This window comes from Vidua macroura, chromosome 6 (assembly GCF_024509145.1).
Source record: "Vidua macroura isolate BioBank_ID:100142 chromosome 6, ASM2450914v1, whole genome shotgun sequence".
Classification (NCBI taxonomy): domain Eukaryota; kingdom Metazoa; phylum Chordata; class Aves; order Passeriformes; family Viduidae; genus Vidua; species Vidua macroura.
The window spans coordinates 12146769-12351665 of NC_071576.1; the positions used below are offsets into that span (position 1 = coordinate 12146769).

The 204897-nt window shown below is 41.3% G+C and overlaps 4 protein-coding genes across 18 annotated transcripts in view; all 4 read right to left on the bottom strand.

The window, feature by feature from the left end:
• Nucleotides 1–203: 203 nt before the first annotated feature.
• EML1 (EMAP like 1) lies at nucleotides 204–121589 on the bottom strand. 15 transcript variants are annotated; one of them, XM_053979862.1, is made up of 25 exons: nucleotides 121412–121589; nucleotides 51207–51389; nucleotides 45846–45978; nucleotides 40216–40266; nucleotides 36817–36951; nucleotides 30492–30520; nucleotides 29044–29070; nucleotides 26726–26956; nucleotides 25802–25931; nucleotides 21534–21683; nucleotides 20422–20491; nucleotides 18074–18184; nucleotides 16274–16369; nucleotides 15628–15762; nucleotides 14078–14177; nucleotides 11817–11971; nucleotides 10432–10557; nucleotides 10039–10170; nucleotides 8722–8789; nucleotides 7110–7198; nucleotides 6486–6583; nucleotides 6273–6360; nucleotides 5994–6089; nucleotides 2054–2184; nucleotides 204–1756 (listed from the first exon to the last, which is right to left on the bottom strand). In XM_053979862.1, the coding sequence occupies exons 1-25, from the start codon at nucleotides 121437–121439 to the stop codon at nucleotides 1631–1633; spliced, it is 2718 nt and encodes a 905-aa protein (XP_053835837.1). In that variant the 5' UTR covers nucleotides 121440–121589; the 3' UTR covers nucleotides 204–1630. The 15 variants fall into 15 exon arrangements, with proteins under 15 accessions (XP_053835837.1, XP_053835835.1, XP_053835834.1 ...); XM_053979860.1 differs by lacking the exon at nucleotides 121412–121589 and adding an exon at nucleotides 78947–79152 and having other exon boundaries at nucleotides 40216–40263; XM_053979859.1 differs by lacking the exon at nucleotides 121412–121589 and adding an exon at nucleotides 78947–79152.
• A 34941-nt stretch (nucleotides 121590–156530) lies between these two features.
• LOC128808789 (extracellular tyrosine-protein kinase PKDCC-like) lies at nucleotides 156531–164988 on the bottom strand. The gene is made up of 7 exons (XM_053980327.1): nucleotides 164470–164988; nucleotides 164182–164304; nucleotides 161763–162034; nucleotides 160565–160644; nucleotides 160366–160470; nucleotides 158740–158916; nucleotides 156531–157385 (listed from the first exon to the last, which is right to left on the bottom strand). The coding sequence occupies exons 1-7, from the start codon at nucleotides 164986–164988 to the stop codon at nucleotides 157282–157284; spliced, it is 1380 nt and encodes a 459-aa protein (XP_053836302.1). The 3' UTR covers nucleotides 156531–157281.
• Nucleotides 164989–170593: 5605 nt separating this feature from the next.
• LOC128808948 (cholesterol 24-hydroxylase) lies at nucleotides 170594–183927 on the bottom strand. Its single transcript, XM_053980617.1, has 15 exons — nucleotides 183800–183927; nucleotides 181888–181965; nucleotides 181303–181384; nucleotides 180686–180759; nucleotides 179922–180008; nucleotides 179208–179346; nucleotides 178537–178647; nucleotides 177599–177755; nucleotides 177214–177276; nucleotides 175919–175991; nucleotides 175396–175480; nucleotides 173472–173582; nucleotides 173123–173211; nucleotides 172150–172216; nucleotides 170594–171323 (listed from the first exon to the last, which is right to left on the bottom strand). The coding sequence occupies exons 1-15, from the start codon at nucleotides 183925–183927 to the stop codon at nucleotides 171162–171164; spliced, it is 1506 nt and encodes a 501-aa protein (XP_053836592.1). The 3' UTR covers nucleotides 170594–171161.
• Nucleotides 183928–190957: 7030 nt separating this feature from the next.
• The window catches only part of HHIPL1 (HHIP like 1), a 20627-nt gene continuing 6687 nt past the window's right edge, over nucleotides 190958–204897 (bottom strand). Inside the window, exons 3-9 of the mRNA XM_053980616.1 lie at nucleotides 203446–203589; nucleotides 202872–203200; nucleotides 200950–201076; nucleotides 200492–200637; nucleotides 197586–197667; nucleotides 195677–195759; nucleotides 190958–192970 (exon numbers count right to left, since the gene is read on the bottom strand). Coding sequence (XP_053836591.1) covers nucleotides 192390–192970; nucleotides 195677–195759; nucleotides 197586–197667; nucleotides 200492–200637; nucleotides 200950–201076; nucleotides 202872–203200; nucleotides 203446–203589 — 1492 coding nt within the window. The 3' untranslated portion in view covers nucleotides 190958–192389. The remainder of the gene's footprint in view (nucleotides 192971–195676; nucleotides 195760–197585; nucleotides 197668–200491; nucleotides 200638–200949; nucleotides 201077–202871; nucleotides 203201–203445; nucleotides 203590–204897) is intronic.

A 204897-nucleotide genomic window follows, 5' to 3' on the forward strand; every position in this document is an offset into this window, starting at 1 on the left:
TCTCTAGGTATGTATTGTCATTATGTCCCCAGGGTCATGGGAACACATAAAATTATGTACCCCAAAATCTAGATTTTACTGCCAAATATTTTCAAATGCATCTCTAATGGAGAAATCACAAATGTGTGTTGTTAACTAAAAGCCTGTCTCTTTATCATGCTTAAACAAAGACACCTTACTAAATAAGAAGAATGCATTGAGAATTCACTTTAATACATGTTTATTGGTGTCCTGCACTTTCAGTGTAGGAGGTTGGAGATGTAATAAAAAAGTTTCAAAATTTATTGATTCAATTTCATTTAAATCACTCTAAACAACCAGTGCTTTAGAGTTCAGAGAATTAACATTTACTGTCCATTACGAGCAAAATTTTAATATTACCTTTTTTGAGTCCACTTAGAACTCTTCTTTTAAAATTCTTCAGATACATTCCTCATAGTAAACAATACATTTCAATCTGTGTCACAATCAACATTGATAAGGCCTTCTTAACCATTTTATACCACCTCCACTGTTACTTCATTGCAAAACACAATCTTATTTCATACTATAAATACCCATCCATGCACAAAACACAGGGGCCAGAAGTTACACATTAATATTTCATGTAGGCTTCCAAGTCTTCCTTTACCCCCTCCAGGTTTATGGTACACTTAAAAAGATATCTTTAGACTTGGTCTACTTGGTCTTAAAATACAAATATACAGTATCCATAAGCATAAAAAAGTAAAGCTAGATGGCCTTACCATTTGTTATGAACTGCTAAAATCTTATACATGTACAATATAGCATCATGCTGATTAATATACATATTAGTTAAAGATATGAGCCAATAATGGGGATGTGGCCAAGCTTTATTGGTTTGTTTTCAAAAAGAAACTTTTCATATACAAGTAAAAAGATTTTTAATTTAAACTCATATGGACTACCTGAACCACACAGACATCTGTAAGCCCTGCTGAGAAATTCAGGTCAAACTGGGACAAAGCCTGCTGATTCATTGGAAAAGGAACACAACTGCTCATGGGTGACACCCACAGTATGCTGTTACCAAGAGAATGCAAATTTACCAGCATTCACATTTTCAGGTCTAGAACATTAATTTTTGCATCTTACGTGGCAGTTTATACTTTTTGTATCTGTTCATCAGCCTCCAGCAGAAACAGTTCAGTACCTTGACGTTGTCATAGATTTTTCTATATAAGTAGATATATAGTACAAAGTGTAGATAGTGAAACGAATAAGCACATATATACAGTCTTTGAAAGGCATTTTTGTGACCAGTTTAGCAGTGTTTATAGAAAACATTTAAGATAGTCACATTCTGCTGATACCACTGTATTGCAAACTGTCAAGCCACATTTCTTATATTAAACTTGTACTGCATTGTATATTGTACAACAGAGAATGAACAATCTTAAGGTGTGACACAATGAAAAAAAAAAATACTAGACTGAGTAAGGTAACCAGCACAGGGCTTAATTTTCCTGAGGTTTGTAAGAATTTTTTAAACAAAAATCACAGTGACCAGGCTAAACTGCAAACATACTGTTAAGTTTTAAATATACAGTTTATACATAAGTTCTGTGCATGGTCGACTCAACTGTGTATGGTCATGCTGATGTTTCCTTTAAATGACTCGCCACTGCATAATACTTGTGTCCTTTCCTCCCGTGGAGATGAGGTGGGTGTCTTCACAGAGAAAATCTACATTAGTTACATGACTACTGTGTCCACCGTACACATGGCTTGGAGCCTAGAAAACACCATATTAGTGAGAATAGCAGCTGTCAGAAAAGCATCTCATTAGAACATTCATGCAACAATGAAACCAAGGCACCATGTCATCCTCTTGAAGTATTTTAATATTAAATTAACTTTTAAATTTAATTGTTGTCTCAATCAACTTTAAATAAATCCCTTAGATGTATATATACTCCCATTCTTCCTGTTCTGATTTGTTTTGGGATTTTTTTTCTTTTTTGTTCATAGGAAAACAACATTTAATACATTTGTGCAAACTGCAAGAGTAAATTTTTGGGAAATACCTTACCCTAAACTGTGAGCATGGATATGAGAAGAGATGTACTTTGCCAAAGTCATCTCCTGTTGATAGCAGTTTTCTCCCATGGGATCGACAGACAGCGTTGATATCTGTGCCATCTGAACCTTCAGGCCATACACCTGAAACACAGAGAGACTAATTAAAGGCTTTTATAAAGGAAATAGAAGTCATGGTCTAAGTTTCTGTTAAAGTATTAATAAAGGATGACTTGTTTAAGGAAAAGAAAAACCTATAAAAATAACTGCATCTGAGTCAGAATGTGTACTTCCATACCAGCTGAACTCCAGATCCTAACAGATAATCAAGCACATTTAGAAACCCTTTATTCCTTCTAGTCAGCAAAGTGCTTTTTACTCTGAGAAGAAGCATTCTGCTGAATTACAGTCATGTGTCTGAGCCTGAAAGGATTTTCATATGGTTATGTGGAAAAGTAACAGTTACTGCTTTTATTTTCCCTTCTCCTTATGTATGAATTAACACACTTTTTTCATATTACATGGGCATGTTTTTTAGACTAGAGTATGATCCAAAGGTAATTTTTTCATATTACTAAAGTCTAAAGTCTATGAAAAAAGACATTCTATAGTTTAAATTATTATTTATTAATTAATAGATCCCTTGAAAAGGAACTGAACCTACTATAAGGTTTTCAAATGCTTTTGTTCTACTGTAAGTACTTCTCTTCCTTCACCACATACTGTACTCTTTGCTGTTCTTGCACAAAGTAGCGTCCTAAAATCAAACTGTAAGGTCAACAGTGCAGAGACCAAATCTGTGCACCACATCTTCAAAGCCTCTGAATACTTGCCTGTAATAAATTGCAATTTTACTAAATGTCAATGTTATTGAAATGTCAGGATTTTGTATGCAGTACTGCAGGCTTTCTTTGGTTATGATTTTCTAATTTAGATTTTATCTAATCCCTACTCAACATAAAGGGCACCAAGCTTTCAAGACCACTGTCATCTTTAGTTATACTGTGTGTTCTGCCATCATGACTTGTCAAAACTCCTGCCATGTCTTGGCTCTGTGATTTTCAGTGCCTGTCCCTGTGTTGCCCATCCTCTGCAGTGTGCCCCTGCAGCCCTGCCCACTTGAGTGCACACTCCCCCTCTGGTGCTGCTGCAGGTCAGAGTGAGAGAGTTGCTGCTCCCCTAAGAACTCCCAAGGCACACTCCAGTTCCTCCTTCTTCGGGATACTTCTAACCCCACAGCGGGCATTTGCCATGCACCGTGGGAACAGCTATCCTTCAGTCACTGGGCTTCTTCCCAAATACAGCCTTTGTATCACTGCACACAATTCACTACGAAGAGGTAATTTCATGTCTTCATAAGGAATTACAAATTGCTGTAAATAAAATGCAAAGTCTGATTTGTAGACTGCTCTTAACTTTCCTGATGTGTGTGGAAACACCACATTGCTAGATGAGGGATAGCAAAAAAGGCCCAAAGAAGTGGAAGCTGCAAACAAACACGATAATTGCTACTCGTGGAATTATGAATATGCAGAACGAAGAGGCACAGAAAAGCTTTTTTAAATATCTGCTTTGACAAGAAGGAGGCTATATGAATATCAAATGCTAGCTGGAAAGAGGCAGGAGTCTTCCCAAGAGGTCACTATGACAAGCTGGAAATAACCCTTGAAGGAAATGGTTAACTGCCATTTTGAAATGGGGAAAGGATAGTAGCAGGATTTTTCTTTGAATCTCTTGGTTCTTTCAAAATTTATCCCAGTGCCTCACTCAGTTTTTATGAATATGCAAATTGAATCCCCTGTGCTGAAAAAGTAGTCCTTATTTTTTCCCATCCTCTGCAGACCTGGAAAAGAGACCATTTCCTTTCTTGCATTTGAAGACTGATGGCATGCTATTTTTTCCTCCTGTTTTCTAAAAGTCATTCATTACATTTCTTCTCCCAGAACAATATTTAGATGGATAATTAATTATTCTTGCTAGTCAGCACATTATCTGTTGGTCCAATGTGAAAAACCAGAAGCAGCCATTCCAGCTGTGACTGAAGCCCATACTGATAAAGGGATGATTGCTTCACATTTTGCATGGCATCCTTTTCATTACACATTTCACTAATGTATCTGCCTTTCCTACAAAAGCATAATGCTGTTGACTCATGTTCAGTTCGTATGCAAAAGTAATCTGATCTTTCTGTGCAGATCTGCTCTCATCTGTTCTGCATTTGTACAACTAGGTTCTACCATTCTAGTAGTCTCCTCTTTGACTCTATTGAATTCCTTCCTTTTTTCATACCACTCCTCTGTTTCTCAAGACAACTTGCTAATCCTGCAGCTTTACACCACCTACAAACTTTACATGCTGATTTATCATGCATGCTATTAATAAATATATTCAAACATAATATTCCATTTACAGTGTTCTAGTCAGTTTTGAACCAAACCAGACTGAGTTCTGCTTTGCTTGCAATGTTGTCAGGCTTTGTACATTATCTTAGATTTCTTCTATTCCTGTCCTTCATTTCAAACACTATTTTTTTCAAAACTGGGCATGTGCTATGAACTGATACCTTACTTATGCATCCAGCAGCACATGGCTTTTGAAAGAGCTTATAGATAAGTAAGTGTTTTAAAGTCTTTGCTCCTTCACATTTATGTGTTTGTATCACTAAAACATCCTCTCTTCCCTCAAGCACACTTCTTTACATGGTATTGACTTTCAGTTGAATCATCTCTAAACACTTCTAGGCTGACTAATCTGTTCCCATGCTCAAAGACAGGTGTTCAAGGCACCAGAGTTCCTTTTTCCCCCTGCATTGGTTACGCTGAGCTGCGGGTGTTATGCATAGTTCGGGATTTTTATGTGGTTCTACCAGAGAGAGAAAATATCCCTAGCTTCAGTCAGCCATAGCTACTGAAAAATCAATATACTAGAAGCCCCACATCCTGGATGCTGTGATTGCTGCTTCTGTGTCCAGTGAGGCCATCCCACCAAGTATATGAAGATGTTTTAACTGGCTGCTCTGAGGCCCTAAAGCACTGATTGACTTTGAATAAAAATGGAGTGGTTTCCAACTCATAATCTATGTGCTTCTTCAATTTATTATTCTAGCCACTCACTTTGCACTTTAGCCTCTCTATATGGGCTCTGAAGGTATATATATATGATCCTGCAGATATTGCATTCATTCTCTAGTTTTTCAATACTTTGCCTGCTCTCTGTGAGGTGCTGAAAATAAGAACTAATGGTCTCAAGTTGACACTAACCAGTTTAAACTCCTACCATGGCTTCCTATTTCCTCTTGAGGACTCAAGAATTTGGAGCTTCTCATACTCAGTGTTTGTAACCATCTGTCCAGTCCTGCACACATTGTAGAATGAATATAAAGCTTCAGACTACACTGGGGAAAGCGGATCCTTCAAAACTGGCAAAAGAGAAGTCCCATGGAAACAAACTGTTGGATTTTGTCACGTTTTACTTTTTGAATTTCTTTCACTCCATTTAATTGCTACAGACTGCATCACAATACATGACAAGTTTTTAATGAAGGAGACTATCATCAATTTTGTGTTTGCACAGTAACCAGAGCAAATGAAACCAGTTCTGGTAAGGGGATTTGACCCAGTAACTGCCTAAATACATGGCAATTTCACAGAACTGGTACTTAAATTAAAAATTATGAGAAGATGCTCTACTATGACAGAAAGGGCAGTGTGTGATTTTTTCCTTATCTCTCACTTATGTTGTAATATGATATTGATACTTGAAGCTAGCAAGAATATTAAATCAGAGTCTTTCTGGATTGAAATAAGAAGACAGATTGTAATAAAAATGGCATAACAGAAGTTCTGTATTTTTCCCTGAATTATGAATAGTCATGTTTCATAAGCAAAAGTTGGCATTCCAAGTGTTTGTTAATAGGAAGAATGGTAAGAGCTTGTAAGAGGAAATATACTTACCGAAAACATGGAATCCTAAAGTACAGGTATAAGTGGCCCATTCTATATCCCTAGTTGTTTCAACACTCACAACTTGTTTACAAGCAGAGGGAATCCCTACAAAAGAAAAAACCCCACATAACAACATATTTAATTCTCAAATTGTATAGATTTCTGGTTACGCCAGATGAATTAAAACATATGGTTGATCTTGGCAGTTATATGGTCTCATTTAAATTTTAAATCTGTGTTAGACTGCCCGAACTTCACACAAAAGGACTAAATATAATTCTTACTCACAGTATAAGATTTCATAGTCTCCTGAATTAGACACGAGATATTGTGAATTAACAGACCAATCCAGATGAGTAATGAAGCTGGAATGACCCTACAAAAAGAAAAATTACTGTATTAACTGCACTAACTGTGTGTCACAATGTGACAGTATTAATACAGTGCTACAAAATACACTTTGGGTGTTGATACTGAACCAGGAGAAAAAAGGTTACTTACTGAACATTTGCCAATTCTAGTGTACTTTCTTCCATTTTCACTTACACCATATATATAAATACAGTTGTCATGGGAACCTATTGCCAAGAAGTTTCCATCTATAAACACAAAAGTGAAATTGCAATTATTCCTGTAAGAAAGAACTTAGGCTAACTTTGACAAGTTTGTTTGAAAAGTCACAGACAAGAGGAACTGTTCTAAAAGGCCTTGATACTGAAAAATGAATAAATGAAATTTTCTTTTTTATTTTCCAGTTGCATATTGATGTATCTATCAAGACTACAAAACAGCAATTTGATATAGCAAATATAACTGTTAAAAACACATTATATTTTTGGAAGCAACTACAGTCCATTTAGGGCTAACCTGATTGCAACAACCAGCAGAGTTTAGTCTTTTTTTTCCCCCTTCTTCACAGGGAAACCATATTGAACATGTTAGGGAGGGAGGGAAAACAAAACCAGAGCTTAAGACACCACCCATAAAGTCCTGCCAATGTTTCATGGCACACTTATTTTCAATTTCAGTGTGGCAAGAAGGGACTTAGTTTAAAACAAGCCAACCCCTAATTTAATAAAAAAATTCAATGCCTTTTTTTTCCCCAGTAAGTAAATGCTCTCAAACCTGGTGAGTAACGCATTACAGACAGCTGTTCGTTTCCATCTGTGTGTACAGTGACCAAGTCTTTTGTTTCTGTGTCAAACACAAACCACCTGTTGTAAACACAGAAAGAGGCCAATAAATCATTCCATAAGGAATTTAAATCTACTGTAATCTTGACCAACTTTTCTTCTGTCAAAATAGCATAAGTTTTATACCAAGAAGAGAAAAACAGCAACTGCTACTCAATTTGGTCTATTTTTACTTTAACACAAGGATAGTTTCTTTCACATCTTTTTTAACTGCAAAAATGCTTGGGCATTGACCCCAATATCAGTCTTCAGATTTCAGTGTGTTTTAGTATGTCATGCATAAGAATAAAGTAAGCATTGTTTGTGATGTCCCTTCTCCTTTAAACACCTTTCTCTATGCTATGCTGATGTTTAATTGATGCCTGCGTTAAGTCCTAGAGCAAGGGAAAACACAAGCAAACATCAGGACCATTCTCTTCTGATAGGAGAAAGAGATGAATTAATTTATTTTAAAGTGAATCAATTAATTATTTTTTCAGTAGTTTAATTTAATTGATTAATTTTAATGAACAAAAAATTAGTTTGTGGAAACGTGTAGAAAAGACAAAGATAAAATTTGCATTTCAATACTTGCATCAGATTGCTAAAGACAAAGAGAAGATTACTCTCAAAGTTTCTCCTTCTGTTTTACTTTATTTAGTAAATAAAGTACATTCAGTAACAAAAGTAAGTCCTTTATTTAGGGCTGATATAAAAACTGAAATAGGCTTGCCTCATAACCTACAAGCTTCCTGTATGTTCTCAGTGAACTGGAACTCTTTTCAGTACTAACAGCCAAGCCTGCCCTCAAGTGACATTAAAGGAGAGGGAGAAGTTAGGCAAAAGCAGTCCCTCCTATGAGAGACAACCACAGATAAACCCAGCAGCTGTCCTGATGTCACCAAGGGCTCAAGCTGCTGCCTAAAATACTCTCCTGCACCTCAGTTTCCTCTGCCTTATCCCTCATACTCTGCAAGCAGAACAAGTCTCTTAATGTGCATTTTTACACTATATCTAGCACAGTGGAACATTTGCCAAATTTTTTAAAGCCTCTGGTTGTCACTGCATTAGGGATCATGAACCACTTGCTACATTTTCCAACTCAAAGAATTTTTTTATGTGATTTCCTCTATGCAGTCCTAAAGGCCTTGGAGGAAATCTCCCTCCACTACATCAGACTCCTCCTTTAGCCTCTCCTTTTTCCCAGCGGACACAAAGATTTAACATTTAGGTCACTGGTAGGGTGACATGCCTGGTCTCACAGCTAACCTAGAGTTCCTGCCCTCTCTAAATGTCCTCCTCCCTGATCCTACACTGTCTCTCTCCCAGGGAAGAAACCATCTCTTTGTTCATGCAACAGTGAGCAAACACAGGGTGCTGGCCCAAGCCTAGAGTTTCTAGGCACTAAGGCAATACAAATAAATTTCACTGTGACATTCAATAGAAATCAATAGGGAATGAAGATGTGCCATTGCATACATCTGCAAAGCCAGAACATGAGCTTGGATGTGAGATGGAAAAATCAGTGGTTTTTGGTGCCCAAGGTGTAGCTCTGCACCTCTTACCTTCCAGTTAGAGTCCCTACTGCAACAACAGATGCTGAAGGATGAAAACCTGAAGACTGTGCTGGATCCTGAAATGTTTCAGAAAGAAGCATGCTTTTTACCAGTCCATGTTATCAAGTTATAACAAATATACAATTCAATTATTTGCCTCTGGAACACACTAAAACGATCTTGTTGATTTTCAGGGGTAGTTTTTTCTCTTTCAATATAAACTTAAAGCGTAAAAAAGCGTTTTTCACTAATTGAAATATTATCTAATTAACTTCTTTTCCCTCTATACAAGGCCACTCCTATCTTTTCTTTACTCTCTAAAAATAATTTGGCAAGTGATTTCATAACAATAACATTGGCAATAGCAGCTTCTCAACAAATCACAAAGAAATAAGAGATATAAATAACTTCTTAAACTAGAGCTGACCTTAGAATTAAGCTTCAAAGCTGCAGTTTACCTACAGTCTGAAGGACAAGCAAGTCCCTTATTCAACAAAGGTATGTGGCACTTTGCAGGAGGGGTAAAGCCTAACTCCTACATACACCAACACCTTTTTCCAGCACCTGCTAAGCTGCAGCTCAGTGGGAGATTAAGGGTTTCTTATTTGGATGTGCAATTTTAAAACATTTTACTTTGTAAAACGCTAGTGTTTTTCTTGCAATTTAAACATATGCCTAAAAACAAGGTAAGCATCTTCTTTCTAATACTTGTCCAGCTACAAAGAATGAGCTCCAGAACTTTTCAGGTTATAGCAGAAAATACCAACCTAGCTTTTCCCCCCCCTCATTAAAACATAATTTAAAAATGTAAGCAAAAAACCCAGCCCAGTGATCCATCTCATAGAAATGCTTGTGTCCTTAATTTTCTGTATTTTAAAACAATATCACATCGTAGCTCTTTCAGTAAATTTGCTGACATTTTTAGTAATTGGAAATTACTATCCCTAGAGGCTAGGTGGAAAGGATATTCTCATTAATTATAAGCAAGTGACTAATTTAAAAGAATTACTAACTCTAAGGAAAATTTCAGAGAATTGTTGAGATCCAGGATTTCTATGCACAGCTTCTAAAACACTACAGCATTCCAGAAAGGAAAATTTCCTAATGTTTTTAAAGTAAAATTTCACAGCAAATGCAAAGATATTTCATTGAATAAACCAGAGGTTCAAACAGTGCATTAAATCTAACTTGTAGTCAGAACAGCTACAATAAAAAGCTTTTACATTGATCTCTATGACAAGGTATTTTTAAACAATAATCTTAAGAAAAACCAAAATGACTAGAGAATTTCTGTAACAGGAGAGCTGTATTTAATAAATTTTATACCTCTATAACCTTGTTCCAGATAGGATGGTGAGTGGTTGCATCCCAGAGCGTAATGTGTTTGTCATGTCCACATGTGAAGAACTGAGGCTTAGAGGAATGGACTGCAAGTCCCCAAAGCTCATCGGTGTGGCCCTACATAACCAGAGATGTTTTTAGACAAGAAGGTCAGGCCATCAGAACTAAACATGTTTAAACAGTATTAAAATGGCCAAACAATATATTAAAATGTTCCAAAAATATGTTTGCTCTAGATAGATACATATTTATAATTATGCTTATTGCTGAAAGTACTGTAATAAGAAATCAGATGCATATTTATGAAAATTAACTTTAAACAGGATATTTACTGCTCTTACACACCTAGAAGTGCTCTTGTAAGGAAACCCAGCTTACCTGGGTAATTGGGAAAAAATCTCCTGACAGCGTGCCCTGTAGGACGAAGTTTCTGGTGGTTCCTATTAATACAACGTCCCCTTTTCCCTCTGCTACTGTTCTTATTGGACCAAACTGCTCTGGAATCTGTGGTTGTAACAGACAAAAGGATAGATAAGTCAGACAATTTGTCAGGTATTGCCATTTTTAAAGTAGTAAATGTGTTTTAATAAATATTACACAGCAAAGAAATGAAATAAATTAATACATGTGCCTGTCTTGCAAAACTTTATAACAACTTGCATCAGCTCAATAACTTGTATAACACTGCAAGACAAGACATTCTTATCTACAGAATGCTCAGATAAACCAAGTATTTCAAGAAACACAAAAGATTCCTTCATGCTGCGTTAATTTAATTGCAGCTGTGATATCAGACTAAGCATTTCTACTCAGAGCATTTTCTTGGAATGAATGTTTCTTTAATTGCAGCCTAGGTTCTGAAAGAGCCAGTGCAAATCTCTAAAATAAAGTTCAAGAGAAGACATAAAATAACAAGGAATACCAGAATATGAACAAAGAAGAGAAAAAGAAGGACACCACAGTTAGAAACAGCGCAACAAGCATGTTCCTTGTACTGTGTTAAAAACTGAATTACAAAAAGAGACATGCCAGTTGCATATACATTTGTAACATTAAATAGTATAATTATTATTATATAGTATTATTATTTATTTATTATTTAATATTATATAGTAGAGTTGAAGCCCTTCCTCAGACTTTTCTGCTGATTCTTCTCTTACATTCAGTATGTAAACAGTCAAAGTAGTTCTGTCCAAACAAATTCTGCTTTAATCTTCTTGGTTCCTACATAGCAGCTGGAGTAATTTTCAAATTTTGTTTAAATTACATTTTAAAAACAACAACATCAACCAAGAAATAAATGAAAAACTTTAAATATTAAAACCCTAAAAAAATCCTGACATCATTTTGGGAAAGAAGAATGTATAAAACCATTTCAATACTATAATACTCTGAAGTTAAACATTATCTCACATTATTAAATGCAAAGAAAGGAAGAAATAATATGGAAAGATCCACAAGAGCTTTTTCCAGTTACCACAGACCTTAGAAAGGAAATACTATGTTAATGAATGGGCAGTCACGGGAATGACCTGAGGACTGAAAACTTAGGAGTCCTGTGCAGGGCCAGGAGTTGGACTTGATGATCCTGATGGGTCCCTTCCAACTCAGCATATGAAAATACTGTATTTTACCACTGATTTGCTTTCCCATAGGATATAGATCCATAAGAAAAAAAAGAAAAAAAAGATCAAAAAAGCTTCTCAGAGGACAGTAGAATTTTATTTTAAGTAGCAGAGTAATTTCAAGATAGGCAATATCACCTCAGTTTTGTGAATTTTTTGGTAGTTTCCATTCCAAGATATTAGCTTTCGGTCTTTACCACCTCCTGATACCAACGTGCCATCTCGCAGCATACACAGCGCGAATATTCCACCCTCGTGTGCTCCTTGAACTGCGTGGCTTATTCTGTTGGTACCTGAATAGAAGAAAAAAAGGCATTATTACTGAAATACTCAGCTTAAGAGCTCCTTTCCCCACATTTTTTTTCTCCATTCCTCTACTATCTCTCAAGGATTGCATTTAAACAACGGTAACAGTGGGCATGGGGTGCTGGACCAAAACACACAGACCCACAGAAGAGGCTGAATTAGTACATCTTATGATACATTCTCCCCACCTCAAAAATGAAAATATACATACTCAGTCTAGGTCAAGAACAAAATTAAATAGGTCAATTTAAACCTTTCAAGGGTGTTTAAGTGAAATCATTTGACATCACATTTGACCAGCAGTAGCACTACACACCTTACCAGCAAAAAACCCATAACCCAGTCACTTTTATCCTCCAGATATAAGATATTCTACAGCCTCCAGATCCTGAACTTGTACCAAAATCTGACTAACCTAGAGGTTCTTGTATATCTGGCAGAATGTGCTGATCATTCTCCAAAGGAGCCTGTACTTCTTTACTCATGAACTTGGCTTGTTCAAGTAGCTTCTTAGACTCAACACTGTCAAAACCAACTACATTAGATTAAGTATCTCTAATTTGGTGAATCATTAGTATTATGAAGTACAAATAAATGATTACTGGTGATTCTATTACTGAAATGTGCACCTTGCATCAAAGCTTGGCTAACTTGATGTTTAGCACAAGTGAGGGGCTGATGGAAGTTAGGAAAAACCAATTGCCTTTTCCTTCATCCATGTCTATGGATATAATGTGTCAGTCACAACTGATTTCTATTAAGAGAAGTTTTTGCTAAGGGTACTCTGACCTAGTGGAAGCAGCCCTCCCTTGCACATAGAGGTCTGAGTCAAAAGTAGTGAAGGCAGAGCAAGTACACTGTACTGAGACAGAAAAACAAGAAAAATATTTTTGTCCAACCCTAAAGAGCTGGCAGAAGTTGAGAACTTGAGCACACAGAGAATTCCCTTTTATTTCTGGGAGAAGGGCAGAAGGGGCTGCTTGCAGTCAAGGCAGAAATTGGTCTACCAGCATGGTAGCAAACTGGCCCCTGAGAAGTGCACTGTCCCTTTCTCCCTTATCTGCTGTCAGTCAAAAATAACAATAAAGAACAGGAACATGGGACAGTGCAATTTCTAAAGTCAGTTTAGAAGGAAAAGTGTTGAAGTGCCTTGGTATAAATTACCATAGGAAAAAGGAAAGGAAATAAATGAGAAGCCAAGTTACAAGTTATCATACCCACCCCTGTCCCCAGCAGTGTACTGGCCAAGGAGATGATTAGTTGACAGTCCTTGGTTGAAAAAGAAATCTACAAAAACAACTCAGTAAGGCTCAACTGTTTAACTAATTCATTGTATTGTTTTCAGGGTCTTATCCCTTTGAGTAGCATCTTGGGAGAAAGCACTGAGTAAATAGGAAAAAGCTGTCATCCATATCCCTTCTTCCTTTACTAATAAGAATCCTTTAAGGGATTCTCCTTATTCCTATGCAAGGCATCTCAGGCACTAAGTACACATTTAGGATATTCCTGCTGTTTGCCCTCTGGCAGGCATTGCCTTCTGCTGCCTAGAAAAAGGTCTCTTCTTTCTAGAAAATGCTTTTTAAGAAGTTCTTCCTATCCATCTGTTCTTCTGGAATAAAGCTGAGGAATTCAATTAGATCTGAAAACATTTTAGCTTGACTTCCTAGGATAACAAATACTGCTATTTTTTGTCTTTTTAAAAGTGTGTGTCAATAGACATAATTTCTGCAAACAGTAGAGAGGGACAGGATATGAGACTGGAGATCATCAATTACATTAGCAATTTTTTTTCTGTACAGTGATTAAAGAAAGAACTTTTCTTGGCATCTCTTACATCAGTAAAAGCCCCACATGCTGGCATGGCTCTGTGATTCAGTATTTGACTATAGTGAACACATTCAATAGAATTTTGTGCTCTGGCAGTTAGATACAGATAATTCTTAACTTCCTGTAGAAAAGTATCCAGGCACAATCTGCTGGATTGGTCTTGGGAAAGAGCTCAATATAAAATTTATTCTTCTTGAAATGAAGCTCTACACTCAAGTCTACACTCACAGTCTAATATTGAGGTTAATAGTGAAATTTTATCTTACCTTTCCCCCAAACCAAAATGTTTCCACTTGAGTCTCCTGTAATAGTATCACCATTTTCAGAAAAGGTCACACACAGGACAAACTTTGGCTTCTCTTGTTTCTGCATGGTTATGAAAAATATACACTCACAGCAACACACAATCCATGGATTTTAACTTTATGCATTTGGTTAATTTAGTTTAGTCTTATACAGCTCTATTATCACTTAAAAATCTACAAGAGTTAAACATATTCCTACAGCCTAAACAGAATAATCTGTGCAAGGGCAGAAGAGGCATCAGCTGAGGCTTGTGGCCCAATCCTGCACTCTTTAATTGCAAGCTGGGGACAGAGTGAGTGAGAAGTCTTGCCAACATGTAACATATGACCAGGACTGCTCTGAGATAAACCAGCTACTGCAGAAAGCCAGAGACTTGCAGTATTTAGAAGTGGCCAAAGTTTCAAACAAGCTTTATTATTATAATTCTTAACTCCAAAGTTTCTAGGAGAAAAAAAAATTACTAGAGGGTTTGGCTATAGTGTAAGAATTAAGGAATCATCTCTTGAAAGAAGCCCAAGTTTCAGTAATGAAACTCCTGCATTTAAGACATTGACAGCAACAAAACAATTAAATGTGTAAGGGAACAAAAACATCACTGGTAGCTTCTAAGGACATTATATATTCTTTGTTGACAACCCATGTGTATGATCTCTTTCTTCTCCAAACTAAGAGCTGTTCTATGCTAGGACCACCACCACCCTTTTCCAGCTCTAACCATCATCAAGACCAACAGAGCTAGAAGAGGGAGAAAAAACCATTTAAAATGCATGAAAAATAAAATGTAACAAAATTTAACTGCGTTCTCTCACCATTCCTGCTGATTTCACACAAAGTATATTAACTGACATTGTAAATATTTGTTCTGACTATCCTTGGGAGCCACGACTCCACAAGCAGTTAACTAGCACTCACTGCAGTTATCTGCAGTCACTACAAACATCCCTCAGTTGTGCGTGCAAGTGCTGTACAGCTTAGTCTATATTCAAGAACAAAACCAAATCAAAACCTTGGAATGAACATTATATTTACCAAACAGTGGCCAGCTCAATCTGTATTTGAATGACATATGTGCATGTGTCTGAGTAGAATAGAGGAAAAGGGAAGAAAATTAATACAGATGTATTTTTATGGGGTCTTTCCTCTCACAAAATAAAAATATCGTCCATCACTCTCTTTTTTATTTTTTTTTTTAATTTTTTTAAACTTGAGTTAATCATAGAGAGTTTTAAGGTAATTTTTTATTTGCACAGGTTGTGGCTTGGAGGGTGGGGTATGTAGCAAAAAGAATATAGGAAAAAGAATACAAGGAACAATGGGTAATTGCATTTCAAAATTTCAGTGAGAAGTTTTACCCATGGAAAAGTTCTCTGTGCTATACCATGAATGCCACCTGAACCTCTGCAACATTTCAAGCTTAATAATGATCACTTCTTTTGATTTACTCAAACCTTATTTCTATATGACTGTATCATTACTATAAACATAAAATTAGAGAAATATTTTATTTTACCTCAAATAATCCTTGCTTTTTAATAAGGGAATTTCCTTCTAGTGTCCAAAAATAAAGGTGTGATTTTCCACAAGTAACTATTATATTTGTATCAGTAGGGTGAAAATCTGCAGCAAATACAGCCTCATTAGAGCACTTGGAAGGAAAAAGAAAAACATTGTATCAAAATCTAAAATACAATGGAAAGAAAACAATATTACACGGTTCTCTAGTTAGGTAAACTGGTATTTCTGCTATAAGAATAATTCTGAGCTATTCATTTACTAACATTGACTGGAACACTTTGTAGTCAAAAATGTTATGTCTTTATAAGTTAGTATCAAAATGTATCCTTAAAAATCATGTCACATAATGAGAACTTTTAAGCAAAAGATTAGTTTAGACGTTTTTCCTGCACATGCTCCCATCATTACTGCCTAGAATTTTCTAATCAATTCTAGAATGACAACAACAGCAAAATTTTAAAAAATCCAAAACTATTGGGATAATCTTAACAGAGAGGAAATATTCCCTTTCTTCATGTTCCTTGCCTTTTATACAGTGAAAGTGTTAAAAAGGCACAAAAAGTTTAATACAGAAAGACATTTTATTACAAGAAACCAGATCTACATACAAGCAAGTAGTACAAAATATCTTATTGCAACACCTTGACATCTGCCAGCTTTTCTTCTTTCTGCCAGTCCCACACTGAAAGCACATGGTCATTGGAGTCATCCACAGAGCACAGGCTACTTCCTCCGTTCTGGGGCAAAACATGGGAAATATTAATGCATCACCCAAACAAGAGAAACATATAAATACACATTCAAAATAATGAAATACTTATGTGTAAGTGCGATATTTACACATATTTACACTTTTACTGTTATACTTGTAGTTAGATCTCCATAAAATATAATAATTTATATGGTCATGCTAAAAAGGGACCTAGAAGAGGAACTCTTGCAAACTGCAAACAAGTGTCAGGAATGTGGTAGGTGTCTCTTTACAAATATAAAGTAGTGGAAATTCCAAAGTCAAACTACACATCATTATCTATTTTATTAAGAAAGCTTTTCCTGATAACTATACTGAATTTCTTTCTTTGCAATTTAAACCAATTATTTCTTCTCAGATGTCTGTTAATACAGGAAACAATTTTATTCTTCATATTGGTATAATGGACCAAAATCAGAAAACATAGTAAGGAATTAGAAAACAACTTATTCTTGACAGGTGTCTTTTTTATAGTTACGACATTTATCACTCTTTCTAATCTTAATTACCCTAATTCCTTCATTCTTTCTTCATTCTTCAGGCCCACAACACACGTCAGACACAACTACAAAAACTCTGCCGAAGCAACCCATGAGGTGGGGCAGAGGCAAGACTAAGAAACCTGAAGGGAGGGCCATCTAAAGTGGGAAAAGTGCTGCTACTGAGTGGGAAGTGATGCTCAGAGCAGGCCAAGCTGTGACTGAAATCACACAGCAAACATATTAAATGCTGGCTTTCTTCTGGCAAATGCCAATAGTGTGCCTCTGTTATTATGCATCTATTTCCTTCCAGAGGGGTATTTACAGAGCATTTGCTTATTAATCCTTTTTATTTATTCTTCAAAGTTGACGTCAAGCTGTGTTAGCTTTCACCTTTGTACTCTTAACAAGTTCTCCCAGTACAGCCCTCTCTTTTCTACTTTCTATAAACATAGTTATCAATGGATTTCAATGAATTCACTGCAGTAAATTTTGCCTAGGGAATATACCAGGTCCTCTTCTATCTAAAAATGCTGTCAGGACAACCAGACAGCACCACATACACTTCTTACGGATTCTGTTGTACGCAGGGGGCTTTACAACTTCCACATGTCAGGTCACAGACTCAAGTTTTTATATGGCACTCAAATGCTGCCTATATCAGCATGTAAATATTTCATTTATCTCTCTGACAGATTAGAGTTCAAATGATGGTGCCAAGAGGCAAACAACAGGATTTTTCTTTTTTACAATCCTTTATCCATATGCCTTTGCTGCTTTTTAGCAAAAGATTTTGATTCTCCTATGGGAGCCTCTGTTTTTAAAAAGTCTTTCATCAATCATTTTGGACACAGTGAGAGGGTTAAAAGGTGCAGAGAGAGTAAATCTCTTATGCAGGGAGAAACAGAATAGCATGATTCAAGAAAACTAGGGATGCTGAAATTTCAAGTACACAAGTATTTTTGCAACTTACAAAGAAATTAATTGCAGTTTATTTTAAGTACATGATAAATCTCAGAATGCTGAGATATTGTTAACTTTAATAGCAACCTAAACTGTTGGAAACAACTGGGCTGCAAGCTTTTCTCCTCTAAAGAGAAACCTGAGAGAAAAGACAGCTTGGAAGTTTGTTTTGGTCACCTAAATTTGAAAGATTTCAAAGGTCTTTCCAGCAAACTGTCTTAATATGACTATCCATTTACTTTACTTACAGATTTAGAAAAAGCAATGCAAGTGACAGCCCGGTCAAAAAACCCCATTCCAATGACATGAAGTGTGTTCAGAGTTACAGAATCCCAGACACGCACATGTGGTGGCAATTGCTATAAAACAGACATAGAAAACATCAGCTCAAACAATGATGGAGAAAACCCATCAAGATTTGAAAAAATTAGAATGCATCTGAAAAAAAAAAAAAAATCCCAATTGAAGGTATAAAAATTATCAGAGCTCCTCTAGAGTCACCCATGTAATCACAGATACATTGCAAATGGTTTGCTGATTACTGTGCCTAGGACCAGTATCTGGGACTGACTATCCAGAGTGTACAGCACGTCAGATCTCACTGATCTCAGTTTGTGCACTGAAGTTCATGGCCATTGAAATACTCAGCATGAACTGAAAATGGTTGATGACTTTGTGACATGGGATTTACTGGTAAGCCCAGGTAGAGTTTAAACTGTACCAACTGAGATAACTCTGGTTAACGTAAAAGGTAAAAGTGTGAAAAGAAACTCAGGAATTTTTAAAAATGTAATTCATTTCAACATTATAAAAATGGCTGGGGAAAAGAACTTTCTGTTCAAACTCTTCTTTACAATTGTAATCAGAACGAGATTGCTTTTTGTAAATAAAATTCCAGATGTACATCCTGGCCCCAGATCAGCTCTCTGTGAAAGCTCCGGGGCCCCCCCTCCCTCCATCCCTCCCCTCCCTGCCTTTGGCTCCGGGAGCCCCGCGATGCCTCCCACAGCCACCAGGGGGCAGCCCCGGGCAGCTGGTGGAGTCCCTCGTTCACAAGCAGTGAAATTGTCCTTTAATATAAATAAATATATATTTTAAATCCCCAAGGCCACAGCAGTACCTCAGTTATATAAGTGGCTTTCATATACCTATATACCACATTCCACTCAAGTACAGACCTCAAACTTTTAGGTTTTATTTCATAAATACAATGGCAAGTAAAGAAAAGCTCCAACACATAATAAAAATTAATAGTTTACGTTACTCAGCTAAGTTATCTTTATATAAAACTTATATTGCATAACTGGTATTTCTTTTTTTTTCACTGTCCAGGTTTTGACTGGGAGAGAGTTAATTTTCTTTTGAGTAGCTGGTGCTGTGTTTTGGACAAGAATAATGTAGATAACACAGATGTTTTGGCTGTTGCTGAGCCACGCTTACCCTACGTCAAGGACTCTTCAGTTTCCCATGCTCTGACAGCGAGAAGCAGCATGTGAAGCCAGGAGGCAGCATGGTCCAGACAGCTGATCTGAACTGGCCAAAGGGATATTCCATACCACAGAACATAATGCCCAGTACATAAACTGGGGAGTTGGCCAGGAGAAGCCAATTGCTGCTGGGGGATGAGCTGGCCTTCAGTCAGTGAGTGATGATCCATTGCACTGTACATCACTTTTCTTTCTTGGGTCTTATTTGCCTCTTTTTGTTGTTTTTATTGTTGCTATTATTATTTAATTAAAATTTAATCATAATAACAATAACAACAACTGTTCTTATTTCAAATCACAGGGTTTGTCCTTTTTCCAATCCTCCTCCACATCCCACTGAGGGGTGGGGGGATGGATGAGTGGCTGTGTGGTACTTAATTGCTGACTGGAGTTAAATCATGACACACAAAGCAGTCAGCATATTGATAATCCAGATTTTATCCCAAAATTCTTTGGCATCTGCCTAACAGTTTGCAATAGTTTGGTTGTGACAACAGCTGCATACTCTGCTGAGTAACTTTTTCCTCACGGCTTTTACTGCTTCTGCTTGTTCCCATTCTTTTTCCCTTTTGTTAGCTCTTTGGAGCAATGTTCATCTTACTCTGTTCAGATAAAGTCTCACCTTACAGATAAGCTTACAATAATACAGGTGGCAATAGAGAGAAAAATATTCTTGCCCAGATGATGGCAAGAGTAAAAGTTTAATTTTTTTTCAGCAAACAACCCAAACCCGTTCTTTGTAGTTTGGTTTTGGTGGCAGTGATCAAAAATGAAGTTGTATACTGTACAATTTAATGTCCTCCTTAACTCCACATCCATCCACCCTCTCAGGTGTCCTTTGCAGCCTTACCCCTCCATGCCTCTCAGAGACCAGCTCCAAATTTACCTTCAGCCTAAGTCATGGAACCAGAAACCATTGACCAGTCTTGATAATGGAATTGGGAAACTGATAATTGATAGTATGCAATAGGAACTCTCAAATTAAGTTTTGCTTCTGTTCAGTCCAAAAATATAAGACCAATTACAGTAGGAAAAGAATACAGCATGTATCTTAATAACATATTCTTATGAAATATAAACAATTATACATCAGTAAAGAAGCCACTTACTTTCCCATCCTTGGATGTCCCTGCAACTTGACCTGTTGCTATAGTGATCCTATCAGGATGAACAGCCAGGCTATAAAAGAAGAGGCCAAACTTTAATCTATTGACTATCTATTTCAACAAGGTATTACTTGAGCTTGTAATAAACAGCCTTGTTTTAGTCATATAAAGCACACAGCATACGTGTAAACTTTTTAAGAATATAAAACCAAAACTGACAAAACAATTGTCATGCTCTTGTATTTTAAAAACTTCTGAATTCTTTTTTCACTGCATCTGCTTTGCATGCCATTCTAGAAGCCAAGTACCCTACAAAATTAACTGTGGCAATAATTCATTTAGCTTTACAAACCAGAAAGGCATCCTCTTTCCAGTAAACCTGATAGCTTTGAAATATCTAGAGACAGAAAATTTGAAAGAAGGAAATGAGATGGAACAGGTCCAAGCTAAAAATCTCCTTGTAAAACAACCAGATTATACTAATAATTCAATTTATGAAACATGCTCACAATTCAAGCAGATTTGGTTATCAGGCCTATTTTTGGCTTTGAGGGACAATGGGTGTTTCATAATGCCTAATCTAAAGAAGGGATGTTAAACTAATTTCATACATTAGGGCCCATCAGATAATCCAGGTGCTCTTTTTCAGCTACACTGTGCAAATAGACTGGTATTATCAAGATAAACCATATGTGTATTTAGATTTCAGTTTAATGATTCTGATATTTGCTGGTATCCAGTATCTTCTGATCTTCAACATATTTTTTGTTTTTTTCAACACTTTGAAGCCCAATCTGGCATGTGTGCATCGCAGCAAACAAACAAGGTCTAGTTTACAGGCTATCTACCATGGGGTCAGCATGCCTGAGGACTACCAGGAAGGCCATAGGTGAAATTACAACTATTTTGCTGGTTAGGTTGAACATAAAGGAACTGTACAGGGCACCCAAGCCCTGGTGAAGGGCAATAATTCAACCCTACTAAAAAAGGCAAGGAGGAGATTCTAAAGAGGAAGATAATGTTTAATCATCCTAAAAGAAGAGTAAGGAAAATGAGTGGCTCTATCTCAAATACTGTTTTATGAAGAAAAAAAGAACTGTTATTAGATGACTTACCACTTCACATCATCATTGTGACCAGTGTAATGTCTCTGAAGCTGCTCTTCGACATTGAACAGCACAACTACAGACGCGATGAAGTACACGGTCTCGCCCGTCGGCAGGAGATAGAGATTGCTGCGGCAGTCCCGGCCCCTATAGCCATAGCTAGAGTGTTGGTCAAGCTGCAATAACATCATCTACCGATGAAGAATGTTAAAAACAAGAAAAAAAAAAGGTATTCTCTGTCCTTGTAGTCTGTAGTCTCTGTCCTAGAGTCTCTGTCTCTTGGTTTGAGCACAGCTTTATTACTTGACAACCTTCAGAACTCCTTCCCTTACTACAGTAGAGAGCTGAAGCACTTTGCAGACTTTAAAACCTACATATCCTACAGAAAATGCATAGCAAAGAATAGGGGAATTTGCAGATGTACTATTCCTTTAGCATCCTCTAGAATTTGCTAAATACCAGATAAAGGCAATGCTAGTTTTGTCCCAGGTGTATTTACTATTTATACTGCTTGACTAATTAAAATAGAAAATTAGACTTGATAGAAACACTAATAAGTCATTCAGCACATCTCCTGCATTACACAAGAATTGATTGCATTACCCTGTGTACAGGTTGATTCATTTCATTAATGTGGACATGACCAGCCAGATGGATAAAAACCATAAAAGGGTTGTATCATCCATTCCAATTTATTTTTGTAGTATTTAAAAGGCAGTGGCCCAGATTCTGATGGTAGTCATATCAATATGAATATAAAATTAATTCAATGAAATTACTGGAATAATAATCTCATTTAGACTGAATGTTAAATCAGCCAAATTTTGTAGTTTTTATTCTTCTGAAGAGTCATTAGGGACTACAACTATTTTGGCTTTCTTTTTTTTCTGGGAACAGAAAGAAACAGCATTAGCAGAATCTTGGCAAAACAGAAGTGCATTCTAATGCAGTCAGTATGGAGGAACTGGCTGTGAAAAATACACGGGCAGATAATGAATCCCCAATTACATGATCTAAACAAGATACTTGTGCACTATTCTGGATGGTCAATGATAAGCCACTCAAACTAAAATAGTCATGTTAACATTGTTGAAGTAATAAGGTCAATAGTTATCCTATACAAATACCTATTTTAGAAGAAATAGCTTGCTGATTTTTTCTTATAAATGCAATAGAACCAGTGCTGCATACCCAATTATTAAAGTGTGAATTCAGAAACAGAGCTTTTAGTCTCATAAACTGAAACACCTCAGCCCAAGTTTTTTGAGATATTAAAGTGCGATGACATTGAAACAATCAGTATCTTCAATTACAAAGAATTTACTATCAATTTGAATCTGTCTGTGATGGTTTGTGTTACTACTCTAGATTGCTGGACAATGATTTATTTGTTTAAATTTATTTTTCTCTCTAAGGCCAAACAGCATTATGAATTGAAGCCAACATAATATTTCCCTAGTTCAACAACATATAATCAAATTTATAGTGAAACAGCAGTTGAAGTTAGTGTAAGGAATTGAACTTCTAAAAAAAGTGAAGAACATTACACAAATATGCATAAGTAACAAATCTCAGTGCACAAAAATAGCCATTAAATAGGAAAGATTACATTCTTTAGGGAAAATCTCCTTTCTTTACTATTCTTCCAGTGGGGAACAATGCTGCATTCAACCCTTCACATGACTGCTGTTGTCAAACACTCAATTTCTATCAGCCTTTTTTCTCAAATGCAAACTCCTGGGGTTGATGCCTCCTCCTCCTCACTGTTTCCCACACTCAGATTTGGTGGCTTCGACTTGGATTTGGTGAGCTGGCACTTCAGGGAGTGTTACCTTGACCTTTTCTTTTCATTTGGCCTGCAGTTTTTGTTTCAAACCTTCTGCTTGCCAAGTGAGTAGCTCTCAAATGGATCTGGGAAGGCCACTGCTCTCACCCTGATGTCCCTAGTGCTGATTTCTCACTTGGATTTTCCACCTCTGCTCCAGCCCCCCTCAAACTTTATCACTCAATGTTTTTGTTTCTTTGTGTCTTAATATATATGATAATATATCAAAGGTGTGAACCTTTTTCAGCTTACCCAGACAGCTGCTAATGTAACTGTAATAACCCTTTATGGTTCTGGTATGCCCAGAAATTGGTACACATTAGATTTTCTTCCTGCTGTTTCTCATCATACTGTGCTTTCCTTTCCATTTGTCCACACCACCTCCAATATCTTGTTTCCCTATCCCCATTCTTACATTATAGAGCATTTCTGGCTGTACTCCCACAGCTGGACTCATTTATCTGTCACAAAGATATTTTTTCCTATTCCAGTTCCATTACCCTCCAATCAAACAGTGCAGCTTCTCCAACTCAACTGGAATGAATGCCTGCAATATTGCTTGGTTTTCTGCTGTATAAGTCTTTCTTCTTAAATGATCTCATGCTCCTGCTCACAGTTTCTCTTCCCCTTGTTACAGCCTGTAAAGTGGGCATTACCTTCTCCCTCTTTTTTTAAAATTATTTTTAATTGTCTTTCTACACCTTCCATATACCTAGTCATTGCTATAAATGTTAAGTATGGATATAATGATTTGATTTAATTGCAAATAAATTAGAAACAGAAGAAGCTAGCACAGTATTTTTGGAAAAAAAAACTACCTCCTCCTCAATACCATTTAGAATAAACATCTAGGGTTAGTTAGATTGTTTTATTAATTCACACCTCTTCTATTCCTAGACAATGTTAGATACGATTCTGCTGGGTATACACACATCTGGAAGGACAGATGAATACTCAAACTAAAAATAATAATCCATCTGGCAAATATTCAGTCATTTAAATAAGCTTAAGTGAGAAACTAATGAGACTGAAATCATGACCTACTCTAATTATAATTTCTTATAATAGTCTGAAATATTGATGTCAGGTTCCACCTACATGCTGTTAATGACATTCAGCTTTGTTTCATGGTTGGGTGTTCTGTTGTTTCAGCAAGCTTTCTAACACTTCCTCCTTATCATCCTTAGGCCCCCCAAGTGAGGAGCCCCGTACAACTGCAAAAGTCATAATTCAATTCGGTTGCGATAAATGGTGAGAACCTGTGCAATTAGATGGTAAAATGTTGCAAGCAGTGTTTATCACTGTAATCTCACCTGTTTTATTAATTTTATGGGTTTTTTGTCTTTTTAACTCATCTTCACTTATTTATGCATGCACCATCTATGCAGTTCCAACAGAATGGGATAGAACATAAAGCCTCAGCTGCAATAGGAATAATAAGAATGGTTACTAAATCTGTCATTAATCTCTTGTGAATACAAAGGGACTTTTGGAAACTCTCTGAACATTCTGAAACCACATGCAGTTCTATTTATACAACTTTGAAAAAGACTATATGCAGTCGGTCTTCTTTTATGAAGTCAAAGTAATTTACTACTTTCACTGCAACCAGAAGAGATTTTTTTTTAAAGAGAAAACCTTATGAAGAGGTCATCTCTCTAAAGTAATGGATATTACAAATAAACTCAGATCTTCTTGTGTTTATATTTTATCTTAATAATCTACTATATATAATAAGATTATATAAAAGTGAAATGTCTTTTTTTTAATAAAGAATATATTCTATCATTATACTTAAAAGTGAAATAGGAAAACTGTTGTATGTAATGAAACACTGATTTCTTTCAAGTTAGATTTCTGCAATTATGTCCACTCATAGAAGACAGTGGAAAAATCTGCTTGTTCAGTATTTATGGTGTTTAAGCTCCCTTAAGATACAAATCCAAATATTATTTTATATATTATATTTTATAAGTTTTATGCCTAAGCATGTATCAGTTGCACAGCACTACTCCGTTCAGGGCTTATTCCAGCTGAATGTACCATCTTCTTAAGGACAATGGTGTACATTTTATAAAACAGTTAAAAATAATAAATTACTGCTAAGAACTAGAAAAAAACCTGAGCTTGTCTTATGCATATTATAATTGATAATCCCAGCTCACTACATTCTTATGATATGCCTAGTTTAATCTTTGGCTAATTAGCATGCTTCAGACTTAACCTTCAGGCAACATTTAAGCAAAATCTTTCTTAAACTGCCACCCTGTTCTTTACAAGGTGAAGAACAGCAGCCTCAAGAAATTAACACCTATTTTCAATGGAATGTCACTTCACCAATTAAATGAACCCTATGACCTTAATCCTGCTGTACTTTAGCTCAAGAAGTTATTTAACCCAAATCATTATGGAATGATTGATTTCCAGTAGTCCTCCAGCACAGAAAGGATACACCCATTCCAGTTTAAGCCTCTTGGCTGGTAGTTCTACTTTTGCTTCCAAATTGTAAGATTCCACTTGCTCTTTGGGCATGTACATGGTAACAGGACGTCCACGAAGAAACATTTTTACGTATCCTTCCTCTACAAAAGGTCAGAAATGTTTAATGTTACACAAAAAAGCCATCAGGGAGAACTCCAGTGCTCCTCCATCCCTTCCCACATAACAGTTTGGTGTATTACAATTATAAAACAACATGCAATCTCAAACTTCGAAATTTAGCAGGTTTTTTTTTTCCTAAATCATAATCACTAAGCAGAATTTTTTAAAAAAATATGAAGTCCCTTCTTCCTCTAAATATTCTGAGTAGCAGAATTAGAACTAAACAATCTCATGAAGAATTACAAAACAGAAAGGTCTGAAATTGATTTTTTTTAAAAAAGTTACAATAATATGGCTTTTAAATATTAAAAATGGAGGGGAATACACCAAAGATTACAATTAACGCAGAAATGCCACTTAAAATTATTTTTATTTTTTAATAAATGTTTACAGTTGAGCATCAGCATCTAAATTATTTTCCAACACTCAGTCTCATTCTTTGCATCCCAGTGTAAAGATATGCTTTACACTTGATACAGTGTTAGAGATACATTCGAAATAAGGAACACAAACAATTAGTAAGAGGAATCATGCTGACGTACATGCAGAAAATATATGTGCTTTAAGAATTACTAAACATTGAAAAAAGAATGACAACATTGACAGCACATTAAAAGAAAGGAAAATGACATACAGGAGAGAAGCTACAAAAACTCAATTGGCTGACAGAAGTAAACATTTCTAGAAGAAAATACTAAAAGTAATGTGTTGAACTGGTAAGAAATATTTTTGGGGCAGAGAAGCAGAGATTAATAACAGATCTGGAAGTACTGACTTGGGGACTTCATGGGGCTTATAAAACTAGGAGATCTGGGAAATGCCATGAAGGTCTGACTAGGACTTTTGGGAAGTGGCAAGGCCAAAGTGGGTGTCCTGTGAACTTCTGATGAAGTTTGTCCAGATTCAGAACGTGCTGGCTCTTGCTGCTCCATCGGCAGATCAAGGGGTGCAGCCTTGTTCGCATGCGAATCAAGCAGTTTTGGAGTCAGTGACATCTGTAGAGTTACTAGACAGAATAATCGTGGGCACAGAGGAAATGGAAGGGCAAAAGTAACAAAAATCATGTAAATGAAAAAAAAAATTATACAATTTAGGACTGTTAAACTATGCTATGAATTTTTAAGTATCATTACAAATATAACACTATTTTTCAAATTTGAAGGCTAAGACTTTATTTTAATTGGAAATATGCATATGCTACAAATCCTGACTAAATTAATAAGAATTATTGATTGAACAAATAAACATCATAGCAATGCTGTATTACTTAACTAGATGTGTATTTTGCCTTTAGACTAAGTCATATGGGAAAGAGATCTACCTGACCTCTCACAGTAAAGTTACAGCTAGGTCTTTCTAGCTTCAATTTACGGAATGCATACATAAAATGAAAGCAACAGAAAACTTAATGCTAAAAAGAAGAGATAATAATGATGAAATAATGGTGACAGAAGGTTGGAAGTTTAAGATGTCTGTTAAAATGATAGAATATTGGAATTGTTTTAAAAATCTACTCCAATATATCTGTATTGGAAAATAAAATAGAGGGTAGAGCATTAAATAGCAAAGCATTACAGCACTATTCATATGCGCATGCAGCATCTATTTAATGAGCTTCAAACACGTGCCAACACTGCTGATGCTGGTGCACTGGAAGTCAACAGATTTTCAGCAATGATAACTACTGGCTGTACTTGTCAAAGGCTGTGAATGGACCAAAGTTTAATTCACCAAGCTGCTTTTCTCACCTGAAGCTTATGGAACTCATAAAACTTGCATTTAGCCATCTACAGTGGGAGCATTTGACCTAGTCACACCAGACTAGGAAAGTATACACTAACCAGTTAACTATATCAAGTGTATGACAACAAGTATATAAATAATGCCTTCAGAATGTGTGTATGTCTCTCTCCTAACTGTAAAGAGGAACTTAGGCTGATTAAGTCAGGCAAAGAGGTCATACTGTGTAATTATTTCTAACTTCTGGTAATATTCCACCTCTACTAGTTTTTGTTCCTAACCCAAAAACATTATCTACACAATCAATCTCCTCTTTTTCATACTTTTCTTAAGTAAGTTTATAAGACAGTAGAGTTCTAAATGTAAAGATATAGATGTATAGACAGACAATCATCAAACTACAAAGACAGACCAACAGTGAAACTTTTAGACAAATGTATCTTTTACATCTGTGGTTTTGTAAATTTGATATTGTTGTTGCATAAATGAACAGTTAATGGACTGAAATAAGAAGGACATCAGTGCCAGTGGGATCTGCAAAGGAGACCACCACTGATTGCAGGTATAAATTTGTACAAAGAATACACAGAGGTAGAGACTCTCTAATAGACTTTGCCTTGAGAACAAACATTTTTTGCTTTGTGAAATTCACATTTATTGCAAAGCTGAAAGACACTGATTAGTGGAAAAACTGTTAGGATATAGCTATTTCTAAAAAGCAGATAAATCTGTGATTAGATCACAGATATAAACATGCATCAAAAATGTGCATATTTACACTACAACTTAACTAAAGCTTTAGACACCAACATGGTATGTTTACCAAATGTAACTTTGCTTTATGACACTAAGCAAAAAGCAATGAGAAATTAATTGTAGGCCTAGGTCTGTTTATTTAAGATTCAGAAAAATCTACAATCTACTCAATAAGAAAAAGCAAGAAAAAACAAAGGCTTCTATGATCATGTTAGGCTAACAGCAAAACAGCCAACAAAGGGGCAAATTCTATACAAATTTCAGCAGAAGTGCAGAATGCCATTTCAAACACAGTGAACATCCATGTGTTGCCATATAGCTCTCTCAACATTTTTTTTTCTAATTCAAATTCTTAGGAATAAGTCCACAGGAATATAAATTATAACCCGTTATTATGATTAAAGTGCACGTGAGGGTTATAATTCAGTAGATCATATAATAAATGGTATAACATTTTTGTTTCACTCAAAAAAACTAGAAAAGTTTTAAAATTATAAAATGTGCACAAGTTAGAAAACAGCTGAATATATATTGAGCTTTTATCCCACCAGAGCCATTTTGCTTCGAGAGCTATGAGGTTTTGGAAGTGAAGCCTACCTTTGCAGTGTGTCACACGGCGCTTCCCTTGTGATTACAGAGACAGAGACAGAAGGGCTAGATAAAGATGTGTTTGAATACAATAACTCTCTAAATACCTGCTCTAGAAGCTGTCCAGTCTTAGTCTGCTGCAGGCTAACCTGGGGCTTGACAAAACACTGAGCCATACACTGGATAATCACCTTCTAAACCTCTTTCCTCAGTTAGGGGTCTCAGTTTGGTTCTATCATTAAAATCTGGCTTAAATTCCATTATGTAACCATATACTTAAGTAAAATACCAAGTATAACGTTCTTAGAAAAAACATGCATTTCAGTAAGAATTTTGTCTAGGTGAGGACATCAAGTTAGTGTCACACCTGTTTAATTACTGACTTCTATCTATGGGAAAAGTGGCAGAAGAAAAAATATTACAAACACCTTTTCTTACATGGTATAAGGGAAGCAAGGAAATACACAAGGAAAGCATATTCTGTGCAAATCAGAAGTTTTCTTTTTCTAAACCACCAGTTTTCATGGAAGGGACATGAACCATGATTATATTGTCACAAGAGACTTAAGTGTTTATTTAATTTCATGTATTATTGACTTCAAAATCGGTTACATTAAACCTTGAAATATGGCTTAAAAGCTTTGTTGGATGCTGATCAATCCATGCAGTAAACAAAAGATCTCCAACTTTTTCAGCTTAATGTATGATTACTGTCACAGAACTACGCATAAAAATAATACAATACATCTGATAAATCAACAGAGTTTTTTCCCTTCCCTATTTTGTCAAAATAAATCTTTCTTTTAATTGTTGTTGACTTTTCAGAACAAAAATAACTGTTATATACACTACTCAGCTTCATATTTTTATTGAGACTCTTCAAAAATTTTAACTGTGTAATGACAAGGACAAACACTGCTTTCACTTACACCTACTATTTCACTTTCAAAATCTTTCAGCAGAGATAATACCTAAGTTGGAAAAAATTGAAGTGCTTTTCAAATTAAAGATAGATTTCCAAAACTGTAGTAACAAACCAGGTTTTTATTTGTAATTTGACAAATTATGTTACAAGGCTTTGGGACAGATGTGGCAATCTTTAGAGGGCACCATTTTATGATTAACATGATAGCATCAAATCTGGAACTAGGCACTGCTTTAATTACCAAAACCTTAATACTGCTTTGAAGGAGAAGACATATGTGGAGTAAGAAGACATGGTCTTTTTTGTCCTTGTCTTCTTACAAAGAATCTCAACTGTGAAATAAATCTATTGGATTAATAAAATCTAGAGTGAACTGATCAACTTTTAAATAATATATCAGCAGCAGCCTGTAAGTATCATGTTTAGATTCCCAATTCTAGGCACCAATTTCTAGGCATCCACAGAAGAAAGGGGGCTAATGAGGGAATCCAATCACAATTACTATCTGCTTAAAAATTTTAAAAGTTCCTACCTGCACTGAACATTGGTTCCTTGGGTTTGCTGTGAAAATAATGAAGAAATTACTATTTTAAAAGCATGCACATACATTCTGCACATGTATATGTATCAATATGATGTAAAACTAAAAGTAAAATAAATTTTTGTTGAGTGTATGTATGAATAAAAATACTTTTTCGTTAAATTATTTACAAAGTAAATCCCCAGGCAAACACAGTTAAAACCAGTAAACATCCTTGATGGCATTTTACATTCAATTCTCATTACATTCTCAAAATTATAGATCTTCCTCTACTAACTACCAAATTCTCTTCTTCTGTGAAGTTAGTCCAATTACAGGAGAACACAGAAACTGGCCACAAGCAGCTGTATCATTTTTTGTTTCCAGCCTGGATTTAAGGAGCAAATCAAAGTTTGAATCCTGCTTTTTCCAAAGATTTCACATAAAACATGGAACTGCCCGGTTGTTCCTGGGTGAATGACAGTACTTGGTAAAACACAGAAAGCACATAACCATGATTAAAATGTCTTCTATTTGTCACTGCACAGCCACCTGCAAGACAACTGGAAATGGGTTTTTCTTTTTGTCTTGAGAAAAAAATTTGGGAGAACTTGAGGGGAAAATACATACAGCATGTTGAGAAGCTCTCTGGATAGTACTACCCTGGCCAGAAGGAAGGAATCTTTGTTAAGAAATTTGTTTCTAGTCATTTGTTGTTTTTGTCCTTTGCCCCTGTAAATCAAGTTTGAGGGTGTTGTTTCTGATGAAGAATGGAAGGGACACATATTTATATTATGCAGTTATTTCTCTTCCCAATTCTCTCTTTTTTAATGCAATATAACTTTTGAAGTATAAGATAACTGCTGTAAGTTTCTTAGGGTGATCCCAAAATGGGTGAAACCACCATCATTCTAATGGAGAAATGCTAAAACATGAAGTATTCCTAGAGCTTGAGGCCATCTCAACACCCTCTCCTAGACTGCTGTGGGCAGATAAGGAGAAATCAAAAAAAAAGAAACAAGACTGTGTTGGATTTTTGCACACAAGTTTTTTTTTCTAAGCATTAAAGATTCTCTCACTACAATGAAAGATGTAGCAAATAATTCTATTGTATTTTCCCCTTTGCTTTGGTTTGACATTTATATTGAGAATAATACTTTACTTAATGATAAACCCAAACCAAATTAATTCTGATTCTACTCCTGATTTAGCAACTTTCATAATATCTGCCTTTGTGTTAATCATGCATCAAAATACATGCTTCAAGCTGGCATACACAGCCAATGTCATTTATATAAATAGCATAATGTGCTGCCATTGTTAACATCAAGATGAACATTTTCTCTTACAAATGAAGATATTTTTAGAAAACAAAAAAACTTTATGGGATGAAGCACTAGTCAGAAATGTTGCCATATTAGAGACAAGATAGTCCCTAGCTCTGAACAGACCATGCCGACCTATTCAAGCTAATCAAGCAAATGTGAAAGGCTGATTCATGTCAGTAATAAAGCAAATCATCTGTACTTACTAATTATACAAACCCTAACCACACACAGCTCAGAGCTCTGGCTACCCTTTTTCCTGAACTTGAGTCACATCCTATTTAACTAACCCTCAGGAAGGCTTACTCTTGGCTGATAGCTACAGGACTAGGGACACTTGACAGTAGCATGGGAGATTATGGTCATCTCCTTATGCTTAAAGCTCCTTGAAAGAGCTTTCTATAGCACTCTGTCTTTGCGTAACAGCCTACAACCCTCCACGCTTTCAAAAACAGAGTCATGGAATATCTCAGGCTGGGAGGGATGCAAAGGGGTCAAGGATACAAACAGACTGTGAGTAGATGGTTAGGTTAACACACTCTTCCTCACTCTTTCACACATACAGTCAGCTTTCGGGGAACAGTCCTAGTCCCAGTGTACAGAATCATCATTTTCCTTCCCATAACTCTTGCTCTGTATTTTGCATGGTTGCTCTGTTTCGAGAGGAAGCATGAGGCAAATCTTTAGCCAGCCTCTTCCACAGGATAAGGACACTCATTCTTCAAGGACGTGAAAGCTGGGGTGCTGAACAGGCTGCATGGGACAGAAACGAGGGGAAAAGTCTCTAACCATACAATGACTGTTTTCACAGTGGTACCAACATCATGAGCACCAGCTGAGGCAATCTAACACATGCTCTTGATTAGTTCCTTGGAATGCTTGCACTTTACTTAACCATTGCATGCCTTGTGTGCTGGACCTTCTCCCCAAATCCTAAGTGAGTAATTTCACACCTTTGTGGCCTAACAATTGCAAAATGACCAATTGCAAAATAACCATTGCATTTCTGTTGAAATAGTATGTAAAAATTAGAAAGGTATCTCAAGTACAGATAACCATTATTTTGTTGCAATGTTTTTATTTCTCAGCTATTTTGGAATCAATTTTTAAGTGTAAAGTACATCTATATTGCTCACAGAAGTAATATTTAATGACTTTCCTTAATTTAAGTGAATAACCTAATAGTCTCAGTTCATGTGTTTAGTAGCTTTAGCATATAACTAATTTCAGATAATTGTCACCTTAAACAGGTGGCAGAATCAGAGATATATCCATAAAATGGACTTTGCTATGCACTGTGTTGTTTTAGATTTTGACCTATAGATCTTCCACTGTATAACACATTGAATTCATCTTTTGGGCACTTGATCTAATGCAATTTTTTATATAAGATAAATTACACAGAGCAAGAGCACTGTAGGATCATGTTTGTTAAAACTTTTTTAAAAACTAGAGTAAATTACTACAGCAAATTAGAAAAGCAATGAGATTCACCACTGGTAAGTGAAATAATTGCTGTTCATATTCCAGAAACAGGTCTACCCATTTAAGTATAGAAACTTGGCTTTTTAACAAAAACTATCCAGAAGATGTTTGTTTTGTTTATAGAAATAGTTATTTTAATCAATGAGGTCACCACATAATGGCTGTTGATAAAATTTGATATGTGTGATAGAGTAGGAAGTTATACATAGATGCAAAATAAAAAGCAAAGCCTTAGAAAAAAAATCCAACCATTTCAAGAGATCAATACAGAAAACAGCAGCTTCGTGCTAATGACTTCACCAAGGCAATGTAGCTGCATGAAGTTACACACTGTTGCAACACTTTACAGAATTTGCAGCTTAAATTTGAGTGAGCTGGTTTTTTTAGCTGTCCCTTCACTGGTCATTATGGGTTTTGATTGATTTTGCCTTTCAAACCTTTCAGGCTCACTTGTCCCTAAGATTGTTGATTCTTGGTTAGCTGATTCAGATGTGTGCAGATATACATTCTGTACAAGGCTCTGAGAAAAGATTTTGTTCAAATCTGCACATGGAGAAAGACACTTGTTCCTAAGTAAACTAATAATTGACTGCTTTTCCTCTCAAAAGTAATATTTATTTATGGATATTTTGTATTGCTACAGTAAGTTTTTTTCAGTTATATTTGTCTTTTAGAAATCTTGAAGTACAAAAATCTTAGAAACAAAATGAAACCCACACCTATTAGTTATTTGTTGCTTATAATTATCTTACAAAAATGTTAAGGAAAAAAAAAATTCAGATGCTAAGATAGAGTCAAATTTCCGTAAGTACCAGAAGGCGCAGTCCTTTGGAATTCTGTTGGCTTATCAAAACTTCATTCACATGCATAGATGCAGAATGCATACAAGATGTTAATTTGTGTAAATATTACCTCTTCCTTGGTTACAATTTTATAACATTTTCTCTGAGAGTATTTAATTTTTTTCATTATTCCTTTAATTTGCTAAGCCTTTCACTGAGTCACAGGTCAGGTTGGAAGGGATCCCATTTGTTCACCTGGTCCAACCTCCCTGCTCAAGCAAGGTTTTACCAGAGCACATGGCACAGAATTGTGTCCAGACAGTTCTCAGATATCTCCACAAAGGGAGACTCCATAATCTCTCTGGACAATCTGTTACAGTGCTCGGTCACCCACATGGTAAAAACATTTTTCTTCCTATTCCTGTGCATCAGTTTGTGCCCATTGGCTCTACTTATTGCTTGGCACTACCAAGAAAAACCTGGCTTTGTCGTCTTGACACCCTCTGCTCAGATATTTGTGGACATCTATGAGGTCCCCTCTCAGTTGTCTTCTTGAGGCTGAACAGGCCCAGCTACCTCAGCCTTTCCTTGTAAGAGACATGCTCCAGTTCCTTGACCAACTTTGTAGTGCTCTGCTGGACTCACTCCAGGAGCTCCATGTCCCTCCTGTACTGAGGAGCCCAGAACTGGACACAGCAGTCCAGATGTGACTCACCAGGACCGAGCAGAAGGGCAGAATGGGATGGTTGGACTTGACGATCTAAAAGGTCTCTTCCAATCTTGACAATTCTATGATTTTGTATAGGATCACCTCCCTCAAACCTGCTGGCAGTGCTCTCCCTGTTGCATCCTAGGATTCCACTGGCCTTCCCGGCCACAAGGGCACATTTGGACACGACCCATGGATAGCCTGTTGTTCACCAGAACACCTTCTCCTTTATCCATGCATGCAGGTCTCTTGCCCACTTTTCCTGATTTCTTGCTCATCCGGAATGCATGGTTCTTGAGCCTGCAGGAAGTGATCTTTGAATATCAACCAACACTCTTGGATCCCTCTTCCCTGCAGGTCCTGTTCCCATGGGATTCTTTTAAGATTCTTGAGCAGGCTAAAGTTAGGACTTTTGAAGTCCATGGTTAAAATGTTACTTGCTGCCCTGCTTCATCCCCTCCTGGTTCTGAACTCCAGCTCATGGTTGTGACAACTAAAGCTGCTTCCAACCTTCACATCTCCAACAGGGCCTTCCCTGTTTGTTATCACAAGGTCAAGCAGCACACTATTCCTTGTGGGATCTTCCACTATCTGTGACAGGAAGTTGTCGTCAATGCTTTCCAGGAACCTCCTGGATTGCTTGTGCTTTGCTGTGTTGCTTCTCCAGCAGATGTCTAGATAAAGTCTCTCACAAGAACCAGGGCTTGTGACTTTGAGGCTGCTTCAAGCTGCTGGTAAAAGACCCAATGCACTTCCTCCTGTTCAGGCAGCTTGTAGCAAACAGCCACAAAGTGCCACCCTTACTAGTCTGCCCTTTTATCCCAATCCATAACTTATTCTAGGTTCCATAGTTTGCACACTTGATGTCTTGCTTCATAGCTGAAAACATAGGCCAGAAGCCAAGCTATTAATAATGTAATCACCCATATTCGGGTTGTAAAATAGTACAGAACCAGCTCAGTCACTCCTTACTCAAGCAAATATGCTAAAGCGATAAAAAGGAAGGAACATTTTGTGCCACACCATTGACAATGACTCGTGTAATGGCATTGATGCCCAAAGACAGCAGGTAAATTAAGTTATTAGTTGAGCTTAATTGACAATGTGTTTTTATGGTCACATCATCAGTGAGACAGTGAAACAGTACCATCAACACAATTTCTTGCAAAGGAAACTGCGATAGAACAGGTCAAGTGAAATGGCCGAAACTAAATTCTGACTAGCAAATACAGGAAAGAACTGCTTGACCTATACTGACAATACTGATGAACCTCAATGAAACAGCTATTTGTTCAAGGCTATTCTAAGTCTGAAACCCTTGGACAAGATATCCTCTTTTCCCTGTGCTGTCAGCAATACAGTGAAGCATGATCAAAGATACCCAGAGATAGGCATTACTTCATTCTGCTTCATTGAACAGCACTTGCATGTAAACCTCTCTCTTCATTTATATTTAATCTGGCTGTCAGATCAATGCATTCATAGTTCAGAGACTGGCTGGACATCAATCTACATGTGGGATGTAGTGACTGAATGCTTTTCAGCAATTGTTTTGGTTTTTCTTCCTCTTAAACTACCTTTATCTTGATTAATGAGTTTTCTCACTTTTGCTCTTCCTATTTTCTTCTCCTCATCCCACTAGGGACAGGAAGTGAATGGCTGTTTGATACTTAGATGCCAGCTGGGGTCAATACACAACAACCAGAAACTCAAAGAAGTACTTGTCAGGTATATAAAGACCAAGGGAAACCACTAAGATATTAGAAAAGGCATGTTTAATAATTATGAACTTTCCTGGGAAAATCTAAGTTCTCACATTGTTTATAGTTTGGAAATAAGGCAAATAAATTTAATCTAAATATGAAAACCTGCTTTATTTCAAATGTTTTAAGATATACTTTGATCCATGAATTGGAGCTTTGTAAAAACAAAAGCTTCCAATATTTTACACAAGAACAACTAAGTTCACTAAAGAAACTATTTTCACTACTAGAGCAGGAGGCAGAGAAAGGGGTTAGATACTTAGATGACATTACCTTTCACTGTTCTTTTTACCACTAGATGAACTGCTGGTGGAACCAGTGCGGTTGCGACTCCCTTTGGAATCTCCATAGCTTTCCCTCCGACCTCCTGGGGACACACGCTCAGCTGAACTGGTTCTCTTAATGGTGCTAATAAAACAAGGAGCAAGTTTCACAGCGGCACTTGTAAAAGTATATATTCTACAATAAATATTTATGAGAAATGTATCAAGTAGAACACTAACCCTAAAAAAATAACTACAATTTAAAAAAAAAAATCTTAACTTGATTTGTTAAAGAGCCTATGTAAGAGTTTTGCTGAGTATCTGGTGCAATAGAGACAAACATACTACTTTTTCCTTAATTAATAAAACAGAAGATGGGCTAAACCAAATTCATAGAGTAGTTGCAATCACTTTTCCGGGTCACGTTTCAAATCTCTGACTACCACTCCATACTTCTGAACTTTTGGATTCTCTTACGAAGAAGTGGAAGATTTAAAGAGAAAGCATATTGCCTGACATTTCCAGCCAGACTACAGAGAATGCCAAAAGTATGTCAAAATTTGACCACAAGCAAGCTAACTTTGGGTCTTCATCCAATATCAATTACTCTGTGGTTCAAAGCTAGTTTTAACATACTCCAAACTGCAATTAATGGTGAGCTAGCCTGCATTTTTTTATTGTTGACAAAAATGTAAGCTTCCTAGTTACATGTATGAATAGATTAGATTCCCTACATGTCCTGACAGGAGGTTTCTCAAAGGCTTAAAGCTCACCCTACCCTCTCACTCTTCAACCATCTTTCCTGCCAACATAGCTATCAAGGGAGCTCCTGTGTGGCTTTATGGCATCTCTTAGACATCCAGCTCTGATGGAAAAATGGGAGCCAAAACACAAGCAGTGTTACTTAGTAAATTAAGAGAAGGTCATTCAGAACTTACACCTTATAGGAGACAAATTATTGACCAAAGCACTTCTCCCTAAAGCAGTGCTTCCTAGCAAGAGAGGGAGCAGCTAAGGGTGAGGCCCCAAAGCAGGTAATGCTTTACATGTTGCTGCAGGCCCTTTGCAGCAGAGGCTCAGGCAGCAGTACCCAGACTGAGGCAGGAATCAGCCCCATGGCAGCAGCTGAATGACAGACTCAGTGTCAAGGTCTCATTTCCCCCCATTTCAGTCCTGTACTATTTTCTCCCCTGCAGAAAGCACAATATAAATATCCGCTTTAAGTTATAAAATCCCCATACTAAATAACCACCTTCAGCAGCTCTCTCACCCCAGAAACCAGGGACACCAATGATTGTTTTCCAGCTCACATCTCTCCACCCAAATCCCAACCACAACCTTTATCCCACTGTGAAAACTTCAGTACTTGCTCCTTTAAGGCCAGTCTCACCTTAGTCACACCTTTTCTCATACCCAGCCACCTCCCCCTTAGCCTCCATATACCCCCAGAGATGCTCTGCTTACCAGAATATTCATTCTTGTGGACTACTCCAAACCTCCCCAGCAGTCCCTAACAGCTATCTCTACCCTGTCACCTCAGTCAGCTCCTCTGGCTCTGTCCCACTTCATATATGGTGTAAGTTGGCTCTCCATAACTAGAGGAACCAAGATGGACTTTTCTGTCTGGTCAAAAAATGCTCAGCTTAGCAACTGTACAACACCTGCTTTAAAAAAAAAACAATCCAAACTTATTTCTGCTACCCCATGTCTTTTTACCAGCAAGGAGGGGAATGTTTCAAAACCTCAAATCAGACTCAGTTACAGAAACAATGGGAACACCTGAACCAGAGTCTTTCTGGAAAGAAATTGCCCTTCTGAAAAGAAGGCAGTGCCCATCCAGGGGCGGATCTGCAAGTTAAGGTGGATCTCAGGCAGCTTGACAAAAAAGCCTTCTGGTACATGCGATGGTGGGACAGATGTTCAGTGCTGCATTCTTGTAATAAAAACAAGCTTCAAATGATTAAGCTGAAATTAAAAAAATAGTGTTTCTGTGGAGAAAGCAATGTAAGAGAGCAAGCAGAATGCAAAATTACACAAAGACAGAACAAAACACATTCATTGGGGAAGAGAAAAGGCAGCAACAAGAATTTAGTTCTGTCTTATTTTCAGAAGTGTACTTCCTACACTAGGCTAACATTATCCAAGTCAACTCAATGACAAATGCATGAAAAAAACCTTCTCTAGTAAATTAAAGAATTTACTGTTAATATTTATCTATTCTCCCCACATCTCATAACACCATCCAATTTAATACTACTCCAGTTAAAAAATAAAACTTTGATACTGAAATGTTTATTCCAAATTAAATAGCTTTATTAGCATGTGCCTTCCACTACATTAATTACAGAAATATCCTCTGTGATTTATCAGGATCAAATCTTTATTTTGACATCCTTTCCTGGTTAGGAAAATTTCAGTGTAGGCTTATGTTGACACATATTTTCTTCGTTAAGGATAAGCGGTGTCAACATCAGCCTACACCAAAATTAAATTAAGGACATTATCAAAGTATACTAATCTGAGAAAAAAAATTAAGTTACAGAAACAATTTGAAACTAATTTTAATGTTGCTTGGGGTTTTATTTTTATAGCTGTCAACATTCAAAAGATGAAATAGAGGATAAGAAATGAAAGGGTGGGACTAAAATTTAGAAGTTTAATTCTATCTTCTTTCTGAATAATGAAGTTTCATATCAGTATAAAAACTTCTTCAACCACTGATGGAAAATGTTTTTAAACCCTTGTGATTTATGTCCATCACTGCTTAAACTAATTAGTAATGCTATCTTCTGACAAATTTTATTTTAAACTTTCAACAACAACAAAAGCCCAGTGAGAAGTATTAGTTGGTGGTTGGAAACAAGGATTATAACTCCATTATATTAACTCGCTTTTGGCATTATACACATTTTGTTAGCTAGACTGTTAAACAGCAGTGATTATACCCACAGCTACAGTAGATACACTATCACCCGAGAAGGAATCTAAAATAACAAAAAATACTCATTTTACTTATAGGTTTGTAAGAGTATAACAGAATTTGACTTGCACATTAGTGATATGAAAGGAGAGAATTTGCAATTATTTAAGAAGATAACATTTAGTTGCACATTTTTTTACTTGTTTAAGACAGCAATGTGGTCTAATACCCCCATAATAAAAACTATGTTAGTATGAAATAATGCAGATACCACCACTGACATTATTATTATCTAAGTTGTGTGATGCATTTATCAATGATGAGAAAGTTTTAGACATGTACTTCTGGAAATGTTAAAAATGGCAATAATAATTACAGTTCTATCATGTTAATGCTTTTACTAAAACAGCCACTTTCTATGTGTTGAATTGAAATGGAAAGGAAAAACAACTGAACTTCAACACTACAAAGCTATTAAGGATCCCTCACCTTAGAGCAGGCTTTTTCAGTTTGCATGCATTGAGAAGATTCACAGACCTGCTTAATCCAGATTGAGAGGTGCGTAAACAAAGCAGAATAAAAAGTGAATGCAACAATAAAATGTGGAAACAAGACATTTACAAGACTTACATTAAAAGACAAAATTGCATGCTTTCAAGATATGAAGTCACGTGCAAGAGTAAACAACAAAGTGCTTATTGACTCAGTTAGATGTTTGATCATTTCAAACCATACATTTAAGAACATCAATGTATCTTTGAATGACAAAATCTCAGCAGTGCCCCGATAGACTGACCATTTCTAAAGCAACTCAAAAATAAAATTAAAAAAAAAATCAAAGAGGCTATCTGAAGGAACACGACAGATGATCCAGCTAAAAGACAAAGACTATTAAAAAAGCAACAACAAAGACAAGAAAATAAATCCTCATATATACATACATATACCACTGCATAGCATGAATGTTTCAGGCAGTTGCATTACTGAATTGTGGTGAACAAATCTGGCCAAAATTAAAAAGATATATACCTTATTACTAAAATTACTTGGGAAAATATAAAAGCTTTTTAATAAAAGAAATTAAAAACCAGTGCACAATGCTCTTAAGACAGAAACTGATGGCATTAATATTTTGTCTAGCACTCATTCTGACCCTCATTTAAATCAATTAGAATGAACTCAGGAATAACATATGACTTTAATTTCATTACGCCTCTGAGCAAAATGCACTAATAACTTTAATTGTTAGAGATATTGTGAAGTGGTGTAATAGTTTTTTCACTCAAAGTTCAATGGAGAGGGATTTCTTTTTAAATTTATATTCTAAATATTTTAAACCATTTTCTTTGAGAGATGAGTGTTCCACAGAGCATTTAATTGAAGGTTTGATTCAGAGTTTGTGTGTGTGCCAGTTACAAACCATCGCTGCCCCCCAACATTAATTCCAGGCGACTGAACAATTTCCTAGGGGCCATGTGTTTAGAGTTTAGAAGAACAGGAATTTATCATATTAAAGTATTTTATTCTCCCTCCAAACAAAGCTCTTTATGTTTTCTTTGTTCCTGCTTCTTCCTTTTGATCTCCATTGTCAGAATTTTGCACCATTGTAATACTTTGCAATCTGCTGGGGGAGAAAGAATGACTGATTGTCTCCTTTTGAAAGGCAAAGTATTTGCAAGCCTGCAGTCTGCACCAGCATCCCTACTGGGAAAGGTACTGTCTGCATTCTCCTCCCTTACTTTTTTTTTTTTCCCTCAACTCTTGGAAACAAAGCTATCCTAGATGAGTCACAAAACCTTAGATTTTAATAGGGAACACAAAACATCACTACTACGCACTGGCCAAATTCCAAAGACAAATTTAGTGTTAAGCAGCAAACTTCAAGCCACATTAAATGCCAAAGAAAGAGTGCAGGGGGAAGGGAAAGTTCTGCTCACAATACACTAAACTTATCTTATTCGGAATGAAAATTTCAAATAGTTATTTTAAGCATAAAGTTTAGAATAAAACTATGGCAGCATTCAAAAACCTGTTACTCAAAAATAGCTCATATACTTCTAAATCACAGAATTAGTAAATATTTTTAAATTCAAATCACATCCTCTGATCAAAGGTTTCTTGTGAAGATGACATGGAAACACTTTTCAAAGCCAGGCAATTCTTGACTGTTCATCTGTGTCAGGTGATTGTTCAACCCATCTCAGAATCGCTCCAGCTCTCTGTTAGCTGGCTGGCACCCAGAGCTGTGTTCACATGGTCCCCAGAGCCTGAGTGCAGCAGCTCCTCTTGGTGCTTGACCACAGTTTTTGGTTCCAGTACCACCAGCATCACCAGGCTTTCTATCTTGCACTGTATTACCACCATATACTTTTATAATCCAGTTGATTCACGTTTTGAATTTGTGCTTTTGCTCTATTCAAGTTATTTCAGTCCTTCCTTAACCTGGATAATTGGGTTTTGACTGCGAGATCTGAATGCTGAAGCAGGGTTTGGTGCCCTCAATTCTAATTGAAGTCAGAGTCAGTTGAGGTTACAATGCTTTGCAAGATCTGGATCTAATTATCACATTACATCCTATAAACCTACTGATATCCAGAGATACATGTTTTACATAAGGAAAAGCAATATGCATGGAGGTTAAATGATTTGCATAAGGTCACTGAGAGAATATATGGCAGAACTCAAATAAAAGCCTGCTAGCTCCACCCTTTCAGCCTCAAGCATTTTTTATTACCTCCAATTTTATATTCCTGCCAGAAGAAGTCATTTCCATTTCAAATATTAAATGGGAAATCAGAAAATGCAGTGAACTCTGAACCACATCTCCTTGGTAATCCAGCAAGGCAGATAAGCCATATACCAGCCTGTGGGTTCAAATGAGTTAACCAATACATTTAATACAGCTATTGTATGAAATGAGATTGTGTCTGCAGACATACCAGTAAATACTTCTATCTCTAAGCAGGAGAATGTATGGATGTACACTTAGTCCCCATGCAGACTATTTGCATATATTTACATAAATAATGCACAACAAACTGTTTCAAGGGACAGACTAATGTCATTTCAATTGGACATCATACAGTCTTAACCTAAACAGTGCTAAGTATAGGAGAAGAGAGGAATCAGAAAACATTTGATTGTAAACCCTCTTTGCACAAGGCAGTAAAACATTTGGGAAGGACTCCATTCACCTGCACTTTCTCTTGGATATATGGTCACAGGTAATAAAAAAATGGAAGATGCTATTTTTTACTATTGCAATCATAGCAGATATTAGTCAGTCTCAACAGCAGATCCTAAGTTTAGAAGATGACTCAGCAAAAATATTTTTCCCTTTCTACTGTTGTTTTTAACTTTCATTTTTCAAACTCTGCATTTTCAACGGTGCACCTGTGTTGTATAGAAAAATTATTAAAAGCATTCACGTAAAAATTAAGTTTAAAAACATCTATAAACACTTAAGACTGTTCAGCTGCTGTGTCACATGACCATACTTTGGACTAAAGAATACCTACACTACAAATTAGCCACATTTCTTAAGAAAAGAGCATTGCTTAATAGAAATCCGTAGTAAAAAATAGCTTGAAATTTCCCACCATCTGTAAATCGTGCAACTGAGAGAAGTTTCTAACACAAACAAACAAGTCCTACCCCTTGAAAAAGGAAGCTATTTGATTTTGCTGATGTATTTCCATTACTATTTTATGCATAAACACATGCATTTCCTGAAGGTAAAAGGGTCCAATATAAATACAAAGTGTGATTGAATTCATCTTAAGGATGCATAATGAATTATTCTACTTGACTGTATACAAGAAAGATATTTGGAGCACTTATGGTATCATCTTTAAATACTGAATATGTGGAACATCATTTACTACAAAACCCTGAAATCTGACCAAAATCAGTTATTTCAAGGTTCACTATTAAATTATTAGATAATAATTTACCAAAAAAATGTTTTGTACAATAATTAATCAATGAGGTTCTTGCCACTCCACTTTATTCCTCTTGATGTACATTTATAGGCAAGGCATAGAAATCTGCTTTAATATAGTTTAATAAAGGTAACAATAAAGAACATTTTCATGTTAAAGACATCAATACAGAATTTTAGAGCATTTGAAGGGAGCAATAATTGTACAGCACCTGAATTTACAACTGCTTTTTTCAGGACATGAAACAATCCCACCCTCCTAAGCACTCTTAATAAGTGCTCACCTATTTCAGCAAAACTGTCCAAATATTTTGTTTCTTTTCCAAAATTGAACACAAGTTTTCATGCTGCATACTTAAAGCACCTTCAGCCTAGCTTCTTCAGCAATGTGAAGGGACAAAGCATAATAAAAGGACACTAAATACTTGGCCTGTGGAAGAATTTCTCACACATTAATCAAGACAGTCTAAAAATACTCCCTAAGGGTGCTCTCTAAGGACTTTCCCATTGGCATTCTGGGTACCCAGGCTGCACGTGGGTCAGGTGGAAGGGATACAGGGTGCCACTTATCTACAGGGATCCTAAGCTAGGATAATACCTACAGGCTGCAGGCAATACCAGATGAAACACCTGAACTACATAAAGGCCTCCAAGAATAGAGAAACCATGAGTATGATCCTGACCTGCATTTCACTCACCCTACTCTGGGGCAGAAAGTCCTATGCTGAACCCTAGAGACAGAGCACAGAGATTCAGGAATCACACCCTCTGTACACAGGTGAAGTCTCCCAGTGCCTGTACTCTCATATGTTTTATAACTACTAGTTGAAAATTAGGAAGAATGAAATTATGATAATTATTAAGAAAAAATAATTTGTGAAGAACAAATGTGTTTTGAAATTCAGCATGTACTAAATAGTACTCCTTTTTAAACACAAATACATCTCCTTTTCTAAAAGGAAAGTTCTTTCACCCATTGTCAAACCTCTACAAATCTAATAATGGGACAGTTTGGACAGTATTTGCTTTCCTTCTCTTCTGTTAAGGTCTGATTCACACCAGCCTGCCAAAGCCTACAGCTGCAGCAAGCTCCAGCTCATAAGAACTCACAGGAGTTCATTTTTGTGACATAAACAAATATGGTATTTTCCAAATTTAATTGTACACAATGTAACTTCTCTCTACAAAAACAGAACCTGGAGTTTCTTGAAAATCAGACCCCTTGAACACAGTAACAAAAACTGGCTTATCTTTAGCCATCATCTCCCCTTCGAGGAAAAATTCTTTTTAAGAGAGAGACCTCAGATCTTAGCAGGTTAATGCTCTCATCTCTACAACTCACCCTCCCTCAGAGCTGACAGCATCATCACTACAAAAAGATGAGGAGACACACAAAAGAAATGTACAAAAAAATCCCCCAACCTAAACCCCAAACCCCACACTATGATCTTTTACACACATACCACACAGCAGATTAGCACCACAATAACTGCCACATATAACTTGAACTTGCGTCACCCAATCCATTCCATTCCTTATAACCCAGATGTATAAAACATTTAGTATATTTAAAAACAGCTACACACAAAGCAAACTGGGACAGAGCAGTAATTTTTAAAAGGGCTTAATAAATGCTAATGATAACATATCTAAAGATGGATGTTTTCATTTGCATAAATATATGCTAGGCATAGAATTTTCCTCCTCCCTGAGATGCTGCTAACCCTGTGCATGCAGTTTATATGATAATTTTGTTAGTGAGAGAAAGCCACCAAAGATAACATACTGATTTGCAATGATAACACTGTTTCTCTGCAGACTATATATTTTCTACTACCTACTCAAAGAATTCTTGCACCACTTTTCACATCATGCTGGGCAACAGCACAGTAGAAATTCTTTATTCTCCCAATGCTAAATTCTTAAAAGCAAGAAATGTACACAAACCAGTAAGACCAAGCATTGTGCATTCTTTCAAGACTCATGGTAATAACCTTAATTGTATTTAGAATGAATAAATTTAAAGCCTCTTAGAATGAAATCCATCTCCTTTTCTTTCCGAACTAAATATTTAGTCTGCTGCTTTGCAAGTAAGAAAAACTACATATCTAGAAGATTAAAACAGGAGCTATACCATGTTATCAAAGCCATGGTTGTAAGGTTTCTCATAGATGCCTACCTTTTTGCTGCTGGTGATACAGTCTCCTTTCTGGTTCCTGATGGAGAAGGTAAAGAGCCACTTGGTTTCTTTGGTAATACAGTTCCATTGTTAACTGTAGTCCTTAAAGGCAGGGTTTGTACCAGTGGTCTCGCTGTAAAACAAGCATAAGATGAAATCATTGCCTTCATTTGCTTTTCTGTGTTTTTTCTTCAGCAAACAACACTAAAATATTTTAAATTTTCCATGTAGTGTGCCATTTTTGTGTCACTATGGCCAAATTCAGCATAGATGAGGGTTTTAATATTGAGGAATTTTAAAAAATTATTATTATTCATAATAATAATAGTCCTATCAAGTAAAAACTCTGTCCTAGATTAAGGAGCTTAGTGGTAAGCACAAAAGTAATTGCTATCCTCGAAACCAATCCTGCTCTGTCAAAGGAGCATCAGCCTCTTGCCCACCTGGATAGCACCCAGAGGAGTGCTAGAAATAAAGGCAAGTTGTCATCCCAGAAACTTCTGCTCTTCATCCCTCAATCTTGTTGGAGGTTTTCCATAAGCAAATTATCTATTAAGAAATTTCTACTCCCCCCAAAAGGTCTTTTTTTCAAAGAATGTGGGCTTATGTTTAACAGAAGGGATTTGTACCCTTTATTCAGAAAAAGCTACTGAAATCAGCAGAAGAGTGAAGCTGGCATTATCTACCTACATTATTCTGACCAAATGTTAGCTCAAAAAAAGGATCTATGTGTCATAGGTGTAATTAACATTAGAATAACAGGAAAGTCCAATTCAAGTAGTTAGAAGTTAGTTGCAAAAATAGTGTTTAAAACTGCAAGCAATGAGTACCGACACGAATACTACTGTGGATCAAAGCCTCGAAACACAGACACAAACATGACCAGTGCTCTCTCTACAGCAGAGAAAAAAGCTTGAATCACTTGAAATTTGACAGGACTTTGTATTACAAGCCATTGTAAAGATGCCAAAAGCCTCTGGGTTCAGAGAAACACCACCTGAGAGAAGGCAGCAGTAACAAGTCACTTTAGGAACATAAAATTTCATTGTACTTGGAGAGGATGGCAGGGAGAATACCTATGAAATGTTCTTCAAAAAAGACTGCCAAGGATAAAAGGACTAAAAGGCTAAACTGAAACTGTACCAATTGCATACAATTATAGGTCATATTGTAACAACATCTTATTGTAGCACTGACAGCAAGCATTTATTGACTGGTTCACCCTAAGTTTTCATATACTGAACAAAAAGATAGATGTGAAAGACTGTGCCTTCAGAAGACTGTCAGTACATATGGTCTACTAGAAACAACTTGCAAGACAAACTTTGTCTTGAAACTTTGTTAGAATACATGCTTGCTCATTATGTATTTGTCATTTATTTGTCCAGAGGAGAAAAATTTAGAAAACAACCTATATGGGAAATACTGAAGGAATGAGGCTTATTTGGCTTAGAAGAGTGAAGGATGACAGGAAAAAAAGTCAACAAAGGAGATAAAAAGAAAAGTTCCTCTATGCTCACTGAGGGAGCCTTCCAGCCCTGCCTTCCATGATCTGTTTTAACTGACTAATGCTGTCTTTAGAGTTTATACAAAACATCTGAAGTGTACTTAGAGACTTCCCAAGCCTCTATTTATTTTTTTATTAGTGAATTCAGATATAATTCTATTTACTTCTCCTTTATTATTTTTGGTATATTAAATTCTTTTTACAGTTTTGTGCTGGAAGCTCTGCTGCTTGTTTCCTAATTTCTGCACTGTTAAACCATATGTATAAAACTGATAATGTTGCATTTTACAGAATCAAAGGTAGCTACAGTTGAGAAGTTGTGGACCTGTCTCCTGGCAATCTTTCTGTAGCTCACAAAACTTTAATGAACTTTCAGAAGACAAATTAGAACAGTAATTGAAGTTAAAAAAATTTAAAATATTTTCCTTATTTGTAGTTATTTAAAAAGAATGTCTACTAAAGAGTAGCTGGAGTGAACTAGCTGGAGTCTGTTTACTCTCCTAACCTTATGAAATCGAAATTTGCAGCAGCCAGGAATAAACCCTGCAACCTATAACAGAAGTTTTGCTTCAGATCCAGCACCAATCCACAACCCACACTTCTGGAAATAGAGATTTAAATGGTCAGCTAGTGTAGAAAGCAACACCATGAAACTCTTGCACAACATACAGAAAAACTGTGCATTATTCAATAAATCCACTGTTTACTCAGGAGCTATTTAGTTTTACTTACAACAGCTAGTTCACACCAGTGGTAACTGGCATCACAGTCACACAATCCCAAACATGTCATTGCTGTTAGAAGTCAGTAACACACTATTACTGCTTTGTCAGTAATGTTTATTTTGGAAGTTCTGGTGCTTCAAGGTCTTACCTGTGGTAGCAGGACTGACAAGTTTATCAGCCTCAGCAGCAGCTTTTTTAATCATACTCTGATCTATGGATTAATAGGGCTGTTAAGTTTACAAACAAACCAATAATTGCAAAAGGAAAGAACAACAAACACAAGTAAAACAAAGGCAGGAAGCCCTACTGAAACTCCACCAAGTAGTAGAATTAAATAAGGAAAGGGGAAAAAAAACCCAAACAACTGAACAAAAACTCAAAACACCATTAGGGAAGGAGCTCCACAAATGGACAAGATAAGCCGCTCCCTTTCCATGATGTATGCTGCTTTTAAGCTGCTTAGCTCAAGAACACAAAGACTGAAAACAAGCTCAAGATTTTTCTATTATGGATTTGAAAGTCTGGAACTTGAAATCTTTAAATTAATTTTAAATCTGAAGTACTCAGAAAAAATAAAGGCATTTGTCCCATGAAGATTCTTTTCCAGACTTTATACAGTACGGAGGAGATCCTGTTTTTCCAAAGGCACAGACCTCGCCCAACACACACACTTAATCCTGATCCATTTCATCTATAGATCTAATGATAACAGCAGCACACAGTATGATTCAAACCCCAGTTTGCATGGACACAATTTCTGTGACACACTGTGGGATCAAATTCCACTTTTTAAAATTCCAGATGTGGAATTAGTCATTAAACAATATAAGACAAATAAACACAGGTTCAGTCCATGCAGCCCAAGGGGTATGAGAAGCCACCACTCCCATGTTTAACAAAGCCCCTCTCCTAAGAGTATCCATCAGAAGCCTCCATAATGCTATTCCAAACTAAAATTAGTCTTATGCTAAATAATTGCATACAACTTTCTATAAAGTAGTTGTGCCTACAAAGGAATAATAGGTGATTATGTGAAACAGATCATATTTGACAAAACAGCTGAAAAAAAAAGTGGTCTGAATACTTCAGATTCCCTTTCATGTTTATAATTCATGCCTAATAAGGTTGACCATACAGTAAATGATACAGCTGATGTTCAGCAAAGTGAAAGTTCTTTACATAAACAGTCACATTACCAGTCTTCTTCAGAAATTAGGTGGGTTTTGTTGACAAATACCAAGACTAATTCTGATAATTTGCAAGGGAAGAGCAATTGACAATTTTAGTCCTCTATTTGCATTATTACAGTAAAAAATCTTACACTGTAATTTCACACACACATTAAGAACCAGGCATGCAATACATTCATTAAAAAAAAAAAAAACCTCCAAACCACACACACACACACAAAAATTCCACAAACAAACCCTTACAAGACCAGTCATAAGACAGGGGAATAGGCTTACAGGAGCTTTTCTTCAATGTACATTGAACTATGGCTCTAATGGTCTGCCATGACCAAGAAAACCTCTCCTGATTTAGAGTTCAATTCTGCTCACAGAATCCATGAAAATCTGGTTTGTATTTTGCTAAGTAAAGCCAGCAGGCATGAAGAACAGATTTGGTTACAACTCAGAAATAATTACTAGACTTTATTTCCTCCATGCATCAGATAATATCTATTTTACAGGCAACATGAAGCCTCTTAATCCCTTGTAAAACCAGATTTGATGGAACATTTTATCACAGTGGAGGCTATCTTTAGTAACATTTAACTTATCTGATATTTTAAATATTTTCTCAATAAAACAAAGACAAAATAAGGAGATTACAACAGAAAGGGAAGAGAACATGAAGACAAGATCACAGATATTTCATGCCTATTCCATCTGACAGCTAGCATGAGACATAACCAACTCGTCATTTGGCTCTGTAATTCTGTCCCTTTCAGCTTTCCTCATCTCCTGACACAAAACTTTGTAATAAAAATGACATCTCAGTTCAACAAATTAAGTAGTTCTTACCTAGTCCGTTAAATCAATGACTAGAACTAAATATTTGTTGCAGGGTCATATAACCAAGATGAAAGGAAGTCCTATCTTTAAACTGAGAAAATATGAATCCATAAATAGGTAACATAATTCTCATGCAAAGTAAGGCTTTAATTAATATTAATACATATCAGGACTCCAAAAGAAACAACTTCTTAAGTTAGACAACAGAGAGCCTGTGAAGTCAGTACATTCTTTCCACATCTAGGTTGCCACCACTCTTACTCCTAAGACCACCCTAAAATACCTTGTGTGCTTCTCTAAGCTGCACACAGGCAGCCTCCCAGGCCTTTGCAGCCTCACACACTACAGTAAATCACATTGGTTGAGTTCTAATAAACCTTTACTCCTGTGAAATGCTGGATGTCCAGGTCCAGCTTTTCTGAATTGTGCACAGAAAAACCCATTCCTGCAGAGCAGGAGCCACAGGAGAGCACAATGTGGCATGTGGGCATAGCACAGAATTCTGCCAAGCAGTGACATCTGTCACACCTTGCACCTTGCTGGCTCTGCTGCTCTGGAACATGGTAACAGGCAACAACCACAGCTCTACCTTTCTTTCATAGCTGAGCAGCTGGTGTTTTACCATCTCCTTAGTCATGTCAACTCTGTCCTAGCTTAGAGCTCTGCCTTATGTCTGTATGATCCATAGACACTTAAGACATTTTAAATTAAATTTTAATTACATTTTACTTAAGTTTAATTCATTTTTTGGGATAAAAAAAAACCCAGCCTATTAGGAGTTTCACCCACAGAAGACAATGCCTTCCCTAAAGAGTTTATAAAATACCTTGATCAGAAGTAAGGAAGTGGTAGCAATGGTTAAATGTAGCTTGTGGATTAAGCATTAAGAAAATGCAAATGCTTTGCTGGTTCATGTAAATTGTAGAAGGCTCACAGATTTAGCCATCTGGATTTCTATGTATTCTTTTTAACAGGTTGAATTTCAAATGTATTTTATTTAGAGTTTGATTTGTTTATTTTGAATATTTCAAGATCTAATGATTAACCTATTTTAATACATATGAAACACTTATTGAACTGCACTATCTATTTTACATCTGTCTGAAATGCAAACCTTTGGTAGGTCCTTTCTTGTTCTGCATGGCCTGCTGCTCCTCTGTAATATTCAAGCGTCGGACCACATCAGCAAGGGCAGACTTGAGCAGCTGGATGTCATCTTCCTGCATCTGGACACGCTGCTCCAGAGAGGCAATGCGGTCTGTAACCTCCATACTGCTTGCAGCAGAGGCACTGTCATCTAAACAAAGCAGCAGAAAAAAAAAATGCATTATCAATAACGGACAGCCATCCAGAAGTACCTTATGCAATCAGCTGCAGGTAAAAACAAGGCTTTTCTTTCTTCTTGAGGAAGAAAGTGTTTAAGTGACCAAAGGGAAACAGATAGAAACAAAAATAAATAAGTAAAGATACATACTTTAGTAAAATGTTATGATGAGGTTGGCTTCAGGGCCAGTTGTTAATTGGATTCCACTACCAATTATCTGCATGTCAGAACTGCAGTGATCAACCATCACCCTTCACTATTCCACTCAACACAACATTCTGACACTGCTGGGCATTCACATAGAGAGCTACATTTTCTGATATGCTATACACCCTTCCAGAGTTTTCTGTCTCATATAGGTCATAGAGATACATTACAAATACATAAGTAACAGATAGGCTTACACTTTTTCAAGCTAACGGGTTGAAGAACAGATATTGACCCAATCTGCTAACCCCTAGTTTATACCAGCAGCTTTGAGAACATTCCCTGTAACTGAAATAAAAGCCCAAATAATTTCAGAATTACTCAGTAACTATACTCTAAGCCTGCAAATTATTAAAAGGGTCATTACTTTGATACAATTCACCCATTATTTGGAAGTAAACCATAGAAGCTTCAAGACTGCAAATCCATGATAAGGACTACATGTTCTTTCCACTCAAATCTAGTATTAAGAATATTTTTCCTAAATGAGCACTTTTGTTCCTATCACATAGAAACACTGTCTCTTTTTACAATATTAAGTTAGGAGAAGTAAGAAGAAAGCAACACCAAAGACATCAAAGTCAGCATCAAATAGGGAAATAATGTACAGTTTTTAAAGAGAATTGCAAAGTTTTATTTAACTAGGCTTTGAAACCTGAAAAAAAAAGTTAGGTACTAACTTACTGGATGATTTTAAGTAATCTTAGTCAAAGATCATAGCTTTCAACTCATGACTTAATAAGTCATACTGTAGCAAAAATGGATATTTATGCTACTATCTGCAAGCATAATTGACTTCTCCCAATTCGCAATGCAAGTCTGCAGCCTGCATTTCTTCTGTTAAAGCTGAGCTCTCTTTGTGAAGAAGGTGGTATTTGTTTTCATTTCTTGTGTTCTTAATTCTCCTCATTCCAAACCAGAGTTTTCCACTTCTTTTGTAAAAGGGCGCAATACAAAAGTTAAATGGTTTGTGTATAATAATAACTCCTCTTGAATTTAAAAACCAAGTGTTTAAAAAAGGAAAACAACTGTTTCTGAGTACATCTAAAAGCATACCTGAGTACATCTAAAAGCATATTAAAAGTTTGCATACAAACTTTTAATCATAAGCATCTAGGAAAAAAATGGCATTAATTAAAAAAAAAATTATTAATCTCCAAACCACTCCAATACAGATTGGTTTTGAAATCTGTTTATCAGATCAATTTTGGCTTCCTCATCTCTCACACCCCCAATAGCTATCTGTGGTTATCAAAAGCTGAATTAGAAACAACTCAGAAACAATGTAACAATATTGACAGTCCATAATTAGCCACAGACTATTACAGTTTAAAATGCTTGTTAATTCCGTTATAGGATTTTCAGACCTTATTTAAAATATCACCATTAGGCTATTATTAGACTGAATATAGTAGTAATGCAAGTATCTGGTTCTGAATGAACTAAATCAGAACTCAAGTTCCTGAAAAATGTTAAAAAACTTTCCCCATGATAAAGCTTTCCAAACTTTGGCCTAATCAGACTTCTGCTCAACACAGGACTCTGTCCTGTAGCAATTACAGGTAATTAGTTCCCAAACTCAGATTAGCAGCTATGCTGGCAGCAGTAAGAGCTGCCTGCAGAACTTAACCTCTCCTCCACAAACAAAAGCCCCATGCTGCTCTAATGACTTTACACTTTAACTCAGCTGGAAATAACATGGATTAGCATACTGGACAATAGGCAACCAAATCAAAAGCTTGATTTAACCAATACAAGCCAAATTCAAACTTCAGCCATTCTGCCAAATTCAGTATCATCAGGAATAGCTTTCCTCTGAATTCAGCCAACAAGAAATAGCCAAATCCCAAAACCAGGGCAGTAAAGGAAACCCAGAGGAAAATCAGTTGGTGTTGAAATTATCTACCCTTGCTACAAAAGAAAACATCCTCATTGAAGTATCCATTTCACTAATTTTTAAGTGTGTAGAAACAGTAATTTTGCCCAGACATTTATCTTCAAGTGGTAAATTGGTGGCACTGGTTTATTTACAGTCCTGTAAGAAATCACTCCCACTAATAACTATTAAGATGTACAGTTCTCTCTCTTCTTCCCCCTTCCCCCATCTGTTACTGTGACATTTCCCCTCACACCCTCCCTGACCAACAGGCCCCCGCAAACCCTTTCTTGGACACAACATCTGTATCTTCCACTATCATCATTCTTGTAGGGTCCTGGCAACATAACCCTCATCCTTGCTGTAACTTACAGCTTGTTTGGTTTTTATGGTGGTTACTTCACTGGGTGCAGTTCCCTTCCAAGGATGCAGGAAAAAAAAATCTAACAGCTTTCAGTAAGATTGCAGCTGGAGACAAGATTTCTTACAGTCCAATACCATTTCACTTTACCTCCTCTTTGTATGCATGTACAAGTAAGCTAGAAAAAAGGCACAGAATACAACAAAACTGCATTTTATGAAGAATGCAATGTTCAATTATAAAATAAGCATAACCTGTTTGTTATGCAAGTTGAGGGTGGAATGTTCTTGCCATTGAGATCATTACATCCCAGTATGTTGAGCAATAAAGTTGCACCTTCAACACAGCCAAATAAGTGAAATGGTACAGTATCAGAAGAGAAAAAAACAATTAATGCTATAAACAATACAAAAACTAAAATGTCACTGCAGATGTCACCTACTCTGTCCACACAAGGAAGAGTGGTATTGGTAGCCTAATTTGTGACCTGCCTCTGCAGTGTATCACTCATCCTCACAGCAAAGGACATTTGCAAGGAATATTTTAGCACACATTTGTAATGAAATTTCAAAAGGCATATGAAGGAGACTGCAAATCCAGACAAATTGCCTTCAAGTATTAGATCTCCTTATCAGTCACTACCACCCCTTCCCATGGATGGGCAGAACAGACATCACACCACCTACAAGGGTAGCATCAACAGCACAACAGAATTAAGTGTTATCTTTTTCCATCAATGGGAAGAAAAAGGACTTTACAGTGAAATTTATACAATATGTTTTTAGAAACCTGAAGTGAGTCACTTTCTACAAAGTTCATTTCACCAATTTTAAGACAAGTCTAAATCATTGTCTCAAACATGTAAATCATAGAACAGTTTTGGTGGGAAGGGACCTTAAAGATTCCTGTCCATCTGCAATGCGCAGGGAGTTAATCTACATCTCATGAGATAAATGCAACCTACAATGTCCAAAATTAGATAAAACAAGGAGGTATCAATTCAGATGCCTCATTTTTCATCGCAATAGGCATTTGTGGTAAAACTTGGAAAAAAGAGTCATTTATCATTTTTACTTTGCTGAGATTCTACAAGTTTCAACGGGAAGGCAGCAAAAAAGGGGAATGTACTACATGCCTCTCTAAATTGTCCAACCAGCTAATCCATGATCTCATAGATTGGAAAGATTTCTCATGGCAAACTAAAAGACAATACTGAGTCAAATGATTAATCTGCTTCCAGAGTGTATTCCAGTTTTACAGCAATTTATTAATTGAGCTTAGCCAAATGTGAAGAAACAGCTGAAGCAAAGCCAACAACAGGATGTGTATGCTGTTCACAAGAGTGATTTCAATACTATTTCAGTGTATGTAGGCTAAAGCTAATTTACATACTTACGCCATTAGTTAGAAGGAAGCCTATTAGATGCATACTATTTTCTGTAGATTTCTTCTATAGAAAAAACTAAACCTTCTGAAAAACCTAAATCTTAGCTGTACGTTAACGTGTATTAAATAATTAAAATAGGACTTGGCATTCTCCCCCCCACCCCCAGAAGAACTACTTTATTAAACATAATCCACCTTTGCATATGTAGGCATTAATTCTGAGGCTATCTTGTCCACCTCAGATCCCAGCAGTTGACCATGCAGTGGAAATATTAGGTACTGATTCTCAAAAGACTGGCAAACAAATTTGAGTTTTTTCAATCTACATGGCATATTTGGAGCATCAATTAACAGGATAAAACTGTACATTAAGTACTTCCAAAATTGATTACAACTGTGGTTGCTAGACACCTTTTTTGTAATACATTTTGAAAGTGGCATCTCAAAGTCTTTGCAGAGTTGTCCTTGTGTTTAGACACTCTGCAGGACATCAGGAAAGAAAATGCAAGCCTTCTGAGGACAGCAAATGCCAGCGGTGGTCTTTGGCAAAAACTAAAGATAACCCACATGATGGAAAACACGGCAAGGGATGGCAGTGGAAAGGCAGCATCATCCACACACAGAGCAGCTCTTCTTCTAGCATAAACACATAGATTGTGCCAGCAAGCCTGAATTATGCTCAATTGGTAGGAATACTTTCTGTTACTGAGAGATTTCATTAAGTGTATCACGTTCGGTACTTGTCCTGAAATCAATTGGTGCAAGTATTTACATTCCTTGGAAACAGCTATGAACTTCAGGGCCACTACTATAGCCTTATGAAACTGTACATGAACAGAAAGGAATTCTCCACTCTCAGTATGCAACTAACTCTACGGCAGAACACAGCAAGTGCTGAGAAAGCCATGCCATCAAATGACAACAAAAGAAAGAAAACTGTATTTATGAAAAAATAAGCAAACAAAAAAAGCACAGTCCTGCAGATTAGGAGATCCATAGCCAGAATTTGACCCAGCATACTAGCAAACAAGATCCTACACTTTCAGAAACATCTTTCCACCCATAAAGGCCCATGGTTTTTGCACTTCACTAACTGCAAAGCTGTCAGATGGGGCACATGTCACTCAGGACACGTTTGGCAAGTTCCCCTTCTCCTGCCCACATCATCACTGAGATCTCATGCAAGTAACTGAGATACTTCAACTACTTCCTTCAAGTAACACTACCACTAACTTTCAAATGACCTCTCTGCTTCACCTCCCTTGATACCATATGTTTAGCTTCACATTCTAAGAGAGCAGAAAAACATCCCTCTGTGGCAGGCATCTCCTACATTTTCCAAACCCTGCCCTCCCTGTTTGGTTAATTTCATGCATCTTTGAGTCTGGGTCACAGAAGTCAGGCAGACAAACTATTTGATAGAAACAGTATTTCTGAGTTGACAGCAATAGAGAGAAAAAAGAACCTGGGAAGAGAGACAATCATCCAACTTCTCTCAGAATGAACACAAGCAATTCACTGTAGCACAGAAACAGGGGAATGCAGCCACAACACTGTTGCCAGGCTTTGAAGCAAGATTGGAAAGTACCAAGTATTCTCCTTGTATCAGTTACTGTGGCATAATGTCAGCGGTCATTCGCAGACCAGAGCTTCTGTGCAAGGGAACAATGGGAAAATAAAACAGCAGGTTTAGTTTCCTTTGACAACATCACGCCAAGCTCCTTTGTTTAAAAGATTAATGTCAACAGTATTTCACAGACTAAATATCTTTCCTCTGCTCACTTTTCTAATGCAAAACACTGTACCATACCTGAAACACAGCAGCAGCCCTCCAGGCTTGGCTCCTGGGGACAATGACAACACATACGGGCAACAGTTTATCATAAAGTCTGGTACATACTAGACTGGTCTGCCAGATTAGAGCTTTCCACTGTGAGAAGCAAGTGGATTTAAAGCCCAATATAATGTTATCCTATTTAATCTTGTTACTTTGTGTGGTTAGGGGAACAAGCAGAATCTTTTTAACTACAGGTAAATTGTAAACATTGCTGCTTTACATGAGGTTTTGGAAATGAAAACTGGTTGCCAGCTGAATGTCTAATCCTCTAACTGTATTTTGCTATAAATGTATATATAATAGGACAAAAGTGCAAGCATCATATCTACTTTTTGAGATGAAAAATTTTGATTATGAGGAACAAGAAATCATATCTAATCTTTAAACCCAATGGCTACAGGAACAATGCCTATCTATAAGCTTATGTATGTGTACACACATGCCATTTTTGAACAGGTAGGTCAACTTTTCAGTTCATTCTGTATTCTAATGCGTGTTCTTAAGAGTGATTAGCAATGCAAGGAGATGGCCTAGTTGGGTACAATCAGGTACATCTCACATTAAGTAAGCTGAACAGCCCAGATTAGTTTTTCCATGTCCTCACAAGATATGTATGTGTAGGAGGAAATGGGAAGAAAACTCTATCCCACACGTCTGCCTAATGCCCTACTCTGGAGGTGCTGGGAACCACAGTAGCAGTAAAACATCATCTTGTGAGAACAGATCACTTCTAAACCATGCTAATAAAAAAATACAAATATTTTTGTCAACTAATATGGACTACAGATGGTTATTTTTGTGAACAGTATTTTCTCTCCTCTAATACAGCTAGCTATCGCAACCCAGTACTTTTAAAATCTTATTACTGTATTTTCCAACACTCACTGAGGAATAACTTGTCCTTTTACAGTTTTACCACTAGAAACTTTAAGACAGGGAATATAATTTCCTAAAATTAGAGGCAGAATTTGAAAGGATAAATCCATAATAGCAATCATCACTCAGAGCCTCACAGCTGGGAGCACTGCATTCATTAACAAAATGGGAATGAAGAAAATGATCTTAACAGAACATTTTCAGAAAGCTCCTCATGGCTAATTAGTTAGGAATCACTGCAGCAAAATTATAAGCATGTGCCCTTGACCTGCCTGTAGCTGTCAAGATATAGCCAGCAGCTTACTATTTTTTCCCAAGCAGATGGTAAAAGAGCTTCTACTTGGAAATCAACCAGTTAAAAATTATCTTCCCCAATAGCACTTAAGAAGATGGAAGAAATTTTTGACAATTCAATAAATTAGAGGAATTTTACTCAGAAGAGGTCTATCAACATAAATACTTTAACAGTTCAGAGCTACTGTTCTGGCTCCATTGAACACAGAAGTCAATATAAAATGTTTTAGCCAGTTATGATTCCTCCACATTATGCTGGGATCAGCCCATACCATTGAAAAAAAACCCCAAACCCCAGCATTGCAAACAGAAACCAGGAGAGTAATGATAATATTCTGTAGCATAATATTAATGCAAGGATAGTAGTTTGAAAAGGAAGTGACTCCATGGCACCTGCCTGGAGTTAAGAAACTGAAGATGCAGCCTAACAAGAACTTGCTAATGAAAGAACCAGTAGGGTAATTAAGGCATCAGGGCAGAATAGCTGGGCTGTTTTAGCACCTTATAGTCTCAGTGATATGCTGAGAGTGTGCCTGTATCACACCCTTAAAACAAGAGAAGAAAAATAGATTGTGGAACATGGGAGAACATCTCCAATGACTCTCCATCTCCATGTCACAGCTAGGGCTCAATGTCCAAGTCATCCAACAACAGCTAGGAAGGAATGAATGCAAATTCATCACATGATGTAAGGTAAAAAACCTCCAGCTTTTGTTTAGCATTACTAGACAAAAAGAACCAATTCAGAAGAGATTTGCTTCTCCTAAATATACTTTAAACCACATGCAAATAAACACCACACATCAGTTCACAAAAAAACTTTCTCCTAACAACTTTATAGTGTTTAATTCAATACCTTTTCACTGCTGTAAAAAACTGGATTTCTCCATTTGATTCTTCAACCATGCCATATGCATAAAAGCAGAAAGATTTACTTTTACTTGCAGTCAGGAGAGATTCAAAAGGCAAGAAAACTGATTTAAAACAGCTTTTAAAAGTTACCGATAGCCCATAGTAATGCATTACAAGCCAAATTTTTATTCCTGTTTGTTGTGTATTTAAGTCATTTTACAAAAGAAAAGTTGATTCACACTCTCAAGAAACCCTAAGATGTATCAGCCAGTAGTTGATCTGCAGTTAAATGCAGCCTTTATGTTACATTAGAGACAGGACCATTTAAACAGTTAAGAAACTACTTAGGTCAGCATATATTTTGTCATTTTCCTAATTTCCATATTCAATATTAAAATGACAACTGATCCTCAAATTTACTTGGACCACTAGTTTTTTACCTATATTTTTTATAGTCTACAGTTTAATGAAAATTATAATCTTATATACATGTTTTTTTAAAAGCAAATTGAAAACACTATTAAACTTTAGAAATACATAAGCAATTAAACACTTTTCCATTTAAGAAATTACAAATTTACTAAACTGAGACTGCATCAATAGCAAGTAATCCATAATTACCAATTTGAAATAGTTTATGTTTTGTCTTATTTCCTAAGTGTATCCTCTGAGAAATAAGAATTGGAAAATCTCAGCCTCTAATCAATAGCAGTTACTTGTAAAATAAATACCACTCCCATTCTACATTTACATTTCTTAAAGGCTAATCAACTTTATAAATTGTTTTCTGTAGACTCAAACTAAGGGACACAATACAAAGAGAACAAAACATTCCTCCTGCACCTGCAGAAGGGGCCATTGATGTCTAAAGCAGATTTATCACTTTCACAGACTCTGGGTACTTGCTCTCAGCTAATGTCTTTACTTTCAGCAGTAGTCTGACTTTTCTTTAGAACGCTGTAACTCGTGAATATTTCAGTTTCTGAAATTAACACAGTGTTAGGCTTCATTACAGGTTGTCACAAAGACAAATCACAATCTAAATATTTAAAGGAAAAGTTATTTCAAATTTAGAAAACCATTATAAGTCTTTTAAAACCTGTCTTGTTCAGTAGTGTCTCTCACAGGAATATAGAATTTTTTTCTAGAATGGGCAGTTAATCTAGCGCACGTGAGAAGTACTTGAATTAACTAGTGATAGCCTTGCTTGGATGGCAGTGGTAAAAAAGCATCCAGAATGCCCATAACAGAATGGAATTTTACCCACACTGTCCATCTTCATCTTCAGTTATGGTTAAGTCTTCCCTTCATTTAATTCTGACAAATATAATACCATATAATAATATAATTATTAGTAATAATTATATTATAAGTAATTCTTACTGTAAACTCTTCCCATTACATATTCCCACTCTCCAGCAAAAAAATCTTTGCTGACATAAATGCAGAAAGAACAAACTGTCCTTGCCAAGGACTCAAACACAGCCAGAGATACCACATTTGATACAGTATTTGATGTCCGGGTAGGAACATCAAATTCCAGGATGGAACCTGGAAGATGACAGTTTTAAGGCTATTTAGGAGAAGGAAAAAAAAAATCAAAATCCCTTTATTTGCTATCCTTAAATAAAAAAGTAATTCAGGTTTATTTCAGGAAACAGAGAAACACACATAATCTGATAAATTATTTGGTTAAAAATGTGACTCCTCTAATTGAAGACAATTTGCATTCTTTTTATTTTTAATTGGGTTCCCTAGCATGAGATCATATTCTTATTTCACCACAATAGGGTGCACAGCATTGCAACAAATTTCACCCAGCTGCGATGCCATTCCCAGCACACTGTGAAGTGTGGTCCTGCCACCCTGTGAGAATGAGCGAGTTGTATTCTTAGGTTTGACCCATCCTCACAGTACTTGGCAATGCTACAGCATGCATGCTGCATATTTTTAAAAGAAACTCAGGCTTTCATGGAGGAGGAGATGAAGGAGGAGAGAAAGGTAAACTATTTTATATCTTTCATATTGAGTGAAAAAAGTTTAGAAATACACTTTGATCAACGAATGAAATATTGACTCTCCCCAGGGCTATGGAGAGCCCTCAGTAAAAGTGACAGAGTCAGCAGATGTCTGGTCTGCCCTTGGCTGGGAACAAGTCCCAGGCCAAGGTCCAAGCAAAGCCTGGCTCATGACTGTTCCTCTCCTTCAAGGATTCTGTGGGACTGATTTCTTTCTGGCGGCAGTCAGTACTTCTCCCGTATGAGTTTTCACTCAAGTGGTTAGATGGATGATGGCTGTGCAGAGTAAATCCTTTCCCAAAAGCCATCTCCTAATAGCACTGTGCTGAAGGACTAGTGTGAACAAACCCTGCAGAAAGCCTGGCTGATAAGGCTCTTGTGGCCCTGTGATTACTGGGAATCTGAGCTTCAGCCTTCATGATAAGGTGGAGCCTATCAGTAAAGACAAACCTTTAAGGCTATTCAGCTTTAGGGCAAGTGTTCTCTTATGCTTAGCTCTGGATGTGGGTGGAACTCACCTAAGTCAGACTTCTGTATGCAAGTGTACAGACATAAGTTAGGTCAAGTACAGCCTCTTGAACTAAATGAATTTAGTATTTTAAAGGCACTGTTTAACAATACAATCTTTACTTACAATTCAAGAAGGAACATTTTTTAAAGTGGTCCTGCACATAGTTTAGTGGTCTACAAGTACATAAAGATTATTGCAGTGATAAGATTTGCCCAAAACAACATTTAGGAACAGTAAACTTTCTCAACACAGCACAGAGCAGTGATTTCCATGGGCAGTAAACTGAGCACCACATTGAACATTGAAAATTACTAGATTTATAAGAGATGGAAAAAAGTTGAAACTGGCTGGGAAACATTTCTCCCAACTCCACTGAAGAGATAGTTCAGAAAACAGTATCTGCTCACAGCACAACAATTTTTTACGTCACCCGTGGCAAGCAGGAGATGCCTTTTTCAAAATATCTTTCATTTTAGCAGAAGACAGTCAAGATTAAAGCCTAGTACAGTACAGCTTCTTCACAAAAATACTTGGTTACATAAAAGCAACAAACTTAGTACACAAGCTCGTGCTAAGATACACAGAGCTCTGTGGCAGAGAAGTCCAACCCCCAAATCTACAGCTTCCCTGATGCAGTGACCCAGCTCCTCACTCTCAATGGTCTTATTTGTAACAGTTTCCAAATGTTGACTTTCACCAAAAGCAAAAGCATTCAGTATTTGCAAAGCCAAAAGTTGAAAAGAAAGGAAAAATGATCCAGTTGATCAGGAATCCTGTTACACTTAAGCCAACAAGCAACTGCTCTAGCAGTGAGTGCCACTAAGACAAAGGGGTCACACAGTCAAGTAAATCTATCCACACCTCTCTTTTTCTTCCTTTTATATGGGAACAAGACAGCTTTGTAGGCCCACTATCAAGTAAAAATAACCAACAAAACAAAACCCAAAGCAAAAAGACCAAACAAGTTGTTCCTTAAAAGATCTACACAAGAATAAATCCAAACCCAAATAGTTAACTGAAAACTACATTTTGAGAAGTCATTCACAGAGTGTGATAGCTCCTGCTTCCCTAATCATTAAAAAAGAAAAATATTTTTTCCTACTGTATTGCAAAATAGTTCAATACCCTACTAGTTCCCTTTGCACAAAAAAGAGGCTTTTGAACTGGACATCAAACTTACTGGTTTCATATGTACTGTATTTCAAAATTACATTAAATACGCTTATCAGATTTATCTGACTCCAGGAAAGTCTGTCTTCTGAAAGGAATGAGGCCTAATTCCTACAAAAATTATAAGGAATGATTAAGTAATTAAAAAATCTTATAAAACATGAATAAAACAGTTTTGTTTTAAGCTTCATTATTCAGCTTTAGTTCATACATTTTCTTACTCCCCAAAGCTTAAAAAGGAAAGCTTAATAATTTTTCCTGAGGTGCTAGAACTTTCTACCTGTTTGCCACTTCATCCACAAAAAAACCAACGGCAAGGAGAGTGCATTAGCATGGATCTGTACCAGATGATTTAAAAAAACCCATTTGTTTCATGGACAACTGCTTACAGCAGAAAAAAAAGGCAAGTCCCAAGAATTTTCAAAGCATCGTGTCACAAACTCTGCAAGAGGGTACCCTCTCATGCTGCAGGTTCTGGAGTCTTCTTCTCTTCAACCTGCTCAGTGGCTGGTGAGGCACCAGAAGAGAGTGCCCAGAGATGCTTCAGATGCCCCATTATTAGAAATGTTCAAGATCAGGTTGGATGGGACTTTGAGAAATCTGATCTCAAAGGAAGGTGTCCCCTAGCTCTATCATCAGCAAAATCTACCCAGCCCTACCCCTGCAGCCCTCAGTCAGGGCTGTTCTGTGGGGCTAAAGATTACCCAGTCAGGCATGGCAAAGGCTGGAGGGCAGTCAGTTGTGCTGCTGAGACCTGTACACAAAGCCTGATCAGCATCACTGCTGTGAGAAATTACAGCACACTCAGCAGAAACATCTGCTATTTTGGCAGCTCCCATCTGATTTCTGAAGGACTTGGAGGCTGGCAAACAGGACAGGACAGCGGTGGGGTGGGAAAGAAAAGGGTCCCCCCCAACAGTGCTGAATCCTCCAGAACTCAGCCTGAACTTCTCTCAGGAAATCAAAATGGTACTAAAAGTTTGCAAAGAAAATAATATCTAAAAACTGCCTCTTGACTGCCCACAGACAAGTCCCTGCAATACAGGCAGCTGTTGCTGCTCCCACTTTCATGGAAGAGATTGCCCCATATCTCAAGTCAGTACACGCAGGGATACCTTCACATCTGAGCTGCACTCAGGAGTCATGGTCCCAGGGCACAGGGCAAGTGGCTACCACCAGCAGGTACTAGAGAGAGCTGGCAGCACCTTACCAGGTTGGAAGCTCAGGGGACTTCAGCAGGTAGGAGTGGGTCTCTATTTGTTGTGGGAAAGAGCTGGGATCCAGTGGGCAGACAGAAAGTACGGAATCAGGCTCCCAGATGGCACAACATGCTGAACATGGACAAAATCCAATGCAGTTGCCACTACCTGAACCCAATTCTGCTGCCACCACTACATTTGGCCTGCTGATGATACCCTGACAAATTAAGCTGAAGATCCCCAAATCCCACAGGAATACTAAATGCCATGTATTGTCTTCTGCCTTATGTGCCTTAATCAATTTTCCTGTGGACTAATCATAAAATTCATACACTATAGGTAGGTCAAGGCCCTTCTTCATCTTCACTCCCTCTTCCCATTCTTCCTTTTCCTTCTCCTTGCAAATTACAAAAGTCACCCTCTTCTTTAGCTGTTTTCCTGCATCCTTGACAGGTTGTAAAGGCAGTAAGGGTAATGTTCAGAAAATACAGTACAAGAAAAAGCTTATTATTCCTGAAAGTTAATTTGAAAGTGAATAAATAGACACTGGGTAAGCCAATGCACATAGTTCTAAGATTATACCCATAATATGCTGTATTAAGAGCTTCTTAACGAGGCAAAGGAGTTATTCAGAAGAAGAGTGCCAGTAGCTTTCCCCAGCTTCCCTTGAATTATTTCAAATGGATACAATCCATTTTCACTTTAAAACCTCTGCTTTACACAACTGTTCATGGGACTTCATCTTCAGCGCAACATAGCTTAAAGAAAAATGGATACAAACCTGCATATCATTCATATCTAATGCCTTGCCAACCCACACCTTCTTTTTACTATCTAATTATCATGTGCAAGCCTGTCAAAAGTGTCAAAAGCTTTTTTTTTTTTTTTAAAGCTGCTACTTTTATCATCTGAAAGATGTCATTACTTTAATGACATTCATTTGTTTCCCAAGGTTTGTGCCTCCAAAAGGTCAGAATAATTCCCTGGACCTCACTGCACTCTGCACCAGTCACCTTGGGAGGAGCCTTGAGGGACTGAGTTTATTTGACTGCTTCCCATTTCTACTGCCACAGCTGTGGAAGTGGGAATTCTGCTCATACAGATTGCACAATATGATAACTGACATTTAGTATGCAGCGCTCAACCACAGCTTGCTAAAGGACAGGTAACATGGACTTGTAAGAGCAACAACATGGCAATTTTTCCCAGTCGTAACTGGAAAAAAAGGGAAGATTTCACAACTGTGCAAGTTGCTGACTTGTCAGCAGAGTTACAGAATTGCTGTTCACAGCACAAAGTGACTTTAAATTTTTATATAAGTCTACCTATTTATGCAGCAGAACAAAAGGTACTCCAATAAACTGCATGTAAAACCAGATAATTTACACTTCTTAAGATAAATTAAGTTTCTATGAAAAAAATCTTACTACTACATTTACAGTAAAGATAAAGCTTCCACAGTACACGGTCTTTGCAGCATAGAAGAACACAGACAGCTTGGTAAACTGAGCAATGGCTGCACAACACCAATTGTTTTAAAATCACTGTATGTATTTTAGCCACTACTAAATCTAGTAAACCTAGTTAATACAAACCAGTGCAGTGTCAGAAGTGCTCTGTGCCAGAAACAGCTGGAAACACCCAAACAGAAAGACTTTCACCACGTCATAATCAAGATGTTTGAAATAGCTTTTGTTCCTCCCTGATGTATTGTCCTACTTCTTATCCTGTACAACAAGACAGTTATTTTAAGGGGGCCAGACTGGAAATAGTTAGGAATAGCCAGGAGAAGATGGCCTGTATCTATTTCGTTCTTGGGGTAAGCACACGAGCCGTGCTGAGACAGAGTCTTGCTCGGAAGGTGATGGTAAGGTGCTTGCTCTTTGGGATACAGACTGCCATGGGCTTGGCAATTGTTTGCTCACTTAGCATGGGACTGGTAGACACTACGTAGAACCAGAATTACAAAGAACGAGAAACTTCTGCTGGGGTTTTTGCCCCCACCCAAATATTTCTCTTTGCCTTTTCTGGTATTTGTCAGTGGTCCATTGGGCAACATCTAAGATGTGGGGCTGGGCTGTAACATCTGCCTATTGAATCTCTTGTTCCTCTTCTTAAATGGATTAACCAGTTCCTAATGCCAGATAGTAAAACACTGACAAAATGCATGTGGCTTTCCACACCACTGATTTTAGCAATTGTTCTAAATTAAAACCAAACCACAAAAGAGACAGTCTTAGCAATTCTGTAATTTTAGAGTCTCTACTAAAAATCAGCTGTTTCACTTCAGTTAAAATATCTGCAAGATGGAAAGAAAGAAAATGTCAAAACTTTATCCTTCTCCTTGCCTCCAGAGAGGCTTCACCCAGGCAACAGCTACTGCAAAGCTTCACATCACACATGTCTAGAGATTTAAACCAAGAGAAGTAACTGCCAAATTCAGAAGACAGTAAAAGGCTTAGATTTAGAGGACTCCCTGAGGCTAAATATTTTTTAAAATTAAAAACTCAAATATAAAAACTAGAAAGGAGGAAAAGCCCTGAAGTTACCCACTCCTGGAACAATATGCACACAAATCTCTCATAACCTTCTGAGTCACAGCTACCAAGGTTAATAACTCAGCATCAACCAAATGGTTTCTGGGCTTCACAAAATCCAACAGAGCCTTGCAGGAATCACTGGAGCTGCTTTAGGCCTATTTAATCTTCTTGGAAACAATGAAGAGTAAACAAACAAAAGAGTAAACTCTCTCTCAATCGCAAAATTTTTAATCCAGGCCTTCCTATATGGGAGTGCTGAAGATGATTACCAGCTCCTGCAAGAATATTTGTGTTTAAATTCCTCAATGCACAGAGATCTTGTGGATCTTCCTCTTCTCTTTGCAATGAGTCTCCTGTAATCAAAAGAATGCCCAGATTTGGTTCTGAGAACAGAGCAGCAGCATCACACTGATGATGTTTGTTACTGATTAATTCTGGTTTTAGAGATGTCTTTTCCTGAAAAGTTATGGAATAATCTGATGAACATGCCCCTGAAACAAGTATGTTCTCAAGTAAAGTAATGTAAGAAAGAAGAGATTATTATTGTTCTTTTGATAGAAATTTTACTTCTATCTCAAAACTATAAAGGAAAATTCTAAGAAATACAAAACTACAAATTTCCAAAGTGCAAGGAAAAAAGTAGGTGATATTCAATTACTAATTAAAATTTCAGTTTAAAAAAAATATTGAGTACACCTGTGTGCCTGGGGCTAACTATGATTCTTTTTTTAATTGAATGTGATGTCATATTCTGAAGAGCACATAAAAAGGATTACAAAAAAGATTGAGAGTCATAGTTTCCAGGGAGGGAAAAAACCAAAAAACACACAGAGACACACATGAAAAACAATTACAAAAACTAAACATTCACCAAAGAAAGACAGGAATCTCAATGGTAAAAACTTTATGTTCACTCTAAGAGTTCACTCTGCTTAGAATTGGTAGGTGGACTGGAAATTAAATTTATGATGCATAGGTAATTTTCCACCTCTATGAACCTTAATTCAATATTCAATCATATTTGTAGCAGTCAAAAAGTAGTTTCCCTCTTTATTAGTCTTCAGCAGCTGTGTGTCTCTCCCTTGTACCGCCTTATGCACTGTTTTAAAAGTTTGCCTACCACCACTATGCCTGGCACAAGACCGGAAAAAGGGGATCACTTCTACCTGCTACAATACACAACAGATGGGCAACACTTCCAACTTGGATTAATTTATTGATGCTGTGCAACACATGGTGCCACAAGCAGCTGCATTGACAAAAGCAAGGGTCCAGTTCCACACGACACAATGGCCATTCTAGAAGCCCCCAGTCCGCCTGCAGCACCCGCTTCTCCTACAATTTATCTTTTGCTGCCTCTGAAAACTGATTTAATTCTCCAACTTTGCAGAAAACGAACCCAGCAAAATCAAAACCAAAATACCACACACAGATACTGCCTGTTTTTAATTTTTTTTTCTTCTGTTAGGTTAGCATGTTAAACTAGCTCCTGACAATTTAGTCCATCAAGTAGGTAAAACCACAGACAGCAAGTAAGGGAAGGGGAAACGAGACCTTCCTCCTGAGCAGCTGCACAGTGTGGTGTGGCTTATCAGCCCCAGGTGAAAATGGAAACGGGCAGTGGGGCAGGGACAACAGGTTTGCCCTCAAGATCAGAATCCATTTAACCTCCGTCTTCTGAATTTTACAGTGCTATCTTCCAGCTCCCACAGCTCTCTGGTTTATTAACCTTTACTCCTAAGGAACACTATACACCCTCTTATCACATAACATTTGAAGGACTGAGCCTGTCATCTTTAACATTCCTTTGTCTCCCCATCTATGTTACTTTCTATCCTTTCATTTCATTGAAACAGCTGAAACATTATCACATAGTGTTACTCATCTTCAAAGTTAGAAAAATGATTGTATTACATCCATATGCATCAGAAACAAGGTACATTTAATTTTAAGAGGGCAGATGAAAGGAGAAAGAGTTCTTTTGATTCATCTTGGCCCTGTGGGAGGGTTGGAAGTGGTAGGTTGGCCTGCTATAGACTCCCCCTATTTAAACAAAATTTAGAAATAAGCAGATCAATCACGCAGGGCTATGTGCTCACAGAAGAAGCTAAAATACAAGCAACAGTATCTTACCAAGAACTGACAGCTACAGAACAGAATCTCTCAAATAATTTACACATGAGGCAATGCTGGAATAAACCACACTACTCTGTTCACTGCTGTAAAGTTTCACCCTAATGCCTAAAACCCTGTGCTCCATAAAAAATAAGTGAGTAGATACAAATATATTGCTCTCGGGAGACCATACCAACAAATGTGTTTTCCAGCTTCCATGAATTTCAGTTGTAAAGCATTCACTTAACACAACAGCAACCATTTTTCAATTCCATAGCTGAACATTTAATCCCACAACTCAGTTATTTAACTCTTTCCTAAAACCAAAACAAAGCCTCCAGATCATAAAAGAAAGCTGAAATACCATTCAAATAACTAACAATGTAATTCAGCTATAAATTTATTCTGAAATAGTATTGGTGTGATATTCACAACCATTTTTTTTCAGGCTTGCACAGATAACATGCTTATCTTAAGTCTTTCAAACAACAGGTCATCCAATGCAGCAAAAACAATCTAAGCAAAACCCACCACACAATAATCAATAACAATCTGGAGACAGAACCCCATAACCAAAGCCCTTATTATTTGTATCCTGTTTATTCAGCTTTAAAACCAGAGATGGAAACACCAAGCTATTAAATAATAAAAAGGACAGATAGACTGCTACACCCATATTCCTTCCCCTCTTTCTGCCTTAAAAATGACAGATCTTTCAGTAAAGCAGGATTGTTGTAAATGTAAAGCCTTGATTTTAGTTCTGTCTGATCCATTAAAACTTGCTCAAAAGAAAGAAGTCTGGAGTTTTAAATTTTTTGTTCTGAACATGACCAACACTTATAATGATCTTTCTGACAGAGAAACTGTTAAAAAAATCTTCAGACCTAAAGAAGTGCTCAAGTCAAACACAGGTCCTACGGTCTCTTGTTCACGGTATTAAAAATCTCTTCTCAAGAAAATCAGGACAGAACATCAAGGACGCAACTCCTCTGTTGGTGTACTGACCATGTTACTTCCCAATCAGAATGAATAATGGCTAAACACTAGAGAGTGGGAGAAAACATCTCTCAAAGACTACAACAATACAACTGCCCCAGCTCCAGCTGCCACAGCTCCCTATACATATTTTAGTTTGGACCCAAAGATGCTTATGCAGTGTTTGTCACCCATCACGCCTCTTTGGTTCATAGAGAGGCCAAGTCTTGGGAGAGCACTCCAGTAGCACAGCAGGAGTGCTCCAGTGCTGGAGTGTGTTTGGTACATGGCATTATCTTATAGCTAGCCCACAGTAAATGCAGAGACACTGGATACCCCAGCCCTCACCACAAACTGTTTTGCTTTACAGATTTCTTTCTCTTGTCCCACAGTTCCTGCTAAGGTGGACATAGCAGGTGCTGGAGTGCAGCCTCACAGAGCTAGTGCACCTTACATATTCCTCTTTTAATTATGCAGCCCTTCAGCTGCGAGACCCTGCAGTACACCAGTCAAGAAAAGGCTTATCTATATGCCACCAGTAGCCGACCCCAGCCTACACTGGGGGTCTGCTGGACCACACACCAACCCCCCAAATTTATAAATGGATCTTTTCTCACTTCTCTGTGGAGAAAGGCCTCAAGCCTTGCAAAACATATAAATGCTTAACTTTAAAATTGTATAAAATATTTAGTCCCAAAGGACCCCTCATTAGTTCATTAAAACCTCTGAACACAGAGGAAATCACTTATTTCCAAACTGAAATACAGCTACCACAAGGACTTCTCACACTATTTAGGGAGATAAAGGGAGAAAAAGCAAGAACCTACCATCACACCTCCTTCCTAGCATGGCATTATAGAGAGTTCACTAAACTACAATAGATACATATTTTACTACGAGAGCCAAAATTTCTAAGAATACTCATTTTTTTAGATTCAACTGGGCTTTGCCATGATCATTTCCAGAGTTTCAAAGTTCAGTCCTACTGAAGTCCACAATCAAATTTCTATCACCTGCACATTGTCTGGATTTTGCTTCTTACCCCAAATCACATCAGTAATTATTTACTGTGTTACACTGAGGTATTATACATGTGCTTTATGACACTGCCTCATATAATGCATGGACAGAAACTCCTTAAATTCAATTTAAAAATTTAATTCAAAATTCAATCTTTAGATTCACAGTTAGTAACCTAAAAACGATGGCCTGACTTTTCAGATCATTTAAGCATAGTCCTGTCTGCTACTGCCCTATAATTCTGGCCTGCATTTGGAAGATATAAAGCAAAAAGGTAGGAATGCAGACACTGGTTTGAATAAAGACTGGCCTGAGCCTCAGAATATGCTAATGCCTGTAAGGTTTTTATCAGTTTAGATAAAGACCTCGTTGCCCCCTGTGGCCCAGCTAGCCTTGCTGGACCACCCATGTAGCCATGGACCTCAGTCACCTCCAAGAAGCCACCCTCGGGCACCGTGCTGTTCATCGGGCACTGCGCAGCGGGACAACGTGGGTAACACCCAAACCCTGACGTACCTGCTCCAGGGCAGCACGAGGACCCACCTGCCACATCCTGCAAGCTCTTTAAAGCAGCATCTCCATGTGGGAGATGGAAGGATGCTTTCTAGGCAGCAACAGATCTGGGTAAAACAGCTTGTGAAATGCTGCATTGGGAAGGGGAAAAGGAAGCAACAAAATGGTAATTGGTTTTAGTAAGCATAAAATAAATATGAAACTGTTTCTCAGGATCTTTCTCAGGTTTCAAAGGGATTTTTTTTTTTCACCAAAGGAAAAAAATAAAGTAAGAGCTGCTCCTAATGCTTCTGACTTCAGGGTACAGAAACCTTTAACAGACTCAAGGAAATTCTAGACACCAGTGCCCAGTTAGCCCCACTAGAGTGTACAGGAGCTGTACTGGGAAACGTCAAAGGCTGTTTCAGTCTGCTATGTTTTCCAACACAGTTGTAAGAAAAAGATCTAATTTTCATAAAATACAAGGTTCAGTACAAACTTTTAATTTGAAAATATTTGCCTTTATTAGCTTGAAACAAAGATTGTTTCTCTATTCACATATTAAATGTGTTCATCTATTCTGCATCTTAGGAGTCCCACATTTCAAAGCTTAGCTTAGGCTCCTAAGCCTTGTTCACACTCAATTCTCAGATGACTAAAAGCCAGCAGCAATGCTCCACGTATTGGCCCACAACAGATTATAGAAGTCATACTTAAAACCAGAAAACATTTTTTCATTCCTGTCTGCAGGAATCTTGGCATAAGTTTCCAATCAAATACAGGGTCTATGCTGTTAAGAAATGCAAACTGTTTTTACTACAATGAAGTGCTTATTTCAGATTTTAAATCCAAAAAGGTGATTCATTTCTACATTCCACAATACCTAAAAACAGTGCTAGAGATCTCCAATGCTACTTTTCAAATTAGTATTATATATTTATTCAATAATCAGTCATTTCAAAGCAAGATGACAATATGATGGACCATGTCAGATATTACCCTTTGGAAGTAATGGAGTATGGACAATCTCACTTAATTACTTTCCAAAGAATTAATTTAGTGAAATCATGTTAACATATCATTATCCCCACCCCATCTCCCTAGAAAACCTCAGGGAGCTACTTCCACGTTTTAATTACGTAATGGACGAACATTTTAAATTATGATTCATGGAAGAAGAGTTTCATCTACAGCTCCTTTTGCACTCCCTTTAAGCTTTCACAATTCCTTACGGTTGCCCAATTAGTGTCATTTGCAAAGAGCAAGCACCCAACAAAAAATGTAATCATTACACCATTTCATACAACCTTCCTACTTATTCTCTCTCATCATCCTCAAGACTTTAGAGATCAAAAGACAAGTTCTTTATTACAGCTTCACAAAACTTCTCTTGACAAAAGAACGGCACATCAACTTTAAAATCTTCATCTTAAATTCCTAAGGAAAGGTGAAAGAAGAGGGAAGTCAGAATAAAACCTATTAAAATGTATGTCACTGATTGGTGTACTCCCTCACTGTCTCCTCACGTATATTCCCTTTTTAATAATGTACTTTCCATATAATTTTAATCTTATTTCAATTATTTGCACGTGGTTTAAGGTTCAATAAAAGAATTTTAGATTTGCTATTTTTAATCAGAAATTAAAACATATATTTTATCAGCTCCGTAAAGTACTATTAATTTTTTTTAAACTCCTTGAAGATCAGATAAAGCATGTTTCTCTGCTGAGAGCCCAATGCTTTAATTTGCAATTCTGTATGTTGTTTTATTCATGATAAAATACTTGATACTTGTAATTTCTCTCCATATTGCTAACTCTGACACAGATTCTCTGTTGAGGTTTAACTATCACTAGAGGATTCTCTCATGACTGGTCTACATTTTCATTTGTTTTTAGAAGCTTAGTTAAAAAAAAAAAAGGAAAAAAAATTAAATTCCAGTAACTATAATTAACACCATTCATGACTAACACAAGTGTTAATAATTCATGTTTTGGAAATAAATAGCTAATTAAAGGGCAACAAATTCAGTTTACTTATATAGTGTCTTATTAGCAATAATAGTCTGAGCTCTAATAGGCTAACAATATATATTGTGCAAGTGTCCATTGCAGCAAGTTATTTTTAATTCATAGCATACTGATTTATTCTGCATTCAATTACTGCACATACCAACAAAAAAAAGTGTTTCTGTATGCCACCTCTCCCTCCTCTTTACTCCAGTAGTGAAGAAAAATATTCTAGAATCAACTTATACTCTGTATAGCTCCAAAATGTATAAAACTGACACTTAATGTAGAGTCCAATTCAGCATTTCATTTAAGAGCTTGACTGCAAGAGCCAGAACAAATCTCACTGAAAGAAAAATTAAGAAAATGCTGTCTAAGCAATGCTGTCTAAGGTAATAAAATCTTATGTCCTACAAAACTGGTAGAAGCTTCAAGTGGGGCATCAAGTGGCTTCAAGTGGCCTCCACCCTTAGTTCAGAACATGCTGCTGTTCTGGAGAGAAGAGGTCTAGAGATGAGACATGGGAAAGCCTGATTTGTCTCTCTGACTGTGTTGTTTTGGACTTCTGAGAAAAACAACATGAGTAATGCTATTAACATGTTTGCAACATCTTTTTGAACATGCTTGCAACACCTTTTCCTACACAGAGTGCATGAATCTGCCCAGCGAACACTGAATTAAATCCAATTTTGTTGTACATTATTGCTAGGAAGTGATCACAGTAAAACAAATTACAGTCTCTTCCAGCCCTTGACAGATTTGAACTGGTGCCCTGAAAGCTACAAGGTTCAACTTAGCATTGTTCCTTCCCTAACCCGTTCCATATTGTGTGACTTTGGTCCAGCGGTAGGAAGAGGGTAACTGGCTGCATTAGGAAGGTTAAGGAGAGGAAGTGTGAGAGTCAAATGGGAAAGAAGAGACAACCACCAGAATAATACTGTCCATAGAGATTTCCTGTTTGTGGTGCTCACTTCCTCACTGACAGGCATTGCTCCACTTGCAGATACAGGAGTCAGAGAGAAGAGGTACACATATTCAATTTGTTTTCAGGAATGGAGAAGAATTACAGAAGCAGAAGATTCAAACCATAAATAGACTGACAAAAACTGAGTCACACAATTTACTTTTTGTAACTTTAGAGTGACTGACAGTTACCAAAGTTATTACCTGTCAAAAATCTTAATATGATTTAGTGATTTTGGTGATTTTGGGGAGAGGGAGCCAAAAGGAACTATTACTTCTTAAGAGGTTTTTTTATTATTGATCTGTTCAGCCTGGAGAACAGGAGACTAAGAGGAGACCTCATCACACTCTACAACTTCCTCATGAGGGGAAGAGGACGGGCAGCCACTGCAGTGACCAGTGTCAGAACCAGAGAGCATAGTCAGAAGTTGTGTCAAGGGAAGTTTAGGTTGGATATCAGGGAAAGGTTCTTCACCCACAGAGTGCTTGGGCACTGAACTGGCTCTCCAGGAGCCTGAGAGAGTTCAAGAAGCATCTGGACAATGCTCTTGGCACCTGGCGCGCCTCTTGGGGATAGTCCTGTGCGGGGCTAAGAGTTGGATGATCAGATCCTTGTGGGTCCCTTCCAACTCAGCATATTCTGTGATTATTCTGCTCTTTTTAAAAAATAAATTATAGCATAGTTTGTATCAATTTAAATTTTTCACTAACAATTACTCTTCAGGTAATCTGTTAAACAGAACTGTAATTAATATTATGGAGTCCCTTGCCAAATACATCAATTTCATTAAGAAATAACGTTTCACACTTTTTTTTACTGCTTTACCCAGATACTCTGAAGTTGAAGCTTCTGTCAAACAAGGCATTTGTAGTTGCAGGAATGGCCATTTGACAAGTATGATTTTCCCAGTAGCCACATGAAGGACATTTAAAAGATGCTACACGTTCCAAAGAAATCATAGATAAATTTTCACTTCCATCTTTAAGTCTACATAGGCATTTTGCAGGAATCCCAGATTTCACCCTTTACATTTCACATACCTAATAATCCTGCCCACAGCAACTACTGTGGTGAAGGCTGTGTAAATAGATAGAGAATAGATAGACAGGGATTTGCGGTCAGAGGACCCACAAAACTCTGCCCACACCCTACATGTCTCCCCAACCTGTCTATAATCAGTACTGATCACAGCTGCAGCTTAGTAAATCAGCTGGAGGCGAGATGAGCACTGTCTCTAATTCCAGTATGTGTCTTGTTTGGTAGGGTTTCATGTTCAGCATGGTTCTCTCCACCAGTTTTTAAGCAGATGCTAAAAACCTCAACATTATCTCACCTTATCAGTATCCTTCCACTTTTACCTTCAGCTTAAATAACACATGACTAACAACCTGATTGACTGTAGATAAACATACTGGCTTTCTACCTAAAAGTAACTCCTATACCAAGAAAGGTATCTATAACCAGGCACAGTTAATATTATCTAAGCTGTACTTTACAACATGCAAAATAAACCAACAGAGTCCTTCATTACACAGAAAGTGACATGTAAGTTGAGAACTGTCCTTGGGCTTTAAGAGGAGTTATTTTAGTGTCTTTCTTAAAAATAAACAAACAGAACAGGCTGAGCAATTAACAAAACATTTTGTGCATCTGAAGACTGTCCTCTGAAACTGAAGAGGGAGATACCAAACAAATCAATAAATATGATAAACTCCTCCAAAGCAGGCATGCACTTTCTGCTCAGTTTACAACTAAGGAAACTAAGGCATCAAGAAAGAAATAACTTGCCTAAAATCACATTGGAAGTTTGTATTTCTTGCTTTGATGTTATCTCAGATTGACACTTGTGTTCATTAACACAGTACTTCTCAAATGCCAACTGTAGCTTTACTACTCTGTAAAAAGGAGTTTGAAGAAAGTAGGTGGCTTTGAACTAGCTGTGCTAAATATTTGCCCTAGATTTTAGACATGCAGCTCAAAACTAACATATTTTCCTCACCCTCTTTCTTCTCTCCCTTCCTTCTCCATTTACTTGATTTTTTACACATCACAAGCCGTAAAAACACATTACTAAATAATCATGCAAACTAAATCTGCATATGAGGGAAGACCCAAATTCTCCTCTTGAACCCAGGGCCCTTTCTAGAAAGAAAGGAGCAAGTTCGGGGCAAATCTACTCTCATATTAACTTTTTTCTCCCTGACCAGGTCCTCCACCAGACAAGGTCCTGTTCCCTCATCCCCATCACAGCTTCCTGCCCATTACTGCTCCCTCACTCCCATTCCCATCTTGGGCTCCCACCCACTCCAAACAAGGAGAATGCATTGAGAAGTGGGAGAGGCTGCAGCCATCCTTGTCCCAGGCTACACCTTGGTTGCTACCCCACAGGTAACCCACAGATATTTTTTCAGGAGCACAGCCTTTGCATCCTGATCTTTTGAAACAATACATACAGGCCATCTCTTTATCATTTATTCTGTTTGAGAGCACCAGAAAATTCCACCATGTCTTTTCTTGTACAACTAAAATTAATCCTATTCAGAACAGGAACTTTTACAGTATACAACAATGATCACTTTGAGTGCTTACCAGCCACTTTATTTCACTTTACCATATACTAAAATCATATGGTATTTCACTTTACCATATACTAAAATCATATTGTCTTTCTATCTCTACCACTTGCTTGTTTTGTTTGGTTTCTTCTATATGTCTGCCCCACTCCCAACTTCACATCATTTTTCATACTGCCCATTATACATGCAAGAGCTTTCCAGTTTCCTGTAATGCAATTCTATTTACCACTTTCCAACCTCAAAACCCTCACTGGCATCTTCTATTTGTATTTTCTTCCTCATGGGTCATGTGTAAAATACCTGATTACCTCAAGACTGTACTCAAAGGCTTCATTATCTTTAATTCCTCATCTCATTTAATATAGTCTCACTAAAGGCTAACTTGTAAAATGAAGGGCTTCTGAATTCAACCACTTTCTTTTATAAGCACAGAATAATACAAACTTACAACAGCCCGCGAGGTCGCTATCTACAATGAGACAAAGCTAAGCAAGTGATTTGTTCTAGAAACACATTCTAGAATATAATACTTAAGGATTAACTAAGATTTTAAAACCTATGTACAGTATAAATACATATGGCTTATTTCCACCAAGTATAATTGGTGCTCAGAGTTACCAAATCAACATGAGGGACAGTCCACAGGAAAAAGCTACTTTGCTTTTTGAAACTATTCAGAAAGTGATGCTACTCCTTCTACTCCCACATGCAGGCTACTATCATGACCATTGTAAAAGCAAAGCTCAGGGATTTTGGTTGCTTATAAAGCTTGCTTATAAATGGATTAGAGTATAAACTTTGAAATACATTGCTCTGTTTCCTTATTAAAAACACTTAAAATGAAATATTTATTAAGTTTAGGCAAAACAGGCATCTGCTATTAGTGTACAACCCCCATACATAGTCACAGTTTTCTCTCCTGAAGAGCTCCAAAAATACAGTGCCACTGCACAATGCACAGCCCACACACTGTGGGCTCCTGTGGGAAAAAAACTGCTCCCACAATCTCCATGTCCACACATATCAGAGTTTTCTGCAAACCTGTCTCTTTCTTGCACCACACCACAAAGAAAATAAAGTGAAATTTATCATCTTCACAGCTTCCAAGGAAAGAGCAGCTATGTCTGATGCAGTTGCTGTCGTGAAGCAATTTCATATGAATCTGACTTCAGCTGTTCAGACAGCAGTAGAAAGCAGAGACCACTACTAAAATGTAGAGGAATAAGACATCCACAAATATGAAATATGAGTTTATGAATGCTCACAATTTTGCTGCTAGAAAGCAAGAACTCATATCAAAGTAAGGTATTTTGAGATTACAGTTTACCATGAAGAACTCTCTGTAATATTTAGAATAGCGGATTTATTTTCCTCAAGGAAAATGTCAGCTACTTGAATAATCCCAAGTACTGTGCAGGCCAATCTCCAGTACTGCCTGTGAGGACACTGGCAGATCCTCATCTCCTTCCTTTTTTACGATCCATCACTGCAGCCTGGCAGCTCCCCTGTCATGCTGCCACCCAGGTGACGCCACCACCCCAATAACCCCTACCTTAAAAAAAACAGCAGAAAGAAAAATCAATAACTGCAGGCCAACTCCCGTAACTCCACACAGGCATCTCGCACCTCAACACCGCCCTTCGCCGGTGCAGAGCGGCGCCGGGTGGGCTCCGGGAGCGGGCAGGGGGCTGAAGGACACCTGCCCCCGCCGCGGCGTCCCACTGCGCCCCCGGGGTCACGGGCAGCTCGGCACTATACATGCATATAAATACATGTCTTATACATATATATATATGTTAATTTATATATAAAGATATATATATATTTATATGTATATATGTGTGTGTATGTTGGCATACGCGTAACGGAGACACGCAGCGGTGGGCGATCGCTTGAGCTACCAGATCTGCCTTTGGGAAAGATGCACACAGACATCTCTACCATCCACATACGCACACGAATCTCCGCATATTCCCATGAAGGACGTGCAGAAGTTGCTCGCAGAGGCGCCCCGAGGGCTGGCAGGTTTCCCGCCGAATAACGGGGGAGGCTGAAGGGGGTGAAGTTTCCTCCCTCCTCCTCCTCCTCTTCTCCCCGAGTTGCGCCGCGGAGCCGGGCGGCCCTGGGCGGAGGAGCCGCCGGCAGCCCTGACCAGGCCCGCTCCCGGCGCTGCCTTCCCCGCGCCGGCCTCCGCCTCCGCCCCGCCGGAGCGCCAGGACCCCGCTGCTCGCCGGGCTGGCCCCCGCCCTTACCGTTGCAGAACTGGAGCAGCGAGGAGGTGTCGTAGAGGCTGCTGTAGCTGGAGAAGCCGTCCTCCATCCTGCCGCTGCGCTCCCGGCGTCCCCTCGGCTGTCCCGGCGGCCGCCCGCTGCCTGCTCGCCCACACGCTGCGGAGCGGAGGCGGCTGGGGCCGCGGCGGCCTCGCTGCCTGCCTCACTCAGTTGCCATGGCAACCCATTCACTCCGCCGCGGCTGGGGCGGCGGCCGCTCCGCTCCGCTCCGCCGCCGAGGAGCGGGGGGAGACCCGCGGGGCGGGCCGGGGCGGGCCGGGGCGGGGCGGCCGCCGTCACGGCGCGGCCCGGGAGGCGGGGGGGACCCCGAGGCGGCAGGGCGAGCGAGGAGCCGCGTCTTTCGGCCGGCGCGGCCATCTCTCCTCGGCGGAGCCGCCGGCTTCAGGCCGCGGCGGAGAGAAGGACGAACCGCGCGGTCCCCCTGCCGCGCCCGGGGCTCTGCCGCCGCCGGACCGCCGGCCGGGTGTCCCGATCGGGCCGAGATGGAGCAGAGACACTGCCCGGCCGTGCGGCGGGAGATGCCCGCCGATCACCCGGGAGTTAACCCGAAGTACCACCATGGACTCGGTTAGGGCTGCAGCGTCCCTGCATGCGGGGCAGGGGTTTTGCGGTGGCAGCTGTGCAGCCGGGGAGCCCCGCGTCCGCAGCCCCAGCATCCCTCCCTGCTGCCTCAGCGCTCGGATGCCTTATCCGAGGCTCCTCTCGTTTCTTCCACCGAAGCAACAGCCTGCCTGTAATTGCACCTTATGCCCTCCACTGATTTCAGTGGCGATTCTCCTGGCTACAGGATGGAGCTGTCACGATAACATTGTAATTGACGCTCTCTTAGAAAACCAAAAAGACTTATACACACTGTAATTCCTTATGGCATTTTATACAGTTTAAACTATGTGGTTTGAAGAGTGATACACTTTCCCAATACAGGATACTAAAACAGCTTTAACTGTTTAACATGTTTTTATCTAGGTATATTCATAATGTCTGTTCGTGGTGAGATGAAGGTAGTGGTCCAAAACTAGTGGCTACTAATATTGTGAAATTATTTGATACATTTTGGGCTTCAATTTCTGTGCTAAGGAATGTTGAAGTGTCCAGTGACTGAAAGACATTTTTAGTTCAAGCTCCTCAAGGGACACAAGGGAAATAATTCATTGCACATCTATAGCACCTTTCATCTTGAAAAATGCCGAAGCATTTAACACGTCATGTCTTCAGTCCCCAGTCCTTCCAGGAGCTTTTTGCAGGGCAGTTCCATCATGTGGATCCATTTACAGGCGTGGGTTTGGTATGTGTGAGTCTTTTCACCAACCACTAAACCATGGCAGTGCTACCACAAAAGTGTGCTATAAAATTAGGCAGAGATATCAGTTGCATGTTAAAGCAGAGTGAAAAGTGCTCCCTCTTGAATTGCCAATGCCAATACTGGTAGAGTTGAAGTCATCTCCAGCACAAGCACTTACCCAGCCTCATGTGCTTAAATTGTATCAGACAAAAACAACTGCATTTTATAGCTGTGGGCTATAAATAACAGAAAACTGTGGTAATTTAATGATAAATTTTTAAAAACCAAAACCAGAGATAAAAAAAAAAAAAAGAAAATTACTTCAAAACTGCAAAAGCATATAGGTATTCTTAGTGTTTTAAATGAGACATGATTCTTTCTTATCTTTAACACAGAGCCCTTAGGTTTTCTCATGACTTTTTCATTCATAAGCCATCAAATGTTTCAAAAATGCTATATTATTCTAAAACATTGTACACATGTAGAAAGACATATATGGGATTTTTGGCAGACAAGTTGCAACAATAGAAAAATTAAGCTCATTTTCAGTAAAAATTCTGACTAAGAATTTCCTTAATTTTAAAACATTGTTGCCATCATTTGGTTACTATTTTTGAGGTTGAGACATGTTTTAATAAGCTTATTTTCTACCATCTTGAGACAAGAGGTGTGCTTACCATAAGATGTCAATGTTACTTTAACCTCTACTTCCTTCTGATGTCTAAGTTTTGGAAAATAAAAAATATTAAACCTATGCTATCTAAAAGTACTATGTTTGTAGTAAAAACTGTGTTGTCAGTGAGATTGATACAAAGATAAGAAAAGTAAATGCCCAGTAGCTTTTATGAGATTTGTCAAAGTAGGAGAAAGACCAGAAAGAGTCAATGCAGCTCCATTTCAGAAAGTAGAAATTAAAAGTCACTTAGAAACTCAAATCTAATCTATCCTTAGAGAGAGATGCAACATGTAAAACCTTACAATAGATTTCTCACTGAAATGAATGGTGACGGTGTCTGTGAAGCCTTTCAGCTCAGCGTGCTGCAAATCAGCTCAGAGATGTGACAGAAAATGGTCTCAGCTCCAGTCTCCAGATGCTGTTATGATTCTATTATACTCTAAGAGTAAGGGTTAGAAGAGGGAAGCACTTTCATAATTTAATGATTTTGAGACCTGTAACAATCTCATTATACTAAACTGCACCACAAGGCATGAAATGAAAAAGAAATCCTGTCTGGCTGTGGGAACAATGGCAGAATGGATTAGAAGGATGCACTGGTGTGTCTCTAGGAATTCTTCTGGTATGGTGAAACATCAAAAAAACTTTTAGTTATCCATATTTCAGTATACTGTAGCCTGCATCATTTGTATATTTCAAAGCCAGTTCTTTGGTAAGTGTGAAACCATTAAGGTGGGAATGTGGCATCCTGAGCAGTACAGTGGGGCTGGTGTATTGTGAAAGGATTTGTTGCTGTACACTTGTGCACAATGACTGCTAGCAGTCAGAAACTGTATGATGTTACCTTTTTGAAAGCTGTATTTTATACCTAATAACTTAACTTTTGTCTTGAGTAGTGTAATGCAAATTACTATTAGCTAAGTGAGAATAAAAGAGCTTTCACCCATCCCTCACTGAGCTTTTAGGAGTTCATATACACCAATATTAGGACAAAGAAGACTTGCTTTCACTCCCTGTTACCAGGCTGTAGTCAAATTTCACCAAATCACAGAATATTCTGAGTTGGGAGGGGTTCACTAGGATCACCAACATCCAATTCCTGAAAATTCTGATGTTCTCTTTATCCCTTCCTGAAAACAGGATCGGGCTGCTTTCACCCTGTGGTGGTAGCTTGGACAGCCTGCCCTTCATAGCTGTCCCCTGGGTTTGTGCTAAATGCCACTGCTTCCAGCAGGTTTGTGCAGGGGAGGTGGTGGCACTTGCTAAGGGAAGCACACTGGAATCTGGCTGTCAGTGGCAAAGCCTGCTGTGCAGAGCTGCTGATGGCATCAGGTGCAGTGAGCCCTTCTGTGCAGAGTTTACCCAAGGTGAAGGCTCAATTCACCACAGAGACTGGAGGGCTCTTCTTTCAGGTCAGTGCAAAGCCTGTCTGCTGAACAGATCAGGGAAGCTTGGATAGCTGCTGTGCACACGGAATGTACATTGTAACTAGAGAAATCTTCATCAGGCAAAGCATCTAGCACCATCAGCAAATGTGCTGGTTTTGCTAAAATTTATCAGTGGATATAATTATAGCATCTGTTTTACCATGACTAACATTTGAAGATCCCCTCAAGCTCTTTAGCAATCATTTGATAGGTCACATTTACTGAAGCATGATCAAAGGGAGCTAAGCTCATTTCTGTAGCTCACTGTGTTTCCATTTAACATGTAAGAGTCCATTTCACCATTCACATTCTTACTTAATGCAGCAGTTGGTCTCTGCTTGAGCCTGGAAGCTTTTAAATTGTATGCTTGTTCAAGGTTTGCTTTTCCTCTGTGAGTCAGAAGTTTCATCCATTAAAAAGCTGAAGCACTGCAACACTTGGTGCCTGGGCTGAGACTGCAATCCAAAACACAAGGTACTATGTGTGTGCTTCTCCCTGAATCATCTCATTCAAAACTGAGGAAATGGGCATCTTTTCCAGCTGTTCATCCCCAGCACTGAGAGTTGGATGGTCTGAAAGCTGGCATCATAGCACAGGCACAGTGCCCTCCATGCCTCAGCATTGGAGGACAGAGTGCTTTGACAGAAGCTGGGGGCTGGGGCTGAGCAGCACAACACCCAGCAGCAGCAGCAGCAGCAGCAGCAGGAGCAAGCTGCACACAGCAGGAGCCCTACGGAAGGAATAGCCAATGACTGGTTTAGGAACTAGCAGGATGAGATCAGTACTTAGCAGAGAGAGGCTCTGGGGTTAAGTTTTGGAATTAGCTTCCTGAAATCTGATGAAATCCTGATTTATACTGGGGTTTTTTAATGTTTATTTGTTTTCCCTTTCTATTCAGAAAGCAGCAAGAATGTTTGCATTTTTAAAGAGATTTCCAGGCAGTGAATATATTGTCTTCATTCTGCAGAAGTGGCTTTTTCTCACTGCTAAGACTATCTTAAGGTACTGGCTGTCAGGATCCCATCATAGGCTTAAAAAAATGTTTCCTCTCCTAGTGGGGTAGGAAAGGAAGAAGTGCCTTGCTGCCCAGTCTCCTTTGTGAGAACACTTCAACCACTGGAATAATCATTCATTCTAAATAGCAGGACTCCAGTGTTTCAGCCACAGCAGGGAGCTTCATGAATGTCACTACAAAGCAGACTTCATGCATGTGGGAAAGATGGGGTATAAGAGGAGGATCACCATTATACCAGCACAGTCTGAGTGCATTAAAAATACAATATAGCAAATGTGGGATGAAGCCATCAAAGCTATGCAGGTTTAACAATCCAAATGAAAATATGTCGCAATATGCATGTATATATCATGTTGTTTTGAACTACATATATTGGAATTATGGGAGTTTCCCTATAATTAATAAGAATAGTCTTAATCATATTGCCCTGGAAAAAAAAATACTGTTTTGCAGATTGGTTAGTTTGTAAATACAAAGAGAAGACTTTGAAGATGAAAAGAATAATGCTTTCCACATCTATGACTCTTCCTATTCAAAGATGGGAGGCTGCTCAGCAAACACTGATGCTTTCAGATTTGCACCACCTTTTTGAAATAAATGTTGGCTTTATTTGCTTATTCGGAAAATGGGAAGAAAAACATGACACAGACAAGGTCATGCTGGGAAGTCTGTGACAGAATCAAGCCAGAGTAACTACCAGTTATTGCACCAACTGCAACATGAGTCTACTGAGAATATCCTGCCCATAAACACTGAAGATACTACTTGTATGGTTTGTTATGAAAGGCTTTCAAACACACTGCCTGTGGTAGAAACACTCTTACGTTTGCAAGACCCCCTAACACTTTGGGTTCAATGCACATCAATGTATGTAATGGCTGAATGCAGACTTACTACATCCACAGCTGTGACATTGAGATTTGAAACTGATGAGAAGCAAAATGTACTACAGATAAACAGGAATGCAACTCCTGTTCCATATTCCATTCCAATCTGCAGATGGGAACAGCACTTCTGAGATATTAATACTCTGCGAGATTGACGTGAAGAGGCACAGTGATGGATGGCATCACACAAAATGATCCATCCACCCTTCAAAATTCCTCCTTAGAAGTTTTCAGTTGTTACTCAGTTCTGCAACCCTATTTTTGGTGGCTGCAGCCCTCAACAGAGTCTGAAAGCTTCTGCTAGCAGAGCTCTTTGAGATCTATGTACACAGGGCCACAAATCCTACCTCCTGTGAGAGGGGCATCTCTGGTTTCAGGTACAATAGCTTTGGCACAGGTTTACCAGTTCACCATTCAGGGCACAGGAGGATCATCCCTACAGGTCTGTGTCACTTCCCAGGGGGAATTCCCTCCCAGCAGAAAGATCTTTCCTGCACCCACTAGAACCTCAGGGAGCCCCAAAATGTAGGTATGGGGAAATGGTTTCAGCAAGTATGAAAAAGTAATGCTTCTGTGTGGCTTGCAGCACACTGACACCCTTCTGCACATGGCTGAGAGTAGTTTTTTTTTAATATCTATGCTATGATGATAAAGATGTTACTGTGAGAGTATATATTCCAGAGATCTATTTTATGTGTATATTAAACAATATTTTGTTAAAATTTAATGTCTGAGTTATACAAAGCCACAGCTACATAAATCTGTGCCTTCTAAACTGTATTAGAGAAGAATGAGACTAGAGTAAGTAAATAAAAAAATAGAAATTTTTTTTACATTATATTTAAATAACAGCATAGCAAGTTGATAATTTAAGGTGTACACAAAAATTGCCATTTTTAATGAAGTGGTTCTACAGTACCCATTCTGTTCACGTTTTAGAAGGAGCATTTTAACTGGACTGTAACAATTCACACAAACATGTAAAACCCAGAAGTACAAAACAGGATGTTTGTCCAAAGGATACATCAGCTACACTGTGAGAAAAAAAATATCTCTCTTCTGCAAACAGGTTCCCACAGTGCCTATGATGAGAGGGAAGGATCTCAGCACTCTATGTTATATTCCCTGTTCAGTAGGATGGTGATTTAAACTTGGGCTTTATCAGAATTGATATTCCAAATTTCCCAATTTCCCATGTCACTGTTTCACTGGTTTTGGGATCGAGCACAATCAAGAGCATCTCGTGGGAACTGATATGTACCAGGAGAATTAACTGTTAGCCATGTAGATAACAAAGCACACATAAAAACATGTGGGTAAGACAAAGCACTGTGTTGGTTCAATATATTAATGTTAGAAGGGGCTAGACAATCTCATTTATGGCACCTTCTACATTTGCAGTTACATTACTGGAAACTTGCCCAGATTTGGAAAATGAATGATGACATATATCTTCTGAGAGATAGCTGGAAAAAATAATGTATTTCTTCTAGTGATTTCATATGTTATGCTTGCTTTTAGTGAGTGATTTATTGGAAAAACTGATTTGTGGTATTAAACAAGTAAGAGGAAATAACTGCAGAGAGTTTACCTGTAGTTTTAACTCCTGTCATCACATAAGCCCATTTACCACTTCAACTAACTTAATTTAAAGTTTTACTTATCCATCCCTCTGTGTCTTTCACCAAATATAATATTAATTATGCCAAAAGAGGTAGGGGAAGAAAGACAGTATTTCATTTGTATGGTGTGGGTTATTTCTGCAGGGAACCATACCAGCTCCACTGGTTCAAACTCATTGAATTTCCATGAGCTTTCCTCGAGTGGGTGGAGGAGCAGGAAAGTGGATTGCAGTGTGACATACAAGGGCTAGGCAGGAATTTCAGTCCACTACACTTGCAGATTCCTTTGATAACTTACAGAGTCCAAGACCACCTACATTGAGACCTTCATCCCTCCACTGTTTTTACTGCCTCAGCTTATTTCTGCTTTCCCAGGTCAAGATCCCAAGACACAACCTGGGGATGGAAGGAAACAGTTAAATCATCAGCTAATCTAAACTTGGCTGTCTGGAAAAAGAAGCAATAGGAAATAATCCTTTCCTACAGTTTTCAAGATTACTTTACACTGATTTCCAGCATGGGCTCTGGCTTTTATTTTTGTGGGTAACTACGTTCTGAATTGAACTTTTTTATTTACTTTGGAACAGAATTTTCCTTGGAAGAAACTTTTTTTTTGTTCTGGTCTGTGCAATCACCCAAGGCCCACATTGTGATCAAAGCAATTCTGTGTTAAACGCGTTTTTTCAAAGTAATTTCTTTCTGCAGGTTCATAGCAAGTGCATCCAGAAATTTAAATAAATTTCACTTTTGAACTCCTTTGAACATATAAAATGTAAGAAATAAACTGCAGGAAAGGAAGTGGTTGAACCAAAGAAACCTTCACTTAATTGCCCAGAAACATAAATAGGCATTAGGGTTTACATGGCAGGATCAGGTCCACACAGTAATGAAATATTTGGGTTTAGTGAAAGAATTCTGGTTGTTCTTAAAACACCTCTGCCAGCCAGTGCAAGGTGTAGGATTACTAATCCTCCTCAGGGTAAGCCATGCGTGGCATTCTTCTCTTTGGTGGTGGCATTCAAGAGAGTCCTGGATGGAGGAAAAAGTAATAGGGGCAATAATGACAGTGTCTGAATGAAGCCCTGAGAACCAGCCGAGGCCCTGCTGCCTGGCTGCCAGCCATCCAAGCATGAAGAACAATCGTACATTTGTCTCAGATACCAAGTTACCTAATTTTCAAAACGTTTCCTGATGCAGCCCTTTAATCTTAAGTATTTCACCACCTGACATTTCTCTCTCAAACTTTCAAAGAAATAAGAGAAAACCAGAGCTAAAGATAACTGAAAGAAGAAAAACAAAAATGATTTTGTCATTAGCAGTCATAATTCAAGAAAAAAAGGGCAAGAAGACAAGTTCTTTTCAACTTTTTCATGCCAAATAACCCCTCATTGTCCCACCACTTTCTGGCAGAATAAATGCTAGAATAATAGACCGAATCTCGAAAGAAAGATATGTATTGTGTGCCATAAATTATACAAGCAGATGCAGCCATGAACAAGAGAATTAGGAACATAAAACCCCTGCAGTGTACACTGGCTGGTCAAGGGCTGGGGCTTGCCAAGGGACACTCTGTGACCACCATGCAGTCCAAGCTAAGATCTTGCCCTAAACATCAGCCTGCAGTCCTGTTATGCCGGGGTCTGCCACCTTTTCCTTTGCATTCTTCCTCTTAAACAGCTTTTTTTTTTTTTTTTTTTTTTTTTTTTTTTTTTTTTTTTTTTTTCATATCAGTAGCTGTTTAATGAATGTTTTGGCCATAACCTGCTTATGGTATATTTTACAGATGTCTGAGAAATCTTGCCCTAAAGAATTTTGCTTCTGCCTAAACTGTACCTTCAAAGATTCCCATATCAAAGTGAATGAGTTTCCCTAAACTAAGGGATGGGTAGAATAGGTCAAGGGCCAATTCTTCATGTGTAACCTCACAGAGCACCATCAGCTTCAGCTGAATGCTTGGTTTCATTCCTTTTTATTTATTAGAAAAGGTGTTATATAGCTTTGTGGCACTCTACACAGAAATAATTACAAATAAGCTAGCTGCTTAATGCTCATCAAAGACTCCACTGAATTAAACAGTCCTTTGGCAAAGTCAAAACTCTGGGTCCAGATTTGTCAGATTTAAACATCCTTAATATCTTCTCATTCTTTCATGATGTCTTTTATTTCAAGACATCAGCAGATATTTTTTATTCAGCACTCATTTCATCAGGGGAAAAAGATTTTTGCAATATTGATGCAATTTATTGTTGTATGACCAATTAAGAAAATAAAGACACTTCAAAGAAGTTGATGGCATTCATTTCAGATATGTAAGATGCTTTAAAGAAAACCCACATAAGGCTGTGGTAAAGGACATTTTTCCAACTTCACAAATGACATTAAATGCCATTTTATGACCATGCAAGAATAAGGAGTAAATAATACTTTCTGCTGGAAAAGAATACATGTGACACATGATTTTCAGCTGTTGTAGATGTGAACTTGTGGAAAATGATGCAATTAGAGGCCAGAAACAGAGCAAAATATCTATTCAGCTCTGCTGAGCAGATCAGAACTGCTGAAGGGCTGGAGAAAAAAAAAAGTCATTTTCTCTTTTGCTCACGTCCTCCATGGGCTACATTCTGCTTGGAGTTCCTTCATATTCAAGCAGTGCAATTAAGGGAGAGTCTTGATATGATTTAGCATTTTGTATGTTTTCAATTTGTCTGATGAAGAGTGCTTGCTCTGTCATTCATTCACCATTTCCTTCCATGTGAAATTAGGAAATATGGCATATGAAATCTGAAACCCAGTTTTTTTCCATGTCTGCATGTTTTCCCTTGGAACTCAGAGATTCAAGTTCTGCCAGTGTAAAGGAAGGAGAGGAAATGTAGTAATAAAGTTCCTGGCTTCGTCACAAGCCCCTGTCTGACCTGACCAAGGGAAAGTGTGTGGAAAGGGATTGAACTATTCAGGATAAGTACAGCTGAATGGCAGAAGTATGTTCATTTAAAATCAGAAAGAAAAACCCACAAAATAAGATCTAAGCAGGGACAGTGAGGTTACAAGATGTCATGCTACAAATGCATGGGAAGAAGGCCAGGAGAGTGCTGGTTCAGAACTCAGGGGTGCAAGGCATCAAATGACAGATGACGTGAGCAACGTACAAGTGATTGATGACTTTTTTGTGTCTGTTTTCATTAAAGCTGCATTTCAACAAATGTATTAAGACAATCCTATTGCTGATAAATGTAGTTACACCTTCCTTGTTTCATTCCACTCCCACTTCCTCACTGCTTTCCTTCATCCCTCAGTCACAGTGATCTGTAAGGGTGTGCAGAGATCTGGATGGGGAACTACTCCAGCTGAAAATTAATTGAACAAATAGGTAGTAGTTACTAAAATCAATTAGTTCTGCAGTTTGATCCATCTCTTAGCTGTACCACAATCAATGTTTTATTTTAAATTAGCTAGATGTATTAACTTCATCCTATTATGCTTAAAGGGCAGACTGATTAAGTTTACTGATTAAGTTTCTGAGTGACTGGGTGTTAAATGTGTCAGAGGATCAGAAGTAGGAAAACATGGGACATGTATTTTAAATTGGGAAAAAAGAGTAGTAGATTATTGATCAGTTTATTAAATTAAATTTCTGCTCAAAAGTTTAGGATTCTTTAGACATGCATGTCTTGTGTAATGCTTATGTAATAGAAGGGAAGTGAGTAGCATTCAGTTTTCATTGTAAGAACAAAGTTTGTCAAACCAGCTTAGTTCTTCCTATGCCTGTATTGTGCTGTGGACAGGGAAAAGGGAGTTGTTGTCATGTAACTCAACTTCCATAAGGCTTTCTGCACACTCATGACACTCTTAGAAGCAAATGAGGAAATACAGCCTTGCCAACCCCACTACACCTGCTCAAACAGGTGTAAGACTGTTGAGGTCTTACCATACCTAAATAGTGGCACAAAATGGAAGTAGGTATGAAATATGATTCTGCACATATTCCACCTTAGTCCCACTACAGTCCGAATTTTCATTAGTGACTGAAAAAGGAAGCAGAAGACATGCTCAGTAAATGTGCTGGTCACAGATTGGGAGCTCTGCAAGTATACCAGGCAATAAGCAGATAAAATTTTTTGAAAAACCTTGTCAGCTTGAAGGAGTTATCTTTAAATGTAAGATAAAATGTACTAAGGCCCAGTACAAGGGACTACATTTAGACAGGAATTATCTGCAGGAAGGTGGGTAATAACTGGTTAGGAAATAGTTTGATTGAGGATAGGCCACAAACCAAACATGGAGCTCTGTTATGCAGAGTGGAAAAGGCAAGCAAAGTAAGACAATGGATAAATAGTCCTGAAAAGTATAAAGAAATCCAGCCACCCTATTCAGCATTGATAGTGCCTCAGCTGAAACATTAAATCTTGTTTAAATTGTATCAACAAAGATTCTCATTCAGGTTAGACATTAGAATAAAAAACTTTTCCTATTGTAAGAACAATAAAGCACTGGGGTAAGTGGCCAAAGAAAGTAACAGAACTCCCATGAAATCATTTAAGGGAGCTATATGTCCTGTTTGATGTGATATAGCTGGTCCTGCTTTGGGTCAGATTGACAAGATGAACTCTTGAGGTCTTTTCCAGCCTAGGCTTCCTAAGAGTTATTGCCTAACCATTAAGCTTTCTAGGGAAATGTAGCTCCAGGCCCATTTCCATGGGCATTTTGCTGTTTTTTTTCACATGATGTTAGGTTCACATAGGTTCACAAGACTGGTGCACCTCAAATAATACCAATTTACTTTTTTTAAAAAAATCTCAGATGCTACAAAGCTGGACTATAAATGACAATATTGTTCCATTGTTTTTTGTGTGTTCTGAGGAGATCAAGTCTTCCCCATTTAAGTCATTGGTAATATATTCCTACCACCTCCAAGAGCAGGTGGTGAAGAAAACAGTGTAGTTTACATCAGACCAGAAAATAAAGTTTATATAAAAAAAAACCAGTCACTTTACTGAGTACTCATGTGCAGTGCTACTATTCTGAGGACTAGTGATGGAGAATCAGCCTTTCTTCTCTCAGTCACTGGTGTGTGTCAGGTCAGGTCAACAAGAAGCAACCACAGTCCACTAGTGCTTGTTGTAAAATGAGATAATGCCTCTTTCATTCTTGTCTGGGTACAAAGCAGAGTCAAAACTTGGCCAAAAATCACTATCACAGTTGCAACAGTGAAATGCCAAAAGCCTGAGAAGGTTTTAGGACTGAGGTGTCTTCATTATCTGCTTCCCAAACAGTACATGGGATGCCTGGGATTTCAGTTTTCTACTCTGCTCCTGTTTTTGGATCCACTCCTTTAATTCTCATATGGACACGCTTATGAAGTGGAAAGGCAATTCATGCTGACTGAAGTGTTTGTTTTCAGTTAAAAGCCACTGCTGCTTAGCAGGCAAACACAAACACCTATGTAAAGAAGAGCTGTCACAGCATTTGAAGCTCCTGAGCATCTGTAATCAGCACATCTGAAAATATTTTAAAGTGAGTTTAGCCTATATATGTCTTCATATCACAAAGTACTGCTAGGGACAGAATTGGATGTTGGATGTGTTTGTATTATTCTCTTGCATGAAATGAAAGGCATTTATGCATCTCTTTTGTCTGCATTCACACACACCTACACATAAAGCCATTCTGTCCTCCCTTTCCCTTATAAAGAGTGATGCTCTAATATGATTTATATCTTAATGGCACAATGTCCTAAACAGGCACTGAAAATGATCATTAACCTCGAACGCTAGACTGTCTAATTCCTGTACTTGCCCTTTGCACTACTAACAGAAGAAGTTTCTACAAGAGAAATTTGGCTTTTGCATTATCTAAGACACACCTTTAAAACAATAAAGTATATTAATATTTTATGTATTTCTGAACCTAAACCACAACGTTTAAAATTATATCTTCACACTTTAAAAACTCAGTTTCTGCTTGGGTATAGTAGTGTGACATTTGAGAAAGCTGTGGCATTTGGATCTGTGTCCAACAGAGGGAGTGTTCAGAAACACGGCTTTGGTCCAAACTCTTTCTAAGACTGAGGAATTCAACCAAAGGGGAAAGGACGACACGCGCAGATGCATGTGAGCAATATGTGCTTTACAATTGCAATTCAATTCCTTTAGCTGCTCTCTGAGAACTCAGGTGTGGAGTCACTGCTGCTTACAGATCCAGACCTGCTCAGAAGATTTAAGATCAGAGGATTTTTAGATCAGGTAGGTGACAATATGACCTTTGTTTTGAAAGGGAGCTATGAAGCTCTTAAAAAGAAAAAGCACTACTTATTTCCTATCAACATCTTGATGTAAGATAAACTCAAGCAGAGGTCCAGTCTGGCAGGCACTTTGGGTTCAGTAAAAACCTGAGGTTACTCGGCTGTGCTTTCCTCACAGGCTGTCTCTATGGCAATGGGAAAATATTGTGATGTATAGGAATGAAGGGAATATGACTCAGAGAGTACAGAAAAAGGAACATTCAGAAACATAATTCCCAAAAGGCACAGAGTACACTTCAAAAATACACACAAATCAAAGAGAATCTGCTGCTGCTTTGCCCCGGTGTTTTAAGTGGAGAATGCAATTAATAAATAAGGAGCCATAGTGCTGCTTGTTTTCATTCCCTCTATTATCAGAGGGAAAGAGAAGCTGGTGGTGAAGGAAACAGCAGCACTCTGCTCTGCTCCTTTGAGTTGTGCACGTTTCTCCACAGGGCTGCCTTTCCAAGTGGAAAGGCTCCTCCTTTCACTTGTGAAACCACAGAGGCCACAGGAGCCCCTGTGTGAAGTCCCCTGTCTCACTGACTTGGGTCCCACCAAAATGGGATTTGGCCCAAATAAAAAGGCAGTAGCCCAAGGTAAGAGCCATCCTTCAGGGACACATCCCTACAGAGCATTGCATGAGCAAGAATTCTCAAGCTAACCCAGACCTGTGCTCTGACTGGCCCAGTACCAGATGGGCTTCAGCTTGCCACAAAACAGGCATTTATAAAATAGCTTTTCCTCAGAAGAATTTCCTACCCAGTTTTCCTCTTTAGATATTTAGTCCCAGGAAACATAAACAAACAAACAAACAAACAAATAAATAAATAAATACATACATGAGACAAAATCAAATGGATATATTTGTAGACATAATTTTTTTTTTCCTTGCTTAAAAACATCTTCTACCTCTGGCAGCTAACGATGGTTTCATGGCCTGTATTAGCACTAGTCATTCTCTGAATTGTTTATGCTTTTGGCCTCAGTAGCACTCTGACATAGTTAGTCCCACAGGTCAGTTATGCATTGTGCAAAAGCCTTTCTTTTAATCAAATTTATATACTTAGTTTAATGACACTTTATCCTTGAACTCCAAGAAGCATAAAATTAACTACTCTCTCTAGCATTCAATTTTTCCTACATCTGTCTTGAACTTCCCTTCCAATTTAACTCAACTCCTTCAATCATTTCTGCCCTGAAGGAGGTGAGAGCTTCCTTCCTTCTGGGACCTCTGGAGTTTTGGGACTGTCCCTAAGCCTCCCCTCCTGACCTGAGAAATGCAGTGTGCTGATGCAGGCCTGGGCATCCTTTGATCCTGCTCCCCTGAGTTTCACTGTGGGAGGTACAACAGAGTCCTGAGGCATCAACATGGTTATACTGTATTCCCTTACTTTAAAAGTGCTGGCCACCAGTATTGTTGCTCAGCAACATGAAACTGTGTATCACTGCTGGCTTCATTAAACTTTAAAAATATTTTTCCTTGCCAAGTCAAATGAATAATTGACAATGATTTCATTGTATATTTAGCATGTCCATTCAAATTCCAGTATGGAGTAAAACTGTTTCATATACCTAAAATTAAGAAGAAATGATAATAATACTGGCTGTAAAATAAGATGCATGGCTGAAAAATACTTGCACTTACAAAGTAATCTGTATATTGCTCAAAGCTGCTGTATCAAATAAATGTCCAAACCCTGTAATTATTTCTTTACTGAACATGCTGCACCTTCTTTTTTGCAAAGATTATTAAATCTTCCTTTATACTTTCTCTCTAGAAAAGGCTGCAACGACTAACCTTTTAACTACATTGTTATACTATTTATTTGCTATAATATGCCTATATTTGCTACTATAGGCAATTGAACACGTTAAAAAATCATAAATAGAGAAGAACAGATTTCAACACTGATATTTTCTGCTTGAGTAATAGTGCCCGGGGTTATTCAAAGAGAATGCCTTGTAAAACTCAAGTGTACTTTCTGTCATCTGACTGATGGATTGCTTGTTACTCACCTCTAGCACGGTCCCAGCTAAAATAAATCGCTGCAACCCTTATCAGTAGTTCCTTTTCTATTATATGTGAGAAGTTCCAATTTTATCTAATTGGTGGCATTACCAGAACGTTTTTCTGCAAATGTAGAAGCTTCCTGGTAAATGCAATTGCTACTTTAACCCATGAGAGGTGCAGTTAGATGCATATCTGTGAGCAGAATGGAGAGGACCTAAGCTGGGAGCTTTGGAGATATCCAAGCTAAATGACTGCCAAAATAAACATGACTGGAGATAGAGGGATTAATCCTGTAATCCTCACTTAAGCAAAATTCCTGCTATCTTCAGTGAGATTCTCACTGGGGAACAGCTGTAAAAATTGGCCTAAATGAAGCAGAAATGAGAAAGGCCAAATTCTGCCTCTGGGTGTGAGCGTGTGACTTCAGCAAAACCTGAAGTGTGACACCCTGGGTCTGGGATAATCAGCACATAAATTCTCACCAAGCTCTACAGTACCAAGACTTTCCTTGATATAAGTATGAGGCACATCCATAACCCCACAGGGAAATGTTTCTATCCAAGGTTCACTAAAAAGTGAGAATACAAGTACAAACTAACATTCAGAAAGAAAATATTGATTTTATTTAAAACTGTCTTACATTTTAACGAATCCTAGGACTGTTTAGAGCATTTCTCTTTACTGAACTCAGTATTATTGCCCCCATTTTCTACCTGGGGTGGAAAAACAACATGCAAAGTTAAGTGATTTTCCACAGACCACACAGCAAGTGATTAGTATCATGGGGATGAATTAATCTTGGGTGTAAATCCATAAAGATTAATGGAGCTCTAACAGGGATTAATTTGGCCCATCATCTCTAAGGACAGCAAAACCAATTAGATGATGTCATTAATCTTCTGGTTTGTAAAGGACTGTTTCTTAAGCAATACTGAAAGAAAGGCAATAAAACAGGAATGACCAAAGGATCCACTATGACAGATGAATTGGTTGTTCCTTGGCAGAGGATTCGCAGCAGGAGCCTTAAATAGTGACAGCAGCCTCGATGTGCCCTCAGGCTCCCATCCCAACTGAGATACTCTGGGGCAATCATTTATTTGAGGATTGGAGAGTCAGCCCAGACTTCAGTCACTGATTAGGTTCACGTCTTTTCTTAGGGCACGACTTCCACACAACTGATTTGGAGTAAAATATAATTGTTATGGCCCTGGGAGCCCCAAATCTTTGGAAAATACCAAGAGCTTAGTGTCCTATGGAAAGCAGCACTTGAAAGATTGATAAATTTTAAAGCTTCCACTTTTGAGCTGACAAAATGTGAACTGTCTCATTAGAAAGAAGCCAATAAGAAGAAATCAATCCAAAAGCTGTATAACTGACTTGTTCTGAGATTTGGGGAAAAAATTCTTCTCATTCACTTGTTGTGAAATACACATTTTCTCATTTAAATTCTGAAGATTTTTCTGATGCTTGTAAAAGGGTCAAAACTGGCCCACAGCAGAGGAGGATCTTTCTACAATTTGCCTCCGAAATTTTATTTTAAAAAGAAGAGAAAGAGAAATGTTTTTGTTAAGGGGTAATGACCAGCTATAAAAAATGCACACAAAACAACAAAAACCACAGCTTCTAGACAATGGTTGATGAAATTTATGGAAAAAGAACATCTGTGACATTGGCAAGGTCCAGCATGAGGGCATTGAATAGGAAATAGTGAATTTGTGCCTGAAAGTTGTGTGCATTACCTAATAGGCCTGGTAAAAATGTTCCACTGGCATGCTGAAAGCAAAACTTGGCAACAGTGAGATCATTAAAACCCTACTGCATAGAAGCCTTCATTCAAAATGTAATAATATGTATCAGGTTTTTCATTATTATTATGAGAAAGAATATTCAAGCTGTAATAGGGATCTTCCCATCAATAGTTTTGCCTGACTAAGTGTTTAATGGCAGAGATTTCATAATCAGTGAAATGACTTAAAACTGCTTTCATGGGGATGTTCTTGGATAAAATAAAAGCTCTTTCCTCATTTTATATACTGTAGGAGTTCAAATGAGGTGATGTGCTCAGGCTGATAGTGCAGCTCCACTCCAGAGGAACGATGTTGTGACATTCCCTTGCACCGTGGAACAGGAGCAGGGCTTGGAGGGACAGGGATTTCCAGCTTCCCCTTGCACCATGTTACAGGAGCAGGGCTTGGAGGGACAGGGATTTTCAGCTTCCTCCCCACCCTGCTCGCCCCCAGCACTTTTCAGGAACGGAATGACACACTGCTGCATCTATGGATGAACAAAGAATGCTGAAAAGAGACACAGTACAAGCACCTAATGAGACTATGAAAGAAACCTGAATTTTGGTGGGGAGACTTGAGAAGGGAAGAATGGAGCGGGGATGATAATGTTTGATAATGTTTCTGAGTTAGTGTTAATGATGTGATTACACTTAGGAGTTGGTACTGCTAAGTTCTGGTACACATAAGCCTAGAAACTGTGATGTGGGGAATTTAATCAGTGTACCAGGGAATGTTCCTACATGGTATCATCTGTGTTTCAGAAGGGTAGTGGAAACAACAGGAAATGTGCTTTAGAAAAAGGTGTCAACTTAGGCCCATAATATATATATATAGATAAAGAATGCCCATTTTAATATCTTCCTTTGACAGATGGACAGATGGATCTAAAGAACTATTCTGAGAAATGCTTTTACACAAGCCTATACTTCCAGAAAACTTTCCAGACTATAAAACAAAAATATTTCTGTTTCAGGTTTTTTTTTTCTGACAAATATATTTAGTGATTATTAGAGGAAGAAATTATAAACAACATTCTTTTCATAAGTAGCCATTATATTAAACATTTTAATTTCTAGGCAGAAAAAAATTGTGTATGTAGACAGTTGTAGTTTTGGTAGACTAGCTAGCTTAATCCTGATTTTCCTTTTATTTTAGGCCAGCTTTTTCATTCGTGATTGGGGAAAATGGATAATGATCATATCACCATTTATCCAAGCTTTCTAAAGTGCATGTTTACCTACAGCACAAATACACCTGCAATGCTATAAGCACAAGACCATATAAAGCCAGACAGTAAATGTAAAACTGTGCAAAAGCAGTGCCAAGTGCAGTAAATGTAAACCTGGTCATGCCCTCAGCTCTGGTATGGCCAAGGTAGAAGCTGGATACAGATACCTTATCTCATCTTCTGCAGCTAATGTTTGTTGTAGAAACAATATAGCAACAAACACAGCATCACACATATTAGCTTATGCAAATAAACTTATATAAAAAACCATATTTATTGACCAGGGGAAGAAAATCAATACTTTAATGATGTAATGAGCACCACAGTAAAAATACCTGTGATTCAAACCCAAGTTATTTCATAAAAAGTGACTGCACATAAACAATTACAGCTCATCTAGTTCATATATGTTTGTTTCCTGACTTAAAACATGTTCCAGAAATAATTTATCAGGGAGGATATGTGCATAATCATAGTAACTACTGCTTCACAAGTCCAGTTATAAATCTTAAAGAACTTAGAGGATATCAGAAAAAAAGTAGTGATGGCAACTGCTTCTAAGCACTGTGAAGCTGAGTGGAGCCCAGACTTTGTCCTGTAAACAGTGTTAGCTCTTTGCTGATCATCTGATTGGCATGGCCACTGCTGATTTCCCTGACAAATTAACTCTGGGTGTGTTTTAAGAGCAGAGTTACAGGCACCTTGAAATGAATATATTTATGGAAAAGTCTTTTATGTTGCAGTTTGAATATATTTGATACTATTCAGAGGATTACTGGGGTCTTTGTTTCAGACTGTAAGCACAACAAAGGAAACATTTATTCCTTGCCTTGCATAGATATTTACTGCTATGTATATGGACTGTGGAGACACAAATGAAAAATTTGGCTTACATCACCAGAGATATGTCATTTTCACATACCCATCTTATTTCCTTTTTACAGCAAATTAACAAAACATCCTTGCAAAGAAGCAAGGAGCTTCAGCTGCAGTGGCAGCTTGTTCCCTTCAGAGGTACCATCTCAATCACTTGCTAGCATCCCACAGTGCCCTGAGGAATGTAAAAACATCATCCCTTAAAATACCCTGGAAGATAATACCAGTCTGAAGCAGATAGCACAGGTCTGTCCCTGCCAGGCCTCCAGAGAAGGTACTACCTTGAGCCCTGTTTTAGAGGGAGCACAGTGCTCAGAAAATAGAAGAGGGAATTTTGGTGCCCCAGCAATTCAAGACAGATACAGTCCTCTTGCTTCAGGCACATAGCTGTCAAGGGAGTCAATAGGAAGATGAGGTAGACCATGGTCTGAAGTACATCCCACAGAGTTAGTGTCCTTAAAGCATGAGCAGCTGGTTAATCTGATTAGAGGAGATGGAAAAACATCTTGAGGATGACGTGGTCAGGAGGAGAACATCAGTATGCAATAAAAGCCAGCTAAGGGCCTGAGTGCACTCATGGCTCAGTGTCGATGCCGGAAGATGCGCAGGAGGCAACCCAGCATGACCATTCCCTGCACAGCTTTGTGGTACCTCCAAAAGCCACTGTCCCCACCTCCCATGTGTCCCCTGCATGCTGGGGATTCCCATCCCACGCATGCTGGGCAATGTGATCTCCAGCAGTATGATAAAAGTAATATTATTTACCCACATCGTGCTATCTTATCTCTTTATTTTGAGCACAGAAGAACCCATGAGGATGGATTCATCACAATATCTATTATAAACTACATTTGTTAAAAACAAAAAATACCTGATCTTCTACAAACCCTGGCATTAAACATCCCATCTGCATAGCTTCAGATAGCTGTAGAGATCTCAGTGTACTTATGTCTTTCAATAGCTCCTGGATGTCTGACAGAGCCCTACACTTGGTGTGTGCCAGGATAAAATGTCTTGGCTCTTCAACGGATCTCCTCCATCCTCAGTGTGCCTATTCCACACGATCAAGCATAGCATTTTTGTGAAGCTCTCTCTGAGCAAAGCAGCCAGCTCCAAAAGCATCTTTCTACCTGGGCTGTCTCAGCTGCTCACAGTTCATGAGCCACAAGCTATGAAATGCAGCAGTGGGGCTGTCAGAAGGACAGGTTTGAGCCTGTTCTCGCTGTGCAGGGCCCAGCTTTGGTCTGTGACACAGATAAAACCCCTTGCTGCTGGGGTGCCCATTGCCAGGCTCGGGCAGCTTTGTGGGGACCAGTGCTGGGAAGGGAAGGACTGCTGAGGGCACCAGCAGTACGCAGCAGTCACTGACAGCACCTCCAGGATCACACCTGCAGACCACCAAGACACTGCCATTTCCTGACAGGTCGCTGTACCCTGGAACAGTAGAGCTGGTATTTCCAGTGTGGGGTAGAAATGCAACACATCCTTCTGTTTTAAATCTGATTTGGGGGTCTGCTGCCAAACGTAATCTACATAGATTAGTCTCTTCATGAACTCTAGTCTTGGATTTTCTTGTCTAGATCTCAGATGTGGATTACTTTTGTTAATGGGTAAAAGAAAAAGATCTATAAGTCTACTACTTAGGAAAATTAAATATATTTAAAATTAATTATATTGATAGCTTATCTCATTGGGTTTTTTTCCTTACTGACTGAAAGTAGTTATATATAATGTCAAGTTAGTAAGCAACAAATCCTTTCTTATTAAAGTAACTTAAACCATTAATGGCATTATAGCTTGCTTTAGATTTGTAGTCCTTTTTTTTTTTTTTTTTACTGCCACCTGTCTACTTTCCAGTCTGTACTGGAGGAAAAGGAAAGCTATTTTCTGTTCTACACTCAGACTAAACTAGCCACCATGAACAGGTAATACTTATAAAGAACATATGATCAGAATAATTCTTGCTATAGTACAGTATTTAAAATCAGACTATACAGAAATGATACTGTCTTACAGTAGTGCATCCAGACCCCAGAAATCATCATTGGACTATTCCTGTCTACTTACTACTTAACAGCAAGCCCCCATTGCAATTAAAGAAAATTAATTACTTTGTGAATTAAGTTAAAATCCCAGCTGTTATAAAATATAAGGCAATCATCATTTCAGCAGCAATGTGGGTTTAAGTAAAGGAGGAAACAAATGACCTGCACAGAACTCTGGTGCTCCACTGTGGTCTGCCTGGGCTGGTTCCTCGGGGATGGATTTCATGTTCCTCAGCGATGCCCCTGGAGCAGCTGGTGGGTTGTGGCCGGGACTCAAAGGGCTCTGCATGAGAAGCAGCTGAGTGCCTTCTCTTCTTTTTATTTATGTGGATGTTACAATGGCAGCAGACAGCGATGCACAGACACTAAATTAATTAAGCTGTTTTTAAGCCACAGCATTAAGGTGATGTCATAAGAACATGCCTAGGATAGCAAGGTCACTGGAAAGGGAGAGTACATGTCCTGCAGTAAAAGACTAGTTTGGAGGGCTTGTGTTAGATGCCTTCCCTGAATTTGTCAATTTTTTTCTCAAACCTGGCACCACCTGGAGAAATACTTTTTCTATCCACTGAAATATGGAACAGCATCTCTTATTTAAATAGGGGAAAAGCTGCTACACCTGCTTCAACTCTAAGCAATACACACTATATGCTCAGAAATGCATACATTTGGAAACACAGAGAACTGAGAAAATATTTTGAAGCAAGATACCATAGTTCATCTAATTTATGTCAGACTGACTGTGTTTGCATACAAGCATGCTCAGAGAGGTGCATGTTGGGCAACCAGAAATCTGCTCATCTTACTATTTCCACTGACATGGCATTGCATTGCCATTTTGCATTGGTAGCCTGATTATATTGTACAACTGAGCTTGAGATTTTATCATCTATTTCTTAAGTAAGTAGTTTTGTAAAAATCAAGAATAGCAACAGTTTTTGTTTTGTCGAAGCTTCACAAAACCCCAAAGGCTTTAGGAAGACTTTTAACAGAAGAAATAAAACAGATGCTGATACATTGCAAACTTTATGGTGCTATTGCTTCACTGTGAAATATTTTGACTAATATGTTGAGCATCTGAACAGTGGCCGTAATCCTCTCATACAGAAGCCTTTTCTGCAGCTTGTCCAGGGTAAGTGCAAGCCTGTGTCTTCAGCGTTAATGGGATCAGCTGCAATGAGTAACGCTTTGTGTATGCTAAGGCTGTGATCCTGACCACGTGGTAAAAAGATGGCAGTGTTGGTTTTTCTAAGCAGTCAGTCCCACACGAGGTGAAGTGAGTCACAGCATTTGAGATGGATGAGCAGCTCTCAGAAAGGAGCTTTTGTTCCTCATCTCCAGTCTCTAGCAGTCACTGTTAAATTGTCTCAACCATCTACCTATTAGCATCAATATCACTGGGACTCTTTGCACGAGAAACTCTTGTGCATATAAGCAAAGGTCACTCAAGGAGACTCTTGAATCAGAATTTATTTTGTAGCAAGCTTAAAATCACCACACTGATGACCCATCACTGACTCCCATAAGGAAAAGCTGGAGGCAGCTAGAGACACAAATGGGGATCAATTTTTCACTGAGAGCTTTACAGTTACAACTATTATCCTTATCTGCAGTGTTCATACAAGAAAACGAAGAGAAACATTTCTATTCACCATGTGAGAGTCTCCTACCCTTTCCTTAGCTGTTACTTGTAATTGCAGCAAGAATAATATCCTGAGGGCTTTATGCTGATCTGCTGGATTTAAACATTAGCCTCTCAACTTACAGTTTCTATATCCCCTACCACCAGAAAATACACACTGTTTTGTTATCCAATAAAAGCTCGGGAAGCAACTTTAGACCTGCATAGATTTTACCACCAGTTGTATACAAGGAACTGAATGCAAAATTTACTTGGTAATCATGCAGAAGGGGAAGGCAGATGAAATAGCTCCATTTCCCCCCTCAATGTCACAGGGCACATTCCGTCCTGGTTTGTGGGTGACACAGCTGTGCTGCAGGCAGGGAGCTGTGCAGGGCGTGCCAAAGAGGGGATGTGCTCGCCTAAGTTACTTCTTGTAGCATCTCAGCGCTTCCGAGTGCTCCAAGGTTATGCACTAGCTGTGCTTCAATGGTGCGGAAAAGCACTTTCCATCCAAAGTGAACAGTCATCAAAGTAATAGAGAAAATTGTTAAGTGCTGTCATTGGAAACATCTTGGATGTTTTTATAGATGTGTTAATGGAATGCCCTGCCACAAATCAAAGGAGCTTTGCAGCCTGTTACTTCCAAGTGGTGAACATAATGACAAAACCAAATACTGTGTTACCAGCTGGTTTCCATTATTGGGTTAAATTGTTGGATTAAATCATGATCCTTACAGCTGAAGTCAAAGGATTTTGCCCAGAGCAGTGATTAGTATATCAGAAGATGCAATCTCCCTGATCCCCACAGAGGAGCTGATGGGAAGCATGGAAGTGGAGGCTGTCAGCACAGAGGGTGCCTGAGGACTCCTACTCTAGCCACCTGGTGATGATGTGTGTTGGGAGATTGTACTGCTACTCCATGGAGACACCTCCCCTCATATCTATCTATCTATCTATCTATCTATCTATCTATCTATCTATCTATCTAATCTCTGTAGGTTTACTGCACAGCCAGGCCAAAGGCACTCTGAGCCCTGCCCATCTTACAAGAAAGCCCAGCATTGCTCTGTATGGATTTTTAGCATCTCCTATCTAGTGCTTCACAGTTTTCTCAACGTAAAAGGCAAAAGTAACATAGACACTGCTGCTAAAAATAGCCACTTATGCCCTGGATGATTCATTTGTTGGTGGGGAATACCCATAAGTGCCTCTATCTAAACATTCTGTTCCCTGTCTCAGTATCTCCTCTGCCAGCTTGTATAAGTCTCTCCAGTCTTGTTCAGTCTGTTTTCCTATGGGTTACATATTCTTTAGCTAAATATGTTAGTTTATCTCCCTCCATGGCAGCAAGACCCAAGCGTGGCTTCCTCCTGCTGAGCAGTTTGATAAATAAATCACTGTCTATTATTTCCCTGGGAGCATACAACATTGTTAAAAAAACCCCCAAAAAACCAACCAAAAACCCAGCCCCCCCCCCCCAAAATAGAAAATAATAATAAAATAAGCCCCAACAAACAGACATAAGGAATTTCCCCTTTCTTAGGTTAGATACGTTAGAATAATAACAGAAACAGGAGTATGCTGTTAAACTTCAGTGGCAGACCTCTTTGAATTGCTCTGGTTTATGCAAGTAATAAATTATTGCACTGAATGAGTTCTAGAAGTAGAGCTAAGGCAGGCTTCATGTGAGAAGGAAAGCCTCATGTGACTTAAATTCCCAGCCCCCAAACATACCCACTTAGGGTGATAACCAGGTTTTAAATCAGAGTCCTGTAAATTGTCATTGACTGTGAGGAAATTAAATTGGGCTCTTTGGTGACATCCTTGTAGTTCAAGTGATGAGTTATGAATGTGTAACCGAGCTTATTGATAGGCATTTTGAACCTGAAATGGGCTGTGTTTGGAGCTGTTGGATTTTTTGCTATCTGTTAAAATATCACTATATTCACGGAAGTATCCTTTATTTTTTGTATGCAAACTCCACCCACCACTAACAACATTAGGAAGAATGATGGAACACGATGCTTCTTTAGTTGCCCAATGGTCTTCTTTATGTCTGCTCCAATGAAGGGCAGGTAAATCAGAGGTGTTTAGCTGGGAGGCAGGACAATGAGTGTATGTTCATGTTACTGATGTGAACCCCAAGCACAGAGGAGCCAAAACCTACTTTTCCTCCAGAGCATCCCTGCAGCTGCACATGGCTGAGTCAGGCCTTTTCTGGGGCTGAAACCTTCCCTTCCCTTCCCTTCCCTTCCCTTCCCTTCCCTTCCCTTCCCTTCCCTTCCCTTCCCTTCCCTTCCCTTCCCTTCCCTTCCCTTCCCTTCCCTTCCCTTCCCTTCCCTTCCCTTCCCTTCCCTTCCCTTCCCTTCCCTTCCCTTCCCTTCCCTTCCCTTCCCTTCCCTTCCCTTCCCTTCCCTCCTCATTGTTTATCTTTTGATGTGCAGATTCACTGGTAAATAATAAAATGCAGCTGGTTTTAATTTCTGCTGCTAAGGACTGTTTTGTGAGGTATTTAAGTTGCAGTAGGATAACTGGGGAATAATGAATGAATCCTTTGGGCAGTTATACTTAGTTCACAGGACCATAGAATTGTTTGGGTTGGAAGGAATCTTATTTACCAACAATTTAGTCCCTTTAGTTTAGACAAGCCATGTAGCCAGATTTTTATGTTTTACAGGGTTTTTTGGTAACAAAATAGTATCTTCTCAATACAGTCACTGATATTATTTGGCAGTCACCTCTTTTATTTTTCCCTGTAGGCACAATCTGTCTCTGTTAGGAAACACTGTTATCCCTGGCAAAGGCAGTGATGTCTTCAGGCAATGTGCACATAATACTACATGTCCTTACTGGAGCACACTAGAGATACCAGCATATTCATCTTCCAATTTGTAAAAGTTTCCCCAAACATTTTCCCTTCCAACAGCATGTTTATGATTGCACATGCTTATAATATACATATTATTTTAACAAGGTAACTTCAGAAAACTTGTGATTTATCCCTGTTTTCCTTCAAGAGCTGGGTGTGCACAGTTCCACACTCAAAGAGGAAAACTGTTGGCTCCCAGCAGCCAAAAAGCAAAGGAAGACAAGTGCTGCAGTTCCCTCTTAATGAGCAAGCAGCTGAAAATAATACCTCTTGCATTTTCTTTGGCAACAGGGCTTATAGCAATATTTATCCTTCTTTTTAAATTTTCTGTAAAACAACTAGTGCAAGATCACAGGAAACAACTGGAATACAGACTCTAGTTTGTAGGGCTGTAGCTGGCTCCATCTCCAGCAGAGCAGCTTTGAAATGCTGATAAATTAATCCATGAGATATTCTGCTCTCTTCTGCATGGTAGTGGATTTTGCAGCTAGTGTTTCTCCTTTCATGTAATCTGACCCTATCTTGGTCCCACTCTTAATGCTCCTCACCATCAGCCAAGGCATTAATCTTGAGAATGTGTCCTAAATCAGTTCCTGGAAAAGCAGTGGAAGTAGGCATCAGTGATATTTTTCAGTTCAGCCAGTACATGCCATAAAGATGACATTTGTACCAGACACAACAAGACAAAGATACACTTGTCAGCTGATGCATTTTTGGATCAAAAAACTTTCAAGAAAAATAATAGATGAGATCTTGAGATTTTAGGAGCATGAGTTCAGCACAAACAGTAGGTCCAAGCTGAGTTCTCTGAAATCAGTGAAAATACGAGGAATGAGAGAGACTCAGCATGAAGATTTCTAGATGGGAATGCAAACCACCTCCAGACATCCTGCAACTGATAATTTCTACTGGTAGCAATGACACATAGAACAGTTCAATGGCCTTTAGGGGTCGTGCTTATCCAGTGATGAGCACTTGGAGTGTGTCCCCTGCAAGAGACTCACTGGGATTGATTCCCAAGTGGTGAAGTAGCAGGCTGTCCCACTGGAGGGCATTAAGAGAAAAGGGCAGCAACAGCTGGGACGAAAAGCAGTGACCCAAGCAACTCCAATAGAAAAGAAGAGAATTAGAAAATATCTGTGAGTTGCGTCCTTAAATCTAGAAAAAGAATAGCTGAAGAATGGCGCTCTAAACCAGGGCCTTCATGGCCCAAGCCCACAAAATGAACTCTCTGAACTGATCTCTGAACCTTGTGTGATAGTTTTGATGCTTGCAGTAAATGAAAAATCATTTTACTGATTGCTGCTCCACATACCTGGCACATTTACAGTAAGTCCTATTCAAATCAAGAAGATAATGATTGGGTGCCTTTTTGTCTAACTGTTGAGTCAGTAAGTGAACTTCATTGACACCTTGATTTTCCCCCTTTCCAGAAAAAGTAAAAAATCTCTAACAGCCTCAGAAAAGTTGGTCTTTTTTTCCAGGTATCATCACTCACAGAGAGTGCAGGCCAGCACACAGGGCAGAGGAGCATTAACATCTCATGCTGCACACCATTCCAGTAGGGCTGTAGCCTGACAGGGGCCCAGCAGCCCTTCCCAGCACAGCCTCGTGGCATTGCCAGGGAAAAGGTCAAGGTCGGTCGTGGAGGGTCGAGCAGTGGTTCTGCACTGCTTCCTAAGTGCTGCTCCACCTGCTCCTTCTGTGCACAACACCCCAGCCCAGCCAGGCAGGATGCCTCTGCCACAGGACTGAATCCTCTCAGGAGGCTGCAGGATAAGCACCAGAACTTATCTACTCATCAGGGTCAAGACTCAGACATTTGTGTATACACACAGAAGTGCCAAGTTCTTCTGAAAGGTCTGAACCAGTCCTTTTATCAGAGTTCTGGCACATGTAGTAGGCTTTGAGACTCAGGTACCCGAACTTTTGCTCTTCCCCAGGATTCTGAACAGTCTGTGGGCTTAAAGTGGCTTAGCAGCCTGTGATTTGCTCACAAACCATGGAAGACCTCAGAGGCTAAGCTCCAACCATCCTGTGAGATCCATCCTGGTTGGAACGCAGGCCAGCTGGGCCACCCTTTCCAACTGACTGGAGGGAGGTCTTAAGTATCTCTCAAAATTGGCCTCTGTCCATATTCAGGGAAACCTTCCTTTCATTTCACATATTTCATATCTGTGTAAGGGCACAAAACCCCAAAACAAAGCCCAAATGAGGATTGAGTTCATTAACTACTAATACTATTCATTATTGGTATTTGTACAGTAGCATTTGTGTGCATGAAACTTCAATACAAATGAAAATATATTCCTCCTTCACATGTTTTATGACCTCATTTATATGCAATGTAGCTTGTCAAGAGATAACAAACAAAAGACCTGGGAGGATGAGGATTTACTCTGAATAAGCTCGTAGCTACAAATGATTTTGAATCATACTAGAATTAAGTAACTTAGTGCCACTAATGCCACTGGCACTGCTACTAGCCTTGACACAACTGAGGGACTTAATCTAAAAGGTTCTTTTGATTTCTCAGAGGCTCCTAATGGTTAATTTTCTATTCATTTTACCTTTTTTTATTTCTCCTTCTTTAAGGCTTGTCAGGCAGGAAGGCTGATATGTGAAAGAATCTAATCTAGGCTAGGCTTAGCTTATGGCAGGCAAGGAGATGAGGAACAAAATAGGAGCAGGGCAGAAAAAATATCTTGCAGTTTGCCTGAGCCACTAATATTTGCTAATTGCAATAAATATAATACTGCACAGAAGCTCCTAATAAGCTTATATAAAGCATTTTAATGGGGTGCTGTCAGGTTAAACATTGTGTTTAAAAATATAAATATTCTTGATAACTCCAAATTAAACAAAATGAAGTTTGACTACCCAAGTAATTTTCTCCTCTTCATGCCAGAGTCTGAACTGCATTTCACACAAGTCAGCCACTGAAAATAGGCAGGGCTTTATTCTGTTGCTGCCGGGCTGGAGCACACCTAGATCACACAGGAGAGGACAGTGCGGGGATGTGCCAGGCAGTGCTGGAGGTGCAGCAGCAGGGATTGAGGAGCCATGTTATGTCCTAGCTCACCAGGCTGACTGGTTACCTCTGGCTTGCATGAAGGTTGTCCCCAAGAGACAGCAGTTCTGGGGCTTGCAGAATGATTTCCACCCCAGGATGGCAACTCTGGGGCTTGCAGGGGGATTTCTACCTAGGGACAATAGCTTTGGGGCTTGCTTTCCCCACTGAACAATGGCATGTCTGGGTTTTCCTTCCATCATGGCAGCTCTGGGGCTTGCAGGAGGTTTTTACCTGGCTGTTAATGGGGCCATTGCAGGTCCACCAGGATCAGCCCAGGGGTCGTTACACACCACTGGATGCAGCTTCATTTTCTTCTTTTAGCACATGACTTAAATGTTTCCATGTTTAGATTATGGGCCTTTCAGGGCACAGTTTAAATCCAGAGCAATGACTATGTTGATTTTAACTGAAATTGAAAGAAAGAGCATGTGGAAACTTCTTAACAAAGAAGTTTTGTAAACAGTGTCTTGATACTATGGTGATGGGTCCTTAGAACTGCCGACTCCATTTTTCTTTCTATTCAATCCCTTATTTTTCTTCCAAACATTCCGATTTTAGTCCTGTCTACATGGCAGTGTTGATTGTACATTTCTGAGCATCTAACAAGTGCCAAGGAAATCAAACTTAGGGAACAGCAATGTTGGATCTACTTCTCAGCTGACTCTTTCACAGAAAGTGTTGGAGAGAGCCAAATGCCTTTCCTTGTCTTAGTATTCTTCAGGGGCCTCCGGATGTACTCATTTACTCTGGATTTGGGTAAACCACAAAGGATGGTCCCAATCTGAGAAGGGTGAGAGTGCAATGTCTGAACAAGAAAATCCACTCCCAAACCAAAGGGCTCGACTAGGTTGCATGTGGAAGCAATACCAAGGACATGCTTGAGGTCATGTCCTCTGCTGTTTGCATCATCTGCCTGCTAAAGGCTCCCCTTGGTCTGCAGTCCACCCTCTCACCAGGAGGAGCCTGAAGATGCTGCCTGCAGTAGGAAGAGCTGGACTGTGCTGGCAACTTGAGCTTTGCTTGTGGTTTACAGGATGTCTGATCCCAAAAGCCCCTGGGCTTCAGGGCACAATCGCCAGGAGTCTGTTTGGGTAGGAGCAGCCAGCCTCAAGCATTTGATGCATCTGGGTGCATCTATTCACTCTCACCAAAAAGACACTGCAGAAAATACAGGGGGCTGCTGCATTTGCTATCCAGCAAATTCTCCTCTCCCAGGTGAGATCTCCTCTGCTTCTTTTATACTGAAAAAAAAAGAGAAAAATGCTGCCAAGTAACTCACAGTCTGGACGGCTTCAACAGAAGCAAGTAGAAGCACTTGGAGTGTGATAGAAGGATTACTGTCATCAATATCATGGTCTGTGGGAGGACAAGCCTGATGTGCTGGGAGCTTTGTAAGCATCTCAGACTACTTAGGGAATCTGCAACACAAGCTGAAATGTTTGAAAATGTATTTTTCCTAACCGATACATTTCCCTAATGGGTACCGACAAATTCAGGTCTGGAAGAAATACAGTGAACATGGTGAACTACCATTAAAGAAGAGCAGATGCAATTGTTTTGTGCCTCCCTCTCCCTGATGGAATGATGCAATATCTCCTAAATTCCATGGGAGGGAAAATAGAAAGGAAAAGCCTATGCAATGCAATAAAGATGAAGAGTTTATTCCAATTTTCTCAGCCTCCAAGCCTGGGCACAAGCCTGTGTCTGCTCTATCCTGCAGTCTCATGGCCTGGCCGATTGAGCAACTGAACGTTTTCTGTTTACCTCTTTTTCCAATCTCTTCCGTAAGCCAAAGATAAAGCCAGTACAGCTCCAGCTGTACTTTTGAACCTGTGTTTAAATGGGGTGGAAATAAATCTTAATGAGATCGTCCAGCCCTATTACCTTAAGTAGTATACCTCAAATGAACCCTGCTGAAAGCTGTAATTCCCTTCTGAGGTTTCAGTGACATGAGCAAGTGGATCATATTTCACTATTGTAGTTTGTGTGATCATTGGATACTTGGTAGAATTCCATGTTTATCACATAAGAACTGGAGAAACACACCTTTATTAAAGATGCAAAAATAGTAGAAGATGCTTTCTTTTAATAAGTACGAAGAATTTTCTCATTATTTTCTTCATCTTCAGAAGAAAGATTACTTTGAAAATTACTTTGATTATGTTCAGAAGATTACTTTGCATTTCTACTTCATGAGTATTCAGATGCAAAAATTTTACTGCCATGAATTCTTACAACTGGTGTTTGTCCTAGTTTAGGGCAAATTTGGGAGAAAATAGTGTTTTGATGCTCCCTCTTTCCTCTCTGGATAAAATCAAGGTGTTTTCCCAAGGCTCGCTGGTGGGCAGAACAGGAAAGGCAGCAGCAGATGGGCAGGACTTGAAGAACTGAAGAAAAGCCAGAGAGGCCTCAGAGGAAGGGTCTCCAGGGAGCACTGCACTGTGGCACAGATATCACTTATTTAGGATCTCCTGAGGTCCCCATACACAGTTGAAGAAAGAATTTTTAAGAAGTGCTTGTCTTAGGTAACATGTAAAAAAGAAAGAGGTAATCCTGAGTCTTTGGAAACCCAGAGCAGCATCCCTCAAGGCACAAAGCATGTGCGCTTCACATGAAGGGCATGTGGAGGTCTAGTAGGTATCAAGAAGAAATCAGTTTTTCCAGCCCTAACCCACTTGGCTGTGCAGCAAATGGGATTTTAACTCACATTGTGCCTGCAGAATTCAATGAGTAACCCACAAAATGAAGGTCCAGAGGAGAAGAATCTCCTCCTTGTCTAAATTTAGCACAAGGCCTTGAAAGTACAGACAAGGCAGCCAAACATCATCAGTAGCCAGAGAATTTAGAGAAGGAAGATAACTCAGTTCTGATAAATGGTTTTGGGAAATAACAGAAGGAGAAACAGGGACCAAATAACCTCTTACTGAACTAAAGTTAACCTCCCTCTCTGGGCAGGAGCCTAGGACTATCTCTGACCATAGTCTGAGCTCAGCGAGTAATTAGCACTCCTGCTGATTTTTTTGCACCTTTTATAGATATTTGATATTGGATCAACACAGAAATTGGAGTACATGGGCCCATCATTTGCTATGAACTGTTGAGAGGACAGGTCTGGGACTCTTTGGAGGTAACAAGTGATTTTGCACAGGAGAACAAGACCAAGCCTGCAGAAGATGTATTGGTGGGTGTCTGCCCAGCTGCCTTCACTCCTTGGCATTCTCCAGGACTGACTTGTGAGCAGGCTGGCCCGTGGCAAGGCGCTGTGTCAAGCAGTGGAAGATAAATTAGATCTCCCTATGCTGGCCCTTCACTACAAACCGCTCCACTGGGGATTGCTCTGAGCACACAGGCACTCCAGGTGGCTCAGACCAGCTGTTTGGGTGGCCTTGGGGCCATGCTGGGATGGCCTCCTGCTGCAGCCTTGTCTCACTCTCTGTGGGACTCATTAAAACATCCAGTTGCTTCCAGTTCTCCACTGTCCCTCAAGGCAGCTTGATTAATAAGGCAGATTGTCAATTGAGCAATCATCTCAGAACAAGGAAATCTTTAAAGATTTGGCACCAATATCTAGGACAACCCAGCTGCTGAACTTCACTAGGAAAAGGAAGCAAATGCACATGCTCAACTCTGAGGCATGCTTCTGTGGGAGAAAATAAAATCAGTTTAGTACAAACAAGTATTTTCTAATCCTGTATCATCCCCTTGGACAACACTGAGATGTTCAGCTCCTGGCTGGCTGTGTGTCATAGCCAGAGTGAGTTTTCTCATGCTTCTTTGGGTGCTCCTCTGCCTCCCTTCCTCTACAGGGACACCTGACCTTGGGAATGAGGGACGTGGCACAGGAGCACATGTACTGGTTCAGGAATTGGCTTTGTCCTGCTGAAATCCCAGTGGCAGAATGAAGGAGGGAGATGCTCTTGCTCAGGCTCTGATGATCTCTCTGCATCCCCAAAGCAAAGAAGGGTGCTGCATCCTTGCTGGTGTTGGTTATGTTTTGATTGGCCTGAGCATGGAAACTCCTACAGTAGGGAGTGAGACTCACCATGCCTCAACAAAAATGTGCCATCTGGTCAATTTTCAGTGGTTTTCTCCTTCCAGTGTAGTGGGAGAATAGTGAAGATGTCTTTTTACTCCTCCCACTTTATTGGACATCAGAGTAGGCAGGGAATAGTAAAGGACAGCAAAAAAACTCTCCAGCTCCTCTGTGTGCCAGGAGAAACCAAATAATTGTAGGAGTGGAGTTTGCTGAGAAAACTCCTCCTGTGAAAAACTGTGAGCAGATTGAATGCTTTCCCCAGAGTTTTCCAATTTTTTCATTAAATGACTCAAAATGAAAACATGCAGAAATGTGGTTGGTGTTTAAAAAGACAGCGTTTGTTAGAGAAATATTGTTCTCCATCCTACATATGTGAGCACTGTATGCCTCAATCTACCTTATCTGTTCCAGACCTTGCAGATTCTCTCACACTTTCCCACATGATGCTTCTCCCTAAGCCTTGGATGTTTAAATACCTGACCAAAACATCTTTGCAAAAACATCCCCACTCTCCAGCGGCATAACGAGCTCCACGTGTTGCTGACTGGGTGAAAACGGACAGTGCACAGACATTTTGACAGCCACCAAAAAATCATGACCCAAGAAACCTGGCTGTAGGAAAAAAAAAATTAAAGCAAGTCTTAAGAGGCTCACGATAAACATCAAAGAGTTGGCAACACTAAGAATAATCAAACAGTTTAGATGAGATTTCCCAGATAAATTGTTTCCATTTCATCAATGCACTGTCTGGTTTTGAACAGTTGTGCCTGAATATACCATTTGGAATTTATGGAAGATGCAGGAAATAACAGTTTCCTTCTCCAAATCCTTTCCACATGTGGTCCATATGCCTCCAGCACAAAGAGATTGCGATACCATGCCTAAGTCATGTGGGTGTCAGAAGGCCAGCTGACTATCACAGCAACAAGATGAACCTGGGAACATCTGATTTGAGATAAAAATCTGTAGAAAATGTCAGATTTAGTGGCCCAAAGACAGGTTGCCTGTATCAGAAGTGTTTGTGTGTGAACATTGACATTGCAGAGCATCTCCAAGCAATTGCTGAAATACCAAGTTACAACAAGTATACTCATTGCTAGAGATCTAGTTATGAGGTGTTCAAGTATCTTGTATTTTATGACATATGTGTTTCCAATATGGTCTTTATCATAATATTCCAACTTCACTTCTAGAAGATATTGAACATAGTAAAGTATAGCATTCCAGAAAGATCAAGGACAATTTCAGGTTAAGTTAGCTTGAAAAGTTCTGCTGGGAACTGCATTGCATCTGTGCTTCAGCCACAGAGCAGAGAAGAGTTGGTCTATAGAGCAACTGTGGGAACCCAGGTTTTCCCAAAAGGTCACTAATGGCATGTTCTTCATCTCCTCATAGTGGACCAGAGACCACAGGTCTGATTTATGGACATGCCCAGTGCTCACAGCTGTCAATGGAGTTTGGATATGTGAAATACGGTGGTGTGCTGGGTGCTCTGAAAGAAGAGCTCCTTGGCATCTCCAATTACACACCCACAGCACTGGGAACTGTTTTTGGCTTAATCTTGATGTGCCTCAGTCTGTCACATGTAAACTCTGAGTAATTCTTCACCCATGGCTCTTTGTGTGACATTGCTGAGTCATATCTAGCAATGTTTCAGTAGGGGAAATATGAAACATTCACTAAGTTTTAATTAGTGCAAATATAAATACATTTCTCTGTGCAATTGAGCTGGGACAAAATATGACTAATGCCTGGTGCTTCCCATGTACCATGAGTGCTTGCTGGTGGGGCCTCACCCAGCAAATCTCACCAACCACACAGCACAGGGCTCAGGCTGCTGGTCTAAGGAGTACAACTGAACTGACCCAACCACAATTTGTATTGATGGATCAGGGGGATGAAGATATTTCTGAGATTTCTGGGAGTTGTGATCCTTATTCATTGGACTGAATGGAAAGGTTTGATTTCAAAGAATCTGGGTCATGGTCCCAAAGCATGAGTGGGAGATGTGCAAATTATAAGTTTAACCTGAAGTTAGGTCCTTCATAATCACATGGTCAATCTAAAGTCTTACTGCTTTAGATTATTGAGTCTCTGCGAAAAATTACTCGGTGTTCAGATGTTTTACACACAGCTCTTTTTGTGTGTGTGTGTGCTTTTATTTCTTTATTTCATAATTTCTTTTATTTCTTTATTTCCTCAGCAGACCTCTTCAGGCAACTTGTCAGACTGCAAGAGTTTTCACCTTGTGGTTCAGCAGTAAGGATTTTACCATTTTCACAGTAGCTATGTTAGTCACTGGGAAGTGTTCTGGGTGCACTGTGTGACTGCAAAGCCAGAGCATACCCTGCAGCTCCACAAAGAATACATCACAAAGGATAAGTGTGTAAGTTATATTTATCTGCAAGATAGGTGAGAATCACAGGAAATGCCAAGTTTGCAGGTAGTGTCAATGGATTTATGAGGGGATTTGGGGCCTAAACCTTTCAAACATCTCTCCAGACTTAATTTCATGCCTTTGTAATACCTCATGGGGATAAGTCTGTGTTCTCTCAAGGAGCACTGAAGTGGTGGAAACTTGAGCCATACAAACAGTGCTGAGAGCAGCAATGTGGTGCTGGGAGGTTCCCACCTGGACAGTGTGGAAAAACTGCCTGAGATAAATCAGCCATTGACACCTCTCTGAAATGCTCTGTTTTTTGTGATGGAGACAGCCTTGTAGTTCCCAAAGTCTTCTCAGAATTTGTTGTGATTCCTTCAGGGTCACAACCATTTCACTGAGCCTAGTTTGGAGTCCTCTGAGCAAGGGCTTGCTTTTCTTCCAAAAGCAATTTGTGTGATTGACAGACCGTGTGCAGAACCAAAGAGCAGCTATGACCAGTCCCCGTGTGCCCTGCTGACTCAACGGTGACTTCAGCTGCTCCATGAAACCCAGGACTCCTTCAGGGAACTGATTCTGGGCGCTATTAACACATCCATGCCAGCACCTGGCGTTTCACAGGAGCCCATTCCTCTGCCCCAGAGTTTCTTTCCCACAAGGAAGAAAGCATTTGGGGGATCTTGACAGTCATTTATGTGAGTTTTAGAGGAGGTCTGATTTCTGAGGTAATCCCTAATGTTACAAATTTAATTGTGGAAACCACAAGTGTGTGGAGAGGGAGCTGATCACAGTCTGTAAGGAAAGAAATAACAGGGACAGAGAAGCAATTGAATATGATGATGAGAGACTGGGCACTCGCCAGGTTTTTGGGAGGGCACACTGAGCATTCAGTTTGCAGTCTGAATGGCAAAGTGAAGGGGGCCCCACCCTCTAAATTACTGCCTGTATAACAGGTCTGCAGCAAGAGAAGGCTCCAGACATTGTTAAATGCAATTATGGCTTCTAAATGCTGATGACTTAACACAGAATATGTTGGAAATACTGCAGATGTTATGAGGGATGGAGGAGAGGAGGAGAAAAACCACACTGGTTGTTTTTTGCATGCCTTAAGTTACTGCAGACATCATGGAACAAGACTGTTCAGAAATGTGCAGTACAGTGCAAGTGCTCTTGCTCACAGACCCTGGGACAAACTACAGCTTCCAAGTATTTCTGCAGATAAAGAAAATCCTCCCATCGGAATGGGGGAGGAGGGGAGGAACGCTTGGAAAAGATGTAGCATCTTCTGTATTTCCCAGATAGATCCTCAATCACTAACCCAGCAAAAAATATTCATGCAACTTTCTACTGCCTCTACTGAGTGCCTGAAAGGTCTCTCCTCCTTCTGCACACCTCATCAAAGAAAGAAAACCAACCAACAAACATTTTCTTGTGAAAATGGGTGTTAATGTGTCTGCTAGGTCAAATACCCCCACTTGCAGCCTCTGTAGCACATAGCACACATACTCACATTGTGCTTCAGAAAAGCAGTGAACTGGCACAGGCTCTGCTTGCCAGCAGAATAGTTAGACTAGTCCAGTAGTCTAGTTCTGGTCCAGTTAGTCTAGAAGGAAACCTCACCTGCTACTTTAAAGGCAGAGGCTGGAGATGAAGACTAACCCAGTGCCTATGCTCAGGACACTCCTGGAACATAGGCAGCTCCCACAGAACCACCATTAGGCCTAAGGGGCAGGACACCCATGCTGAAGGAGAAAAACAGAGCTAGCAACAGAGTTTGCCATTTTTTTTTTTAATTCCAGAGGTTGCAAACTTTTAAGCTAGTTGTCAGAAATAACTTTATGAGAGATGCAGGGGTGTTGTACTACCCAGCTATGTACAGGTACACTAAGCTTGCTTAAGCTAGGCTGAGCCCCTGTTGAGAACTCACTAATATTGGGCTGCAACAGCGACCACCTTCTTTCATCTTTGCTTTTGGTGACAAAGAACTAGCTTTGCCATTTGTGGCATTTTGCCCAAGTGCAAATGTGGAGCTGCTCCTTGCCCTCTGTCCCTCTCCCAGCTCTCCCTTTCTCAGCACTGAAGCAAATGCTTTGTGGTCTTGGCGGCTTCACATTTCTCCCAAATGGAAAAGCCCTTTTTCCCTCAACAAACATCTAAGGAGGTGCATGGGAATAGACCTCAGCTGAGCCATACAGCCCCAAGGCTTTGAAAGCCCAGTCTGAAGGTGGGAACCCCTCCTCAGCAGGATGCCCTTTAACCCAGGCTCAGCCCTCACCAGGTCAAGGCTGCACCCAGGTGATTTTAACTCTTCATGGACAGTAGGCTGAATATTTTGACTCATGGGGCTGTCTTAAAATACTGTATGAACAGAAAGGGTTTTCCAGGCATACCTCTGGCAGGCTCCCATTCTGGTGTCTCCATGGGGCTTGCTCATCACCATAAGTCTGCTTCTGGGATTTTTCTTGCAAAACATGGATTTCTGGGGCACCAGAGTCACTCATTTTTCCTTGTGTGGTTGTCTGATCTTTGTGTTCCAAACTCTCTCTAAAGCTTCAAACCATAATGATTGCTTCATCATCATCATCATCAGTGTTTGCCCCTGAATGCACAGCCTCTGCTGCTCAAGTCAATGCTTGCACAGACTGAGGACACATAGGATTTCTGGAGGAGGACTCCCAGCTGCCAAGATAATTCTGGTATTTCAATTCCACTTTCATCAAACTGGAGCAATACTCCCAGATATTATATTTGATTTTATTTTACCTGAGCATCCAAAGGCTTTCTGTCTTGCTCCCGCTCAATTTCAATTTTCAAAAATATGGTCTTTAGAAATGTGTTAATATATTGACATTGACAACAAAATGTTGCATTTTAAATTAGTAACATCTGTATTTCATGATGAAAGAACACTCTATTGGAAAATATGCAACAGCTTCTAATAGCTAGCATTCATCTCCTAAGCTGACTTCCCAAATGCAAAAGGAAATGAGTTTGCCAAGGAGTCCATACACAAATATTAGAGTTTCTGTGAAGTGTTTATGTGCCACAAACCCTGATAAATAATACAGCTACTTGCCAGGTTCTCATCACCCCAGCACCCTGGGCTCACCTTCCCCTGGCAGGGAGTGCTCCTTGGGAGCTCTGAGCATGCAAGCCAGTGCTGGTGGGGTTTGTGCAGTCAGGAGCTATGGTTCATCCTGCAGAGCTCTCTGGAGATGCTTGAGTCATGCCATTTCATTCCTAAGCTACAGCAGGTAACTGGCTTGATATGATGGAAAAACCTTCCCACTTCTCTGCTTATCCCTGAGCACTAACTGCAGTCTGCAAGGTGATTTCAGGCCTTTGCCTTTTACTGAGGTTCTCACCCTGCAAACTGTGGTGCAGAAATTGTGCTCCACCCCTAAGGGAAACATGGAGTTACCTGCAGAAAGATAGACATTCTTTACCAAATCTATTGAAATGTGAATTTCAAGCATAGTCCTATGCTAATATAAGCATGTGAAAGTGGGGCAATTTTATTTGACAGGAGTAGTGCTCATGCAAGTGCTGCGTCATGATTTTTTGTTACAGAAATGCACGTGGGCCATATTTTATTCCCAGGAGTTGTTAGAGACAGCCCAGAGTGAGAGCTGGAGGCCTTGCTCACTAACAGCCTCTCTGGCTGAGATAAATGGACTCTCCATGACAGTGCAGAATGTGTTGCATTTCAGGAAATCTAAATTCCCATATTTTTCTGGGATATCCTAATTCTGAAAACACCAACTTTATCAACTGGCTCCAGTCTGTCTTAAAGACATGTTTGAAATATGTAATTTTAGCTCTGAAAGGAAGTATTTAGCTAAAGAGTCAGAACATATTTCAGATGAAAAGTCTTTCTTCCTCCTCTATTGAAACAAGGCCATTAAAAGGTTGTGAGGAATTTTAAGGAAATTCAGTTGCATTTGCATGCCACCTGCCGCAGAACGAGCTACATCAATTCTGTTTCTTCCCTTCTTAGCCCAGTTGCAGTGAATAAGAGAGAAAGTATGCATATATGAGATTCCTGGTGTTCTTCTTCAGCATTATAATCTTCATCTGTTATGGCTCAATACCCTGTGTTATTTCAACAGTGGTGTTATCCACAAGAAGTTACCCATGCTATTCAAAGTCAGTCTGTGGCTGAAAGGGGAAAGAAAGAATATAGGCACTTGAAGAACCCTTGCATGACTTCACAGATTTTTCTGAAGTCAAAAGGTTTTTGTTAAGAACCAGAACCATCATGACTCATATATTCCTAATCAAAATGCTGGGTGCGTGAAAAGCTGTTCAGTCATTCAGAGACTGAACTACGACTCCTTACAAGAGGAAAATAATACACACAAGAGGAAGCATTTAAATAATTGATGTGCTTTTCTTTTATCTGCTTGTAGGAGTGACAAGAAATCTATGTAGCTGGCACTAATGGATAGGATCTATATGTCAATAATTGCTAATGAGGAAGAAATAGGAACACATTTGTCTTGAAGTGACTGATCTTTTTTTCTTTATTTCCCTGTATTACAATGGGAAATTATTACTGTAAATTTTAGAATTCTGTTCACTTTCAAATCTCAAAGGTTTTCAAATGCCTTTTTTTTTTGGGATGAACTCAATCCAGAATTGAACTGTACACTTGCTTATATGTAATTTGCATTCTGGCATTTAAGATCCTTTTTTTATATCTTCTGTACTACATCCAAACAACAAAATAAAACTTTGTTTGCATCACATGTTTAATTTTCCATTCCACAACAGTGAAAGAGTGCAGCCACACTGGAATTTAACAGAAACCAGTAATTTAAAAACACCCAATGCTTTCATCATGAAAAATTGCATAACCATTTCCAGCACTGAAGTAGGATACTCTTTCTGAATAAAGTCTCTTAAAAAAATTATTGGCGTATCAAGCTGTTCATATCCAGCGATTTAAGTCGAAGATTGTATTCAGCCATTCCCCCCAAGTTGCTTTTCTGAGGGAACAATTATGCAGCTGTTCCTGCTACATTCTTGTGTAGGCTGAAAGCAGTCTAAAAACTCTGGCATTCATTTCCTGTAACTACAAAGTGCAATTCTCCAGGTTGTTCGTGAGGCATACCCTTTGCAAAGAGGTTACTGAAGCAGTACATACACTTGACACTAATATTGTGCTTTGGCTAAACTTATTTATAGCCGTGTGCATGTGTGTACACGGGCGTATGCACAGGGCTGTAGGGTTTGTGTTCGAAGCAGGGCTCTGGACTGCAGCCACATTGCAGTGCTAATGATATCTGTCACTGCACCAACTTTTTGTAGCTGTATTATCTGGCTGCATTCAAAATCAAGGATTTTGGAAGTACAGTTCCAGCCTTGCTGTGCTCATTGGATTCAGCAAAGGGGCATTTCTGCACTAGTTAACACTAAGCAGTGTATTAGAAGGTTTGATGATGATTTTTTGCAACTCTTTTTATGGAGTGTTAAGTTTTAAACTGCTAAAGTTTTAAACTTTGACCTAGCTAGTGAAAGAGCAATAGCCACAAAGAGAATTATTTCAAAATTCCTTGATATGAAAAGTAAGCTGTCAGCAACTGGTTCACTAAGATTGCTTAATAACTCTGATGGAGTACCACCATTTCTCTGTCCACTGCTGGTTTGGTGCATATTTTTATATTAATATATATGCATCTACACATCTGTCAGTACAGGAACCAGAATATTTTGCCAGGTCCATGAAGCAGTTGTCCCTTGGGACAGGTTGGTTACATCTGGCATGGGGCAAGGTGAGCCCTGCTTCCTGGGAACAGGCCTGGAAGCAGGGTTGAGCAGTATGGGAGAATAGAGAAATAAACCTTTGCTCTGTTTCTGGCACGTTTCTAATCCACATCTAAACATCACTTTAATTTTCATTCCTGCCCAAACAAAATTGCTTTCTTCCCTCAATGCATCCATGAATAATTTTCTGGAAGAAAACTCGAAGGGTCCTTTCAGCAGTATAGGTAATTGAGATATCAGTAATTTCTGCGCACAAGATGCCATGCACTCTTGATATCAGTTTCATCATTAATATCAGATGCCAGCTGATACTGATGCTGTCACCCTGAAATACCCCACCCCCAACTCAGAGTGCTTAATAAGCAAACTGTAGCCAGGCCCTTAAAATCAAAGCCTGTAGAAGTGAAACTTTGCTGGTTAACAGTTCACCCATTTGAGCAGAAAAGCAGGAAATACTCATTTTCTTCTCGCCTGTCTTTAGCTGAGAGCAACAGCCCATGGAATTGTGCATGGTGCAGCTCACTCTGCACCATATACATAATTTATATTTTTCCACTCTAGTTATGACTGCGCCGTTTTGGACTTGGGATTTGCTCTGTAAAATGGAAGCAGAGAGAAGAGGAAAAAAGAAAAACACTGCAGCAGCCTTCTCCTTCTCCAGCCACACTTTTTAGCCCAGGACCTCATCTTTGATGCACAGCCTTCACAGACCAATGGAACAGGAGTGCTACACAGTACATGTTGCATATGCATATTCATGTGAAAAGATAAATGCTTGCCATGGTAAAATAAAAAATAAAAGGTATTTCCAGTAGTTCATCTCTTTATTAATAAAATGCCTTGGCAGAGAATTAGGCTATCATTTTGACAAGAGTTTCCTTTTGTACAGGCAGCCTAGATAATATTTACAGTTCCTATAGAATTTTTTTAAAAAACAGCTGAGAAACATGTTTCTTGCTGACATGCTCTTCTGCTTAGTGAAGTTTGACAGATACAGCCCTAAGCTCTAGTACAGGATTCCTTCCCAGATACAGGCAAAGTGTGTAATGCACTTATTTTAAAAATAATGTACATTTCTATTTCCTTTCAGCAAATAAAGCCTTTGCATTACATTTATCTGCCCTGGCTGTGTCCGTTACCATCCAGGAAGGTTTATCAAGGAACAAACAGGACGCACACAGCGCCTGATCCTGCAGCACCCATCCCCACAAACTCTCCTTAGTGAGCTCACGACTGCACACACCGATGCCATCATCCCCGCCGATACCGACCCTTCAGTCCATCAGCCTGAATTCCAGAACCCTTCCTCCTACCCAGTCCCTGTGCCTTCAGAGAAAATCCAGGCACTACCACCCTCACCAGCCCTCCTCCACGGACTCGTAGGGCACCGCACCAGGATCTGCAGTGGTTTCAGGGAGTTTCTCCTCTCCCTGCTGCGGCTCCGGCTCCCTTCGGAAGCAAGCGGCTTCGCGTGTGACTTTGCAATCTGAGACTGTGAGCCAGCCGGCAGGACACTGGGGTAAATATAAATCTGGCGCTTACCCACAGGCAGTCCCTCGCAGTCTGACATCGTGTGAGAAGTCCTCCTCACCGGGGGCTCAGGAAAACCACTGCAGGACCACAAGCGCGGGTCCTTCTCTTTGCAAGGGCAAGGGGGAAAAAATATCTAACAGTTTACAGGCACCCTTCTCTTGCACTCCACATCTACCCACCCAGAGAGCTGTAGCAACAGTCCCGTCCCTGCCTTCTCATTATGGGATGTAAAGATAAGAATGTGCTTTTGTGCCAAAAGAGTGTGCTATTGGTGGATAAATTTGTTGTCATCCCTCCCCTTCGCAGAGTTTCCTCTTTAATGTCACAGAGGCACATTACCCTGTCGGAAAGGCCATCGAATATTTATGAAACGGCTTTTAAGAGCTGAGCCGCAAATCCGCGCGGGAGAACAGAGCTAATTGCTGTGCGGTGGGGTTGGTGGTGGGAGCCACCCCGCAGGGCTCTCCTGCTTCCCGGGGGGCTGCGGGGGGAGCTGATGGGCTGGGGGATAGGCTCTGACATCTTGCTCTGTGCCTTCTCCTTCTGCAGGGTCCGAGTGCAAACACTGCTGGAAAAGGGGGCAGAAGCTAGGGTGTATCTCTTTAAGGACAGAGGAAAAAAAGGTCTTTGTTTATATTGCAATATCTGAGAAATTGTTTTGTGACACTGTTACTAAAGGCTGTTTCGTAGTTTATAATAATATTGTGAGTGCAGATTTCTCTTAAACTTCTTGACTTTTCTTGCTTAAAATATGCCACTTTAGCCAGTTTAGTGGCTGCTCCTACAAGTTATGTTTTAATCTTTGAAAATGTTTATGTGGGATTAGTTGGATATGAGGTTCCCAGACTCGCAGAGTCAGTGGAGAATACCCCTGCACACTGGTGTGCTCATTAGGCACCTTAATGAAGTGCAAGCAAAGGCTCTGGCAGCGTTAGAGCCAGGCTGGGCTTGGCAGAGATGTGCGGGACCTGGTGGGAGCCTCAGCACCCGGGGGGTGCTGATTTGCTGCCACTTTTTGTCCTGGGAACAGTCAGGAGCAGTCTGGGCTTTGCCTGACTCAGACCTTCAGTGTCTGAACCCTTCCCAAATGTCGGGGTTTCAGACCCAGAGCCGGAGGGAGGGCTGGGAGGAGGCAAGGGGGGCTCCATGGGGGGCACTCTCTGGGAAGCACTTCCAGACCATGTGGCCAGACAGCCCCTGGGGGAAATGAGCCATCGGGAATACCTTCCTTCAAAATGCCTTGAAGAAAAAAAAAAAAAAATCATAAATTATATGAAGTATACTAGGAGCTCAGGGTGCCCAGTGCCTCTGAAAAGTGTGGGCTGTTTTTACTCAGATGCTCCAGTCTAAGCACCCAAAGGCTGGCACTGCTGGCTCTGCCTGAGCTCCCTCTGAAGAGAAGCCTTTTTTTACTCTGCTGGTTACTCAGCAGCACAGCTAGCCATGGATTCAATTCAGGATGTCAGGCCTCTGACTAAGAAGCAAAAATAGCTGCAAAAGTAGATTGTGACATGTTCCCAAAACCATACCTCAGGTTGCCTACGCAGGGTTGGGCAAGCAGAGCCAGAAGTGTCTGGCACAGTTCTGTCAGGGCAGCCCTTGTCAGTGCCTGCTTCCCAATCTGCTCATGCAGCACACATGGAGATATTCACCGGTGTAAGGCTCACCTGGAGGGCAGCTCTGAGGAGGAGCAGAGCCTCAGGCTGTGCTCTCTGCCAAAGAGGCTGTACAAGGAGGAGAAGTGCAGGGCATCATGCCTAACCTCTCCATCCTCCTGCTGCCCACAGACCCAGGGAGGGGCCACTAGCTATTCTAGCAGTCAGGGAGATGTCTGCTCTTGATCCTTGATCTCAGTATGCATCTGGGAAAGGAAGAAGGCCTAAACCAGACTGGGGGACTTTTCTTGCAGTGTCATCTGACTGCAGAGACATATTGCTCCAATGTGTGACAATCAAAGCTTTCTTAGCTCGACCCTGTGGAAATGCAGGCTCCCAGCTCTGCAAGCATTTACGTGCCAATTTAACTTCAAGCCCCACTGAAGTTCCTGGAACTGCTCACAGTTAGAAACACATGCATAAGTATTTGCAGGATTAAGGGCTCACCATTCCTCCTTGTATTCGGAACAAACAGCTGCAGCTGGTTTTGAAGTTACCTCTCACAGCTGTGTGCTGGTGCTCCTCCACTGAAGGTTAGAGCCCTCTAGCAGAGCTGGACAAGTGCCTGCAGGGAAGGCATGCCAAATCCCAGACTGGTGTCTCAGCTCTATATTGTGCTTCAGAGGAATTTAAGAAGCCTCTGCCTCAGTAACCCCCATTACATTGTCCATGGCCACGTCTGCTGCAGGTGGTCACATCTTCTGGGAGAGGGGCAGAGAAGAGCAGAGACTGAGGGGGAAGGACAAATATATCTTAAACTACTACAGCAAAGTTGGCAAGAGCTCATGTGCCAGAGCTTTTACTAGGATTTGGCCTTGGGATAGCTCTTCAGTGAACACTAAAGCACGTCAAAAGTTGAACAAATCAACTTACAACAATACTCACAAACAAACACCTTCTTTTGATGCGGATACTTCAATCAAAAAAATAGCTTTGATCCCTGGATACTTTAGTTATAATGCTGGGTTTTGATAAATTATAAGACTTTTTTTTTTTTTCTTTGATTGAAACAGAGTATTTCTTTTACCTTCCCCCATTTCTCAGCCTGAAAAGAGAAGAGCCATGTTTGCTCCTGGAAAAAGGCCAAGCCTGGAAAATTTAAGTCTGACAGAGAAAGTTTTGGACATTTATGAATAAGCCTGGTGTCTGTCATAGCAAAAAAAGGCAAAAGTCAAAAATTGAAATAAACAATAAACGGTGAGAGGTAAAGCACATATTATTTCAGCAGGGATTACACTAATGGGAGAAATGGGCTAAATATTTGCCAATAACTGCTCTCACTTAGGCTTTCCAAGGAACCTGAAGGATGCTTATCCCTCAACACGAAGAGAGAACCATTTATAAATCTCTCTGCTTAATTCTACTCCCTGACAGACAGCTGTCTGCATAAATCCATGACAAGTACCATGAGTGGGGTAGTAAATGCAATGTATGGAAGGAAGTCACTGGAGTATTTCTAAAGAAGATTTTCCTGGACCATTTAGTCTCCTCTGGAAGACAGCTGCACTTTCCTGTTGCATCTTGAAATACTTAAGCAGCTGCTATGGTGTCCCCTCTCTGGAGATTTCCAGGAAGAATTATTTGCCCAGGAATGTTGTGGATGTGCCATCCCTGGACATGTTCAAGGCCAGTGCTGACAGTGCCAAGCTGAGCTGATATGCCTGAGGAAAGATGGCATATTTGAGGAAACCTGGGTGCAGGATGCAAATACACAGTCATCTTAGAGCTCAGATATTGCCACCTACATGAGTAAGATATGTAGTGGGACTTTGTTTCTCATCTACATGTTTACACATCCCATCTGATCTGTACCTGATCTAAGTGCTTAAATATAATGGAAAAGCTTTAAGATTTTAAATCCCATGGGGAGGTCATAATTTTCCCCGCGACCTGACTGACACAGCAATCAGGCTGTGAAAAGAGCCTGATCCACCTGAAAGCTCCCAGCTGAACCAGAGCTTTTGCTACTGCTGACTTGCCTCTTGCTCAGCCATGGATGAAGCAGCCTCATCCAAACCTCTCAGGAAGAGCCGGAGCACGGTGGGATCTCAGGCCCTGCCAGACTCTGGCTGCCTGCTGACATTACTGGTGGAAGAGCTTTGCTAAGCTCTGAAGGGGCATGGGTGAGTTGTTCTGCTTCCCTCTGCCTTTCTCGCTCCTGACAGAGGGAAATCATGAGAAGTGAGAATTATTTCTTTAGCTAACCAAGTCAGATCTGATTATTAAATCTGCAATTTTCCGTGAGATTGAAGCGAGCGCCTTACTGCCCGCTTCAGCCGGCGTTTCTATCTCCCATCAGCGTGATTTCCACGCAGTTTAAAGAGAGAATGGCTGAAATGCGCTTCTCCCTTCTAATTTATGCAAATTCCCTTGGGCTTTTTCCTGCCGTGTGAAGAGATTTCTGACTGTTGTGTACGGAGGATTCACAGCCCGGGGAGGGGGAGGGGAAGGACAGGGCTAGAAGAGAAGCTGCAGGCTGATATAAGCAGGTTGGCATCAGGGTGTGGATGACCTCCTCTCAGAGCACTGAAGAGCCCAAAATGTTAGGAATTTCTTTGCTAAGACACGTTTTTCCCCCTTGAAAAGCCCTGCAGTCGTGGGGATAGAATGTGCCTGTCTGTCCTCTAATATAAGGGGTAAAATTGACCCCAGTTTTTGGACTGCACCCAGTTATAGGGCAGAGAAGCAAGAGGGGAGCATGCTGGCTGGCCACCACCAGCCCCACTGTCAGCCCCACATCTCTGGAGTCACTGACAGGGCCTTGGTGAGGTCCTGGATGTACCTATGGGATCAGGGGGCCGAAGCCAGGGCCAGTGGGATGCTGTGCCTTGAGTACATGAGGCAGAGGAGGGAGCTGCTGCTCAGATGGGCTTGAGCCTCTGTACAGAAACTAGCAGAAGGAAAAGCAACCAGGCTCAGCAAGAAGCAGAGTGCCCAGGAAGTCCCAATTATTAGAATTTGATTTGATTATTGTTTTCTGACACATCCTCTTGGCATTTCAACTTGATGGATAGGGAGTGTAATAATGCAACTTCAAGAGGAGTTGATGCTCTGATAAGATCTCATGTGGGTTCACTCAGAGAAGGAAGAGTGAGTAAAAATAGGCAAGATACAGCTGACAGCTAAAACAGCCCTCTAGGAAGCAACAAATACAAAAGTAATGACAGCCCCCCAAAATAACTAGGCATGTCATAATTTTGCATTTATCTCTATTTTTTTAAATGTTATTAGCAAGATTTTCACTAGTAAAAATTGAATCTGAGCTTTGTATTCAAGAAAGGAAATGTCTCCATCATCTCCTCTGATGTCACCCCAGAGAGAAGATTAGAAGATTAACTATGTCAGGTGACACAAATCCAGCAGCAGGGAAAATAATTTTGCACATTGAAAAAGAAAATGGGGAAGAAATTCCTGCTGTCTCCAAGAAATGTGAATCTTACCAGTGAAAATTGCTGGCTCACAGAGAAAATACTTTATGCAAATGTGCAAATATACAGTAAATAAAATAAGAAAATCAAAGATTCAGAAGAGGATTTATCTTAAAGAGGAAATAAAATGATAGGCTGAATCTTGGTGGCATTTTCATCCCATCTAATTTATAAAAGGTTGCATTCTCTGGGGGGGAGTTATGAAAGGCCACTGCAATGATGTGAAGAATCAAAAAAAATACATTTGAAAGACAAAACTGGATTCAGAGCTGCCACAGTTCTTGCTGACATTGTCCCCTGATACCCTGAGCCAAAATGAGCCTGCTATGGCACTCAAGTGAGATGCATTTGCACAAGGTTGGAGAAAAGGTGAGCATGACAGCATGAGCCCAGCTTTTGGCATCTGCTGACAAATATGAGTGGTTCTCTGCTGGCCAGCTCTGCAGGAGTCACCCAGGACAGGGGACATAGGCCAAAGCTCTTTTCCATCAATACATGGTAGATTTTCATGCTGTAATTACAGTTATTGGCAGTTCCCTCTGCAGAGGTTTGAGGTGTTACTGAATTGTCTCCCAGTGAACATAAAAAAGCCAAGAGAAATGATATGATTCAGTCTGATCTTGCTTTTGGTTTTAGGGGCATTATTGCTGTTTATTTTAGTGGGTTTGAGTCTTGCACAGATGAGTGAAGCTGCATTTGCTCTGCACAGATCTGGTAGGAAAAAGTGTTGAGCCCTGAATGTAAATATTACAGTATCATGTGGTGGGTTTGAGGAAAAGGTGAGAGTCTTGCAAACCTGATTTGGCAGCTGCAGAAATAGCACTCAGGCAAACAGATGGTCTCTGCAAGGAGGGAAGTCTTTTAAAGATTCACAGATTAATGAGCTCTGCCAGGATTTTAGTGGTTCCTACCAAAATTCCTATAAATCAGTCTAACTGGGCAGGGAGGAGGTGGAGACAAGAGGAATCAATAACTTCCGTAGACAGCTTGTATATCCAAGGTTAGCTGACAAAGGCTTCAGAGCTGGAAAATCTCGAGAGCAATTACAGAGGCAGTGTCATCCTTTAGGGAGGCAAAAGCCACAGTGCTCATCATGTACTATCAGTGCTCTGGGGACTAATTGCAGCTGTCTGTGATCACAGATATCAGTTTGGTGATAAAGGAAGGTGAGGTATCAGCCACATTGAATTATTGGATCATCCTAGGAACTCTGAAATTTGTTTTGAGGCAGTGAAAGCATCCTCTGTCCACTGTAGGTCAGAGAGAGATCACACCTTCACCTCCCTATACTAGAAGCAGCCCCTTCTAGAGCACATAACCAAGGCATAAAGAGAGCACATAACCAAGGCAGAATATTTGCAACAGCCAAACACAGTCCTACCTTCAGACAAATTGCATCTCATTTCCATTCTCATCTCCAAGACTTTCTCCCTGCTCTGTGCTATGTCAAGCATAGAAAGATGTTTTCACCAAGCTGAAAATAAGATGTTAAAATTGTCACTGGCCAAGGTTAGCCACAACAGGTAATCAAGAGATCAGGCTTTCATCCCAAATTTGGAACAGGAGCAAACTATGCTTCTGGGAATTACCAGCAACAGAAACAAAGCACCAGAGAGATCTGATCTGATAATTGTTCAGCTGATCATCTGTCCAGCTGATTTTCTCTAGCAAAGCAACTCCTGTTCCCAGAACACTGAGTGAAGGCCTGCCATGCTAGGAGACAGAATTGATTAAGAAACTGATAATGGAATCAGAGGTGAACAGCAGGGAAAATTATTCATTAGAGTGTCTGTGAAGTTTGTGACATGGTGCCCTTTACAACCCACATTCATTTGCTTTTCTGCAAACATTTGTCACCATTGTTTGACAGCAGGAATGATCTGGGAGGAGTTTCCATCCTTAGTCACTTGGAACTGCCTCCGTCTTATAACAAACACAGGCACAATTAACGGAAGTGGTGACCTTGTTGGCAATTTCTGAAAAGAGTACAAGACTCCTTGGGAATAGTGAATTAAGCAGATTATTACCACTTAAGTAACCTCTCTAAGTCACGTTGTGGGTGAGGCACGTTGCTGGGGTTAAAGGGAAAGCTTGCTTGTGACTGCTTAAACAGCACATGAGTAGTTTTTTCAAACAGTTTTCATTGAAAACCAGATAGATTTGGTTTAGGTTTTCTGATATTGATGATTTTCACTACAGACATCTCTAGCTGTCTCATGAAGAAATTCAAGACTGCCTTGGTGTGGTCATACTCTTGGGTTTGGGGGTGGCAAACCTGGGCTAAGGTGCAGAGCAGGGAGTGCCTTGGAGTTGAGCTCAGGCTCCTGACAGGAATCAGAATCCCCGCTGCCAGCAGGGAGATGAGGAAATCCTGGAAGGGGGTTAAGTGACTTTCTTGGGCTCCTCCTGTGAGTCTGTGGCATGGTGGTAGGCGAGCCTGTCCCTTGTTCCACAGGAGGCAAAGGAAAGAATTCACAAAATCAGTCAGTTTGGAGTGCTGCCTGCAAAATGGAAGTCTAATTTGCTTATGGTTATAAAAAATAAAATATAAAAAATATCTGTTTCCTTTCAATGCTCATGAAAGGTGTATCAACCTTTCTTCTTCTTTTTTATTACAAGTGTGAATGTATGGAAAAATATTGTTGTGGGATGGGCTGATCTGGTACTGATCTCTTGGGGTTTGGACAGGTACAGCTGCTGCAGGACTGCTGGAAATGAGGCTTTAAGTGTGTGACATCCTCTCACTTACCCAAAACCTCTGCCTCAGAGTACTAAAGTGCTGCAGCTGGTCCAGGAGTGCCCTTTGGACAGTTGCCGGCCTGGCTGCAGCTGCTGCATCACCACAGAGCTGTGGCAGCTCTGTGCTTTGCTTGGTGTCCACCTGGCTGCTCTCTGGTAAGCTGCAATCACTTCTGTGACTGAAATATCTTACAACCATTCTTGAGACATGCAGCAGCCCAGCAGCAAGTGCTTCTTTCAATATATGAACAAATGTCCCAGCCTGCTCTGGAAGCTGGAGGCATTCAGCAAGTCCAGATCAAACAACTTATGCTTTAAAATTGGAGGGACAAGCTTCCTTGCAATTTCTTAATTTGATGCATGGAGCTGCTTTTCCCTTCTTCCTCTCCAATTCTGATCCAGGGAGAATGTGGGGATGGAATTTCCCCCTCTGCCTTTCCTGCACAAAGGCAGTGTACCCTCACTGGAGCAGTGAGGCCAATGCCAGCATTCTCACATGCAGTTAAACAAACCTAAGGACTCTCATCTCAGGCAGAGCCAGGGTTGTTTCTGCCTCTTGACATTCCCCAGGGCTGCCTCTTGCAGTTCTCAGCGATGCCTTGTCTATACCGTGCCTTTACTCTCCTCCAGCACAAACCCAAGCCAGTAGTTCTGCTTTATCCCAGATCTATTCCTCATCAATCTTTTATTAATCTACAGAAATGACAGGAATTAGAAGTAGCAGGTGAATGCTTGCCTCTGAAAACCTGGTTTACAGCTAATCAAGAGGGCTGGCACATAAAATCATCATTATATGTGTAGAGCAGATCCAGATGTGCTGAAGGGCCATCCCCAGGCCATCACTGCAGCAGCTAATGTGCACTAATCAGGGAAGTACAGTATCAGTGTATAGTTAGTAACATTTTATTGCAATATTATACCTAAATGTTACTAAACCTTATTAATGACAAGATGTTAAACTTGGTGTGGAATACCAAGAACCCCAAAGGCTGCAGAGCGGAGAATTAAGCCACCACTAATATTCTTTTCCTTCAATTTAGAAAGCAGCAGAAGCCTAAGAGAAATTTGTCTTGCATCAGAGCCCACATCTAAGGAAATTCCACACGTGTTCAAATGCCAAGTTGTTTCTCTTGCAAAGGGCAATGTGGCAACTGTATTTCCATTTGCAGAGAAGGTTTTTCCTTTGAGCTGAGTTTTTCAGAGAGGGAAAGGAAGGGAGAGAAAGCAAAGCGAGCTTTTCCTTTTAGCACACACGCATTCAGAAATCTGGCTGCTCATTTTTAAAAGGTCATGGCTCTCTTCCCCGCTCCTCCCTGTGGCACAGCCAGGCCAGCCACATCTTTGCCAGATAAAAGTTAAGCCCTTGGAAAGGCTCATGGCCCTTGGCACTGAAATAACCAAGACTCCCATCCACCTATCTAGATGCAGAAGTTGTCCCAGTGCTTTTTTGCCATTTAAATATTCTTTTTCACTGCTATTTCCTCAAGAAACAAGATTTGCACAGTGCCTTTGGTAATAAATCCTCACCCCATGTCCCTGGTTCCAAGTAAAAATGAGGTTCACAGGACATGGAAGTTCCTACAGCTTCCAGAAAGCATCTGGGACTCTTTAAAGAAGAGAAATTGGAGTCGCTGAGGGTCACACTTGTCCGTACTGTGAAGAGGCAGGTGGCAGTGTGACCCACAGTCACTGTGTGTGGCCAGGGTGGCCGTGCAGCACGCACAGAGCCCCAGAGCTGCCCTGCACGTGCCACCTCTATCCCTGCCAGCAGCACAGACAGCGTTACACGGACATAAGAGGAAGGTGGGGATCCAAAATGGGAGGCTGCAGTGTCAGGCAGTACTGAGGTGGAGGCTGCTGGAGGCCCATGGGGGACAGCTGGGATGTGCTGGAGATGCTAGAGAGCCTGGGGTATAAAAAATGAGTCATTGCAGCTGAGAAAAATAGGGAGAAGCAAACAAGTGCTCACTAGCACTGCAGGGCTTCAGGCTCTGCTCCTAGCAGGCAGCCTGCCCAGTGCCCAATGCCCACAGATGCCCGACCCACAGGCAGTGCTTCACCTCAGCCCTGCAGGGCTCAGCCCTCTCAGGAGGAAGCTGAGAACACATCTCTTGTTTCTCGAAGCCACCCTTATCATCTTCACCTTCCTGCCTCCGCTGTCCTCCTCCTGCGCTGCTCAGAGGAGGGAGGCACAGCTTCCTCAGCTGTGAATCCTCCTCCCTGGCCATTTCCCTGCTCTGCCAGATCATCACCAATCTCAGAGGAGAGCCCCGAGCTCTCCCGGCTCTCCCTTCCCTTTTCCCTGCTGGCTGCTATTTATTGCTCGGCGGAGGAATGCAGCCTGTCCCGGGGAAAGGGCTGCTGCCGCCAGGACCCGGCGGGCTAAGTTTAGTTCCTGGCTCTGCCAGGGATCGCCTCTCCAACACTAATCAAAGATTAGATTTCTCCCTGCCTCAGTTTCCCTCTGTTGACAGCAACGTCTCATCTTGTAACCTGCCTCGGGTGGGAGCTTATATAATTATATAACTTTTTCACTGCTCCTGTCTCTGGAGCTCCTGCCCTGGCTGAGACCTCAGGGTACTTCTATAGCCAAACATGGTCTGTTTTCATCAAAGATCTTGTTACACTTGTGATTTAAACACAAAAATACTAACTAGAGCCTAATTATAGTTCACAATATGATTTTTTAATTTTGTATGCAGTTCCATTTAATTAGTTGTAATTCTCTAACAAATAAAATTACTTTGGGATTACTCTCATACTTCTCAATATTGATGTGAGAGCTGATGTGGCCACAAGCAGTCTGTCAGTGTTAGAGCACTTCCCGTAGGCTTCCCAGGAAGAAGTCAGTCTTTGGAGGTGTAACCAGAACTGCTCTTTCATTGTAGGAATGCAATGACGAGAGTGTACAAGCAACAAGAACAGAAAACCCTGTGTGTGTGATGAGAAGCTTTGGCTTGATGCTGTCTCTTTAAAAATTTGCTCAAATAATACATTAAAAGGCAAACCTCTTCTATCACATACATATTTCATCTGCACCTTGGAACTGTAATTAATGGCACAGGAGGCTTCATTTGACAAGCTGTCCTCAGGGCAGACTTTTTACTTCTATCTACATCAACAGTGCTCTCTGCTACTGTTTCCTGTGGCAAAACTCCCCAGCCTCATCCCACTCCATAGCAGGGAGGCGAGCAGCTGTGAGGCTAATCCACATTTCTCTCTCCATTGATGAATACTTCCCTCAGATACAATAGGACTAAAGAGAATAATTTTTCAAAGATGGAGGAAGACATGCGGGGAGACACACAGCAGGAGGTGCAGAGAAAACTCCTGTTTGTAAAGCCTGCCTGCTGTGTGAAATGATCAATGCTAATTCAAACTGAATATGATCGAAATGAAACACCAAGGGCCAAATTAGTCCCTGGTGCAGCACCAATAACCCAAAGGCAGATGATTTGATTTCACTGAACTCGTGCCAGGAGTGAACTTGACCCCCCAGTGTTACGTGGCATCCAACAGTATGGCCAAGAAACCTGAAATACATCACAGGCATCCAAACAGAGGTGTTCTGGCTGTGGCTGGTGCTCTAGCATGTATAGAATTTTCAGTTGTTGATCCCGGATAACTATTTCTGGTGGTCATTTACCCCATGCTTTTCATAGCAGTGATGGTCATTTATGAAAAAGTTGCAGAGGTTCTCCAAAAATATGAGGAACAAATTAGCAGTTAGATTTATGTACTTACCAGATATTAGACAAGCTGTATTTTTTCTTACCAAATCAATTGGGGGGAAAAAAAAGGGAACAAAAAGTGATAACCTTTCTGGAAGATCTGCCTGATGTAACACATGCTCATACAATGTGTACTGAATCCATCACAAAGCAAGTCAGCCTGCAGCAGGATGGAGATGCACTGACATTAACTCCAGGAACTGAGGTGATCTGAACCACAGGATCCCAAGGGCTTTCAAACACTGCTTTATGCATCTTGGGTTTTGAGCAGGAAAGAATATAGGTTTCACTTTTCCCATCATTTTTGCAGCATGTGAAAGCTGAGGCTGCTGAGCCTGGTTTCTCTGTCTGAGGGGCCATGTGGTGCTGCAGTGGTGCCCAGCAGCTCTCTGCAGGGACACGTGCCATCGTGGCAGGGACCATTTCCAGGTTCAGCCCAGCCTGTTTGCACAGGCTTCTTCTCTGCCTGTCCAGGGCCTGGGCAGCCACCCAGCAGCTGGGCAAGGAAGAACTGAGCTCAGTAGGAGATTTGCCACCAGCTCTCAGGGTACTGGGCCAATACCCAGTAGTGGGTAACACAGCCTGGTTAGAGACCAGGTACATTCTCCTGAGGATTTTTAATACCCAAAAGTAGAATTTCATGTTTGGTGCTCTGTCTCTAGAGTTTATCCTGCTGATCATCTGCATTTGCATTGTATTGAGCTTTTTCATCTGGAATCTGGCAGTAGCTAGCACTGCTATCTCTTCTTAGCAGTGATTCAGATACATTGCCAGGTTGGATGGGGCCCTGAGCAATCTGGCCTAATGAAAAGTGTCCTTGTCCGTGGCAGGGGGGTTGGAACTAGATGATTTTTAAGGTCCCTTCCAACTCTAATCATTCTATGATTCTATAAAATCTCAGACTTGGGATGGCTCTGCAAACTCAAACTATTGGATGAGATTTTATGAAATCACAGCAAAAATTTGGCTTTTTATCTGGCTCTCTTTCTAGATTGCATCTGGGTTTAATTTGTTTTTTGGATCTTACAAAGAAGGATTTAATTCTTTTGGGTGACTTACCCACACTTTGTTATCCACTACCTACATGTCTCTTGCTATATAATTTAACACAGAAAAACATTGCTTCAAGCTCATCTCCATAGCCCTAGAAATAGTTCTTTTGAGTAGCATCATTGATCTTGTCAGTACTAGATGTTGCAAGATATAAAACACACAAGAATAAGGGAAACTGTCAAACTTTGAAATTTTGGGACTCATATAGATACCTGATGTTTCTACAATGACTCTGAAAGTACGGGCACTAATACAACTCCATGCTGAGGTGACACAGGTTATTAAGTCAGTGATGAACAACACGCAACAGGGACAGAAACATCAATATTGGACATGAGGGGCTTAGAGGACAGAGCAGTAAGCCAACAGAAACCCATGATTTCAAGATAGAAAAGGCCATTTGGATCTGGTACCCAAAAGCTACAGAAAATAACAAGGTGTCATTCTGTTAACCTGTAACCACCTTGTGCTGTGGAGAAATGAAGATGTAGGGAAATAATGAACTGAAGGCTATAACAAGCTATAACAAGCTATAAGAACTTTAGTAAGAGTTCAAAGTCTCACATTTTATAGCTAAGTGGATGCTGGCTCTGGTCAGCCTGGGGATGCTGGACTCGCAGCTGGAGAGTCAAGGAGGTCCCTTGCATGGTGTACAGAGGGAGAGGCCCCTAGGACTGGGGTAGAGCCTTGACAGAGCCCTGTCACTGCCATTGCCCTCTCAGGCTTAACACTATTGAGTGATTTAGGCACCATGCCTAAATAACCCCACCATGCTTCTGAGGGGACCAGAGGTGCTCATACCCTGAAGCAAGCTGTCCTGGAAAGGACATCCTGCCCACCCAGCTCCTATTGCCTTGACTGGCCCTTAGAGGGTGAGGTATCCTTTTGCAACCATGCATGATGATTTGAGAATCTCTGTGAGTTCAGTGCCACCTGTAGAGTCACCAGTGCCTTGTGAGGATGATGGGAGAGAGGGAAGGCTGGGACCCACCTGCCCGGTGGTAGCATGGCCCTTGTGACCTCCTGGAGAATGCTCACCTTTCAGCCCAACAGTGCTGCAGCACAGGCTGCTGGAATGGAGGACAGCAGCTGGATCTGCTCCTCTGGTGGGTGCCAACGATGGGGGTTGTGGATCTGGTGACAGGGCTCAGCTCTCTCCACGTGGGCAGGGGGTTTCTCTCCCCACTCATCCTCTCCTTGCTGCACTCACCCCAACCATGTCACACACCACCACGCACGGCTGCACAGTCCCTCTATCACCTGCTGGAAAAGAGCAGCAACACCGGTGTGATTAAAGATAACGAGCTGCTGATTAGTACTAGGAAACACAACTGAAAACATTTTATTTCAATTGCCTTTCTTGTCGAGTTAATTAATATAAAACACAAAGCCTCTCATCTGTATTATCATGTCTGCTTGGCACAAAGCACTCTGACTGAACAGGTTTGTAATTAATATTTGGGTTGACTTGCACCTTCCATTAGCACAATGAAAGATGATTTTATTTTAATAAAATTAATAGCACCTTTCAGATGATTCCCAGTGATGTAGCTACTCTTGGGCTATTACCCACTTGCTGTGGGGATGCTTGAGCTGCAGGGAAGGTGCAACACAGTCCTTCTTCCCCAAGCATAAGACTTCCTGAAGAAGCCATGCTAAAGAGAAATGTCCATGGATCACCTGCTCCACGGTATTTAAACTTGCCTTTGTGCGATGCTTTAATGTCTGTTAGCTGCTTGAAGAGGTATCATTCAGGAGGTCAGTGAAAACTTTGGCTGTAACATTAAGGAGAGTATTTTTGATTCAGGACCGTGTTTTAGTGTGAACTGCAATCAGTAAGGCCATCAGTAATCATGAAAGCAGAAATGGATGTTCATATTTGTTAGGTCATATTCGTAGGTTACCCTGCATCTGCTCTGTGTATACAAGTGGCTTGTAAACCCTGTGGACATATCTGACTGCCCTCTCCTGGAACATGATGGAGTTGCTATTGCATTCTTCCAACCAGCTGAACGTTAGACCTATGGAAAATACTTTTTTTTTGCTATTTTAGAGTCATGTGTATAGGAGCCGTGTGTAACATATATATATGTATATAAATATAAACTATATGCTGTACGTGTTACATTGGCATACATATCTATGAACCAAAGGCATAAATACATGAATTTTCTGCTATTCTAAGAGCATGGTTATGATTGATCTACTTCTTCATGCAACAGTTCATAAGTATCCCTGCTCTTTTTACAGCTACTAATACTATCATATTAGTAGATTTACTGAAAAACATTTTAGTAACCAGTGCAGCTATACCCATCTGTACGCTACACTCCCTCTCTTATGTATATATTACATTAATCATAACAATGACTGCATATAAATCAAGGATACACATAGAATTATTGTGCTTTTTCATATTGGCATTGCCACCTATTTTTTAGCAGTTTCAGAAAAAGCATACATAGGATCTGACTCTCTGTAAAGAATTAAGTAATTAATACAGGGGGGTTTAACAAAAAACAAATTTCATATTTTTATAAGTGGTAATTGTTTGGAGAAGATTGCACTGGTTTCTGTCTAAATTCACTTTTAAGGAGTTCCTTATAACCAGGTGATAAGAGATCGCCAAGAGCAGTAAAGGTTTATATTGTTGCTATCAACCATTGTTGTTCTGTGGAGATAATGAGCTTTTCTTTTGGGCAGCTCAGAATGCCAGAATCATAGAAAGACCTGGGTTCAAAGGAGCCTTAAAAATCATCTGGTTCCACCCCTCCTACAAAGGACAGGGATGCCTTCCACCAGACCAGGTTGCTCAAATCCCCATCCAAACACCTGGGGAGCAGAGAAGTTTGGTTTCATCACGTCACATCAAAATATCTGGCCTAGTTTTGACTACTGTATTAAAACACTTAATTTGTCTCCATTGTAGGAAAGAGGATATGTAATTAATCTTTTAGGAGGCTCATTAGGTTTGCCCCATATTCAGTATTACATTGGCTGAATTCTTTAGGCACCTGGAAGTGTCTTGCAACATCTTCTGCAAACAGATTGGCACCTCTTAGTAGCACTGGGTGAAGCAATAAAACCAATCAAATTCATTATCCCTCCTTTATGTTGGTACTACTCCATTAATTTTAACAACCTCCCTTCACACACAGACACCTGCTTTGCTATTTTTGAAAGTTGACTTCAATACAGGAAGGTCAGAAAAGCACGTGTGGGTTTATGTAAACATTCTTCTTTTTTAAACCTTCCAAATTATTTTTATTTACAGTAACTCATTTTAAGGCATTTTACTGAAGAAAGAACCTAAAGCAGGTATATTTGCTTTAATAGAGAAGATCATCATATTTTAAAATTAATGCTAGGAAACAATGAGGATTAGGGGCCTGGCTGTGTCTTAGGTTTTTGCATGTTTTTGTTTTTAAAAGTTGGCATTGATACTATAGGGACTACCACAAGAAGAAATTCACTAAAAGCAGAAGGGGTGAGCTGCAATCATTCTTTCCTCTTAATAGACGTAGTGATGCTGAAACCCATAGGGTGGGAGAGCAGATGTAGCCCTTTCCCTGCTACCACCTAAACCACAGCTGTGCTGGGAAAGCTCCTTGGTGTTCACTGATGGTGTGAGCACTGGTGAGCTGGGAAGGGACAGGACACCATGGTCATGCTCTGAGAGCCTAATGGATGTGTTACATAGCACTTCTCTGTGGTTTAGTCATCCTTACAGGAAAAAAACCCAACAAAACAAAAAAACCAAACACAATAAAACCCCCAAAAAACAACTCTACACTATGTGGAACTGTTGTAAGTAGAATATTTTAAAGAAAGAACACTGTGCAACATAACAGTGCCAGCTTGTGGCATCATATCAAGAATGGTTGGTCAAGGTAACACAGAAGAAATTGCCATAGTCACCAATGCTATGTTCAGCTTTTCTCTCTGCAGGCCCAGAAAGACTTGAAGAACATTTCATGCTCTACAAAACAGCTGAATAAACCCGTGCTGAGTGATGAACATGCCAGCACATTCGAATCTCTTGCCTAATCAAACTAATCTCTCAAGCAGATTGTCATCAAAACGAAGCATTCTTCTGTAGCTGTGAGGAGCCACTCTGCAAAGAGGGGTTGGAGTGAGATGAAAATGGGCCAATCACCTCTTCTGGGCAGTATCACTGGAATCAGCGGGGGGGAAAGTGAACATCAGAAATGCACAGCAAAAGCAAAACATGAGAGTGGGCAGATGTAAGATCCATTAGCTCATTAAGGGTGGAGCTGTTGGCCTGCTGGGAAATTATTGTCCACTTTATGTCTTGATATTGGAAAGAAATTAACTAAAAGAGCCAAGGCAGTTTTAGCACTTGAGCTGCTTAATTATGCCTTTTAAAGTTGTCTTTGAAGCCACAGAGCAAAGGATGAAGGAAATGCTCTCTGAATGTCCTTATTAGTCATTCCCTTCTTTGATGGCAATAATGATTACACTGTCCTACATTGGAAGGAGTGTTCCTAGTGAATCCCCATACTCCGTGATAACATTTCCAGCAGGGCAGGCTGAGATAATGACGTGGGTAAGTAGAGCTCTGGCTGCAGGGTAGGAGAGCTATGGTGGTGAGCTGTGAATGTCCCTCCTGGGCAGAGCATCCTAGCCTCACCTCCCGAGACTTAGGCTAGAGGAGAAAATCCTGCAGCTGAGGGGAAGTCCTGCTCAAATGATTTGACTCCTCCTATGTGTGTGGACTCCAAAGGAATTTCCTCCCTTATTGTCGTGGCTGCAAACAAAATGGTAGATGAAATTTTTGTTAGATTTTATTTTTGTTAGGTTTTAACCACTAGAAACACCATTATTGTCCTTCATGATTTACCACAGAAGCTGTTAGTGAATATCCTGAAACATAGTGAACATTGAAACTTGTTCACTAATGGCAAAAGAGACCCATAAAAAGGTAGTTGTATCTAAGCAGCACTTTTGTGCCATTGATGCTTCATTCAGTATCTACAAAGCGAAACTGCCCAGAAATTGCATCCCTGGAGCATCTGCACCTGTGGCAGCAGCAGCTCTGGTGAAGCAGCAGGCAGGCAATGGCAGATTGCAGTGGGACTTTCCCTGGCAGCACCTGACACAGACATGAATAATGGAGGGACTCATTAATCATTTACAGAATTGCTGTTCTGTGGATTCATCAGTATTAGAGACTCATGTTGAAGTCTTTCTCTTTTGATCCCACTGAGCATTTTGTGCTTGGCAAGGTCATGCTGCCCCTAGGATGGGAAAAGTCACACCAGGAGAGGGTTTTGCAGCCCACAGCCCATCCACTTCAAGATCCCTGCCCAAGCTCACAAATCACAGCGCTTCCAAATACAGACTGGCCATGAACTTAAAGGGACGTGCGCTCGTCAAATAAGAAGAAAATGTGAAAGGAAGTGGGGGAAAAAATTAAAATATAATGTTTAAAATAGTTTCAAAATGTAACTACTCCCCCCATCCATCTCTGCTCGGTGCTCTGTAGCTGTCCCCAGCTACCCTGCCGTGCCGCGCCGCTGTCCGGGCAGCAGCAGCCGCGCTCCGGGTGCTCGGGCTGCACCGGCCGCTCCCGGCCACAGGAGGGGAGCGCTGCAGCACGCACCCGGGCAGCTCCCGGCCTCTCCTGGCGGGAAGCAGGGCTGTGCCCCAGCCCCTCACCGCGGATCGGGGAACACCGGCAGGAGCCCCCGGGCAGGGGCTGCAGGAAGGAGGGAGCGGCCGGGACCCCCCGGTTCCCCGCAGCGCAGCGGGGGCCATCCTCGCAGCCCCATGGCGTGCGAATGACCGTGACAAACGCGGGCAGCCCGGCACCGTGACCCCGAGCGAGAGCCGAGTGCGTGTCGCGCCCCCGGGCTGCACCGCACGTGGCGTGGCGCTCTCAGCCGGTCAAATGCGCACACCGGCCTGGGGAAGGGATGATGCGCTGTGATTTCATGCTTCTGGGAGCTTTTATCCACCAGCTAAGATTCCTCTTCAGAGAACCTTAAAAAAAAAAAAAAGTTTTGGTTTTTGGTGTTTTTTTTTTTTTTTTTAATCCCTCCTAAATGTACATACAGTTGTTTTTCTGGTTTCGGTGGACATTTCTAGATGCTTAGCTCAAGCAGGGCATGGTGTGCCTGCTCTGATCATTGCCTGGCTGTAAAAATACAGCGTTCAGTAGCTTAATCGGAGGTGGGGAACTGTGGCTTCAAGGCAAATATTGGGCTGGATCTGAAGCTTGTTGAAGTCAACAGGGCTCCCACTGGGATTTTTATTCAGGCCTATCATTAATTCCCTAATGAAGTTAGCCGCTTATCTTTATTAGATGGACTCTTCAATGAATTGATTTAATCTAGAAGACTTCTCCTCCCTGACAGATTTTCAGAGCCCCATGCACTCCTGCTTCTGCGCAGAGCCCAGCCCGCCCTCAGCCAACCGTGCTCTGCTTCCCAAGGAGCTAATCAGCTGGCCCATCTCCTCTCAATCAATAAGCATTTATTCTAATTGAAACCAACATCGACTGGATACCAACCAGGAATGTGAAATGCTCTATAAATAATGTGCATGAGCTGGAGCCTGGGAGTTGGCAGTGGCAGGGCTGTCAGTGGGAGTGCTAATGGGGGGGACACATGCCACCCAGCGATCTGTCACTCTCCCAATGCCCTATTTACAGCTCTCACCAGGGAGCTCCCTGACTCACTTTGATGATGAATTAGCTTCCTCTGATGGATCAACCTCCCAGTGCCCCATTGCAACACCTTGCAGAATGTATTGCCTAAAGAGAATTCCTCATTAACATATAAATCATGATGTATTTCTTTTTGGCACCCCAGGCAAAACAATGGGCCAAGAACTCCCCCTCATCAAGCTTTTCCCTGAAGGGAGAACTTTCATTGATTGCTAAATGGAAGGTGATAAGAGTGAAATCATTTAATTGTATGACTCCTCTGTGTGCTGAAGTGTGGACTTTAAGTATATGACTTCCCCAGCAAGGATGCTTTCTCCACATTGTATTGCAGGCCATTGTATGATTCCTCTCCATCATAACCACTTACTGTAGTAGGAGTTTAAGTGTTGGTTTACCAGCAATATCAGGGTCTTTTGGGTACCCCACCAGCAATGGGGATAAAACCTAAATTCACAAATAAGGCTTAAGACCAGAAATCTGTGATACCTGTACAATCTTTTGTAGACAGATGTGTTTCTTCCATGCCACATGGTGCAAGGACACAAGGTGTCTGTGAGTCAGGAAATGAGCAGCCACTGCTAGCACTGCTCTGTGCTGAAGTTAATAAACACTTTTCCTAGTCAGTCTGGGAAACATCAGCAAAAATACCTTGAGGCATTTGGTGTTTTATATCTAGCTCTGCTACAAACTCGTAGGGTGATGGTAGGCGACTGCCTGTATGGACAAGTTAGGATCATCTGAATTAGTGAATTCCAGTTCACTCACTACAGTGAATAAAGAAATTACTCCAACTACCCCTGTTTCTCATTGGTTGGACTATGCAGAAACTAATTTCTGATTCTGTATTTTCATGTGGGTATGCCATGGGATGATAGCAATGTGGCAGCTCTGTCAAATCTGGCTTGAAAATGAGGACAGGAAGCACCACATTGTCCACTGATGAAGTTTGGTGAGGGATAGCACATTGTGGTTCCACCTCAAGCCTCATGAATGTGTCCAAGAAATGGACCAAGTTGGCACAGCAAGCAGCAACAGCAGGAAGGAGATGTTGAGTTCTGGAGCCTGCAGTGCAGCCCCCTTGGAGCATCCTTCCTTCCTTCCTCTGGAGCTGCACCAGAGATGGCATTCAGGACCTACCAAACCCATCACCAGCATTGTGTCAGTACCTGGAGAAGTAATGAGCACAATGATAAAATTAGTTTTGGATGGATGGCAGGGAAACATTCTCATCCTGTGTGCTCTTCTGTCTTCCACACCAGTGGCATTGCCCACATAATCTATCCTTCCCTCAATCTCAGGGAAGCCTGTCCTGCAGCTTCTCCCATTCCCTGGCATGTCTGGTAGATGAATCAAACTTCCATATGGTGCTTTTGGCAAGAGGCGCCTGTCTGGAGAGCACAGCAGATGGTCTTTAAGGAACAAGACCACAATACCTCATCCCAGACAGTGGAGCAGAAAGCCTGTGAGTGTCTACTTTCCAGTTCATATATGTACTTTTTACTGGAGCCTCCATGGTCTTAGGACAGCTGCAGAGAGAGAATAGCTGAAATACCCAGCACCTGAGACCAAGGTGAGAAGCATTTCCCAGAGTGTGATCATTGCAAGGGCAAAATCTACAACAATTCCCATGACATCCTTCTAGCCAGCAGTCTGCCACCCCCTGAGCTCAGGCAGCCCAGCCTCTGCCCAAAGCATCACCAGTGTTGCCCTACCCCTTCCTCTCCTGCCTCCTTTCAACCCCACCTATTTCCCCACAGCAGCTCTTCCTCCACAGCCTTTCTCCTACACTGCCCCACCTGCACTCCTCAGGTCGAGGATAAATGCAGTAAACCAGCACAGGCACCATCTTCTTTTCTCCTCTCACTTTTTCTGGAAAACTTTCTAATCTCACACTAAAATCAATAGACAATTGAAATTTTGACAGTTTCAACAGGAATAATAAGAATGATTTCACTGTCACAAATTTGCCTTTTTGCTGTCCTACCTTCTGCCAACGCTAGGCAGCAGCTTACCTGCCTTTACATCAAACTCTAAGTGCAGCCCCCAAATTTAAGCACTGCAAGCCAGCTCACCCTCCCTTCGACCTTCTGTTTACCATCCATTTGCTACATTACACAGGATTTAAAGCAAGGATACATTTTTTTTCTTGTTTTGTGTTTACATTAGAGAGATTGGTATCAGTTTAATTGAATCATCTTAAAATGATTTTGTAGCAGGCGCTGCTTTCCTTGTGCAGACGGCACAGCTCCATCCAGCTCTGCTGCAGGGGGCTGAGCCAGCTGGGCAAGGAGGGGAGCCCGCAGCAATGCAGCTCGGGGTCATTGCCTCCACCAGCACTGCCAGAAGGAGAGCTTGGAAATTCCAGCAAGTCTTCCTGGAAGGGTGTCCTTTGTTAACATGCAGGAACACTAAAAGGAGGTCTGATGCCTTTGCTACAAGGCAGGCTAAAAAAATAGGGCACAGAAGACATGTTTCTCCTAAATCCCAGTGCTTTTTTGCTGTCTATGCATCACAACATCCATTAGTTTCATTTGTGCAGAGTGCTATTTTCAGTTTTCCAACTTTTTTGAGGTGCTTTTCCCATACAGGCCAGGCCTTATCTGGTACACTAGTGTTAATCCACAGCTGTCCTGACACCACCTGCTGATCTAGTCCTCCCTATTTTTTTTCCCCCCTGTATGTTTTTCAGAAATTAGGAGAGAGGCCTGGAGTTCTGACTGTTTTAACTGCTGAACACTTCCTTCACAATTTTTAGCTGTGGGCTTGAGTCATGGCTGTGGATTCTCTTCTACTGACTCATATGAGGGAAAGAATTAATCTCTGTTAGAAGCCTGTGTGATCAAAATGATTTATACCCATCATGCTTTTATCCCTTTCAAATTTACCGTGTGTCACACAGACCCAAATTGTAAATGTCTTGTGAGGAAATGAAACCCATTAAGAGTGATTTTGAGCATGTCTCAAAAATCTGAGTTCTCAGGGAGCCTCAGCTGCCCTCCATCCTGGGAGAGCTGTTGGAAGATGCACCACAGTGACAAAGCTGTCCACTAGCTGCCACCAGCAAGGGTGACTAAGGGGTGAAACAAGCCAAAAGGAGACATGATCATGTATGCTGACTTTGGCTGGGGCAGAGTTAACTTTCTTCCCAGTGGCTGGTATGGGGCTTTGTTTTTTATTTGTGCTGAGTGCAGGATTGGTAATAGAGATGGTTTTGTTATTGTTGAGTAGGGCTTACACAGAGCCAAAGCCTTTTCTCCTTTCTGTACTGCCATGCAGGGAAGCTGGAGGTTCGTGGAAGGTTGGGAGGGGACACAGCCAGGACAGGTGACCCCAGATGACCAAAGGGATATTCCAGATCATGTGCAGTATGTCACTGTTGAGGCAGGGATGGGAATGAAGAGACTCCATCTTCAGAAGGTAAAGAATGAGCATTTATTCAAAAGTATGTCCCTCTTTTATAGAGATCATCGTGAACATTAATTCCATTGGTCTTAAAGTAAAAACATTTCACCTGATTGGTACACTGGACTTAGGTCAGTGTGGTAGAACATATCTATAAACAATATGAACAGAAAACAAGATAATAGATTGTTTACATTCCTCTTAGACTTTTTCCCAGGCTTAGCCTGGCAGAAATCTTTCTCTTTTTCTCTCTGACTGAACTGAGAATATCCACATGCAGTATATAAAGGAGAGGGAAGAACGAGGAAGGGGGGACATTTGGAGTGATGTTTGTCTTCCCAAGTCACCATCACGTGTGATGGGGCTCCGCTGTCCTGGAGGTGGCTGAACTCCTCCCATGGGAAGCAGTGAATTCATTCTTTGTTGTGCTTTGCTTGTTTCTGCAGCTTTTGCTTCCCCAATTTAACTGTATTTCAACTCACAAGTTTTCTATCTTTTACCTTTCAGATTCTCTCCCCAGTCCCACTGGTGGGGGAGTGAGCAGGTGGCTGCCTGGGGCTTGGCTGCTGGCTGGGGTGGGACCACGACATCATGGAAGCCTGGCTCCCACAGCGAGCACAAGGGCTCGTGCAGAACACAGCCCTTCCTCAGAAGAAAGCTCTCAGCAACACGGAGCAGTGCAACAACCAGTGTATGAAGCACTCAAGGGCACATGGGACCTTCTCTGGGGCTTCACCAAGGGCAGTGCATGACAGCCCCTTCCCCATCACCTCAGCCTGGCAGAGCCCCCACAGCTGGGGAAGCTGAGGAGGGGGGTGGCTGTCTTTGCTGCTACTGTGAGAGAGCAGATTCCTGCCATCAGTAATCAGGCCAAGAGTCAATACAAAGGAGATGCATGCAACTCTTATAACTGGAGTCATGCAAAATGCTTAGCACTACTGCCATCCTGGCCTTACTCACTGTGCTTTCATAATCCCAGTTAATGGGTCTGCAGAATCCCTTTGTGCAGTATTGTATTTAGAGATTTGGGGTTTCTGAGGCCAAAGGCTTTACTACTACTTACATGAGCTTACTGTGCAAGCTGTAGTTGCACAATAGTTAAACATCACTAACCAAGTGTTTCATCTGCTGTGCTGTCCCAGTCCCTCCTCTATACCCATTTGCTGGCATGATGCTTATCAGACCATGGGGTAAGTCAGCTAAGGAAACAAAACCAGCAGAAAACTGATCTGGCAAAAAAAAAAAAAAAAAAGAAAAAATACTTTCTGCTAGGTAAGCTCCTGCACTGGCTCACTGCAGTGTCTGGGAGATGGGAGTGCCTCCCAGGGTGTATCTCCATTTGGGAAGGTATTTCCATTAGGCAAGAGCGGGACCATGCCAGTGCTAACCAAAGTAATTTTAAAGCAATGTGACAGAGCATATTCAGTTGCCCTATCACACAGTGGGACAGCTAGACAGAGGAGCCCAGGCATGGTGATGAAATGCAGTATCTCACAAGTTCAAATTTGAGATCTTCCCTGAAATCCCTTGTAGGAGAGAGCTGACTTGTGTTGTTCACATTGTGTTTGCAAGTAGCTGTTTGGGGAGGTTGTGGAATCTCTCTCTTCAGAGATAACAAAAAAACACCTAGGTTCAATCCTGTGCAATTTGCTGCAGGTGGCCCTGCTTCAGCAGGGAGGTTGGACAGGATGACCTCCAGAGTTCCCTTCCAAACTCAACCATTCTGTGATTATTCTGTGTCCTAATAAAAACAGTTCAGAAGCAGCTGTAAGCACATGAACCTCAGGGTGGAAGGCCCAGCCCCAGGGAGGAGAGCCAGAGGACAGTTTCTTAGTTAAGGTGAGTCAGTCAGTCTGCACTGTTGATGGATGAAAAGTGGGGTTTGTGCAGCTCCCTGCTTCTGGCACCCACGTTCTCCCTGCCTCCCTGGCTTCCAGACCACACTCATGCAACCACACGTTCACAGCAGGGAGTTCCCTGGCTTAACACTAATGCCTGCTTCAGGTTCAAGTCTGTCTCTAATGCCTGTTGGTCTGTCTGGCTGCGAAGCAGCCTCGCTGCAGGGGATGGTGCAAGGGAAGTGGTGGCAAAGCCTTTCCAGAAACACAGATTCATATTTGTTTTAGTGGAGCATGAAACCACAAGGGCAATGCTCCTGTACCATGGTGCTTCCAGACACACCTGCCACAGCTCTGCCCTTTCTCCTGTCCTTTTATGTCCCCCTGCCCATTCTCCAGCCTTTCTTTACCAATATATTCTAACCCATCAGCAACCTCCCTGTTCCTCTGGCACTTATCCAGCCAGTTTTTTTCTCACTAACCTCACATACTAATTTTAATTTCTTTGCTCAGAAAATTTTCTGCCACTTTAATGGCTGCAATTGGTTTTCAGGGAGCAGGAGCTCAAGCTACCTGGCAGAAGCACAGAAGCAAGGGCAGACAAGGAGTTTGTGAGACCCTTTTAGCAGTAATGAGGTGCTGCTTTGGCTTGACAGACTGAAATCAGATGCTCCTGTTTGTTCTCACTCTCCAATTTAATTATTTGTGTTCTTTCCTCCCCGTACTGATAAAAATGGAGTTTTTTAAAATGTGAATTTGGCTTGTAAATGTAGTCATTTTTTTTCCCCCAGCCTCTGAACCAATCCATTTAACAGCTCCCTAACTCAAAATGTATGCTATTATATGACTGGAGTGTGGATAAACAGTAAGTTGATAGCAGGGTTGAGATGCAAATCTACAGATAACATTTTACTTCAAGGGCAGAGGATCTCAGAAGTCCCGGCTGTACTCTACCTCTGGGGCAGCCCTGAAGAAGCAGAGGAGCTGACAAGAAATCCCTTCCCACCTCGTCCTCATGTTTAAATGCAAACAAATACAGAGAAAAAAAAAAAATATATATATATATTCCTGCCATTCTCTGCATGTTATTAATCCTCTTTTCCTCTACCAGAGAATCTATTAGTGAGAGTAGGCTAATAATGCAGAGACATCTGGCTGGGACTAGAAAGAGTAGCATGTTTATGCATTATTAATGTGTCAGAAAAAGCAGACTTCTGTGGCCTGTATGTATTGGAGCAGTATGGAATGGCCTTTACAGGAGAGTTAGCACTGATAATTGGTCCATTTTGCATATCTTTTGTAATGGAACAATCTCCTCTATGTTTATTTTGTCAAGCAGTGAAAGAGATTGTTTTGAAATAGCATTTTCTGAGCAGTTAGAGCACAACACTACTTTATTCCTAAAAGAGGGAATGTGATCTGGGAAGCAATGCAGGGTGAGCAGAATAGGGAAAATGCAAATTTCCACCTTAGCAAATCTGTAATCACAAACTGTCTTTGGGGATCCTTGGTTGTCTGAGAACAGCAGTGCTCCAGTCCCACAAGTGAAACAGAGAACCTTTGAGGGGAACACAAAATTACAGTGGGGCTTCCTAAGGCACAACTTTGGCACAGAGGAGATGCATTTTGTTGACTGGTTTATGTCTTGACAAATATAATACAAGGAGGCTAAAACCCCAAATCCTGTGCAGTAGGGTGGGGGGCCATTGGGGCTGCCCAGGTGTGAGACACAATGATCAGTTTTATCTTCCAGCTTTGTCTCCCTTCAGTTCATTGGTTGGATGTGTGACAGTAAAATCAGCAAGAAACTGGAGGAGGCCCCGACCTTGGAAAGAGAGAGCTACATGCATTCATGTGCTGCTCCTTTCCAAAGGATGGAGTACCTTTGTTAGCATCTAGCTCGTAAATCAGGGTGCAAGGAGACAGCCTGGCTCCCCCCTCCCCAGCCTCCGACCTATGAAGACCTTGGCTCAGCAGCAGGGTAGAGTCACATTTCCAGCAGCACACGGAGTGCACCAGCCATGTCCCAGCTTATATAGACAAGTATTGGCACCAAGCTCCTGGAGTAGGATTCATTTCACAAGTCTGTGTCTGAACTAGTCACCCTGGACTGCTTCTATAATCGATAGGTGCTCTGAGGATGTAATTCACCCTGTGCAGGAGTTGATGTCTAATAGGGGTCAAATGCATTGCCCCAGAAAGGGCCCATTTCTCTCCGTTGATTACAAGGAGTGCTGAGCCTGCTGCCTCTGCTACAGCTGCCCACGAAACACCAGTGAGAGGTCCCTGCTGTAGCAGAGGTGTCTGGGCACAGCACCTACTGCCACAACATGATGCCATGGCCGCATGGCTGTGGAGAACCTCAGCTTCCTCACAGAGACAGCAGTGCCCTGGAACCCAGCTCAGTGGCACCCAGGCAACTGCTCTTGGCCAAGCTAGCTCACAGGAAGGCCACAGTGGCTGCTCAGGAGCTGGGATACACATGGTGCCTTGGAGCAGGGTGTCCCTTCAGGGAACATGCACTGGTAGTCAGTGTATATCCAAGGCATCTTGAAATCCCAGCTGAAACTGGGGCTCTGCTGCAGCAACAGTATAACATGCATGAAATAGTATGTCTTGGCTAGGTTGAAGCAAGGTGCACCCTTCCAGCACAAATTGCTTACCTGGCTTAAGAAACAGCCTCGTCTGGAGATGCCAAATGCATGGGGCACCAATCTGCTCTGCACTGATACAGCAGATTGAGGCAGGGCAGAGCTGCTGTGCCCATCCAAGGGATGTGCAGGGAGGCAATGGCTCCAGCCACTCTTGGAATGGGTCATGGCAGGTGTGCAGACACCAACTCACTCCCAGGACCACATGGATAGCTGTGCCACACTTGCAATGATGCTAAAAAACAGCCAAATCTTTGTCTTTTGAAAAGACATGTCTTTCTGGAAAGCCACGAAACAACACTAAAACAAGTGACTCAGAAGCCTGCCACTTTTCAAGTCCCTAGGCATGGTGCAGCTTGACAGCAGCTCCCAGGCAGAGCCAAGCAGATGCATCCACCTTGCTGAGCCCTGGGACCGGGGTGAGGCTTGGGGACAGCACAAGACCCAGGCATAGCTGTGGGAAGCATTGAGGCAAAAACCCACAGCGTGAGATTCACACCCAGTGTGTGAGATTTGCCGGCTTTGCCACTTTGCAGAGCCAGGCTCTGGCCCCTGGTGAATACGATGACAAAAGGACAGATGCTGCCAGACTGTTTGGCCTTGCTGTCACTGCAATGGCAATGACACTTGACTCAGAAACTTGGCAGCTCTGGAAGAGAAGTCCTAGTTCCTTGTCTTGCCCACAGGACTGTGGCTCTCCCCCAAAAGCATGAGACCATCTGGGTTTCTTGATGATATTTCCAGTCCTAAGAGAAAGAAGAAGCTCCAGGAAATGCTGGTTTTGAAACTCATTTGAAACAAGTTTGCACCTCTCTGGTTGGGAGAGTTTGAATATTTTGGCTATGTGTTTGTAGTGCCTGACTGTCACCAGAGGATACAAGGAAAAACGACTCACCACAGCTATGGTCACGATGAAGAGACTAATTTATTTCCTCTGACTCCAATGTTTATAGTTTTCAAAAGGTGCCAGTGGATTGGAGGGTGAATGTGCCACCTCTCCAACGACATTGAGCAAACTACCAGTACATCAAATTTCTCCGCCTCTATAAAGGAATGCAAAACAAGAGGTTATTTACAGAAAGTTGTGTGAGAAAGTTTTCTACAAGAATGTAAACTCAGAAGGCTTTAGAAAATCTTAAAAAATCAGGGTGACACCTGACCCCCCACATACACCTGGTTCTACCTGCATCTTTCCCCCCTTCAGAGCCCCCTGTTGCTCAGAGTGGGGAAGGGAAACAGTCTGACTTGGCAAATAACTTGCTATGAAAATGATGAATTCAAGAGCACGTGGCGCTTGTGGTTGAAAAAACCCGTCTGATCAGCAGAACTTTTCTCCCTCAGCATCTATGGGCAGATTTAGTCTCAAGGCCAAGCTGCCATGTGGTTATAAAATAGAAGCAGGCCTGAAGAGCTGATCTAACTTTCTTCAATTGTCTGTGTATCTTTAATCATGTTCACCACTTAAAATGCAGCAGAGCTGGCAGCTGATAATTAGACTGAGCCTGCAGCAGCATGGCCAGTGGCCAGATCACATGGTACCTTTCATCTGCATATTTATGCATTTAAAAGAGAGGAAAACTTTCATAACATTTTAATAACTAGGTTTTTCTCAAACCATAAATCCAGTCCTCTGGGCTTAGCCTACACTCTCCTTCTGATCTTACATAAGTGGAAAAGGGTGGGGTGTTTTGTTTGTTCTCCCTATTCCTTTCCTGTGCATGAACGTGCAAAGCCCAGCTTCTCCAGCATGGGGTCCTCCGGAGGGTGGGAGGGTCAGGCAAGGTAAAACTGCACTTCTAAGGATGAAGGCATAACTTTGATTTGGTTTCTGGCGTGGGAACAATTCCCCTTTCCCAAGATAGCTCATCTACAGACTAGCAGGAATGAAGCTGCTTTGCTAAACAATGGCTCCAAACAAAGAATTCCTGATATCTGTATTTCAAACAGAAGCTACAGCACATGTTAGCCGATGCTTTTCTTAGCACATCACCATCAGATTCAGCCCTAGGACAGTGATCTTTCAGATCATGAGCTGAAAAGATGTCAAAACATGGGGAGCTGGTCCCAGTCCCACCCACCCCGGCTCTGTGGGTGCAGGAGCTCTGTTTCCATGCCTGCTGCCAGAGACAGCTATGGGTGGGCTGTGTCCCTACATGAGGTGCCTCCACTCCTCCCATGGACAGATCCCAGCAGTGCCTGACCGCTGTCTGCAGCCACTGCCTTATCTCTTGGCAGGGAAGAGTCAGGGCAATGCTGCGAGGTGCTGTGACAGGGGGGATGTTGTGTCCATCTCCTCTGCCTAAGGGTAGCAGCTCCCTTGACAGCCTTGGTGACATCCTGCAGGGTCCTGCAGTGAGGCTTTGCAGACCATCCTCCCTCTCCCTGGAGGCATCACTGGCATGTGCACATGGGCTTTTCCATTAGCATGAAATGACAGCTACTATCAGCACAAAAACAGAAGGTGAGGATGAGAGACTAATCCTTATGCTTCTGTGTTGTCTTAGTAAGATGGAGGAAACAGTGTTAAAATAACACTGATTCACAGTTTTCTTTCAAAGATGAAGCACTCTGTTAAGATAAAACTGAAAACTATTTAATGAGATGCAGTTCTTAAACACCACTACATTTTTTTTTAAGGAAAAGTTAATTATCGTGTGCTGAAAGCAGCTTCTACCAAAGGTAGATTTGATTCTCTGGGTGAATCAAACAATATGTTGCTGATTTGTAAGGTCTTGGTATAGGTTTTAGCTGTTGTTTTCATATAGCAAATAAACTAACAAATCAATTTCAATGATTAAGCAATTTCCAGAGTATATCTTGAACTGCTCTTTAGCAGTGCCAGTAAAACTTTGGGGTTTGACACAACCCTGGGGTACAAGTGCATTTAGGCTGGTGCCACTGCTTTGTTTCAGAGGAAATGTTAATTGATGTACTTCTGTAACAATAATTTTGCTAGACAAACTGAGAGTCAAGCCCTGAAAAATAAAAACCATGGCATTAACTCCACTGGGAGGGACAATGGTTTCTTTCTTGTGTATTTAAAGAATCAGAACAAACAAACAAGGGCAAATGGGAGTAAATTACTCCCTCTCCAAGCAAATGAGGAACACACTGGACAGGACACTGCAGCAGTACCAAAATATTTCTTGACATTTTTCACTGGAGGTCCAAGAGAATTTCCTTTGCACTCCAGTGTTTCCAAGACATTCATAAAGCACCTCTCTGGCTACCTGTTGTGATGATAAATTGTGTCCTTGATTTCATGATTTCATGATCAAGGTTTCATGATCAAGTTTTTAATCAAAACCTGAACTCTCTGATCTGTCATCTGAAGTAGTGAGGGAATTTGCAGCAGGGTTTTTCCCAGCAAAGAAACACATTTCACGTGTTAAAGATATTATGTGGGAGATATAATTCACAGATACAAGAATTTGAAAATTTGGGTGTTTGTTTTGTAATTTTGGAGGTTGCTGGTTTTTAACTTAATTTTGAGCTATATCTTACATTTCCAGTACTGTAAGTAGGGCAACAGATTTTAGCCAAAAAGTCCACTTGAGACTCCTATTGATTTTGATGAGGTTTGAGGATACATACTGATGAATGCAACATAATGTTGGAATTTGCATTTTCCTAAGCCTTGTCTAGACTTGGATTTGGAAGGTGTGATGCACCATGTGACACAATGTAGTTAAGGCAATGTGATTTTAATGCACAGCTTTAAACTTGGTTGTTTTTCAGGAAGCTATTACTACCTTGTATTTAGCACTTGCTAATCTAGAAACCAGGGATGGTAAATGAAAAGAGAGGTTACAAATCAAAGGCAGGCTGATCTTGTGGTTACACTTTTCAGATGTGGCCTCCTGCTGCACACAGGGCTATTTCACCGCTGCTAGAATAGAAATAAGAGCTCCCCAGTCCTATGTGGTACTACTTCCCCAGAGAAGTGGTGGAATCACTGTCCCTGGAAGTGTTAAAACACATGTGACACTTAGGGACATGGTTTAGTGGTGGACCTGGCAGTGCTGGGTTAATAGTTGGACTCGATGACCTTAGAGGTCTTTCCCAACCTCTGTGATTCTCTGATTCTGTGATTCTGTGTGTTGGCTATAAGAGTAAGAGGCAGTGGGGCCATGTGTAGATGTTGAGGGTGTGGGTCTACAAGGGGTTAACAAGTAGGTGTGCTGGGATGGCACATGGGGAGCAGGGGTGTGAGTGAATGACAGGAGACTTGAGTGTGTAGGCTTTAGGTATAGATTAGGGCTTGGGGGAGAATAGTTGTTGTGGTTGTGGTCCCTGGTTGTGGTCCCTGGGAGCGGGTGGGGATAAGGCCGTTGTGGCAGTGGGTGCACTGAAGGGACATAATTTTGTGCCTAGAAAGTCCAAGCATACGTATTTCTTAAAATACTATCAGCATCTCCATCTCCTCCACAGCTATGCCAAGAAGTCTTCTCTACCAGTAAACTCAGAATTTTGCCATCTGGGTTGGCCAGCTAGGCAGGCCGAGGCTCTGAAGGCCCTAAAGCACAAGCCCTTGCCTGGAGCTCTCACACAGAGCCAGGAGCTGAATTCCAAGCAGAGGAGTCTGACAGCTGTTCCCTTCAGCTATCACCCATCCTTGGTACACCCAGACCTGTTTGATGTCATCTGATACATTTTCCTATTGGCCAAGAACTATAATTCAGGGAAAATCCACCATCCTGAACTAAGTAGATGCTGCAGAGGAGGCAGAGGAGCTCATGGTTACCTCTCATAAAATTCCCTCCTGAGAATTTTCCTATCTCCACATTGCTGGTGGTGATATGTTGGTACACTGGGACAATGGAACCAAGGGGAAAGATTGCACCAAATACTACAGTTAGCAAGAACAGTCCACACTGAAGTCCTACCAATCCATCATGAGGGGCCATTCTGGATACTGGAGTTACACTTCACTGATTCCTCAAACTGGAGGCAAACCCAGCTCTTTCAACCCAGTAGGATGAAGTCCTCTGACTTCTAGCCACAAAATTCAGTGCTTGGTACACCAATTTATAGGTGCTCTTACAGAAATCAGTGTTAATCCAGATATGTGATTTGGACCTCCAGCTGACTGTCACAGATTCCTCTTTTCTTTCCTGGAATTAATTTGAAATTTCATCTGAGTGTTGTTTAGAGCATCAAAGTTTGCAGAATATGCCATGTGAAAATAGAGGTATGACACTTATTGGTACTTGAACCCTGCCTGATACATCAGGAGTTGATTTTTCATTACTGGGCTCTGTCTCTCTCATTCTGCTTTTCAATCTGTCGTGCAGTCACTGGTCATGTAAACGTCTGTGCAAACATACTGAACATGAGTAATGCAGCATCTGTTGCTATTTATTAAGCTGTGGTTTATATCTTTGGAGTACATGGTATATCCTTCATGGATGTAGCTTTAACTCTGTTATTACAATACAGAATTAATTAAGAGTATTAAAGTTTGTGTCTAAAAAAATGATATTCCCAACTTTTATTTATGGAGGCAACATTTTCATAACCTTTCTCTCCTAAAGGCAGCATCCTTTGGGAAGATGTGGTAGACACATTTAGGTAAATATCATCCCTCCAGCACACATGGTTTGCATTGCAATTGATCCCCTGCTGTTTCCTTCCAAGCACTTTCCTCTGTTACGTATTCCACAACTTCCACAACAGCGGCTGAAATACTGATCAGCGATAACAGAGACAAATTGACTCCAGCAACCGGGAGTTTTAAGGGCAGTAAATGTTTATATCTGAGATTTTATGTACTGTAGTTACTGAAATACGGTTTTTAGGCATCCACTGAAATGTTCAGTGGCATTGAAAGTCTAAAGTTGCTTGAGCCAGTTATAATTTAGTAAAAGGATACAATGAATACAGGCTGACTGAGTGAGATGGGACATAAAGACAGTGCACTACAAAACAGCCACATGGGCCCAAAAGCTGTATAGAAGATGTTTCCTCCTGTAGCCTCCCCTTAGAGCTGTGAGCAGCTTGGATGCTTCACACAGACCTGGAACAGAAGCTGCACTTGAGCCACGTGCGAGCTGCCTGAAACGTGGGGGTCACAAGCTGCTCACTGCAGTCTAGCAGAAAACAATCCCACAGGTTTTTAAACTGGCACAGCCATTGGTAAAAGTTTCTCAGCAGACAATAACAGCAAGAAGCTGGGAAAAAGCAGGATGGGAATTGCTACTCCCAGTGACTGTGTTTCCTCAAATGCATGTCAAACTACAGCTCTAGATGTGGCAACTTCTTAGTCTCTAGCACGTGAACAGCATTGGTCATAAAGATATGCTTGTGCCCTGGCTCCTTCTCTGTGCCAGCCAGGTGAATGAGGGTTCAGGCTCTAAGAATGTACTTACTCCTTTGCATAGGGTGGTCTAAATGTCCTACAAAAGCCACTTGCTATGGCAACAGCAAACCAAGCATTGTTATTCTTTAAAGCCTAGCTTCCCTTTTTCTTTACGTTTTTATTATTATTATTGCTTGTTAATCACTGTGTGTTCAAAACTTTCAAGACATGATCAGTGGTCTCTTGTGCCAGGGTCTAACTGCAGGTCTGATGCTGGAAGCTGCATTTATACAAGTGGCACTGGCATTCCCTGCAACTTCACCATCTGCCGAGGGGCTGCACATGATTGGCAGCAACCCTACAATGAGTACTTGACAGAAAAATCTGCCGCATGAAAGAAGCATCACACAACTAAAATACACAATGTTCTTTTTACCAGGAGAAATTTTTAAGATGGGAAGGTCTTTCTAACACCAACTGGAACCACTTCAACTTTTGCATTCTGTTTTTTCCTCTCTGAAACGACCCCAGGTTGGCCCTTGCACGGCCTTGCTTTGGGGGAAGTACTTCTGATGTGTACCTCAGGAGGCTGAGAGATACGGAATAAACTCCTTTTACCTCTTGCTGATGTAGAGCACAGCAGGTGTCTGAAGCCCTGCTCACCGGGTCGATGTAAAACAATAGCAGAGCCCTGGCAGGACCTTCCCTTCAACTTCCACAGGACCCGCTGGAATGGAGAGAGGGGTCTGTCCCTGTCCATTTAAAAAGCCTTGCTGTCACAAAGCCTGCAGCAATGTCATCACAAGAGCCTTCTTGCTGTGCTAACCAGGAATTCTCACTAATTGATATCACTATCGGAGTCCTCCAGCCCGGAGTAAGCAGCAGGGGTTCCAGTGCATGAGAAAGACACCATGCAAAGGCATTGCTGCGGTTAATCGAGTACTAACGAGCTGAAAGGTGGGCTCCTGCGCAAGGAAACGCCAGGAGAGACCATCAAAAACACAGCACGACTCCAGGCAAGAGCTTCAGCGTCTTCAATCCAGGGGGGCCCAGATGCCACAAGGTCCCACACAGAAATGGTTACATGTTGCTGCCGGTGTCCCAAAAGCTGTAATTTCCGGTGTGGGACAAGCAGAAAACAATGTGGCATCACGCAGAGGCTGTAGCGTGGCTCCCCTGCACAAAGCCAGGGACCTTCCCTAGGAGACATGGGGTCAGTGGTGGTTTAGGCTCTCCCGACAGTGCTACAGAAGAGGTCCTGGATAATCACTGCCTCCAGGAACTCCCAGCAGTGGCACATTACACTGTCATCTCTCACAATATGAAATGATACTAACCCCAGCTATTTTTCAGAGGCCACATCTACAATTTTAGCAAAGGGCAGTTGCAGGAGGCTCTTGAGACCACACAGTCTCCTCTATGCTCAGAAGCCTGCAAGTACAGCCACAGTGTCCTTCAAGACCTAAGTGTCTGAGGGGGCTCAGGAACAGTCATACACTGCTTGGAGCACTCACAGGTTGGCCTCAGGACTGGGTAACGATGCTAGGTGAGCTGAAGGTAGGAAACACTGGCATTTCATTTGGTTACAGTAAAGACTTAGGCAATTAAAGAAAAAAAACTTCTCACAGCATGCTTGGAATAAACAGTCATTCTTTATCATAGAAAGTCACACCTTACATATAAATAATTTGAATGTCTCGCTCTTTCATGGAAAGTAACAGAGAAAAACCTTCAAGGTTGATACATGGGAGCTGGTATTAGAAATCACATAGGATCAACCCCAAATCCCGCATCCAAACACCCAGATATTTGGATCCAGTGTTGACCTGTACACCACTTTCCTCCCCTGCACTGGAAGGAACTGAATCAGGACCCTCCTTGGAGGACCACCCCCATCATCAACCTCTGGTTATGGATCCCAACCCTGCAACCTTGACCTCATCACTGAAATACAGTCCTTTATATTTGCAGTAGTAAGAAAACCCAGTTTGCAGCTGCAAAAAGAGCCGTTGCCTTCTCCAAAGTGCATTATCTGTAGATTTTTGGAGGTCACTGAAATAACTAAGCCTACCCAAGCTGGATCCCTTGCAGCTATTTCTATTTCTTGGCTGACAAGCTGGCCAAAGCAGCAAAGCTAAGTATTGCACAGTCAAGCAACATTTGACTAAAACTGAGACCATTTATGTGGAACAGCAGTGTGGGAACAGAAAAGAAGCTAGTGGAGCAGCAATGAGAAAATTGAGCTTTGATCAAGGAGACAGCAGCATTTGACTCTATCTGAGCTGGCAGGGAGATCCCATCCCAAAGCAAAATAAAATATGTCATTCTTTCCAGCAGATGAAATTCTCCCCAGCAGTTTGTTCCTCCCAGGATCATTTTATGTGATCTCATTGTCTTTAAAGTCTTTCCCCTGAGGAAGCCGAACGTTTAATATAGACTACAGCGTTAGTATCCGGTATTAAATCTGTCCAGCTACTCTGAAATGAGGCGAGTGGGCGTCCTGGAAAGGAAATAAAAATGCAAGTTTAATAGAGGAGAGATGTTCACCTTGAGCCATGCTATTTATTGCAAAAGGCACAGGAACACACTGCTTGCTGAATGGAGGGTCACTCTGCCCTGCCACAGATGTGTTTTACACTCCCAGTAAATTCCAGATGTGTGCACAAGGAATGCATCATCCAACCCCAGAGGGGTTGCTTTGCTTTACCAAGCAGCCCTAGGAGAGAACAGCACGTTCCCACAGCTCTCATTAATCCAGCTGGCAAACTCAGGCACTTGGCATCTCAGCCACACAGTTCTGGCATCTTTGGCTGCAAAGTTGAGCCATGAAACTACAAGGAAGAAAAAAGTCAGGAAAGGAACCGCTAAAGACCTCAGGCATGGTGCAGGATGTCAGGGATCAGCACCCAGCAAGGCACTGCAGAAAGGGTCCCTGTCCCACGTGCTTCTCCTGCATCCTCACCGTGGTTTCAAGCAGGATTCCTTCCAGGCAGGCACTACACACAGCACTAACAGCTGCCCTGTGAGGAAGCCAGATGTGCTGTGTTAGGCACAACTCACACAATCCATTGCTGCTGTGAAACTTGGTGGCTCAAAGAGATTTATATTGCATCTGTGTAAGCACTCTTATGTAACTAGTTTGCCACATGCCAATTGCACACAAGCCCTCAGAAAAGCTGCATTTTTGATAGTTTAGAGCATTTTTTAAAATGTCATGTGAACTGAAAAAACATGATTCTTTAGCACCATTGTGAGTGAAAACACTCATTTACCTGATTTAGTGTTTTACTTCAAGAAACAATTTAGCCCACGCTTGAAGTGTCAGCTAAATGAGATAATTTAAAATAATTCTGAAAACATGCTAACTGTAAGAGGCTATAATCAGAGCTAATTACAGGGACATTCTGGAAATCCCTTGGCTTGGGGCTTTAGTTTTGATAAAGGGGATAACAACTTGTAAGCTATGATTCTTTTAATTATAACAATAGTTACCACCTTCTTTTACATGGCTTCTTTCATCTCTAAAATCCCCACAGCTCTTCAAACTATACATACCACAGGGATTGTTTAGCCTAACACAAAAGTGAAGCCATCTCTGAAAGAAATGAGTAAGTGTTTAACAATACCTGGCAGTCCTGAGCAAAATTTGTAGAGGAAAAAAGGTGCAGAGGGAGAACATAATTGCTTTTGTGTCTCCTTACAAACACTCAGGGGATTTCTGGATGCCCACACTGGCAGCCATCTGAGCGTGAGAATAAGGAAGGCAGCTTTTACATGTGCCTGTAGGCTCAAGGCACAATGGAGGAAGGCAGCAGCACCACGTGGCAGCACCGTGTCACACTGCCCAAGCTCACCTGTCCACGTCCTGTGCTGGGTGACAATAAAGCTTTGACACTGCAGCTGGGAGTTACAAATGGCAGCGGCTTCCTCGGCGCTGTGAATGGACAGCAGGCAGCCCAGGTGGCTGTAGGAGGGCCAGCACTTGTAGCCTTCTCCTTCCACCGTTCGGAAACCCTTCAGGGAGATGTAGTCTGGGGACAGAAAGAGGGTGGCTAGGGAAACACTCCAGGTGCACTTTCAGAGACTAGTAACACTACACACTTAATCAGTAAAACCCTTAAAAGAATTGCAACACTGACAGACTGAAGTGACCTGCCAAGGTGGACTGAGGTGGAGCTGCAAAGTTAAAAGAAACCCAGGTCTTGCTCTTTGGTTCTGCAGCAAAGCACAGGACAGCAAATCCCCCACAGATGTAGGAGAGGAGTCAGAGGTCTCAAGGGTGAAGGGAAAGGGGTGCCAACACAGGGGTGGGTGGGTAAGAGGAGGAGGCTGCTGTGCAAAGCCACAGGCCCTCCATGTTTTCCCTGATAAAGCCAACCTCAAAATAGCCTCTCCTACACCCCAGCCTCAACAGCAGAAGCTGGTCACAGATCCAGCACCAAGCTACATGGGGCACAGACTGACCCACCCATCATGGTGCCACCCACAGAAAGAGGAGATTGAGGAACCCCACTGGGGGAAAGAGAGGCCAGATCCTGCTCCTGACAAAAGACCTGACAAGCCTGAGCAGGTGTTGTTCAGGCTATTGTTCACTGACTGCTAAGAGCCTTTCCCCACCTTCCCACACCTCTAGGATGGCGATCATTTTGGCACAGTGTGAAGCCAATAGACAGGTGTTGTTGGAAAATACCAGTAATTCCTGTTAAAGCTGCTGGTCCTTCCATGCAAATGACCAGATATCTTTGTTCATAACAGTGCAAATTATAGTTCTTTCACATGTAAAGAGATTTCCTTCTGCAAGCCACAATCACCCACCACCTCATGTTAATGCTCAGGAAAACACAAGCCACAGTAACCACTGGATTTTTGAAACTTCCTTCTGGTCAGCCTCATCTCTATCACTGAATGGGTCCTTTTCGGAAGAATGCACCTCATAATGGCACATTTATCCATCAACAGATCCAATAGAATGATCATCAGAGAAATGGAACTTAGAGGGCACCAAGGCTCCAGGTACCCTGCCACACTCCTCTTGGTGCTGTCACCTGCCCACTCTATGTTTCCATAATAACCTGTGCTCAGCAGACAGAAGCCACACAGTCAAATGGGAAGTTTGAATATCAGCCCAGAAAATGGACCTGTTGGCCCAAAGGATAAGGATATCCCAAGACAGGAGCCACTCAGTTTGTTATCCCAAATACATTCTCTTGAAACATTGATGTTCACTATGAGAAGAGTATTTAGAAGCAGTGCAAACACATGCACATGCAGATTGTCTGCATTGCTTTTACTTTGCAAAGCAGTACAACCATGCATAGCTCCCATGGAAAAAAGAACAAAAGCCTGCTCAAAAAAAGACACTTTTGGTGCTTTTTCTAGTGACTATTAACTGCCTATAAACATAGGGAAGATCAGAATTTGATCAGTTACCAAGTGTCTCGCTCCCTCAGTAGTTACTTAGAGCATTCAAAATCAACTACCTTTTAAAAGAAGAGGTCTTTTCTGAAGATAGAGTCCAGACTTGTACAGATGTAAAACCTTTTCAAAAGCTCTCAGGGTTTCATTTATTCCATATCGTAAATCACCTACATTTAAGGAAAAATATGACAAATATAAGCAATTCCATGAAATACCATTTAGAGACTTCTAATAAAGAAGTTTATGAATATTAGCTGATACCTGTTGCATTCAGAATATCATTCAAAAGGGGCCGCAAAGCTGGTGGTGCAGAGTGTGGCAAAAGATAGGTGAAAAAATACCTGCAAAAAAATCCCACAGGCTGATTAGAATACAGTGCCTTCATTTCCCTGGTGATTAAGTTGTCTACATTTTCCCGTGACTTGATTATCCATATGCAACTAGTAAGTCTGCTTTGGTTACAAAGTTATGTTTGAGCACATCTTGGTGCCTCAGATGGTTGCTGTGAGTTGGGCTGACAGCCTGGTCCTTGCTGCCTGAAATCTACCTTGCAAAGCTTCATGCAATAAAGTTCCCCCTTGTTCCCCTTGGGCCATTTTTGTATACTAAGCAATGTATTTCCTACCAAAAAAAACCAAAAAACCAAAAAAAAAACTATATAAAAGAAGACTCATACAAGATCTTTCTCTTGCCCTGAAAAGGTTTGACCTTCTTATTGCCCCTGAAAAGCCAGGATGACTCATTTCCTGACTGTTCCACAAAATTCCTGTCCTAGGGAAAAAGTGCACAAGAAACAAGTGCTACTGCAAGGCTGCAATAATCTATGCAGGGATTTACCCTTTAGCACTGAATCCTGGAAATCCAAGCTCCCTTACTAAGTCTGTCTGTGTAAATATCCAGCTGCCAAGGCTTCCTTCCAGGATGTGACCTGCATCAGTGGTGCAGGAAAAATTCCCGCATTTTCAGCTGATGGCCCACGTGAAGTGCTGCAGCAGCCTCAGCCCCTTGCCTGTTACCTGTTCCATTGCTGTCCCATAGGAGCCCACAGGGAGATTTGGAGATGAAGGGAAGCACTGGCCAGCCTGGTCCCAACAACAGGACTCAAAGCTGGTGGGATTTTGCAAGTAGCCTGCACTGCCACTGCTTTCAGCAAGCACAGCCCATGGATATCAAGCACCAGGGCTTGTTTGGCAAACAGCAAATTTACAGATGCAAGCTCTGGGGCAGGTTTTTAGAGGGCGTTGGGAAAAGGGAGCAGCAGAAGAAAGATGCCTTCATTCTCACCAGACAACAACTACACTATTTTCCTGCCTTAAAAGGAAAATAACTTGCTTCAAAGTGATCCTTAACTACCCTTTGACTGAGGTGAGAGGAATCACCACATGGAAGAAGAACAAGGTGCTAGAGGCAGGGCGTGAGCTCAACCACCCCAAATCTTCCCCCATCTAGCTGGACATACCGATACGCATTGAACAGATTCTTCTTTTCATTTATTCCTTCACATTTCCCAACCATGGAGCATTTGAGAGGGAAACTTTTGGTAGGGAAGTCGAGTGTGCAGTCATTATCTTCCTTGCAAGACAGCTCCTCGGTGCTGGCATCATCCATGTCTGTCACTTTTAGGTTTCCATCCACCATAACAAACTGCCTTGGCTGGAAATCCAAGAGGGCTATTGAACCCAGGGGGGAATGTGCCAAGTAAAACAGCAGTTTCACAAGACTCAAGCAAATCTGAGAAAGAGAAGATGAATATGCATGGAAAAAAAACAGATGAAAAACAGCTATTAAATTGGAAATAGAACAAAGGGTAGGGCATTCAATTAAATTAAAAGGGAAAAAAGGCATACAGAACTTAAAAGGTAATTATATGTATGCTACAATATTTATTATCAACATTGCCACAGGATTTGACTGGTAAGTAGTTTAGCAACATTTTTTAAAAATGTGTGTACACAAAAAGAGACATTTGCAGTTAGAAGAGCTAGAGGAGAAAGCTGTGAGGAAAACAATAGCAGCCTTCATGTTTCAGGAGCTATATTGATTTGCTAGCTGAAATCAGAAGGGTTTTTCCCAGTTTGGCATAAAATTAATAGATTCCCCTCCCTTCCCCCATGCTGCTCAAGACAGACTGAGGCTCCATGGTCATTAATACCAGATTCATGCCTTGCTGCATCTTTCAGCAGTATAAATTTGGGCACACAATCATGCTTCTGAAGAATTAGTCAAGGCTTGCAATGTATTTATTGCCAGTGTTTTTGCTTTTATGACAGCTTTCTGGCAGCAGGGAAGGGCTGGACAATACCTGACCCAGCAGAAATCTTGGTAAATTATTTTTAAACAAACTAGAGCTTGAGGAGTGCATTTATACTGCATCAGCACTTTGCTCAAACAGCTTTTTGCAGCAGTTTTCATTCAGTATCAGGAGCCCTGGCATCAGACAAAGTGTATCCTCAGCTAGGTGTGCCAGGCAGCTCCACGTCACCCCTTGCCACTGCCGATAGCGATCTGTGCAGGAGCAAGGGTTTTTTCCCTTGGAACAGCTCGCACAATCCCTGGTATCTGATGTGGCTCATAACAAGGGAATCCCGTATGTTTAGACACCCTAATTAGGAAATAGGACTAGACAGTGCCAGTGTAAATTCTGAGTTAGTGTCTTCTGCAGATTGTTAAAATCTCTAACACCACCATACCAAACTTTACCACCAGCTAATCCAGCATCATGGGTTTCTTACAGAGGACTTTGGCACGCTTAAGAAGATGAGCTAGGAAAGCTATGTAGAAGCTAGCATGGAATTGAAGAAAGTAAAACACTCCAAGCCAAGAGAAATGACTGTGGAAGCTCTGATGCTATTTTAACTAGTTTAGTGAAGCAATCATAAGAATCCCAGCTTTGCATCTCACAGCTGAGCGAACAGTTGCCACACTCCCCCTCTGGCTCAGATGGCAAGGCTCCCCTTCAACATCTACGACCACATGCAGACAGAAATTTTATTTTAGGACTTTTGTTGTGCTTTTATTTTGCCCAAAGCATTTCTTGCTGACACTAAGATACCCATGCTTTTTTAGATGATGCTTTTTTTTCCTCCTGGCACCCAAACAACTAGTATTGAACCCCCAACTGAGCCCTTGAGGCAAACTGTAAAACAACCTATAACCAAAGTAAGTGCCATGTCACAAGTCATTTATATTCCTGGGGAGCATATGGGTCCCTGTGCAGGATGCCTAGGAGATGAGGCAGATCTCACTAGAAGGGTTGCAATTCTAGCACCTACAGGAGGAGGAAAGCAATTTAGTAGCGATTTTACTACAATAATTCCTTAAAGGGCCAAAATCAGAAACACCACACAAACACGTGGTGAGGGTCAGCTTGCTCAGCTTGCTGCCTAGAACAGGTAACAGCAAACCACAGATGCGGAGCATGGTGATGTGGCTTTCCCAAGTCAGACTCGGTTTGCCAAGGGGCATCCTGACCAAAGCCCTTCTGCATATATATATATAACACATATATATATATATGTGTGTGTGTGTGTGTGTGTGTGCAGACAATATAGAGGCAAAATGAACGTTATCGTGTAATCGAAGGTATTAACCACCGCCCCAGCACCAAGTACGATTTTGTGTCAATTTCCTCCCAGATGAAGTTCTTTTAACACCCGCTCTATGGAGAAAGAAACTAACCGTGAGACACCAAGCTACGGCTGTGTTAATGTGATTTTAAAGGAATGAAAAGGAAACGATTTACAGACAATTTGCGAGATCAAACAGAGTGTCACCAGGAGAATCCCGTTTGTCCCAGCGGTCACCACCGGCTCTTCGCCGCTTTGCCCAGTTTGTGGTCTAAAAGCTACCGAAAAAACTCCTTCGCTTTGTTTTCTTACTTTAAATCTTTCCTCCCAGGGGGTCTGCAGGAGCTGAATCATCTCCAGCGGGGATCCCAGCTCCAGCATGGCTGTGACCCGTAGCTCGGCATCTCCGCTGTTGTCATAGCATTGGCCGTGCAGCTGCGGGAGAGTAGAATCCACGGTCGGGTCGATGTCGCTGCCAATGCCAACAGATCTCGGCCGCCCGAGGACAGCGCGGGCACTCGGGCGGACCGGCTCAGCCCCGGCAACACTTCCCCCGTCCCGCCGTGCCGAGGCAGGGCCTCCCTCAGCCCCCCGCCGTACCTTGACGATGCCGGGGTGCTGCAGGCGCTGCAGCAGCGTCACCTCCTTGAGCAGCTTGTAGGCGGCCAGGCGGCGGCAGCCGGCCGGCGCCCCGTACCGCTGCACGCACCGCCGCACCTCCCGGCCCGCCCCGTGCACCGACTTGAGGGCCACGGTGCCTCCGCCCGCCAGCGCCGCCCGCGCCACCACCTTGGTGAAGCCCCAGCCCAGCACGCTGACGGCCGTCGCCCGGCTCAGGTCGCCGCAGCCCAGCCCTGCCGTGGCCGCCGCCTCCCCGCCGCCCGCCACCGCCTCCAGCCGCCGCAGGTCGCGCCGCCTCTGCCGCAGCTCCTCCCGCAAGCCCGGCGGCAGCAGGAGCGGCGGCGAGAAGCCCGGCTGCGCTTCACCGCCGCCGCCGCCGCCGCGGCCGGGCGGCAGCACCGGGAGCGCCAGCAGCGCCAGCAGCGCCAGGGCCGGCAGCGCCAGCAGCGCGGCCGCGCTCAGCCGAGCTCCGCGCCGCGCCCGCCCCGCCGCCGCCATGGAGAGCGGGGCTGCGCCGCCCGGCTCCCGCCGCTCTGCCGCCCGCGCTCCGCCGCGCCGGGAAGCCGAGCGCCGCCGAGGGGGCGTGTCGGGCCCCCGGCGCCCCCACCCCGCCGGCCCGGCCCGGCCCGGCCCCGCGGGCGCACGGGGCAGCGGCGGCACGGACCGCCCAAGGAGGGGAGGCGGCGGCGGCGCAGCCTTAGCGGCTCTGGAGGAGGTGGCCCGGGGTGGGAACCGGAGCTGCCGGGTGCGAGCGGCACATCCCCGAGGACACCCGGCCACGCTCCGACGACGGCCGTTTATAGCAGAACACGCGGGTTTCACGGGCGTGAATTTCGTCAGCCCTGCTAGAGGGTACCGCAGATTACAGCCGAGGGATGTACGAAGGGTTAATATCAGTGAGAACTGGGATATCACGTTTCCCTGCCGCTTAAAATTCTCAGGTTAGGTTTCTAAGAAGGGCAAACACTGACAGTTTCTCTTATTAGAAGGATAAACCCTACTAGGTTGAATCAGCAATACACTGCCTAAGCACGGAATTGGAATTTCTTCTAGGGAAAAAAAAAAAAAAAATCAAACCAAACCCATCCTCCAGCAAAGCCAGCCAATGCAGGCAGAAAACGCAACTTTTATCATTTGTTTGTGAGGCGGTCAGATCTATCGGCGTGGTTACACAGTTCAGGGTTGCCTTCTGTGACACACGTGTACCTGCATGGGACAGGAAAGAGTTTCCGACGCGGGTGCGAGAAGCAGGACAGGTCCCTGCCGCGACTCTGTCACTGGTTTTAGACACACTTCTGCACCGGGCTCTGCTGTGCAGAAATCCCGGGTTAGCTTAGGGCAAAGGCAGATGCAGTTTGTCTGCTTCTAATTTAGGCAATACGCAGTTAACTCTCCTCACTGAGCAGCCTGAAACACCAGCCAAATGGGTGGATACACTTTTTTATTTATGTTTATGTTATCGGGTTAGAAATTAAAATAATAGTCTGCCTCTCCATCTGGTCTGCTTTGTTTTCTGCCCTAATGTTTTCAGTGGCATAACTAGCCACTAGACCCTCCCCAGAAAGGGAGCAGGTGATGCATGGCACAGTTGGGGTTGGAGGATGCTGCTGCCCTGTTCCTAGTGACACGGCCCTGCTGATAGCCTGCAGCTTCTGGCAGGTCACCCACTGACACACAGTGGGTGAGATTGCACAGGGTGTGCCCTGGCTGTGATCATGTAGTGGGACCTCTCAGTCCTGCAGTGCTGCACTGCCCTTGGGTACATCTGCTCCATCTTCCTCCCTCCATGCACAGCAGTGCCAATACCTCTCTCCTGACTCACTCATAACAGGCACCCTCTGTGTGCACTGCTCGGGTCACGGCCGCAAGTCACCCCTGCAGAGGAGCCTTTGTGAAACAGCCCTAAGAAATTCAACTTTAATGTCATGGCTAGTGGGATGGAGCTTTTCAGAGATTACAGCAAATCAGCAATCATGGCTGGTGTAATCTCTGAAAATATTTTTAATCCAAGGCTATTTTAATAAAAATAATGTATATAAATGATCACTTTAAAATAGCTTCCTTCCCAAAAGCCTGCAGAAAGTTTCCCTTTCACTTCTTGTTGATTCAATACCACTGGAGCAGCCAATGAGACAGAGTGAAGCGCCTCAGTAGAGCACAGCTGTTCAGTAAGAGAGCAAGAGAAATGAACTCTGAACTCAGGTCATTTCCAGATGGCAGAGTTTGGGGAAGGAAGGCAAAATAAATGGTCTGCCTACATGTAAAATAATCAAGTGGAAAATCTCAGGCCTCCTGTACTTACCCATGCACAGACAGGTTAGAAGCTGATCCCAGAACAGCTCTTTCAGTAGCTGAATTTCCTTTGTTGCTTTTTAACCTTAATAGCTCTTTAATTACTGTTCTTATTTTCAAATCAAGTATACATCTGTGTCATATTAATGACTATTCATTGTCACTGGAGAGGTATTAAATACATTTTTACCTGTGTTTCCAAGGGAATAGATGCCAGCTCTGTGTACTATTATCTAATTTCAGCCTGTCCTCGGCACTGTAATAGTATCAAGACCTATTAGAGAAGACTTACAGATACATAAAAAATAACAACGAATTATTATTTACTTGCTTTACAGTAGCACTTAAGGATTCCTGCCAAGACCATGGCTCTGCTGTGCAAGGCTTTCTGCAGACTATGGCACAAGAGGTGGCCTTGCTTGACACAGCTGACACCTGAAATGGGAAACACAGCAAAGTGCTGCAGCAGGGATGTCGCAGTGGAGTATGTGATCATTTGAGTGTCTTTTAGTTCCTTTGAGGGTTCTGCCTGGCTTTATTGCCTTTGATAGCATGTGAGCACTGTGTGGAGCAGATGGGTATGTGTTACAGATATCTGCTTTGTGACTGTATGGTCTCAGCAGCAGAGGCTGCTTAAATCCAGGGAAGGCCTGTTGCAATTCTCATCATACAACCCCTCCAAGTGCAAATCCACATACGGTTAACCTGTGTGCTCCCCTAGGCCCACCAGTATCTTATACTTCCTTATCTGTATCCATTCCTTTATAGACTATAGGTGGAGCAGAAGGCTGTCCACTGTTCAGAAAATACCAGACTGTGCTATAATTTCAGTAAGTGTGATTGAATCCCATGCTTCTTAGCTTCTTCTGGCTTCCTGTAAGGGCTGGAATGAGATTCGTCTCTTGAAAAATTGTCCTGGCACTAATGCTAGCTGGGCTCCTTTCTCAAAATGTATGAGTCTGTACATGAAGTGTAGATGAAAAATTGGGAGTCTCGTGTGCTCCAGACTAATTGGGGTGAGAAAGCATCCCATTTTCCCATGCCAGCATTGAAAGTGTTTGCCTTCTGAAAGACAGACACCTCTGGGTACAATTTCTCTAGCTAGTTCCCTCCTATCTCAAGAGATGTAGGCAGCAGCATTTCCCTATTTCTTGTCTATGACACTGATCTAGAAGGGATAGGATCAAGCTCTTGGGTTAGCATAAAAAACCTGGGGGGAAAATTTTCACTCTGAGCACATACATGAAAGTCCTGGGCATCAGTCCAGAAGAGGGAGGCCAGGAGTTTATAGGTCTGGGAGAGGGATCAAAGAAACCTGCAGCAGCCACTTCACAACAGGAGGAAGACTTAGCTCTAATAAAGACTCTTGGGAATACATGTCATCACTGGTGCCCTTGCCTTTGAGGGCAGCAGTTACCTTGACTCCTGCCAGCTGAGCTTCTGGCTGTCTCCAGACAGTTCCTGTCCAGCTGCAAGTGTGCACATCTGCGGCAGGGTGAAAGCCAGAGGAGCTGCTGGAGGGCAGCACTTACCTGCAGAGTGCAGGGGCAGGAGCCATCCTGAGCAGCCTGGCTTTGCATGTCCATGTCAACTGAGGACCCTTCTTGCATCCAGCCTCCATACAACACTGGCCTGTGTGTGGCCATGCCCGGGTGGCACCCAGGAAAAAATCACCCCACCAGCCATTCCAGATCTCTCTTTGTATTGCCCAAGAGCCAGGAAAAGGATAAGAAAGTTAGATGCAGGTATGATACCTTCCTACAAGCAAGTGAACTAGGGAGACAGACTTTGCTCTGCTTTTTTGCCTTACCAGCCAGGAACCCTAGCCAAGGTCTTGGGGCAATAATGATTGCCCTAGAACTGAAATAATTTCTCTTCCCCAGCAGGAAGAAAAACTGTCCTTTTCTGTGGTGTCCAAGACAGATGCAGCTCCCAGGTGTTTTTACAGCCCATGGCAGGCACAGCTGTCTCCCTAGGCACTTCTGGTCTGAGGTTTCTCAACAGGGTTTAACAAAGCTGATGCCAGCACCCAGCTAGCATATAGGGCACTAGGAAGCAGCTTTACTGAACCTGCTCAGTTTGGTTTTTTTTTTTTTTTTTTTTTTTTTTTTTTTTTTTTTTTTTTTTTGTGGTTTTGTTTTTGGTTTTATTTATTGTCAGATGAAGGATGACCTCCTGGCTAGAGGTGCAGGATGAAACCATGCAGGGCATTTGCATGGCCCCACAGGCCACCATCTCCTCCAGTGGCATGAGGGCAGCCTGGCCTAAGAGAGGAGCTGTGAAGGCTGTTGGGTGCATCAGCAATGAGTGCTTGCCGTCTGCTGGGAGGCAATCAGCCTGACAGGAGACACTCCTGCATGTACGAAAAAGAGCAAGACCTGGGCCACTGCTCCTGTAAGAGCTGGCTGGCATTTGGGCTTGCAGAGAGAGCAGGAAGAGTATCCTCTGAGGAGGGTAAGCACAGAGCAGTCAGGAAGCTCTGGTCTTGGGCACATGAGGGCTGACAGAACTCACTGCAGAATTTTAACATGCTAACACCCCCCTTGAGCCCTCCTTGGAGGTGCCTGACCTCATTGCAGAGGTGGCAGAAGGCAGTTAGGTGTGCATAACTAATAAATCTCAACTAGTTTGTTGGTAGCACTGAGCAGAGCCCTGGTGTGGTGGCATCTCACATTTCCACAGCACAATTTGCCAGTGTCTGTCGAGTTGTCTGTGTGCTGTTCACAACATATGCCTCTCCTGTCACAGCTTCCCCCCCACTCCCCAGAGCACAGAGATACTGCCCTGCCTTTGACATATTCCCAGGACTGAGCCATTTGTTATGCCACCAGCACATCCAGCCTGGCATGCTGCATCCCACTCCCTATTGCATCAGCTCCTGGGAACACATGTCCAGCTGAAGAGTCCTCAGCCTTCCCAACGAGATTTCATTAATGTCTAGGAGGATATAATCAGATTTCCAGCACAAGGTCTTGAAGAGCTGGTCTACTGATAGATGGACTAAACCCTCCCGTGCCATACAGGTATTATGGCAAGATGAAAGTCATATTACTACACTGTGAGGTACTGATTGTATTATCAAAAGCAGCATCAACCTTCTGGGCTTGCTATCCCACTGCTGCACTGAATGAGATGGTGCACAACAGCAGCAAGGTCAGGGAAAGCTCTGGGATGTTACTCTCCTGGTATGGAAACCACCACAGGAACCTGACAGTGTACAGACTGTGTTCTTGCCCTCTTAATTCAGAAAGATAAGAAACAAAAGTGACATAATCAATTGCCTTTAATTCTCTGTATTTCATGATAGAGGAGGCCCAAACTTCTATTAGGCATCCACATTTCTGGAAGGCAGCATTTTCAAATTATAGTTTTTTCTCCCTAGCAGAGCCTGGCTGCAAGTCTAAATGCAGTGAGCTATTCAGCCACATCTGCAGAAGAACGGGGTGCAGGACATTCCTTCTCCTGTCTCTGGCTCAAATTGCAGACACATTTCTTCAGTGGCAACACCATTTTAAGCAGCATTTAGTTCAGAGACTTATTTCCAGCCCTACTAGACCATCTGGTCAAAGTGTTACTGTAGCTTTGTGGCAAACAAGATGGGGAAAATAAAGATCCAGGTTAAAATAAACACAGCAAGATCTTCCCCACAAAGAAGAGTGTCTCAGAAGAATGAGCACAGGCTGTGTGGAAGGGTAGGAGGAAGCAGGATAATCCCTTTCTACAGTGTGGACTGAGAATCTATGCTTTGCATAACATCAAAAGAAAAGCAGAAGAGACTAAATAAAAATCAGGCAGTAGCACCAGGAAAAAGTAGTGGCCTCAAACTCTGATTTATTGATTTTTTTTTTCCGATTGTTCTTGTCAATTGTTATTCACATTTGGAGCAGGGATAGAAAAATTGCTTTGACCAAGAGACTATCTCCAAACATCTCTTCCTAAATTGAGCACAAATCTATGCTCTACTCTTTTCTGATTTCATTGTGTAAGTAAGAAACTCCCTGAACAAGGGTTTACTTAGACCATGTTGTGTTAATATAAGCTTAGTGGAAACCATGAGCTGGGATTGGAGTGTAGGTTTGTGTGGCACTCCAGGGATACCCCAGTGAAAGGATGTTCTTTTCCAAGTCTGGTCAGAATCAAATAGCCCCCCAGGGAAAAAGAACAAACTTGGCAATTCCAGGTACACTTCCAGATTGAAGATGCTCAGTAGAGTGATTCTCGTAAGGTTTTCGTCAGTAAATTATAAGGAAGGTTAGAAATAATTTCAGTCTAGTAATCCTCTGAAGGGGTCTACAAAATTTAACCTTTGATTAGTGTCAAAATCTTCAAAATCAGAAGAAACACTACCAGTAGCATGCCATGCTCCCCTCCCTGAGCAGTCATGCCTGGCAGCCTCTTGCAGAGCTCCTTGGCTTTAATTTACATATTACTCCATCTAGTGGCTTTAAGGTTCCAGCCTCTATGAGTTTAAAACTCTGTCCTGGCACCAGCTGTATTTCAAACCTCTGCAGCAGCTTTGCCATCACCACTTTTACCTCCATCTGTTAAGAAGAAAACAGAAGTCAGTGACAGCAAATACAGCTTGGACTGCAGCTGCTTAAAGTCAGTCTGCTATCTTATACTGCTTTGTCAATACAGAGATTTAAAAGTTAAATGTTACTCTGTTAATGCAGCTGGTTGAGTTTGGGCAGGAAACCTGGGACTTCCTGGATTTGAAGACAACTGACAGGCACTAAGATCAGTCTTTCTGTTTATGTGTTAAACCCATTTTGGAAGTCAGACTGTAAAACTAAAGCACTCTGAGCACTGGAGCTTAGATGAGCTCACAGCACAGACCCAAAGCACTGGCCTCTGCCTGTCCTGAAATGCTCTCTGCCATGCTTACACACATTAAATTGTTCCTTCTGTCCATGTAGCCCTCTCCTCACCTTCTCTGTGCCATTTCTGGCTTGTGTCCTCCTCCAGCTGATGTTTTCCCTGCCTTGATTGTGTCAGTGGCAGCCATGAGATGATTCCCAAGACCCCCTGCACATCCCCTGTATGCTTGACCTTGGCTGGCAAAAGAATGTTGACTGTGATTCCCATTGAGGGGTTTGGATTCGAGCAGGCTGGCCCAGGACAGTTTGGAGGGAGTGCAGCCTGCTGCTCCTCCCTGCAGACACCTTGGCTGCATGGATGTCTGCTCTTGTGACAGCATTTGAGAGACATGCCTGTCATGGGCACGGGGGGAGATCTTCCCTCTGAGGAGAAGAGGGGCAGTGTACAGGGCATCACTGTGGCCTCTGGTGCCCACCACCACCCATGGTCAGCACACCCTGAGCTGGCCCAGTGCTTGCTAACCAAGTGTTGTTCCAGGCCTCTACTCACCTGTGCAAACACCTGCCCGATGCAGGATCGGGGTCCCAGAGAGAATGGAAAATAGCAGTAATATGGCCTGCAAAGAAAAATGTGCAAAATTGTCACTCTGACAACTTGGTTGTAACGAAACAAGCAAATATTTCATCACAACAGTAAGGAAATGGTCTAAATATCCCCTCACCTATCGGACTTGTTAAAGCAGTCTCCAAATTAACTCTTTTTTGCTTCAGAGCAGCAATACAGCTCAGCAGCACATTTCCTTGTCATCGCTCTTTACTGTATGGCTCAGCTGCCAGAGCTGTTTTGATGCATGCCAGCCTTATTTCAAAGTTTAATGTCAAGCACACTCTAAATGCTCTTCAGCCTGTCATGAGGATGTCACAATCTGCCCCATTACTGCACCTTTGGGCAGCTCTGAAGCATGTGAGTGAGAAGGTGTTTGGTTTAGGAGATCAGACTAACTCTAGGCTGAAGGCTGAAGGAAAACTCTTGACTCATGAAGTAGCTGGTGCGGATCTCTGCATCTGTTTAGTCACTCACTGGTTCCTTCTATTGCACTCCTCACCACTGACTAGACTAGACTGCCTGCCCCTGTGGCTGAACAGCATCTTCTCTCCCTCAGCCCCTCCTCCCCTGTCTAATATGGAGACACTTCAAGCACCCTGGGATCAGGACTATCCTGCACTAAATGCTTGCAATATACTAAGGAACATATTCAGCCTGGTTTGGGCCCAAAGCTTTGACCTCAATATAAATATTTAATAACAATAACAGTGGTCTTTTTTTTTGTAAGGTAATGTGGTCTAAAGAATTCTTGAACAAAAGATGTGCATTATTGCTCTCTATTTACATTTGGATGATTTAGTGTTACTCATACTGAAATGGAAAAATAGTTTTATTCTACTTTTCTTTCCCTTAAAATCTCTTCCTGTAATGGTTTCTTAATACATATTTAATAACAAGGAAGTTAAAAGAAACTCACTTAGGTGCATCTTTGCTGAATCGATCTGGATCAAAAGTAAGTGGATCCTTGAAAAACTTTTCCATTCTTCCCATTACATAAGTGTTGAGCTGGCAAGAAAGAGTTTATTTTTGTCAGTCAGGAGCAACACATTGAAAATGCCTCTTTGCTGTCAGAGGTATAAAACCATAAATGCCTTCCACTCTCCAGTCCCAACTGATAGTCTTAATTCATACCCCAAAGTTGGTCAAAATTTTAGAGAAGCCGGAACAAATATGCCCAGGGAAGATTTTGGCCCTCTCATCCACAGGTCTGTTACATTTGGATTAACTGGGGCAGCTAAAAGCTGCTGATGGTGGATGGGACTCACAAAGATGGTGGTGTCTGCAGGAATTCTGACGCCATTGATGACATGCTCCTTCTCCAGCCTGCGGAGTGTCCCCGAGACGGGCGGGTACAGCCGCAGTGACTCCTTCAAAACCTGTGGCAGCAAAAAACACAAGAGGTCAGTTAGTTCATACACCACAGGAAGCAGAAATGAAATTAATTACCTCCCTGTGGCCTTTCACTTTTGCTAAATGGGAGATTTTGACTTTTGAAATGGATGCTGGTCTATCTGCCTTGGACTCCTCTGGGCAAAATATATGGCTACATCAGCTCCTTCAGGCCTGGCTCTTTCTTACAGCTGCTCAAATAGAGAGAAAAAGACACAAAACCCAGAATGGATCCTGGAATAGATCCAACACCTCAAGTCAGATGAACAACTAAGTGAAAAATTATTAGGAAGCAAATTCAGAGGGAAAATCTAAGAGTGAAGTCTCCTGCCCCTGATGAGCTGTTCTGGGCACTGGCTGCCATGAGGGTGGGTGATTGCTCCCACTTCCTTCCCACTCTCAGCTCCTGCCTTTGTCCTGCTTCTGCTGCTTGAGGAGCTGAGCTAGGTCAGAGACCCAAAAAGACAAAAAACAACCTGGCAAAGGAAAATGAATACGGAATGTTGAAAAAAGAATTGAACAAGACCACTTCTTTTGGTGTCAGTGAGCTGTAAGAATGGCTTATTTCATCAAAGTGAAACCTAATTAACAGTGCACATGAGCATCGCACTGAAAATGCAATTAACAGTGTGCATGCACGAGTGGACTAATGAAAAAGAAACCTGGACAAAAGGACTCAGAATTGCCTGAACAACAGGAGAAGAGTCCCATGGTCTCTGATACTCCAGTGATGGACTGGCATTGACCGAGGGTGACTGATTTTGATTGTACAGATCCAAGATTGTGCTGTTAAATAAATTGTCTGCTTTGAGGAGCTCTCATGTGATCTGTCTTAAAACTGAAAGGCTTAGATACCTCATCCTAATTGGAATGGTATAATTGTGATGGTGTTTGGAGAAACCTAAGGAAGCCTGCTGATTTCTGTAATCACATAGAATTGCCTTTTCTTTATGAGAAATAGACCTATGAAATCTATCTGCTATCAAAGCACAGTAATTTGTGGGATGGGATATGCCAAATGGTAAAACACTCTTGCTCACCTCAGCAGGGCAGTTTAAAACAAAAAGGATCATGGTGGACTACTAAAATCACAGGGCAATTTATGCACAACAGCTGCCAGGACTGTGATTCAGCCTCTCCTGAGGGCTACTGGTGTCCCCCATCTTGTGAAGAAAGGAAATGCAACACAAATACTGGCTAATAGCCAAACCTAGCTTTGCAGTTTGTTACCAACCAGCACTTCTATACACAAGACCTCTTTTAGGACCAAACTCTTTCCCCCACCACCCCCGAGTGACTGAAGAGGGTTTCAAGGCTGAATAATGAAAAATTGACCTTAGAAAACCCAGCCATTATTTTTGGCTATCCTCAAATCCCACTTTATTGCATATCGTGAGATCATAGCTGGAAATGCTTTAATAATCAAAAATAGAGCAGTGAATTAGGAAAGTGTGTAGCATTCACACACAGGTTGGGCTCAAATCTGCACACCTTTCTTAAAATTACAGCTATTGATTCACCTTAAACTGACAGGGATTATGCAACTCTACTCTAGCTTCCAGACTGGTAATAATTAAGGAAATCAGTGAAAGAATCTGTACATTTGAGGAGCATCTTCCCAGTAAGTCTGGACTGCTGCAAATGTGTCAGGCTAGCTGCTGGCTGACTCTCTGGGGGCAAACATTTTCAGGACAAAATATTAGCATCGTTTTTAAAATTTTAAAAGTTTGGAGCTCCTCCATGACATGTCAGAGGCTACCAAACAGCTCTGCCTGGTATCTTACCTCACTCCTACAGTACCTGTGATAAGTAGGTGAGCTTGCCAAGATCCTCATAGTCAACGTCTCTCTTGGCACCAAGAACCTCATCCACTTCAGCCTGAGCCCTGCAGGTCAATTAAAACTTGTTAGATGCAGATGCCTGTTTCTTGCTAGGCAAGTTGACAAATTACATTATTTTATGTTCCAGACACTGAATTGGACTTAAACACCCATCCTCAGGCAAAATGCCAACCAATTCCCATCCAGGCTTCCTGAACTTGTACCTCATATCAGGATGAGGCAATGTGCATACAAGGCAGCTGAATCAGGTGGGATTTGGAACCTGTATGTATAAAGGCTTTGAAAAAAATCACCTAGGTGAAACAGAAATAATCCATCATAAGGTTTTTCTTTTTATACATTTTGGATATATTGGTACTATGAAACTGTTTATTTTGGAAGGGAGGCTAGAATTTATTGATCCTATCTTTTTAATAACCCTTACAATTAAGTTCACCTTCTAATTAACATCAAGTTGGATCTGAAAATTGGAGCACATGTACCTTTCCAGTATTTCAGGATGCTGACCCAATGCCATTATTGTAAATGTCATCTGATTGGAACTGGTTTCATGACCTGATGATAACAAAAACCAGTTTAAAAGTTAGTATGAAATAATAACATGATACAAAGATGGTCTAGTAGGGTGATTGTGAATAGGAAGCTTTAAACATCAAACCCTGAATGTTTTATTTAAAATATGCTAGAAAATGAAGGAAATAATAAAAGGTTTGTAAAGTCTACTTAAAGAGCTTTCAACAAAGACAAGAAAAGGACCTAGCTGGCAAAGATATGACCCATCTTGCCTGAGTCAAAGCTGCAGTGGTTGCATGCAGCACTGACTACTAGGGTCATGAGCTCTCTAACAGGAGGGCCAGTGAGGTCTGGGATTTGCCTTGTCATATTATGGAACACACAGTTCTGCCAAAAAGGAAGGATTTACTGGTTTTGAGGGAAAACAGCTTCTTATCATCTTTCTCTGAAAGGTCTGCTTTACGTGTTAGGATGACCCTGCTTAAGCAAGGAGTTTGGACCAGAAGACCCTTCCAACCTTACCCACTTTGTGACTCTCTGACGTGGACACTTTTCCCTTTTTTTTCATGGATAGACATATGTACTATTTTAAAGCATTACAGAAAACAGACTTTTGCAAAGATGTCTGCTGCAATAACATCTTTCTTGCTAAAGAACAGCATTTTGACCACACCTTCTTATGAACATAAATCATCTTGAGCTGCAAAATCTGGAAAAAAAAACAAAAAAACTATCTCACATAATCACTCAGCCCATGCACTTTCTGATTGGTTTGACAGTGCCTTCTCCTAGTTAGACAAGAATGGCATTCAATCATGTGGGTGAGGTGATGCAAAGACACATTGAACATGTAAAAGATGTTTCTGGTGGGGTTTAGTGGGATCTGGATGGAAGGGCCAGAACCCCATAAGGAATAGCCTTGCACCCAGTGGGCAGTGGAAAGACAGAGGCTGGAAAAGAGAGTGGGAAGCCACTAGCTGGAAAACACCAACCTGGCATTATTTGCTGCATTGATATCACTGAAAGAGGACAATATATAACTTGCCTGTGAGAAAATTAAGAGTTCTCTTCAGACCTCACCCAGCTGGTCCTATGCCAGTGTAATACTTGGTCTTCCAACCAAGAGACTCCTGGTTGCAGCAGCATTACATGGAGTCATGATATTAATTATGATTAAAAAAGATGTTAATCATGACCCTGTAGACAGCTCAAGAATGAGTACAGCTTCCCACATGACATACCCAAGCATTAAAAACCTACCAACCTGCAACGAAGAAAGTGATAAAGTTATCCAGAATGTTTTCATCATCTCTAGTCTTCTCCAGAGCTGTCAAGATAGCAAAACAAATGGAATTAGAAAATGCCCCTGTGCCCCAGCTGGACCAGCCAGAATGCTCTGCCCTGTTTGGCACATATTGGCTGAGGTGGCATCGAGAGAGGATGCTGAGTGGGCATTTCAGTGGTGACTTGTGACCAATATTTGATCCAACACAAAGAAACAGGGAATTTTCAAAGCAACTCTCACTATCTTCAGTGTGAAAACAACTTTAAAGGAAGATCCAAGTTCAGATCCCCAAAACAATCCTCCCTGAATTTCACAGCAAAACATACCACAGAGAAATTCACTCAAACAGCAAGGTGTCTCTTACCATCTCCTTTCAGTATCTGTGTAAGAATATCCATTGTAGCTTCTTTCCCATTCTGGATGGCTTCTCTCCTCTGGTCAATGCACTCCTTCCCCACACGTCTCAACAGCCTCACACTCTCCCTGATCTCCTTTACCAGCTTCTGCTTCCCTGGCATGAACTGAATACAGAATTTCTTTTGTCATTTTATTCCTTTTGCTGGTAAAAAATAATGTCAGTGTTATTTTACAAGTGAGCACCTTGTTTTGCACTAAATGACACTTGTCACAAAAACATTTGCTCTCCATGCAACAAACTGAATGCCTGCAGGATGAAGGGTTTGGGCTGAAACAAGAAATATTTCAATCTGTGCATGCTGATGTTGTGTCTCATCAAAGCTAATGTTTTGGGCACTGAGAGCAAAATTCATCACCTCTCCATGGAAAGAAACTGCAGCATGCAGTGCAAAATCTCACCCTCGGTCTCAAAAAGGAAAACAGGAGCTGTAAAAGCCTGAACTACAGCTTTCATGAGATTCTTTACTTAAATATTTCATATTACATCCATCATTTCCTAGCAGATGAATTTGGTAGATGAATTTGGGTTGAAAATATGATTTTTTTTCACAGCAAGAATAGTCAAATTTCTTCCACCCTGAGTGAAGGCTGCCACCCTTCTTGGACAAATGGCAAAAATCTCAATTTTTAATGGGTACAAGAGCATAAAACCATATCAGGAGACATATTCAGGGGAGAACAAAAGAATAAAAAGGAAGCATTAAATATTAATGTTGATTTCACGAGTTTTTTAAAGCAGTAATGAATTTTATCTTGATGTCCATTGGAGGGAAAAATCTACAGATGACTATTTCCCCGACATACATGGACCTTGCACAGCTCCATGAACTCAGGGAGGAGCAGCTGAATGTGAGGAGAGGGGACTGCAGTGAGGAGAATACAGACCCTTACGAAGGGGTCGCGTGCCTTGTTCAGTCCCTCCATAATCATAGTCACAGCGTTGGGTAAAGGCGTCTGGTCATCACTCAGTGCGTTCAATTCCAGGCCAAAAGCTGCCTGAGAAGCAGGAGAGAAAAAGGCAACTTGCTGGGGTGGGGGTGAAAGAGCAGGAAAACAGCACTGCCTTTTCCCCTAAAAATATTTCAGGCTGCTAGGGGAGGGCAATATCAACATTATGTTTTCTCCTTATTTGGGTGGATTAATAATTTACCACTATTCTCCATTCCTTCCAAACTCGCTTGCATGGAAAGGGAAAAGGCAGTGTAAGGCAGACTTCCTGCTGACATGCAATGGCAATAATACAACCTCTAACCATGGAAGAGCCCTGGTGTGTCCCTTTTGGCATGGAGGGGTGGGAGGTATGAGGCTGAAAGGACTTTGGCAAAGGGTACTCATCCTGCAGGCCACACCTAGACTATGCAAACCCTTCCCTACCTGCCCTTTCCCATGACTCAGCCAAAATGGAAGTGGCACTATTAGTCCTGCAGGTCTTCTGGCACTGCTGGGTAAAGGTCTTTCTCCCTGCCTCCAGCTCCCGATCCCATCCTGCTGCTGGTAGGCATTACTTCCATCCCCTCCTGCCAGTTGAGAGGAAACAAGAAAGGGACAGCTGGTACCTTTCCAATGACATCCATAGTCACCCGGCTCATCATTGACAGCATGCTAAACTCTGTTTTTCCATTTGCCTTTTCCTCTAGCTTCTCCATCAGTTCTTCTGCTTTTTCATTAAAAGTGTCCATCAGACCAATCAGGTAGCTGAACAAGCAATAGAGATGAGTAATGGGGGCTCTGGAGAGGACATCTTTGCTCAGACAAAATAACCTTTGTTATTTTTAATAGAAAATGGTAACGGTTTTAAAATTTATAATTAATTTGCCTTAATACATTAAAAAGCAAACATATCGGACGAGCTGCACTCTTCTTACATCAGTCCTGCTCTGCCCTGCCATGTAATCAACATCTGTCATGGCGAAGGGCAGTGGCCTGTGCCCTTTGTACATGAACTTTATCTTTGGACCCTGCATACAATGCATCAAGGTGCACAAGGAAACCAGACTAACCCTCTGCCTTATCTTTTCCAACAGGATAAGACAGGATACACAACCCTGGGACCTTTCTGCCACTGCTGAGTTCATAGGGGTGTCACTGCTCCGTGGGCAGTCAGGTCAATTTATACTTAGTGTGGGAATGGAGTGCTGGATTCTATGTTAAATATTATTTTGGCACTGAATGTTGGAGGTTTTTTCATCCACATATCAAATAATGACAGGGAGAAGCATGACAATACAGTAAAAGTAACAGCTAGATGGTCCCAGAAATATTTGCCTTACCTTCGGCTGAAAGCTGGATCCATTATCCTCCGCTGCTTGTGCCAATGCTCATGGTTGCAAACAGTTACCAAACTATTCCCTAGAAACCTAGCACATAGGAAAACAAGGAAAGGAACAGATTTATGCAAGGGAGCCTGCTGAACCCCGTGTAGTCACAAACTTAAGTCTTTCACATCTACTTTCTTTTATTTTTCCCATGTGTAGGGAGCACCTTTGAGTATGCAACCATTGCATCACTGTGGGCGACAACCGAACCACAGATTTTTTTCTCCAGGTAGGTGTGGACTGCTGAGTTCAATAAGATGCTGGTTCATTACACCTGTTATGGAAATAATTACTATAATAACTGGATTATTATATTTTTAAAAGCTTCAGACTAACAAAGAAAATTTCCCTTTTTTTGGAGTTGAATTTAGAAGTTGCAAACTGACATGCCTTATGGAGTGCTCTAAAATCAGTGCTATAAAATCTGAGAACATTGATGATGGTCTTGAGAAGGCTGCTCTGAGACTAACTGGACATCCCCAGGGGGAAAAAGGATACATGATCAAGGTAAAACAAAATCCAACATATCCTCCTCCCTGACTGGGAAGACATTTGACTTGACATATAGTTTAATAGGTACATGCTGCTTACATGTGTCTGGAATCAGAAATGAATCCCCACACTAAGGTAAATGGTCTGAGTCAAAATGACATGCCTTTGATATTATTAATCTTGCACTTATTTTCAGATCCCAGTGGCTTCAGATGAGTTTTGCCTACCTCTCACCAAATAGGCTGAAGAGATTACCATACACAATTGGATCCTTTGGGTGCTGTGGTGACATCAAGAACTCCTAAAATAAAACGTCAGGTCAGTGAATGCTGAGTGCAATCTGTTTCCCAGACAAAACACAAAATTTCACTCACACACATCTACTCTCTTCTTCTGCAGCTATAGTCTGAAGAGTAGATGAATTATTTGGTGTGCCCTGATTCCCCAGTTCCTGTGCTGCTAGCTTGCTTTGCATCCCTCTAGCACTTTTTTGGTCAATGACCTGAAATCTCACTCTGTTGTAATTGCAAAGATTTAGAGAAAGAAATTTGGTCTCTTGTGCCCCATTCATTTGAGATACTAAGTTCTTGTAGACAGTCTGCTTTTCGCAAATGGAAAATGTTTGCTATATGTGCTGTTTAAATAAAAGCAACAAAATAAATTACCTGATCAAGGAAAAAAAATCAGGACAGCCTGGAGAACAAAGTACTTCCTCCTCCTAACCCAGCTACAGCCAAGCATAGACTGGCTCTGTGCTGCTCTGATCATCAGGCAGCAGCTCTCCTGTTATGGAAGGATGGGCCCACCCCACCCCCACCATTGATTTGATTTTATTTTTCAGTACCTTCACTCCTTCAGGACTCACAACCAATACTGAGATTCTGTGAAAGGCATTAATTCGTACAACAGGTCCGTATTTCTCTGCCCTGTAGGAAGAGAAAAATTTTAAAAAGAGAATTATGGTACAAACTGCCAACATGTAACAGCTCAGACCTAATAACCTTGAAGGACCAGAGCACATTGCAGTGGGAACTACTGCAGTCCCCAGCCAATAAAGCCATTAAGAGAATCACAGAACAGAATAATCAAGATTGGAAGAGACCTTCAAGATCATCTGATCCAACCATCAACCCATCACCACCACAATCACCCCTAAACCATACCCCTAAGTGCCACATTCAGATGTCTCTTGAACATTTCCACAAAGTTACTCCACCACTATCCTTATTCCAATGGCTAACCATTCTTTCAGTGAAAAAGTTTTTTCTAATATCTAATCTGATCTGAAAGATCAATGCTCTCTCTAGCTCCTTTGCCAACCATCTCACTGATGCTAATTATGTCATTCTGTAAGGGTCTTTGTGCCTTGATTTCTCCATGTGTGCTACAGGACTACCCCATTCAATGCTATTGATGTGCCTCAACTTACCACTGCAGCAAGAGATCCGGTGTAAATTCCTGTTTCCTCACCATTCTCCATATGATTGGCAGGTGTCCAAATAAAAAGCTGCAGAATATGAAGGTTAAGAGTGTCATAAGGAAGCCAGCATAGGGTTTTGTATGGATTGCAATCCTTGTTGCCCAGTGAGTGTTGCTCATGTTTTCCTCATAAGGGAAGATGGAAATAACTGAGTTGTGCCAATGCCCAGCCCTCACCAAGCTGGTAAACTGGGGACCAAAGACATGTGGCTCACGTGCAGCCAGGAAGAGCAGCACAATACAATATGCTGTATTATAGGAGATGTTTGGGTCTGGATGGGATCTCCCACGAATTTCATTGCTCTTTGCCTGTCTGAGTGAATCTTGACTGCAGCTATTACATTGCTGTACATGAAAGAGATGTTTGCATTAAGCACTCCTTAATACATGCTCATCCCTGGTAAGTGTAACTTCATTTCTGTCAATGGATTTCTGTTAAGAGAAATTAGGAACCATCTCCTTCTGTCCAAAACTACATCATTTCAAATACTGAGGAGGATAACTACTGGTTAATATGGAAACTGAAGAAAATAATAAAAAATGTTAACTCTTCAAATACAATAGCTGCATTAAAAACTTAAGAGATCAATTCCTTCTTTCAACTGTGAGTGGTGAATTCTCACTGGCTTTGCATAAATCTGAGGGAAGATTTGGCCAAGCTCCTCTCTAAATGAAGCAAGATCACAAGATCTGTTTTTCATTTGAGAGACAGAGAGCTATGTTATCATCCTTTTCAGTATAAATAAGCTATGGGGAAAAACAGGCTCTTATTTTATTACTGTTGGAATTGGGAGGCACTTAAAATAACAAGAACTCAACAAAGTTACTCAACGTCTACAGAAACTTTTAATCCTCCACTTGTCTGGCTCCTTTATAAATGTATTCCAAAAAGATGTGAAAGCCCCAAACACAACTCCTTTGTTAGCTCTGGAAACTGCTCTATCTGCAGCACAGGAAACAAGGTCCCACTCATGGCTCCTCTGGTGTGCCATCACTCCATAGTGTTACTTCACACCTCAAAATGAACCTAGCAGGTTCAGGTATGACAAGATCATCCTCTCTCTAGTATCTGACTTGGTATCTGACCCTGATTACACAAGTAGGATGAAGCCTGGAGCTGGGCAGGAGAGAGTGGTGTCGCTGTAAGGCTGCGTACGAGTGCTGGTGTCTCTTCCTGTGGTATGTTACGGAGGGCATGTGCACCCACAGGTGAGGTTAAGTGGGAAGCTCACACACTCCTCCAGGAACCACGACTCCTTGTGACAGCGCTGCCACTGCCTTGCTGGCAGCTTTCTCATTACCCCTTATCACTTATGACATTTTTATTTATTTTTTGGCAGAAATTAAGCACCTGGCTTATGAAGGAGGGCACGGAAGGTGCCTGGTGCAGTTAGGGTCAATGCGCCTCCTGGCGCAGTGTGGGACGGCCGGCGGCGCCGGCCCCGCCTGCGTGGCTGACGCTGCCGTCAGGTCCCTCTTCAGGGTCATGGGCACACGCACAGCTCCGCGGGCGACTCTGAAGCGCCCCTTCGTGCCGCTGCGGCCCTCGGGAGATGCAGGTCAGGACACGCAGCCCCGGCCAGGCAGGCCGTGCTACTGAGCAGGCTGCGGGATCCTCAGCGACGCCGGGCGGTGCCAGCGCTTCCCGGGAAGCGGGCACACACGAGCGCCGTGCCCGGCCTGCGTGACCCCTCGCCGCTGCCCTTGCCCGCAGCCGCCGGGCCCGGCCCGGCCCATGGACAGCGGCTGGAGGATTGATTTCCTGCTCTGACGTCGCCTCCCGGCTCCAGCCTGGCAGGGAGCGCTCTGCGGAGACACCGAGCCAGCCCGCCGCCCCCTCGCCCGCCCGGCCAGCCCCTTACCTCTCCCGCGGGGCGCCGGGGATGTGGTCGTACTTGGCGTGGATGTACTGCACGTAGCAGCAGTACAGGACGAAGGCCAGGAGGGACAGGGCCAGCAGGAGCCCCCCCGCCGCCCACAGCACCTCCATCACCGCCGGCTGCCAGCGCCTCCTCCCGCCCCGAGCAAAGGGCGGCCCGGGCGGCCGGGAGAATCCCCGGCTGCGGGCGGGGACGGCTCCAGTTAAAGAGCCCGGCGGCGGCGGCCTGCGCTGGGAGCGCGGTGCTGTTCAAACACACCCGCACGGCCTGGGCCGATGGGTGTGTGCATGGATGTGGTCCAGAGGAGGACATGAAGATGCTCACAGGGCTCGAGCACTTTTCCTATGAAGACAGGATGAGACGGTCGGAGCTGTTCAGCCCAGAGAATAAGAAGGCTCCGGAGAGACCTTATTGCAGGGGCTGCAAGAGAGCTGGAGAGGGACTTGTAAAAAGGGCACGTAGTGATATGATATGATAAGGGGGAATGGCTTTGAACTTAAAGAATGTAGATCTAGATTAGATATTAGCAATAAATTCTTTACTATGACGATAGTGAGGCACTGGAACAGGTTGTCCAGAGAAGTTGTGGATGCCACATCCTGGTAGTGTTCAAGACCAGGTTGAATGAGGCTTTGAGCAATCTGGTCTAGCGGAAGGTGAGTCCCTGACCATGGCAGGGGATGAAGGTGGAACTAGAGGATTATGGTCCCTTCCAACCCAAACCATTCTGTGATTCTGTGACAGATACATATATATATATGTGTGTGTGTGTGTGTGTGTACAGATATATGCTTACCTGGGTGGAGACAATGCTTTGCACAAGTGCACGAGGAGGTCAGGAAGGATGCTGCACCTTCCTATGTTTGTTTACAAAAATATTTTAAGTAAAGCTCATCTCTGAAGGGTCCTAGACAAATCAAGCATCCCAGAACACGGAAGGAAGAGGCTTTTTTGTTAACTTCTTACTGTTTAAATTAGAAGAGGCAACGGAAATGTACTGTTGATGCCTGTGGGAATCAGTAGGTGAAGTTTTTTAGAGCAGTCTGCTTTGGGCACCGTGTTATACAACATGCTCATTCCTCATCCAGACACAGGAGTGAGAGCTAGTACTGTTTTATTCAAAACAAGCATTCTAATACTCACACAAATTGCATAAGGATTGCAGGACACAAGAGAGTAAGCCATAAAATGGTGGAAATTAATTTTTGATGAATGAAAAGTAATGCATGGGGGAAGACAAAATACGTGTATAACTATCCATATACATGCAAGCCAGTTATATATATTTAGTGGTGATACTTATTCAGGAATTTCACCTTAATGCTCAGCACTGATCAAAGAAGCAAGCAGAGCATTGATGGTGATTAGAAATGGGGGAGCAAGTAAAACAAAATGCCTGGATGTACTGGCAGATGGAGACCTGGATAAACGTGGGGCACACCCACCATGTGGGAATACCCCATGCTCTCTTCCTACCAGCTCAGCAGAGGTGCACAGACAGAACAGGTTAAGCTTCAAACTGGAAAAAGGATGAGTGAGGGAAGTTATGACAGGTGTCAGGAAAACCACCAGTGGTTTGGAGATAAATAGGGACAAATTGAGTCGTTATTTTGCATAATTCAAGAACAAGGAGGTACCCACTGAAATGATCCAGCAGCAGGTGTAAAAGAGGAATACATTTTTCACAACAAATTGTTAAACAGGGGAATTCATGGCAACAAGCTGTTGTGAGAGCTAAGTAAGTTGGCTCACAAGGAACCAGGGAAAGTGATGGAGGATGGTACCAGGAACCATCACTGGCCTCAGCAGGACCTCTGCACTCTGGGGATTCCCAACAGGAACAGCAAGACCCCAAACTGCTCAAGAAAACCAAGAATGTATACAAACAATCTACTGCATCCTCCTTTCTTCCCATCCTGCCCTTAGTCCAGCAGCCTTTCAATTACTGCAACAACCTCCATAGTCTCCTATAAACCCTCCCCTTCTTCCTTCCTTCTCAGATTCTTCCTACATCACTTCACCAATGCTGCAGCAGGTTGTGCCCACTCCATCCCTTTGAAGGTTGCTTATCTTGCATACAAGGTGGTTGACACTCCTCTCCACCATTTCCACAGCTCTGAGTGCAGCAGGAGAAGCACAAGCAGAACCCTTGCAGTCCCACCATGCCCAAAAGAAAACAAGCACAGCACCTGGCAATCAGACTTTCACAGGACAGTCCCATTATACACTCCTTTCCCTGCACAAGCTTTGCTCAGCCATCTGGAGGTAGCATACCAAGCTAACTGGAATTTTATCATAAGTATTTTTCACATCTGGGTTTCTGCCCTGTTTGGCAGCACCACAGGAGACACTGCAGGAGTTTTCATCCCATTTCCAATGGGATGTATCTTCCCTGCACCCTTCCCTCAGCAGCTCCCATATGGTCATGCCTCTCTGCAGAAGGCGGCAGAAGATGTAACGCATGGCACTCCCTGGTTTTGTCCCTCCAATGCATCAATCATCTGCCAGGCACCTCCAAGAGTCAGCTCGCTTCTGTTTCCAAGTGGAAACTGACTGTGCTAGAAGGCAACAATCTGCAGGTTTTCCTTGGTTTTCTTATTTGGCTTTCTTTTACATTCAGTGTTAACACTGATTTTTCTTGAACTGGTAGCTCCTACTTTGACTCAAAATAATTGTCTTACAACCATTAATTATTTCCCCCTGTTTATTCTCAAAGATCATAATGATTATTGAACTATTGTTTTCATTTATCTTAATTGAAACTACTTTTTTTTTTTTCCTGTTAAGGCTGTGGTTTTAAAACTGTCTGTTTTCAGAAAAAAAGCTACCATTCCTTCCCACAGGAAGGCAAGCAGTGCATATGATAACATAGTATGAGTATCCATCACTAGGACAGATATAGCTGATAGCAAGAATAGCATCACCCAGAGAAAGTTTAAAAACTAAAGCTAGCTGATGTTTAAAAACTAAAGCTAGCTGATGAAACCATGTTTTTAAAGACAATGAACTTCCTGATGAAACATTGATTTTCTGAGTTTCATCAATGTTTTTTCAGCATACTTCAAGAATAGATCGTAACTATCTGTAAGTTGCCCTTTCATTCAGAATCAGTCTCAAAATAATTCCTGTTAAAAATTTCTGCTTGTACCTTGTTTGTGAGCAGCTAACTGGGAGGTGATACAAAAAATTTTGTATTTTATACATTTTTACAGGAAAGAGGGGCTATGTGATACATCTCTAATCCCTGAGTAAATCAAGTACGCTCTCACAATTAGGCTTTTCAGGAAAATATAATTATCCTGATAACTCCCCTAAGTAATCAGCTTGGATATGCTGCAGAAATTATCTTATTTTTCATGCTTTAAAGATGAACTTCAATAAAAGTTTTTGTTTGTGTTCCAAGAAACTTTAATACAACCCTTTGTTTGTTTTTTAACGTGTTTCTATACCCTCGAGTGAAGGACACTACCCCAAGACACTCGTGTGTTTATGATCTGCCCGGGAGCCACACGCTGCGCTGGGAGGAAGGAGCAAGGCTGGGCTGGGCTGGGCTTCCCCGCGTGTCCCCTTGCTGCTGGGGACTGAACTGCCACCGCGTGGACATTCTGCCAACCTGCACATTCCCGAGAAAAAGCCAGGAGCAAGAGAGATCTGGGAGCCGACCAGAAGAGCAGAGAACTGGGATCTGTTAACAGGTGAAGTTCCAAGGTGAATTTGAAAAGCTGGTGAGACATAGGGTTGGTCCGAAGTCCTGCTTTCTTTTGCTTGGCTTTGCATGATTATCCAGGTTTGAAAACATTCTGTTCTCTCTCTGAAGGTGCAGCGTTGTTTAAGTTGTGAGAACAGCAAGGAGAAGGCAGAGCATAGGCAACTCTTGTGCTGGGAAACGCCTTCAGCAGCACACAGATTGCCAGAGGGCTGGGCACCCTGGTCACTCAGAATTTACCATGGCAGATGTGGACAGGAAAACTCTAATAACAAGTTAATAATGATAAATTAGCTGATCTAAAACCAGACCTCTAGCCACAGATTACACTGTATATAGGAGTCAAAACAAAATCTGCAGTGGGTTAGGTGTTACTTACCCAGCATTGCCAATTACAGACCTTTGCAGTGATTTTCACCCTGAGTCAGTTGTCCTCCAGCCCTTATATACTGAGGTCCTGATCATTCTGAGTCAATAAAATTTTCCAGCATGGAGTGGACAAGTGAATGGCAAGATGTTAGTAATAACAGAAACAGTCCAAGGGTTTAGTGATTGCCAACAGCTAATGCCCTTGAGGAACAAACTACTTGACGTGATACCTGTACAACTGACTGAACACTACAGCCTTTTTTTTTTTTTTTTTTTTTTTTTTTTTGTTAAAAATAGCATAGCTGCTTTTCTGACAATGTTGAAACATTGCTCGAGGCAGCTCTATATCTGCACCTGTGCCCCAGACATGAGAGCCTTGGGAAAGTCATGTACAAGGCAGCAAGGTATGAACATACATCAGATGGGTTCCATGTTTTCTTGGTTTACAGAGGAAAAAACCTATGTTTTCTTAAAGCTTAAATTTAATACAGTTTAATACAGTTAATAGTTATCAAAAGATGCTTGCATCTCTTTTCATATAGAAAAATGTGTGTTTATGTCTGAAAGTATCTAAGGAGGCCAATGCATCTCATATGACAAACTGACCTTTAGAGAGGACTACTGGCATGTTTCCAATATGAAATCAGACTTGGATATTGATACTTCTGACTGTTTTTCTCCTATATGCTTCTGAATTTTTATGTTGACCACACCCAAACAGTGACAGGCTAAGCTCTCCTCCAGAGGGATGGATTTGTGCTGGGGACTGTCCTCCCCACAGCTGTATCAATGCTAACTCCTGAAAGAAGAGGCAGGCTGAGCTGGGCACAGCACTGGGAGTGGTTTGCTGGCTTTGGGCCATGGAGCAGGGCAGGTGTTCGAGAGCTGCTCTTCTCCCTAGGCCATCATAAAGCCCAACACAAAGGTCTAACTGATGAGAGGCTGATAGGGGAGATAAAGGCAAGATGAACACGATGGCAGCACATGAAACTGGCGCCCCAGGCTCACCTTTACACCTTGTGCTACTGTCACCCACAGTGCTACCACTGAGCTTTCTGAACTTGTCATGTCTTCAGTACAATTTAATTACAGACCTCTGCACTTATTAATGTGATACATGGGCCTCATGCTGTTCATACCCTGCAGCCTGATGTGTGCAGAGCCAAAATTCCCCTGATATGGAGGATATCCTCATGGCATGATCCAGCCAGGGCTCAGCTCCAGGAGGGTTTTGCTAGCATTTGGGTAAGAACCCCTGATACATCACCTTACCTATTTCACTATCCCTCCACTGCTTGGGCAGCAAGCTCTAAAGAGAGATTATTCCTATTTATTATTACTAAAGAAATTATTCCTAGATATGTTGGGAATATTTATCTATTGTATTTCTTGGAAAGAGCATGTTAAGTTCAAATTAAGATAATGTCTATACTGCAGACTGCAACACAGTGTGGCAGTGCTCAGGCTGGATGCTGGCCACCACAAGGACGTAAGTGAAAAATCCTGAGCTCTGGGCACAGCTACTCTGCTTTGGAGGTAGAGAAAAAGACATGGAAAGGCTGGGTTTACACTGTTCCCTTAGAGATATGCTGGGTCCTCTATGTGATGCAGCTGTGCTAACTTAAGGAAAGATATGTAAGGGAAAAGGCAGGTGCTCCAGTATCAGTCACAGAGTTGAATCAGGAGACAAGGCAATAAACCATATTGCTACTAGACAAAAGTTTGGGACTGCCACAGGAGGAAGTACATGAGGAATTCTGGTTGCACTGTGGGCTAATTTAAGATTTATCCTGAATTAGCATCCAGGAACTACACTGTCATGTTCAAGTGTAGCAGCAGGGCTTATTAGTTTACCTAATGTTTAATTAGGTAAACTAATTGTTTAACTGGTGTGACATCCTACTATATAAAAATGGTATCACTAAGAATCCTATTAAACAACAGATGAGATAGCAGGTATTTAAATGCATGTGTCCTTGTGTGCTTTAAATAGTACAGGCTCATAATTTAAATACCAGTGATCTAGACTGACAGATACCAGGAGTTAGAACAGATATATTTTAATCTTGGAAGGGACCACAATGGTCAGAAATACCCTCCCAGCATCATAGCAGTGCACTGAGCTGGCAGGCACGGACATGCACACATAGCCACATGTGCTGAGCTGGCTCAATCCTATTTGAAGACCTTCCCTACTCAGTGTAGGCTGGAAGAAGGGATAAGAGGAAAAAAAAGCCCTGTACTTAACAAGTCTTTTCTCTTTTTCTACTAATAAATATTTCCCTGTGGAGCTGTCAGCACCCACGTAGCAGCATCAGCAAACACCTCAGCAGCAAACATGGGGTGCAGGGCTCTGTGCCAGCACAGCCAGGCACAGCTCGCTCTCACCCACAGCTGCTCCCTGGGGCTGGCTCCCTGTGCCTCTGGCTGCCACCAGAGCCTGTGTGTCACCCTGCCTGCCAGCCAGGGGTGGTGGAAATCCCCACCAGCTATATCCAAGATGTACGTGGCCTCTGCTTGCTCTTAGGATGTTCAATTGGACTAAAGCAGGTGCAGGGTAACTAACAGTTAAATTAGAAAAAGAATACTTAATAGTTAGAAAATGATGGTGAAATTCCTGCCTAATTCGTCTGTGGCAGACATCCTGGAATCACCTCAATTCCTTTAGGGTAATTTAATTGTGCAGGTGTTTTTTTCCACCCAGAAGTTTTGAAGTATAACTATGATCAAGGTTCTCCTTAAAATCTCCCAGACAGAGGGAGCTGAAATTTGGCCAAGGAGCCAAAAGAAGTGGAAGAGGAATTTGGAAAAATAAATATTGCATCTCCACCTTCAATTTTCTTCCAGCCTTCTAGTCCCACCAGCTCAATAAGTTCCAACTCTTTTAACAGAAGAATTTACAAAGGACTCTCCTGTTCCCTGAATGTTTTGTTGGGCCTGAAGTGAATTTCTGCACTTGAAACAAAAAATTTGCAACTTCACTGCAAAGGGAAAGGCCTGATAACAGTCTGGTGTGTGATGGCATTTGTAGGTTTTCAAACAAAATGAGAGTAGTACTTCTCAAAAGGCACTTTATACACCTGTTCCTCCTTTATACTTCATAGGAAGGAGGGGGAAACGCATTTTTTTTTTGATCATCTGATTTTGTGTATTGAAGGTGTTCTTTAATACCAAAAACAATTTAATGAGAATTTACCATAAAGTTCAGGAAATATATTTAAAACAGATTAATTTACCCTATACATGTTTTAGGCTTGAGAAGATAGTGTCAACTTGAAATTCGGTTAAAATAAATATCCACAGTAAGATCTTTAGATACAAGATTTTGCTTGTGAACGTTTCTAGACATACTGGTCATTTTATATTTGAGGATTTTTGGGGTTTTCTTAGAGGTTTTTTTGGTTTTTTTTGTCTTTCTTATGTTCTTGTGAGAGCAGCAAGACAAAACCTACCCTGATTACACCAGGGAAAACAAACAACCAGGCCAAAATCTTTCATAAGACAACATGTGTGTTCCATCACCACTCAGGTGAAAAACACATTTCAGACAAACTAGGGTTGCTTTTGTTTGCTTTTTTTTTTTAATATCCTCTAGAAAGGGGTAAATATTACTGGATTATTGCCCCAGAGCATTACCTTTTGTCTAACCATTCACACCTGTGAAAAACTGAATGGAAAAACATGTGCTTTCATAAAGTTTGGGAAAGTGGAGAAACATGTACAAAGTATCTTCAGAGCTAAACTGGATAATGATCCTGTGCATCTAAAAAGGGGCAGATTTTCAATCCTGTTCATGTAAAAGGGGTTAGATTTTCTTTTCACTTAGGCTAATATAAACTGCAGAAATATTTTCCATTCAGTACACTATGGTTTCTTCTAAATCACCTGATTTTGCTTATCCTTGATGACCAGTATGTTTATACCAATAAAACACATTACAGAAAAATATTTTGCTTTAAACTAGTGAGTGGAAGGTTAAAAAATTATATATACTTTTGTAATTTGCAAAGAAAGGCTCAGATTTAGAAAGGCACATCCTTAGAAACCTCAGCTTAGAGCTGCAGGTGGCAAAGCAAGGCAAACAATGCAAATGCTTCCATAAGAGTGAAACACAGTCACTTGGGAATTTACTTTTTGGCAAAACATTGTGATGCACAGCTGAAGAATCCTGTATTTTGAAATGGGAAAGGGCAACAGGATGCATCTCTTTTCTGGTCTATAAAGGCTGATGCTTGGGGGTTTCTTCCTACAAAAAACACCACAGAAATGCAGCACCTGCCCACAACATACTCAATTCAGTGCTTCATTTTACCTTTTTTTTTTTCTCCCTCTGAGGCAAATGCATGGGGACGGACATGAAGAAAACATAAGATTACTTTGAACAGATGCAGCATCCTCAAGGCAGGGCACACCCTTCCTCAATACTGCAGCTGGTTTAGAGGGTCGGGCAAGAGGTGGATGTGCTCCAAGCCCCTCAGCTGCCTTCTCCGGCTCTTGTCACCGGTCTGTCACCTCCTCCCGGCTGCACACCACACCAGCATCCTCCTCGTGCGAGCAGTTGTGCGCGCCCACAGCGGCGTGGGAGCACTCCAGCAGCGTCCTCTCCTGCCCGGAGCACTGCACATCATCCAGAAGAATGCGGAGGGAGGTCCCTTCCCCGAACTCTGCCTTCTTGGTGGCCCGCACCGCGTAGGGGAAGCCGAGCTGGCGGCACACCACGGCGGCGGCAGGCAAGCTCCAGCCATCGTCGCACACCGTGCCCCACTCGCCGTCGATGAAAACCTCCACCCTGCCCCGGCCGCGGCCCCGCCGGCCCTGCCGCATCAGCCGCACGGCGCCATTGCCGGGGGGCTTCTTCTTCCTGCGCTGCCCCCTGTCCTCCTTCCCCGGCCCGGGGGCTCTGCCGCCGGGCGCTGCTGTGCTGGCCGGCCTGATTCGGGTCCCTGGCCGCGCTGGGGCTCGGCCCGCCCCGTCCACGGCCGGCGTGCGGGGGGTTCGGGGCTCTGGGACGCCTCCCCACGGGGCCTCGGTCGTGGTCTTCAGCCGGGGATGTGGTGTTGGTGTTTTCATAATAAACTCTGTTGGGGGAAAAGGCAGAAAACCGTGAGTCTGTCACTCTCTAGGCAATGCTTGAAGACAACTATAGGAAACCAGTGCTGATTTTTGACTTACATAACTAGTTTCTTGGAATTTGCCTACTTGGTCCTGTTGGGAAGCAACAACACTCTTAGCGACCCGCTATTTCCTCAGTGAAAAATGTGGGCTGCTGTTAGCTAGCAGAGAGGACTGCAGGGCTGAATGCCAACACTGAGCCTCTCCCAAAAAGGAAGCTCCAAGAGGTTTCTTGGCAAAAGTCAGCCTGGCCCTTAAAGGGTAGGTGCTAGAGCTTCACAGTCAGGAGAGGAGCTCTTCACCATATCCCGGTGAAGAGCTGCCGAAAGCATTTCTCGGACAGGCACTATTTCTGCTCTTCTCTTCATTACTAAGGATTGGATCATTACCAGAGGAGAGCGTGGCCTCCCCGCTGGGCCAGATGCTTTATTCAGAGGAGCTGAAATCTGGAACATTCAAAATCAATTCTCTCTGGCAACTGGAATGTGCAAGAGGAACAGAGTTGCCAGGACAACACATAAAACAGGATTTGGGGTTGGGTTTGTTCTTCATTATGAAAAAAAGAAAAAAAATAAAAGAGCCTTGAATTCTGAAGAGATGAAAATTCTTTGCTGTCACAGTTTCCAGGTGTTACTGGACTTGCTTATTCATATGTGCTTTATTTTTAGCTTAAAAATAAGTTTTAGTTTGCCAGAAGGAAGCAATTCAGAATTTCACGGAGTAACATTCAACAGAGCTGGGACAGTGTCACAGACATTTGCAAAGACATCATGACTTTGAATTGTATCCCAGATTTATGCAACCTCATTCATCATTTGGTTTGTAGTACAGAGAGGAGGAAAAATATCACTGTCTTATTTGTGCTTAGTATCTATTGTCCCCAAAAGACAACCCTCGCAGTGGTCCATGTTTTTCCAAATAACGGTCTTTGAAAAGGAATTGTGTTCATGACATGAAAATATTCCCTTCCTTTGAAAGCTGTGGTTCTCAAGGCAAGAAATAGATCTGAAGGCCTTACCTGAGCACAGCTCGTTTGCTGGAGCCTGGTCTGGCAAAGCACTTGAAAACCCTGGGACTGATTGAATACTGTATAGGACTGTATGAAAGCTAATGGTCACCTGGGAGTGCTTTTCACCTCACTGGATCAAATTGTCATTTGATAGTCTAATAAACTATTTATTAAATACACTTCCAAAAAATGCACTCATAGCTAATACAAGTCACATGCCCTGGAGATTCTGTTACTTTCAGACTAAATACTAACCAAAACAATAAATATTTACAGCTAAACATCCTTGTTTGCATGCTTCTGAATCAAAATGGCCATGCTTATTTTTCACCAAAAAGAGAGCATAGCTCTTGCTACACTAGGTAGAATCTCTCCCACCATTTCTAAGTTTTAATTTATGACAAAAACTACCTTGTAAACAAGCCCAAAAGATTTAGTTATATGTATAGTTTAAAAATCTGAACTTTGGACTTGCGTACAGAATAATGCATAAGCAGAAAAGGACAAAAATGGTTGAACATGAACCAAGTTGCTAATATTTGGAAGCTGCCTGCACAGCTAGAAAAAGAGAACATCTCTGAAGATACTGAGTACTCAGGCATGTCAGCAGTCAATAATTAGCCTTAGAGTTTGTTCCACCCTAAAGACTCAGTGTTGCAAGGTGCTGAGTGTCCTCAATATTCCCTGAAGCCAAAGCTGTAGGAACTGTTAGTGACTCAAATGCAATGTAACGTGATTAATATAATTAAAAATTAAATAAAAGTATCCTGACTTTCCTGCAGTACCATTAGCTTTGTTCATGGACTATGCTGAGTTGGAAGGGAATTTGCTGGGGTGCTGCCAAGGTACCTACATATTAAATTAAATACACAGGGGAAAAGAACAGTGATACTGCCTAGTCTACTTCTGAGATCCTAATATTGTGTTCAGGTTTTTGTACCTCACGTAAGATCCCAATATTGTGTTTATGTGTTTAAAAGTACCTCACATAAGATCCTAATATTGTGTTCAGGTTTTTGTACCTCACATAAATAGTCCTTGGCTTGCTGCAGATTCAGCTCCACCACAGACTACTCTAGCTTTAGCAGTACAATACTTCATGCAGCATGAAGTAATCAAAAGGCCCCAGAGGGTTTGGGTAAGCCAAAAGTTCACCCCAGTGCGTGATCACTGATTATTTTGGGAGCATTTTCTCATCCCATCTTTTCTCACTCTCAACTAACAATGACTCAGCTCTCATCTTGCTCAATGAGCTACTTCCCAACCCTTTACCCATCATATCCTCTCCACTACCTGAAGCTACTGCAAAAAATCACTTGTCACTGAAAAGCGCCATTGAGCACACAGTCTCTGGACAGGAACAGTTACAGGGAAACCAAGCTGGTGGTAATGAAATGTACAATGTAGCATGAAAAAGGGAAAATGAACAGAGCCAGAAACTACAAAGGAAATTTAACATGGCCAGGAAAGGGGAAATAGTGTATGACTTATTTGAACCAACTCTTCAGATCCAAAACATCTGGAAAGATTTAATTTTGAGGATACCCTGAAGAGTGAAGTTCTGGGTAGTCTCCACACATGTGGGGAGATAGTACTAAGTCTGGAGTTTGTATCTACTGCCAGATAACATGAACCAGTAATAAACAGCAAGAGTTACACTCACTCTCCTTTGGCACAAACGGGATGCGCTTGCTTTTGACTTTCACTGGCGATGGCTCAACTTGGCATTTTCCTGGTGGTGCTGTCCTTGAAAGAAAGGGACACGTACACTGCACAATTAATTCCTTTCCTTTTGCATTGCAACACTTTGCTTCCCATTGTTTTTCTAAGAACATAATTCTTATTGGGAAAAAAAAAAGGTCTGTTTAAATGATGCAACTAATCTCTTACAGTAGAAGACATAACTAAAGAATCACAGATCACCATTGATGAAAGTCCAAATATTCACAAGGCACTGAAGTCCTCTGTCTGTGTTTTCAGTTGCCACTATTGAAGCCATTAAGGAAATAAAACATTGGCAGGTTCAAGCACTACAGAAAGAGATTAATCAAAATGAAAATAAAAATTACAAAACTAGACAGTATATGTTGAACATCTGACACAAAGATCATGTGTACACAAGAGTTCAGACTGTTTTCACGGAAGCAAAATAACACACTATTATTCATACAGAAAGCCCAAACAAATGTCATGCCAAAAATGCATTAGTTTCAGAAAAGAACTCTAAGTGTCTCCTCGGAGGCTTTGTCTTAGTATGGTGCTTTATTTTGACACAATTTGTTTGCCATAGAGATGTATCCCACTTCTGGGAAGTAACATCCAGTTCATCAGCACTTTTTCCTATGACAGCCGTCTTGATAATCCTCAGACTTCTTCAGAGGTTTTAAAATTGGTTCAAAAATGAATGATGTTTGCATTTGGAGGGTATAACTCCTGGGCAATTAGCATTGTTTGCATTTCCATTTCTGTGGAAGGCACAGAGCTTCTCTCTCAACTGTCTATACAAGGATGTTCCCTACTTTTATGAACTTTCCAATGACTTTTTTTGGTACTCTGAACATGAACAAATCTTCTATTTAAACTTAAACTTACGGCTGGTGTTTGACTTCTGCTTTCTCTATTTTTGCACAGGTTGTGTAATACCAGCTTCTTAATACATAGTTTACAGGAACTCTTCCGTTGCATTAGATAATGGAAAATGCTCCTGACAGAGGAGAGTTGGAGGAAACACATTACAGATCTGGGGGCTTTTTAATTTTGGGGACTGGTTTCAACATAAAACTAGAGAAGTGGTTTGGTTCAAAATCCTCAGATAGCTAAAGCTGTAAATAAAAAAAAAAAAAAAAAAAAATCTCACTCTCCGTTTCTGGCTGAAAGTTGCTTGGTGTTTAGCCAATAATAGTAACACTTTAAAAACAGGAAGATGGAAAAAGCAGCTGTAAGTCTTCCCATAAAACACAGCTATTCCCTGCCTTGCCCAGTCTCAGATACAGGCACATGGAATCCAGGAGGTGTAATGATGGTCCTTATTTCTTATTCAATCCATATTGCTCTTTGAAACACTAAGAAGAATGTACTTTTTTGATAATCATGTCTGGTTTGCCCAAGAAAGCACTGCAGGTCACGCTGGTCCAGCTTTGGCTGCAGTGGTCTGGGGGCACAGGGATCTTGTGGGAGATGACAAAAGGGATGGAGAGGAACTCAGAAAAAAACACCTTGAGAAAAAGTGCCTCCTGTTGGGCAAGAATCTGGAGAAACTTTGCCCAAGAAAGACAAGCCACCCTTTAGCATTCAGGAAATCTCCAAACCCACATAACACCAACAGGACCCATAAAAGTTTGGCACCAGGCATGTAGAGCCCCACGACAACAGGAGCAAAGCAGACCCACAATGGGTTGCTCCAGATGTTCCTTGACTGAATTCCCCAGAAGGGCCCAGCATGGGAGAAGAATTAATTACTCAACCAACATGATTCATCACATCCACACCATCACACATCCTACCCACACCATCACATCCACAGCAGGACTCACTGCACCAGCACCAGGCCTTGCAACAAGAACATCTCATACCTGGAGGTGTCTACCACTTTGTACACCACTCCATTGGGAGCTGTGGCACTTGGTACACCAGTGGATAGGAAGTACAATTCCCCTGGTAAAAGAAACCAGACACACACATGAAAACTCTCCATGGAGTTTCTGTCCTTTACAGCCTAAAGGCATTAACTCTGCATCATGGGTCTGAGAGCTCATCTGCAGTCCGTTGGCATAAAATACTCTTAGTGAGTGGCAGCTTTTACAAAATTGTCATGAATTACTATTTGGACAAATTTCTACTGCAGGTTCACCTGCCCAGACCTTAGTTGCTATCTCATTACGATCTGTGTTCTTTGACTTTTCTAATGTAAAACAGTCAAACCCTGAATTACTTTTGTTGAAATGAAAGGAAATTAAGAAAGTTCACTGTCTTCTGCTCATTTCGATGAAGCACTCCTTTGGGGTGAATTACAGGAGAAGAAGATTTTGTTTTTGCTTTCTCTAGCACACTCACAGAGTGAGACATATCTCAGACAAAAAGCATTTGATTCATCACAGCTCTGTCAGGTCACATTTGCAGGGCTCAACCTTCAACCCAACAATGTCCATCACCATTTATTTGACTTATTTGTTCTTAACTGCATTTCTATCCTTCTTCCCCTCTTGTGCAGGGGAGACTGGGATAAACAGTCCTTCTGGCACTCTTTTGAGAGCTCAAGTGCTTGAGCAGTGCAACAAAAAGGATCAGAGAGAAAAAATATATTTGCAATATTATAAAAAAAAAAAATAGAGAAAATAGAAAAAGAGGCAAGAGACTTGCTTAGTGAATAAGGCAGATTTTTTTGGGTGTTCTATGCGTAGTCCAGGGGGAAGAGGGGAAGGAACAGAGAGGTCAGTGTGAGCAAGGGAATGTCTAGGCAGTTGGTGTCAGCTGAGGCTGAGTCTCTGTCCTCCTACCTGCTCTCCTGTGCTGCCCTGGGCTGAGTTCCTCCAGATAATCCCAAGGCAGAAACCTCTGGCTACCCCTGGCTGGCATCTTCATTTTTCTGGTCAGCTTCATTAATGACAGGCCAGAGGCAGTCCAAACGGGGATGGGAAACACCGGGGATGGCACTGAGTTTGTGGTGATGTGTGTTTTACATCCTGCCCCTCTTTCCTGGAAGTTATCAGGCAGGAGTTTGGATGCTCAGGCCATGAAGCACACAGGCTACACACACATGACCCACAGACACAGTGCCTGGGGTGTCTCTGACATGTTCTGCTGGCCAGGGATGGGGCTGATGGATTTATAATTGCTGTGCAATGAGCCAAACCCAGAAATCTCCCCATGGCATATACACACCCACTGCACCAAGTAGATTAACATCCATCAGAGCAACAACCCCAAAACTTAAATGCTTCTGTGAAGAAAACCCTATTAAAATAAACTGTGTGGCAAACTTGTAAAAAATGAGATTCCTAGTACACAAAAAAGGTGCAAGAGAAGACAGCTCACAGTAGATTTCTTTCTATTACTATAAAGCAAACACAAGGCAATTAACTACCTCTGAAAAAAGACTCCAGCCCAAATCTCCACTCAGCTCTATTGTTCTTATGCAAAGCACAAGTAGGGCAAAAGGGTGGCAGCATTTCATCCCTGTTTGGTCCATACTCTGTTGACAAGCACAGGATGAGGGAGATCATCCTCATGTGCATGAGCAAGGGCTGCAATCAACGGCTTGATATTGCACTTGGCACAAAGCTGATTTGAACTAGATTATTTGATTTTAGGTTAAGATATACTTCTCACTACAGCACTGTGAAATAGCTCTAAATTCCATGAATATTAACCATTAAAGAAAATTGAATTTAACTCTAAAATAAAGTCAAACTTTCAAGCTAATACTTAACTTGGAGGATTTGCATTCACAAGATAAAATTTGCATTTATATGATTTGAGCAACATCCAAACTTGACATAATCTGCAGGAAAAAACAGATGTTTAAAAGCTGGGGCATTCGGGAAGCAGGTGCTTGTGATCACAAGCCAAGACCTCCCAGGAGCAGGGCAGAGCACAACTCCTACATTGCTGGGTCACACATGAAGCACACATTGTGGGGCTTATCCTCTGTCTGCTCCCAGCCAGGGGCTGCATGGGCTGCACATTCTGCAACACCCCTGTACAAACAGCAGGAGACACCACCAGCTTGCACCCCAGGACTCTTTATTTCCTCCTCTTCAAATCACAGCAGCAGCACCCTTCTAGAAAGCAAAATGTCTGCAGTCATGAAAACACAGCAAACCTCTACTGAGACTGCATCCTTCAGTCCTATGCCAGGCAAAATTCCAGCTGACACTAATAAAATATGGACTTAAAGAATCTTTTGCTGATGCCTCACACAAGACATAACATAGGCTTTTGTTCTGCTTCATCTTGAGAGGTACAAATACCCCAGCCCAGGGTGAGCAGATATATAATTACTGTTCTTGACATCTGCTTCCCTGTATCCATTAATAATGCCTGTAGCCTTCTTGACTAGACAAGAGGATAGACTTGCTATTCACTTGGGTATCATCTTCTCAGGCTCCCAGGGCCTGCATTCCCCTTGGCATGGCACTGTGAAGAATGAGGTTTCCTTTCTGGGTTTGTTTTATTTTACTTGCCCCTCTCTGCTCCCTATTCTCCAGAGGGAAGGGCAGCAGCACGTCCAGCACACCAGGCTCAGTCCCAAGGCAACTGACTCTCCATCTCCCACTGCAGGCACTGCATGGCACTCACACCTCAAAATTAGCATTGTAACTTTGGTTTGGTATTTGGGAGATGCTGGAAATCTGTTATTTTAAAGACTCGTGCTGTGCCTCTCCAACAACCTGCTGCCCTCTCTGATCCCTTTTCTGGTGTTTCATTCTGAAGAGACCTGAAACATGCCATTCAGTGTGACATAAAGTTAAAAGATTACCTGCTTCATCTTCAGCGAAGGAGATGATGTACTGATAATAGTTATTAATAAGCCCAGGAAACATGCAGGTTTGTCCTGTCCCCATGCAGATTTCGTTGTACTGCCACTCTCCAGTAGCACGATTCTCCTTCAAAGACATCAGGCGTCTGCAAGGCAAAAAAACACTTCTACAACCTGACCCAGATGTGATTTATGAATATGATTTATGAATGTTAGCATGGACACCTGAAAGGATATTTAATGCTTCCTACCCACACTAGCTGCAATAGGAACTGCAGCTTCTTTGAGTGAAAGATTGTTCATATTAACCCAAATGTATGATACACCCTGCAACCCCTTGTCTTCAAGGGCAACACAAGCCCATGAAAAAACAAGAGGGGAGGGTTGAAGGGCTATCAGGCTGTTTTGGGGGGGATTTTGGCTGGGGGTACAACTTTGTGAGTGCCCTGTTTACTTACCCACTCATAAAATCACCAAATATGTACAGGCCATTCAGGTTTGGAGACTCACAACCTCGATAGACGTAGCCTCCTGTAACGGATTTCCCCATTTTGTGTGGATATGCATAAATTGGAAGCACATCGTCTGTAGGGCAGAAAAGACCTGTTTTGCATATGCTGAAGAATAGCTCTTTATCTAGATTGTTCTGAGATTGGCAGAGTACAATCAGGTTTCCTGGTGCATCTTCTATTTAAATGAATTGCCAATGGAGCTGTGTTTAGTTTGATTTTCACCTTTTCAGAATCACATTTGATTGCTCTACCCCTCACCAAGACACCTCAGCACTCTCCTGAGCCCTTCTCCTCCCACTACAATCCATCTCTGTTAGTGCAACTTCTGCCACATTTCTAGAGAGCTTGTCTGGTTTAGCTACAAATCACAGGTTACTTCTAGAGCCACTGTACCCATGCAGGAAGTGTTTGCCCAATGCAGCTGTTTTTAGGTGGTAAAAGGAAAAAAAGAGATGGGTGATTCCAGACTGCAGGCACTGATGAAAAGATATGTCAGATGTCAGCACAAATAGCTCCTGTTCCTCTGAGATGGAGAAGCAACTTGAAAGGGCCATCAAATATTTATGGGATGGCACAGGCATGAATGATGTTGTACTGGAATATTCATTGTGAAATATAAGTTAAAACATAAGACAAATGTAAAATGGAGAGAGATATCCTGATTTTGAGGGTCTCCATTAGATGCTTCCTCCCCTTTCTTTTGAAACTCCTGACTCACAGGTACCTCATGGTACCCTTTCCTCCTCATCCTCACAGCCTTTCTCCCTGCCCATGCAGCAGATGCTGCAAGTAGCAAGCCCAGCAGCTCTGCCAGCAAGGAATTTGCACCAGGGGAATTTCCTCTAAAGCAGGTGTTTTCTACACTTCAGCTGTACTTATCATTCTAAAGGGGCTGTGACATTTCACTGTTCTAACAAAGGGTCTCTAAAGTCATCAAAAATTGCTCTGAATACCTGGAGACCTCAGTAAAGTGTCTGCCATGAATGTTCATGTGGGTACTGTCACACAGGAGAGCAATAAATGAGCTCTCTGACAACTGCTTCAGCAAAGGGAGTGCAAAAAATCTGCTCCCTGCTCTTGATATTTTTATTAAAAAATACTTAATCACGCTCATACTTATAGCGAAGCTACTAAAAGGAAGGAATTTAAACTGAGTTAATATTAGGAAGAAAATTAAACAACACATAGCACATGGAAGAGAAAAGAATCAGAATCTCAGCTAATGCAAATCAGTGCCAGCCCACTCCACTGCCCCCCTATCTCTGAGAAGAGGTTCCAGCACAAGACATGGTCCACATCAGCCTTTGCAATTCAATATGTTCTGACTTCACACACTCACTGGAATTCAGCCAGCCAGGAAACACCCTCAATCCAGTTTCAAACAGTTTAAAGAAATAAGAAATGAAACTAAAATGAGGTTTTCCTTTGTGGCATAGCTAAAAAAAAAAGAGAATACACTGTACATTCAGTTACCTGCAAAGCAAGCAGTGTGCATAAGGGTTGATCAGTCAATTTTTTCTCTCTTTTCTTAAAATAAGGGTGAGTTATGGAGAAAAATACAATTCCTCCAAATTTTTCTTGCTCCTGCACAAAAGCTTATTTTATGCGGAAAAGATGAAATTGTCCCTCTAAACTACAGAATCACTAAGTAATTTCACTAACAACACCAATCACCTAGAAAAACAACAGTGAGCATGTTTCACTTTCCTCCTAACTCAGAACTGGTAACATTTGTATTTTCAGTATTTATGCCCTAGCCAGTTCCCTTCTAGAGGGACAGTAGAGGTTTACATCTCAAAGAGGTGTGTGTACCACCAAGCAGCCAGGCTTTGAAGGCAGGAATTAAAAACGAGAGCACATCTATTTACCCAAGGAAGAATTGGCGCAAAGTTTTTTGTCGTAGCAGCTGAACCCTTCCCTTGCCCTCCAGCCGTAATTTTTCCCCTTCTCGACGATGTCGACTTCTTCGTATTTATTCTGCCCCACATCTCCACAGAAGAGACGCCCCTTCCCTTCCTTGGTGTGAGGGTCCCCCCTGTCGAAGGAGCAGCGCCACATGTTCCTCACTCCGTAGGCGTAGACCTCGGGGCGAGCCGTGGGGTCGCTGACGAAGGGGTTGTCACGGGGGATTCGGTACAGGGGCCCACGGTCGTTGTTGTTCACATCGATCCGCAGCACTTTGCCCAGCAGGGCTGATCTGTATTGGGAGAAGAAATGAAAAAGATAAAGGAATAAGACTAGACCTTGGCAAAAAAATCAGAGTCGGGGTGGGGTTGGAAAGTCTAGGGTTTCATTCTTTCTGCTTTTGAAAAGACAAGTCTTTGAATATCTCTGAAAAAAGAACCATTTCAAGAGAATTGCATCTGCCCCCAAACAGCCTTCAGGTGGCTGGCATTGATTTCCCACACCCTGGAGCTGCCACAGGGATAGATCCACTCTTACTTGTTCTGGGCATTTCCAAAGGTGCCAAAAGGATCCCCAGCCATGCCTCCATCTCCAGTGAAGATATAGAGATACTCATCATCTCCAAAGAGCAGCTCTCCTCCATTGTGGTTGGAAGCAGGTTCTTCTATTTCAAGGATTATCCTAAGTGAAAATAGAGAGAAACCAATTACCTACTGCACAAGCACTATGCGAAGGGCAGAGCAATGTCATGACAGATGGAAGCAGCTACAGATTGGTTTTGATAGAAATTCCTCCTTATCCATGTTACTGAATTTTTCTTGGGCATAGCTGATTTTCTAACCTTAAATAGTTTCAACATATTTTCCAGATTACAGAAACACCAAGTTGTGTAATATGGAAAGTCTGGGAAATCATATGACAAAATATACTTTAAATTGCTTAAACTTTTCCTCTGATTCTTTCTTCCTCCTTTTTAATCTTCTTTTTTATTTTTCTTTATAATTCATTAAAGAAAAGGCATCTGAGCTTATAACCAATTGGAAATTGTAAGAGAAAGGACTCCAGTCCATCTGTGCATCTGTACAGCTTTTGGCACAATCCTGCCAAGCACTTTCACGGCTAACATAAAACTTCTCAAACATTAAGGAATAGTTAAATTCTTAAAGAGAGAAGAATCCTTAAATGACAATTACACTCAGGACCTTATGAGTTTAAAGAGCAGTTAAAAGCAGCCCCATCAACAAACTGAATTTACCAAAGGTTATTCAAAAAAGTACCAATAAAATTTACCTTAATTTTAAGCCCAAACTCTCTATTTTATTTGTTTATTTTATGCTCCTGGAATGCCTTCCATAGAATGAAAGGGGAAAATACAGAAATTATAATTTTATAGCATAGTAAAGCCACAAATACATGCATTGGAGGTTCCCAGGTGCAACAACTGAAGTTTATTATTTCCAGCTTCTAAAAAAGTCCAGATTTCATGATGGCAGTGTGTCTTAATAGCTACAAAAGCAAATTATAATATTTACTTATACCACTTCATTTTTAAACAGATTTTTTTTTTCCATTCTGAAATGTTGATAGTTATTGTGAATTGTGAGAAGAAAGCCAGCTATGGAGTTACTGTCACCTCCTGTTAAATGTCAGCACCTCTATGATAAGGTAACTGTGCAAGAGGCACAGGTTCCAGCTGACAGAAGGAGTGAGGGAGGATCCTGTATGGACACAAAGGTGAATCCTCCTCAGCCTCCCAAAGAAGATGGAAAAAACCAAAATTCATCTGAGAAACATCTGAGGATAAACAGACACATGCATTTGAGCCAAGGCAGTGCACACCACATGTCAGCCTGAGCTCCCTCTTGGGCAGCAGCTCAGGATGAAGTCAGTGGGACCTGAGCCTACACAAGCACAATAGGACCACAGTTTTGTTTTCTTAAGCTTTTGCCGTACTAACCATAAGCTAAGTAAGCACAGAAATTGTTACAA

What these genes read in the sequence shown, in the direction of transcription:
- EML1 (XM_053979859.1), bottom strand. Translation starts at nt 79,013, where the DNA reads ATGGAGGACGGCTTCTCCAGCTACAGCAGCCTCTACGACACCTCCTCG. An exon ending in GCTGCTCCAGTTCTGCAACG is followed by an intron (nt 51,390 to 78,946) that starts GTAAGGGCGGGG and finishes TGCTTTGTTTAG; the next exon opens with ATGACAGTGCCTCTGCTGCA. An exon ending in GGACATCCAAGGATGGGAAA is followed by an intron (nt 18,185 to 20,421) that starts GTAAGTGGCTTC and finishes TCTGTTTTATAG; the next exon opens with CAATTGCCACCACATGTGCG.
- LOC128808789 (XM_053980327.1), bottom strand. Translation starts at nt 164,988, where the DNA reads ATGGCGGCGGCGGGGCGGGCGCGGCGCGGAGCTCGGCTGAGCGCGGCC. An exon ending in AGCACCCCGGCATCGTCAAG is followed by an intron (nt 164,305 to 164,469) that starts GTACGGCGGGGG and finishes ACTCTCCCGCAG; the next exon opens with CTGCACGGCCAATGCTATGA. An exon ending in CCTGGGAGGAAAGATTTAAA is followed by an intron (nt 162,035 to 164,181) that starts GTAAGAAAACAA and finishes TCTCTTTCTCAG; the next exon opens with ATTTGCTTGAGTCTTGTGAA.
- LOC128808948 (XM_053980617.1), bottom strand. Translation starts at nt 183,927, where the DNA reads ATGGAGGTGCTGTGGGCGGCGGGGGGGCTCCTGCTGGCCCTGTCCCTC. An exon ending in GATCCAGCTTTCAGCCGAAG is followed by an intron (nt 179,347 to 179,921) that starts GTAAGGCAAATA and finishes TTGCTTGTTCAG; the next exon opens with CTACCTGATTGGTCTGATGG. An exon ending in TATCACTTTCTTCGTTGCAG is followed by an intron (nt 175,992 to 177,213) that starts GTTGGTAGGTTT and finishes TGTTATCATCAG; the next exon opens with GTCATGAAACCAGTTCCAAT.